General features: G+C 49.8%; 4 protein-coding genes and 1 long non-coding RNA gene across 7 annotated transcripts; 2 read left to right on the top strand and 3 right to left on the bottom strand.

Annotated features, from left to right (window-relative positions):
- Window positions 1-16,248: 16,248 nt before the first annotated feature.
- On the bottom strand, window positions 16,249-27,372 carry atp5pb (ATP synthase peripheral stalk-membrane subunit b). The gene is made up of 8 exons (XM_072479895.1): window positions 27,156-27,372; window positions 21,798-21,838; window positions 21,299-21,426; window positions 20,596-20,603; window positions 20,169-20,332; window positions 19,560-19,685; window positions 18,184-18,363; window positions 16,249-16,464 (listed from the first exon to the last, which is right to left on the bottom strand). Exons 1-8 carry the CDS (start codon window positions 27,181-27,183, stop codon window positions 16,393-16,395), a joined length of 747 nt encoding a protein of 248 aa, XP_072335996.1. The 5' UTR covers window positions 27,184-27,372; the 3' UTR covers window positions 16,249-16,392.
- Window positions 27,373-27,459: 87 nt separating this feature from the next.
- On the top strand, window positions 27,460-71,390 carry LOC140393622 (methylosome protein WDR77-like). Its single transcript, XM_072479893.1, has 10 exons — window positions 27,460-27,609; window positions 31,538-31,723; window positions 33,500-33,641; window positions 34,171-34,220; window positions 38,451-38,521; window positions 60,490-60,544; window positions 61,219-61,290; window positions 70,041-70,152; window positions 70,590-70,658; window positions 70,771-71,390. The coding sequence occupies exons 1-10, from the start codon at window positions 27,531-27,533 to the stop codon at window positions 70,910-70,912; spliced, it is 978 nt and encodes a 325-aa protein (XP_072335994.1). The 5' UTR covers window positions 27,460-27,530; the 3' UTR covers window positions 70,913-71,390.
- A 35,827-nt stretch (window positions 71,391-107,217) lies between these two features.
- Window positions 107,218-184,476, bottom strand: LOC140393621 (uncharacterized). 2 transcript variants are annotated; one of them, XM_072479891.1, is made up of 5 exons: window positions 184,118-184,476; window positions 129,243-129,355; window positions 126,966-127,059; window positions 120,241-122,500; window positions 107,218-108,229 (listed from the first exon to the last, which is right to left on the bottom strand). In XM_072479891.1, the coding sequence occupies exons 1-5, from the start codon at window positions 184,242-184,244 to the stop codon at window positions 108,127-108,129; spliced, it is 2,697 nt and encodes an 898-aa protein (XP_072335992.1). In that variant the 5' UTR covers window positions 184,245-184,476; the 3' UTR covers window positions 107,218-108,126. The 2 variants fall into 2 exon arrangements, with proteins under 2 accessions (XP_072335992.1, XP_072335993.1); XM_072479892.1 differs by lacking the exons at window positions 126,966-127,059; window positions 184,118-184,476.
- Window positions 184,477-199,156: 14,680 nt separating this feature from the next.
- LOC140393619 (uncharacterized) lies at window positions 199,157-282,797 on the bottom strand. Of its 2 annotated transcripts, none has more exons than XR_011935698.1 (4): window positions 282,603-282,797; window positions 235,572-235,680; window positions 234,280-234,346; window positions 199,157-199,997 (listed from the first exon to the last, which is right to left on the bottom strand). It is a non-coding gene; the product is annotated as an uncharacterized lncRNA (long non-coding RNA). The 2 variants fall into 2 exon arrangements; XR_011935697.1 differs by having other exon boundaries at window positions 234,280-234,328.
- guca1b (guanylate cyclase activator 1B) lies at window positions 254,461-261,701 on the top strand. Its single transcript, XM_072479889.1, has 4 exons — window positions 254,461-255,130; window positions 256,710-256,859; window positions 256,940-257,054; window positions 260,892-261,701. Exons 1-4 carry the CDS (start codon window positions 254,933-254,935, stop codon window positions 261,017-261,019), a joined length of 591 nt encoding a protein of 196 aa, XP_072335990.1. The 5' UTR covers window positions 254,461-254,932; the 3' UTR covers window positions 261,020-261,701.
- Window positions 282,798-288,358: the final 5,561 nt, after the last annotated feature.

Raw genomic sequence — 288,358 nt, 5'->3', positions numbered from 1 at the left:
ACAGCTTGTGATGGAGCCCACGAGGGAACAGGCCATTCTGGACTTAAGTGTTATGTAATGAGCCAGACTTGATTAAAGATCTTAAAGTAAGGGAGCACTTAGGAGGCAGTGATCATAATATGGTAGAATTCAATCTCCAATTTGAAAGAAAGAAGGTAGAATCAGATGTAAAGGTGTTACAGTTAAATAAAGGTAACTACAGGGGCATGAGGGAGGAACTGACAAAAATTGACTGGGAGCAGAGCCTAGTGGGAAAGACAGTAGAACAGCAATGGCAGGAGTTTCTGGGAGTAATTGAGGATACAGTGCAGAGGTTCATCCCAAAGAAAAGAAAGGTTATCAGAGGGGGGATTAGGCAGCCATGGCTGACAAAGGAAGTTAGGGAATGCATCAAAGCAAAAGAGAAAGCCTATAATGTGGCAAAGAGTAGTGGGAAGTCAGAAGATTGGGAAGGCTACAAAAACAAACAGAGGATAACAAAGAGAGAAATAAGGAAAGAGAGGATCAAATATGAAGGTAGGCTAGCCAGTAACATTAGGAATGATAGTAAAAGTTTCTTTAAATACATTAAAAACAAACGGGAGGCAGAAGTTGACATTGGGCCGCTCCAAAATGACGCTGGTAATTTTGTGATGGGAGACAAGGAAATAGCTGAGGAACTAAATAAGTACTTTGCGTCAGTCTTCACAGTAGAAGACATGAGTAATATCCCACCAATTCCGGAGAGTCAGGGGGCAGAGTTGAATATGGTAGCCATCACAAAGGAGAAAGTGCTAGAGAAACTAAGAGGTCTAAAAATTGATAAATCTCCGGGCCCAGATGGACTACATCCTAGAGTTCTAAAGGAGATAGCTGAAGAAATAGTGGAGGCGTTAGTTATGATCTTTCAAAAGTCACTGGAGTCAGGGAAAGTCCCAGAGGATTGGAAAATCGCTATTGTAACCCCCCTGTTCAAGAAGGGAACAAGGAAAAAGATGGAAAATTATAGGCCAATTAGCCTAACCTCGGTTGTTGGCAAGATTCTAGAATCCATTGTTAAGGATGAGATTTCTAAATTCTTGGAAGTGCAGGGTCAGATTAGGACAAGACAGCATGGATTTAGTAAGGGGAGGTCGTGCCTGACAAACCTGTTAGAGTTCTTTGAAGAGATAACAAATAGGTTAGACCAAGGAGAGCCAATGGATGTTATCTATCTTGACTTCCAAAAGGCCTTTGATAAGGTGCCTCACGGGAGACTACTGAGTAAAATAAGGGCCCATGGTATTCGAGGCAAGGTACTAACATGGATTGACGATTGGCTGTCAGGCAGAAGGCAGAGAGTTGGGATAAAAGGTTCTTTTTCGTAATGGCAACCGGTGACGAGTGGTGTCCCGCAGGGTTCAGTGTTGGGGCCACAGCTGTTCTCTTTATATATTAACGATCTAGATCACGGGACTGGGGGCATTCTGGCTAAGTTTGCCGATGATACAAAGATAGGTGGAGGGGCAGGTAGTATGGAGGAGGTGGGGAGGCTGCAGAAAGATTTAGACAGTTTAGGAGAGTGGTCCAAGAAATGGCTGATGAAATTCAACGTGGGCAAGTGCGAGGTCTTGCACTTTGGAAAAAAGAATAGAGGCGTGGACTATTTTCTAAACGGTGACAAAATTCATAATGCTGAAGTGCAAAGGGACTTGGGAGTCCTAGTCCAGGATTCTCGAAAGGTAAACTTGCTGGTTGAGTCCGTAATTAAGAAAGCAAATGCAATGTTGTCATTCATCTCAAGAGGCTTGGAATATAAAAGCAGGGTGTACTTCTGAAGCTTTATAAAGCATTAGTTAGGCCCCATTTAGAATACTGTGAGCAATTTTGGGCCCCACACCTGAGAAAGGACATACTGGCACTGGAGCGGGTCCAGCGGAGATTCACACGGATGATCCCAGAAATGGTAGGCCTAACATACGATGAACGTCTGAGGATCCTGGGATTATATTCATTGGAGTTTAGGAGGTTGAGGGGAGATCTAATAGAAACTTACAAGATAATGAATGGCTTAGATAGGGTGGATGTAGGGAAGTTGTTTCCATTAGCAGGGGAGACTAGGACCCGGGGGCACAGCCTTAGAATAAAAGGGAGTCACTTTAGAACAAAGATGAGGAGAAATTTCTTCAGCCAGAGAGTGGTGGGTCTGTGGAATTCATTGCCACAGAGGGCGGTGGAGGCCGGGACGTTGAGTGTCTTTAAGACAGAAGTTGATAAATTCTTGATTTCTCGAGGAATTAAGGGCGATGGAGAGAGAGCGGGTAAATGGAGTTGAAATCAGCCATGATTGAATGGCGGAGTGGACTCGATGGGCCGAATGGCCTTACTTCCGCTCCTATGTCTTATGGTCTTATGGTCTTAACACATTGCAGGCATTCTTGACAAAAATGTTTAGTGTCGCAGGAAACCCACGCAGACACGGGAGAACGTGCAGACTCCGCACAGACAATCAAACCCGGGACCCTGGCGCTGTGAAGTATCAGTGCTAACCACTGAGCTATCAGGGGCAGCACGTTAGCCTTGTGGATAGCCCAATTGCTTCACAGCTCCAGGGTCCCAGGTTCGATTCCGGCTTGGGTCACTGTCTGTGCGGAGTCTGCACATCCTCCCAGTGTGTGCGTGGGTTTCCTCCGGGTTCTCCGGTTTCCTCCCAAAGTCCAAAGATGTGCAGGTTAGGTGGATTGGCCATGATAAATTGCCCTTAGTGTCCAAAATTGCCCTTAGTGTTGGGTGGGGTTACTGGGTTATGGGGATAGGGTGGAGGTGTTGACCTTGGGTAGGGTGCTCTTTCCAAGAGCCGGTGCAAACACGATGGGCCGAATGGCCTCCTTCTGCACTGTAAATTCTATGAAATGAAGCCCATTTGGTACGTCAACATTTTCTGGGAAAGATAGGCATTGAGTTGGGAGGTGAGAACACGTTTAAGGAATTTGGAGAGGATAGTGAGGTTGGAGGAGGTGCAGTAATTTGCAAGAACGGAGGGGGTTAGGGGTTTGCAGTGTGAGGGATGACAGTTTAAAGGAGAGAGGTGCAATACCAGCTGAGAGAGAACGGTTAGAACATTGGCTAATATGGGGACCAGGAGATGTTGACCTGTCAGTAGTTTAGTCGGAATGGGGTGGATGGTGGATAGGTGGGCAGGATAAACATGGAGAAGACATGAGGTGCAATGGGAGAGAAATGAGAGAACATTGAGAGTTCTGGGCCAGGGCTGGGGGGTGGGGCAGCATTACAGTAGGTGTGGCTTGGTGGGCTAGACACAGCAGAGGCAGCTGATTGGATGGATGGTCTCAATCATAGTGGCAAATAAATCAACAAGCTCCTCCCACTTGTTGTGGGTGAGGATGGGAGGGGAGAGAGGGTTAAGAAGACAGTTTGCGATAGAGAAAAGAAGCCAGGGGTTAAACCTTGCATTTCAATATGATCCTGCAAATCATGAGATTGTTAAAGAAAACAACTCACTCCAAATTAAAATAAAAGCAAATTACTGGGGATGCTGGAATCTGAAACAAGAACAGAGAATGGCGGACAATCTCAGCAGGTGTCTGGTTTCACTCCGAATGACTTGCCCGAGAAGGTTCAGAATCCCTTTTAATGGGGACAGGAAATTTTGAAAGGACCCAGAGGTTACGTTGACTATTTATTGGTGCGCTGGAAACCAGAAAAATATCAAATGGTTGAATCGGTTCTGATGACATTAACCCTGGCGGACAAAGGTTTTGGTTTTATGACAGGTAATTGTCATATGGTCCCTTTATTTCCTGCAGTAATTTATTGGTCAATATTTCAGACAGACGTTGATGGAGTTTTTAAAGCGTGTTTTACATTTTGCCAGAGGCTATTTAATCCAATTTGTTCCTCAGCATTCCAATCACTTGAGCTGTAATTTCACAATCATTCCGTCAGTTCTTCCAGTGTGTAATTTCCAGTACGACATCCCTGATGGGCGTTCCGTGCAGGAACAGCGTGAGGTCCTTCCTCTTTTTCTTTACAGTTAAACTCATTTCCTAACATCTTTGATGATGCCATTATCCGGTCCAGGTTGTCAATGGGATTCTCCTCCTCGCTTCGCCAGAAACACGACCACGATCGGGCGGAGAATCGAGCGTCCAGGCAGAACCGGGGCCTGCGCCCGGCACCGATTCGGGAGCCGTGTTCCGGTCCCTTGGTGGTGCCAACATCGAGGTTTGCACCCCGTGTTGGCGGGGTCATGCAAAACCGGCATTTGCTTTCATCTAAATGTATTTAGCGTGTTTGACCCACTGTGCCCCTGGCCACCGCGATGTCCCGCCCCTCTCAGGCGGAGGTCACGTGGGTGTGAAACTGTACCGCATGCTGGGCGTGGCTGCCTGGGCCGGGGGGTAGCCGGGAGCGACGGTGACAGGTCAGTGGATTCAGGGTTTCCCCCTCGGGATCGGGGTGTCTCCCTCGGGATCGGGGTCCCCCCACTCGGGGTCGGGGTGTCCCCCCTCGGGACCGGGGTGTCCCCCTCGGGATCGGGGTCCCCCCACTCGGGGTCGGGGTGTCTCCCTCGGGATCGGGGTCCCCCCCCTCGGGACCGGGGTGTCCCCCTCGGGATCGGGGTCCCCCCACTCGGGGTCGGGGTTTCCCCCCCTCGGGATCCGGGTGTCTCCCTCAGGATCGGTGTGTCTCCCTCGGGATCGGAGTGTCTCCCTCGGGATCGGGGTGTGTCTCCCTCGGGATCGGGGCCCCCCCCTCGGGATCGGGGTGTCTCTCCCTCAGGATCGGTGTGTCTCCCTCGGGATCGGAGTGTCTCCCTCGGGATCGGGGTGTGTCTCCCTCGGGATCGGGGTGTCTCCCTCGGGATCGGGGTGTCTCTCCCTCGGGATCGGGGTCCCCCCCTCGGGATCGGGGTGTCTCTCCCTCGGGATCGGGGTGTCTCTCCCTCGGGATCGGGGTCCCCCCCTCGGGATCGGGGTGTCTCTCCCTCGGGATCGGGGTGTCTCCCTCGGGATTGGGGTGTGTCTCCCTCGGGATCGGGGTGTCTCCCTCGGGATCGGGGTGTCTCTCCCTCGGGATCGGGGTCCCCCCCTCGGGATCGGGGTGTCTCTCCCTCGGGATCGGGGTGTCTCCCCCTCGGGATCGGGGTGTGTCTCCCTCGGGATCGGAGTGTCTCCCTCGGGATCGGGGTGTCTCCCTCGGGATCGGGGTGTCCCCCCTCGGGATCGGGGTGTCTCCCTCGGGATCGGTGTCTCTCCCTCGGGATCGGGGTGTCCCCCCTCGGGATCGGGGTGTCTCTCCCTCGGGATCGGGGTGTCTCTCCCTCGGGATGGGGGTGTCTCTCCCTCGGGATCGGTGTCTCTCCCTCGGGATCGGTGTCTCTCCCTCGGGATCGGGGTGTCTCTCCCTCGGGATCGGTGTCTCTCCCTCGGGATCAGGCCCCCATTGCTCAGGATTTGCTGCTCACTCTGCTGCCTGCTCACGGTGTCCTGTAAATGTTCACAGAGCCTCTGGTCATTCGGGAGCCCCCCCCAGGCCCCCCTCTGGAAACCCTCCGACCCCGGTTGACCCAGCACCGGGGTGGGCGTGGCCATCACTGGGGTGGGCGTGGCCATCACTGGGATGGGCGTGGCCATCACTGGGGTGGGCGTGGCCAAGCTCAATCAGTGGCCAATCAGGTGCTGCCACTCAGAAGCTCAGCTCGAGGCATTGGAAGCACATTTTGAGCCGATGCGCCGCTCAGTGGCCCTCCTGGTTGCTGCATGGGGAAGCAGGGGAGCTCGCCCCAAACACAGGACCCCTGCACCGTGGCCATTGGCACCCTCCCTGGCACACTGCCCCTCTCAGCGCAGAGACCTCACCAGTCACACTCCCAGCTGTCTCCAAGCCCTGCCTGCCCACCGCGCCCCTGCTCCCACCCACCCAGCCCCCGGACAGGTTGTCACAACCTGTGTGTCACACCCAGGACCCACATCACACGGCAGCTACACTCCCAGCAGACACACACTTCCCTGCCTCACCCCCAGCTGCAGGACCTGCCCGCACACAAGCCTCTGAGCACGGAGGCAATTGGTGGCACACGGTGACCTCCTCCACTGCACAACCAGGTGCCACCCTGCTGGTGGGATAACACACAGCCCACCCAGTATGGAGACCCACAGTAACCCCACTGGGGGAAATAGGATAGGGGCCACAGAACCTATTGCTGACACGGGTTACAGCAGCCACCGGTACCCCTGTGACAGGATAGAGGCTCCCCACAGGCCAGGTGCCTGCTCACTGATGGGGACAGGGGTGCAGTACAGAAGGCAACATATTGGCCCCCCCCCCCCCGCAGGGAATGAATTCCTGAGTGCAGGAATGCACGGTGTGAAGGAGACGCTGCACCTGGCCACCTAAATACCATCAGCACCTGTCCTTCGAGGAGCTGACAAAGACTTTGGTTAACCAGGAGACCATGAGCCACCTGGGGTTTGGGAGATGAAACCCGTTCCCGGGGGCCGTCAAGGTTGCCCTGAATATTTTAGCCTCTGTGTCCCTCCAGGGGCTGTGCGGGGACCTGTCTGGGATCACAGACATCAGCACACGGGTGCATTCACGCTGTGATGGATGTCCTGTGCCCAGGCAATGGATTATATAAACGTCAGTGTGCCGCTAGCCCTGGCATGTCCCAGGTCCAGGGGGTGATTGATGGAAAACATGTCTCCCCCCCCTCACCGGTTCAACATGGGGCCCCCTTCATCAATTGGAAAGGTTCGGCTCCCGGTGGTCTGTGACCATCAACTGCACAACCTCCCGCCTGTGCCCGCGACCAAGGCAGCACGCCAAGGCAAACATCCTGCTGCAGAGCGTGCCCAGGTAGCACTGCCAGGCTGCCATTTTGCCAAGCTGGGGATCAGACCCGGGCGGGGGGGGTTGCCCTGCCCATGTGAGGTTGGAGGGGGCCCTTGAGGACCCCCTTATAGGTGCAGGGGTCACGTCGAGGGGATGAGAGGTTGAGGCCCATTTAGAAATGTCCATCCCGCTCCCTTCCTGCCCTCAGGAGCACCGCTCGGCCAGGGGGGGGGGCATCCCCGTCAGGGCCACAAATAGCAACAGAGCGCCATCAGATAGCGGGGTGTGGGACGACCGCTGTAATCCTGTCCAGAATGGACCCTGGTTCTTTTTGGATAGATTGTTCCTGGTGCCTGGTGAAAGGAGCTTTTTGCTTGAACAATAGCCCCATCTGTTGGCAAATTATGTCATACCACGTAGGAGAGGAACTGACTCGTTGATTAGATGGAAACGTGACAGGAAATCACTGCAGGTGAATCACGGGCGGGATACTCCGACCCCCCCGCCGGGTCGGACAATCCCCGGGGGGCAGTGTGAATCCCGCCCCCCCGCCGGGTCGGACAATCCCCGGGGGGCAGTGTGAATCCCGCCCCCCCCGCCGGGTCGGAGAATCCCTGGGAGACAGTGTGAATCCCGCCCCCCCCGCCGAGTCGGAGAATCCCCGGGGGGCAGTGTGAATCCCGCCCCCCCCGCCGAGTCGGAGAATCCCAGGGGGGCAGTGTGAATCCCGCCCCCCCCGCCGGGTCGGAGAATCTCCGGGGGGCAGTGTGAATCCCGCCCCCCCCGCCGAGTCGGAGAATCCCAGGGGGGCAGTGTGAATCCCGCCCCCCCCGCCGGGTCGGACAATCCCCGGGGGGCAGTGTGAATCCCGCCCCCCCCGCCGAGTCGGAGAATCCCCGGGGGGCAGTGTGAATCCCGCCCCCCCGCCGGGTCGGAGAATCCCCGGGGGGCAGTGTGAATCCCGCCCCCCCGCCGGGTCGGAGAATCCTCGGGGGGCAGTGTGAATCCCGCCCCCCCGCCGGGTCGGAGAATCCCCGGGGGGCAGTGTGAATCCCGCCCCCCAGCCGGGTCGGAGAATCCCCGGGGGGCAGTGTGAATCCCGCCCCCCCGCCGGGTCGGAGAATCTCCGGGGGGCAGTGTGAATCCCGCCCCCCCGCCGGGTCGGAGAATCCCCGGGGGTCAGTGTGAATCCCGCCCCCCCCGCCGGGTCGGAGAATCCCCGGGGGGCAGTGTGAATCCCGCCCCCCCGCCGGGTCGGAGAATCCCCGGGGGGCAGTGTGAATCCCGCCCCGCCGCCGGCTGTCCTATTCTCCGGCAGTCAAAAATTTGCGCCGACGGGAATCGTGCCGCGCGCCTCGCAGAATGGCAATGGGCCCCGGGGCTGCTCCAATTCTCTGGGCCGGGCGGGCTGGAGTCTCGCCGACACGACCAGTGGTGGCACCGACGTAAATCAAACAAGGTTTTTAAAGGCGTCGACCAGTCGTGCTGTCTGACGCCGGCCAGCGCGGAGGTAGGGGTCGGCGTGGGGAGGCTGCCGGAGAGGAGACGGCACAGCCGTAGGTTGGGGGGTGGTGCCGGGTGCTGGTGGAGGGTGTTCCCCAGGGCCGAGGGTACGTGCCGGTGATCGGTGCCGGGGGTGGGGGGCGAGTGCCGGGGAGGGAGGGGCTGGGGAGGGTGAATCCGGGGAGGATGGGGGCTGGGGGGTGTCAGGGAGGGGGGTGGGGGTGGGGAGGGTGAGTGCCGGGGAGGGGGAGGGGGTTATGTTTGGGCATCACCCAGCGATGTTGGCCACCGTGGCGGGAGCCGCAGTTTCCCCGGTCCGGCAGCGGGATTCTCCGTTCCGGCAGCAGAATTCCCCGGTCCGGCAGCGGGATTCTCCGTTCCGGCAGCGGGGGGGGGGGTGGATCCGTGGCGATTTAGTCAGCCGAGGGCGAAGGAATTTTCTTTTTACTCCCACGTACATAAGGTGTATTCCCGGATCGATTTCTTTGTCTTGGGTAGGGCCCTATTAGGGTAATCGGCGATTCTGATCTCGGACCATGCTCCGCACTGGGTGGACCTGCAGGTTAGTATGGATAGCGAGCAGCGCCCGCAATGGAGGTTAGATGTCGGGCTATTGGCGGACGAAGCGGTGTGCGATTGGCTGAGGAAGTGCATGCTGAACTACCTGCGGGTAAACGATACGGGGGAGGTCTCAGCAGCGGTGGTCTGGGAAGCGCTGAAGGCAGTGGTGAGATGAGAGCTGATCTACGCTCACAGGGACATAGAACATAGAACATAGAAAATACAGCACAGAACAGGCCCTTCGGCCCACGATGTTGTGCCGAACCTTTGTCCTAGATTAATCATAGATTATCATTGAATTTACAGTGCAGAAGGAGGCCATTCGGCCCCCCGAGTCTGCACCAGCTCTTGGAAAGAGCACCCTACCCAAACTCAACACCTCCACCCAACACCAAGGGCAATTTGGACATTAAGGGCAATTTATCATTGGCCAATTCACCTAACCCGCACATCTTTGGACTGTGGGAGGAAACCGGAGCACCCGGAGGAAACCCACGCAGACACGGGGAGGACGTGCAGACTCCGCACAGACAATGACCCAAGCCGGAATCGAACCTGGGACCATGGATCTGTGAAGCAATTGTGCTATCCACAATGCTACCGTGCTGCCCTTAAGAACAAATAAATCTACACTATATCATTTTCCCGTAATCCATGTACCTATCCAACAGCTGCTTGAAGGTCCCGAATGTTTCCGACTCAACTACTTCCACAGGCAGTGCATTCCATGCCCCCACTAATCTCTGGGTAAAGAACCTACCTCTGATATCCCTCCTATATCTTCGACCTTAAATTTATGTCCCCTTGTAATGGTGTGTTCCACCTGGGGAAAAAGTCTCTGACTGTCTACTCTATCTATTCCCCTGATCATCTTATAAACCTCTATCAAGTCGCCCCTCATCCTTCTCCGCTCTAATGAGAAAAGGCCTAGCACCCTCAACCTTTCCTCGTAAGACCTACTCTCCATTCCAGGCAACATCCTGGTAAATCTTCTTTGCACCTTTTCCAGAGCTTCCACATCCTTCCTAAAATGAGGCGACCAGAACTGTACACAGTACTCCAAATGTGGCCGTACCAAAGTTTTGTACAGCTGCATCATCACCTCACGGCTCTTAAATTCAATCCCTCTGTTAATGAACGCGAGCACACCATAGGCCTTCTTCACAGCTCTATCCACTTGAGTGGCAACTTTCAAAGATGTATGAACATAGACCCCAAGGTCTCTCTGCTCCTCCACAATGCCAAGAACTCTACCGTTAACCCTGTATTCCGCATTCATATTTGTCCTTCCAAAATGGACAACCTCACACTTTTCAGGGTTAAACTCCATCTGCCACTTCTCAGCCCAGCTCTGCATCCTATCTATGTCTCTTTGCAGCCGACAACAGCCCTCCTTACTATCCACAACTCCACCAATCTTCGTATCGTCTGCAAATTTACTGACCCACCCTTCAACTCCCTCATCCAAGTCATTAATGAAAATCACAAACAGCAGAGGACCCAGAACTGATCCCTGCGGTACACCACTGGTAACTGGGATCCAGGCTGAATATTTGCCATCCACCACCACTCTCTGACTTCTATCGGTTAGCCAGTTCGTTATCCAACTGGCCAAATTTCCCACTATCCCATGCCTCCTTACTTTGTGCAGAAGCCTACCATGGGGAACTTTATCAAATGCCTTACTAAAATCCATGTACACTACATCCACTGCTTTACCTTCATCCACATGCTTGGTCACCTCCTCAAAGAATTCAATAAGATTTGTAAGGCAAGACCTACCCCTCACAAATCCGTGCTGACTATCCCTAATCAAGCAGTGTCTTTCCAGATGCTCAGAAATCCTATCCTTCAGTACCCTTTCCATTACTTTGCCTACCACCGAAGTAAGACTAACTGGCCTGTAATTCCCAGGGTTATCCCTAGTTCCTTTTTTGAACAGGGGCATGACATTCACCACTCTCCAATCCCCTGGTACCACCCCTGTTGACAGTGAGGACGAAAAGATAATTGCCAACGGCTCTGCAATTTCATCTCTTGCTTCCCATAGAATCCTTGGATATATCCCGTCAGGCCCGGGGTACTTGTCTATCCTCAAGTTTTTCAAAATGCCCAACACATCTTCCTTCCTAACAAGTATTTCCTCGAGCTTACCAATCTGTTTCACACTGTCCTCTCCAACAATATCGCTCCTATTGGATATTGACGGATAGGGCAGAAACGGTCTGACTGGTAAAAGAGATTCTACGAGCTGATAGGAGGTATGCGGAGGCTCCGGAGGCAGGGCCTTTAAGGGAGGGCCAAAGGCTACAGGCAGAATTTGGTATGATAAACACCAGGAGGGCAATGGAACAGCTCAGAAAGGCGAAGGGGGCGATTTACGAGCACGGGGAGAAGGCCAGCAGAATGCTTGCACAGCAGCTCAGAAAGAGGGAGGCAGCTAGGGAAATAGGGAAAGTTATTGACGGGAATGTGAACTTAGTTGGGGACTCGGTGGGGGTGAGCAAGACCTTTTGGGACTTTTATAGCAGGTTGTATAGGTTGGAACCCCCTGCGGGACGGAGGGGATGAGGCACTTCTTGGATGGGCTGACTTTCCCGAAGGTGGATGGGGAGCTGGTAGAAGGGCTGGGGACCCCGATCGGGCTGGAGGAGATAGTGGAGGGTCTGAAGGCTATGCAGTCGGGTAAGGCCCCGGGGCCGGACGGATACCCAGTCGAGTTCTATAAAAAGTTCTCCGGAATATTGGGGCCGGTGCTGATGAAGTCTTTAACGAGGCCAAGGAAAGAGGGGCTCTGCCCCAGACAATGTCACAAGCCATGATCTCGCTCATTCTGAAATGGGACAAGGACCCGGAACTATGTGGGTCTTACAGGCCAATTTCTTTGCTGAACGTAGATGCCAAACCTCTGGCCAAAATCTTGTCCTCCAGGATTGAGGACTGTGTACCGGACGTTACAGTGGAGGATCAGATGGGGTTCGTTAAGGGCAGGCAGCTGGTGGCCAATGTAAGAAGGCTGCTAAACGTGATTATGATGCCCCCGGGAAGGTAGGGAGGTTGAGGTAGTGGTCGCGATTGACGCGGAGAAAGTCTTTGACCGGGTTGAGTTGGATTATTTATGGGAGAATGCCTGAGCGGTTGGGGTTTGGGAGGGGTTTTATTGACTGGGTTAGGTTGCTGTACCAGGCTCCGGTTGCTAGTGTACGGACAAACAGAACGACTGGGGACTATTTCAGACTGCACCGAGGGACGAGACAGGGATGTCCCCTCTCCCCACTGCTGTTTGCGCTGGCTATAGAGCTGCTGGCAATTGCTCTGAGGGCCTCAAGGGGCTTGTCCGGGGCGGGGGGGGGGGGGGGGGGTGTGAGCACAGAATCTCGCTGTATGCAGGTGACCTGCTTTTGTATGTCTCAGACCCAATTGAGGGGATGGAAGAAATCATGGGAATTTGGCCGGTTTTCAGGGTATAAGCTCAATATGGGGGAGAGCGAGATGTTTGTGGTCCAGGCGAGGGGTCAGGAGAGGCGACTGGGGGAGCTGCCGTTCAGAGTGGTAGGGGACAGTTTCAGGTACATGGGTATCTAAGTGGCGCGGGATTGGGACCGGCTACATAAATTGAACTTGGCCCGGTTGATGGATCAGATGGAGGATTTCCAGAGATTGGATGTGCTCCCGTTGTCTCAGGCGGGCAGAGTTCAATCGGTAAAAATGACGGTCCTCCCGAGATTCCTATTCGTTTTCCAATGCCTCAGAGACCTGGCTTTCAGACATGGCTGGCTTCCTCTGTCTGGAGAAAATTAAGTTCGTCATGAGAGGGTTTTTGTTAGGGTTCGCACGGAGGTGGCAACCATTCGTCGACTTCCTCGCAGATAATTAATCATCAGCAGAAAGGGGGGGGGGGGGGGGGGAGAGGGGGGGCGGTTAGGTTAGCATAGATTAGGGGGGTAAACAATGGTGGACCTGAGGGAGTGGTAGGCGGTATTTGCACTATGTAATATTTTCCTTGTTATGTACATTGTTGTTACAATGCCAAAGAAATACCTCAATAAAATGTTAATTAAAAAAAAAAGCTACTCCTGCTGCGAAGTGGAATTCAAATGCTGGAGGCTGAAAGAGTAAAGAGAACTTCGACCCCCCACTTCACCAAACTCCCAATTCAGCAAGAACTCCCTTTCCCCCTACGCACCAAATTCCCACTTTGAATCTAATTCCCAAGTAGTCACTCTGTCTTCATCACATTTGGGAAGTCTCCCTTCATCGTCTTGAACCGCTGCAGTCCATGTGGTTTAGGAACAGCTAGCGTGCTGTTTGGGTGGGGGTTCCGGGACTTTGATCCAGCAAGTGAAGGAACGCTGATTGTAGACTGTGGCTACTGTGCAGGGTGGAGCGAGTGGATGTTGAAGGTGGTGGATGAGGTACAGGGACAAGCAGGAACAAAAACAGAAAATACTGGACAATCTCGGCAGGTCTAACAGCATCTGTGCAGAGAAAAGGGAGCCAATGTTTAGAGACTGGATGACTCTTTGCCAAAGCTCACTCCATAGAGGCTGTCAGACCTGCTGAGGTTGTCCAGTATTTTGTCTTTGTTTCAGATTCCATCATCCGCAGTAATTTGCTTTTCTCTAAAGCTATATTAGGAGCTATATCTGGATGTTTTACTATTTCAAACTCCATAAACTACTTGTGCTAGAAGTTGAACTTGGGCCTTTCCACTTTGATGTGCAACAGCCAGCACAATTTACCAGAAGTTGGTCTGACCGGCATAAAAGGAGGAATTCCAATATCAAGTTACATCTTGTGTGAATCGAGTGTCTGTGATCCTTTCCGATTTCAAGAACATTGTGAAGGAAGCCTGTCGCACTCAAAACCGATCACATCCTCATCAAAGGAGTATAGCAAGTCTTCACCAATCGCACCAGTTAGAGACCTCCCAAGGAGCGTCTTCACATGAAGCTTTTAAGAAAAGGTGCAAAATACTGAAACGCACCTTTTAAATATTTAAAGACTTAAGTTGCTAAGAAACTGACAAACGCAGACCAACAAAACTAAGAAATGGTTCTAAATAGATTTGTTAATTATTTTCACTTCTTTAAAATCTGTTGCCAGTCTGCCGGCGGGAATGATTGATATGTTTGACAAACGGAATTGTGTCTCAACTGAGATTTCAGTTAGCTTAGATTAAGCGATTTAAAATCAGAAATAGAACTTGGACACAACCTTTTTGCTTCAGGTTGAGAATGGCGCTAATTGGAGGCATTAAACCAGAAAGAGATTTTTATTAAACTTTATTAGTCCAACTAGAAAATTTGAATTATATTTCAAAAAACTATGGAAGGGTTAATTACTGGCTGTATATTGCTAAAATTCAAAATAATGTCACAATCTTTCACACATTTAGTTCAGACAGGCAGAGCAAAAAAGGTGCCAAGTGTGAGATAGGAGGTGGTCAATGCAGGACTGAGGGTGTTGTACCTAAATGCGCGCAGTCTACGGAACAAGGTAGATGAGCTTGTTGCGCGCATTGAAATTGGCCGGTACGATGTTATGGGCATCACAGAGACGTGGCTGCAAGGGGATCAGGGCTGGGATCTAAATATACAAGGACATGTGTCCGATCGAAAGGACAGGCAGATGGGCAAAGGGGGCGGGGTTGCATTGTGAGTAAGGAATGAAGTTAAATCGATAGCAAGGAACGATATAGGATCAGAAGGCATAGAATCTGTGGGTAGAGTTGAGGAATCGCAAAGGTAAAAATACCTTGATGGGAGTTATGTACAGGCCCCCTAGCAGTAGTCAGGATGTGGGGCAGAAAATAAATCAGGAGATAGAAAAGGCATGTAAAAAAGGCAATATTATAATAATCATGGGGGACTTCAATATGCAGATGGACTGGGAAAATCAGGTTGGTAGTGGATCCCCAAGAAAAGGAATTTGTGGAACGTCTAAGAGATGTTCTTTTGGAGCAGCTTGTGACAGAGCCGACTAGGGAACAGGCAATTCTGGATTGGTGCTGTGTAACGAGGCAGACTTGATTAGGGAACTTAAGGTGAAGGAACCTTTCGGGAGCAGTGACCACAATATGTTTTGGGCAGTACGGTAGCACAGTTGCTTCACAGCTCCAGGGTCCCAGGTTTGATTCCCAGCTGGGTCACTGTCTGAGCAGAGTCTGCACGGTCTCCCCGTGTTTGCGTGAGTTTCCTCCCACAGTCCAAAGATGCGCAGGCTAGGTGGATTGGCCATGCTAAATTGCCCTTGGTGTCCAAAAAAAAGTTAAGTGGGAGTTACGGGGTTAGGGTACATACTTGGGCTTGAGTAGGGCACTCTTTGTAAGGGTCGGTGCAGATACAATGGGCTGAATGGCCTCCTTCTGCACTGTAAATTCTATGATCTATGATAGAATTTGCCGTGCAGTTTGAGAGAGGCTGCAATCAGATGTAAAGGTAGACATGAGGGAAGAGCTGGCCAGGGTTGATTTGAAAGGGAGCCTAGCAGGGAAGACAGTGGAACAGCAATGGCTGTTTTTTTGGGTTATTCGTGAGGCACGAATTTTAGCCGGAGTTTTGGGGGGTTATTATGGAGGCACAACAGAAATTCATCCCAAGGAGGAGGAAACATGCTAAGGGAAACAAGGCATCCATGGGTGATGAGGGAAGTCAAGGACAGCATAAAAAAAAGCATTCCATTCTATCACATTTTTCCAATGTGTCCTGTCAATTAAGTCTGCCATGGGTGCCCAGAGCATTACCCAGGGTCTCTGGATTTCTCGTCCAGTGACAAAACCACTACCTCCCCATAAAAGGTTAGGAATCCTGCAGTGAGTAACTCACCTCATGACTCCCCAAAGCCTGCCCATTGTGTAGAAAACACAAGTCAGGAGTGTGATTGAACTCTTCACTTGCCTGGATGAGTGCAGCTCCAAACCATCCAGTCCAAAAAAGTCTGTTTGAACTGCACTCCATTAAACATTCACTCTCTCCACCACGCAAGTATATTGGCAGCAGTGTGAACAAGATGCACTGCAACTCGCCAAGGCTCCTTTGTCAGCACAAGATGCAAGAGAATTCCCCCCATCTGCAAGATCCCCTCAAATGCACACACCATTCTGACTTAAACAACACCATTGTTTCTTCTCTGCCATTGGATCAAAACTCTGCAACTTCCTTCCGAATAGGTGTGTCAGCATCAGTTCAAGAAAGTGACTCACCATCAACCTCTCGCGGGCAATTAAAGATGGTCAACAAATGCTGGCCTTGTCACTGATGTTCACATCACATGAAAGAATAAATTAACTACTGCAGTAATTGAGAATGACATTGTACCCGTGAAAAAAATTAAAATTAGACAAATAAGCGAAAGGAGCAATATCAACTGTAGAGTTATCAGATCTGGATTTAATGTTTTTTGACAGTTTACAAGAATACTTCAGTTTATTAGGAATGCAGATTATACACTTCAAAGTTACATCTACATTAACATAATCGCCAGATGAGTTCTGTTAATAGTTTTGCATCACAGCTAAACCTGTGCTTGTGCTGTCTTGGCCAGTACTTTGAGGTCGGAGATACATTTGGCAATGCTCTCTTTCTCCTATAAAGAGAAAAGTTAAACATTAGCAGAATCACTGGATCCAGACAGTGCCGAGGGGCCATTCGGCCCCTCCACACCGACCCTCTGAAAGAACAGCCTATCTAGTCCCACTACCCTGCAACCCCATAATCTCACCGAACCCACACATCATTGAACTGTGTGGAGTACCCAGAAGAAACCCACGCAGGCACGGGAAGAACGTACAAATTACACAGTCACCCAAGGTCGGAATTGAACCCGGGACCCTGGCACCATGAGGCAGCAGTGCTAACCACCATGCCTCTGGGAATTTCTGTCAGGCTATCAATTACATTTGCATCAAATCATTGAATGGATCCTTCTGGTTCTACAATTTTGAATAATCTGCTGTCAGTTTAATTTTAAGAAAACGGAACTCATGTCTGCTGTGCATTATTCAGCACTTTGTTCAAAAGGTGACAAATGATTTCAGACATTGAAAAAGATTAACCCCTTCTTATTCATTACATTTCCATTCCTTTCATTTGTAAAGAAAGTTCTCATCTCGGTTTACATTGTGCCAATCATAATGTAAAAATGAGGCCAGACCATGCAGGACAGATGCTAGAAATCTCTCCCACAAACAGCAGTCGACGCTAGATAAGTTGTTAAGCAAAGATATTAAGGGGTATGGACCAAAGCAGGCATATCATAGTCAGCACACACCTCCTCCACCCCATCCCCTTAACCCAGTAACCCCAATTAATTGATCTCATTGAATAGCAGAGCAGGTTCAATGGGCTGAATGGCCTCGCCCTGTTCCCAACTTTTACACCATTGAATGCATCAGGCCACTGGTAATATTTCACGTCACACAAACTCAGCTAGGGTAGGTGTCTGGAAAGGTAGATTCTAGTTCGTCAGTCGAACCTGTTGGAAAACAGCCGTGTGGCAATTTGCATGGATATTCCACAATGATATATTTGGAAAATTAATTAATTTGCTCTCCAGCAGGCAAACCAGCACACTGATAAATACTTATAATGTCTCAAAAGCGCACTATGTATATGAAATAAAGTTGTTTTTTTTTAAATCAACTGAGGAATCCACAATGGTGATCCAGGAAGATCCGAGTCAGTCAGTTCCAGTTGTTAGGTGCTGGTCTAGGAAAAGGAAAACATCAGATTTCCCACTGATCTAGTAACAAATTCTGGACATCGCATTCCAGAAGAACACAAAAACAACTCCCATGTTTTATCTGAAGCTCACGGTTCAATTTCCTGTGTGAAACATTGTACAAGTGCAGAAGGTAGTTCAGAAGCATAGTCTGCACAAGGCTCCTCTTCAACCGAGATGGGAAAGGGAAGAAAAATCACAAGGAAGATTCAAGGAATGGAAACAGAACATTCCTTACGAAATATAGACAACAAAAGATTAGCAAAATATTATAACTAGATTACTAGTTGACTTGGGGATAATCAACTGCAAACATTATTTCAATGCATCTGTTAAGCATTACAGAAACGCTGCCGGTTTCAATTGTGTCGGATACTATGACTTCTGCACTTACGTGCTGTAAATCAGATACATTTCTGTATCTGAAAGATTTAGTAGCGCCACAATTGATGTACAATTCCCAAAGACTCTATAGCTGTTCAGCACAACACCATTTTTACATATTAATCGCAGAGTTGATAAATTTGTATGAAGACATATATTAGGATTGTCTGTACGAAATCAGCATCTTTCATCGTTATTTACCTGCTGTGGTGTGATACTCTGGATTACATTCTTTTCCACCCAGTTAGCCATATGTTCTTGTGCAAGCCTACGCTGCAGATGCTGGAGACCGACTTGGTAATCCAGGCGCCTCTTCACTGCATCGTACACCATGTGCAGCCGTTCACGGTAGTTGGTTTCCAGCATCATTGCAACATTATTCTACAAACAGACAACAACTGTTCAAACACCTGCAGATATGTTCCTTCTGATCACACTTGTAACAGAATGCTGCAGTCTGTGTGAGAAATTCATACTTCTACATACACCTTAGCCATGATATTTAATGCTCCATTTTTCATGGATCACTGTAGTTTCCTCTGCCCCTACAAAAAAAATCCAGAAATATTGTGAATGCTCAGCAGGTTTGACAGCATCACAGGAGAACATCTTGACTGTGAACCTTTTCGTCAGAACTGGGCGACATTACGGAACAAAAATGGGAAGGAATCAGAAAGGAAAATAGAATAACCTGTAAACTGTTGAAGTAGACGCACAAGATCGTTAAATGGCACAATTAAATAGCACAAGACATGGGCGAAGTCAAATAAATGAAAGATATTTACAAGTTTTAGAATGCAGGAATAGTTTTGCGGTGGTTAATATTTTAAAAAGAGTTTAAAATGCTCAGTGTAAACAATAGGAATCCATTTGGCCTGTTGTATAAAATGGTAATAGATTTGCCACAGAATGTATATTTTGTAGCTTGTACCAGCTACAGAAACGGATTGTGACCCCTGCTGTAAAGTTCTTGAAACTGGATACTAACTGACCAGTGACAAAATAAGTCATTTTATGTCAAAAAACCTTTCAGATTTTCTCCATCAAAAATACCAAAAGCCAGCTGCAGCAGTTATAACTCAATCTCATAAAAACTCATTGCTCGAATATAAACGTCTCATTATTCATGCTGTACCTCCAGTTTAGGAGGTTCATTCCGCATCTACCAGACAAACAAGTGAGTTTCAAAGGTGCTTGAACTTATATTGGATGAGTATAGCAGGAAGTTTGTCAAATTATTCGCAGGATCAAGTTCAATGATATGCAACAGAGAACTCTGGTATCACATGAAACTGCTCCTCCCTCTTAGACTGTGCTTTTCCCTTTAAAGCAACAACTGGCATATAGAACTTTAGCCACTGTTAAACTGTACATAAATTGAGGTCTAACAAACAGTAACAGAAAGCATGTTTTAATAATGTTGCAGAAGGGCTAACTATTGGCTAAATCACAGGCGACTAGGACAACATTCATTTACCTAATTCAAAACTGTTGCAAGTGACAAGACTATTATGCCAATAAATATCAATAATTAAAATTGGACCAAATTTACCAATGAAACAGAATTGCCTCCATACCCGCTTTGCATCAAAAAGGTGATGACGCCCCTCTATTCGCCACTGTTCTTGCTTTTCCTCCTTCACAGCTACGTTCAGGCTGTTTATGGCTGCGTCTTTCACTTCTTGAGCTTTTTCAACTTTGGTCTGTTAATAAAAGTAGACTATATAGAACAAAGCTGAACCATAAGTATTTTGTGAAACATTGTGAGAACTTAGACTATTTCTGAGAGGAACCTCAGAAAAGGGATATATTCAAAAAATGGTTTTTGGAAGGTAACGTTTAACCAACGGCTGGAAAGGTCACTAGCTTTGGTCTAACCACTTTCCTCAATGTGTTTATACAATTGCAGAAAAAGTCTCTGTTTAATACAACTCACAATGCATTTCATGTACTTTGCTAGATTAAGGAATCACAATGGAACAGAATTCAACCTTGGCATGATTTAGCTTGGATCTCTCAGGAAATCAAGGAATATATAGTGAGAGAATTGAGTTAATGGAGATCAGCGATGATCGTATTGCATGGCAGAATGGGCTCGATGGGCCAAATAGTTTATTCCTGCTTCAATTCCTGACATTGACATCCAGATTTAATACCAAGCGCCTTTTCAATCTCAGTACACTTACCTCATTCAATTTGTCAGCAAATTTTGCAACGTCCTTGCCAAACTTTTTGATGCCATAGAGGATAACAATGCCAATTGATATAGCTGAAAATGTTTCATGGTTAATGACATAAATTTCCTTTGATAGAAGGTAAGTCACCAGCCCAGTGCCGAACATATAAGGGCCTATAGAGGAGAAACAAATGAGCAGATACAGAGATTGGTACCTTTAACAATGATTTTAGGACGCAAGTTAGAAAGTTTCCTCTGGACATTAAACGTTTACAATAACTCAAATACAATTAATCTGTAGATGGCAGCATAGATTTAAATTTCAACAGATCCCTTGCTTGGAAATTAAATTTGTACACAAATTCTGTATCTCGACAAAGTTTCACAGAGAACAAAGTCCAAACACAATTCAGTGTTAGCTTCATTATTGACTGAACACGTTAATCTCCACAGTATTAAATAGGTCTCTCACAGATCTGATTTAGTGTTAATGACACTTGGATAAAGTTGTTAACCTGCAGGTGATTAATGACTTTGAAACAGGACCTTAGTTGCTCATTTGTGTCAGAAATATTTCCAATATCAAGTTGGGCTGTAAACTTTATAGTTCTGATCCAAGAGGCTTTTCCCCAGGGTAGAGGGGGTCAATTATTAGGGGGCATAGGTTTACGGTGCGAGGGCAAGGTTTAGAGTAGATGTACGAGGCAAGTTTTTTTACGCAGAGGGTAGTGGGTGCCTGGAACTCGCTACCGGAGGAGGTGGTGAAGCAGGGGCGATAGTGACATTTAAGGGGCATCTTGACAAATACATGAATAGGATGAGAATAGAGGGATACGGACCCAGGAAGTGTTGAAGATTGTACTTAATCTGGCAGCATGGTCGGCACGGGCTTGGAGGGCCGAAGGGCCTGTTCCTGTGCTGTACATTTCTTTGTTCTTTGTAAGAACAAAATATTCACAATAACGGTTCTTACAAATGAGAAGCAGTATTGTAATGCAATACACAAAGGGTAAACAAAGCAATTTTGAGGATTACAGAGGATGCACCGGTCCACACAGTCACACCCGTGCTCATACTCCACTCAAGGAACTTACCACACATCCACTGAATTTGCAAAGATATTAAGTACTCACCCGTTACCCAGTTTTGGGGTACAAGAACTGGAAAAATTCTTCTGGAATCAGACCATAGCGAACTTTGCCTCCTTCCTCGGGTAGAGGTGGAACCGGGCTCAGAGACTGACAGCTCATATGAAAAGTCCTCGGACACTGGCAAATAACTGGAAAATAGAATCAATTAATAATGCTGTTTAGTTTGCAGATTTCAGACAGATATTAGCATATTAAAGCATAAAACATCATTCTACATTTGTATTTTTTTGAGTGTGCTCCTTGGATGCAGTGACAGATCATTATCTATTAATCTTGTACCTGCTGAAAAGAGCACCCCCAATATTTAATCATTTTTCCAAATCAGGACAGTAGAAAATGGATTTATGGTAAATATGTGGGTGAAAACGGATACACCGAAATAGTAAATTGAACAATTTACATTGTTTTGTCCTGTCAAATTTACTGCATTATCCCATAGCCTGTGTCAATTTGAATAAACCTTAGTCAATATATGAAACTGCTGTTACTGACCTGGCGCTGATGGGTGCTGATGTCTTCAGAGCAGAAGCTGAAAACGGATGACACATAAATGATTAAAAGGCCAGAACAAACCAGTCGGTAAAAGCATTGGCAAATAAAACACACTTTAAAAATTACATATTTTATGGTTCAGCATGGCACAGCAGGCTCTGGAGCACAGGATTACGGCGGCACAGACGAGGCAATGTGTGGGAGCATAAGACATAGGAGGAAAGTTAGGCCATTCAGCCCATCGAGTCTGCTCCGCCATTGAATCATTGGTGATAATTTCTCACCTCCATTGTCCTGCCTTCTCCCCATAACCCCTGATTAATCAAGAACCTATCTAGCTCTGTCTTAAAGACACTCAGTGATTTGGCCTCCACAGCCTTGTGCTGGCTGAAGAAATTCCTCAGGGTGAGGGGGGGGACAGGATGAGGGGGGGGGCGGGGAGGACAGGGTGAGGGGGGCGGGGGAGGACAGGGTGAGGGGGGCGGGGGAGGGCAGGGTGAGGGGGGCGGGGAGGGCAGGGTGAGGGGGCGGGGAGGGCAGGGTGAGGGGGGCGGGGAGGGCAGGGTGAGGGGGGCGGGGAGGGCAGGGTGAGGGGGGCGGGGAGGGCAGGGTGAGGGGGGCGGGGAGGGCAGGGTGAGGGGGGCGGGGAGGGGCAGGGTGAGGGGGGCGGGGAGGGCAGGGTGAGGGGGGCGGGGAGGGCAGGGTGAGGGGGGGCGGGGGAGGGCAGGGTGAGGGGGGCGGGAGGGCAGGGTGAGGGGGGCGGGGAGGGCAGGGTGAGGGGGGCGGGGAGGGGCAGGGTGAGGGGGGCGGGGAGGGCAGGGTGAGGGGGGGCGGGGAGGGCAGGGTGAGGGGGGGAACAGGGTGATGAACAGGGAGGGAGGGGGGGGAACAGGGTGAGGGGGGAGGGGGGGGGAACAGGGTGAGGGGAGGGGGGGGGAACAGGGTGAGGGGAGGGGGGGGGAACAGGGTGAGGGGAGGGGGGGGGAACAGGGTGAGGGGAGGGGGGGGAACAGGGTGGACAGGTGAGGGGAGGGGGGGGGAACAGGGTGAGGGGAGGGGGGGGAAACAGGGTGAGGGGGGGGGGAAACAGGGTGAGGGGAGGGGGGGGGGGAAACAGGGTGAGGGGAGGGGGGGGAACAGGGTGAGGGGAGGGGGGGGGAAACAGGGTGAGGGGAGGGGACGGGGGGAAACAGGGTGAGGGGAGGGGGGGGGGAAACAGGAGTGAGGGGGAGGGGGGGGAAACAGGGTGAGGGAGGGGGGGGAACAGGGTGAGGGAGGGGAGGAGGGGAGGGGGGGAACAGGGTGAGGGGAGGGGGGGGGGAACAGGGTGAGGGGAGGGGGGGGGAACAGGGTGAGGGGAGGGGGGGGAACAGGGTGAGGGGAGGGGGGGGAACAGGGTGAGGGGAGGAGGGGGAACAGGGTGAGGGGAGGGGGGGGAACAGGGTGAGGGGAGGGGGGGGGACAGGTGAGGGGAGGGGGGGGGAACAGGGTGAGGGGAGGGGGGGGGAACAGGGTGAGGGGAGGGGGGGGGGAACAGGGTGAGGGGAGGGGGGGGGAACAGGGTGAGGGGAGGGGGGGGGGAACAGGGGGGTGAGGGGAGGGGGGGGGAACAGGGTTGAGGGTGAGGGGGGGGAACAGGGTGAGGGGGGGAGGGGAGGGGGAACAGGGTGAGGGGAGGGGGGGGGAACAGGGTGAGGGGAGGGAACAGGGTGAGGGGAGGAACAGGGTGAGGGGAGGGGGGGGGAACAGGGTGAGGGGGGGGGAACAGGGTGAGGGGGGGGGGAACAGGGTGAGGGGGGGGGAACAGGGTGAGGGGAGGGGAACAGGGTGAGGGGAGGGGGGGGGAACAGGGTGAGGGGAGGGGGAACAGGGTGAGGGGGAGGGGGGGGAACAGGGTGAGGGGAGGGGGGGGAACAGGGTGAGGGGAGGGGGGGAACAGGGTGAGGGGAGGGGGGGGAACAGGGTGAGGGGAGGGGGGGGGAACAGGGGGGGTGACGGGAGGGGGGGGGGAACAGGGTGAGGGGAGGGGGGGGGGAACAGGGTGAGGGGGAAGGGGGGGGGGAACAGGGTGAGGGGAGGTGGGGGGAACAGGGTGAGGGGAGGGGGGGGGGAACAGGGTGAGGGGGGGGAAGGGGGGGGGGAACAGGGTGAGGGGAGGGGAGGGGGGGGGGAACAGGGTGAGGGAGGGGAGGGGGGGGGAACAGGGTGAGGGGAGGGGGGGGGAACAGGGTGAGGGGGGGGGGAACAGGGTGAGGGGGGGGGGGACAGGGTGAGGGGGGGGGACAGGGTGAGGGGGGGGACAGGGTGAGGGGGGGGACAGGGTGAGGGGGGGGGGACAGGGTGAGGGGGGGGGGGACAGGGTGAGGGGGGGGACAGGGTGAGGGGGGGGGGGACAGGGTGAGTGGGGGGGGGACAGGGTGAGGGGGGGGGGACAGGGTGAGGGGGGGGGGACAGGGTGAGGGGGGGGACAGGGTGAGGGGGGGACGGGACAGGGTGAGGGGGGGGAGGACAGGGGTGAGGGGGGGGGGACGGGACGGGTGAGGGGGGGGGGACGGGACAGGGTGAGGGGGGAGGGGAGGAGGGGACAGGGTGAGGGGGGGGGGGACAGGGTGAGGGGGGGGGGACAGGGTGAGGGGGGGGGGACAGGGTGAGGGGGGGAGGGGGGGGAACAGGGGTGAGGGGGGGGGGACAGGGAGGGGGGGACAGGGTGGAGGGGGGGGGAACAGGGTGAGGGGGGGGAACAGGGTGAGGGGGGGGGGAACAGGGTGAAGGGGGGGGGGAACAGGGTGAGGGGGGGGGAACAGGGTGAGGGGGGGGAACAGGGTGAGGGGGGGGAACAGGGTGAGGGGGGGGGAACAGGGTGAGGGGGGGGGGAACAGGGTGAGGGGGGGGAACAGGGTGAGGGGGGGGAACAGGGTGAGGGGGGGGGAACAGGGTGAGGGGGGGGAACAGGGTGAGGGGGGGAACAGTGCTCGAGGGAGGGAGGGTGAGGGGGGGGAACAGGGTGAGGGGGGGGAACAGGGTGAGGGGGGGGAACAGGGTGAGGGGGGGGAACAGGGTGAGGGGGGGGAACAGGGTGAGGGGGGGGGAACAGGGTGAGGGGGGGAACAGGGTGAGGGGAGGGGAGGGAACAGGGTGAGGGGAGGGGAGGGAACAGGGTGAGGGGGGGGAACAGGGTGAGGGGGGGGAACAGGGTGAGGGGGGGGAACAGGGTGAGGGGGGGGAGAACAGGGTGAGGGGGGGGGAGAACAGGGTGAGAGGGGGGGGAACAGGGTGAGAGGGGGGGGGAACAGGGTGAGGGGGGGGGAACAGGGTGAGGGGGGGGGGGAACAGGGTGAGGGGGGGGGAACAGGGTGAGGGGGGGGGAACAGGGTGAGGGGGGGGAACAGGGTGAGGGGAGGAAACAGGGTGAGGGGAGGGAACAGGGTGAGGGGAGGGGGGGGAACAGGGTGAGGGGGGGGGGAACAGGGTGAGGGGGGGGGAACAGGGTGAGGGGGGGGGAACAGGGTGAGGGGGGGGGAACAGGGTGAGGGGGGGGGAACAGGGTGAGGGGGGGGAACAGGGTGAGGGGGGGGGAACAGGGTGAGGGGGGGGGAAACAGGGTGAGGGGGGGGGGAACAGGGTGAGGGGGGGGAACAGGGTGAGGGGGGGGGAACAGGGTGAGGGGGGGGGGAACAGGGTGAGGGGGGGGGAACAGGGTGAGGGGGGGGGAACAGGGTGAGGGGGGGGGAACAGGGTGAGGGGGGGGGAACAGGGTGAGGGGGGGGGGGAACAGGGTGAGGGGGGGGGAACAGGGTGAGGGGGGGGAACAGGGTGAGGGGGGGGAACAGGGTGAGGGGGGGGGAACAGGGTGAGGGGGGGGGGAACAGGGTGAGGGGGGGGGGGAAACAGGGTGAGGGGGGTGAAACAGGGTGAGGGGGGGGGGAACAGGGTGAGGGGGGGGGGAACAGGGTGAGGGGGGGGAACAGGGTGAGGGGGGGGGAACAGGGTGAGGGAACAGGGTGAGGGGAGGGGGGGGGAACAGGGTGAGGGGAGGGGGGGGGAACAGGGTGAGGGGAGGGGGGGGGGAACAGGGTGAGGGGAGGGGGGGGGGAACAGGGTGAGGGGAGGGGGGGGGAACAGGGTGAGGGGAGGGGGGGGAACAGGGTGAGGGGAGGGGGGGGGAACAGGGTGAGGGGAGGGGGGGGGAACAGGGTGAGGGGAGGGGGGGGGAACAGGGTGAGGGGAGGGGGGGGGAACAGGGTGAGGGGAGGGGGGGGGAACAGGGTGAGGGGAGGGGGGGGGAACAGGGTGAGGGGAGGGGGGGGAACAGGGTGAGGGGGGGGAACAGGGTGAGGGGAGGGGGGGGAACAGGGTGAGGGGAGGGGGGGGGAACAGGGTGAGGGGAGGGGGGGGGAACAGGGTGAGGGGAGGGGGGGGGGGAACAGGGTGAGGGGAGGGGGGGGGGAACAGGGTGAGGGGAGGGGGGGGGGAACAGGGTGAGGGGAGGGGGGGGGGAACAGGGTGAGGGGAGGGGGGGGGGAACAGGGTGAGGGGAGGGGGAACAGGGTGAGGGGAGGGGGGGGGGGGAACAGGGTGAGGGGAGGGGGGGGGGGAACAGGGTGAGGGGAGGGGGGGGGGGAACAGGGTGAGGGGGAGGGGGGGGGGAACAGGGTGAGGGAGGGGGGGGGGGAACAGGGTGAGGGGAGGGGGGGGGGGGAACAGGGTGAGGGGAGGGGGGGGGGAACAGGGTGAGGGGAGGGGGGGGGGGAACAGGGTGAGGGGAGGGGGGGGGGAACAGGGTGAGGGGAGGGGGGGGGGAACAGGGTGAGGGGAGGGGGGGGGGAACAGGGTGAGGGGAGGGGGGGGGAACAGGGTGAGGGGAGGGGGGGGGGGAAACAGGGTGAGGGGAGGGGGGGGGGAACAGGGTGAGGGGAGGGGGGGGGAACAGGGTGAGGGGAGGGGGGGGGACAGGGTGAGGGGAGGGGGGGGAACAGGGTGAGGGGAGGGGGGGGGGAACAGGGTGAGGGGAGGGGGGGGGGAACAGGGTGAGGGGAGGGGGGGGGGGAACAGGGTGAGGGGAGGGGGGAACAGGGGTGAGGGGAGGGGGGGGGAACAGGGTGAGGGGGTGGGAACAGGGTGAGGGGGTGGGAACAGGGGTGAGGGGGGGGGGGGGCAGGGTGAGGGGGGGGGCAGGGTGAGGGGGGGGGCAGGGTGAGGGGGGGGGGGGGCAGGGTGGGGGGGGGGGCTGACGGCGCCGGAGACTCGGGTCACTGTCCGAGTTGATTTGCCCTTGAGCGGGTCAGTGGGTCAGCACAGGCCGGGCGGTTGAAGGTTTGTCCTTGACCCGCCCGGGCACCGACCCACATCCTTACCCGAGGCCACAAGGACGCGGGACAACATGTCTGCGCCTCGCCGCTGTGACCGGAGCGAGGTTCCCGCCGCTGTGACCGGAGCGAGGTTCCCGCCGCTGTGACCGGAGCGAGGTTCCCGCCGCTGTGACCGGAGCGAGGTTCCCGCCGCTGTGACCGGAGCGAGGTTCCCGCCGCTGTGACCGGAGCGAGGTTCCCGCCGCTGTGACCGGAGCGAGGTTCCCGCCGCCGCTCCTCCGCCGTCAGCTCCGCTCAAAATGGCGGCGCGGAGCCCGGGCCGCGGGGCAGGCCGGGTAGACGGGGTCAGGGGTGGACCGGATGTGCAGGCGGCGCGAGGTCAGGGGTGCACCGGAAACACGCGGGTAGTTTGAGCCACTGATGGACGCTTGCTGGGAAATGGCGCCCGGAGCTCCCGCCCTCGCCGCGCGGCAACTGGACTCCGCGCAATACCGGCCAGGTACCCCCCCCCCCCCCCCCGATACCGGCCAGGTACCCCCCCCCCCCCCCCCGATACCGGCCAGGTACCCCCCCCCCCCCCCCCGATACCGGCCAGGTACCCCCCCCCCCCCCCCCCGATACCGGCCAGGTACCCCCCCCCCCCCCCCCCCCCCCCGATACCGGCCAGGTACCCCCCCCCCCCCCGCAGCGGGAACGGGCATCCTTGGGTGGGGTGGGGGGGGGTCTGAAAGAGAAAATGCTGGAAACTGTCAGCGGGTCTGCAGCATCTGCCGGGAGAGAACCTGGACTCGAAACGTTCGCTCCCGGCAGATGCTGCAGACCCGCTGACATTTTCCAGCATTTTCTCTTTTGTTTCCGATCCAGAATCCGCAGTAATTTGCTTTTAATATGTTTGGAGAAGGAGGAATGGGCAGTGTGGGGGGGGGGAGGGGGAATGGGCAGTGGGGGGGGGGGGGAGGGGGAATGGGCAGTGGGGGGGGGGGGAGGGGGAATGGGCAGTGGGGGGGGGGGGGGGGGAATGGGCAGTGTGGGGGGGGGGAGGGGGAATGGGCAGTGTGGGGGGGGGGAGGGGGAATGGGCAGTGTGGGGGGGGGGGAGGGGGAATGGGCAGTGTGGGGGGGGGGAGGGGGAATGGGCAGTGTGGGGGGGAGGGGGAATGGGCAGTGTGGGGGGGGAGGGGGAATGGGCAGTGTGGGGGGGGGTGGGGAGGAATGGGCAGTGTGGGGGGAGGAATGGGCAGTGTGGGGAGGAATGGGCAGTGTGGGGGGGGGGTGTGGGGAGGAATGGGCAGTGTGGGGAGGAATGGGCAGTGTGGGGGGGGTGTGGGGAGGAATGGGCAGTGTGGGGGGGGGTGTGGGGAGGAATGGGCAGTGTGGGGGGGGTGTGGGGAGGAATGGGCAGTGTGGGGGGGGGTGTGGGGAGGAATGGGCAGTGGGGGGGGGGTGGGGAGGAATGGGCAGTGTGGGGGGGGTGTGGGGAGGAATGGGCAGTGTGGGGGGGGGTGTGGGGAGGAATGGGCAGTGTGGGGGGGGTGTGGGGAGGAATGGGCAGTGTGGGGGGGGTGTGGGGAGGAATGGGCAGTGTGGGGGGGTGTGTGGGGAGGAATTGGCAGTGTGGGGGTGTGTGGGGAGGGGGAATCGGCGGGGGGGAGGGGGAATGGGCGGGGGGGGTGGGGAGGAATGGGCAGTGTGGGGGTGTGTGTGGGGAGGAATGGGCAGTGAGAGGGGGGTGTGGGGAGGAATGGGCAGTGTGGGGGGAGGAATGGGCAGTGAGAGGGGGGTGTGGGGAGGAATGGGCAGTGTGGGGGTGTGTGTGGGGAGGAATGGGCAGTGAGAGGGGGGTGTGGGGAGGAATGGGCAGTGAGAGGGGGATGTGGGGAGGAATGGGCAGTGGGGGTGTGTGTGGGGAGGAATGGGCAGTGAGAGGGGGGTGTGTGTGGGGAGGAATGGGCAGTGAGAGGGGGGTGTGGGGAGGAATGGGCAGTGTGGGGGGGGTGTGGGGAGGAATGGGCGGTGTGGGGAGGAATGGGCAGTGTGGGGGGGGTGTGGGGAGGAATGGGCAGTGAAGGGCACCACCGACGTCAGATCATTTCAAACCCGAGCTGGCACCTGCAACAAGATTAAACCTCAAATGCCAAGCATCTCACAAACTGTTCACCAATTATTGGCTTTAAAGTTTCACTTGTTTCAAGAAAACTATTTTTGATTTAAATGCACAAATCATTTTTCAGTTAAAACATACTTCACTGTGAAGTTGTAGTAAATCAACAACTGAGTTTATTAAATGAACAATTATTATACAGCACTTGGTGTATAGTGTTCAATTCTGGTCGCCACACTACCAGAAGGATGTGGAGGCTTTAGAGAGGGTGCAGAAGAGATTTACCAGAATGTTGCCTGGTATGGAGGGCATTAGCTATGAGGAGCGGTTGAATAAACTCGGTTGGTTCTCACTGGAATGACGGAGGCTGAGGGGCGACCTGATAGGGGTCTACAAAGTTATGAGGGGCATAGACAGGGTGGATAGTCAGAGGCTTTTCCCCAGGGTAGAGGGTTCAATTACTAGGGGGCATAGGTTTAAGGTGCGAGGGGCAAGGTTTAGAGTAGATGTATGAGGCAAGTCTTTTTACACAGAGGGTAGTGGGTGCCTGGAACTCGCTGCCGGAGGAGGTGGTGGAAGCAGGGACGATAGTGACATTTAAGGGGCATCTTGACAAATACATGAATAGTATGGGAATAGAGGGATACGGACCCCGGAAGTGTGGAAGATTTTAGTTTAGTCGGGCAGCTTGGTCGGCACGGGTTTGGAGGGCCGAAGGGCCTGTTCCTCTGCTGTACTTTTCTTTGTTCTTTGTTTGTGTTCTGTTCTGTCATATTTCGTGATCTCAGTGAGAACAGTTTCAGGGTTCATTCATTGCTATGTTACATGACATATGGAGCTGCTAAAACTGACTTAAATGTGATGCAGATTTCTATCATGCTGTTTCCTCACACCGTACTCAAATGAGACGTGGAAACACTTGAAGGACTGAGACGGATAGAGACAGCTTTCCCTGGTGGGGAACCGAGAATAAGGGGCCACAATCTCAAAAGAAGTAGTTGGCTGTTCAGCACTTGATGAGAAATTCTTTCATTCAAATTGTTGTGAGTCTTTTGAATTGTGCATCCCAGAACACTGGATGCTTGTTGGTTGAGGATATTCAAGGCTGAGGTTGATAGATTTTTGGATTCTACAGGAATGAAACGGTGTGAGGATTGTGTAGGAAAGTAGAGTTGAGGTCAGAAGATCAGCCATGTTGAAAGGTGGAGCATGCATGAAGGATCAAATAGCTGACCCCTCCCCCACATACACACCAGCACTCTAGGTCAATGCTCACTTCAGGAACAGTATCTTATCTGTCTTGTGAACACTGACAGTTGTAATTCTAGTGATGGGCTATGTATGCTGAGAGTTAATAACTTTCATTTCCGTAGCCCTTTATCATAGCAAACCAGCCCAAGGCAGTTGAGTGTCACCAGTAAGAACGTTGACATTAAGCCACAGGAGAGGATAATCTGGGGAAATGACCAACAGCTTGGTCAAAGGGCTAGGTTTTCAGATATAGGTTAAAGTAGGAAAGTGAGGCAGAAATGATTCCTGAGGTAATTCTAGGGCTTTGGGCTCTGAAAGTATGTCCACCAGTGGTGGAGCTATCAAAGTTGATGGTGTGCCAAGGTACCAGAATTTGGAGTGCAGAGACCTGTAGGTTATAGAGATTGAGGAGAGGCGAGGCGAAAGATGTATTTGCGGTGTTGGTACATTGCAAGTCTGTTTTGCTCAGCAAATACAGTCGTGATGGGTGAGTAGGGATTGGTGTAATTTAAGGCATCGGCAGCAGACCTTTTGATGGGCGGCAAGTTATACAAAGAGAGAGGCGAGAGGTTGACTAGGGGAATATTGGAATAGTCATGGAAACAGGTGAGAAATGGGCTCAAGTTTAGTTTTCTCTAGCCTACTGCATATTTTCAACAATTCTATTTTAATTTCAAACTTCATGCATCTCAATTTTCTTTTTTGTTCTTTGTCCGCTCAAAAGCATTTTTATTTGTGTTGATCTCTCTCAGGTCTTTTTAACAACGTTGCTCTTTGCATGATCTTTTGATATCTTTCCATGGCCTCATTTAGCTGACTGGACATTAGCCCATTCTCCATTAAGCAGCCAGTCATTCAATCCATGGTTTTCTTACTGTGATTGTAGCATCAATACTCTCCCGCTCCTTTCCCACTGCTCCATCTTCAGTTAAGAATAATAACTGTTGTACATCAAACATTAATTTTTCCGTTTCAGTTTGCATATGTGTACATATAGCACTTAATCATTTTGTTTCATTATTCATTCATTTTTCCTGCTCAGGCTTAAATTAAATTGCTGTGTCTGTTCATTATAGATGGAGCACTGTTACTTGGAGCATCTACGTTATCTGGACGCAGTTGGTTGGGTTCGATTTCGTTGTTCAAAGACCCCCTCACAGCCCCAAATGAAGGATTCTGCACAGTTGGTGTCCAGACAAAGGCAGGGGTGGTAGATACATGTTGGGTCTCTGACCGAGAAATCCTTGTCGCATCTGATTCTGGTAAGGCTGTGTTTTAAGTACTTTTCTGAGTAATAAAAATGACTTCTGTTGCCCCCTCTATTGCTTGAGGGTTCACAACTGGCACGTCACACAAGCACAAGGCTAATAGTATTCACTCGTCACATCATCGATGAAGACGAACATCTTGCCATGGTCATTCCCAAATCCCCACTACTTGCCTTCAAACAACCGCGCAACCTCAAACAAACCATTGTTTGCAGCAAACTACCCAGCTTTCAGAACAGCGACCACGACACCACACAACCCTGCAATCTCTGCAAGACGTGCCAGATCATCGACATGGCTACCACCATTACACGCGAGAACACCACCCACCAGGTACGCGGTACATACTCGTGCGACTCGGCCAACGTTGTCTACCTCATAGGCTGCAGGAAAGGATGTCCCGAAATGTGGTGCATTGGCGAGACCATGCAGACGCTGCGACAACGAATGAACGGACATACATAGGAACATAGAACATACAGTGCAGAAGGAGGCCATTCGGCCCATCGAGTCTGCACTGACCCACTTAAACCCTCACTTCCACCCTATCCCTGTAGCCCAATAAACCCTCCTAACTTTTTTTTGGTCACTAAGGGTAATTTGTCATGGCCAATCCACCTAACCTGCACGTCTTTGGGCTGTGGGAGGAAACTGGAGCACCCGGAGGAAACCCACGCAGACACGGGGAGAACGTGCAGACTCCGCACAGACAGTGACCCTGGGGGGAATTGAACCTGGGACCCTGGCGCTGTGAAGTCACAGTGCTATCTGCTTGTGCTACTGTGTTGCCCCACATCGCGTGACAATCGCCAGGCAGGAATGTTCCCTTCCAGTGGGGAACACTTCAGCAGTCAAGGGCATTCAGCCTCTGATCTCTGGGTTAATGTTCTCCCAAGGCTCAGGGTGCGTGACAACGCAGAATCGCCGAACAGAAACTTATAGCCAAGTTCCGCACACATGAGTACGGCCTCAACCGGGACCTTGGATTCATGTCGCATTACATTCACCCCCTACCATCTGGCCATGGCTTGCAAAATCCTACTGACTGTCTTGGTTTGAGACAATTGAAACCTCTAACCAGTAATTATCCCTCTCTCTGGATCTGTAAAGACTTAATTACCTGCAAATGCTCACATTCAAAGCATCGTCGACTTTGTCCATATATATATTTCTGGAACCTACCTCCTCATTCACCTGAGGAAGGAGCAGTGCTCCGAAAGCTAGTGATTTGAAACAAACCTGTTGGACTTTAACCTGGTGTTGTAAGACTTCTTGCTGTGCTCTATTTACCTCACCACCAAGTTTAATGTCATCTGTGAACTAAATTAACATACCCCACACATTTACATCCAGACGATTAATGTAGACTACAGGCAGCAAGGGACCCAGCACCAATCCCTGTGGAACACCACTGGACACAGGTTTCCAATCACACAAGAAACCTTCGACCATCACCCTCTGCCTCCTGGCACTAAGCCAATTTTGGATCCAAGTTGCGTGGATACCATGGGTGCTTACTTTCTTGACCAGTCTCCCATGCCGGAGAGTTATCTTGTCTTATACGGAGTATGCAACACTATTTAACATAGAAATTTGATGTGCAGCACCATGTTCAATACCTCAAGCAATTTTAAAATTCATTCATGCGGTGTGGATATTACTGGCAGGGCCAGCACTTATTGCCCATCTGAAAAATATTGTGTAGTTTGAACCTTTTGAAAGAAGTCCAGTTCCCACTCAATTCTTGGTTTTTTTTTACTCTTTCTGCAGGAGCTGTCGAATTGTGGGAGGTGGCTGAGAATGAAACAGCGATGGTGAGCAAGTTCTGTAAATATGAACACGATGACATTGTTACGAAAGTGAGCGTGCTCTGTGGTGCAACACAGGCGGTCAGCAGCAGTCTAGATTGCAGGTATGTAACAGCATCTTTCTAACCGTGCATATCTGAACATGTCTTGCTAATAGAGTCAGCTATCACTTTCACACATTGTGCGTTTCAAATGAGCAAAGAGAACTTTACAATAAATTTTTTTAAAAATGCTTAAACTTCATTAATGCTCATGAGTTTTTTTTGGAGCAAGTGATGGTGCAGAGATCTTGGATATTACAGCAGAGAAATCAGACTTTATACATAAGCATTGGTTGTAATGACTGGAATCCCACTACACATGCATAAAAATATCAATGTATACACTCAAAAATCTACAGGAGTTAAAATCACCAATATTTTTAAGTCTGTATTACGCAGTGTGGAATAAGACTATAATAGGCAGGCTAGTAAGTTTTTTAAAAATGTATTATCATTTTCTATCACTAAATTTTATTCCTACCATTTAAGTATGACAGTTTGCATATAATTGACATTAAACACAGAAAATAGTTGGGATGTTGTGTATAAGATTTAGCTTTAGCTACATTAACCATGCACTTTCATTTTTTAGTGTGAAGATTTGGGACCTAGAACATAAGACCGTGTTGATCTCTTATCAAGGTACGCAGTAGCAAATATGATCAGCAGCTTTGTCACGTCTTTCTTGAATGCACTAAGCAGCTGTTTTTAATGAGTAGAATTCCTATGTTTTGCTGACATCTCAATGGTGGTTGATAATTCTGCATGACACTGTAAATTAAATATATGGGGCGGCACGGTGGCACAGTGGTTAGCACTGCTGCCTCACAACTCTAGGGACCCGGATTCGATTCTGGCCTCGGGTGACTGTCTGTGTGGAGTCTGCACGTTCTCTCGGTGTCTGCGTGGGTTTCCTCCAGGTGCTCCGATTACCTCCCACGGTCCAAAGATGTGTAGGTTAGGTGGATTGGACATGCTAAATTGCCTTTTTGGGTGATGTTACAGGGCGGAGAATAGGACCTGGGTAAGGTGGTCTTTCAAAGAGTTGGCACAGACTCGATGGGCTGAATGGCCTCCTGTACTGTAGGGATTCTATGAACTTCTATGAAAATGAAACAAATGTTCATAATATTAGCTAACTTTGGGAAGCTCATTGGTGAAAAAAGCACATTAATCATGCACAACTGTCAGAGAGATTTGTTTGATAAACATAGTTACAATCACAGATGGGACAGCAGTACTGTTAGGATCCGGGTGGGGATCATTGACTTGTAAAGTTGATGAAATCTGAAATCTCAGTTAGTTAAGAGAATATGGTAACAAGATTCCACAGTTTTAGGCAAACAAGTTTTAATATGCACGAGGCAACAAAGCAAATCTTATACTCTTGACACGCAGAATTATCATGAGGGAAATATGACTTAACAACTAAAGTGTTGTCGAGCACAGCACAAACTGCACAAATAATTAGCAGACCCACCCACTAGCGGACCCACCCAAGACAGGTCCAACAAATTCTTCAGCAATCCAGCCAGACAGATCATTGAGTCACCATGTTGCTTTAAACTCTGTCTGCCTTGGGAGGGTTTTCAGCACCTTTGTCAAGGATATAACTTCTGATTTCCCTCAACAGCCGGTCTGACTGCCCCAAAGACTACTCACACCCCAATTTCCAATATCTTCTCCCGGGACTGTGTCCTGCTGGATATACGAGGCTGTACCCCAATCATTGGCATGATTCCAACTCTGTAGCTGCTCTGAGGAGAACACCATTAGTCATGGACTTCCCTGAGCCTCAAGCCTCAGCTGCACAGAACGGCTACTGCTCCCAGAGCTTCTCTGAACTCCATGGCCCTCGGCTGCACACAGCTACATGCAGCAATTCCGCTGCATAGAACTGATCTTCCTCTTCACCTGCTCCTGACTCCCTGTCACTTTGGGTTTCTTTTTTTGCCCCGGTCCCATGGTTATTGCTTTATGCAGCAACCCCAGGAATGCACACTGCCCAATCCTTGCAGCAGGCCTTTGGGAGTTTTAAAAATCTGTACACTGTTTTTTTTTTTGCGACCTAGAAACATAAACAAAATGTCAGAAACTGAGCATGCGTGGCCTGTCTCTTGAGTTCGATCTGTTTTATTGCTCAACACAAAGTCAGCAGGAATCCATGGGTTACTCATTGTACATTGTAAATCTATGTGCTGTTATCAGTTCTCTGTGTATGCCCCCTCTCACTTGGCAGCTATTTGTGTTTCCAGCTCGCAAAGAGTCTCGATACAAATAAGAGCAATTAATTTTCTTTTCCCCTCAAACCTCCTCCATTTCTTGGCTCAAGTACTTAAGTGATTGTTATAATGCAAAAGGCTAGAGTCTTTAAAGAGGTGACAAAGAAAATTGATGAGGGAAGGGCTGTGGATATAGTTTATGTAGACTTTAGTAAGGCGTTTGACAAGGTCTCACATGGCAGACTCATATAACAAATAAAATCACATGGGATTCGGGGTGGGCTGGCTAATTGGATACAGAACTGGCTTGGTTATAGAAGACAGAGTGGCGATGGAAAGGTGTTTTTCAGAATGGAGATCTGTAGCTAATGGTGTTCCACAGGGATCAGTGCTGAGACCACTGTCTGTAATACATATAAATTATGAGGAGGAAAATGTAGGTGGTCTGATTAGTAAGTTTGCGGATGACCTGAAGATTGGCGGTGTTGCTGATGAGGCCGAGGATTGTCAGAGGACAAAGCAGGATATAGATAAATTGGAGACTTGGGCACAGAAATGGCAGATGGAGTTTAATCCGGACAAATGCGAGGTGATGCATTTTGGAGGATCAAATCTAGGTATGAATTATACTGTAAATGGCAGAACCCATAGGGACATTAACATACAGAGGGATCTGGGCATGCAGGCCCACAGTTCCCTGAAAGTGGCAGCACAGGTGTCCAAGGTGATTAAGAAGGCAAGTGGCATGCTTGCCTTCATCAGCCAGGGCATTGAGTACAAGAGTTGGGAAATCATGTTGCAGCTATATAAAACCTTGGTTAGGCCGCATTTGGAGTATTGTGTGTAGTTCTGGTCACCACATTATCAGAAGGATGGGGAAGCTTTGGTGAGAGTGCAAAGAAGGTTCACCAGGATGTTGCCTGTTCTCAAGGATCTTGAGGGTGTTGGCTATGAGGAGAGGTTCAATAAACTGGGATTGTTTTCACTGGAAAGACTGAGGCTGAGGGGAGACCTGATAGAGGTCTACAAAATTATGAGAGGCATAGACAGGGTGGTCCATCAGGTTTTTCCAAGGAAGTGTCAATTACAAGGGGGAACAAGTTCAAGGTGAGAAGGGGAAAGTTTAAGGGAGATATACGGGGCAAGTTTTTCACACATGAGTGGCAGGTGCCTGGAACGCGCTGACAGAGGATGTGGTGGAAGCAGGCACATTAGCAACATTTAAGAGGCATCTGGATGGGTACATGAATAGGAAGGAAATAGCGGGATACGGACCGAGTAAGGGCAGAAGGTTTCTTTTTTGTTGGGCATCATAATCGGCACAGGCTTGGAGGGCCGTAGGCCAGTTCCTGTGCGGTACTGTTCTTTGGTCTAAGACCAGATTTTAAAAACTCCCAAAGGCCAGATGTGGTCTGTGGACTATAGTTTTCCCAGCCCTGTTCAGCAGTAGAGGTTGTGGATTTGCTAGGTACAGTTGAAGAAGCCTTGGTTAAGAATTGCCGTAGTGAAGCTTGAAGGTGATGTACGATGTGACCATAGCGCTGGAGGGAGTGACTGTTTCATGTAGTTGATGGGGTGCCAATCAAGTGGGAAGTGGGTGCCCTGGATGGTGATGAGTTTCTTGAGTGTTATTGGAGCTTCATTCATCCGTGCAAATGGGAGTATTATGTCCCACTTCTGACTTGTGCCTTGCAGATGGCGGGCGAGCTTTGGGGAGTCAGGAGGTGAGTTACTCACTGCAGAAGACACAGCCTCTATTGTCTTGTAGCCACTGTATTAAAGTAACTGACCCAGTTAAGTTTCTTGTCGATGCTAACTGCCATCCCCGAAGAGTTTGACAGTGAGGAGAGGTGGTTTCATCAATAGTAATGTTGCTGAATGTTAAAGGGAAGTGGTTAGATGGCCTCCGTTGGAAATGTCCATTGCTTGGCACTTGAGCGACAGGAATGTTACTTTTAACATAACGTGCGAGATCCTCTGGCTGTTCATGCCGACGGCACACCCCTGTCGCAGGCTTTCCGGCAGCCTGGCTTCATTAAATGGGAAACCCCATTGACAACAGGAAGACCAGACAATCCTGCCGCTGGCCAACAGTGGGCTGCCACTCACTGCTGGGGACATGCTGCACGTGGGGAGGCCAGAGAATCTCGCCCAATGTCCCACTTTGAGTATGAAGTCCCACCAGATAAATAGTTTTCCATTATTTATTGATACAGGGGAGTTGAGATTTACTGAACACTTTTATTAATCTTTGGAAGCAAGGGCAAAGGTATGATGGGAGGCGATCAGTTTAATTTCAATGGGAGAGAAAGTTGTTATTTTCAGGTAAACTTGATAAAAGGTATCGAGTACTTTGGCATTAGAACAATGGGCAGGTTTAAAGGCGTGATTGTGTCGTATCAACTGCAATCAACATTTCTGTTTTCACATTTAAACTAACATCTTCAGTGACACTGCGGTGAGTATTTCATATTGGCAAGAATGTTTGAGAAAAATAAATGATAGTGTAAATGTTAAATTAGTTCAAATTTTGCAGCAGAATTAGTTGTTATGATCAGAATGTGTTCAGGGGGGATTGCTTTTCTATGTAAAAATACCTACTTGTATCAAGAATTGTTCACAAACTGATTATTCTGGTTTCTGAATACAGCTCACTCGGCGTCTGTGACGGGTGTATCTGCCTGTCCAAGCAATGAAAATCTCTTTCTCTCGTGTGCTCAGGTAAAGTGAATAATGTTTTAAGTATTTAAAGTTCTTTTTAAATATTTTTATTGGCATTTTCAATTTTACATAATTAAACTTTGCATCCAATATTTACAGTTTGTGCAGTTCTTATGTACATAGTCTTTCTTGATGTTTCCTCCCCCCTCCTTGGCATACCCCTCTTTTGTTCTGGGTGTTCTGTCTCCTAGCCCCCTGTTCTTCCCTTCCACCCCCCCCTTCCTTGTGTGGTTTCTGTGCAGGCCTTGTGGGTTGGGGGACGTCCTGCCGCCCCCCCCCCCCCCCCCCCCCCCCATATGCATCTTCCTGTGGTTGCCCTGAGTTTCCTCGTCTCTTCCTTCCCCATTCCCTTTGTCCCTCTTGGAGGGGTTTATCTCTGGCCGATCGCTCCCGTCTCTCACATTTTCCCTAGTCACTTGGCCTCGAACAGGGCTTGAAACAGGCCGATGAATTTCCCCAACGCTTTGTGGAAGCCTTCTTCCGACTCTCGGGTGGTGCACTTGACCTTCTCCAGATGGAGGAATTCCACCAGGTCTGCAGCTGTGGGTGGTGCTGTTGATCGCCAGCCGAACAGGATTCTCCGGCGTGCGATTGGGGAAGCAAAGGCTAGGGCGTTGGCCCCCTTCCCCATGTGTAGCTCTGGCTGCTCTGATATCCCAAAGATTGTCACTCTCGGGCACGGCTCCACCCTCACCCCCACAACCTTGGACATTTCCTTGAAGAAGGCTGTCTAGAATCTTCCAAGTTTGGAACAAGCCCAGAACATGAATGTGATTGGCCTGGCCTCTGGCAACGTTCACATTTGTCCTCCTCCAGGAAGAACCTGTTCATTTTGGTTCTGGTCAGATACACTCTGTGCACCACATTTGAGCTGCATTAGGCTGAGCCTTGCGCAGGAGGAGCTGAAGTTATCCCTGCTCAGTGATTTGCTCCAGAGTCCCCATCCCACTTCTGTCCCTAATTCGTCCCCCCATTTTTGTCTGGCTTCGTCCAGTGGCAGTCTCCTCCTGTCCAGTAGCTGTCCGTAGATTTTCCCGCAATTTCCCCCTTACTGTACTTGTTTATCAGGTCCTCTCGCAATGTGGTTTCCAGGGCCCTGGGGTATTCTCCAGTCTCCTTGCGGGAGAAAGTGCTTTACCTGAAGGTGCCTAAGTTCCTGTCCTGTCGGTAGTTCCAGGTCAGTTCGCTCAGTGTTGCTAGTCTATCCCCCATGTAAAAGTCCCTAACTGTTAGCGTCTCCCCGTCCTGTGTCCATTTTTTGAAAGTAGTGTCGAGCAAGCTGGTGGGAACTTATGGTTGCCGCAGATGGGGACCATGGGGGACATTTCAGTCAAACACAAATGTTGCCTCATCTGGTTCCATGTCATTCGTGTAGCTACCACCACTGGGCAGGATGTGTATTTGTCGTGGGGGGGATTAGGACTGCTGCCATGGCGAGGGCCCGGAGGGTTGTTCCCTTGCAGGAAGACTCCTCCATCCTCACCCATTCCGTGGTGGGCTCCCGTAACCATCCCCTCACTCTCTCTGCCGTTGCCCAGTGGTAGTATTGTAGATTTCGTAGTGTCAGACCGCCCATGACTTTTCTCCTCTGCAGTGTTGATTTGGGGATTCTTATCCCCCACACAAATGCCATGATCATTTTGTCTATGCTGTGGAAGAAGGCCTTGGGGTTGAAGAGCAGTATAAATCTGAACAGGAAGAGAAACCTTGGTAGTACGTTCATTTTTATAGTCCACACCCTCCCCGCCAGGGAGAGCGAGAGCATGTCCCATCTCTGTAGGTCCTTTTTGACATCCTCCGCCAGGCTGGTCAGATTCCACTTGTGGATCTGTGTCCAGTCTCTGGCTATTTGGATCCCCAGGTTTGGGCTAGATTGAATGGGAGTCCCTCCAGCTCTGTCCCTTCCCCGTTTGGGTTCACCGGGAATGCCTTGCTCTTGCCCAGGTTAAGTTTATAACCTGAGAAGGTTCCGACGAACTCTTTCAGGAGCAGCATGATTGCTCTCAGGCCTTCCTGAGGTTCCGAGACGTAGAGGAGTTCTGGTCCTCTGCACCCACCTCTGGTACGCAGTTCTCCAGCCTCTTGGCCAGAACCTTCGGGTGTATCTTTGTGTCTACATTGAGCAGCGAAATGGGTCTGTAAGATCTGCATTCCGTCGGGTCTTTGTCTTTTTTGGGTATCAGCAATATCGTGGCCTATGTTCGTGTAAGGCAGGGTGTCCCTCGCTAACGAGTCTGCGAACATGTCCCTTAGGTTGGGGCCAGGGCCGGCGCAAATTTTTTATCGAAGTCCGTCGGGCCCCGGCACCTTCCCCGCCTGCATGGAGCTGATGCTCTCCATGATTTCTCCCAGATCTGTTGGAAGGCTGGCTTCCAGCGCGCCCTCCCCCCATCTGTCTGCCCCCACAACTAGCATATCCAGTCCATGAGGAACTGTTTCATCCCCATGCCCCCATTGGGTGGCTCGGAGGTGTACAGCCCTCAGTAGAAGATCTCAAATGCTTGGTTGACCTCTTTTGGCTCAGTTACCAGTCTACCTCTGCGCTATCTCCCTCGGGGATGCCTGCTTTCTTGGCTGGTGAGCCAGTCGGCGGCCAGCCTTTTCTCCGTGTTCGTAGACGGTGCCCCGTGTCTGGTGAAGTTGGTACACTGCTTTCCTAGTGGATAGCAGGTTAAAGTCCATTTGCAGCTTTTTCCTCTCCGCCAGCAGCCCTACGGTCGGGGCCTCGGAGTATTTCCTGTCCACATCCAGGATGGAGTCGGTCACTTGCCTGGCTGTCCTCTCTTCCCAATCCCTAGGAGCCTTGTAGGCTATAATCTCTCCTCTAATCACGGCCTTCAGTGCCTCCCAGAACCTGGAAGGTGAGACTTCCCCGCATTAGTAATGTACTTGTCTATGGCCTGTGATGTTTCCTGGCAGACGGGCTTGTCGGCCAAGAGGTCCGTGTGCAGCCTCCATGTAGGATGCTGGGAGCGCGGTCAGAGATGACTATCGCGGAGCATTCCGCTCTTATTATTTCTGGAAGCACCGATTTCCCCACTGCAAAAGTCCGTGACCGTAGTTGTCTCCGTGAACCTTGTCCTCAGTATGGCTACTCCCCTAGCCCTCATCCCGTAGCACGAGTGGCATGTCTGTCCCACCCAACTCTTCCTTACCAGCAGTCGGTCCTTCTCCCGCAGGTGCGTCTCTTGTAAGTAGACTATGTTGGCCTTCAGACTTCTTAGGTGGGCGAAGACTCTGGATCTTTTCACTGGGCCATTAAGTCTCCTTACATTCCAGGTGACTATCCTGCCCCTGCACTCCGCGGTTTCCCTTTGTTAGGGTGCCGTCCAAAATGGCCGCGGTCACCGTTCTCACCATGAGGTCGGGCCACTGCACTCCACGGCTTCCCTTTGTCCAGGGGACACCCAACATGGCCGCCACCTGTGTGTACACCACGTGGGTGCGCCCATGCATTCCGAGGTTTCCCTTTGTTTAGGGCCCCTCCAAACTGGCTGCTTGCGGCGCCATCTTGATTCCTCAGCCTGCTCCCTGCCTGCCAAAGCCAATCCGATTGGCAACTCTTTTTCTCCGTCCTATTCCCTATGTATTTTTTGTGCCCCCCCCCCAAGCGTTCCACCTCCCTGAGTCTCCAAACACTTCCTTTCTGCTGAGAGGCGCGCCATGCCCTTACTGCCTGTCTTCCTGTGCTAGCCCTCCCTGCTAGTGCGGTGGCTCCCCTCCCAGGGCTGACCTCGTCCTTTGTCTGTGCCCTCTGACTGCACTGCCCCCTCATCTGCTTTCCCTGTCCTCGCTCTCTCCTGTTCCCGGCCTTTCTGGTCAGAACGTGGCAGTACAGTCCCACGTAACCATGACTATGAGTCTCTGATTCTGTCTCTTTCAGCGATCCTCCTCCGACACATCTTCATCACTGCCGCATCTGTTCTTTGTCCAGGCCATCGGTCCATAAGAAGTCGTTTGCTTCTGTGGGGTGTTGAAATAATGTTCTTTGCTCTGGTGTGTGACCCAGAGTCTGGCCAGGAATAGCATGCCAAATTGCACTCCACTCTTATAAAAATTGGCCCTTTTCTTTACCAGGTCTGCCCCAATGTCCTGATAGACCAGGATATCTTTCTGTATCTTTCCCACGAGCTCGCCTTCATTTATCTACCCACCGCAGGATCCTTTCCCGATCCTGGTACCGGTGCAGCTCGGCTGCTCCCCCGCCTTGGGTTTAGGTCTGAGCGACCTGTGTGCCCTGTCGAGTTCTGGGGGGTTGGGGAAGCTGCCCCTCCCGACGAGGTTGCCCAGCAATTGGACGATATGGTCTGTCGGGTCTCTGCCCTCGATGCCTTCCGGCAGGCCCACAATCCGTATGTTCTACCGTCGGGACCTAATTTCCTGGTCCTCGACCTTTCCCTTCAAGCTCCTCTGGGCCGCCACCAACCTTTTCACGTCTGCCTGTAGCTCTGGTCTGTCGAGGCTTTCTCGAGGTCTTGGATTGTCTTCTCTTGCGCCTGCACTTTCTTCCCCAGATCGTCGCTTGTACGTTGTAGGGAGACCATCACCACCACATTCACCGCCACCTGGATCTCAATTCTAATCGCCTCCTTCATGGCGGCGAGCTCCTTCTTTAGGATGGTGCTCCTGGTGAGGAGGGGGTGCTGCAGCCGGTGCTCGGGTCACCGGTCTCCTCCGTTCTGGGGGTGGCCGGGGCCGTAGCCTCGTGGGTCCACTGGCTTGTCCCCCATTGTTCGTGGCCCTTTCCGCCACTTGTAACCTCTCGTCGGCCTCGCAAGCTCCTATTCGCCGGCATCTTTTCCTCTGTTGGGGTTGCTTTCTGTTGGTTTTTCAGGTCACATTCTTCTAAAAGTATCTTTTTTGTTTCTGGTTGGGAGGAGAGCCACCTGAAGTACGTCCGCTCAGCACCGGAAGTCCGAAGTATTTAAAGTTAACTTGTCTACTTGTCAAGTAGAAATATTCCCTTAAAATGAGGGATACATCATAAGTACTGAATGCCTTTCAGAGCTTTCAAATTTTGTTGTGTTGTATAAACCTGAGAAAACCAACAAATTTTGCTGCTGCTAAAGAAGGATAAGGATCCAGTGGAATGTGGGTCGTAAAGGCCCAGAGCCCTACTGAATGTAGATGCCAAGCTATTGGCAAATGTGCTGGATCAAGGTTGGAAGGATGTCTGCTGGAAGGTTAGAAGGTGATTGAGGAGGATCAGACGGGGTTTGTGAAGGGAAGGCAACTGTTCTCGAACTTGAAGAGATTGCTGAATGTGATTCTGTCGCCGACGGAAGGAAAGGAGACGGAGGTGGTGGTGACACTGGAGAAGGCGTTTGATCGGGGAGAGTGGGGTTACTTGATGGCGGTATTAGAGAGATTTGGAATTGAGCCGAGGTTTGTGGTGTGGGTATTGTACAAGGAGCCAGTGGCGAATGTTCGCACTGACAGCATGAATTTGGGGTGCTTTGCACTGCACCGGGGTACGAGGCAGTGATGCCCGATATCCCCCCTGTTATTTGCATTTGCTATAGAGCCCTTGCCCATCGGACTGGAAGGGCATCGTGAGGGGGAGGATGGAGCATAGAGTGTCTTTAAACGCCAATGATCTGCTATTGTATATCTCGGAACCGAGCTCGTTGGTGGGGAGTGTAATGGAATTGTTCCAAAGGTTTGGGCGTTCACGGGATATAAATTGAATTTAGGTAAGAGCGAGTATTTCATGGTCTCCCAGCTGGGAGTAGTTGGGGGGCTGCCATTCCGTTTGGCGGCTTAGGTACTTTGGGGTGTGGGTGTGCTCTGAAAATATAATTTTGCTGGTTTGGTGGGGAGGGTGAGGCCGATCTGTCAAGGTAGGACAACTTGCAAGAAACAATACTTTTCACCGTATACTAATACATGTGACAATAATAAATCAAATCAAAACCTCCCTCTGTCATTAGCGGGCTGGGTACAGGAAGTTAAAATTAATTTTTTGTCGCGATTCGTGTTTTTATTCCAGTCTGTTTTAGCAAAATCCTTTGGTGAACAAAGAACAAAGAACAAAGAAATGTACAGCACAGGAACAGGCCCTTCGGCCCTCCAAGCCCGTGCCGACCATACTGCCCGACTAAACTACAATCTTCTACACTTCCTGGGTCCGTATCCTTCTATTCCCATCCTATTCATATATTTGTCAAGATGCCCCTTAAATGTCCCTATCGTCCCTGCCTCCACTACCTCCTCCGGTAGTGAGTTCCAGGCACCCACTACCCTCTGCGTAAAAAACTTGCCTCGTACATCTACTCTAAACTTTGCCCCTCTCACCTTAAACCTATGCCCCCTAGTAATTGACCCCTCTACCCTGGGGAAAAGCCTCTGACTATCCACTCTGTCTATGCCCCTCATAATTTTGTATACCTCTATCAGGTCGCCCCTCAACCTCCTTCGTTCCAGTGAGAACAAACCGAGTTTATTCAATCGCTCCTCATAGCTTATGCCCTCCATACCAGGCAACATTCTGGTAAATCTCTTCTGCACCCTCTCTAAAGCCTCCACATCCTTCTGGTAGTGTGGCGACCAGAATTGAACACTATACTCCAAGTGTGGCCTAACTAAGGTTCTATACAGCTGCAACATGACTTGCCAATTCTTATACTCAATGCCCCGGCCAATGAAGGCAAGCATGCCATATGCCTTCTTGACTACCTTCTCCACCTGTGTAGCCCCTTTCAGTGATCTGTGGACCTGTACTCCTAGATCTCTTTGACTTTCAATACTCTTGAGGGTTCTACCATTCACTGTATATTCCCTACCTGCATTAGCCCTTCCAAAATGCATTACCTCACATTTGTCCAGGTTAAACTCCATCTGCCATCTCTCCGCCCAAGTCTCCAGACAATCTAAATCCTGCTGTATCCTCAGACAGTCCTCATCGCTATCCGCAATTCCACCAACCTTTGTGTCGTCTGCAAACTTACTAATCAGACCAGTTACATTTTCCTCCAAATCATTTATATATACTACAAAGAGCAAAGGTCCCAGCACTGATCCCTGTGGAACACCACTGGTCACAGCCCTCCAATTAGAAAAGCATCCCTCCATTGCTACCCTCTGCCTTCTATGGCCTAGCCAGTTCTGTATCCACCTTGCCAGTTCACCCCTGATCCCGTGTGACTTCACCTTTTGTACTAGTCTACCATGAGGGACCTTGTCAAAGGCCTTACTGAAGTCCATATAGACAACATCTACTGCCCTACCTGCATCAATCATCTTAGTGACCTCCTCGAAAAACTCGGTGGTGGAGGGTTTGAATGTTTGTGGAAGGAGGAGCAATCAAACATGCTACTTTGTCCTGGATGGTGTTGAGTTTCTTGGGTGTTGGAGCTGCACTCATCCAGGCAAGTGGAGAGTATTCCATTACACTCCTGGCTTGTGTCTTGGTGGACAGGCTTTAGGGAGTCGGGAGGTGAGTTACTCGCCGCAGGATTCCCAGCCTTTGATCTGCTCTGGTTAATATGGCTAGTCCGGTTTAATTTCTGATCAGGATGTTGATTGTGGCAGACCAGAGATGTAAATGCCATTGAGTGTCAAGGGGAGATGGTCGTTGCCTGGCACTTGTGTGGCGTGAATGTAACTTTCCACTTGTCTGTCCAAGCCTGGATATTGTCCAGGTCTTGTTGCATTTGGACATGGACTGCTTCAGTGTTTGAGGAATCGCGAATGGTGCTGAGCATTGTGCAGGCATCGCAAACATCCCCACTTCTGACCTTATGATGGAAGAAAGGTTGTTGATGAAGCAGCTGAGGATGGTTGGGTCTAGGACACTACCCTGAGGAACTCCTGCAGTGATGTCCTGGAGCTGGGATGATTGACCTCCAACCACCACAACCATCTTCCTTTGTGCCAGGTATGACTCAAATGATGTTACACTCAGTTGAACACTGCCTTGTTGTCCAGAGCAGTCACTTGCCTCTGGAATTCAGCTCTTTCGTCCATGTTTAGACCACAATGATGTCTGGAGCCGAGTGTCCTAATGGAAAGCTGAGCATCAATAAGCAAGCTGTTGCTGAATATTGGCAACTTGACTGTACTGTGAATGATACCTGTCCTTGCTTTTAACATTGAGAGTAGATTGATGGGCAATAATTGACTGGGTTTTGTTTTGTAGACAGGAAGTATTTGGGTAATTTTCCATATTGTGGAGTAGCTGCTAGTGTTATAGCTGTACTGAAACCACATGTCTGGGCACAGCTGACTATGGAGCACAAGTCTTCAGGAGCACAGTGTGATGTCACGCTGGCTGAAGACTGGCATTTGTAATGCCAGGAGTCTCAATAGGAGATAATGATGCCAAAACTTTTGGCGTTCACTCTGCCAAAACGTGCAGCAACTCTTGGGGGCCCCAATGCACAAAATAACATGGAAATCCTACAATTGAAGTCAGTGATGTACACTTCTCCAGAGGGTTCACTGTGGAGACCCCGCACCGCACATCACAACTTGATAGAAATCAGAATTGGCAAGATCTTCCACTAATATAAGACCATAAGACATCGGAGCGGAAGTAAGGCCATTCGGCCCATCGAGTCCACTCCGCCATTCAATCATGGCTGATTTCAACTCCATTTACCCGCTCTCTCTCCATAGCCCTTAATTCCTCGAGAAATCAAGAATTTATCAACTCTTGTCTTAAAGACACTCAACGTCCCGGCCTCCACCGCCCTCTGTGGCAATGAATTCCACAGTCCCACCACTCTCTGGCTGAAGAAATTTCTCCTCATCTCTGTTCTAAAGTGACTCCCTTTTATTCTAAGGCTGTGCCCCCGGGTCCTAGTCTCCCCTGCTAATGGAAACAACTTCCCTACATCCACCCTATCTAAGCCATTCATTATCTTGTAAGTTTCTATTAGATCTCCCCTCAACCTCCTAAACTCCAATGAATATAATCCCAGGATCCTCAGACGTTCATCGTATGTTAGGCCTACCATTCCTGGGATCATCCGTGTGAATCTCCGCTGGACCCGCTCCAGTGCCAGTATGTCCTTCCTGAGGTGTGGGGCCCAAAATTGCTCACAGTATTCTAAATGGGGCCTAACTAATGCTTTATAAAGCTTCAGAAGTACATCCCTGCTTTTATATTCCAAGCCTCTTGAGATGAATGACAACATTGCATTTGCTTTCTTAATTACGGACTCAACCTGCAAGTTTACCTTTAGAGAATATGCTGTGAAAATCTGTGGGAAAAGTTATACCTGGTTGAATGAGATGTAACTGAGTTTTTAATGAAATACCAAATTCCTTTACTCACCTCGAAAAGTTAACTTTATATTTCATTGTGAAATGGCAAGTTTCTCCATAATAAATTTTTTTCAATGTTTCTCTTAGAAGCTTGCTTATCTTTATTTTAGGTTCGATCTTAATCAAATCATAAGTCATTTCATTATCTGAAAATTACAAGTAAAGGATATTAATGCTTTTAACTTGCTGTTTTTCTGTGTGACTATTTCAACGTAATTAGCTATTTACATGCTTGTTGACCTCACTGCTGCTTTACGCCAAAGCATCCCCTTGAGGGCCTCAAAATCTGGGCCCATCTCTTTTCTACATCGCTTGAGAGATATTGGAGCCAGCAATGTGCTCATTGCAAAGAATGTAAAAGGTAAAGCCACCACAGTCCCAGATGACCACAGGCTGCTTTCTCCTTTGAGGGGGAGAGCTGACTGGTGGTGATTTTACCTGAGGATTACCACACCTCAGGTGAGGGGCAAGATTGAGAAGGCGGGACCTTTGTCAATAACCTCAGCCGGTAGGTGAATTGAACCCACACTGCTGGCCATGTTCTGCATCACAAACCAGTTGTCTAGCCTACTGAGCTAAACCAGCCCCCCCTGTTACCAGTGCCTATCCCACAAATGCAAAAACACCAGTTGTTTGTACTCTTTAGGCACTTTGACCAGTTACCTTAAAGCTCGTTTACCCAGGTGCCCTTCTCATGAGGCAAACAAAGGACAAGAATGGATTTCTGGTTCAACTTGATTTTATTCCTGAATCTTATGATTCAAACTGCGTTCACACGGCAAACTCTAAATCCTTAAACTAACTTACAAGTGACATGGTCTATCTGAGACTCAGATACTCCCGTGCAGTTGACTTGATCAGGCTCCTACGACTCTTCGCTGAGCTGTGCTGATGACCTTGCTACTTGAACTCAGGGTCTTTGTGAAGGTGGGTCACACATGCCCTCTCTGGTCGTTGCTGTATCTTCTCTTCACTCTGGGTGGAGTCTTCGCTCAGGGTGGAGTCTTATACCCCCACCCGTCTCTCTTTTGTACCTTTCTGGAAGGTTCTCGGACATCCAACTTCCAGGACAAGTTGCTCGCCTCTGATCAGTGTCTGTTTATTGGGCCTGCCTGATGAATTCCCATCAAGCCTGGCGGTTCAAGCTGTTGGATGGTGTTTAATTTAGATTGTCCAATTCTGTATCTGGCCTAGTTTTTTAGGCTGTTAGCCATTTTGTCACAGTCTCTCCTTTTGATCCAATGAGCGTCAACGAATAGGATCCTGCAAGCGTGACCAAGCTCTCCATGCACTAGTACTGGGGTCCCAGGTCGACCGACAAAATCTTGCTGTCAAGTACAACAAATACTTGATTAAAAATACAAAAGAAACTGATCCATACAAAGAATCTCAAAGTACATTATTGAATATAAAATTAACTTTAGGAGAGAAAATTAAATACATGTCAGAATAAAGGCGTTCTATATCTTTTATTCTGTTCTCACCTGATTAGCATTATTTCCATGTCTTTTTGTCGAGTCAGTTCCTTTCTTCTTCTGGTAAATTTCACTGAGTTTGGTTTGATCCTCACATTCACCCACATCTGGTGGGGTGAATCACATGTACCCTGGGTACTCGGGGTGAGTTAGTGTCGTCTCAGTTCCTCTGAAGGCTGCACACTTGTCAGTAGGTTTGCCGTGATGATTGCCACGATGATCGCCGAAAAGCTGTCTAATCCAAAATATCCCTCCAACTCTTCTTCACGTTGTTGTTGTATCTTTCTCTGAAAACTGTTTGAAATCAATCCTCCCAACTCCCTTTTTGTCAGCTATAAATCCGGGCCTCACCAGAGGTTTTGAGGGTTTATTGGAAATGTTGGTGTTTGGAGTGTGTATGCAGTCATGTTTAAATTAGTGCTTCTTGGAAAACAATGTCAGTAATAACGCAGAATATCACAGCTACAGAAGTGTTAAAAGGCAGACACCCTCCTACAGAATAGGTAGTGTTAGTACAGACGATCCAAACAGTTTAGGCAAAGTTGATGAGGATGGTTGTGATGCTCCAGAACGGGAGCAAAAGTACTTCAAAGAGAGGTGAAATCTCCTGAGAGGAATATGCGCTCAGCAAAAAGAAGAAGCTGGAGAATTGGAAAATCACTCCTGAGTTTATTTCAGGAGTTTGGGCAATGCCTGGTGAACCATGCCAGGGATGCAGCTGCCAAAATAATGGACATTTATATGATGAGAAGACCACTTTTTGTTCACACACAATCGCATGGTGGCACAGTGGTTAGCACTGCTGCCTCAGCATAAGGGACCGGGTTCAATTCTGACCTTGGTTGACTGTGTGGAGTTTGCACTTTCTCCCTGTGTCTATGTGTTTCCTCCGGGTGCTCCGGTTTCCTCCCACTGTCTAAAGTTGTGCAGGTTAGGTGGATTGGCCATGCTAAATTGTCCCTTTGTGTTCAAAACGTCAAAAAGGCTGATGGGGATAGGGTATGGGGTGAGTCTAGGTAGGGTGCTCCTTTGGAGGGTTGGTGTAGACTTGATGGGCCGAATGGCCCCCTTCTGCATTGTAGGGATTCTATGATTTTATGAATCAAGGAGATGGTTTTTTTCTTTGTGAATATTTCACGAAGAAGGGATTAGATGAGATGTTCATTCTACTTCATGGAAGCAGAGAGCTGTGAACTCAGAGATTTGCCATCAAAACTGAACTTGTCTGTAAGTTCAATGGCAGGACCACAATTTCAAGGGGTAAAACCAGAGCGGCGTTCCTCCGGCTTTATACAGCTATACTGTGCATCGCCTCTTGGATGAGAAGTTTCCCTTAATTGAATACATATGGAGAAACTGCCTTGAAAAGGCCACAGGAGTAGCCTCTCGGTATCAGGATGGGGACCATTCCCTTCCAGTAATATTTTCAGCCATACATATGACGAGGGGGACTACTAAAAATCTTTAGCTGGAACTTTGTGAAGACTTGGTTAGCTGTTTGTTAAAACTAAACCAATAAGGGGCTGTAGTGCCCGTGCGTTACCTGGGAGGAGTTAACTGTTCACGCAAGAGGGCTCTGGCTACTGCGGATCGGTTCCTCCATGGCTCTCTCATTGGAGCACCGAATCAGAGCCTTCCGTAGGTCTCGTTGCTCTGTGGGCGGGCGGATCACTACCCGTCTCTTTCTCTTACTATAGACTGGGGTTTCATTTTCTAATGGTTTTGGGGGTGGGGTGATGGCAAGGATTCAGGATTTGATGTTCAAAAGGGGTCAGGATCCGAGGTCGATGCTAACTCCCTCTCGGGATATGTGAAATTGGTGGTGATTATTTTGGGAGACTACTGCTTCACTGGGCAAGGAATTCCATAGATTCACAACCCTTTGGGTGAAGAAGTTCCTCCTAAATATTTGATGGGATTTAACTTGCCATTGAAATCAGCTTTGCTTTGTGTTTTTCGCTGGCCCATTTTAACAGTCGCTGCCTTCTAGGCAGCCTGAACGTTGTCCAGCAACGTTTTTGTTTTTTCGTGGCTGTGGGCTGTGACCTTGGGCCCTGATAGACCTAGCCATAGTAGGAGTTCTTTTTGTGGGATGTCCGGTTATCCGTACATGGGGGATGAATCCGGTGGAGCGCGCAACTGTGCGCTGTATCAGCATTAATACGAAGGGCAGGACTAAATTCCAGATGGTGCCGTACTGTTGGACAGCCTTTCTGAGCATTCCCGTTAGGGTGCGATTCATCCTCTCCACTATCCCACTGGACTGAGGATGCTGCGCAATGTGGAACCTTTGGTCAATTCCACTCACATTCTACATTACCCTGGGCAGTGAAGTGAGTGACCTGGTCTGACTAGGCTGTGTGGGAAGCCCCACTAGTAAAGACTTGCTGCACGAGGATGTTCACTGTGACTTTAGTGGTGTTGATTTGGTTGGGGAAGTCTTTACCCATTTGCTAAAAGTATCGATAATTACCAGAATGTATTTATTTCCATCTCCCTTACATGGTGCAGGGGGCTGACATAATCCACTGGGAGATTTGTCCAGGGGCCATCCACTGGTCAGGTATGCCTCAGTTCTCCTGTATTGGCAGACTGGTCGGGATTATTCTGGGCACAGAGAATTTTACTGACGTAGTGCCCGACATCTTTGCCTACCTCAGGCCACCAGCATATTCCTTTAATTCTCTCCCCTGTGGCTTCCGTTCCTTGAAGGCCCTGGACATCGTGACACTCGTGTATGATTTGGTTCCATTCCCGTGCTGGCACCACATACCATCCATCTTTAGGGACAAGTCCGTCCTTCATGGTCATTTTGCCCCAGGACAAGTTCAAACTTGCCCTTATTCGCCTCGGATCAGTGTCTCCGTTTATTGGGCCTGTCTGAATTCCTATCAGGCCTGGCGGTTCAAGCTGTTTTCTGCTTTTTAATTTAGATTGTTCAATTACGTATCTGGCCCAGCTTTTAAGCTGTTGGCCATTTTGTCACATACCACTTGAACAGCCTTGGTGAACAATCAAGGTAAGAGACCGTATCCAGCCAAAGGGAAATGCTTACTTAAACTCCAATTGGTTGTGACTCAGAATTGAAGTTATGTTCTCCGGTTGTCCAGAATCATTGCCAGTCTTGAACCAACTAGAGAGCATGCCATCCTAGACTGAGTACTGTGTAATGAAAACTGAATCATTGGCAATCTATTTATGCGAGACCCCTTGGGGATGAGTGACCATAATATGATAGAATTTTTCATCAAGCTGGAGAGTGAAGTAGTTGATTCTGAGACTAGGGTCCTGAATCTTAATAAAGGAAACTACGATGATATGAGGCGCAAGTTGGCTTTGGTTTATTGGGGAACGTTACTTAAAGGGATGACAATGGATAGGCAATGGCAAACATTCAAGTAGTGAACAGGGGAACTGCAGCAACTGTTTATTCCTGAATGGCACAAAGGTAAACTGGGAAAGGTGGCCAAACCAGGGCCTACAAGGGAAATTAGAGATAGTATTCGATCCAAGGCAGAAGAATACAGATTGGCAAAGAAAAACAACAGATCTGAGGACTGGGAGCAGTTTGGAATTCAGCAAATGAGGGTCAAGGGATTGATTAAGAAAGGGCAAATAGAGTACTAAAGTAAGGTTGTGGGGAACATAAAAACTGACTGTAAAAGTTTCTATAGGTACATGAAGAGAAAAAGATTGGTGAAGACAAATGTAGGTCCCGTACAGTCAGAAACGGGAATGTATGGGGACTTCCGGTGACGGCGGGCGGGAGGCAGCCGCACAATGGAGGGCTCCCGTTGGGGAACGGCATTTTCGGGGCTTTAAGCCTCAGAGGCGGCAAAAGCAGGGAGAAGGCACAGTGAAGGCCTAGTAAAGAAAGATGTCGAGGGTGAGCAAACAAACGGCCGTAAAGAAAACAGCTGAAGGTCCATCGGGGAGTGAAAGGTCACCGTGGGGTCACCAAGGAAAATGGAGGCTGGAGCACCAGGGGAGGCCGCATTGCTTACGGCTGAAGAAATAACTAAGGTGATAGCTACAGAATTCGAAAGGCAGTTTACAAAAACATGGAGATAATGAAGAAGGAGATGAGAGAGGTTTTGAGTGTGCTGGTGGAGGAGGCGATTTCCCCAGTGACGAAGGCGGTGGCGAGCGCAGTGGCGGAGGTGCGAGAGCAAGGGGAGGCGCTGAAGGAAGTGGAGGAGACATTATTGCAGCACGGTGATCAACTTACCTCGATGGGGAAGGAGATGCGGAAGGTGATGGACATTAACAAGGATCTGCGAGGAAAAATGGAAGACCTGGAAAACAGATTCAGGCGACAGAATTTGAGGATTGTGGGGCTGCCCGAAGGAGTTGAAGGACCGAGGCCGACTGAGTATTTTGCCGCGTTGCTGGCGAAACTATTGGGTGAGGGGAAGGATTCCTCCCGATATGAACTGGATCGGGCTCATCGGTCGTGGAGGCCTGTACCAAAGGCGAGTGAGCCGCCAAGGGTAATGACTCTGTGCTTCCGTAGGTACAGTGTGAAGGAGAAGGTCCTGAGCTGGGCCAAGCAGAAACGGGTGGTGCAGTGGGCTGGAGCTGGTATCCGTGTATACCAGAACTTTACGGTGGAGCTGGCAAGGTGGCAGGCTGCCTTCAACCGGGTGAAGAGGGCATTGTACATTAGCAAGGTGCGGTGCGGCATTGTATATCCAGCGAAGCTGAAGGTGACTTACAAGCTCAAGGATTTTTATTTTGGAACGGCGGAAGCAGCGGAGCAATTTGCGAAGGCAGAAGGACCGGCAGAACTGAGAAATGGCCATGTGCCGTACTGTATTTTCTTCTTTTTTGTTTCACTGCGTGCGGGTGTATGGGCTAAAGGAGCTCTCGAAATGAGGGCTCTTTGGGGTGTAGGTGGATATGCGGGGTTTGTGTGCTAAAAAGGGTATTTCTGGGCTTTCCTGGGGCCGGGCAAGGGGAAAAGGGACCCGGGCGGGGGCCTCCTTGCTGGCCGGTTTAAGCCGGCCAGTGAACGGGAGTGAGGTGGGGGAGGGGCTGCGGCCATCGGAGCCTGGCAGAACAGGGTCCGAGTGGTCTAGCTGGGGTGGAAAGTTGGGAAGGAACCGAGGCTGGGGGGAGGAGTTTTACAAGAGGCAGTGGATGGGAGGAGTTGGAGACGGGGGGGGGGGGTGCTATTTACAACTCTTGGGTATCATGTACGGTACTCTTTCAGAGGTTGGATGGCGTTGAGTGTACGGGGGGGGGGGGGGAGAGACTCTTAAGGGTGACCATGGGCGGTCCCGGACTCCTTTTTCTTTTTTTCCTTTGTTTTTTGTTTCCACCGTGGGAGGGTTTGTTCTATTGGATGCATATATTGACAGGTGGGCCGTTGTTTGGGGTGGTGGGAGGATGGTATTGTTAAGGGGATTGATTTTGTATATGTTACCATTTACTGTTTGTGGGGGGGTGTAAATTTTGAAGGAAAATATGAAAATGGAGAATAAAAACATTTATATAAAAAAAAAAGAAACGGGAATGTATAATCGGGGACGAAGAAATGGCTGAGCAACTAAATACATTGGTTCTGTCTTCGCAAATGAGGACACCAAACAGATAATAGAAATGAAAGAGAAAATGCTGGAAAATCTCAGCGGGTCTGGCAGCAGCTGTAGGGAGAGAAAAGAGCTAACGTTTCATATAGAGCTTTGACAAAGATCATATAGAGCTTTGACAAAGAGTCATCGAACTCGAAAGGTTAGCTCTTTTCTCTCCCTACAAATGCTGCCAGACCTGCTGAGATTTTCCAGCATTTTCTCTTTCGTTTCCGATGCCAGCATCCGCCGTAATTTTCTTTTATCCAGATGATAGAAATATTGGGGGACGCAGGGTTTAGTGAGAGAGAGGAACTGAAGGAGATCAATATTAGAGAAATCATGTTGAGGAAATAAATCCCCAGGGCCTGATAATCTACATCCCAGAGTATTTAAGGAAGTGACTCTCGGAATAGTGGATGCATTGGTGGTCATCTTCCAACATTTTATAGACTCTGGAACAGTTCCTGCAGATTGGAGGGGAGCTAATGTAAGTCCACTATTTAAAAAGGGAGATCGAGAGAAAAAACAGGGAATTATAGACCAGCTGACGTCGGTGTTGGAGAAAATTTTGGAATCCATTATCAAAAGATTTTATAGCAATGCACTTAGAAAACAGTGGGCGGATCGACAGAGTCAGCATTGATTGATGAAGGGGAAATCATGCTTGACAAATCTACTGGAATTCTTTGAGGATGTCATTAATAAGTTTGGCGAGGGGGGGGGGGGGAAGGGGGCCAGTGGATGTTGAATATTTTGACTTTCAGAAGGCTTTTGAAAAAGTCCTGCACAAGAGAGTGGTGTGTAAAAGTAAAGCGCATGGGATTAGGGGGCAGTGTATTGAGATGGATGGAAAACTGGTTGGAAGATAGGAAACAAAAGAGTAGGAATTAACAAGTCTTTCAAATTGGCAGGCAGTGACTAGTGGGGTACCGCAGGGATCGGTGCTGGGACCGCAGCTATTCACCATATATATTAATGATTTAGATGAGGGAACAAAATATAATAACTCCAAATTTGCAGATGACACCAAGTTGGGTGGGAGGGTGAGGCGGATGCAGAGATCCTTCAGTGTGATTTGGACAAGTTGAGTGAGTGGACAAATGAATGGCACATGCAGTATAATGTGGATAAATGCGAGGTTATCCACTTTGGTAGCAAAAACGAGAAGGCAGACTATCTGAATGGCCAGATATTAGGAGAGTGGAATGTGTAATGGGACTTTGGTGTCCTTGTACACTAGTCGCTGAAGGTAAGCATGCGGGTGCAGCAGGCGGTAAAGAAGGCAAATAGTATGTTGGTCTTCATAGTGAGAGGATCCGAGTACAGGAGCAGGGATGTGTTGCTGCAATTATACAGGGCCTTGGTGAGGCCACACCTGGAATATTGTGTTCAGTTTTGGTCTCCTTATCTGAGGAAGGATGTTCTTGCTCTCGAGGGTGTGCAGTGAAAGTTTATCAGACTGATTCCTGGGATGGTAGGACTGACATACGAGGCGAGATTGACGAGGTTAAGATTGTATTCACTGGAGTTAAGAAGAATGAGGGGGATTTCACAAAATCTATAAAATTCTAACAGGATTGGACAGGATAGGTGCAGGAAGGATGTTCCCGATGGTGGGTGTGTCCAGGATCACAGTCTGAGGATACGGGGGAGACCATTTAGGACAGAGATGAGGAGAAATTTCTTCACCCAGAGAGTGGTCGGCCTGTGGAATTCACTACCACAGGAAGTAGTTGATGTCAAAATATTGTATATTTTGAAGAAGCAGTTAGCACTTGGGGCCAAGGGGATCAAAGGATATGGGGGGGGGAAGCGGGATTATGGTATTGAGTTTGATGATCAACCTGATCACAATGAATGGCGGAGCGGGCTCCGAGGGGGGAATGGCCTCCTCCTATTTTCTATGTTGATTTGGAGAATTGCTTTCAGTTTTGCGCATCAAGTCTCAAAGGATATTTTGGCCTTAATAATAATCGCTTATTGTCACAAGTAGGCTTCAATGAAGTTACTGTGAAAAGCCCCCAGTCGCCACATTACGGCGCCTGTTCGGGGAGGCCGGTACGGGAATTGAACCGTGTTGCTGGCATTGTTCTGCATTGCAAGCCAGCTGTTTAGCCCACTGTGCTAAACCAACCCATTGAAAGGGCTGAAGGAGTTAAATTCTAAGAACAGATTGTATAACCTTGAGTTAGTATTTCCTTGGGTTTAGACAGCCTTAGAGTGATCCATCAGGTTCTTTAAAATGATAAAGTGGATACATTGAAAATATTTCCTCTGGAAGAATCCAGAAGAATGGGGTATAATGTAATGTAAGGGGCTGGTTTAGCACGGTGGACAAAACAGCTGGCTTGTAATGCAAAACAATGCCAGCAGCGTGGGTTCAATTCCTGTACCGGCCTCCCTGAACAGGTGCCGGAATGTGGCGACCAGGGGCTTTTCACAGTAACTTCATTGAAGCCTACTTGTGACAATAAGCGATTATTATTATTAAAAATTAGAATTGGGCTATTTAGATGGCAGTTTTTCACACCGGGAACGAACTATAGTGGGACTGTGGAATATTGACTCCCCACCCTTCCCTCAGCATCACACTCCCACTTCCCCAAAACTCTGTGAATGATGCATCTCTTGAAACTTTGACAACAGAAATGAATAGATTTTTTTTGTTAGTAAGGGCATGAGGACCAGAGAGCAAAGGTGGGTAAATGGATTTGTCCTCCAGATCAGTTGTGACCTAATGCAAAGGGTTGACAGCCAAATCCTGCTCATCACCCCCGCCCCTCCAGTTGTAATTTCTAAAGTTATACAGTTTCAGTTGCACTGATGGTGGCCGGGTGCCCCAGTCACATGATCTTTGTGTGTGAGCGGAGCCTGGAATTTGGCAGCTCATTTTCATCAGTAATTTGTCATTGCCCAACATTAAAAAAAAAGAAATAAAGTACCCAATTAATTCTTTCCAATTAAGGGGCAATTTAGCGTGGTCAATCCACCAACCCTGCTCATTTTTTGAGTTGTGGGGGTGAGACCTACCCAGACACGGGGAGAATGTGCAAACTCCACACAGACAGTCACCCCGGGGCCAGGGTGGAACCCGGGCCCTCGGCTCCGTGAGGCAGCAGTGCTAACCACTGCGCCACCATGATACCTTTGTCATTGCCTAACAGTCCTGTCTCTCAAATCAGTTTACTCTCACCAACAGGAAATGTTCAGTAGTAAAGGGAAGCCAGTATTCTGGATTTCATCCTCGACTGTCCTCCAGTCTCTCAGCTGAGGCCAATTTTAGTGATCTAATTGGCAACTGTTAACTTAATATAAATTTGTCATGTTCCAATATGACTGGTCAATATGCCTAAGCACTGTACTGTATACATCATGTATGTATTTGCCCATCAAACCATATTATGAAGCTAAATAATACATTTTAAGTTTCAAGCTACAGTGTGGCACAGAAAATAACATTTTATATTTAGGGAATACATAACACAGAGCTTTAGAAAGGATCTCGGGTAGGGAGGAACATTTTATCTCTATAGAAACAATGATGTTTAAAAAAGAACTTTGAACTTGCAGTTAATAGCTGAAATAGACAATAGAACATTACAGAGCAGTACGGGCCCTTCGGCCCTCGATGTTGCGCCGACCTGTGAAACCACTCTAAAGCCCATCTACACTATTCCCTTATCGTCCATATGTCTATCCAATGACCATTTGAATGCCCTTAGTGTTGGCGAGTCTACTACCTTTGCAGGCAGGGCATTCCACGCCCTTACTACTCTCTGAGTAAAGGACCTACCTCTGACATCTGTCTTATATCTATCTCCCCTCAATTTAAAGCTATGTCATCTCGTGCTAGACATCACCATCCGAGGAAGAAGGCTCTCACTGTCCACCCTATCCAATCCTCTGATCATCTTGTATGCCTCAATTAAGTCACCTCTTAACCTTCTTCTCTCTAACGAAAACAGCCTCAAGTCCCTCAGCCTGTCCTCATAAGATCTTCCCTCCATACCAGGCAACATTCTGGTAAATCTCCTCTGCACCCTTTCCAATGCTTCCACATCCTTCCTATAATGCGGTGACCAGAATTGCACGCAATACTCCAAATGCAGCCACACCAGAGTTTTGTACAGCTGCAACATGACCTCATGGCTCCGAAACTCAATCCCTCTACCAATAAAAGCTAACACACCGTACGCCTTCTTAACAACCCTCTCAACCTGGGTGGCAACTTTCAGATTATCTTAAATTGCTAAAACACGATTGACTGAACACTATTTTTGTAAGCAAATTATCTCCTCCTGTAATTACCACATATTGCACGCTCCATGGAAATACAGTCCTAGCAAGCAGTCCACCGTTGCTCCCAGAATTTAGTGGGTTCTCCCATATTGCCACTTTGCCAAGTAGTAACTTTGAATGTCGAGAGGCTCTTTCCTCAATGTTCAAAAGAGTTTCCGAAATCCACAACCAGCAGTGAATCCTGTTGCCATGATTCTTCCCTTCTACCACACCAGAACGAAGAAACAGCCTGTGATCTCTGGCCACACAAAACTACTGTCAGTCTGTGATATTCATAGCTTTGTAGAGAAGCCTGTAACCTGATCTCAAAAATGGCTTCCTCTGCCCACTTGTCATGATAATGTGCAATACATTAACCTTGCACCCAGAGAGAAATACTGATGAGCTATTGTTGACTCTGGATCTCTCATCTTAGCAGTAAATGGACAGTTTACATCACAACTATTTATAAGCTGATGCCTACAACGGAGATACTGATCCAATGTGAACTCGGACTGCTACCATTGTCTCCAGGCATAAATGCACCTTCTTCCCAATAAAACAATTCAAGCCTCCTTTGATTTTCAACAATCAAACCATCCATTGTCAGGCAGACTTCAGAACAGATCACATGACTCCTTCAATTTAACCTAAATTTAAAGACACAATCCAAAATATAATAATCTTTTAGACCTCAACAAGGTCGAAGGTATTTTTATGTTTTCATGTACATTTTTAACTTTGCTGCAATCTTTTGCTACTTAAAACAAATATGAGTATGTATTGAGAATGTGGATCATAACTTTTGGATGGAAATTGTGACCAGACATTGTGTTTCATTGGCATTTTGGTGATGTATGCTGGCATGTCTTGAGAAGTTACAGCCAATATATACACTGGACAGAAAAGTGTGGTGTTCTACTCTTAACGTAGTGAGGACCAATAATTGAATTATTATGGTTTTCTGATTCAACATCAGATTGAAGTTTGCATGTTAACTCCTGTATATTAGGATTGAGAATCGAACTGTTTGATAACATACTCCAAGATCTAATTGGAGTATTATAGTGCATGTTAGAATAACATAGTAATGGGGTCTAATAACATTCCACCAAACAAAAGGTTTATATGCTTATCAAGTAAGATAACGTTAAAATTTAAATGCAAATAAAAGGGTTAATATAATTAGCTTAGAAAAGGTACAAATTGAAATTTTTACATGTCCAACTAATAAACCCTATAACATAGGCTTGGATTGTGGCCTGCTATTTGTGTACCCCGCATTAGTTGAACCCTGTCTACCAACAGAGATATAACGCAACAAATATTTTAAATAAAAACAACCCCTCTTTTTCGATTGATTTTCCTCTTTCAGGACAGGAGACTTTTACTATGGGACAGAAGGAATTCCAAACCAGCATTGCGGATTGGTGTGTATCTTGCCTCCATTTAGTGATGTCTGTGTTTGATCAATAGTAATTTCAACTTCCGGATTGCTCTCTGCATTTCTTGTTAGTTTGTGCTGTCTAAAAGACCAGTTGGGATGTTTTAATATCTAGGTCCTATATGTAGAAACCTGAATGTGTCTCCTTCTCATCCCTAGTTAATACCTTTTGCATTTAGAAAGTCTTTTACACAAACTGGCAGCAAAATATTGCAACATTCCATAGTTTGATAAAATGATGTCTACTGTTTAGCTCAGCTGAAGTGGAGATGGACTGTAACAGAGTTTATTACACTATTGTGAGCTATTTGGGCAATATCTACACATCCTTCATCATGAATAGATTGATTCTCAACCTGATTGTAAACACAGTGTCAGCAGAATTTGTTGTTTTATTATTGAGAATTTTAGAAACAGGGCTAATGTTCATGTGCAAATGGAAGGAGCAGGAGGTTAAATTGGGAAGTACCGATTAGCCAATGCTAAGCTTGGGTTTTAAGTGGAGAGGACGAGTGAAAGGTATAGGATTTTCATGGTTCTAATGTTCTTAGAAGGAATGAATCAGATAGGCTAATGTAAACTTGCAAAAGAAGAATTCTGTTGTATTAACTGTTAATCCAGTTCCTGACAAGTTTTTCTAAATGTTAAATCTGATTTCAGAAATGGGATTATTACGCTGTTCTCCTACCACCGTAACATGGCATCCACAAAAAGAACAAGTCATTGCTTTTGGTAATGTAATTCCAAATCAACACTTTGTGCTTGTTTATTTCTTTTCAACATCAACTTGTATTAATTGAAATAAATGTGTTGTTTTCCGATTGGCAGGCAGTGACTAATGGGATAACGCAGGGATCTGTGCCAGGACTCCAACTGTTCACATTATATATTAATGATTTGGACGAGGGAACTAAATGTGTTGTCTCCAAATTTGCAGGTGATACAAAATTGGGTGGGAGGGTAAGCTGTGAGGAGGATGTAGAGATGCTTCCAAGGAATTTGGACAGTCTGAGTGATGCGGTATAATGTGGATAAATGTGAGTTATCCGCTTCTCTAGCAAAATTAGAAAGGCAGATTATTAATTGAATGGGTGTAAATTGAGAGAGATGGCTACTCTGCGAGACCTTGGTGTCCTCGTGCATCAGTCGCTGAAAGTAAGCGCGCAGGTACAGCCGGCAGTAAAGAAGGGAAATGGTATGTTGGCCTTCATAGCGAGAGGATTTGAGTATCGTAGAATCACAGAATTTACAGTACAATGTAGAAATACAAATGTTTTACTACAATTGTATAGGGCATTAATGAGGCCACACCTGGAGTATTGTGTGCAGTTTTGATGTTGTTATCTGAGGAGGGATGTTCTTGCTATGGAGGGAGTGCAGCGAAGGTTTACCAGGCTGTTTCCTGGGAAGGTGGGACTATCATACAAGGAGAGACTAAATGGGTTAGGATTATATTCATTGGAGTTTAGAAGCGTGAGACGGGATCTCACAGAAACTTACAAAATCTTAACAGGATTAGACAGGGTAGATTCAAAACGAATGTTCCCGATGGTGGGGGAGTCCAGAACTAGAGGGCATAGTTTGAGGCTAAGGGGTAAACATTTTAGGACTGAGGTGAGGAGAAATTTCTTCACCCAAAGAGTGGTGAATATTTGAAGTTCACTACCACAGAAAGTAGTTGAGGCAAAACCATTGTGTAATTTCAAGAAGGAATTAGATGTCGCTCTTGGGCCTAAAGGGAGCAAGGGATATGGGGGGAAGGCGGGATCAAGGTATTGAGTTGGATGATCATAATGAATGGTGGAGCAGGCTCGAAGGGCCGAATGGCCTCCTTCTATTTTGTACACTTAGGCAATTGGAAAGGTAAACATCTGGTGTGAGATCTGATAAAAGGGAAAGATAACAGGTATGCTAGACCTGTGAACATGCACTGTTAAATTCATTATCGCTAATCATGTATATGAAAATATGCATTTGTTTAAATTCTTACATTTTAATTCTCCATTGCTGTTATTTTTGTGACTTTGTAACAACTATCCAATATGTTTTTCAGTGTGTTAATTCACCACATTATTTCATTATTATTTCATTATTTCAAAAAAAATTATTTTCAGAATTGCAAAGAATTAACTTTGAGAATAAAAAAGTAATGGCGAAAATGGCCACAGACTAATCAAGCCTTTAGATTTATTACGGGCCAGGGATTAGAGAACCACAAAGTGTATCATGGAGTTCACCTAACCCACAACTTTTACTAGATTGTGGTATGGGGAGCACACGGCCCACTCTACAGGTGCGGTACAGCAGAAATGGAAAAGTATTTTTTAAAGCAAAACAATGTTTATTCTATGAACTCAAGTTAACCTTTTTAAAACATACAGTGAACACCTTAGCACCCATTAATTCAAATACAACCCCCAAAGACTACAACATGAAGTAAACCTTTAAGCTTTCCTTTTTAACATCCATACGACTTAAAAAAACACCTTTTAACAGAAGCACATTAGGTTTACACTCCCTACTGAAAACATTTATAATTCTGTATTCATCAAATGATCACGAGTTAGTCTTTTGATGGCAGAGAGAACAGCAGTACACCTGCTTGGTCTGACTTCAGCTCCAACACTGAAAACAAAACTAAAACACACCCTGCAGCCTGCTCAAAAACAAAAGTAAAAAGCTGACAGACAGCCCAGCTCCACCCACTCTTTGACATCACTGCAATAGTAAACACCCATTTCTTAAAGGTACACTCACTATAGATATTTATATACATACCCATTTATAAGCACCCATTTCTTAAAGTACTCTCACATGACACCTCCCCACAAGAAAAATAAACCATCAACTTCAAGATGGTTTCATTTTTCACCTTTTCACTATCCTTTAAGAAATGCACACAGTAAATATACTTTTTCATTTCAAAAAACAACACACGCAAACAGGTAGAATAATATAGTCCATTTTTTTTTTTTTTTCTTCCTCCAACTGAACCTGCTTCCGTTCATCACATTGGTGACAAAGCATCGGCGATCACGTTTTCTCGCCCTGCCACATGTACTATTTTTAAATGAAATGGCTGCAACAATAAACTCCAGCGAAACAGCCGTGCATTGTTGTTCCGGAATCGCTCCAAAAACGTCAACGGATTATGATCAGTATATATAACGGTGTCAGACGGATTGCTGGTCACATAAATGTGAAAATGTTGCAAAGCCAGCACCAAACTCAGTCTCCTCAATCGTGGAATATGTTTTTCTGGTGAGAATTCAATTTCTTTGAAAAATAACCAATAGGCCGCTCTAGCCCTTCGTCGTCTTGTAGAAGCACCGCACCTACACCCACATCACTCGCGTCAACCGCCACTTTGAAATGAAAATCGCTTATTGTCACAAGTAGGCTTCAAATGAAGTTACTGTGAAAAGCCCCTAGTCGCCACATTCCGGTGCCTGTTCGGGGAGGCTGGTACGGGAATTGAACCGTGCTGCTGGCCTGCCTTGGTCTGCTTTAAAAGCCAGCGATTTAGCCCTGTGCTAGATCAGCCCCTAGTGTACCAGACCAGCCCCTTTGAATGGTTTCGTATAATTTGGGATGGCTAACACGGGAGCAGTGGTTAACACAGCCTTCAGGCCGTCAAATGGCTGTTGACACTCCATTGTCCACAGGAATTTGTTACACTTCTTGAGCAAGTCCGTCAGTGGAGCGACCACACTGCTAAAATTGGGTACAAAATGTACTCGTACCAAGAAATTGCATTATTTCCCGTTGTGTCGAGGGTATCGGAAACTCCCCATTAACTTTTGTTTTCACATTCCGTGGGACCATTCCATCCTGTCTGATTGTAAGGCCAAGGAAAGTGACTTGGGCCTTTCCAAATTCACGTTTGGCTAGGTTTCTCACCAAACCCGCCTCCTGAAGCCGATCGAATAACTCCATCAGATGTTTCAAACGTTCTGTCCATGTCTGGCTGAAAATTACCAGATCGTCGATGTATACCGCACAATTGGGTAATCCTGAAAAACTTTGTTAGTTAACCGTTGAAATGTGACTGGGGTGTTTTTCATGCCAATTGGCATAACTGAATTGGTATTTACCACCTGGAGTCACAAAAGCTGAAATCTCCTTCGCCCTTTCAGATAAAGGTACCCGCCAGTAACCTTTAAGAAAATCCAGTTTGGAAATAAAAACTGATTGTCCCACTTTCTCAATGCAATCCTCCAAACGTGGGATAGGATTAGTCCGTTCTTGTAACTGCATTAATCTTTCTATAGTCCACACACCACCATTGGGTACCGTCTGGTTTTGGTACCATCACTATGGGTGAGCTCCATTGGCTGCAACCTACTTCAATTATGCCATTTCTAAGCATACTCTCAATCTCTTTGTTAACCTGTGCCAATTTTAAAGGGTTAAGTCTATATGGATGTTGTTTGATTGGAACAGCATTTCCCACATCTACATCATGTATAGCCATTTTTGTACTTCCCAATTTATCTTTACAAACTTGCCCACGTGATATCAATGGCTCTTTCAGATCAGTTTGTTTTTCCTCTGGAAGGTAACTGAACAATTTATCCCAATGTTTAAGAACATCCTCGTTTTCCAATTTAATTTGAGGTATGTCAAATTCACAGTCATCTGGATTTGGTTTGTCACTTTGAGTTAGAAATTGTTAAAACCTCCTTTTTCTCTCCTTCCCTTTCAAAGTACCTTTTAAGCATATTCACGTGACGCACTCGGTGAGTTTTCCTTCTATCTGGCGTTCTTGCCACATAATTCACCTCACTTAATTTCCTTTCAATCTCATAAGGTCCACAAAACCTTGCTTTTAAAGGTTCACCTACCACTGGTAACAATACTAAAACTTTAACTCCAGTTGGATTTTTTGTCCGCTACCCGTTTCATCACATGTTGTGCAACTTTTAAATGTTGTCTCGCCAATTCACCTACTCTATTTAATCTTTCCCTAAAATTTGACACGTAATCCAATAATGTAATTTCTGATTTCTCACTCACCAATTTTTCCTTAATCAATTTAAGTGGTCCTCTTCCCTCATGACCAAAAATTAGTTCAAAAGGACTAAATTTGGTTGACTCATTAGGTGCATCCCTAATTGTAAACAGTACGAATGGAATTCCTTTATCCCAATCCTCTGGATAATCTTGACAATAAGCCCTCAAAATTGTCTTTAATGTCTGATGCCACCTTTCTAACACTCCCTGCGATTCTGGATGGTAAGCAGTTGATCTAAATTGTTTTATTCCTAAGATATCCATAACTTCTTTGAATAACCTTTCGGTAAAATTAGATCCTTGATCCGATTGTATTTCTGTGGATAGTCCATATCTAGTAAAGAATTTAAGTAATTCCTCCACAATCTTTTTAGCTGTAATATTACTTACTGGAATGGCCTCTGGAAACCTAGTAGTCACGTCCATTATAGTCAAAAGATATTGATTCCCACTTTTTGTTTTAGGAAGCAGTCCTACACAATCAATTAGGACCCTCGTAAAAGGTTCCTCAAATGCTGGATTGGGTATTAAGGGCGCTGGTTTTATCACTGTTTGAGGTTTCCCTATCACTTGCCATGTGTGACATGATTGACACAATTTAACTACATCATCATGTAGTCCAGGCCAATAAAAATAATTTCTGGATTTTAGCTTGAGTTTTACTTATTCCCAAATGACCTCCCACTGGTACCTCATGTGCAACTCGCAACATCTCCTTTCTTTACCCTACCGGCAATACTACTTGATGAACTTCTGCCCACTTTTCATCCGCCTGCGTATGTAAAGGTCTCCATTTTCTCATCAAGACGTCACTTTTATGGTAATAACTCTCTGGTATACACGCAGATTCCTCTTCCATGTATGCTTTCTGATACATCCGTTTTATTTCTACATCTTTCTGTTGTAACTCCGCCAATTTTCCTGAACTAAAAATATCTGCCTCCTCCACCTGTTCTTGTTCTTTTTCAACCATCTGATCAAAAATCGTTTCTGATAATTGCATTCGTCTTCACCTTCACTCTTTGATTCATTCCCTTGTCTTAACCTGTGACTTTGTGACCTTGTTACGACACAATCCGGAAAAATCCCAGGATATTCGTCCTTCAACACTTCAGTTGTCTGATTTTCCACTGGACCACAGTAGGCATCACTCCCATCTGCGATCCAGCTATATCATTACCCAAGATAAACTGTATTCCTGGACAAGATAGTTTCTCTATTACTCCTACTACCACTTCACCACTCTTCACTGGACTTTCCAATCTTACCTTATATAATGGAACGCTGCTCCTCTCGCCCTGAATTCCACATATTACCACCTTTCTGGCAACATTCTTCCCAAGCTACATAACTCCTCATCTAAAGATTGACTAGCTCCCATATCTCTTAAAATTGTGACTTCTTTATCTGCTCCTCCTGATACACATGAGTAAACTTTACCTACACAAGTAAATTCTTTAAAGAGATCTGGCACCTTCTTATCAATGACCTCTTGATCAGGCTGTACAATCTTTTGCTCCTCATTCACTTCACTTCGGCTTTCCTTTACCACTTTAACAAACCCCACTGTCTTATCCTGTTTTACCACATCAGCCTTCCCAGTGCTTTTCTTCAACCACCAACACTGTGACTTTACATGGCCTAGTTTATTACAGTGAAAACATTTGAAACGTTTCATGTCTTTTCCACCCTCCTGGATTTCTTTTTTAATCTGAGGTACACTCTCCTTATTATCTCCCATCAGATCACCTTTACCTTTGCCACTTGAGTATTTCTCATGTCCCCAGTTTCTATCCCTCACCGGCTGAAACTGATGTCGGAAACCAAACTTTGATTTATGAACTAATTCATAATCATCTGCCATTTCTGCTGCTAATCTCGCAGTTTTACCCCTCTGTTCTTCCACATGAATTCTCACTACATCAGGAATTGAATTTTTAAACTCCTCCAAAAGCATAATTTCTCTGAGAGCTTCATACGTTTGGTCTATTTTCAAAGCCCTTATCCACCTATCAAAATTACTCTGAGCCTTTCAAACTCCATGTATGTTTGACCAAATTCTTTCCTTTAATTTCTATACCTTTGTCTGTAAGCTTCAGGCACTAGTTCATATGCACCTAAGATGGATTTTTTCACCTCCTCATACGTCTCTGATACCTCCTCCGGTAGTGATGCAAACACTTCACGAGCCCTGCCTACCAACTTTGTTTGAATCAGTAATACCCACATTTCCTGTGGCCATTTCATTTGTTTAACCACCTTCTCAAATGAAATGAAAAAGGCTTCTACCTCCTCCTCGTCAAACCTTGGCAATGCTTGGACATATTTACATAGATTCCCACCAAGACTTCGACTTTGATGCTCTTTCTCACTATCCTCATCACTATCCTCCAACTGTATGTTTCCCTTTACGTCTGCCAATTTTAACTGACTCATGTTTCATGGCCATTTTCTGAAGTTCAAACTTTCTCTCTTTATCTTTTTCCCTGATCTGTATCTCCCTTTCTCTTTCTTTTTGTTCTGCTAGGGCTATTTTTTCTGTTTTCCTTTCTTCTCTCTCTTTTTCCTCTTTCTCTTTCTCTTTCTTTTTACTCTCTCTCGTTTTCTCTCTCTTTCCTCTCTTTCGTATTCAAGCAGCTTTAATTCTTTCTCATATTCCATTTATTTAATTCGTAACTGATTTTTTGCTATTTCCAACGAGTCAAACTGTATCTCAGGCAACTTTAAATACTTAGCCACCGCCATAATGACCTCACCTTTTCGCATTTTGTCAGGTAATGTTAACTGCAATGTTTTTGCCAAATCTAACAGTCTGCTTTTAGTCTCTGCCCGTAAGGTACTGCGTGTGACCGTCTCCACCCCCAAAAACTTCTGAGCCTCTGAAAGAGCCATTGCCCACAACACACTCCCTACTTAAACTAGAATACCACACCTGAAAAGCAACCACAATATGCTCACCCCTCACTGTCTTGAAGTTCACTAAGCCAATCCAATGGATAAACTTTTATTCCTCTCGAGCCCCCAACTTGTTATGGGCCAGGGATTAGAGAACCCCAAAGTGTATCATGGAGTTCACCTGACCCACAACTTTTAATAGATTGTGGTATGGGGAGCACACGGCCCACTCTACAGGTACAGCAGAAATGGAAAAGTATTTTTTTAAAGCAAAACAATGTTTATTCTATGAACTCAAGTTTTTAAAACATAGTGAACATCTTAGCAACTATTAATTCAAATACAACCCCCAAAGACTACAACACTAAGTAAACCTTTAAGCTTTCTTTTTTAACATCCATACGACTTAAAAAAACACCTTTTAACAGAAGCACATTAGGTTTACATTCACTACTGAAAACATTTATAATTCTGTATTCATCAAATGATCACGAGATAGTCTTTTGATGGCAGAGAGAACAGCAGTACACCTGCTTGGTCCAACACTGAAAACAAAACTATAAAACACCCTGCAGCCTGCTCAAAAACGAAAGTAAAAAGCTGACAGACAGCCCAGCTCCACCCACTCTCTGATATCACTGCAGTAGTAAACACCCATTTCTTAAAGGTACTCTCACATGACAGTTTCCAAAGACCTTTCAGAATTTGTATTTCCTGACACACTTCATAGATTATCATAGAATTTACAGTGCAGAAGGAGGCCATTCGGCCCATCGAGTCTGCACCGGCTCTTGGAAAGAGCACCCTACTCAAGGTCAACACCTCCACCCTATCCCCCTAACCCAGTAACCCCACCCAACACTAAGGGCAATTTTGGACACTAAGGGCAATTTATCATGGCCAATCCACCTAACCTGCACATCTTTGGACTGTGGGAGGAAACCGGAGCACCCGGAGGAAACCCACGCACACACTGGGAGAACGTGCAGACTGCGCACAGACAGTGACACAAGCCGGAATCGAACCTGGGACCCTGGAGCTGTGAAGCAATTGTGCTATCCACAACGCTACCGTGCTGCCCCAAATAAACTTGAATAATCACAATTAAAATTTGATTGAATTGGGGCGTTAGTAACTTGTAATGTGTATATGTTTATGTAAAATTACATTTTCTGCAATAATCAGCCACTATCAAATCTCTGACTAATGTTTCAGAGATGTTTTTAATCTACATTATTCTGTACTTAAATGATCTGATTTGCATTGAATCTAGACCATTTGTTTAACACTGCTTCTATATTTAATAGAAATCATAATTTCCTTTGTGTATTAATTTTTGGTAATAGGCTGTTTTTCTTTTTAATGGTTTATGCACCCTAAAAGATAATGCTGTTTTTCTTCAACTTAAAGCCATATGTTAACCAACATATTTTAATACTGCTTTTAGTTATAAATTGCATCTTTAATAAAATTGTTTTTTTCTTTTCTCTATCTAAACTCTCTGGGATTTATTTAGACAACAATGTTAGTTCTGTTAGTTGCTTTTCTAAAGCTACATTTTTTAAATTTAACAGGAACTGAAAACGGAATTGTTGGTGTAAAAAGCTTACAGAAACAGTCTGATTCAATTCTGACATCGGCAGTGCATTCACGGACTGTTTCTGGGCTGCAGTTTTCCTCACACAGGTAAGCTGATAGTCTCTTTTAAAAACACTGGATAGCTTGTTAAAAATTTATAATGAATGAATAGTCCTGTGCCTGTGTTAACAGAAGTGATTAATGGTGAGAAATGTTTTTTTATTTTCGATATATTCGAATACTGCCATGTTTTGCTGTACAGTATTTACAGTGAAACTGCCCCTGCCTTTCTTTTCCCTCATCCAGTGTTAAAGAAGCGAGTGCATCACTTAATCCTGAAAATGTTCTTCCCTGAATAATGCCCTATTAGGTGCATTCAGTATTCATACCAGTCCACAGAAAATTATTGTTCAGAACTTTGTCAAAATATTGTATGAAAATTTGTAGAGGATGTGCAGTGCATGTAGGGATATTCTTCAACTAAAGGAAATATATTTGTAAAACCCTTTCATCTTGCAGGGAGTAATGTTTCATTTATTTTGCAGCTGTCCCCTTTTAGCTTCAGTCAGTGAAGACTGTTCGCTGGCTGTTGTTGACATCAATCTCTCTGAAGTGTAAGTAAATGAAGATCCTGCAATATGTGCAGAAGTTTATTACTTTAACTGTAGCAAAATAATTTCTTGTTTGTGTGTATAAATTGATCCTTTTCAAACATTTTGTTTTTAGGTTTAGGAATAAATCACACAAGGACTTTGTTCGTAGTGTGTGCTGGTCACCTCTGAATTCTGATGTGCTCAGTACTGCAGGATGGGACCATCAGGTTCTACATCACACGGTCGCCTTAGACAAGGATGTCGACACGGCATGAGAAGATGATGTAATATTCAAAATGCTTCTTTTGTACCTTTTCTATTGCCATGTTACATCTTTGAAACTGTTCCGAGAGTAATCACGCAGGAGTATCTTTGCTAAACTCAAACACCAGGGTGGAGAAAAGAGGTGGCGTGGGGGAGTGCGGTGTGAGGGAATCATTCTTAGCACTCCAAATTTCTGTTTGTAAAAGTCACTAATCTCACCAAAATCTGTGTATCCACCTAGTTCTGCTCTGTGAGAGCAGAGTATGAGTCAGATGACAATGTTTATCTTGTTTGTGGGCTTGTAGAATGCCATGTTTTAGAAATGGGTAGCCAACTGGGCTTCTGATATTCTTAATTCAGTGGCTTGAGATATATTTTGGTAGCCTGGAGCTACTGGATTACTGTGAATTTTGATCCCTGCTACAGTATTTCACATGTTTAGGATGAGGAAGAAGAGGATTAAAAATAAACTTTTAAAAGTGATATAAATTTGTCAGTTTTATATATTTTGTGTATACTCTCTCATTGTTGCAGAAACCATCCCATATCCCACTGCATATTACAAAGCTCATAGCAGAAGATCTAGTAAAATTCAGCATGGATCAAACAACACTGACCACAAATGTGACAGTGGGTGGGCCAAATAGTGCACTCTTTTGGAGGGTCGGTGCAGACCTGATGGGCCGAATGGCCTCCATCTGTACTCCATCCCGTAACAGCCGCCGGAATGTGGCGACTAGGGGCTTTTCACAGTAACTTCATTTGAAGCCTACTTGTGACAATAAGCGATTTTCACTTTCACTAGGTACAATAGGAGTGAAACCACTTTGTAAAAATAAATAAATAACTGGATGTAGGCTATTCTGCAATTATTAGTGAATTTCTGAATTCACTTTCTGTAAAAGGTCATTCCCTGGGCATGTATAAATGCACTGGTAACAGTTTTACATTAGGAACCCTGGTATACCTTCGTGCTCAGAGAACGGCAAGGTGTATGTCAAAGTATACAATCTCTTTTAGATTATTTGTAATGGCCATTAAATTGAGATGAATCTAGCATTATCTATGAGAGTGTGTGATGATGATGCTCAGAGCTCGTGCTGATTTAAGAGGTTTGTTTAAGAATTGTGGACGTGTGTAAATAAAAATACCACGACCGGTTCGGGGAACATCGCATATTTACTGCTTTGTCACTATCTCAGATTTTGGTAACTCTGCACATAGGTGAAGTCTTTTTAACTGTTCTTTTTCTGGAGGGTTGAGGGTTAATAAAAATCGTGCTAGAGACCTTGATGGTATGTTTAGATTAATCGCCATCCATACTGACTATAAAATCATCGAATTTACAGTGCAGAAGGAGGCCGAGCGCCCCATCGAGTCTGCGCCGGCCCTTGGAAAGAGCACCCCACTTTAATCACAAACCTCCACCGTAACCCAGTAACCCCACCCAACTTTTTTGGACACCAAGGGCAATTTATCATGGCCAAGCCACCTAACCTGCACATCTTTGGACTGAGGGAGGAAACCCACGCCGACACTGGGAGAACGTGCAGAATCCGCACAGACTATGACCCAAGCCGGGAATCGAACCTGGGAGCCTGGAGCTGTGAAGCAACTGTGCTAACCACTGTGCTTCCGTGCTGCCCTGGAGCACGGAATGGAGAACAGTAGAAAGAGTAGAGTGAGTGAAAATGAAGAGAAAGATCATCTTTCATGACATCAGAACATCTCAAAAGTGCTTGATGATCCAGAAAGATTTAGACAGTTTAGGAGAGTGGTCCAAGAAATGGCTGATGAAATTCAACGTGGGCAAGTGCGAGGTCTTGCACTTTGGAAAAAAGAATAGAGGCGTGGACTATTTTCTAAACGGTGACAAAATTCATAATGCTGAAGTGCAAAGGGACTTGGGAGTCCTAGTCCAGGATTGTCTAAAGGTAAACTTGCAGGTTGAGTCTGTAATTAAGAAAGCAAATGCAATGTTGTCATTCATCTCAAGAGGCTTGGAATATAAAAGCAGGGATGTACTTCTGAAGCTTTATAAAGCATTAGTTGGGCCCCATTTAGAATACTGTGAGCAATTTTGGGCCCCACACCTCAGGAAGGACATACTGGCACTGGAGCGGGTCCAGCGGAGATTCACACGGATGATCCCAGGAATGGTAGGCCTAACATACGATGAACGTCTGAGGATCCTGGGATTATATTCATTGGAGTTTAGGAGGTTGAAGGGAGATCTAATAGAAACTTACAAGATAATGAATGGCTTAGATAGGGTGGATGTAGGGAAGTTGTTTCCATTAACAGGGGAGACTAGGACCCGGGGGCACAGCCTTAGAATAAAAGGGAGTCACTTTAGGACAGAGATGAGGAGAAATTTCTTCAGCCAGAGTGGTGGGTCTGTGGAATTCATTGCCACAGAGGGCGGTGGAGGCCGGGACGTTGAGTGTCTTTAAGACAGAAGTTGATAAATTCTTGATTTCTCGAGGAATTAAGGGCTATGGAGAGAGAGCGGGTAAATGGAGTTGAAATCAGCCATGATTGAATGGTGGAGTGGACTCGATGGGCCGAATGGCCTTACTTCCACTCCTATGTCTTATGGTCTTATACTTTTGAAGTTTAGCCACTTTTAATGCAGGAAATGTAGCAGCCAGTTTGTCACAGCAGCAGTCCCACAATGATCAGAAAACCTGTTTTATTGATGTTTGTTGAGGCATAAATATTGGCAGCATACTGGGAAGAACTCCCCTTCTCCTCTGAGATGTTTATGTTGACTTCGGGGTGCAGATACTTCCAATAGAACTACGCTTGAATATCAGCCTCGGTTGGGCGGCGCAGAGGTTAGCACTTCTGCCTCATGCGCCAAGGTCCCGGGTTCGATCCCGGCTCTGGGTCACTGTCCGTGTGGAGTTTGCACATTCTCCACATGTTTGCGTGGGTTTCGCTCCCACAACCCAAAATATGTGCAAGGTAGGTGGATTGGCCACACTAAATTACCCCTTAATTGGGAACTCTAAATTGATTTTTTTTTAAATTTAAAAGGTTTTTAAAAATGTATCAGCCTCAGTTATCTGCTAAGGCTGGAGTGATATTTGAATCCACAACCTTGTGCCTCAGTGTTAGCGCAGAGCCAGAATGAGCAATTGGGTGGCGATCATGTTAGAGCAGATTGGACATAGTTTATTTGTTGGTTTTAAACTTATTATGCAAGCTGTGCTGCACATCCCATGTCTGGGCAATGACGGGATGAAAGTTTAAAAATAAGATTTTAAAAATAAGATGAAATGTTTTTATGACTTAATAAGCAAAGGTATTTATGTTGGGGTCACACTCAAAATCCTCAGGATCAAAATTTCATCTACACCCTGGTTTCCTCATTTATTTAAATATTTAATCTTTAGTGTCAAAGGCAACGTCTGTAGTATCTCTCTCAACATTTTCAGTGTTGAAACATTAAATATTTCATGATGGACCACATTGGAAGTCCTTTCTTGTTGAGCCACCTTGGTGATCCTACTCAGCTGTTATATTTTCTGATGTTTTTCAAGAAGTTCTTTGATTTTGTTCTTGTGAGAAGAACATTATATATCAGGTGGTTCAGTTAAGAGTGGCAATTGTACTTTACCATTTGGACAATACATTGAAGGTGGCTCTTTTTCCACTTTATTGCACACCAAGGTATTCGCACACCTCTGACCTAATACCATAATCATGTAGAAGGTCTGCATCAATTATGATGATTTTAGATGAAGATCCCCTTAAAGCATCTTGGCCCCTTGCAGCAATGATGGTTCTTAATTCTGTTTCTCTCTGTCAACCTCATGCTGTTCATCTCCCCAGGCCATCTGTCACATCGCTTTTCCAAGTAATAACGTGTCGTTGCTTCAATAGAATGAAACAAAATAGGGGGGAGGGGGAAATAAAAAAAGTTGAGGATTTATTAAGTAAATTTGTCACATTCTTGAAATGTATGGCTATGGTTGATTAAAGCATACCTTTGAGTTATGTTGGCAGCAAAGACAGTGTAGGCAGCGTTGTGAGATCCTCTGTTAGGAGGCCAAAGTTGCCCCTCTTCCTCTGCGGTGGGGAGGTGACATGAGTACATGCCAACTTCCCTACAACATGCCCCTTGGTATCATCCCACCAAGCTTGGGTGAGATTGGCCACCATTCCACCTTTCACTGGAGTGACGCAAGGTGGTGGTTAGATGGTTGAAGTGAGCTAGTATCCTATTCCTTCATCACTACTGATCGAATAAATAATCTTCCGGTGGCAGCCATGAGCTGAGAGGTGACACGAAAGGTGGCTCCCTCTTCGGAACTTCTTACCCAGCCCTTTAACCTGTCATATGGGTAACAAAACTACCATGAAATCTCCCCCAGCCTCTTCCCCCAATGAATACCCAAACGACTGAAGTGCCATCGAACAAGCTGCAAAAACAGCAAAAGTCAGGAAAGGAAAGCCACAATCGCAGAACAAGGGTCACGTGGAGCGAAACAGATTGGAGCGTGGTGGAGCCAGCAGGATCGCCACCGCTGGCCCACCCATCGCTGGAGCAACTGATGGAGCTTCTCTCCAGCTCCAGATGCACAAAGAGACTCAATAAAAGAGGACCTTATGTCGGCAATAGGAACAACATTGGCCCCTGTACAGGAAGCGATAGGCAGAGCGGAGACTGGAGACCCAGGAGGTGACGGTGCAGGACCTGGAGAAATCGGCCACCGATCAGGGCGAGCGATCACCTCGCTCGAAGCCGAGGTAGCAAGGATTTTTTTTTTAATGTATTTTATTAAAAACATGTATCGAAACAGATTACAGCAAATAAACACCCCAGGAAGCATACTTCCCAGCAATCAACTATACAGTCTGTACAAATGTTACCCTTTCCAAGGTAGCAAGGTAGGTAAGTTAATGACCAGAACAGGTCCCGTCGACAGAACCTGAGAATTGTCGGGCTACCAGAGGGCAGGAACCCGATGGGATACATTGCATGCCGGCACGGTAGTGCAGTGGGTAGCACTTGCTTCACAGCGCTAGGTTCCTTTGTTCGATTCCCAGCTCGTTCTTTGCGTAGGTTTCTTCCGGGTGCTCTGGTTTCCTTCCACAAGTCCCAGAAGACGTGCTGTTAGGTGAATTGGACATTCTGAATTCTCCCTCCGTGTACCCGAACAGGCGCCGGAATGTGGCGAGTAGGGAATTTTCACAGTAACTTCATTGCAGTGTTAATGTAAGCCTATTTGTGACAATAAAGATTATTATTAGAATGATACTCAGGAAACTGGTTGGGAGGGCAACATGGTGGCGCAATGGTTAGCACTGCTGCCTTGGCGCCGAGGTCCCAGGTTCGATCTCGGCTCTGGGCCACTGTCCATGTGGAGTTTGCACATTCTCCCCGTGTTTGCGTGGCTTTCGCCCCCACAAAAATGGGCAGGGTAGGTGGATTGGTCACCCGAAATTGCCCCTTAATTGGAAAAAATGAATTGGGTACACTAAATTTATAACACCAAAAGGAAACTGGTTGTGGAGAAAGGCTTCACCAAGCCCCCAGAAGTGGACGGGGCCCACGGGTTGCTCCGGCAAAAGCCCAAGTCAGGAGAACCACCACCGGCGATAATCGCAAAACTGAAAAGTTCCAAGACAAGGAGTGGGCTCTTAACTGGGTGAAGAGCAGGCGGCTGTCTAGGTGGGAAGGGCACACAGTCCACATCTACCAGGACATTGGAGCCGACCTGGCCAAGGGTGGGGCAGAGTTTAACAATGCCAAATCAGCACTATTTAAAAATGAGGTGCAGTTTGGCATATTGTACCTGGTGAGACCCCGAGTGGAAGGCAGTTGTTAGTGGTATTGTCACTGGACTAATAATCCAGAGGCTCCGGGTAATGCTCTAGGGACTCGAGTTTGAATCCCAATAGGGGAGACGGTGAAATTTAAACTCAATAAAATATCTGGAATTAAAAGTCCAATGATGGCCATGAAACCATTGCCGTTTGTCGTAAAAACCCATCTTGTTCACTAATGTTCTTTAGCGAAGGAAATCTGCATCCTCACCTGGTCTGGCCTAGATGTGACTCCAGACCTACAGCGATGTGGTTGACTCTGGGTAATAAATGCTGGCCGAGCCAACGATGCCTACGTCCCATGAATGAATTTTAAAAAAAAACTATGGGTCACGTTTAACAGCAAAGAACATTATTTTGACATGCCGGAGGAAGTGAACAGTTTGTTCAAAAGGATGGACTTGGAAAGAAGAAACAGGAGACAATCACGAGCTCTTAACTTTGGCTTTCTTTTTGTTCCTTGAACCGACACAATCAAAGGGGGACGGGGAAACTGTACTTCGAGATGGGAAGGGGGTGGGGGAAGAAGAGACTTGACGGGTGTTACGGGCCAGGGTTTAGAAAACTCCAAAGTATATCGTGGAGTTCACCTGACCTACAACTGTTTATAGATTTTGGTTACGATGAGCACAAGGACCTGCCTTTCAGGGGTTATTCAACAGAACATAGAACATTACAGCGCAGTACAGGCCCTTCGGCCCTCGATGTTGCGCCGACCTGTGAAACCACTCTAATGTCCATCTACACTATTCCCTTATCGTCCATATGTCTATCCAATGACCATTTGAATGCCCTTAGTGTTGGCGAGTCCACTACTGTTGCAGGCAGGGCATTCCCACACCCTTACCTACCTCTGACATCTGTCCCATATCTATCTCCCCTCAATTTAAAGCTATGTCTCCTCGTGCAAGACATCACAATCCGAGGAAAAAGGCACTCACTGTCCACCCTATCCAATCCTCTGATCATCTTGTATGCCTCAATTAAGTCACCTCTTAACCTTCTTTGCTCAAACGAAAACAGCCTCAAGTCCCTCAGCCTTTCCTCATAAGATCTTCCCTCCATACCAGGCAACATTCTGGTAAATCTCCTCTGCACCCTTTCCAATGCTTCCACGTCCTTCCTATAATGCGGCGATCAGAATTGCACGCAATACTCCAAATGTGGCCACACCAGAGTTTTGTACAGCTGCAACATGACCTCATGGCTCCGAAACTCAATCCCTCTACCAATAAAAGCTAACACACCATACGCCTTCTTAACAACCCTCTCAACCTGGGTGGCAACTTTCAGGAACTCTGTACATGGACACCGAGATTTCTGCTCATCCACACTGCCAAGAATCTTACCATTAGCCCAGTACTCTGTCTTCCTGTTTTTCCTTCCAAAATGAATCACCTCACACTTTTCTGCATTAAACTCCATTTGCCACCTCTCAGCCCAGCGCTGCAGCTTATCTATGTCCCTCTGTAACTTGTAACATCCTTCCGCACTGTCCACAACTCCACCGACTTTAGTGTCATCTGCAAATTTACTCACCCATCGTTCTACGCCCTCCTCCAGGTCATTTATAAAAATGACAAGCAGCAGTGGCCCCAAAACAGATCCTTGTGGTACACCACTAGTAACAACTCCAGTCTGAACATTTCCCATCAACCACCACCATTTGTCTTCTTCCAGCGAGCCAATTTCTGATCCAAACTGCTAAATCACCCTGAATCCCATGCCTCTGAATTTTCTGCAGTAGCCTACCGTGGGGAACCTTATCAAACGCTTTACTGAAATCCATATACACCACATCAACTGCTTTACCTTCATCCACCTGTTTGGTCACCTTCTCAAAGAACTCAATAAGGTTTGTGAGGCACGACCTACCCTTCACAGAACCGTGTCGACTATCTCTAATCAAATTATTCCTTTCCAGATGATTATACATCCTATCTCTTATAAACCTTTCCAAGATTTTGCCCACAACAGAAGTAAGGCTCACTGGTCTATAGTTACCGGGGTTGTATCTACTCCCCTTCTTGAACAAGGGAACAACATTTGCTATCCTCCAGTCTTATTGCACTATTCCTGTAGACAAAGATGACTGAAGGATCAAAGCCAAAGGCTCAGCAATCTCCTCCCTAGCTTCCCAGAGAATCCTAGGATAAATCCCATTCGGCCCAGGTGACTTTCCAGAATTGCTAACACCTCCTCCTTATGAACCTCATCCCTTCTAGTCTAGTAGCCTGAATCTCAGTATTCTCCTCGACAACATTGTCTTTTTCCTGTGTGAATACTAACAAAAAATATTCATTTAGCACCTCTCCGATCTCCTCGGATTCCACGCACAACTTCCCACTACTGTCCTTGACTGGCCCTACTCTTACCCAAGTCATTCTTTTATTCCTGACATATCTATAGAAAGCTTTAGGGTTATCCTTGATCCTACCTGCCAAAGACTTCTCATGTCCCCTCCTGGTTCTTCTTCGCTCTCTCTTTAGGTCCTTTCTAGCTAACTTGTAACTCTCGAGCGCCCTAACTGAACCTTCATGTCTCATCTTTACATAAGCCTCCTTCTTCCTCTTGACAAGTGTTTCGACTGCTTTAGTAAATCAAGGTTCCCTCGCTCGACCACTTCCTCCCTGCCTGACAGGTACATACTTATCAAGGCCACGCAGTAGCTGTTCCTTGAACAAGCTCCACATTTCCATTGTGCCCATCCCCTGCAGTTTTCCTCTCCATCCGATGCATCCTCAGTCTTGCCTCATCGCATCATAATTGCCTTTCCCTCAGATATAACTCTTGCCCTGCGGTATATACCTATCCCTTTCCATCACTAAAGTAAACATAATCGAATTGTGGTCACTATCATCAAAGTGCTCACCTACCTCCAAATCTAACACCTGTCCTGGTTCATTACCCAGTACCAAATCCAATATGGCCTCGTCTCTCGTTGGCCTATCTACATACTGTGTCAGGAAACCCTCCTGCACTCATTGGACAAAAACGGACCCATCTAAAGTACTCGAACTATAGCGTTTCCAGTCAATATTTAGAAAGTTAAAGTCCCTCATAACAACTACCCTGTTGCTTTCGCTCCTATCCAGAATCATCTTTGCAATCCTTTCCTCTACATCTCTGGAACTTTTTGGAGGCCTATAGAAAACCCCTAACAGGGTGACCTCTCCTTTCCTGTTTCTAACCTCAGCCCATACTACCTCAGTAGACGAGTCCTCATCAAACGTCCTTTCTGCCACCGTAATACTGTCCTTGACTAACAATGCCACCCCTCCCCCTCTTTTACCACCTTCCCTGAGCTTACTGAAATATCTAAACCCCGGCACCTGCAACAACCATTCCTGTCCCTGCTCTATCCATGTCTCTGAAATGGCCACAACATCGAAGTCCCAGGTGCCAACCCATGCCGCAAGTTGATCCACCTTATTCTGGATGCTCCTGGCATTGAAGAAGACACACTTTAAACCACCTTCCTGCCTGCTGGTACACTCCTGCAACTTTGAAACCTTACTCATGACCTCACTACTCTCAACCTCCTGTATACTGGAGCTACAATTCAGGTTCCCAAGCCCCTGCTGAACTAGTTTAAACCCTCTCGAAGAGCATTAGCAAATTTCCCCCCCAGGATATTGGTACCCCTCTGGTCCAGGTGTAGACCATCCTGTTTGTAGAGGTCCCACGAACCCCAGAATGAGCCCCAATTATCCAGAAATCTGAAACCCTCCCTCCTGCACTACCCCTGTAGCCATGTGTTCAACTCCTCTCTCTCCCTATTCCTCGTCTCGCTAACACGTGGCACGGGTAACAACCCAGAGATAATGACTCTGTTTGTCCTAGATCTAAGTTTCCACCCTAGCTCCCTGAATTCCTGCCTTCCGTCACTATCCCTTTTCCTACCTATGTCGTTGGTACCTATGTGGACCACGACTTGGGGCTGCTCCCCCTCCCCCTTAAGGATCCCGAAAACACGATCCGAGACATCACGCACCCTGGCACCTGGGAGGCAACACACCAACCGCGAGTCTCTCTCGTTCCCACAGAATCTCCTACATATCCCCCTAACTACGGAGTCTCCAATGACTAATGCTCTACTCCTCTCCCCCCTTCCATTCTGAGCAACAGGGACAGACTCTGTGCCAGAGACCTGTACCCCATGGCTTAACCCTGGTAAGCCCCCCCCCTCCCCAACAGTATCTAAAGCGGTATACTTGTTACTAAGGGGAACGACCACAGGGGATCCCTGTACTGACTGCTTCCTCCCAGCCCCTCTCACGGTCCCCCATCTATCTTGATTCTTCGGAGTAACTACATCCCTGAAGCTTCTATCTATGACCACCTCTGCCTCCCGAATGGTCCGAAGTTCATCCAGCTCCAGCTCCAGTTCCCTAACGCGGTTTCTGAGGAGCTGGAGATGGGTGCACTTCCCACAGATGAAATCAGCAGGGACACTGACGGCGTCCCTCACCTCAAACATTCTGCAGGAGGAACATTGCACTGCCTTCCCTGCCATCCCCTCTAGATAAAAAAAGAAAAAGAAAGAGCTTACCTGTTATTCACTCCCCTTCTCAGCAAGCACTCACTCAGGATCCTCTGCGCCCCGCAATATAACACCTGAGGCAAAATAAAAGAAAAACTGCTTACCAGTCACCAGCCAATCCCTTACCTGCAGGCTGTGACATCACGGTTCAACTTCTTTCTACTTCTACCTGCCCTCGAGCCTTCCCCTTGATATTTACAGTGGTTGTTTTTTTTGGTTAGAGGAGTGGGTAGGGAGGGAAACACTGAAGAAGTGTTTTGGGTTTAAGTGTCACTTGACAACAGCTCCTCCACAAACCACCTTCACGTTAGGATGACCACAATGCACGTATTAAAATTTCCCCCTCAACAGCCAATCAGCAGCTCTGCTCTACTGCCCTCTGCTGGATGCTTGTCTTCACTTGAACAGCTAGGGTCTCTTGCTCAGGTACGCCTTCAAGTTAGGATGACCACAATGCGCGTATGCAAATTTCCCCCGCAACAGCCAATCAGCAGCTCAGCTCTACTGCCCTCTGCTGGATCTGAGGGCTGAAGCACTTTTAGTTAACATTTTTATAAACACACGCAGTAAGCATTTTTATCAACTACAAACATAAATAACCCACCCAGCTATAGTACTCTATGTATAACCCTTAATAAATTTCCCCCTTAAGCTGTTCCAATTTAATAACAAGATCCCATAAACCAGAAACCCCTTTTGAAAGGTGTGGCCCAGCACATAGCACTCAAGGCCTGGATTAGATGCTCTTGTGACCTTTCCAAAACAGCAGGTTTGAATTTCTTCCAGGAAACAATTATTTCTTTTCAAGTTATCGAGCAGTCTGAAGACAGCTTTTAAAATGCAGACAGAGAAAAAAAACCTCCTTTCAGCCTGTGCAGAACAAAACCAGGTCAAACTCAATGCGAAAGTAAACCTCAGAGCCACAGTCCAGCTCCACCCACACAATGGCATCGCTGAAGCCATGTGATCAGACAGAAACATTTCTTAAAGGGACACTCCAATGACGTGGGTCAGGTACAAAAAGAGCTGCTCAGAGGGGTGGAGTCTTCACTCTGGCAAGCAAGGAACCCACCACCTGGAGGTTCCCCTCCCAAGTCACTCACCACCCTGACTTGTAAATATATTGTTCCTTCACCGTTGCACATATAACAACAAATCGTCCGCATAGAGCGACACCCAATGTTCCTCCCCACCCCGCACCAGCCACCTCCAGTTCCTCCACTCCCTCAACGCCATGGCCAGGGGCTCAATCACCAACGCAAAGAGCAGGGGGACAGGGGACACCCCTGCCTCATCCCCCGGTGCAACCGAAAATACTCCGATCTCCTTCTGTTCGTGGCCACACTTGCCACCGGGGCCTCATACAGCAACTTAACCCACCTGACGAACCACTCCCCAAACCCGAACCTTTTCAGCACCTCCCACAAGTACCCCATTCTACCCTATCAAAGGCCTTCTCCACATCCATCGCCGCCACTATCTCCACCTCCCCTTCCACTGCCGGCATCATCATAACATTCAAGAGTCTCTGCACATTTGTATTCAGCTGTCTCCCTTTCACGAACTCCGTCTGATCCTTGTGAATGACCTGCGGCACACAATCCTCTATCCCCGTGGCTAAAATCTTCGCCAACAACTTTGCCTCTACATTTAGGAGTGAGATCGGCCTGTATGACCCACATTATAGGGGATCCTTGTCCCGCTTCAGGATCAAGAAGATCAACGCCCGAGACATCGTCGGGGGCAAAGCCCCTCCTTCCCTTGCCTCGTTAAAGGTCCTTACCAACAGAGGACCCAACAGGTCCGCATACATCTTATAAAATTCGGCCGGGAACCCATCCGGCCCCGGTGCCTTCCCCGCCTGCTTGCTTCCTATCCCTTTGACCAACTCCTCCAACCCAACCAACGCCCCCAGCCCCGTCACCTGCCCCTCTTCCACCCTTGGGAATCTCAACCGGTCCAGAAAACGACCCATCCCTCCCTTCTCCGGGGGGCTCGGACCGATACAGTTCCTCGTAGAAGTCCCTGAAGACCCCATTGACACCCACCCCACTTCGCACCGTGCTCCCTCCCCCATCCTTAACTCCCCCGATCTCCCTAGCTGCCTCTCGCTTCCGAAGCTGGTGCGCCAGCATCCGGCTCGCCTTTTCTCCGTATTCATATACCGCCCCCTGCGCCTTCCTCCACTGCGCCTCCGCCTTCCTGGTGGTCAACAGATCGAATTGAGCCTTGAGGCTGGGCCGCTACCTAAGCAATCCCTCCTCCGGGACCTCCGCGTACTTCCTGTCCACCCTCACCATCTCCCCCACCAGCCTCGCCCTCTCTTTCTTCTCCCTCTTCTCCTTATGGGCCCTAATGAAGATCAGCTCTCCCCTGACCGCCGCCTTCAGTGCCTCCCAGGCCACCCCCACTTGGACCTCCCCATTGTCGTTAGCCTCCAGGTACTTCTCTATACACCCTCGTCCGCCAACAACCCCACCTCTAAGTGCCACAGCGGGCGCTGGTCCCTCTCCTCCCCCAGCTCGAGGTCTATCCAATGCGGAGCGTGATCGGAAATGGCTATTGCCGAGTGCTCCGTATCTTCCACCCTCGGAATCAGCGCTCTCCTCATGACAAAGAAGTCAATCCGGGAATAGGCCTTGTTGACATGGGAGAAGAATGAGAATTCCCTGGCCCCCGGCCTCACAAACCTCCATGGGTCCACCCCTCCCATCTGGTCCATGAACCCCCTCAGCACCTTGGCCGCCGCCGGCCTCCTACCCGTCCTAGACCTGGAGTGATCCAGCGCCGGATCCAACACCGTGTTGAAATCCCCCCCCATTATCAGGCTCCCTGTCTCCAGGTCCGGAATCCGGCCCAGCGTACCCCGCATGAAACCCGCATCGTCCCAATTCGGGGCGTATACATTGACACCACCCGCTCCCCCTGCAGCTTGCCACTTACCATCACATACCTACCGCCATTGTCTGTCACAATGCTCAACGCCTCGAACGACACTCTCATCCCCACCAAGATCGCCACCACCCCCGATTTCTTTATCCAAACCCGAATGAAACACCTGGCCTACCCACCCCTTTCTCAACCTTACCTGATCCGCCACCCTCAGGTGCGTCTCCTGAAGCATGGCCACATCTGCCTTCAGCCCCTTCAGGTGCGCGAACACCAGGGCCCGTTTGACCGGCCCATTCAGCCCCCTTACGTTCCAGATTATCAGCCGGATCAGGGGGCTGCCCCCCCCCCCCCCCCCCCCACCCCCCCGACTAGCCATATCCTTTCCTAGGCCAGCCACGTGCCCGCGCACGACCCGTTCCCCACAACGGCAGACTCCCGCCCCGACCCCCTCTACCGGCTCCAGCTCCCCTTTGGCCATTCCAGCAGCAACCCGGTCCCCCCCCCCCCCCCCCCCCACCCACCCCCCCGCCAGCTAGGTTCCCCCCTAGCTGCATTGCTCCCCCCATTGCACTCCCGTAAGTCAGCCGACTCCTGCTGACCCCGGCCACTCCCGCCACTCCCTCCCAGTGTGGAACTTCCCCTCCCCCCCCATTGTCCACCAGCAGGCTCTCCTCCTCCCCCTTCCACTCCCAGCGCAGGAAAAAGCCTGCCCCCCTTCAGCCCTTAGTGCGGGAAAAAGCCCGCGCTTTCCATTCGCCCAGCCCCGCCTCCTCTGGAGCAGCTCCCTTTTCAGGCCCGGTCCCCTTACCCCCAACTCAGGCCTCACCCCCCCAGCGGGGCCCCATCCCCCCTGCCGGCCATCAACCCCCCAAGCCGTTTGCCTACCCCCCTCCACGAGACCCAACCAAGACAGTGCCCAACCAACCCCGAAAAACAAAGAACCAGCAAAGAACAAAGACCCCCCCCCTCAAAATACAACACAACAATCCCCAACCATTCCTCCACTGCGGCCCCCCGTCCCTGACCCTGACCCTCAATCCGAAAAGACAGGACCTCGAGGGTTGTAATCTCGGGATTACTCCCTGTGCCACGTGCCAGTGAGGCTAGAAATAGGAAGATAGAGCAGACAAACACGTGGCTAAACAGCTGGTGTAGGAGGGAGGGTTTCTGTTATCTGGACCACTGGGAGCTCTTCCGGGGCAGGTGTGACCTGTATAAGATGGACGGGTTGCATCTAAACCGGAGAGGCATAAATATCCTGGCCGCGAGGTTTGCTAGTGTCACACGGGAGGGTTTAAACTAGTATGGCAGGGGGGTGGGCACGGGAGCAATAGGTCAGAAGGTGAGAGCATTGAGGGAGAAGTAGGGAATAGGGACAGTGTGGCTCTGAGGCAGAACAGACGGGGAGAAGTTGCTGAACACAGCGGGTCTGGTGGCCTGAAGTGCATATGTTTTAATGCAAGGAGCATTACGGGTAAGGCAGATGAACTTAGAGCTTGGATTACTACTTGGAACTATGATGTTGTTGCCATTACAGAGACCTGGTTGAGGGAAGGGCAGGATTTGCAGCTAAACGTTCCAGGATTTAGATGTTTCAGGCGGGATAGAGGGGGATGTAAAAGGGGAGGCGGAGTTGCGCTATTTGTTCGGGAGAGTATCACAGCTATACAGCGAGAGGACACCTCAGAGGGCAGTGAGGCTATATGGGTAGAGATCAGGAATAAGAAGGGTGCAGTCACAATGTTGGGGGTATACTACAGGCCTCCCAACAGCCAGCGGGAGATAGAGGAGCAGATAGGTAGACAGATTTTGGAAAAGAGTAAAAACAACAGGGTTGTGGTGATGGGAGACTTCAACTTCCCCAATATTGACTGGGACTCACTTAGTGCCAGGGGCTTAGACGGGGCAGAGTTTGTAAGGAGCATCCAGGAGGGCTTCTTAAAACAATATGTAAACAGTCCAACTAGGGAAGGGGCGGTACTGGACCTGGTATTGGGGAATGAGCCCGGCCAGGTGGTAGATGTTTCAGTAGGGGAGCATTTCGGTAACAGTGACCACAATTCATTAAGTTTTAAAGTACTGGTGGACAAGGATAAGAGTGGTCCGAGGATGAATGTGCTAAATTGGGGGAAGGCTAATTATAACAATATTAGGCGGGAACTGAAGAACATAGATTGGGGGCGGATGTTTGAGGGCAAATCAACATCTGACATGTGGGAGGCTTTCAAGTGTCAGTTGAAAGGAATACAGGACAGGCATGTTCCTGTGAGGAAGAAAGATAAATACGGCAATTTTCGGGAACCTTGGATGACGAGTGATATTGTAGGCCTCGTCAAAAAGAAAAAGGAGGCATTTGTCAGGGCTAAAAGGCTGGGAACAGACGAAGCCTGTGTGACATATAAGGAAAGTAGGAAGGAACTTAAGCAAGGAGTCAGGAGGGCTAGAAGGGGTCATGAAAAGTCATTGGCAAATAGGGTTAAGGAAAATCCCAAGGCTTTTTACACGTACATAAAAAGCAAGAGGGTAGCCAGGGAAAGGGTTGGCCCACTGAAGGATAGGCAAGGGAATCTATGTGTGGAGCCAGAGGAAATGGGCGAGGTACTAAATGAATACTTTGCATCAGTATTCACCAAAGAGAAGGAATTGGTAGATGTTGAGTCTGGAGAAGGGGGTGTAGATAGCCTGGGTCACATTGTGATCCAAAAAGACGAGGTGTTGGGTGTCTTAAAAAATATTAAGGTAGATAAGTCCCCAGGGCCGGATGGGATCTACCCCAGAATACTGAAGGAGGCTGGAGAGGAAATTGCTGAGGCCTTGACAGAAATCTTTGGATCCTCGCTGTCTTCAGGGGATGTCCCGGAGGACTGGAGAATAGCCAATGTTGTTCCTCTGTTTAAGAAGGGTGGCAGGGATAATCCCGGGAACTACAGGCCGGTGAGCCTTACTTCAGTGGTAGGGAAATTACTGGAGAGAATTCTTCGAGACAGGATCTACTCCCATTTGGAAGCAAATGGACGTATTAGTGAGAGGCAGCACGGTTTTGTGAAGGGGAGGTCGTGTCTCACTAACTTGATAGAGTTTTTCGAGGAAGTCACTAAGATGATTGATGCAGGTAGGGCAGTAGATGTTGTCTATATGGACTTCAGTAAGGCCTTTGACAAGGTCCCTCATGGTAGACTAGTACAAAAGGTGAAGTCACACGGGATCAGGGGTGAACTGGCAAGGTGGATACAGAACTGGCTAGGCCATAGAAGGCAGAGGGTAGCAATGGAGGGATGCTTTTCTAATTGGAGGGCTGTGACCAGTGGTGTTCCACAGGGATCAGTGCTGGGACCTTTGCTCTTTGTAGTATATATAAATGATTTGGAGGAAAATGTAACTGGTCTGATTAGTAAGTTTGCAGACGACACAAAGGTTGGTGGAATTGCGGATAGCGATGAGGACTGTCTGAGGATACAGCAGGATTTAGATTGTCTGGAGACTTGGGCGGAGAGATGGCAGATGGAGTTTAACCTGGACAAATGTGAGGTAATGCATTTTGGAAGGGCTAATGCAGGTAGGGAATATACAGTGAATGGTAGAACCCTCAAGAGTATTGAAAGTCAAAGAGATCTAGGAGTACAGGTCCACAGATCACTGAAAGGGGCTACACTGGTGGAGAAGGTAGTCAAGAAGGCATACGGCATGCTTGCCTTCATTGGCCGGGGCATTGAGTATAAGAATTGGCAAGTCATGTTGCAGCTGTATAGAACCTTAGTTAGGCCACACTTGGAGTATAGTGTTCAATTCTGGTCGCCACACTACCAGAAGGATGTGGAGGCTTTAGAGAGGGTGCAGAAGAGATTTACCAGAATGTTGCCTGGTATGGAGGGCATAAGCTATGAGAAGCGATTGAATAAACTCGGTTTGTTCTCACTGGAACGAAGGAGGTTGAGGGGCGACCTGATAGAGGTATACAAAATTATGAGGGGCATAGACAGAGTGGATAGTCAGAGGCTTTTCCCCAGGGTAGAGGGGTCAATTACTAGGGGGCATAGGTTTAAGGTGAGAGGGGCAAAGTTTAGAGTAGATGTACGAGGCAAGTTTTTTACGCAGAGGGTAGTGGGTGCCTGGAACTCACTACCGGAGGAGGTAGTGGAAGCAGGGACGATAGTGACATTTAAAGGGCATCTTGACAAATACATGAATAGGATGGGAATAGAAGGATACGGACCCAGGAAGTGTAGAAGATTGTAGTTTAGTCGGGCAGTATGGTCGGCACGGGCTTGGAGGGCCGAAGGGCCTGTTCCTGTGCTGTACATTTCTTTGTTTGTTTCTGAGTCCAATTTTTTGGCCTGAACAAAGGCCCACGCCTCCTCTGGGGACTCAAAATAATGATGTCGGTCCTTATGGGTGACCCACAGTCGCGCCGGCTGCAACATGCCGAACTTCACCCCCTTCCTGTGCAGCACTGCCTTCGCTCGATTGTACCCGGCCCTCCTCTTCGCCACCTCCGCGCTCCAATCTTGGTAGATCCGGACCTCCGCGTTCTCCCACCTGCTGCTCCGCTCCTTCTTGGCCCACCTGAGTACGCACTCCCGATCAGCAAACCGATGAAACCGCACCAGCACCGCCCGTGGCGGCTCGTTGGGCTTGGGCCTCCTCGCCAGCACTTGGTGGGTTCCCTCCAGCTCCAGGGGCCCCTGGAAGGACGCCGCTCCCATCAGCGAGTTTAACATGGTGACCACATAGGCCCCCACGTCCGACCCCTCCAGCCCCTCCGGGAGGCCCTGGATCTGCAGATTCTTCCGCCTCGACCGGTTCCCCATCTCCTCTCCTGCCATTTTTTATGGAGCGTCGTGTGCCTCCACCTTCACCGCTAGGCCTAGGATCTCAACTTCATTCTCAGAGACCTTTTGCCGGACCTCCCAGATCGCCGCCCCTTGGGCCGTCTGGGTCTCCAGCACCTTATCGATTGACGCCTTCATCGGCTCCAGCAGATCCGCTTTCAGCTCCCTAAAGCAGCGCTGAAGAAACTCCTACTGCTCCTGCGCCCACTGCAGCCACGCTGCCTGGTCTCCACCCGCTGCCTGGTCTCCACCCGCTGCCTGGTCTCCACCCGCTGCCTGGTCTCCACCCGCTGCCTGGTCTCCACCCGCTGCCTGGTCTCCACCCGCTGCCTGGTCTCCACCCGCTGCCTGGTCTCCACCCGCTGCCTGGTCTCCACCCGCTGCCTGGTCTCCACCCGCTGCCTGGTCTCCACCCGCTGCCTGGTCTCCACCCGCTGCCTGGTCTCCACCCGCTGCCTGGTCTCCACCCGCCGCCATCTTTTTTTGCTTCACTGCCACTTTTTTGGTCGCCCCACTCCTGGTCCAATCCATACACTATCGGGGGAATGTTGCTGTCCCCTTCCCACACCGGGAAACGTCGAGCAAGCGCCGTTACGGACTCTAAAAAGAGCCCCAAAGTCCATTTTAGCGGGAGCTGATGAACGTGCGACTTAGCTCCACATAGCCGCAACCGGAAGTCCCACCACCACCTTCTGAAGGGCAACTAGGGATGGGCAATAAATGTTGGCCTAACCAGCGACGCCCAAATCCTGTCAGTGAATTTAAAAATAAATTTAAAAAAGTTAGTGTATGGGAGTAGAAAGAACGGTGGGGTTGGGGGGGGGGGGGGGGGGGTGCTGCGGCACATCTCCCGAGAGGAAGGGAATCCTGGCAGAAAAGGGGGGGGGCAGAACAGATCCGGGGAGAGCAGGAGGTAAGGGGAGGGGGCAGAAATGGGGAGGGAAGCAATTGGGGTATGGGGAACGGGATGGGGGACTGCAAGGGCAGAGGGGCTTGGAGGGGGACTCGGGGAGTAGGTCTGGGGAGGGTAGAACGCTGGTTACAACATGTCACATGAATATGTTTGGAAAGAGGAAAGCGAAGAGTTATGACCTTACAGGAGCGGTGCGATAAAAAAACCCATCAGAAGAGTCACCTGGAAAGTGAGGGAACTTGATGGGCGATGAAACGATCCGGTGTCTTTGCCCATCTAAAAAGCCTGAAGGTCGACCCGTGGAGGTGCAACCATCTGAGGGAGAAGGAGTTCTCCATCTTCTCCCAATCTACAAAGTATACTCCTGCTTTGAATTCTTTGTAGTGGGTAATTCGGTGCTTCCAGGAATGGTAGGGGCTGAATACTCTGCAATAGTAATCTTCGACCACGCACCACACTCACAAGCCATCGACAGATACTGTGGCTACTAGGGCAGGTCAAAGGCTAGGAATCCTTTGGCGAGTAACTCACCTCCTGACTCCCCAAAGCCTGTCCATCATCTACAAGGCACAAGTCAGGAGTGTGATGGAATACTCTCCACTTGAATGAGCGCAGCTCCAACAACACTGAAGAAGCTCAACACCATCTAGGACAAAACAGCCGCTTGATTGCCCCTCCTTCCACAAACATTCATTCCCTCCACCACCGACGAACAGTGACATCTACAAGATGCACTGCAGTAATTCACCAAGGTTCGTTTGACAGCATCTTCCACCCCACAACCATTACCATCCAGAAGGACAAGAGCAACAGATACCTGGGTTCCCTTCCAAGTCACTCACCACCCTGACTTGGAAATAATATCGCCGTTCCTTCACTGTCGCTGGGTTAAAATCCTGGAACTCCCTCCCTAACAGCACTGTGGGTATACCTACACCTCAAGGACTGCAGAGATTCAAGAAGGCAACTCACCACTGTCATAGGAATGTCACTTTAACAAACGTTTGTCTTCTCAAGTGGCTGCAATGATGTCACTGTGTGGGTGGAGCTGGGCTCTGTCTCTGCTTTTTACTTTCGTTTTGAGCTGGAAGCTGTTTTTGGCTCTGAGTTTTAGTTTTGTTTTCAGTTGGAGAGCTGCATTCAAACCACGGAGGTGTATTTTGGTCTCTCTCTCTTCATGCCAAAGGATGTTTCCAGATCACTTGATGATTTCAAAGTAATATCTGTTTCTGTAAGGAATGCAAACCTACTGTCTTTGTTATAAAGGGTCTTTGACTTGTGGATGTTGTTAGGAAAGCTACTAAGGGTTATCTATAGAGTACTGTATCTTTGGGGGGAGTATCAGTGTTGGTAGTTGGTAAGATGTTTAGTGTGTATTTATAAAATGTTAACTGGATTCATAGAATAAACATCATTTTTGTTTTTAAAATACTTTAGATCTCTTTTGCATCACACCTGCAAAGTGGGCCCTTGTGCCCCCCCATAACCACAATCTATTAAAAGCTGTGGGTCAGGTGAACTCCCTGATACACTTTGGGGTTCTCTAAACCCTGGCCCATAACACCACCACTTCCTGAAGGGCAGCTGGGGATGGGTAATAAATGCCTAACCAGCAGCCCACATCCCAGAAATGAATTTTTAAAAACCTGCAACCAGAGCAGGGAGGTCTCACCCTCCGTATTCTGGGAGGCACTGAAGGCAGTGATTGGGGATAATAAAAGGGTTCTCAAGGACAGGAAGGAAAGGGTGGCTAGGCAGCGGCTGATCAACTTCATTAAGGAAACGGATCAAAGATACTCCGAGGCCCCGACCATGGAGGTGCTGGCGGAGGGGAAAGAATTACAAATGGAATTTGACCTGCCCTCCACTGGGAAAGCAGTGAACCAACTCCGCCCGACACAGAGGACCTTCTATGAGCATGGAGGCAAGGACAGCCGCCTACTGGCACACCACCTGAGAAAGCAGGCAGCTACGTGGGAGAGCGCAGGTAAGGGACCATAAGACCATAAGATGTAGGAGCAGAATTAGGCCACTCGGCCCATCGAGTCTGCTCCGCCATTCAATCATGGCTGATATTTTCTCATCCCCATTCTCCTGCCTTCTCCCCATAACCCCTGATCCCCTCATTAATCAAGAACCTATCTATCTCTGTCTTACAGACACTCAGTGATTTGGCCTCCACAGCCTTCTGCAGCAAAGAGTTCCACAGATTCACCGCCCTCTGGCTGAAGAAATTCCTTCTCATCTCTGTTTTAAAGGATCATCCCTTTAGTCTGAGATGGTGTCCTCTGCTTCTAGTTTTTCCTACAAGTGGAAACACCCTCTCCACGTCCACTCTATCCAGGCCTCGCAGTATCCTGTAAGTTTCAATAAGATCCCCCCTCATCCTTCTAAACTCCAACGAGTACAGACCCAGAGTCCTCAAACATTCCTCATACGACAAGTTCTTCATTCCAGGGATCATTCTTGTGAACCTCCTCTGGACCCTTTCCAAGGCCAGCACATCCTTCCTTAGATACGGGGCCCAAAACTGCTCACAATACTCCAAATGGGTCTGACCAGAGCCTTATACAGCCTCAGAAGTACATCCCTGGTCTTGTATTCTAGCCCTCTTGACATGAATGCTAACATTGCATTTGCCTTCTTAACTGCCGACTGAACCTGCACATTATCCTTAAGAGAATCGTGAACAAGGACTCCCAAGTCCCTTTGTGCTTCTGCTTTCCAAAGCATTTCCCCTTTTAGAAAATAGTCTATGCTTAGATTCCTCCTTCCAAAGTGCATAACCTCACACTTTTCCACATTGTATTCCATCTGCCAGTTCTTTACCCACTCTCCTAGCCTGTCCAAGTCCTCCTGCAGCCTGCCTGCTTCCTCAATACTACCTGTCCCTCTACAGGTCTTTGTATCATCTGCAAACTTAGCAACAGTGCCTTCAGTCCCTTCTTCCAGATCATTAATGTATATTGTGAAAAGTTGTGGTCCCAGCACAGACCCCTGAGGCACACCACTAGTCACCGGCTGCCATCCTGAAAAAGACCCCTTTATCCCCACTCTTTGCCTTCTGCCAGTCAGCCAATCCTCTATCCATGCCAGGATCTTACCCTGAACACCATAAGCTCTTAACTTACTTAACAGTCTGCTATGCGGCACCTTGTCAAAGGCCTTCTGGAAATCTAAATAAATCACGTCCACTGATTCTCCTTTGTCTAACTTCCTTGTTACCTCCTCAAAGAACTCCAACAGATTTGTCAGACATGACCTCCCTTTGACTAAGCCGTGCTGACTCAATCCTATTTTACCATGCACTTCCAAGTATTCCGTGATCCCATCTTTAATAACAGACTCTAAAATCTTACCAATGACCGAAGTCAGGCTAACCAGCCTATAATTTCCCATCTTCTGCCTCCCTCCCTTAGAACATAGAACATAGAACATAGAACATAGAAAATACAGCACAGAACAGGCCCTTCGGCCCACGATGTTGTGCCGAACCTTTGTCCTAGATTAATCATAGATTATCATTGAATCTACAGTGCAGAAGGAGGCCACTCGGCCCCCCGAGTCCGCACCAGCTCCTGGAAAGAGCACCCTACCCAAACTCAACACCTCCACCCAACACCAAGGGCAATTTGGACATTAAGGGCAATTTATCATTGGCCAATTCACCTAACCCGCACATCTTTGGACTGTGGGAGGAAACCGGAGCACCCGGAGGAAACCCACGCAGACACGGGGAGGACGTGCAGACTCCACACAGACAATGACCCAAGCCGAAATCGAACCTGGGACCATGGATCTGTGAAGCAATTGTGCTATCCACAATGCTACCGTGCTGCCCTTAAGAACAAATACATCTACACTATATAATTTTCCCGTAATCCATGTACCTATCCAACAGCTGCTTGAAGGTCACTAATGTTTCTGACTCAACTACTTCCACAGGCAGTGCATTCCATGCCCCCACTACTCTCTGGGTAAAGAACCTACCTCTGATATCCCTCCTATATCTTCCACCTTTCACCTTAAATTTATGTCCCCTTGTAATGGTGTGTTCCACCTGGGGAAAAAGTCTCTGACTGTCTACTCTATCTATTCCCCTGATCATCTTATAAACCTCTATCAAGTCGCCCCTCATCCTTCTCCGCTCTAATGAGAAAAGGCCTAGCACCCTCAACCTTTCCTCGTAAGACCTACTCTCCATTCCAGGCAACATCCTGGTAAATCTTCTTTGCACCTTTTCCAGAGCTTCCACATCCTTCCTAAAATGAGGCGACCAGAACTGTACACAGTACTCCAAATGTGGCCTTACCAAAGTTTTGTACAGCTGCATCATCACCTCACGGCTCTTAAATTCAATCCCTCTGTTAATGAACGCGAGCACACCATAGGCCTTCTTCACAGCTCTATCCACTTGAGTGGCAACTTTCAAAGATGTATGAACATAGACCCCAAGGTCTCTCTGCTCCTCCACAATGCCAAGAACTCTACCGTTAACCCTGTATTCCGCATTCATATTTGTCCTTCCAAAATGGACAACCTCACACTTTTCAGGGTTAAACTCCATCTGCCACTTCTCAGCCCAGCTCTGCATCCTATCTATGTCTCTTTGCAGCCGACAACAGCCCTCCTTACTATCCACAACTCCACCAATCTTCGTATCGTCTGCAAATTTACTGACCCACCCTTCAACTCCCTCATCCAAGTCATTAATGAAAATCACAAACAGCAGAGGACCCAGAACTGATCCCTGCGGTACGCCACTGGTAACTGGGATCCAGGCTGAATATTTGCCATCCACCACCACTCTCTGACTTCTATCGGTTAGCCAGTTCGTTATCCAACTGGCCAAATTTCCCACTATCCCATGCCTCCTTACTTTCTTCATAAGCCTACCATGGGGAACTTTATCAAATGCCTTACTAAAATCCATGTACACTACATCCACTGCTTTACCTTCATCCACATGCTTGGTCACCTCCTCAAAGAATTCAATAAGATTTGTAAGGCAAGACCTACCCCTCACAAATCCGTGCTGACTATCCCTAATCAAGCAGTGTCTTTCCAGATGCTCAGAAATCCTATCCTTCAGTACCCTTTCCATTACTTTGCCTACCACCGAAGTAAGACTAACTGGCCTGTAATTCCCAGGGTTATCCCTAGTTCCTTTTTTGAACAGGGGCACGACATTCGCCACTCTCCAATCCCCTGGTACCACCCCTGTTGACAGTGAGGACGAAAAGATAATTGCCAACGGCTCTGCAATTTCATCTCTTGCTTCCCATAGAATCCTTGGATATAACCCGTCAGGCCCGGGGGACTTGTCTATCCTCAAGTTTTTCAAAATGCCCAACACATCTTCCTTCCTAACAAGTATTTCCTCGAGCTTACCAATCTGTTTCACACTGTCCTCTCCAACAATATCGCCCCTCTCATTTGTAAATACAGAAGAAAAGTACTCGTTCAAGACCTCTCCTATCTCTTCAGACTCAATACACAATCTCCCGCTACTGTCCTTGATCGGACCTACCCTCGCTCTAGTCATTCTCATATTTCTCACATATGTGTAAAAGGCCTTGGGGTTTTCTTTGATCCTACCCGCCAAAGATTGTTCATGCCCTCTCTTAGCTCTCCTAATCCCTTTCTTCAGTTCCCTCCTGGCTATCTTGTATCCCTCCAATGCCCTGTCTGAACCTTGTTTCCTCAGCCTTACATAAGTCACCTTTTTCCTCTTAACAAGACATTCAACCTCTCTTGTCAACCATGGTTCCCTCACTCGACCATCTCTTCCCTGCCTGACAGGGACATACATATCAAGGACACGTAGCACCTGTTCCTTGAACAAGTTCCACATTTCACTTGTGTCCTTCCCTGCCAGCCTATGTTCCCAACTTATGCACTTCAATTCTTGTCTGACAACATCGTATTTACCCTTCCCCCAATTGTAAACCTTGCCCTGTTGCACGTACCTATCCCTCTCCATTACTAAAGTGAAAGTCACAGAATTGTGGTCACTATCTCCAAAATGCTCCCCCACTAACAAATCTATCACTTGCCCTGGTTCATTACCCAGTACTAAATCCAATATTGCCCCTCCTCTGGTTGGACAATCTACATACTGTGTTAGAAAAGCTTCCTGGACACACTGCACAAACACCACCCCATCCAAACTATTTGATCTAAAGAGTTTCCACTCAATATTTGGGAAGTTAAAGTCGCCCATGACTACCACCCTATGACTTCTGCACCTTTCCAAAATCTGTTTCCCAATCTGTTCCTCCACATCTCTGCTACTATTGGGGGGCCTATAGAAAACTCCTAACAAGGTGACTGCTCCTTTCCTATTTCTGACTTCAACCCATACTACCTCAATAGGGTGATACTCCTCGAACTGCCTTTCTGCAGCTGTTATACTATCTCTAATTAATAATGCCACCCCCCCACCTCTTTTACCACCCTCCCTAATCTTATTGAAACATCTATAACCAGGGACCTCCAACAACCATTTCTGCCCCTCTTCTATCCAAGTTTCCGTGATGGCCACCACATCGTAGTCCCAAGTACCGATCCATGCCTTAAGTTCACCCACCTTATTCCTGATGCTTCTTGCGTTGAAGTATACACACTTCAACCCATCTCCGTGCCTGCAAATACTCTCCTTTGTCAGTGTTCCCTTCCCCACTGCCTCATTACATGCTTTGGCGTCCTGAATATCAGCTACCTTAGTTGCTGGACTACAAATCCGGTTCCCATTCCCCTGCCAAATTAGTTTAAACCCTCCCTTCTTAAACAGTGGTGTTACATTCGTCACCTTCCAGTCCTCTGGTGCCCTTCCTGCCTCCAGTGATTCCTGAAAGATCACCACCAATGCCTCCACAATTTCCTCAGCTAACTCTTTTAGGACCCTGGGGTGTAGTCCATCTGGTCCAGGTGACTTATCCACCTTCAGACCTTTCAGTTTCCCCAGAAACTCCTTAGTAATGGTCACTGCACTCACCTCTGCCCCCTGGTTCTCCTGGAGCTCTGGCATCCCACTGGTGTCTTCCACCGTGAAGACTGATGCAAAGTAACTATTCAGTTTGTCTGCCATTTCTTTGTTTCCTATTATTACTTCTCCAGCCACATTTTCCAGTGAACCAATGTCTACTTTTGCCTCTCTCTTACCTTTTATATATTGAAAACTCTTTTCCTACCTGCGGCTGGTTTAGCACACTGGGCTAAATCGCTGGCTTTTAAAGCAGACCAAAGCAGGCCAGCAGCACGGTTCAATTCCTGTACCAGCCTCCCCAAACAGGCACCGAAATGTGGCGACTAGGGGCTTTTCACAGTAACTTCATTTGAAGCCTACTTGTGACAATAAGCGATTTTCATTTTCCTATCTTCCTTTATATTACTAGCTAGCTTGCACTCGTACTTCACCTTCTCCCCCCTTATTGCTTTTTTAGTTGTCCTCTGCTCGCTTTTAAAGGCTTCCAAATCTTCTGGTTTCCCACTAACCCTCGCCATTTTGTATGCTTTTTCTTTCGCCTTTATGCTGTCCTTGACATCCCTCGTCAGCCATGGAGGCCTTGTCCTCCCCTTAGCATGTTTCCTCCTCCTTGGGATGAATTTCTGTTGTGCCTTGCTAATAACCGCCAACAACTCCTACCACTGCTGTTCTACTGTCTTCCCTGCTCGGCTCCTTCTCCAATCACCTCTGGCCAGCTCCTCCCTCATGTCTTTGCAGTTACCCTTATTTAATTGTAATGCCGTTACATCTGATTGCAGCTTCTCCCTCTCAAGCTGCAGGGTAAATTCTATCATATTGAAGTCACCCATGATTGTTGTAATATTGCCTTTTTTACAGCCTTTTCTATCTCCTGATTTATTTTCTGCCCCACATCCTGACTACTGCTAGGGGGCCTGTACATAACTCCCATCAGGGTCTTTTTACATTAGCGATTCCTCAACTCTACCCACAGAGATTCTATGCCTTCTGATCCTATATCTCTCCTTGCTATCGATTTAACTTCATTCCTTACTAAGAATGCAACCCCGCCCCCTTTGCCCATCTGCCTGTCCTTTCGATAGGACATATATCCTTGGATATTTAGATCCCAGCCCTGATCCCCTTGCAGCCACGTCTCTGTGATTCCCACAACATCGTACCGGCCAATTTCAATGTGCGCAACAAGCTCATTTACCTTGTTCCGTATACTGCGTGCATTTAGGTACAACACCCTCAATCCTGGCCACCTCCCTTTTCACACTCTCCTCAGTCACTGTACCCTGTACTGTGGCCCTTTTTGATTTTTGACTATGCCTTCTCTGCCTTACACTTTCCCTCTTACTGCTTTTTGTTTCTGGCCCCGTTTCACTTCTCCCCGACTTCCTACATTGGATTCCATCCCCATGCCACATTAGTTTAAACCCTCCCTAACAGCTCTAGCAAACACCTTCCCTAGGACATCGGTTCCAGTCCTGCCCAGATGCAGACTGTCCGGTTTTTACTGGTCCCACCTCCCCCTGAACCGGTTCCAATGCCCCAGGAATTTGAATCCCTCCCTCTTGCACCATCTCTCAAGCTGCGCATTCATCCTCTCTATCCTGACATTCCTATTCTGACTGGCTCGTGGCACTGGTAGCAATCCTGAGATTACTACCTTTGAGGCCCTACTTTTTAGTTTAACTCCTAACTCCCTGAATTCAGCTTGTAGGACCTCATCCCGTTTTTTACCTATATCATTGGTGCCTATATGCACCACGACAGCTGGCTGTTCACCCTCCCCTTCCCCAGAATGCCCTACAGACGCTCCGAGACATCCTTGACCCTTACACCAGGGAGGCAATATACCATCCTGGAGTCTCGATTGCGCCCGCAGAACCGCCTGTCTATTCCCCTTACAATTGAGTCCCCTATCACTATAGCCCTGCCATTCTTCTTCCTGCCCTCCTGCGCAGCAGAGCCAGCCACGGTGCCATGAACCTGGCTGCTGCTGCCTTCCCCTGGTGAGCCATCTCCCTCAACAGTATCCAATGCGGTATATCTGTTTTGCAGGGAGATGGCCGCAGGGGACACCTGCACTGCCTTCCTACTCTTGCTCTGTCTTTTGTTCACCCATTTTCTATCTCCCGCAGCAACTTTCACCTGCGGTGTGACCAACCCGCTAAACGTGCTATCCACGACGTCCTCAGCATTGCGGATGCTCCATCGCGGTCACGCATTTGTTGCCTCGATCATACCCGTTGTATGTTTTAATACAATGGGGTGGCCTGTAAATAGTTTCTGGTTGTTGTCATCGATCAGTTGGATTTCACTGTGAAGACCCCTCGTATTCCTCGCTATGTTTTCTTTTCTTTTTGTTGTAAATACAAACGAAAACCAATAAAAATCCTTTTGTAATCTCTCTGCTGTCTTCTGTACAAAGTGTCAATCCCACTCGGACACAATTGGGATACGCAGTGTTGATAATGGAGGGAGCTTTCTTGGAAGAGTATGGGGCAAAATCATAGTTAAAGCAAAGCGGAAGGAACTTAATCTAACTGATACTGACTACAATGGAAAAGGGATTCATTCCTAGCATTGTTGGGTTAGGATAGAATTCTCTGGATGAGCATTAGGGACCTAGAGGGGCTGGTTTAGCACAGTGGGCCAAATAGCTGGCTTGCAATGCAGAACAATGCCAGAAGCTTGGGTTCAATTCCCGTACTGGCCTTCCCGAACAGGCGCCGGAATGTGGCAACTGGGGGCTTTTCACAGTAACTTCATTGAAGCCTACTTGTGACAATAAGCTATTATTATTAGTGACCCATTTTAAAATCAAATGCCTCATCTAGCTGTGCCCTTTCCAATTAGTTATCCCACCAAAGCACTGTTCTCTGGGTGACAGGCAAGAAAATATGTATTTATATTCCAGATTTCATATCCCTGGGACATTGCAAAAATGCTTTGTCAAATAAATGTATTTGAGGTATTAAAGCCAATTTTGCAAACAGTAAGATCACACAAAGAGCCATGAGCTAAATCAACAGTTAATCTGTCTTATTGGTGTTGGGTGAGGGACAGAATGTGGTTTGGGACAGCAGAACTCCACGTCTCTTGAATAACACTGAGTTATTTTATTTTTTTAAATTTTGATTCTCTTCTTAAAGTTTTAAACGCCAACATCTCCAGATTAAAGTTTTAAAGCCAATGCTCAGAGTGGATATTTTATAGCTTGGTCCAAAAAACAATTCAAATTCGCGGCCTCCACAAGAGAGACGTACAAGATCCAAGCAGTCAAGTCATGGCATTCTGTCTATCACATCACGGGCTTGATCGGACGCTTGATCTTAGCCAAAAGGCCAGGAACCAAGCTCCTATATGTGGATGCAAAATGGACATTGTCTTTTAGACAAACAATTAAACCAAATTTTCCCCCAACGTTGTAGCTTTTCCTCAGCAGTACACTGAATATTCAGCCGAGGTGATTTGCTGAAGTGTCTGGAGCAGTCTTCTGAGCCGAGGTGGAATTTACCACATCTGACGATGGAGTTTTAAATCGTTGAGTTATCTGAGAGCCTCCCGGGCTGATTCCTTTTCTGCCTTAGTTGCATTGTTTGATGTGATTCGTGCTGTGTACAGAGAAACTGATACACTTTTATTTAAATATTGATGTTGAGTCAGACTGTGGAAACCTGAAGATGGTGCTGTGGGGCGAGCCTTCACCTAGCCTCGTTATCGGGTGAACATTTTCAGTGCACACTCTATCTTCTGGTTCGAGAAACCGGTCCAATAAACAACTCGCAGAATCACTCTCACAGCCTCCATATTGTTTTGCTGACTTTGTATACATATCATGTGGGTTAACAGAGATTAAAAAGTAATTGAGATAATTAAAATATTCAAAAATAAATGTGCACGTTGCTGATAATTATCATGATTGCCATGTTGACAATAATCTGCAGTAAAACCATGTTGTACAAAGTGTTATCATGAAATTCAACAAACAGCCATCTGAATTCCTAATTCAGGAAACCCGGGCCATTTCGAAACTTTGCTCCAGCTGGTAATTCATTACTGAGTGATTGTGTTCCTTCAAGGGATTTAAACCAAGTAAAATTAATAAAGGACTGGCATCTATTTTGGTAATTTACTATGGTAAAAGGAATGATATTGTCAAGGCAAAACTGACAGTTTTGAGAAATGTCGATGTAAATCATACCATTGAAAGTTTAGAATAAACCTGAAAGACATGCTGTTCGGTGAATTAGACAGTCTGAATTCTCCCTCAGTGCACCCGAACAGGCGCCATTTTCACAGTAACTTCAGTGCAATGTTAATGTAAGACTATTTATGACAATAATAACCATTATTATGTTGATATTTTTGAATTATTAATTGTACAATGTGATATGGTTTTACTGTAATCGAAAATGGGAAAAACTGAAGTTGGTTGCTAAAATGGGAAACTGTTTATTACTAACCTTCTTTTACTGAAGAAGGCCGTATTTAGATCAATTTAATGACAAAATCTGAGTCCGTCAGCTGTGTTATGTCATAAGTAAAGGTTGTTAGCCCTCTCACAATACTGAATCAGTGTCATCAGAGCAGGTAACTTAAAGGGAAATAATTCTATTGTGCACAATATATGTGGCCCAAAATGTATTATTGAATGTTTACCCAGTGCGTGTGGAATGTAGAATCCATTTCATGCACCTGGCAGTATTCCATCTCCAAGTGACCTGAAGTTTAAAAATAAACCCAGCAGCTGAGCTCACTCTCCCCACCAGATACGGAATGCCACCTGTAACCAAGGCAACAGGCTGACCGTAGGGCCGTGTTGTGGAGGAGCGGCACTTCTATACATCAGGTCCACAAAATAAATCAACTCCTGTCAAACCAGAACTGCCTTGCAACGGTGATTATTAATATGTGCAAACTCCTCTACTAACTTGCAAAAGCTGATAAGATGGCTGTGACCTTTATCTGGGAGGGTCTTGCTCACTCCCTGTTAAATGGCCATCTTGTTTTGGCTTTAATCTGTACAGTAAACTAAGACTGTTATAGTGTAAGTAAATGAATGTGACACTCTGCACGATCATTTAGGAGATATATGTGCGTGATTCAAATTCAAAATATGGTTGATATAGGCAGGGCTTCGGATGATGTAGGGGTAAAGTGAATGGTGTTGAGATATAGTCTGAACTCCCAAGATTTTTGTTTGTGACGGGGTGGCGACACGGTGGCACAGTGGCTACCTCACAGCGCCAGGGACCCGGGTTCAATTCCAGCCTTGGGTCACTGTCTGTGTGGAGTTTGCGCTTTGTCCCCGTGTGTGCGTGGGTTTCCTCCCACTATCCAGAGATGTGCAGGTTGGGTGGATTGGCCGTGCTAAATTGCCCCTTAGTGGGGTTACGGGGATAGGGTGGAGGTCGGGTACCCCTTCAGAGAGTTGGTGCCGTCTCGATAAAAGAGTAGGAATAAACAGGAGCCTCAGCCTCTCTCGCCTCCTGGACTCTCGGGCCTTACGACACACCAAATATCGCCACTTCTGGACTTGGGGCCACCCTCACCCTCAGCATCTCGGACATTACATCTGCAAACCCCTGGCAGAAGCCCTTCAGTTTCGAACATGCTCAAAACATGATTCACGGGCCTCCCCGTGCACCGCCCACACGTGTCCTCTACTCAAAGAATCTTCTCACCCTGCCCACTGTCATGTGCACCTGCAAACTTAAACTGGATAAGGCTGAGCCTCGCGCATGATGAGGGCGCATTAACTCTCTTCAGAGCCACCTCCCACAACCCAGTCTCCATTCCACCTCCCCCAGCTCCCCACCCCAGTTCCACCTCCCATTTCTCCCTACCAATCCATTAGCTTCTTGTAGATCTCGGACACTTGCCCTCCCCCACTCCTTCCCTTGATCCCACCTTATCCTGTAGTCCCAGGGGCAGCAGATCGGGAAAGGACTGTCCTGCTACCTGACAAAGTCCTGGACGTGTAAGTATCAGAACCCGCCCCACTGGGCATCTCATATTCCTCCTCCACGTCTTCTAAACTCGCAAATCTGCCCCCCACTAACAGCTCCCCAAACTGCTCGATCTCTGCTTGTCGCCACCCACGAAACCACCTACCCTGCACATCTCTGGGTTGTGGGGGTGAGACCCACACAGACAGTGACCCGGGGCCAGGATCAAACACAAGTCCTCAGCCCCGTGAGGCAGCAGTGCTAACCACTGTGCTGCTTTATCACTCCCTTTCTCAGCAGCCACACCTTTATTAGCAGCCCCCCTCCCCTGAACCAAACAACAGACCCACCCCCTTCTACTACACCAACCACCTGGCCACCCTCCACTGCGTTCCCGTTAACTAGCCCGCCCAGCTAGCCTGGCAGCCCTCACCCACGACGCCTGAGCCTCCTACTCCCCACTGACTCCCCTCCCCCCGCTCGCGCACCTCCATAGAACAAACAACAATGGAATAAAAAACGGTCCACTCACCCTCGACCCTCCCAAACATCCCGTCACCAAACCCAACTAAACAACTCAAAGGAGAAAAGTTCACCAACAACAAATCTATGAAAAGCAATAAAAAGGCAGAAAAAACAAATATCTCTTCACTCCTCCTCAACAGTTCAATGTCCTCCTTCTCCTGCCAATCCATGATCTCTTAAAAATTCCATTGCCTCCTCTGGCGAGCCGGGTATAGCATCAAACGTCATCCCCTTCTTAAAGAGGACAGCCTTCACCTGATTGAACCCGGCTCTCCTCTTCATCAGGTCCACGTCCAGGTCCTGGTACACCTGGAGCTCATTCCCTTCCCAGGTGCACCTCTTTGTCTGCCTTGCCCACCTCAATATCTTCTCCTTATCGAGGAATCGGTGGAGTCTCACCACCATCACTCTCAGTAGCTCGTCCGCCTGCAGCTTCCTCATCAGCAACCTCTGTGCCCGGTCGACCTCCAGTGGCCAGATGTAGGCCCCCTCCCCCGTCAGCTTGTCCAGCAGCTTGGCCATGTACGAGCCAGCATCCGCTCCCTCGATGTCTTCAGGCATCCCCAAGATTCTTAGATTTGGGCTCCAGGAGCGATTCTCCAGATCCTCCACCTTTTCCTTTAACTTCTGGGTCACCTGCATCATTCCAATCTTGGCAGCCAATGAGGTAAGTTGCTCCTCGTGCTCCCTCACATCTCCTCCCCTTTTCGAATAGCCTGGCCCAGGGACTCCAGCCTCTGATCCACACGGTCAATTCCCACTTTTAACAGTTCCACCACCTTGGCCAGGTCTTCCTGGACTTCCCTGTCGGTTGAACTTCTCATTTAAGAAGTGCACCAGCTGCTCCATTGACCACTGGGCAAGCAGGGCTGACCCTTTACCCTCCCCCATCATCACCTGTGATGCACAAAGATTCTCTTGCTCCAGCTGTTTCCTTCTTCTCGACCCATTTCTGCTCCGTGGGTCCATCCGCCAACCCCAGTGGAGTTTAACTTTCTTCTGTCACTCCTGCACCTTTTTTTCACCAAAACATCCGCCCAGCAAATGGGGAAAAAGTCCGAAAAAGCCTCGAGCGGGAGTTGCCAAATGTGCAACCACTCACTCCATGGCTGCCACTGGACGTCCCGGAAGAGGTCACATTGCGAACAATGGACATGATCATGGGGGCAAATTCCATTGCAGGCAATATGCAGACAACATTGGGACGGGTAGGAATGGAATCATGAAAAGGTGGCCTCATTTGGGCCATGGAGGAATTGGTATGAAGGAGATGAAGTGGTTGATAGTGAGTAGACAAGATGACATGATTGAAGCTACACTGGATAACATTGGCCTTGACCAGGGAAGATGAAGACTGGTGTTGGCAGGATGGAAATCAAATTGGAAATATCTGAACTGATAGACGGTGATGACTATTCAATGACCTTTCAAATTTAGAAATTAATCCGTATTTGGAGATTGCAGAGCTCTTGTTAAAGAGGGAGGTGAAGAGCTGCTTTGGAGGCAGATGGAACAAGACCTGGGCAGAGACTGTTGTGTTTGAAGATTGGGTTGAGAAAAGAGAGCTTGCAGTGGCTGGTCAGGAGTCAGTCCAGGACCATCAAGTTGCATTTTAACCACAAGTAAATCTAAGATTTCCGGTGCACATTATTAATTTAGCCATGATCGCCAAGTTCCGCGCACATGAGTACGGCCTGGGCAGTGAGCTCAGGCATGCCAAATATTCAAAAGCAGTATTTTAGTCACAATGAACACAGCATAAAGCGTTGCAGGGTTAAAATACTCAAGTGTCAGATCGAGCCCAAGGTGAGGTGTGATGCATTTTCTTGTCAGCTTGCATTTTGTACGTCTCTTTTGTGGAGACCATGAATTGGATTCAATTTGAATTTGTTTTTGCACTCCACTCTGAGCGTTAGCTTTATAACTTTAAAGGAATTAAATTTAAAACACAGTTTTGAAATGACTTGGGGCAGATGGAAAGACTAAGGTTATGAGGAACTAACAGCTATTGACACATGACACAAAAAACAGCTGCTGTAAAAACAATGAACAGAAGTTGTTGTATTAGGGACCCATGTGCTTCAGATTGGATTTTGCAGCTAGGGTCTAGGAACTTATGAGTAACTTGGAGTTAGTCACCTTTGCAGGAATGCCAGTGATGTGATCTCGAGCTGAGAATGCAATTCCAATTTTGAAGGGCAAATATCCAATACAATTACTATCACCACATGTAAACATTGTAGAGACGAGTCATAACCCAATTTCAAAATTCCACTTTTTTGGGAGTATTGTACAGCACTGCCAAATTATAGTTGGAAAATGGTTAAACAACTCCAGAGAATAGTGATAATTGTGAATAGTTTGACAATTGGCTTGTTTGCCCACATGCTGAGCTGTGACCTGCAGGAAATTTTATCCAACCGTTCTCCAAGGTCCCAATTGTACTGAGGCCGTTGAGGAAAAGCGATCGCTCGAAGTTGGAGGGAAAAATCAGAGCAATAAATAACAAATGTTACTCTTATTTATCTCCAAGCGTGGGTTTTAACTGGGGGTTGGCTGGGCAGCAGAATGTGTGGACTGCGCCCCTTACCTAGAGCTGAAATAGAACGACTGGTTCATCCGTTTGATAGAGATGTTCAAAATCCCGAGGGGCTGTACCGAGTTGGGAGGTACAATCTGTTCCTGCTCGTAAAAGACTCAACAACAAGAGGGCACAGATTTAAAGTGATTTGCAAAAACAAGTAGTTTGGGTCTGGAATGCGCTGCCTGGAAGTGTGGCAGAGGCAGGTTCAATCGAGGCATCAGACGATAACCTTAATAGAAAAAATAGTGCGGGTGGACGGGGAAAAGACAGGAAACTGGCACCATCATAGCCCTCATTTGGAGAGTCGGAGCAGACACAATGGGCCGAATGGCCTCCTGTGTTGTAATGATTGAGATTTGCACGGTAGCATAGTGGTTAGCACTGTGGCTTCACAGCGCCAGGGTCCCGGGTTTGATTCCCGGCTTGGGTCACTGTCTGTGCGGAGTCTGCATGTTCTCCCCGTGTCTGCGTGGGTTTCCTCCGGGTGCTCCGGTTTCCTCCCACAAGTCCCGAAAGACTTGCTGTTAGGTGAATTGGACATTCTGAATTCTCCCTCTGTGTACCCGAACAGGCACCGGAATATGGCAACTAGGGGCTTTTCACAGTAACTTCACTACAGTGTTGATGTAAGCCCACTTGTGACAATAATAAAGATTATTATTAGATTATTAAATTCGCTGAACCTCATTAAAGAAGTTACGCTGAACATGAACAAGCATCCGGGTGTAGCGCTTACTCCGGTTTAGAAGTGGACAAAAAACTCAGGAAGCACAATTTGTGGAATCTGCTCCTCCTTGGCTCCAAAACAGGCTCTCCTCCCAGTTGGCCAAAAAAATAAAATTATCATTCTGTGTACATCACGGACTCCAAAATGCATAACTTGCGAAGGTGCCCTATCCACACATGAGCTTGTGATTTTAATTATTAAAGAAGTATGTTTTTTAAAAGATTATTTTAATTGATATGAAATGAAATGAAAATCGCTTATTGTCACAAGTAGGCTTCAATGAAGTTACTGTGAAAAGCCCCTAGTCGCCACATTCCGGCGCCTGTTCGGGGAGGCTGGTACGGGAATTGAACCGTGCTGCTGGCCTGCCTTGGTCTGCTTTAAAAGCCAGCGATTTAGCCCAGTGTGCTAAACCAGCCCCACTACCAGATAGTAAACCATTCTATGTATTCCCTAACTGAAAATCGAGGAAAATTACATTTGTAAATATTAATAGAAACATGCAATTGATTCAGTGCTGAATCAATGACAGATTACATTGATTGTACAAGATTAATGTTTATTTATTTCTGGAAGTATAGAATAAATTTTCCTGTTGAGAAGCCAATCATAAATCATCTTTATCATAGATTTTGGTGCAAATATTACAGAATGGAAAAATACAGCATTGAGACTATGAACATTGTACAATACATCAATCGAAATTCACACTACGTTTTAATATTTATCCAAAATAGTCCACTTAAATAATGTTTCATTTCCGTGTCAAACTTATTATACATGTCAAGGTGCAGATTAGATATAGGCACCCCTCCCCCATTTGGTAATATATTTTCATTGTGATTTCTAAAATGTAGAGATTATAAGGAGATGGTTTCTGGCAAGTTTGGTTATATAAGAATCATTTAATAAATCCCCCAACTTCTAACAGACCATTACTTTACATCATAAACTTCATTAAAAAGTTCAAAATACTTTAATTTGTCCCTCCAGGGATCAGGCGCATCATATGAGGTAACTCTCACCTATTGGGAAAATAAATCAAAATAAAAAAAACAATTAAATATTTTTACAGGATATTTATTTGATTATGACAAGCTTATAAAATGTGTACCAGTGATGTTAAAAAATGAATATTCCTAATACTCCCATGATTGCAATTGCTGGAGCATAACAGCAACGTGTGAATCTGTGTTTAAGGATAATGTGCAAAAGTTTAAAGGCTTTGTGTGTATACAATGCGCAAAGGTACTTCAGAAAGGCTTCCTCATTAAAAGCATATGTTTTACATCAGGACACATACAGTATAAACAAGCTGTAACATGCCATCGATTACTGGCAAAAGGCCACTTCAGACTATGTCACAAATACAAAGTGTGCATGTCACCAAGTGCTGAAATAAATTGAGTGAGATTTGGATGCTAGGAATGCTGTCCTCGGAACATTTTCACTTTGTTGTTGGAGGATACACCACAGTTATTGGCTGCTTTGTCCCAGGCCGCACAGTAAAGGTTCTACCGTAAGTTTGTGAAACTTGTGCATTCGGTGAACTGGAAAAGAATGGAAGATTCATAAAGCTGTTAATTTGCAAACGTAACGATTTAAAACCACAAGATAATTGCAAATTCAGTACCATCACAAGAAGACCAGAGGCGAGATTCTCCGACCCCCCGCCGGGTCGGAGAATTGCCGGGGGCTGGCGTGAATCCCGCCCCCGCCGGTTGCTGAATTCTCCGGCACCGGATATGGATGGGGGGGGGCGCGGGGCGATCTGGCCCTGGGGGGTGCCCCCACGGTGGCCTGGCCCGCGATCGGGGCCCACCGATCCGCGGGCGGGCCTGTGCCGTGGGGGCACTCTTTCCCTTCCGCCTTCGCCACGGTCTCCACCATGGCGGAGGCGGAAGAGACTCCCTCCAGTGCCCAGGCGCGGGAATGCCGTCAGCGGCCGCTGACGCTCCCGCGCATGCGCCGCCCGGAGATGTCATTTCCGCGCCAGCTGGTGGGGCACCAAAGGACTTTTCCACCAGCTGGCGGGGCGGAAATTCATCCGGCGCGGGCCTAGCCCCTCAAGGTTGGGGCTCGGCCCCCCAAGATGCGGAGCATTCCGCACCTTTGGGGCGGCGCGATGCCCGACTGATTTGAGCCGTTTTGGGCGCCAGTCGGCGGACATCACGCCGTTTCCGGAGAATTGCATCAGTTACTGCGAAATGCTTAATTTGTGCTCAGAAACTTCACTGTTTCTCTTGATACCAAGGAGTCACTAAAGATCTCTTAACACCAATAGGATCAAATACCTCAACATCCTAACATTATCGATAACAATTGCTGAATGTTGTTTCTGAATAACCTCGATGGGTATTTGCAGTTATGACTGTTCTGATCAGATCATTTTTCAGCAATCTCACTATAACTTTGCTGCACTCAAATCTGCCAGAAGTTTGATGGCTCTTATTGATCTGTTAGTAACTGATCCTCGTACTGGCCCTCTATGCACAGACACAAAGAACTTGGAAATAAACATTATTTGCTATTAATTTATTCAACTTTTTAAAACATTGGATCATTTTAGATCACATTTCCCAAACATATGTCATTGCAGGTGCAAGATCGAACTTGTAATTTATCAGTTATATATGACGGTATTTTTGTGGGCGTCGCTGGTTAGACCAGCATTTATTGCCCATCCCTAGTTGCCCTTCAGAAGGTGGGGGTGAGCTGCCTTCTTGAACTGCTGCAGTCCCTGAGGTGCAGGTACACCCACTGTGCTGTTAGGGAGGGTTCCAGGATGTTGCCCCAGCGACAGTGAAGGAACGGCGATATATTTCCAAGTCAGGGTGGTGAGTGACTTGGAGGGGAACCTCCAGGTGGTGGGGGTCCCAGGTATCAGCTGCTCTTGTCCTTCTAGATGGTCGTGGTCGTGGGTTTGGAAGGTGCTGCCTGAGGAGCCTTGGTGAGTTACTGCAGTGCATCTTGTAGATGGTACACACGGCTGCCACTGTGCGTCGGTGGTGGAAGGTTTGAATGTTTGTGGAAGGGGCATCAATCAAGCGGGGTTGCTTTGTCCTGTATGGTATTGAGGTTCTTGAGTGTTGTCAGAGCTGCACTCATCCAGGCGAGTGGAGAGTCTCCCATCACACTCCTGACTTGTCTTGTAAATGGTGGACAGGCTTTGGGGAGTGAGTTACTCTCCGCAGGATTCCCAGCCTCTGACCTGCCCTGGTAGCCGTATATATGATGCGGAAAATGATGGTATGGTTGTACACAAAATAATCAAAAAACGAATGGAATGCCGGCCATTGTATCTAAAGGACTAGACGACGAGGGTTAGAGGTCATGCTTTAGATGGGTAATGTCCTGGTTAAACCACACCATAAGCAGTTGTGCATACCAGGTCTTGAGAAGGATATATTGGCTTCGGAGGGAGTGCAGTGCAGTGAAGCGGAGTGGTGCTCCCTCGACACTGCAGTGAAGCGGAGTGGCGCTCCCCCGACACTGCAGCGAAGCGGAGTGGTGCTCCCTCGACACTGCAGCGAAGCGGAGTGGTGCTCCCTCGACAATAGCGAAGCGGAGTGGTGCTCCCTCGACACTGCAGTGAAGCGGAGTGGCGCTCCCTCGACACTGCAGTGAAGCGGAGTGGCGCTCCCTCGACACTGCAGAGAAGCGGAGTGGCGCTCCCTCGACACTGCAGCGAAGCGGAGTGGCGCTCCCTCGACACTGCAGTGAAGCGGAGTGGCGCTCCCTCGACACTAGCGAAGCGGAGTGGTGCTCCCTCCACACTGCAGCGAAGCGGAGTGGTGCTCCCTCGACACTGCAGTGAAGCGGAGTGGCGCTCCCTCGACACTAGCGAAGCGGAGTGGTGCTCCCTCGACACTGCAGCGAAGCGGAGTGGCGCACCCTCCACACTGCAGCGAAGCGGAGTGGCGCTCGCTCGACACTGCAGCGAAGCGGAGTGGCGCTCCCTCGACACTGCAGCGAAGCGGAGTGGCGCTGCCTCGACACTGCAGCGAAGCGGAGTGGCGCTCCCTCGACACTGCAGCGAAGCGGAGTGGCGCTCCCTCGACACTGCAGCGAAGCGGAGTGGCGCTCCCTGATAGAGGTATACAAAATTATGAGGGGCATAGACAGAGTGGATAATCAGAGGCTTTTCCCCAGGGTAGAGGGGTCAATTACTAGGGGGCATAGGTTTAAGGTGAGAGGGGCAAGGTTTAGAGTAGATGTACGAGGCAAGTTTTTTACGCAGAGGGTAGTGGGTGCCTGGAACTCGCTACCGGAGGAGGTAGTGGAGGCAGGGACGATAGTGATGTTTAAGGGGCATCTTGACAAATATATGAATAGGATGGGAATAGAAGGATACGGACCCAGGAAGTGAAGAAGATTGTAGTTTAGTCGGGCAGCATGGTCGGCACGGGCTTGGAGGGCCGATGGGCCTGTTCCTGTGCTGTACATTTCTTTGTTCTTTGTTCTTGTTCTTTGTTCCCTCGACACTGCAGTGAAGTGGAGTGGTGCTCCCTCGACACTAGCGAAGCGGAGTGCAGCTCCCTCGACACTGCAGTGAAGCGGAGTGCTGCTCCCTCGACACTAGCGAAGCGGAGTGGTGCTCCCTCGACACTGCAGCGAAGCGGAGTGGTGCTCCCTCGACACTGCCGTGAAGTGGAGTGGCGCTCCCTCGACACTAGCGAAGCGGAGTGGCGCTGCCTCGACACTGCAGTGAAGCGGAGTGGTGCTCCCTCGACACTGCAGTGAAGCGGAGTGGTGCTCCCTCGACACTGCAGTGAAGCGGAGTGGTGCTCCCTCGACACTGCAGCGAAGCGGAGTGGCGCTCCCTCGACACTAGCGAAGCGGAATGGCGCTCCCTCGACACTGCAGAGAAGCGGAGTGGTGCTCCCTCGACACTGCAGCGAAGCGGAGTGGCGCTCCCTCGACATTAGCGAAGCGGAGTGCTGCTCCCTCGACACTGCAGTGAAGCGGAGTGGTGCTCCCTCGACACTAGCGAAGCGGAGTGGTGCTCCCTCGACACTGCAGAGAAGCGGAGTGGTGCTCCCTCGACACTGCAGTGAAGCGCAATGGTGCTCCCTCGACACTGCAGCGAAGCGGAGTGGCGCTCCCTCGACACAGCAGTGAAGCGGAGTGGTGCTACCTCGACACTGCAGTGAAGCGGAGTGGTGCTGCCTCGACACTGCAGCGAAGCAGAGTGGTGTTCCCTCGACACTGCAGCGAAGCGGAGTGGTGCCCCCTCGACACTAGCGAAGCGGAGTGGTGCTCCCTCGAAACTGCAGGGAAGCAGAGTGGTGCTCCCTCGAAACTGCAGCGAAGCGGAGTGGTGCTCCCTCGACACTGCAGCGAAGCGGAGTGGTGCTCCCTCGACACTGCAGCGAAGCGGAGTGGTGCTCCCTCGACACTGCAGCGAAGCGGAGTGGTGCTCCCTCGACACTGCAGCGAAGCGGAGTGGTGCCCCCTCGACACTAGCGAAGCGGAGTGGTGCTCCCTCGACACTGCAGTGAAGCGGAGTGGTGCTCCCTCGACACTGCAGCGAAGCGGAGTGGTGCCCCCTCGACACTAGCGAAGCGGAGTGGTGCTCCCTCGAAACTGCAGGGAAGCAGAGTGGCGCTACCTCGGCACTGCAGTGAAGCGGAGTGGCGCTCCCTCGACACTGCAGTGAAGCGGAGTGGCGCTCCCTCGACACTGCAGTGAAGCGGAGTGGCGCTCCCTCGACACTGCAGAGAAGCGGAGTGGCGCTCCCTCGACACTGCAGCGAAGCGGAGTGGTGCTCCCTCGACACTGCAGTGAAGCGGAGTGGCGCTCCCTCGACACTAGCGAAGCGGAGTGGTGCTCCCTCGACACTGCAGCGAAGCGGAGTGGTGCTCCCTCGACACTGCAGTGAAGCGGAGTGGCGCTCCCTCGACACTAGCGAAGCGGAGTGGTGCTCCCTCGACACTGCAGCGAAGCGGAGTGGCGCACCCTCCACACTGCAGCGAAGCGGAGTGACGCTCGCTCGACACTGCAGCGAAGCGGAGTGGCGCTCCCTCGACACTGCAGCGAAGCGGAGTGGCGCTGCCTCGACACTGCAGCGAAGCGGAGTGGCGCTCCCTCGACACTGCAGCGAAGCGGAGTGGCGCTCCCTGATAGAGGTATACAAAATTATGAGGGGCATAGACAGAGTGGATAATCAGAGGCTTTTCCCCAGGGTAGAGGGGTCAATTCCTAGGGGGCATAGGTTTAAGGTGCGAGGGGCAAGGTTTAGAGTAGATGTACGAGGCAAGTTTTTTACGCAGAGGGTAGTGGGTGCCTGGAACTCACTACCGGAGGAGGTGGTGGAAGCAGGGACGATAGGGACATTTAAGGGGCATCTTGACAAATATATGAATAGGATGGGAATAGAAGGATACGGACCCAGGAAGTGAAGAAGATTGTAGTTTAGTCGGGCAGCATGGTCGGCACGGGCATGGAGGGCCGATGGGCCTGTTCCTGTGCTGTACATTTCTTTGTTCTTTGTTCCCTCGACACTGCAGCGAAGCGGAGTGGCGCTCCCTCGACACTAGCGAAGCGGAGTGCTGCTCCCTCGACACTAGCGAAGCGGAGTGGTGCTCCCTCGACACAGCAGTGAAGCGGAGTGGTGCTCCCTCGACACTGCAGTGAAGCGCAATGGTGCTCCCTCGACACTGCAGTGAAGCGGAGTGGTGTTCCCTCGACACTGCAGTGAAGCGGAGTGGTGCTCCCTCGACACTGGAGTGAAGCGGAGTGGTGCTCCCTCGACACTGCAGTGAAGCGGAGTGGTGCTCCCTCGACACTGCAGTGAAGCGGAGTGGAGCTCCCTCGACACTGCAGCGAAGCGGAGTGGCGCTCCCTCGACACTGCAGTGAAGCCGAGTGGTGCTCCCTCGACACTACAGCGACGCGGAGTGGCGCTCCCTCGACACTGCAGCGAAGCGGAGTGGCGCTCCCTCGACACTGCAGCGAAGCAGAGTGGCGCTCCCTCGACACTAGCGAAGCGGAGTGGCGCTCCCTCGACACTGCAGTGAAGTGGAGCGGTGCTTCCTCGACACTGCAGGGAAGCGGAGTGGCGTTCCCTCGACACTGCAGTGAAGTGGAGTGGTGCTCGCTCGACACTGCAGTGAAGCGGAGTGGCGCTCCCTCAACACTGCAGCGAAGCGGAGTGGCGCTCCCTCGACACTGCAGCGAAGCGGAGTGGCGCTCCCTCGACACTAGCGAAGCGGAGTGGCGCTCCCTCGACACTGCAGTGAAGCGGAGTGGCGCTCCCTCGACACTGCAGGGAAGCAGAGTGGCGCTCCCTCGACACTGCAGGGAAGCAGAGTGGCGCTCCCTCGACACTGCAGCGAAGCGGAGTGGTGCTCCCTCGACACTGCAGTGAAGCGGAGTGGTGCTCCCTTGACACTGCAGGGAAGCGGAGTGGCGCTCCCTCGACACTGCAGTGAAGCAGAGTGGCGCTCCCTCGACACTGCAGCGAAGCGGAGTGGCGCTCCCTCGACACTGCAGCGAAGCGGAGTGACGCTCCCTCGACACTGCAGCGAAGCAGAGTGGTGCTCCCTCGACAGTGCAGTGAAGCGGAGTGCCGCTCCCTCGACACTAGCGAAGCGGAGTGGCGCTCCCTCGACACTGCAGTGAAGCGGAGTGGCGCTCCCTCGACACTGCAGTGAAGCGGAGTGGTGCTCCCTCGACACTGCAGGGAAGCGGAGTGGCGCTCCCTCGACACTGCAGTGAAGCGGAGTGGCGCTCCCTCGACACTGCAGTGAAGCGGAGTGGCGCTCCCTCAACACTGCAGCGAAGCGGAGTGGCGCTGCCTCGACACTGCAGCGAAGCGTGAGTGGCGCTCCCTCGACACTGCAGTGAAGCGGAGTGGTGCTCCCTCGACACTAGCGAAGCGGAGTGGTGCTCCCTCGACACTGCAGTGAAGCGGAGTGCCGCTCCCTCGACGCTAGTGAAGCGGAGTGGTGCTCCCTCGACAGTGCAGTGAAGCGGAGTGGCGTTCCCTCGACACTGCAGTGAAGCGGAGTGCCGCTCCCTCGACATTAGCGAAGCGGAGTGGCGCTCCCTCGACACTGCAGAGAAGCGGAGTGGTGTCCCTCGACGCTGCAGTGAAGCGGAATGGTGCTCCCTCGACACTGCAGTGAAGCGGAGTGGTGCTCTCTCGACACTGCAATGAAGCGGAGTGGTGCTCCCTCGACACTGCAGTGAAGCGGAGTGGCGCTCCCTCAACACTAGCGAAGCGGTGTGGTGCTCCCTCGACACTGCAATGAAGCGGAGTGGCGCTCCCTCAACACTAGCGAAGCGGAGTGGCGCTCCCTCGACACTGCAGCGAAGCGGAGTGGTGCTGCGTCGACAATAGTGAAGCGGAGTGGTGCTCCCTCGACACTGCAGCGAAGCGGAGTGGTGCTCCCTCGACACTGCAGCGAAGCGGAGTGGCGCTCCCTCGACAATAGCGAAGCGGAGTGGTGCCCCCTCGACACTAGCGAAGCGGAGTGGCGCTCCCTCGACACAGCAGTGAAGCGGAGTGGTGCTCCCTCGACACTGCAGTGAAGCGGAGTGGTGCTCCCTCGACACTGCAGCGAAGCGGAGTGGCGCTGCCTCGACACTGCAGTGAAGCGGAGTGGTGCTCCCTCGACACTGCAGTGAAGCGGAGTGGTGCTCCCTCGACACTGCAGTGAAGCAGAGTGCCGCTCCCTCGACGCTAGTGAAGCGGAGCGGTGCTCCCTCGACAGTGCAGTGAAGCGGAGTGGCGTTCCCTCGACACTGCAGTGAAGCGGAGTGCCGCTCCCTCGACATTAGCGAAGCGGAGTGGCGCTCCCTCGACACTGCAGAGAAGCGGAGTGGTGTCCCTCGACACTGCAGTGAAGCGGAATGGTGCTCCCTCGACACTGCAGTGAAGCGGAGTGGTGCTCTCTCGACACTGCAATGAAGCGGAGTGGTGCTCCCTCGACACTGCAGTGAAGCGGAGTGGCGCTCCCTCAACACTAGCGAAGCGGAGTGGCGCTCCCTCGACACTGCAGCGAAGCGGAGTGGTGCTGCGTCGACAATAGTGAAGCGGAGTGGCGCTGCCTCGACACTGCAGTGAAGCGGAGTGGTGCTCCCTCGACACTGCAGCGAAGCCGAGTGGTGCTCCCTCGACACTGCAGTGAAGCGGAGTGGTGCTCCCTCGACACTGCAGCGAAGCGGAGTGGCGCTGCCTCGACACTGCAGTGAAGCGGAGTGGTGCTCCCTCGACACTGCAGCGAAGCGGAGTGGCGCTCCCTCGACACTGCAGCGAAGCGGAATGGCGCTCCCTCGACACTGCAGCGAAGCGGAGTGGCGCTCCCTCGACACTGCAGCGAAGCGGAGTGGCGCTCCCTCGACACTGCAGCGAAGCGGAGTGGTGCTCCCTCGACACTGCAGTGAAGTGGAGTGGTGCTCCCTCGACACTAGCGAAGCGGAGTGGCGCTCCCTCGACACTGCAGTGAAGCGGAGTGGCGCTCCCTCAACACTGCAGCGAAGCGGAGTGGTGCTCCCTCGACACTGCAGCGAAGCGGAGTGGTGCTCCCTCGACACTGCAGTGAAGTGGAGTGGTGCTCCCTCGACACTAGCGAAGCGGAGTGGCGCTCCCTCGACACTGCAGTGAAGCGGAGTGGCGCTCCCTCGACACTGCAGCGAAGCGGAGTGGCGCTCCCTCAACACTGCAGCGAAGTGGAGTGGTGCTCCCTCAACACTGCAGCGAAGCGGAGTGGTGCTCCCTCGACACTGCAGCGAAGCGGAGTGGTGCTCCCTCGACACTGCAGCGAAGCGGAGTGGTGCTCCCTCGACACTGCAGCGAAGCGGAGTGGCGCTGCCTCGACACTGCAGCGAAGCGGATTGGTGCTCCCTCGACACTAGCGAAGCGGAGTGGCGCTGCCTCGACACTGCAGCGAAGCGGAGTGGCGCACCCTCGACACTGCAGCGAAGCGGAGTGGTGCTCCCTCGACACTGCAGCGAAGCGGAGTTGTGCTCCCTCGACACTCGCGAAGCGGAGTGGCGCTGCCTCGACACTGCAGCGAAGCGGAGTGGTGCTCCCTCGACACTGCAGCGAAGCGCAGTGGTGCTCCCTCGACACTGCAGCGAAGCGGAGTGGTGCTCCCTCGACACTGCAGCGAAGCGGAGCGGTGCTCCCTTGACACTGCAGTGAAGTGGAGTGGTGCTCCCTCGACACTGCAGCGAAGCGGAGTGGCGCTGCCTCGACACTGCAGCGAAGCGGAGTGGTGCTCCCTCGACACTGCAGCGAAGCAGAGTGGCGCTCCCTCGACACTGCAGCGAAGCGGAGTGGCGCTCCCTCGACACTGCAGCGAAGCGGAGTGGTGCTCCCTCGACACTGCAGTGAAGTGGAGTGGTGCTCCCTCGACACTAGCGAAGCGGAGTGGCGCTCCCTCGACACTGCAGTGAAGCGGAGTGGCGCTCCCTCGACACTGCAGCGAAGCGGAGTGGTGCTCCCTCGACACTGCAGCGAAGCGGAGTGGTGCTCCCTCGACACTGCAGCGAAGCGGAGTGGTGCTCCCTCGACACTGCAGCGAAGCGGAGTGGTGCTCCCTCAACACTGCAGCGAAGCGGAGTGGTGCTCCCTCAACACTGCAGCGAAGCGGAGTGGTGCTCCCTCGACACTGCAGCGAAGCGGAGTGGTGCTCCCTCGACACTGCAGCGAAGCGGAGTGGTGCTCCCTCGACACTGCAGCGAAGCGGAGTGGCGCTGCCTCGACACTGCAGCGAAGCGGATTGGTGCTCCCTCGACACTAGCGAAGCGGAGTGGCGCTGCCTCGACACTGCAGCGAAGCGGAGTGGCGCACCCTCGACACTGCAGCGAAGCGGAGTGGTGCTCCCTCGACACTGCAGCGAAGCGGAGTTGTGCTCCCTCGACACTCGCGAAGCGGAGTGGCGCTGCCTCGACACTGCAGCGAAGCGGAGTGGTGCTCCCTCGACACTGCAGCGAAGCGCAGTGGTGCTCCCTCGACACTGCAGCGAAGCGGAGTGGTGCTCCCTCGACACTGCAGCGAAGCGGAGTGGTGCTCCCTCGACACTGCAGCGAAGCGGAGCGGTGCTCCCTTGACACTGCAGTGAAGTGGAGTGGTGCTCCCTCGACACTAGCGAAGCGGAGTGGCGCTCCCTCGACACTGCAGCGAAGCGGAGTGGCGCTGCCTCGACACTGCAGCGAAGCGGAGTGGTGCTCCCTCGACACTGCAGCGAAGCGGAGTGGCGCTGCCTCGACACTGCAGCGAAGCGGAGTGGTGCTCCCTCGACACTGCAGCGAAGCAGAGTGGCGCTCCCTCGACACTGCAGCGAAGCGGAGTGGTGCACCCTCGACACTGCAGCGAAGCGGAGTGGTGCTCCCTCGACACTGCAGTGAAGCGGAGTGGTGCTCCCTCGACACTGCAGTGAAGCGGAGTGGTGCTCCCACGACACTGCAGTGAAGCGGAGTGGTGCTCCCTCGACACTGCAGTGAAGCGGAGTGGTGCTCCCTCGACACTGCAGCGAAGCGGATTGGTGCTCCCTCGACACTAGCGAAGCGGAGTGGCGCTGCCTCGACACTGCAGCGAAGCGGAGTGGCGCACCCTCGACACTGCAGCGAAGCGGAGTGGTGCTCCCTCGACACTGCAGCGAAGCGGAGTTGTGCTCCCTCGACACTCGCGAAGCGGAGTGGCGCTGCCTCGACACTGCAGCGAAGCGGAGTGGTGCTCCCTCGACACTGCAGTGAAGCGCAGTGGTGCTCCCTCGACACTGCAGCGAAGCGGAGTGGTGCTCCCTCGACACTGCAGCGAAGCAGAGTGGCGCTCCCTCGACACTGCAGCGAAGCGGAGTGGTGCACCCTCGACACTGCAGCGAAGCGGAGTGGTGCTCCCTCGACACTGCAGTGAAGCGGAGTGGTGCTCCCTCGACACTGCAGTGAAGCGGAGTGGTGCTCCCTCGACACTGCAGTGAAGCGGAGTGGTGCTCCCTCGACACTGCAGTGAAGCGGAGTGGTGCTCCCTCGACACTGCAGTGAAGCGGAGTGGTGCTCCCTCGACACTGCAGCGAAGCGGATTGGTGCTCCCTCGACACTAGCGAAGCGGAGTGGCGCTGCCTCGACACTGCAGCGAAGCGGAGTGGCGCACCCTCGACACTGCAGCGAAGCGGAGTGGTGCTCCCTCGACACTGCAGCGAAGCGGAGTGGTGCTCCCTCGACACTGCAGTGAAGCGCAGTGGTGCTCCCTCGACACTGCAGCGAAGCGGAGTGGTGCTCCCTCGACACTGCAGCGAAGCGGAGTGGCGCTCCCTCGACACTGCAGCGAAGCGAAGTGGCGCTGCCTCGACACTGCAGCGAAGCGGAGTGGTGCTCCCTCGACACTGCAGCGAAGCAGAGTGGTGCTCCCTCGACACTGCAGCGAAGCGGAGTGGCGCTGCCTCGACACTGCAGCGAAGCGGAGTGGTGCTCCCTCGACACTGCAGCGAAGCGGAGTGGTGCACCCTCGACACTGCAGTGAAGCGGAGTGGTGTTGCCTCGACACTGCATTGAAGCGGAGTGGTGCTCCCTCGACACTGCAGCGAAGCGGAGTGGTGCTCCCTCGACACTGCAGTGAAGCGGAGTGGTGCTCCCTCGACACTGCAGTGAAGCGGAGTGGTGCTCCCTCGACACTGCAGTGAGGCGGAGTGGCGCTCCCTCGACAATAGCGAAGCGGAGTGGCGCTCCCTCGACAATAGCGAAGCGGAGTGGCGCTCCCTCGACACTGCAGTGAAGCGGAGTGGCGCTCCCTCGACACTGCAGCGAAGCGGAGTGGCGCTCCCTCGACAGTGCAGCGAAGCGGTGTGGCGCTCCCTCGACACTGCAGTGAAGCGGAGTGGTGCTCCCTCGACATTGCAGTGAAGCGGAGTGGCGCTCCCTCGACACTGCAGTGAAGCGGAGTGGTGCTCCCTCGACACTGCAGCGAAGCAGAGTGGTGCTCCCTCGACACTGCAGTGAAGCGGAGTGGTGCTCCCTCGACACTGCAGCGAAGTGGAGTGGTGCTGCCTCGACAATCGCGAAGCGGAGTGGCGCTCCCTCGACAATAGCGAAGCGGAGTGGCGCTCCCTCGACACTGCAGTGAAGCGGAGTGGTGCTCCCTCGACACTGCAGCGAAGCGGAGTGGTGCTCCCTTGACACTGCAGCGAAGCGGAGTGGTGCTCCCTCGACACTGCAGCGAAGCGGAGTGGTGCTCCCTCGACACTGCAGCGAAGCGGAGTGGTGCTCCCTCGACACTGCAGCGAAGCGGAGTGGTGCTGCCTCGACAATAGCGAAGCGGAGTGGCGCTCCCTCGACAATAGCGAAGCGGAGTGGCGCTCCCTCGACACTGCAGCGAAGCGGTGTGGCTCTCCCTCGACAATAGCGAAGCGGAGTGGCGCTCCCTCGACAATAGCGAAGCGGAGTGGCGCTCCCTCGACAATAGCGAAGCATCTCCTGCTGCAAGACTTGAACAATTTGTAAAAAGCCGAAAAGACATTAACAATATTGAATGATTCAGCTAAACTGTTGGCTTCCTTCAACTGTGTTCTTAAATTGGTTTTTCTTCTGGTTCACCTGGACATTTTTAAACTCACCTTGGGGATGCAGCAGCAGAACATTTGGTGCTTAAATCTTGTACCTTCGACTGCAATTCATCCATAACTTTATTCTTCGCTGGCAGGTGGTTTGTTGGTGGCACAGTTTCTGTTTGATGTGGTTCCACCTTGGTCACATTTTTCGCAGATGTTTTAGACATTAAATGGGAGTAAGTATGAGAATCTGAAACTTGCTTGGAATTATGGAATTTTGTAGAACCTCCATTCATAACAGCACTATCCACGAATGTGGGCTTTTCTCTTGTTGATGGCTTTTGCTTATTAAAGCTTGTTTTGGCAGGAGTCAACACCGTGTTTAACGGCAATTTGTCCATGGAAGAAGAATTTTTATTGATTAGGCTGTTCTTGTGATTTGGCGGATCCGGAGTGGATTGCTGTATTGAAAGCCCTCTGTTTGAATTGTGCAGATTGCTGACACCAGATTCATTTTTCATTTTTCTTTCTGGTTGGAAAGAATAATCTCGATGATCATCATGATTGGAAAATTCGAAAGGAGGTGGTAGGAGCTCCAATGGGGGCTTTTCATTCTCTGCATCGCTAAAGTTTGGTGGAGGTGGGATTAGAAGTAAAGACATGTCAACATCGTTTTCAGTGTCTTCTGGCTCTGAAATTCGACAGGATGTCGAGTAGAGTGAAGGTTTTGACCATTTGCCACTTTTTTCAGCGCTGTTTAGAGAATGGAGTATGTCATCCATGTGCTTGTTTTGTGGTGTCGTATCTCCCTGTGTGTGTGATAACAAGGAAGATTCCTTGTTATCAGCCACTGGTGTGATGTGAATTGTATTTGAAGTTGCTGACTTTATGTACCGAGTACCTCCCAAGGATAAGCTTGGAATTTCGGAGCCGATTTTGTGACGTCCTTGGTTCTTGGAATCTCGCTCCTTTGCGGCCATGAGAAGAGCCAGTGGTGAACGCAGAATGGCACTCCGCTCTGTTGATGCTAAAGTTTGTTCTGGAGGAGATTCTGGAGTCTTTGGATTCTCGACTGATTTAGGGGACTGATAATCGAACATAAGATTTTCTGAGGAGCTCTGATTTTCAAAATCCCCCTTCATGGTGGATTTGGGTTTCTGCCCTGCTCTGTATTTCTCAAATTCCATTCCAGCTGAAACAGGCGGATTACTGGAGAAACTCTGAGTGTTGGTTGAATTGTGAATTTGCCTTGTACTGGTCTGCCGAAGATCCATGTTTTTGTTCCAAGTGTTTTCTTTTCCATCTGGGATGGAATGATCTGTGGAAGAACCAGAATGTATGGCATGTACTCCTTTATTTTGGAATGGTTTAGATTGTTGCACTGACAGGTTGTTCTTGCGAGCTGGCTTCTGTGGTTTATGTGGAACAGAATCTTTGTGCATCTTATCCATTGTTGCATGTTCAGTGCCTTTATTTGATACGTCCTTCTTGTGCACAGAGGCAGTGTGGTCCATTGGATACTGCTCAGCATCTTTCATGACTATCATGGATTTTATTTTATTCTGCCAGTCAGAATCTAATGAGCTTTCTGATTTGTTAACTGGGTCAGAAAATCCAAAAAGCTTTGCTGTTGCTTTCGGATTGAAAGTTGACGCAATCAATGGTTGAGAGATCACTTCAGGAGATCCTGCCACATACGAAGATTGATTATTTGCAACTGATGTTTGTGAAGTGTTTGAAAATAATTTGAAAGAAGAAGACGCATCCCTTGCCGGTTTTGGAGGAAAGTTATTATGTTGCACCATATCCCTCTGTGGAGGAGGCGGCGGCGATTTTTTAGGATGGTTAATTTGATTAGGTTTGGAAACATCATCTTGCCGAGGAGAGGGGACAGAGTAATCATTAGGTGGAAGCAAGAGGGGAGGTGGAGGAGGTGGTATTTTTGGAGCTGATGGGGCAGATGTTTTGGGGAATTGATCACCCTTTGGGAGAGATTTCTGAGGTGCCATTATTGGAGGTGGTGGAGGAATCATATTGGGAGATGGTGAAAAGATAGTTTCAGGAGGCTGGTAGGTTGGAGCAGGTTGTTGTTGCGATGCCATGTTTACAGGTGGTGGTGGCGGAGGAGGAGCCATATTTGGAGGTGGTGGAACTGCCACTTCATCAGGCAAATAGGTGGTTTGTGGATGTTGAAAAGTATTTTGTGTTGGAGGTGGTGGAGGAGCCATGGGTGGAGGTGGTGGAATCCAGTCATCTCCTGGTACTTTGATAGTCTGTCCATGGTCTCCAACATTAGGCTTGTTGTCGCTGACTTTCATATCGTTACCTATATAATTCAAACATAATAATTATTCAAATTTATCTTTGGCAATAGGGTAACATGTTTGGTAATAAGTACTTAAGCAACATGAGATTATCTAGAACAATCTTTGCTCCTCCTCCTCAGGTCCTCGCCCTGATATGTTTTCTGAGAGATTGATGAGAGGTGTGTTAATGCTACTGTCCCGAGTTGGAATATTTCAATAACTTTGCTTCTAACTCCTTGGCTTTCTCCTGCCATATTCCTCGTCCATAGCTGTCTTCTCCCTATTTATTTTATTAATCTCTTACCCCAAGTCTTCTGGCTTCAAAGCTGTTCACCTCTAACATCTTCCAGTTCCAATCTGGTCATTGTGGCGTGGTTTCTCTCTCATCATCACAGATACTGCCTGATCTATTGGAAAACCCACAGCTACTCCACGGCTAATTTTATTACACAGGGTCTTAATTATTTGTTAATGTTATGTCCGACAAACTGTTTCCCCAACTGATCTAAAGTTCAGATTCCACCAGGTTCTGGTGAACTGTTGTATTCATTTATAATATTTATTTTAAATTATTTTCTCTCATCTCTTGCTTCATTTCCATAATTATGTTTGGCAAACTTTTTGTTCCTTCCATTCCCCCCATACATGCAGGAGCAATGCACCTGAAACATAGCTGCTCCTGTCCAGGTATAGGAGCACTGAGGTTTTCCATCCAGAGTCATTTCCAGTTCCCCAGGGACCATCCCCACCCAGGCCCATCCCTAGTTGTTCCTTCTGCCAAGTACAAGATAAGGCATAAAATCAGGAGTAGGTTCAGGCCCGTGATTGTATGTCACATTTAGGAGGTAAGCATCTAGCCCTGTCTGCTATGGGGTTTGGCTGCTAAAAGCTTTGATCCTACTGGGGAGAAGGTGGTTAAAGTTCCCAAAACTACCAGGCTGTCCTTACTCTACTCCCTGGTTTGGGGGACAATTCCACTGTACAATCTTTCTGTATCTCTCTGTGCAGAGACGCCTAGTTAAAAATGAGACGGGAGGCAGGACTAATCATGCCAGAGGTTACACTACATGCACACAAACACTGACCTTTGATCTGCCATGTAACACAGCATGGAAATCCCAGGAAAATGTTAAAAAGGATAAAAGACCCTGAAAACCGGTTTGCAGTCCAGTTTACATTAGCGTTGTGTGCCAGGGAGGGAGGGGGGGGGGTACGAGTGCGCGGTCAAGCACCGGGAAAATATCATTTCCTTTGCTTCCAACTTCTGAATATTTTAATTATATCTCCTCATTAGTGAAACTTTGATTTGTCTAAACAGTTTGCCACAACCAAGACCGAGAATGAAGTTGGTTTCCCTGAAGCACTCTTACAGAAACCACATCGTTCTTCCTATGTTATGGTCACTAAACAGAATTGTGCCCTTTCATACCGAGTAAGTCCTTGACCTTCACGACTGAAGAATCAGGTTATTTGATTTGTTTTTATAATGCTATTAAGTAAAAACAAACTCACATTATGCACTTATTTAACTTCGCACACAACTGTCAGACCAAGCCAGTCTTCATGGAGCAAGAGGTTATTTGTTAATACAGTCTGGTAAAAATGGCCAATGGCCTGAATTCTCGGCCCAAGACATAATTGGACTAAATTGAAACCAGAGTCAGACATGCCTGATGGGAAGTCAAACAGCCAAGTTTGAATACTGGACAGACAGACAGTCTGAGCAAGTCTGAGCCTGTCCCGTAAACAAGAGATTGGAAGATAATCGGCTCCATTCAAATGGATCGATTGTTGTGCATTGCCCAGATGAAGCCAGACTTTCTGGACCAGTTACGTTTGGACAATACACCCGAGGATCACAAAAAAATCAATTTAGATGGATTACTCCCACACAAAAAGCTGGTTTAGCTCTGGGCTAGACAGCTGGTTTGTAAAGCAGAACAAGGCCAGCAGCGCGGGTTCAATTCCCGTAACGGCCTCCCCGAACAGGCACCGGACTGTGGCGACTGGGGGCTTTTCACAGTAACTTCATACTTGTGACAATAAAAGGCTTTTATTATTATTAAATCAGTGTGTGAAAATAAATGCTTTGATTAAAATATCTTGCCTGGCTCCCATTGCATGTACATGGTGAAGTTTAACTTACTTCAGCATGGGAATGACAATAGATTTTTTTCGCTCCAGTGTTTACTGAAGTCACAAATGTCATTTGGTGGTTCCGCATCTTAAACGAAAAAGGCCATTGTTGGAATTTTCAAATACAAGCAGCTGGTTTCTCTGTTTCATCAGCAACGGTATCACACCTGGGGGTCCCCCACGGCGTGGGGTGGCCACAATGGGAATTTCCATTGGCTGTCGGGATGGAGAATACCGCAGTGGGGGGGGGGGGGCGCCGTGCTGGATAACAAGGCTGGCAGGATGGGGCACCCCGCAGTCGGGGGGGGGGGGGGTGGTGCAGGATGGGGCACCCCGCAGTCGGGGGGGGGTGCAGGATGGAGAATCCCGCAGTCGGGGGTGGTGCAGGATGGGGCATCCCGCAGTCGGGGGAGGGGGGGGCCGTGCTGGATAACAGGCTGTCGGGATGGAGAATACCGCAGTCGGGGGTGGGGGGGGGGGGTGGGTGGCCATGCTGGATAACAGGCTGGCAGGATGGGGCATCCCGCAGTGGGGGGGGGGGGGGCACCGCGCTGGATAACAGGGCTGGCGGGATGGAGCATCCCGCAGTCGGGGGTGGGGGTGGTGGTGCAGGATGGAGAATACCGCAGTGTGGGGGGCGGGGGGGGCGCCGCGCTGGATAACAGGCTGGCAGGATGGGGCATCCCGCAGTCGGGGGGGGGGGGCGTGCTGGATAACAGGCAGTCGGGAGGGGGGGGGGGGCGCCGTGCTGGATAACAGGGCTGGATAACTCTGGTTTCACGCAACCTTTGCAGAACTCTATCCAAAAGAACAAATGACCATGAACATAAAAAAGGTGAATTTTGCTGCCAGTTTTCTCACCTTCATTTCTCCTTTGTACACTGCCTTCCACTACCTCGCCCAAGTGACTACATTATTAATCTTCCAGCCTTGGAGTGAGCATCAACAGTCCAACTGAATGCAGTAGCATCAAAATGAAGGGCAATCATTTCCCCCTCACTCAATATTGAGAGATATATTTCACATGGACAATGCTCAGGAAGAGACACTCCTGATGTGTTGGGTGTTCTGGATCACAAACAGGTCACCAACACTGGAAGTGGTGCAACTCTATTTTATTATAAGGTTAACTATATTAACATACTTGAACTGTGGGTAAATGCAATACCAGCTTTAACTGTTGACCCTTGCCTAGTCCTAACCAGGTGATGCACTCAGCACATGGTGAATGTCTGTGTTGCAGGCTGTGAGCTCTGTGCTCCGAGATGGCTGCTACTAGAATGAGCGGGAACTCTCCTGTCCCCTGTCTTTATAGTGCGTGTGCTCTCACTGGTGATTGGCTGCGGTGTTGTGTGTGTTGATTGGTCCCACTGCATGTCCATCAGTGTGTGTGTCTGCACCATGATATACTGGTGTATATTATGACAACTCCCAGCTCACCTCTCCCCCACTAAAGTAGAGGCCAACAGAAGTTTTTTGGGCTGTAATAGTAAAAAACTAGAACAAAATGAAAATCAATGTAAAAAAATATATAAAAGACTAAAGAGAAACCTGCTGTTAGAATAAAAGATTAAATTTAACAAAAAAGGGAACAATTGCATGAACCTTATGTTATCCAGACCATTTTTAATGTCCAAGAATACAGCAGCTTTTTTTCTTGGAGCTCCTGTGCTTTCAATTTAGTTTTCCCCAGAAACGATTGGCCTCCATTTTAATGACGCTGCAGTTTGCACTGGTGATACCACACGCCTGGCACTACCACACGCCTGGCACTACCACACGCCTGGCACTACCACACGCCTGGCACTACCACACGCCTGGCACTACCACACGCCTGGCACTACCACACGCCTGGCACTACCACACGCCTGGCACTACCACACGCCTGGCACTACCACACGCCTGGCACTACCACACGCCTGGCACTACCACACGCCTGGCACTACCACACGCCTGGTAATACCACATACCTGGCACTACCACACGCCTGTTTTCTCTTCTATCACCTTAGAGTCTACAATATTAGAAGAGATGATTGGAAAATTGATGGGGTGCCTCTCAAGCAATTTACAAATGCCACTAGACTCCATTCAAAGACATCTGTCCAGAATTATTAAAATATACCAACTCAACAAGTTATGCTTTTTAAAAAATTGATAGCTGGACAGTAGCAGGAATTACATAAATTGCATGGACTTGTGGGGTGGAACCATTACACAATAAATCACCTGAAATAATCCCAGATAATAGCACAGAACATAACTACTGGACACCCCCCCCCCCCCCCCCCCCCCCCCCCGCCAATGATGGACTGTCAGCAATGCTAAAACATCTCAACCCAATATGTACCTGACATTACTGATGTTCTTGGAATTTTGGAAAACAATGCTCGGTCCGGCACTGTTGGAGTTGGCACAGCAAAGTTTGAATTTCGCTGGAAGGGCTGTAAAGAAAAATTAACTCATTTGTTTTCTATTTATATATTTAATGATTGCTCATACACATCAGGCACGGGTTAAACTGCTCAGGTACTTTCATCTCTGTAAATCAGAGCATAGTTTTAAAAAAATGAATGGAGTTACAGGAGGAATTCATATTTGTTTAATGTATTTCTATATTTTAGTTTTGAAAAATCATGTTCATGAAGGCAATGTAACTTAAGACTGACAAGCCAATCTGATCGCATGAGTTTTGTACTGGATTGGTGAGTGGCATTTTGAACAATGAAAGTTTGAGGTTGAAGCCGGTTGGGAGGCACCCAGCGTAACAATCGGAGCTGTTCTTCCAAGCTCCTGTTACATTTTCAATGGGAGATTTTCAGAAACTCCAGGGAAGTGCCTTAAATAGCCATTTGTACCATTTTTCTGGGTTTTCCAAACTTATAGCAGAAGATTGGGAGATTGGCAGAAATCCATCAGACTGCATTTGGCACTTAACACAAAATTCATCCTACCAGTATGGGTGGTTAAGTAAGTAACAGACACCATGAATTAATGTTGGTGCTCCCTCCACCATTTCTCTGGGGCATCGGTTTCATGTTTAAACACTGAGTACTCAGTTTCTGTTTGCACTGGAACATTTAATGAGAGACATTATTTGTTCTTTCCTGGCGATAATCACATGACTGAGGTCCATGGCGGTAAATCAAGCAAATTGCAAATGGCACATTGGAATTTTTTCAATTTTTTTAATGCTTGATAATAATCCATCTGATTGAATTTACACTTGTAGCAAATGGACAGGTATTAAACAAACAAGATCCTCGGGCAGCAGGGTGGTGCAGTGCTTAGCACTGCTGCCTCAGTGTGCCGAGGCCCCGGGTCACTGTCCGTGTGGAGTTCGCACATTCTCCCCGTGTGTGCATGGGTCTCACCCCCACAACCCAAAAAGATGTGCAGGGTAGGTGGATTGGCCGCGCTAAATGGTCCCTTAACTGGAAAAAAACCCAGTTCCTTAGTCCTTTCCATAATCTGATGAGGTCACTGTACAGGACGTGGCCATTTGGCTGACTGTCAATTCTCTGGAAAGGATCATCAAATTAGCCCCTCAGCTCTCCCGTACTGCCCAATATTGACATTTTTCAAGTATTTATTCACTTCCTTATTAAGCATTTTGCTTCCATAATCATTTCAGTGTAAATAACATCATCTAAACTTCCTTTTCATTCTTTTCATGATGAACTTGAATTTATACCCACATTACCAATTTATCAATCCACAGGAATAGCTTTTCCCTATTCACTTATCAAAACCCTTCATTATTCTGAACACCTTTGTCCATTCAGGAACTTTTCATTTTTTGCATATATTTGGGTTGCATATAGAAACAATTTACAATGCAAACTAAATTCTCTAAACTTAAATTTGTTTTTGCAATTAACCAAATATTTTGTGAAGCCTCATTTACCATGATGAGATTCAATGCAATAGGCTGAATGTTGTTAAACTTGCACACACAGCTTCTATGGGGATTTCCCACTGGGAGTTAGAACATAAGAACTAGGAGCAGGAGTAGGCCATCTGGCCCCTCGAGCCTGCTCCACCATTCAATGAGATCATGGCTGATCTTTGTGGACTCAGTTCCACTCTCCGGCCCGTACACCATATCCCCGAATCCCTTTATTCTTTAGAAAGGTATCTATCTTTTTCTTAAAAACGTTTAAAGAAGGAGCCTCAACTGCTTCACTGGGCAAGGAATTCCAGAGATTCACAATCCTTTGGGTGAATAAGTTCCTCCTACACTCCGTCCTGAATCTACTTCCCCTTATTTTGAGGCTATGCCCCCTAGTTCTGCTTTCCCCACCCCCGCCAAATCTCTGGTGCCGGAGACTTCGGCAACCGGCGGTGGCGGGATTCACGCCAGCCCCCGCCAGGTCGGAGAATCTCGCCCCATATCTTTACATCTCAAACTAGCTGCACCCACATTTTCATTTGTGCAAAATCTTAAGACTTTAGCAACAGAAATTTGGTACAAATCACCTAGTTTTCTTTAAGGCAAAACCCTCAATGACTGCAGCCTCACTGAAGCACAGGGTTGTGAGCTGACACTGATGGCCGTTTTTGACAATAATAGACTTTGTTTTGACTATCAAGCGTTGTAAAAAAAAAAACTAAAACCAAACATTACAATGGTGAGCTTGACGGTCGGGCGTTGTTTCACTTTTGCGGTTCCAGAATCCGTCACCATATTCATCGCTCCTTTATTGGATATGGAAGCTGCTAGAATGTCATCGAGTTTGTCTGAAAGCAAACAGAGGTGCTGAAACTCAGTCAATGCAATTTTAATGAACAAAACATTAACTCAAATTCTAATTGTTCAGAAAAAAACATTAGCTCTGTCACGTTCTCAGTGGTTCAGGAATAAAATAGGTTGAGGATAATTATGATAACAGGAACAGCTTTGGTTCAGAGCACCGTTCACAGAGTAACGCTCCAAGGTGTTTCACAACGATGTATTTCCAAAGATGGTGCAAAGTCAATGAAGGAGACATTGGTCTGTATCTCCATGCAATCAGCGAGACTCCACGGAACTTTAAAAAACGGTGGTCAGGTCCCATTCCGGGATTCTGGTCCCCATTCCTGGGGTTCCCAATTTTTAAAAGTGCCTTTTAAGTGAGTGGTCTGGTTTGGGTTGTGGGTCTGCATCCTGCGTCCTCGCTCTGGCTGGTCCACTGCGAGGAGAGGCCTGTCCTCGTATTCCACAGTTTTCATGGAGTCGGGCCAGCTTTTCTAAGAGTTATATTCATAGAGCCTCAGGAGTGACCTGAACTTTAGTCTATATGAGGGAACCCTTTGAAAGGGAGCTTCAAAATGTCTTATTCAAACGTTCCTGCTCATTCTACCCATGCCAAGGCATCCCCACCATCCCCTATAGCTCCTCAAGCCCCCATACTAAGATGTGTCTCCCTCCCAAATCCTGTGGCCCTTCTATTCACCACACCAAGCTATTATACTACCAGGCACATTCACCCAATGTATAGAACCAATGAACCCAATATGACAATAGGATAATGTTTTAAAAACTTTAAAATACACTGAACATTTTCCATTTTCTTAAACAAATCTTTTTTGCAGCCGAATAAGTGTCAATCATCCAGACCCTTTAAAGTATCAATAGCAGAAACTGCAAGAACTTGAAACAATGTGGTTGACTGTGGAATGGCCTAGCAAGCCACTCAAGTTGTTTGTTTCAACCGTTACAAATGGAACAAAAAAGAAACTGGATGGACCACCCAGCATCGACCCAGGCACCAGAAACTACAACAGCAAACCCAGCCCCGTCGACCCTGCAGCATGCCTGCAGCAACACCAAGCATACCTGAAAATGAGCTGTCAACTTGTTGAAGCTACAAAACCTGCATGCCAAACAACAAAAGCAGCGAGTAGTAGACAGAGCTAAGTGATCTCACAACCAATGGGTTAGATCTAAGCTCTGAAGTTCTGCTACATTCAGTCATGAATGGTGGTGAATAATTAAGCAACTCACTGGAAGAGGACGCTCCACAAATATCCCCATCCTCAATAATGAATGAGGCTTCAACTTCCCCAATATTGACTGGGACTCACTTAGTGCCAGGGGCTTAGACAGGGCAGAGTTTGTAAGGAGCATCCAGGAGGGCTTCTTAAAACAATATGCAGACAGTCCAACTAGGGAAGGGGCTGTACTGGACCTGGTATTGGGGAATGAGCCCGGCCAGGTGGTAGAAGTTTCAGTAGGGGAGCATTTCGGGAACATTGACCACAATTCAGTAAGTTTTAAAGTGCTGGTGGACAAGGATAAGAGTGGTCCTCGGATGAATGTGCTAAATTGGGGGAAGGCTAATTATAACAATATTAGGCGGGAACTGAAGAACCTAGATTGGGGACGGATGTTTGAGGGTAAATCAACATCTGACATGTGGGAGACTTTCAAGTGTCAGTTGAAAGGAATTCAGGACCGTCATGTTCCTGTGCGGAAGAAGGATAAATACGGCAAATTTCGGGAACCTTGGATAACGAGAGATATTGTAGGCCTTGTCAAAAAGAAAAAGGAGGCATTTGTCAGGGCTAAAAGGCTGGGAACAGATGAAGCCTGTGTGGCATATAAGGAAAGTAGGAAGGAACTTAAGCAAGGAGTCAGGAGGGCTAGAAGGGGTCATGAAAAGTCATTGGCAAATAGGGTTAAGGAAAATCCCAAGGCTTTTTACACGTACATAAAAAGCAAGAGGGTAGCCAGGGAAAGGGTTGGCCCACTGAAGGATGGGCAAGGGAATCTATGTGTGGAGCCAGAGGAAATGGGCGAGGTACTAAATGAATACTTTGCATCAGTATTCACCAAAGAGAAGGAATTGGTGGATGTTGAGTCTGGAGAAGGGTGTGTAGATAGCCTGGGTCACATTGAGATCCAAAAAGACGAGGTGTTGTGCGTCTTGAAAAATATTAAGGTAGATAAGTCCCCAGGACCTGATGGGATTTACCCCAGAATACTGAAGCCTTGACAGAAATCTTTGGATCCTCACTGCCTTCAGGTGATGTCCCGGAACACTGGAGAATAGCCAATGTTGCTCCTTTGTTTAAGAAGGGTAGCAAGGATAATCCAGGGAACTACAGGCTGGTGAGCCTTACGTCAGTGGTAGGGAAATTACTGGAGAGAATTCTTCGAGACAGGATCTACTCCCATTTGGAAGCAAATGGACGTATCAGTGAGAGGCAGCACGGTTTTGCGAAGGGGAGGTTGTGTCTCACTAACTTGATAGAGTTTTTCGAAGAGGTCACAAAGATGATTGATGCAGGTAGGGCAGTGGATGTTGTCTATATGGACTTCAGTAAGGCCTTTGACAAGCTCCCTCATGGTAGACTGGTACAAAAGGTGAAGTCACACAGGATCAGGGATGAGCTGGCAAGGTGGATACAGAACTGGCTAGGTCATAGAAGGCAGAGAGTAGCAATTGAAGGGTGCTTTTCTAATTGGAGGGCTGTGACTAGTGGTGTTCCGCAGGGATCAATGCTGGGACCTTTGCTGTTCGTAGTATATATAAATGATTTGGAGGAAAATGTAACTGGTCTGATTAGTAAGTTTGCAGACGACACAAAGGTTGGTGGAATTGCGGATCGCGATGAGGACTGTCAGAGGATACAGCAGGATTTAGATTGTTTGGAGACTTGGGCGGAGAGATGGCAGATGGAGTTTAATCCGGACAAATGTGAGGCAATGCATTTTGGAAGGTCTAATCCAGGTAGGGAATATACAGTGAATGGTAGAACCCTCAAGAGTATTGAAAGTCAGAGAGATCTAGGGGTACAGGTCCACAGGTCACTGAAAGGGGCAACACAGGTGCAGAAGGTAGTCAAGAAGGCATACGGCATGCTTGCCTTCATTGGCCGGAGCATTGAGTATAAGAACTCACAAGTCATGTTGCAGCTGCATAGAACCTTAGTTAGGCCACACTTGGAGTATAGTGTTCAATTCTGGTCATCACACTACCAGAAGGATGTGGAGGCTTTAGAGAGGGTGCAGAAGAGATTTATCAGAATGTTGCCTGGTATGGAGGGCATTAGCTATGAGGAGCGGTTGAATAAACACGGTTTGTTCTCACTGGAACGACGGAGGTTGAGTGGCGACCTGATAGAGGTCTACAAAATTATGAGGGGCATAGACAGAGTGGATAGTCAGAGGCTTTTCCCCACTGTAGAGGGGTCAATTACTAGGGGGCATAGGTTTAAGGTGCAAGGGGCAAGGTTTAGAGGAGATGTACGAGGCAAGTTCTTTTTACACAGAGGGTAGTGGGTGCCTGGAACGCACTGTCGGAGGAGGTGGTGGAAGCAGGGACGATAGTGACATTTAAGGAGCATCTTGACAAATACATGAATAGGATTGGAATAGAGGGATACGGACCGAGGAAGTGTAGAAGATTGTAGTTTAGTCGGGCAGCATGGTCGGCACGGGCTTGGAGGGCCGAAGGGCCTGTTCCTGTGCTGTACTTTTCTTTGTTCTTTGTTCTTTGATGGAGGAGCACCGCACATCTGTGCAAAGATAAGGCTGAGGTATTCGCAATAATCTTCAGCCAGAAATGTCGAGTGGATGATCCATCTCGGCCTCCTGTCGAGGTCCCCAGCATTACAGATGTTAGTCTTCAGGCAATTAGATTCACTCCACGTGATACAAAGAAACAGCTGAATGCACTGGATCCTGCAAAGTCTATGGGTTCTGACAATATTCCGGCAAATGCACTGAATAATAATAGAATATAATAATCGCTTATTGTCACAAGTAGGCTTCAATGAAGTTACTGTGAAAAGCCCCTGAAGACTTGTGCTCCAGAACTTGCCATAACCCTGACCAAACTCTTCCAGTACAGGTCCAACATTAGGCTCATTTAATAATGCGCTCACCCAATACACCCAGGGCCCAGGATTCACCTGCCTCACCAGCGAGGACTTAACGGGCACCATTTAGAACGTAGAACGTAGAAAAATACAGCACAGAACAGGCCCTTCGGCCCACAATGTTGTGACAAACTTTTGTCCTGGATTAAGAACAAATTGATCTACACCCCCTCATTCTACCGTAATCCATGTACCTATCCAATAGCTGCTTGAAGGTCCCTAATGTTTCCGACTCAACTACTTCCACAGGCAGTGCATTCTATGCCCCCACTACTCTCTGGGTAAAGAACCTACCTCTGATATCCCTCCTATATCTTCCACCATTCACCTTAAATTTATGTCCCCTTGTAACGGTTTATTCCACCCGGGAAAAAAGTCTCTGACTGTGTACTCTATCTATTCCCCTAATCATCTTATAAACCTCTATCAAGTCGCCTCTCATCCTTTTCCGTTCTAATGAGAAAAGGCCTAGCACCCTCAACCTTTCTAGTGGGCAGCACGGTAGCATAGTGATTAGCACAATTGCTTCACAGTTCCAGGGTCCCAGGTTCGATTCCCGGTTTGGGTCACTGTCTGTGCGGAGTCTGCACATCCTCCCCGTGTCTGCGTGGGTTTCCTCCGGGTGCTCCGGTTTCCTCCCACAGTCCAAAGATGTGCAGGTTAAGTGGATTGGCCAGGCTAAATTGCCCTTATTGTCCAAAATTACCCTTAGTGTTGGGTGGGGTTACTGGGTTATGGGGATTGGGTGGAGGTGTGCGGTTGGGTAGGGTGCTCTTTCCAAGAGCCGGTGCAGACTCGATAGGCCGAATGGCCTCCTTCTGCACTGTAAATCCTATGAACCTTTCCTCGTAAGACCTACTCTCCATTCCAGGCAACATCCTGGTAAATCTCCTTTGCACCTTTTCCAAAGCTTCCACATCCTTCCTAAAATGAGGCGACCCAGAACAACACACAGTACTCCAAATGTGGCCTTACCAAAGTTTTGTACAGCTGCATCATCACCTCACGGCTCTTAAATTCAATCCCTCTGCTAATGAACGCTAGCACACCATAGGCCTTCTTCACAGCTCTATCCACTTGAGTGGCAACTTTCAAAGATGTATGAACATAGACCCCAAGATCTCTCTGCTCCTCTACATTGCCAAGAACCCTACTGTTAACCCTGTATTCCGCATTCATATTTGTCCTTCCAAAATGGACAACCTCACTTTTCAGGGTTAAACTCCATCTGCCACTTCTCAGCCCAGCTCTGCATCCTATCTATGTCTCTTTGCAGCCAACAACAGTCCTCCTCACTATCCACAACTCCACCAATCTTCGTATCACCTGCAAATTTACTGACCCACCCTTCAACTCCCTCATCCAAGTCATTAATGAAAATCACAAACAGCAGAGGACCCAGAACTGATCCCTGCGGTACGCCACTGGTATCTGGACTCCAGGCTGAATATTTGCCATCCACCACCACTCTCTGACTTCTATCGGTTAGCCAGTTCGTTATCCAACTGGCCAAATTTCCCACTATCCCATGCCTCCTTACTTTCTGCATAAGCCTACCATGGGGAACCTTATCAAATGCCTTACTAAAATCTATGTACACTACATCCACTGCTTTACCTTCATCCACATGCTTGGTCACCGCCTCAAAGAATTCAATAAGACTTGTGAGGCAAGACCTACCCCTCACAAATCCGTGCTGACTATCCCTTATCAAGCAGTGTCTTTCCAGATGCTCAGAAATCCTATCCCTCAGTACCCTTTCCATTACTTTGCCTACCACCGAGGTAAGACTAACTGGCCTGTAATTTCCAAGGTTATCCCTATTCCCTTTTTTGAACAGGGGCATGATATTCGCCACTCTCCAATCCCTTGGTACCACCCCTCTTGCTTCCCATAGAATCCTTGGATATATCCCGTCAGGCCCGGGGGACTTGTCTATCCTCAAGTTTTTCAAAATGCCCAACACATCTTCCTTCCTAACAAGTATCTCCTCGAGCTTACCATCGGTTTCACACTGTCCTCTCCAACAGTATCACCCCTCTCATTCGTAAATACTGAAGAAAAGTACTCGTTTAAGACCTTTCCTATCTCTTCAGACTCAATACGCAATCTCCCGCTACTGTCCTTGACACTGATTCACAAAGTCATGAACAAATGTTGAGGGCACATCGGTGATCTTGCTGGGGATTTGAGCCGCCCTGTAATATCACATTAAAAACCTGCCAAAAGCCCACGAGATTGTCAGCATTCTGGAGTAGCATCTCCCAGGAGTATCCAGTGCTGAGTAAAACAAGCATTTTGTTGCTATTGCCATTCACGACGACCTACATGAGCGAGGTTGGATTTTCCATTTTCACAAAGATGACGATGGCACACAAGGACCCAGCTGAATTCTGCTTCTGATATGTGCATTGCCCTCTCCTCCTGAGATCGTGAGAGCTGAGCAGGCTCCACTTTTGCATTAAAGGTAACCGAACGTTGCCTGTGTCGCGAAGATCGGCTGGCGTGGGTCGCGAAGGTCGGCTGGCGTGGATCGCAAAGGGTCGGCCGATTGTCAAAAGTGGGTCCCAAGGAAAAAAGTTTGAGAAACACTGACATGGATGATGGCGACAGGAAAGCATTGGCCCTTAATCAGTTGTTCCAAACACTAAACCTTCAATCACCATCACTCACAAGCAACGGTTGGAAGAGAGGTTAGGAAATGGATGGGTCCCCTTAGTAAAAACTTCTTAAGTGGATTTTTGTAGGAGGAGAAAACAAGAACAAAAGGCAGTGTTGACGAGCAGACTCAATGCTGACAGGATCAGAGGTGGATTTATAATTAAACTCACTGTGCCTAGGCACAGGGCGCTGACCAATGGGGGGGGGGGGCGGTGCCGGCCAGAATCTGTGCAGCAATCAGAGCCTGATAGCTCTGTCTTTGCTGATTGGGTCAATGAGCCTGTCAGCAGAGCGACATCAGAGGCCTGAGAGGTTGAGTCCGCTCAGAGTAGGAACACACTCGGGGAGGCAGTATTGTCGCTGGACTAGTAATGCAGAGACCCAGGGACCCCGGGTTCAAATGCTACCACGGCAGAAGGTGAAATGTGAATTCAATAAAAAAACTAAGCTGGAATTAAAAGTCAAATGATGACCATGAAAACATTGTCGATTGTCACAAAAACCCATCTGGGTCACTAATGTCTTTTAGGGAGGAAATCTGCCGTCCTTACCTGGCCTGGCCTACATGTGACTCCAGACCCACAGCAATGTGGTTGACTCTTAAATGCCCTCAGGGATGGGCAGCAAATGCTGGCCCAGCGACGCCCACATCCCAGAAACAAATTTCTAAAAAACAGTAATGAGCATTGAGGTGACTCGGAGGCAGAGAGGAAGCGGTCAAAGTGACGATCTCGGTTTACTGAACTTACTTTTTGCCAATTGGTGAAAAGAAGCCAGAGGAGAGGGAGCTGGTGAGCCGGCCAGTTGGGACTTGAGAGGAAGCCTCCCTCAAGGTGAACAGGGCAACCCGCTCCCCAGGCCAGGGCTGAGGGCAAAACTGGAAAAGGGGGGGCTGGCAAAACAGGGAGAACGGACAGAGCTGGGATTGGGGAAAACCGGAGATGAATATAAAACTGTGAGTGAGGGGTAAAGTTGAGAGAAGGGATAAGGAGTAAAGCTAGAATGGGAATACAATTTGGAGAGATGGGGCAAAACTGTCGGGTGGTGGGGGGGGGGACAGAGCTGGGGGGGGACAGAGCTGGAGAGGGGGGGCAGGGCTGGGGGGGGGCAGAGCTGGAGGGGGGGGAAACAGAGCTGGAGGGGGGGGAAACAGAGCTGGAGGGGGGGGAAACAGAGCTGGAGGGGGGGGAAACAGAGCTGGAGGGGGGGGAAACAGAGCTGGAGGGGGGGGAAACAGAGCTGGAGGGGGGGGAAACAGAGCTGGAGGGGGGGGAAACAGAGCTGGAGGGGGGGGAAACAGAGCTGGAGGGGGGGACAGAGCTGGGGGGGGGCAGAGCTGGGGGGGGGGCAGAGCTGGAGGGGGGCAGAGCTGGAGGGGGGGCGGAGCTGGAGGGGGGGGCGGAGCTGGAGGGGGGGCGGAGCAGGAGGGGGGGCGGAGCTGGAGGGGGGGCGGAGCTGGAGGGGGGGCGGAGCTGGAGGGGGGCAGAGCTGGAGGGGGGCAGAGCTGGAGGGGGGCAGAGCTGGAGGGGGGCAGAGCTGGAGGGGGGCAGAGCTGGAGGGGGGCAGAGCTGGAGGGGGGCAGAGCTGGAGGGGGGCAGAGCTGGAGGGGGGCAGAGCTGGAGGGGGGCAGAGCTGGAGGGGGGCAGAGCTGGAGGGGGGCAGAGCTGGAGGGGGGGCAGAGCTGGAGGGGGGGCAGAGCTGGAGGGAGGGCAGAGCTGGAGGGGGGGCAGAGCTGGAGGGGGGGCAGAGCTGGAGGGGGGGCAGAGCTGGAGGGGGGGCAGAGCTGGAGGGGGGGCAGAGCAGGAGGGGGGCAGAGCTGGAGGGGGGGCAGAGCAGGAGGGGGGCAGAGCTGGGGGGGCAGAGCTGAAGGGGGGGACAGAGCTGGGGGGGCAGAGCAGGGGGGGCAGAGCAGGGGGGGCAGAGCTGGAGGGGGGACAGAGCTGGGGGTGCAGAGCAGGAGGGGCACAGCCGGGGGGGCAGAGGTGGAGGGGGGCAGAGGTGGAGGGGGGCAGAGCTGGGGGGGCAGAGCTGAAGGGGGGGACAGAGCTGGGGGGGCAGAGCAGGGGGGGCAGAGCTGGAGGGGGGGACAGAGCTGGGGGTGCAGAGCAGGAGGGGCACAGCCGGGGGGGGCAGAGGTGGAGGGGGGCAGAGCTGGGGGGGCAGAGCTGGAAGGGGGGATAGAGCTGGAGGGGGGTGACAGCTGGAAGGGGGGGATAGAGCTGGAAGGGGGGCGGGACGGGCAGAGTTGGGGGGCAAATGAGTAAGGTGTCTTTTTACAATTAAAAAGCACAAAATCAGGAATTAATTTGTGTATTTTTGTGCACCTTTGCGTTCTGTGGGGCAAGGGTGGGGTTTGGGGGGGTAAGGAGGGGCGTGATGTCATTGGGGTTTGGGGGGGGGCGGGGGGGAAAGAGCCCTGAAATGAAGGTAAATGTGGGCCTCACAAGGTGTCAGTCCGTTACTGGGCAGAATCGAACAAAACTGTTTTTAAAAATCAGCTGGACGGTCTTTGGGGAACTGGAGACTGACTGGGTTGGGTGGCAGACGGAAATTCAACATTTGCACAACCCTGAACGGTGTGGAAATTCCGAGAGTTTTGTTCGGAGAGATCTGACGATAGGGCAAGATAAATCAGTACATGCAAGTATCTGAAGAATTATGGAAAGCCTAGTTGCAATTTTAATGAGGTTTATGCCAAAACGTTCAAATATATTTTATAGATGTGATTTGAATTTGTGTTGGTTCCAACTCGGACTAATGTGTCACAACTCTTAAATAGCAGCTTCATTTACAACACTGACGCATTTGACAGGTTTCTGTTGTGTTAAGGGTGAGTCAGTTAACAGGAAACAACCTTTACAAATACAGAACAAAACTATTGTTGACTTTCACCAAACCCGTTTGTATTTGCAGAAAAACAGAATTGCTGTGAAACGGACGATATTTAACGGAGAACTACAGAATGTTACTGTATCCAATCATTAACAGTCTTACAATACCAGGTTAAAGTCCAACAGGTTTGTTTTGAATCACTAGCTTTCGGAGCACTGCTCCTTCCTCAGGTGAATTAAGAGGTATGTTCCAGAAACATATATATAGACAGATTCAAAGATGCAATACGATACTTTGAATGTGAGTCTTTGCAGGTAATTAAGTCTTTACAGGTCCAGACGGAGCGACTGGAGAGAGGGATAATCACAGGTTGAAGAGGTGTGAATTGTCTCAAGCCAGGACAGTTGGTAGGATTTCGCAATCCCAGACCAGATGGTGGGGGGTGAATGTAATGCGACATGAATCCCAGGTCCCGGTTGAGGCCGCACTCATGTGTGCGGAACTTGGCTGTAAGTTTCTGCTCGGCGATTCTGCGTTGTCGCGCGTCCTGAAGGCCACCTTGGAGAACGCTTACCCGGAGATCAGAGGCTGAATGCCCTTGACTGCTGAAATGTTCCCCGACTGGAAGGGAACATTCCTTCCTGGTGATTGTCGCGCGATGTCCGTTCACCCGTCGTCGTAGCGTCTGCATGGTCTCACCAATGTACCACGCTTTGGGGCAGGAAAGGATATGCAAACGGTGTTTACTGCATGTGCGTTCCGGACGCTTTGATGCTGTTGTCAAGGTGCTGGAGCATTGCAATTTGGCATCAAATCGGCGCCCGCTGAGATTTTGGCATCAGCACCGATTCTCTGCCCAATCGCCTTTCCTAATTTCAGCGTTGGCTAACGGAGAATCCCGCCCAGGATGTTTTCAAGAAGCAGTTAGATATAGCACTTGGAATGAAGGGGTTCAAAGGATATGGGGGGAGAGTGGGAGCAGGGTATTGGGTTGGATGATCAGCCATGATCATTATGAATGGTGGAGCAGGCTCGAAGGGCCGAATGGCCTCCTCCTGCTCCTATTTTCTATCTGTGTTTCGATGTTATATATACATTAAACTCTATGTTATATATACATTAAACTTTCAGTCAGTACTTTTAAAAATTGACACAAACAACTGTTCGGATAGCTGCCATAAATCATGTGATTTTTGCCATTTGGACTTCTTCTTGGGAAGTCCCTCAGGGTCAAGGTGGGTTCTGCGGTGGCTCAATAGTCCAATAACGAATCCGCAGACTCTCCCATAGGTTTTTTTTTAGAACATACAGTGCAGAAGGAGGCCAATCGGCCCATCGAGTCTGCACCGACCCACTTAAGCCCTCACTTCCACCCTATCCCCCTAACCCAATAACCCCTCCTAATCTTTTTGGAAACTAAGGACAGTTTAGCGTGGCCAATCCACCTAACCGGCACGTCTTTGGACTGTGGGAGGAAACCGGAGCACCCGGAGGAAACCCACGCAGACACGGGGAGAACGTGCAGACTCCGCACAGACAGTGCCCCAAGCCGGGAATTGAACCTGGGACCCTGGCGCTGTGAGGCCACAGTGCTAACCACTATGCTACCGTGCTGCCCCTAAGGCAGGTGGCGTTTAATAAAGTGGATGGGTAGGACACTCTGGATTCTGCACTCTCCTTCCCCTGTTTACGCTTGGCCGCTGTGCACTCCACCCGGTGTTGCTCGAGGTGATTGGTGCATTCAAACAAACAAAGAACAAAGAAATGTACAGCACAGGAACAGGCCCTTCGGCCCTCCAAGCCCGTGCCGACCATACTGCCCGACTAAACTACAATCTTCTACACTTCCTGGGTCCGTATCCTTCTATTCCCATCCTATTCATATATTTGTCAAGATGCCCCTTAAATGTCCCTATCGTCCCTGCCTCCACTACCTCCTCCGGTAGTGAGTTCCAGGCACCCACTACCCTCTGCGTAAAAAACTTGCCTCGTACATCTACTCTAAACTTTGCCCCTCTCACCTTAAACCTATGCCCCCTAGTAATTGACCCCTCTACCCTGGGGAAAAGCCTCTGACTATCCACTCTGTCTATGCCCCTCATAATTTTGTATACCTCTATCAGGTCGCCCCTCAACCTCCTTCGTTCCAGTGAGAACAAACCGAGTTTATTCAATCGCTCCTCATAGCTTATGCCCTCCATACCAGGCAACATTCTGGTAAATCTCTTCTGCACCCTCTCTAAAGCCTCCACATCCTTCTGGTAGTGTGGCGACCAGAATTGAACACTATACTCCAAGTGTGGCCTAACTAAGGTTCTATACAGCTGCAACATGACTTGCCAATTCTTATACTCAATGCCCCGGCCAATGAAGGCAAGCATGCCGTATGCCTTCTTGACTACCTTCTCCACCTGTGTAGCCCCTTTCAGTGATCTGTGGACCTGTACTCCTAGATCTCTTTGACTTTCAATACTCCTGAGGGTTCTACCATTCACTGTATATTCCCTACCTGCATTAGCCCTTCCAAAATGCATTACCTCACATTTGTCCAGGTTAAACTCCATCTGCCATCTCTCCGCCCAAGTCTCCAGACAATCTAAATCCTGCTGTATCCTCAGACAGTCCTCATCGCTATCCGCAATTCCACCAACCTTTGTGTCGTCTGCAAACTTACTAATCAGACCAGTTACATTTTCCTCCAAATCATTTATATATACTACAAAGAGCAAAGGTCCCAGCACTGATCCCTGTGGAACACCACTGGTCACAGCCCTCCAATTAGAAAAGCATCCCTCCATTGCTACCCTCTGCCTTCTATGGCCTAGCCAGTTCTGTATCCACCTTGCCAGTTCACCCCTGATCCCGTGTGACTTCACCTTTTGTACTAGTCTACCATGAGGGACCTTGTCAAAGGCCTTACTGAAGTCCATATAGACAACATCTACTGCCCTACCTGCATCAATCATCTTAGTGACCTCCTCGAAAAACTCGATCAAGTTCACAGATGCTCTTTCTCCAATTTGCACATTCTGATTCCCACGTGTCGACGGGGATGTTGGGTTTATTTTGGGAGCTTTCAGAGTGTCCTTGTAGCATTTCCTCTGCCCTCCTAGAGATCGTTTGCCATTGCGGAGTTCGGAGTAGAGCACTTGTTTCAGGAGTCTTGTGTTGGGCATGCGGACAATGTGGTCCGTCCATCACAGCTGGCCGAGCGTGACCAGTGTCTCCAAAATGGGGATATTGGCCTAGGAGAGGACGCTCACGTTGGTACACCTATCCTACCAGTGGATTTTGCAGAGGCATCGTTGGCGATATCCCTTCAGGGATTTGAGTCGTCTGCTGTACATTTGCCATGTTTCTGACGCATGCAGGAGGACAGGGATCACCACTGCTCTGCAGACCATGAGCTTGGGGCTGGGTTTGAGGTCTCGGTCTTCAAACACTCTGTTCCTGAGGTGTCCGAAGATGTGGGCTACAGACAGTGTCAGGTCTCTAGCAAATACCTAATTAAATGTGAGCATGGGGAGGGTAACTCACAGCCATTTTTGGAATTCACACATCTCATTGTTTACGGATGGGCCAACACGTAAGGTTTATGGAGTGTCCAGACTGCCTGTCTTCACGTTTCATACTGGACAAAAGCAAAGAATGAAACTCAATGGCCACTAACAACCCCCCATTGTATCACTGTGGCATACCCCATCTAGAACGAGACTTGGGGGGCTTCATAAGTGTTAACTCAGTGGTCATATGATCAAAGCTAGTTGCAGGGACTGTATCCTTATTACCCCGGCACCCAGCAGATACATCAGAACCATCAGCCATTCTGAGAATCGGACATTGAAACTACATGTAAATCATCAAACAGCCAAAGTACCGAAACCTGTTCCAGTTTTAAAGGTCACCTGAAAATGATGTTCGACTACAAGAAACTTCACAACCTGCTGTGAACCCTTTGCTTCACAAGACCCTCAATTCAACTTCAAACCATGAAATCCATTCAAAAAACCACAGACTTGCCACCTGGGAGACGGAAATTGTAAACTAGAGACTGAATTATCTGTAATCCATAAATGTGCACTACATTTATGATATTTATCTGTATTATATCTGTGTGTGTTTGTGTGTGTGCATACGCGCATGAGTCCGAATGTGTGGCGATGCATTCATTTGGAGTACGTATGTGAGAATAAATAATCTTTATTTTAAACACATCAGCAGCTTGCTGCTGAATTATTTAATTCAAATCTACACTCCAAGGGTATGAAAAGTTGCACCTCTTTCTATACAAAACATATTGATTACTGGCAGTAAGATAGCAGTTACATTCTGTCCATGGCACATTCATTTCACAACTATTAATCATAGAATTTACAGTGCAGAAGGAGGCCATTCAGCCCATTGACCGCTGGAAAGAGAACCCCACTCAAGCCCACGCCTCCACCCTAACCCCGTAACCCAATAACCCCACTTAACATTTTTGGACACTAGGGGCAATTTATCATGGCCAATCCACCTGATCCGCACATCTTTGGACTGTGGGAGAAAACCCACGCTCACACGGGGAGAACGTGCAGACTCCGCACAGACAGTGACCCAAGCCAGGAATCGAACCTGGGACCCTGGAGCTGTGAAGCAACTGTGCTAACCACTGTGCTACCGTGCTGCCCATATCAGGGGTTAATAGAAAGGGAAGGTTGAGTGACGTTTAGAAATTTGACAGCAACTACAAATAAGGCACAACCAACAGGAATTTTCAACAGGAAGTAAGAAACCTATACGAAGAAAATATACAGAAGAATCGAGGTAAGAAAGCTATTTGCTGTAGAGAAAGTGGGATTATGGCATTGAGATTGACGATTAGTCATGGTCATATTGATGGGCGGAGCAGGCTCGAAGGGCCGAATGGCCCACTCCTAGCTTCTATCTTTCTAAACTGGACAGAAACCATGAAGTGTGTCACTGTTATATTCTACATATTGGTTAGTGTTCAGTGTTGTTACTGCAGGCAAGAACAGTCGGGCAATCACTGCCTTAGCTATGAGTTTTTCTTACTTCAAAGATCTCAGAACTTCATCGTAATGAGCAAGTATGAAAATAAAGTGTATTTGTGCAATTATGGAGAACAATTCACTCTTTGTAAGTTACAGGTCTGGTGCATTACCATTTATAAAATGCAGGAAAGAGTCAATTCTGTTCACTGACAAGGAATATGTGGAGCTCTTTAGTTTGTTTTCATGTAAATACATTTTAAATAAAGACATAAAATGATTTAAATTAGATTTGAAGATGGAAGTTCAAAATGCAACAATAATGATAATTAACATCAAAAAATTTCAATGTGGTTGAATTAGCTTTGATATCAGTTGTATATAAATTGGAGTAATTAAATTGTTCAATATCAAAAACATTGATGCAGATTGTTATTACAGCACAGGAACAGGCCCTTCGGCCCTCCAAGCCTGCACCAGCCATGCTGCCCGTCTAAACTAAAACCCCCTACTAAAACTAAAACTACCCTTCCGGGGCCCATATCCCGCTATTGCCATCCTATTCATGTGTTTCAGTTAAGTTTACACGTGTGTGATGGTAATGAAAAATATGTTATCCTCATCATAACATATTTTAAAAGTACTATCATTACTCAGACAGAAAATATATTTTTTTAACGCCTGAAACTGTATCGAGGTCAAGAAAAGAGGATGCTGGGAAAATTCAGCAGGTCTCACAGAATGAGAGAAAACAGAGTTAACGTTTTCAGTCCTTTTGGCTCTTCATCAGAATTGAAGAGAGAGAGAATGTGTTCGATATTAAAATGTAGCTGTGAGAGATTGCAATAGAAATTAGAACAAAAAGGCAGATAGCTTGGTCTGTATGTGGGGAGGGGGGCAGGGGGAGTTGCACTGAGACAACACAGGTGGAGAAGGTAGTCAAGAAGGCATACGGCATGCTTGCCTTCATTGGCATTGAGTATAAAAATTGGCAAGTCATGTTGCAGCTGTATAGAACCTTAGTTAGGCCACACTTGGAGTATAGTGTTCAATTCTGGTCGCCACACTACCAGAAGGATGTGGAGGCTTTAGAGAGGGTGCAGAAGAGATTTATCAGGGTGTTGCCTGGTATGGAGGGCATTAGCTATGAGGAGCGGTTGAACAAACTCGGTTTGTTCTCACTGGAACGTCAGAGGTTGAGGGGCGACCTGATAGAGGTATACAAAATTATGAGGGGCATAGACAGAGTGGATGGTCAGAGGATTTTTCCCAGGGTAGAGGGGTCAATTACTAGGGGACATAGGTTTAAGGTACGAGGGGCAAGGTTTAGAGTAGATGTACGAGGCAAGTTTTTTTATACAGAGGACAGTGGATGCCTGGAGCTCGCTGCCGGAGGAGGTGGTGGAAGCAGGGACGATAGTGACGTTAAGGGACATCTTGACAAATACATGAATAGGATGGGAATCGGGGCATACGGACCCAGGAAGTGTAGAGGATTTTAATTTAGACGGGCAGTATGGTCGGCACGGGCTTGGAGGGCCGAAGGGCCTGTTCCTGGTTTGTACGTTTCTTTGTTCTTTGAGGTAATACATATGACTGTGATATTTTTAAAAGGGGGTTAAAGGTGGAGGAGAAAGGACACAATCTAAAGCTGCTGAACTCAACTTTATTGTATCAGGGTCAACTCTTACCAGTCAACTAGTACCAGGCTAAAATAACAAGAAATTCTGGGTCACGTCTGGTACTTTGCTGAACTGACTTTGTTCTTATTGATCGCAATGAATTGTTCATTTGAGACAAATCTGCATTCAGTCATTTATATTTGCTGCTTCTTACAGCAAAAGAAGGATGGTGATTTTTGGATCTCACCATAGATTTGAGGTGAGGAAAGTTTAACATGAGTCAGTTGAGATATAAAGTATAAAAGTTAGACATGTATGGGGCCCATTGGCAGAATTCCATTATTGGGAAATCTTTTGAGTGTGGCTTGCACTAATAGCAGAGTTTGTCTGCCTTGGATAATAGTAATAATGGAAGTGACTGTCTGGAAAGAAACATGGGAATGCAGTAGTGCAGTTCCTCGAGCACGTTCTCCATTCAATGAGATGATGGTTGAACTGCGACCTAACTCTACACACCCACCATTGTCCACATTCCTTAATACCTATCGATAACAAGAAACTTATCAATCTTAGATTTAAAATGAACAAACTGCCATTTGCAAAGGCATTCTAAACTTTTGCCATCCTTTTGATTGTTCAAGTGCTTCCTAATTTTACTCCAGAAAAGGTCTTTTATTTTTAACTTTAGTCCTAAATTCTCCAACCGCAGAGAATAATATTTATCTACCTGTCAGTTACTCTTAACATCTTGAAAACTTCATGCAAATCACCCTTTGTCCTTCTAAATTCCAGGCAATACAACACTAATTGATACAATCTCTCTTGTAATGTAACCCTTAACATCCTGGTAACATTCCAGTAAACATACCTTGCTATCACTCCCTCCTTCCTATCACTCCCTCCTTCCTAAGGTGTGGTGCCCAGAACGGTCCTCGGGACTCCTGGGGCCAGAATTGGAGTGTTCGTGGTCAGGTTTACAGGAATGGAACCCATAAAATTCCCTGGTAGCTTTCCCTCCGCCCTCTTGTCTGCCCCACTCCAGCCTATTTGCAATTTTATCGGGAGTAGGCAAAGCCTAGGGCAGCCTGCCTACCCATGCCCCAACTGAGGACCAATTACTGGCCACTTAAGGACCACTGCCCACCCAGATGCAATTTTCCCACCAGCAGGGATTTAGAAAGGGGGCAGGTGGGTGCAGCGGGAAACCCAGCAGATCACCCTGCCCAGGCCTCGGGGGGGGGGGGGGGGGGGGGGGGGGGGAGATCCACTTCCATTACTGACCACCTTTCCAGATTACACAGCCACCCCCAAACTCACTGCCTCCTTCCCAAGTCCTCTGCCCCAAGTGATCTTGCCATCATGACCTACACTCCTTTCTTTCCATTCACCCCTCAGGCTTCCCCCTCCTGCCTCCGCAGCAAGACCCTGGACCTAGCTGGTCCGGTAGGCGCCAGCTCTTAGACTGGTGGGAGTGCCAGCGCTGGCCACTGCTGCAAATGACGCTGTTGGAATTACAGAGCTGCCCACCTATCGGATGGGCTGGCAGCTCTTCGAGGTTGGACGTCCTCCCAAGTGAGGAGTGGAATTCCAGCCTCACCCAGCTACTACTTGCTAGTTCTTCAGGTGGCAGCACAGGAAACCCTGCTGTCCAAAATCTCCAGCCTAGACTATGGTCTAACCAGAGATTTGTCTACTTGAAGCTTGATTTCCACCCCCTTGTCCTAAAGGCCAGCATTCTATTGTCATTTTGATTACCTGTTGATGATTGTAATGGTCCGTGCACCTAAGCACTGTCCCTCATTGTAAGTATTCTGTGCTATCCTTTCTTGGTCCAAAATGGTGACCTTAATTTGGCTGCGGGGAAATACCTTGGCCACATTTTGCACATTCACTTAATCCATCAATATTTCCCTGCAATTATATGCTTCTATTTACACAGTTTGCAACGTGTTCTTTGTGTCATCACATATTTTGATACCTGGCTTTCTATCTTATTATCTATGTCATCAATAAATGCAGTGATTGCATGTGGCGGTGAACACCAGTGGAATCCTGCCAATTAGCGTACTTGCTCATTATCCCCACTCTCACTCTTCTACAGATGCTATACCAGACAAATGTGGAAGCTAAGTCATTCATTACTACCGGCTCACTTCATTATATTGATGGGAGGGACTGAGTCACCAAGAGTTTCATTTTCTGTACAGGAAACAGCAGGAAGAGAAAGAACTTAACATGGACAGCATCACAATCTCAAGATGTCTCAAAGCACCTTGCAGCCAGCCCATCAACATTTTAAAAATTGAAAACCAATTTGCTGGGAATACTCAACAGGTCAGGCAGCATCTGTGGAGAGAAACAGTGAATGTTTCAGGTCAAGATGACCTTTCACAATCCTTCACGTATCCGTGAATAAACTGGTGACTTGCAACCCCCCTGTTACTCCAGAGAGACAAATTAGAAACATAACTTTTACGACACAGATACAAATTACATCAAGACTCTGTTGGGATTCAGTCACACTGTGTCCAGTTTTAACTCTATTCAGGTTGGTGGGTTTTGAATGGGTTAAATCTAGGCCCACTGATACTAATATTAACTCCAGGAAGGCAGTAAGATGAGTTACTTTCTGCTATAGAAATAGGGCTTGGCCTTGTTGACATTCCACCACCCATCATGAAATAGGTGGGAAGCAGCTGCTGGCCTGGGAGCAGCAGCGGCCTCGGAGCCAAAACCTCAGCATCTGGATTCAGGGCTGAATGTGCTTCCTGACCGTAGAGTCTTTCCGTTTTACAGCAGTTCCCCCAACCACTGACCTCACCAGGAATCTGGACACTTCTCTCCCACCATTCACACCAAGGGACATTGGTCCAACTCTGCTTCTTTATTTAGATGAGAAAATCAAACAATATTCAGTTTTTGCACCTCATTTCAAATTCCAGCCAATTATTGCTGTCAAATGACCGTCTATCCCATGCTGCCCTCACCGTTGCAGCTTCTCACTGCACTCCGTACAAAGCAGCCCCATTCCTCTCCAGATCCATTTACTAACTCTCTCCCTCTCTTTCCACAGGACCAAATGGCTGACAGAGCAAGGCAGGGATCCAACACTGAGGAGGAATAACAAGGAGCCTGGCCCTCAGCAAGGTGGAAGAAAAATATTGCAGATGCTGGACATCTAAAATAAAAACAGAAAATGCTGAAAAAGCTCAGCAGATCCAGCATCGTCTGTGGAGAGAGACAGAGTTAACGTTCCGAGTTCACATGATCCTTCTACAGAACTCCTCGCGAATACCTCTCCTTGCGAGTGTTCCTCCTCGCGAGGACCCGTCTTCGTGAGTACTCCTCCACGCAAGTACCCCTCCTCGCGAGTACCCCTCCTCACGAGTACCCCTCCTCGCGAGTACCCCTCCTCGCGAGTACCTCTCCTCGCGATTACCTCTCCTCGCGATTACCTCTCCTCGCGATTACCTCTCCTCGCGAGTACCCCTCCTCGCGAGTACCCCTCCTCGCGAGTACCCCTCCTCGCGAGTACCTCTCCTCGCGAGTACCTCTCCTCGCGGGTACCCCTCCTCGCGGGTACCCCTCCTCGCGGGTACCCCTCCTCGCGAGTACCCCTCCTCGCGAGTACCCCTCCTCGCGAGTACCCACCACCAGTGTGACGTTGAAGGGCCCGTCGCCAGTGTGACGGTGTAGGGCACAGCGCCAGTGTGACGGTGTAGGGCACAGCGCCAGTGTGACGGTGTAGGGCACAGCGCCAGTGTGACGGTGTAGGGCACACCGCCAGTGTGATGGTGTAGGGCACACCGCCAGTGTGACGGTGTAGGGCACACCGCCAGTGTGACGGTGTAGGGCACACCGCCAGTGTGACGGTGTAGGGCACACCGCCAGTGTGACGGTGTAGGGCACACCGCCAGTGTGACGGTGTCGAGCCCGCCAGTGTGACGGTGTAGGGCACACCGCCAGTGTGAAGGTGTAGGGCACACCGCCAGTGTGACGGTGTAGGGCACACCGCCAGTGTGACGGTGTAGGGCACACCGCCAGTGTGACGGTGTCGAGCCCGCCAGTGTGACGGTGTAGGGCACACCGCCAGTGTGACGGTGTAGGGCACACTGCCAGTGTGACGGTGTAGGGCCGCCAGTGTGACGGTGTAGGGCACAGCGCCAGTGTGACGGTGTAGGGCACACCGCCAGTGTGACGGTGTAGGGCACACCGCCAATGTGACGGTGTAGGGCACACCGCCAGTGTGACGGTGTAGGGCACACCGCCAGTGTGACGGTGTAGGGCACACCGCCAGTGTGATGGTGTCGAGCCCGCCAGTGTGACGGTGTAGGGCACACCGCCAGTGTGACGGTGTAGGGCACACCGCCAGTGTGACGGTGTAGGGCACACCGCCAGTGTGACGGTGTAGGGCACACCGCCAGTGTGACGGTGTAGGGCACACCGCCAGTGTGACGGTGTAGGGCACACCGCCAGTGTGACGGTGTAGGGCACACCGCCAGTGTGACGGTGTAGGGCACACCGCCAGTGTGACGGTGTAGGGCACACCGCCAGTGTGACGGTGTAGGGCACAGCGCCAGTGTGACGGTGTAGGGCACAGCGCCAATGTGACGGTGTAGGGCACAGCGCCAGTGTGACGGTGTAGGGCACAGCGCCAATGTGACGGTGTAGGGCACAGCGCCAGTGTGACGGTGTAGGGCACAGCGCCAGTGTGACGGTGTAGGGCACAGCGCCAGTGTGACGGTGTCGAGCCCGCCAGTGTGACGGTGTAGGGCACAGCGCCAGTGTGACAGTGTGGAGCACAGCGCCAGTGTGACGGTGTGGGGCACAGCGCCAGTGTGATGGTGTCGGGCACAGCGCCAGTGTGACGGTGTAGGGCCCGCCAGTGTGACGGTGTAGGGCCTGCCAGTGTGACGGTGTAGGGCACACCGCCAGTGTGACGGTGTCGAGCCCACCAGTGTGAAGGTGTAGGGCCCGCCAGTGTGACGGTGTCGAGCCCGCCAGTGTGACGGTGTCGATCCCGCCAGTGTGACGGTGTGGGGCACAGCGCCAGTGTGACGGTGTGGGGCACAGCGCCAGTGTGACGGTGTGGGGCACAGCGCCAGTGTGACGGTGTGGGGCACAGCACCAGTGTGACGGTATAGGGCACATCACCAGTGTGACGGTATAGGGACTGCCGCCAGTGTGACAGTGTAGGGCACGCTGCCAGTGTGACGGTGTAGGGCACAGCGCCAGTGTGACGGTGTAGGGCACACCGCCAGTGTGACGGTGTGGGGCACAGCGCCAGTGTGACGGTGTAGGGCACACCGCCAGTGTGACGGTGTAGGGCACACCGCCAGTGTGACGGTGTAGGGCACAGCGCCAGTGTGACGGAGTAGGGCACAGCGCCAGTGTGACGGTGTGGGGCACAGCGCCAGTGTGACGGTGTGGGGCACAGCGCCAGTGTGACTGTGTGGGGCACAGCGCCAGTGTGACTGTGTGGGGCACAGCGCCAGTGTGACGGTGTGGGGCACAGCACCAGTGTGACGGTGTGGGGCACAGCGCCAGTGTGACGGAGTAGGGCACAGCGCCAGTGTGACGGAGTAGAGCCGCCAGTGTGACGGTGTGGGGCACAGCGCCAGTGTGACGGTGTGGGGCACAGCGCCAGTGTGACGGAGTAGGGCACAGCGCCAGTGTGACGGTGTGGGGCACAGCGCCAGTGTGACGGTGTGGGGCACAGCGCCAGTGTGACGGTGTCGAGCCCGCCAGTTTGACGGTGTAGGGCACACCGCCAATGTGACGGTGTAGGGCACACCGCCAATGTGACGGTGTAGGGCACACCGCCAGTGTGACGGTGTAGGGCACACCGCCAGTGTGACGGTGTAGGGCACACCGCCAGTGTGATGGTGTCGAGCCCGCCAGTGTGACGGTGTAGGGCACACCGCCAGTGTGACGGTGTAGGGCCCGCCAATGTGACAGTGTAGGGCACAGCGCCAGTGTAACGGTGTCGAGCCCGCCAGTGTGACGGTGTAGGGCACAGCGCCAGTGTGACGGTGTGGGGCACAGCGCCAGTGTGACGGTGTGGGGCACAGCGCCAGTGTGACGGTGTGGGGCACAGCGCCAGTGTGACGGTGTGGGGCACAGCGCCAGTGTGACGGTGTGGGGCACAGCGCCAGTGTGACGGTGTGGGGCACAGCGCCAGTGTGACGGTGTGGGGCACAGCGCCAGTGTGACGGTGTGGGGCACAGCGCCAGTGTGACGGTGTGGGGCACAGCGCCAGTGTGACGGTGTGGGGCACAGCGCCAGTGTGACGGTGTGGGGCACAGCGCCAGTGTGACGGTGTGGGGCACAGCGCCAGTGTGACGGTGTCGAGCCCGCCAGTGTGACGGTGTAGGGCACACCGCCAGTGTGACGGTGTCGAGCCCGCCAGTGTGACGGTGTAGGGCACACCGCCAGTGTGACGGTGTAGGGCACACCGCCAGTGTGACGGTGTAGGGCACACCGCCAGTGTGACGGTGTAGGGCACACCGCCAGTGTGACGGTGTAGGGCACACCGCCAGTGTGACGGTGTCGAGCCCGCCAGTGTGACGGTGTAGGGCACACCGCCAGTGTGACGGTGTAGGGCACACCGCCAGTGTGACGGTGTAGGGCACACCGCCAGTGTGACGGTGTAGGGCACACCGCCAGTGTGACGGTGTAGGGCACACCGCCAGTGTGACGGTGTAGGGCACACCGCCAGTGTGACGGTGTAGGGCACACCGCCAGTGTGACGGTGTAGGGCACACCGCCAGTGTGACGGTGTAGGGCACACCGCCAGTGTGACGGTGTAGGGCACACCGCCAGTGTGACGGTGTAGGGCACACCGCCAGTGTGACGGTGTAGGGCACACCGCCAGTGTGACGGTGTAGGGCACACCGCCAGTGTGACGGTGTAGGGCACACCGCCAGTGTGACGGTGTAGGGCACACCGCCAGTGTGACGGTGTAGGGCACACCGCCAGTGTGACGGTGTAGGGCACGCCGCCAGTGTGACGGTGTCGAGCCCGCCAATGTGACGGTGTAGGGCACACCACCAGTGCGACGGTGTCGAGCCCGCCAGTGTGACGGTGTAGGGCCCGCCAATGTGACGGTGTAGGGCACAGCGCCAATGTGACAGTGTAGGGCACAGCGCCAGTGTAACGGTGTCGAGCCCGCCAGTGTGACGGTGTGGGGCACAGCGCCATTGTGACGGTGTGGGGCACAGCGCCAGTGTGACGGTGTGGGGCACAGCGCCAGTGTGACGGTGTGGGGCACAGCGCCAGTGTGACGGTGTGGGGCACAGCGCCAGTGTGATGGTGTGGGGCACAGCGCCAGTGTGACGGTGTGGGGCACAGCACCAGTGTGACGGTGTAGGGCACAGCGCCAGTGTGACGGTGTGGGGCACAGCACCAGTGTGACGGTGTGGGGCACAGCACCAGTGTGACGGTGTAGGGCACAGCGCCAGTGTGACGGTGTGGGGCACAGCGCCAGTGTGACGGTGTGGGGCACAGCACCAGTGTGACGGAGTAGGGCACAGCGCCAGTGTGACGGTGTGGGGCACAGCGCCAGTGTGACGGTGTGGGGCACAGCACCAGTGTGACGGTGTGGGGCACAGCGCCAGTGTGACGGAGTAGGGCACAGCGCCAGTGTGACGGTGTGGGGCACAGCGCCAGTGTGACGGTGTGGGGCACAGCGCCAGTGTGACGGTGTGGGGCACAGCGCCAGTGTGACGGAGTAGGGCACAGCGCCAGTGTGACGGTGTGGGGCACAGCGCCAGTGTGACGGAGTAGGGCACAGCGCCAGTGTGACGGTGTGGGGCACAGCGCCAGTGTGACGGTGTGGGGCACAGCGCCAGTGTGACGGTGTCGAGCCCGCCAGTGTGACGGTGTAGGGCACAGCGCCAGTGTGACGGTGTGGGGCACAGCGCCAGTGTGACGGTGTGGGGCACAGCGCCAGTGTGACGGTGTGGGGCACAGCGCCAGTGTGACGGTGTAGGGCACAGCGCCAGTGTGACGGTGTAGGGCACAGCGCCAGTGTGACGGTGTGGGGCACAGCGCCAGTGTGACGGTGTGGGGCACAGCGCCAGTGTGACGGTGTAGGGCACAGCGCCAGTGTGACGGTGTAGGGCACAGCGCCAGTGTGACGGTGTGGGGCACAGCGCCAGTGTGACGGTGTGGGGCACAGCGCCAGTGTGACGGTGTAGGGCACAGCGCCAGTGTGACAGTTTAGGGCACAGCGCCAGTGTGACGGAGTAGGGCACAGCGCCAGTGTGACGGTGTAGGGCACAGCGCCAGTGTGACGGAGTAGGGCACAGCGCCAGTGTGACGGAGTAGGGCACAGCGCCAGTGTGACGGTGTAGGGCACGCTGCCAGTGTGACGGTGTAGGGCACAGCGCCAGTGTGACAGTTTAGGGCACAGCGCCAGTGTGACGGTGTGGGGCACAGCGCCAGTGTGACGGTGTAGGGCACAGCGCCAGTGTGACAGTTTAGGGCACAGCGCCAGTGTGACGGAGTAGGGCACAGCGCCAGTGTGACGGTGTAGGGCACAGCGCCAGTGTGACGGAGTAGGGCACAGCGCCAGTGTGACGGAGTAGGGCACAGCGCCAGTGTGACGGAGTAGGGCACAGCGCCAGTGTGATGGTGTAGGGCACAGCGCCAGTGTGACGGTGTAGGGCACAGCGCCAGTGTGACGGTGTAGGGCACAGCGCCAGTGTGACGGTGTAGGGCACAGCGCCAGTGTGACGGTGTAGGGCACAGCGCCAGTGTGACGGAGTAGGGCACAGCGCCAGTGTGACGGTGTAGGGCACAGCGCCAGTGTGACGGTGTAGGGCCGCCAGTGTGGTGGTGTTGGGCACACCGCCAGCGTGATCGTGTAGGGCACACCTTCGCTGGACAGTATGGTGAGAAAGGCCAGTGAGCTGCTCATCACATTGTTCACCTGGTCAAGCACTTGAAAGAAAAACAGAAAACCCTGCCCGCTGTGATTGGGAGGGACCCCCTTTCATTGTTGTAAATCTTTATTTTGAACCTTATAGATAGTGTGACAATAATTGAACTGGAATTAAACTCCAGAATATTCTCTATTCTGTATTTAAGTGCGTTGTTCAGATTGGCACTGCATTCGGCATGAGTAACCTTTCAGCCTCTCTGTCTAAAAGGTGGGTGTTGTCTCCGAATGAAGCAACAATTGTAAACTAACCCCAGAGAGGTTTGGTTTATTATACAAGCCAGCCTGACATCAAAGTGCTGGTAAACATTCGACTTGGAAAACAGCCAATCCTTTGACAGTTCTGCTTAAAAGACAAAGACTGACATCTTTCAGTTTTCATATCTAGATAGAAATAAAGAGCTTTGTAACATTAGTAAAATCCAATACAGATTTTGTTGTGAAGAGATTAACCAAGAGCATAGTATTACCAAAATGTACAAAATTGCTTCAGGTGCTTCACTGTCCGTTTCCCTCCCCTCCCCTCCAACCCTCACCAGCTGTACGCCGTTATCTGTGGGACTGCCTCTCGTCTCTGACACTCTTCCCCTCCTTCTAACTTTCAATCTGACAACATGTTGTTAGCCAAGGAGCGAAGATTTATTTAATTTAAACCAGGTACAGGCATTACGTTATGTTAATCACGTTTGGTTGCATGGTTACAGATGCCTCTATAACATCATTTTTTAAAAACGTATTCCTTTCTTAGAGTTACTGTAAGGGTCCTTCCTGTTCCTTCTTGTTTATTTCCCCCTTCCTTTATTCTTGCTGTTACATTTTTTGATCCATGGATAATTATTGGACACGTGTCTTTAAGGCGAGCTGACATTTTAATTAACGCAGAAGAAAGCAGTGGCCTGTTCCTTTCATTCAAACAGCAGAATCCGGAAGGCTGTGCTGTTTTAGAGATTGGCTGGTCTCAGGGAAAACTCAGTTTGAGTCAAGTGGCTGGTGACCAATGAATTGGCCCACAAGGCTGCGCTCTGCCCAGTAACAGGTGGCGATCGGATATTATCCCACTGGAATGTTTATCAGAGCCACGAGGTTCCATTTTAGTTTAATTTTTGGTTCTGGCAGCAGAGGTGGAAGGTCCAGCTAAATCCTCTCCAGAAAATGTCTGCGAAGCCTCTTCAAAAAAGATGCACCTAACTCTCTCTCTCCAATATGCCTGTGGCCGTTGGATTCTTGAAGATAGAACCCGAAAGCTGGCCACAGTCTGGGAGCAAAGCCTGATGAAACAGAGACTCTGTCTCACCAGGAAAATTGCGTGCACAAGCTGCAAAACAAGGACTCTGATTCCCAAGGTACTGTGGGGGGAAGCCGGTTTCATTTACAATTTTCTTTTACACCTTCCCCCTCTATGTTTGTCTGTCTTGGGTGTGTGGGTAGAGCGTTGGTAAGCACGTTACAGTAGGAGTTAGGTACTTATTAATAAGTAACCGACTATACCTGCTGTGTATTTCACCATGAACCTTGTTGTAAATAAACAGTAATTGTCTTTCAACTTACAAACCTGATGACTGTAATTATTGGGCAGCCAAGGGCAAAATTATCAGGAAAGTGTGTAAGAATTATTGGTTAATTCACTTGTGTTTTGACTCTGGGGGCAGTGGGGTTACAAAGCCAATGTGCAGAGTGGATGGCACAAGCCATCTCATTGTTTACGTCAAAAACAAATTCAAATTGAATCCAATTCATGGTCCCAACAAAAAGAGACACATTGGAACCAAGCTGACAAGAGCGGACATTATACCTGATCTCAGGCTTGATCCTACACATGATCTGAGAACATTATTTTCAACAGAAAGATAATTCTGATCATCATCCGCACAGCAGGCAGGTTATATGCTCCAACCTGTGAACCCTTCATCTCCATTTTACTAAATTAACCGCGGTCAGTTACTCCACAGAACAGAGATAGTCTGACAACTAAACACGCACTGACAACATTTTGAATTAAACGTTTGCTTGGCACGGTGGCACAGTGGTTAGCACTGCTGCCTCACAGCTCCAGGGTCCCAGGTTCGATTCCCGGCTTGGGTCACTGTCTGTGCGGAGTCTGCACAGTCTCCCCGTGTGTGCGTGGGTTTCCTCCGGGTGCTCCGGTTTCCTCCCACAGTCCAAAGATGTGCGGGTTAGGTGGATTAAAGGGATAGGATGGGGGGAGTGGGCCTACATAGGATGCTCTTTCAAAAGGTCAGTACCAGACTCGAATTGGGATCTTGGACACCTCAATTTGATCTCCGCTCACTCTTCCAAATTCCAGAGAGTATCGGCCTAAACTGTTCAATCTCTCTTCATACAACAAACACCTCGGCCGGGATTCTCCCGCAATTGGCGGCACGGCCCGACACCGACACCAAGAGCGGCGTGAACCACTCCGGCGTCAGGCCGCCCGGAAGGTGCGGAATCCTCCGCACTTCGGGGGCTAGGCCGGCGCCGGAAGGGGTAGGCGCCACACCAACCGCCGGCGAAAGGCTGCCGTGGGCCGGCGTGGGTTGGTTTCTTCGCCGCGCCGGTGGTGGAGCCTTACAGAGGCCGGCACGGAGGGAAAGACTGCCCCCACAGCACCAGCCCACCCACAGATCGGTGGGCCCGATCGTGGGCCAGGCCACCGTGGGGGCCGCCCCTCGGGGCCGGATCCCCCCACACCCCCGAGGACTCTGCTAGCCGCCCTCCAAGCCAGGTCCCGCCGGGATGGACCATGTCCATTTCAAACCAGCGGGTCTGGCCGAAAATGGACGGTCGCTCGGTCCATCGGGGCCCGTAGAATTGCTGGGGGGGGGCACTGCCAACGGCCTCCGACTGGCGCGCCACGATCCCCGCCCCCGCCCGAAAACCAGTGCCAGAGATTTCGGCAACCGGCGTCGGGGTGGGAGGTGGGATTCACACCTCCCCCCCCCCCCCCCCCCCCCCCCCGGCGATTCTCCGACCCGGCGGAGGATCGGAGAATCCCGCCCCTCATCTCTGGAATCAACTTACAAAATCTGCACTGTGGTGATTCTATGATTCTGCTCTTCCGGGATCACTAAATATCTCTTCGGGAAGAGAATAAAACTTTTGTCTTAATATATGGATCAATTGATGCATTCATTTACTTTGGCACGATTCCGAAAAGACCGCATTCTTCTGAGAAAAGAGATGATTGACAAGAGAAACGATTACATTTTCTAAGATCATCTTTCATGAAAAGTATTTCACTCTAATGCATCAGAACGTCTTTCCCACAGCTCCCTAAACAATGTGCTTCATGCATAATGACTACAATTGGAGGTCAACGCGGCTCAGTCAGTGACAGTCCCACCTCAAGACTGTACTGATCGAGGGTCAAGTCTCAGTCCAGAGACTCGAGCCCAGGACCTCAAGGGTTGTAATCTCGGGATTATTCCCTGTGCCACCTGCCAATGAGGCTAGAAATAGGAAGATAGAGCAGCTAAAAACGTGGTTAAAGAGCTGGGGCAAAATTCTCCGGAAATGGCGCGATGTCCGCCGACTGGCGCCCAAAACGGCGCAAATCAGTCGGGCATCGCGCCGCCCCAAAGGTGCGGAATGCTCCGCATCTTTGGGGGCCGAGCCCCAACCTTATGGAGCTAGGCCCGCGCCGGACGAATTTCTGCCCCGCCAGCTGGCGGAAACGGCCTTTGGTGCCCCACCAGCTGGCGCGGAAATGACATCTCCGGGCGGCGCATGCGCGGGAGCGTTAGCGGCCGCTGACGGCATTCCCGCGCATGGGCATTGGAGGGAGTCTCTTCACGGTCTCCACCATGGCGGAGGCGGAAGGGAAAGAGTGCCCCCACAGCACAGGCCCGCCCGCGGATCGGTGGGCCCCGATCGCGAGCCAGGCCACCGGGGGGGGGCACCCCCCGGGGCCAGATCGCCCCGCGCATCCCCCAGGACCCCGGAGCCCGCCCGCGCCGCCTTGTCCCGCTGGTATGGTAGGTGGTTTAATCTACGCCGGTGGGACAGGCATTTTAGCGGCGGGACTTCGGCCCATCCTGGCCGGAGAATCGCGCGGAGGGGCCCAAGGACTGAACCCTGTGACACCCCCACTAGTTACATCTTGCCATCCAGAAATAAACCCATTTATCCTGACTCTCTCTCTCCTGTCCGTCAGCCAGTCTTCTATCCAAGCTGATAAATTACCCCTAATCCCATGTGATCTCACTTTGTGAATTAACCTTCTGTGCGGCACCTTATCCAACGCCTTCCGGAAGTCCAGATATACAACATCTACAGGGTCCCCATTAACGGGGCTGGTTTAGCAGAGGGCTAAATCGCTGGCTTTGAAGGCAGGCCAGCAGCTCAGTTAAATTCCCGTACCGGCCTCCCCGAACAGGCGCCGGAATGTGGCGACTAGGGACTTTTCACAGTAACTTCATTTGAAGCCTACTTGGACATAGACATAGAATTTACAGTGCAGAAGGAAGCCATTCGGCCCATCGAGTCTGCACCAGCTCTTGGAACGAGCACCCTACCCAAGGTCCACACTTCCACCCTATCCCCATAACCCAGTAATCTCACCCAACACTAAAGGCAATTTATCACGGCCAATCCACCTAACCTGCACATCTTTGGACTGTGGGAGGAAACCGGAGCACCCAGAGGAAACCCACGCACACACGGGGAGGACGTGCAGACTCCGCACAGACAGTGAACCAAGCCGGGAATCGAACCTGGAACCCTGGAGCTGTGAAGCAATTATGCTATCCACAATGCTACCGTGCTGCCCACTTGTGATAATAAGCAATTTTCATTTCATTTCCACTTTGTTTGTTAAAAGATTCCAATAAACTACTTGAAGACCACCCAGCCTTCACAGAGGAGAATTCAAATTCTCCTATTACATACATAGAACATAGAACAATACAGCGCAGTACAGGCCCTTCGGCCCACGATGTTGCACCGAAACAAAAGCCATCTAACCTACACTATACCATTATCATCCATATGTTTATCCAATAAACTTTTAAATGCCCTGATTGTCCTGATAATCTCTCACCAAACACCACTCTGTCTCCGCCAGCCTGGCACCCTGGCAGTGCCACCTGGCTACGCCAGCCTGGCACCCTGGCAGTGCCATCTGGGTTACAGCCTGGCACCCTGGCAGTGCCTCCGGCTATGCCAGCCTGGCACCTTGGCAGTGCCATCTGGGTTACAGCCTGGCACCCTGGCTGTGTCACCTGGCTATGCCAGCCTGGCACCTTGGCAGTGCTACCTGAGTTCCAGCCTGGCACCCTGGCAGTGCCACATGGCTATGCCAGCCTGGCACCCTGGCAGTGCCACCAGCTACGCCAGCCTGGCACCTTGGCAGTGCCACCTGGGTTACAGCCTGGCACCCTGGCAGTGCCATCTGGGTTACAGCCTGGCACCCTGGCAGTGCCTCCGGCTACGCCAGCATGGCACCCTGGCAGTGCCACATGGCTATGCCAGCCTGGCACCTTGGCAGTGCCACTTGAGTTCCAGCCTGGCACCGCCACTTGGGTTCCAGCCTGGCACTTCCAAGGTGCAAAGCTGGCAATTTTTCCACAGGTATGCTCTGGCCAGGGGTGCCCTGTGTGGGTGTTGCTGGGGTGCGGGGAGGCGCCCATGGACCCTCCCATAGTGCATTGGGGATTGGAGGGATTGGGGGGTCGCATCCAGTGAGCGCAGCTCCTTGGTGCTGAAAACGGGGCTGTGTGCGGCCTCACCCGTGCGTTCTCTTCTGAGGCCCCCATCTAACCTGTGTGCCATTATATAGTGTGTGTTTCTCGCCGCAGGGTGCGTGGACAAACACGCAGCTAAACGAGTGTAGGACATTGCTCCCATTTAGTTAAATCCTGCCTGAAGTGTAATTTATGGCGGGTTTTGCTGAGAGTTTCCTGCCGGTGATTTCCCCACCGCTATCCAACCACACACTGCGCGATTCTTCCAAAGGGGAACAAAGTCACATCGCAAGCGCGCTTAGCCAGGTGTTTCCCAGCGCTCGCAGTGTCGAGAAACACATGACTATACGCGTGTTGTATAAGGGGCCTGGATGGGGAACGCTCGGCCGAGGCCGTTTGGTAAAATGGGGAGTTCCACTTGCTTCAACTCCCAAAGGTATTTCCTGCCCTGGTCAGTATTTCTGGAACTTTCATTACACATAATGGACACGTCATTAAAATGTTTCAGGGGCAGCACGGTGGCGCAGTGGTTAGTGCTGTTGCCTCACGGGGCCAAGGTCCCAGGTTCGTTCCTAGCTCTGGGTCACTGTCCGTGTGGAGTTTGCACATTCTCCCCGTGTTTACGTGGGTTTTTCCCCCATAAAGCCAAAGATGTGCAGAGTAGGTCGATTGGCTATGCTAAATTGCCCCTTAATTGGAAAATTTTAATTGGGTACTCTAAATATATATTTTTTAATGTTTCAGAACAAGATTTTAGTCTGGTCTGACTGGAATTATCTTGTTTCAAGTGCAGCCAAGAATGAAGAAGAACCTGTTACGTCAGCAAAAAAAAATGTCTTTATTTAAGAGATCGCGATCATAGTGAATGGAAACAAAGATACATAAATCCTGAGGTATCTGTGCCCCACCCTCATGAGACCGAAGTGACAACCCTCTATGGCTAGGCCACCAGCAGAAAGGTAAAGATCTTGTTCACCATTTGTTTCTACTTCTGAAAAACAAAACGAGTTTCAATGGGTGGGGAGTTACTTCCCATCTTATTTCAAAACATTACTACTGAATACATGATTATTTCTGATGGCTACATTAATCTTGGGATGTTCATTAATGGCACATGGCAATAAAACTTGTAACAAGGATGGCACGGTGGTGCAGTGGTTAGCACTGCTGCCTCACGGCGCCGAGGTCCCAGGTTCGATCCCGGCTCTGGGTCACTGTCCGTGTGGGGTTTGCTCATTCTCCCCGTGTCTGCGTGGGTTTCGCCCCCACAACCCAAAGATGTGCAGGGCAGGTGGATTGGATACGCTAAATTGCCCCTTAATTGGAAAAAATGAATTGGTTACTCTAAATTTATTTTTAAAAACTTGTAATAATATCTGAATAGGATAATTTTAAGGTTACGCCATTTAACAATTTGCTCTAAAAAGAGCAGTTATTACCTTAAAAGAGGTCCTTACAAAACAAATATGCCTCAACATTGTGGGCAATGTACTCTACTCATTTTCTGGAGGAATGATTAGAACATCTAAAACAGGAATATTGGTGGGATCTTTTTACCGACTAGTCAGGTTATAATAGGTAGGTTCATAGAACATAGAACATAGAACGATACAGCGCAGTACAGGCCCTTCGGCCCACGATGTTGCACCGAAACAAAAGCCATCTAACCTACACTATGCCATTATCATCCATATGCTTATCCAATAAACTTTTAAATGCCCTCAATGTTGGCGAGTTCACTACTGTAGCAGGTAGGGCATTCCACGGCCTCACCACTCTTTGCGTAAAGAACCTACCTCTGACCTCTGTCCTATATCTATTACCCCTCAGTTTAAGGCTATGTCCCCTCGTGCTAGCCATTTCCATCCGCGGGAGAAGGCTCTCACTGTCCACCCTATCTAACCTCCTGATCATTTTGTATGCCTCTATTAAGTCTCCTCTTAACCTTCTTCTCTCTAACAAAAACAACCTCAAGTCCATCAGCCTTTCCTCATATTTCCTCATGTTAACACCTTGATGCTGATTGGCCGATTGTGCAGAATGTATGGTAATGTATTTCTTGAGTAAGGGTGGCCAGATATCACTGATGAGGAGAACGCAGTTTTGGGGAGGGCTGTGTGATATTGGCTAAACTCCATGTCCTCGTGAACACATGTCTTGTATAACAGTGTGTGCTGGATGAGATAAATTTAGAGTTGGACTATTGGATGTGGTGGTTATTAGGTTGGGGCATTTAACGACAGTTGACTTGTTCCGTACAATGTTTATGAAGCAAGTGTCATGTTCGGTATATTGTGAACTTTCGGTCAATACTCTATACTTATTAAAAACTACAAAATGATGGTTGTCCAAGGATTGTCAGACTTTTCTTGTCGTTTGAAACCTTTCCCCTGTCCCAAGAGGTAAAAAAGGAATTTTTCAGACTGATGCTGACAGAATGCCTTTTCCTGAAACTATTTCAAAAGGATCATTTCAAATTGAATTGATCAGTCAGATGCAAAGCCAGCAACTGTCTCAAACTCTCAAGGTGTGAAAGCCATCAAAGAACATGTTTCATCGAACTGGAGACCCACCTTATTTGAAAAAGGGCTTTGGACTTATAATAGGTCACAAGGTAAGCGGCTTGCTGTCTGATCTGAAAACAGCGAGAAGCTATTCTGGATAGGACTCCATCAGACAGCTAGTGAACCTAGTACACATCAAATAAGCAACCAAGATTCAATTCACTGTTCCTGGAACTCCCTCCCTAATAGCACTGTGGGTGTACCTACATCACATGGACTGCTGCATTTCAAGAAGGAAGCTCATCACCACCTTCTCAAGTCAATTATGGTTGCGCCACAAATGTTAGCCTGGGCAGCAAAGCCCACATCCTGTAAAAAAATGAATTAAAAAAACAGCTGTACCTTGAAAGGAGGAGGACTCTCCCCAACTTGTTCCAACTTCAGGTTCACCTGAGAGCTAACCTCCTGGAAAGTCAACTACAAGAAGCTTCACAGCTTGCGGAAAAAACCTCGTAAGACCTTCACTCCAGTCAAAGCATCAACTCATCTAGGAAACTACAGGCCTACTATGAAAGAGATTGAAACAGTCATAAATTGTAATTGAACTGTTTTTTATTCATATATATCACATTTTTACGTGATTGGTACTGTGAGTGAGTCAGATAAATGAGATGTTGGGTGTGATTTAATGGCCTCGTCACACCCGACTTGGTGTCGAGATGAGGCCACTGAATCTTGCGAAACACCTCTCGCGTGATTCGCGATGCTCGCAAGTTTCAACCGAACTTCGCGTGACGTCGCGACCTGGATCTTGCCCTCACAACGCGAGATCCAGATATGAATATTTAAATGAGCCATTAGGCATGTGCTGGATTCTCCCGGCACCCAACTGCCTCTGCTGGGAAACCTCACCACGGTGTTGTTTAGTCCTGGTCCTCACAAACATGGACCAGGCTTAAAGGCACCCAGGGGTCTCTCTGGCGACCTCTGGGTGGTCAGGGACTGTTTAGGGTGGCACCCTGGCATCTGGGCACCTTTGTACTGCCAATCTGGCACTGCCAGGGCTTGGGGCCTGAGGTGGGCCATGCCCATGAAAGGGGGGGATGGCGGGGTGGGGGTGAAGGACGAGTATGAAAGGGCCTCATAAAGGTTGGGGGGGGGTGGTGAAGAGTGGGAGTCCTGATAGGGGGTTGGCCTGAAAGGAAGGGTGCGGAGGGGAGGCCTGAAAAGGCCCCCCCCCCCCCCCTCAGCGACCCCATAGCATAGTGTCTTCACTTGGGGGTGGGTAATGCCAATGCGTGCAAGGGGTGATATTGCCTGTAGGTGGGGGGTGTGGGGAGCCCTTCAAGCTCACTTAGAGATCGGGCAACCTTTCAAAATGATACCCCGATCACTGAGGAGTCGGTCTCTCCGGTGGGTTCAGCTCCACACTGCTTTTGTGGGCTTGACCAAGGCAAAACTCCCCAAGGTTCAAATGAATGACTCGGGGTGGGATCTAACGGTCTCATTGCGCCCGAAAAGCAGGGAAGCGCACACAACACGACCGGTAGTCCCACTTCCGGGATCTACACAACTCACCGTGCCTCGCAAAATCTACAGCTAGTCTTACTCTACTATCCATTCCCGGGATCTAACCAAGGTGTAGGATCTAATTCCCTCACCTTGGAGACCACGGGTGAACGCCGTTCAGTACCGATCTCCACAAACAGGGACCAGACGGAACGGCACGCGTGGCAGTCTCCCAGGGGATTGGAGGTCCCCAGGTGCATGCTCTCTGGGTAGGGTATTACTCTGGCACTGCCAGCCTGGCATCACCACCCGGGTACCAGCCTGGAAAAACACTGCCAGCTGGCATTCTTTGCGTGGCTGTGATTGGGCCATGTGGTGGGGGACCTGGGGACCTCCTTTTAGTGAGATGGGGCTTGGGGTTCCGATCTATCGCTGCCCTGAGGCTGCACGGTGCCAAGTGCGGCCGGGGAGTTCCCCACTGAGGCCCCGTATCTACCCAGGTGGGCGTTAGATATTGGGGTGTTTCTTGGCGCTCCGAGAGCTGGGAAAACCCAACTAAACTCGTGCTACGGGGCTGTCGCCTTTCGGGTAGATCGTGCCCCAAGTGTGAGTAAATACCAGCATGGATCGCGCCCAAAAAGCCTGCTGGAAACACCTCACCCAAATCGCCCAAAATGACATTTTAGAAATTTTTGGGTTGTATTGCGCCTGTTGCGTTTAAACCTCCAGGCCATATGTGTGAAAATAAATAACCTTTCTTACTTCAAAATTCACAAAACAACTTTCTGCTGGAATTATTTGGGAAAGTAAGAAAACCTCAGATAAAACACACCAATCACGGGTAGCAGGAAAACATGTAAAATCTGTGTGGTGGACAGAATTTATGTTCCTGGAGTCTAGTGTGTAAACTATGGCCTGTTTCTCGAAGTAAGAAGTCTCACAACACCAGGCTAAAGTCCAACAGGTTTGTTTCAAATCACTAGCTTTCGGAGCGCTGCTCCTTGCAGGTGACATTTTATGTAACTTCAATTCTGCTCTCATATTCTCTTTGTCAGTTTTAGTTTCCTTCTTACTTCCCCTCTCAATTTACTCTATTTGGCTTAGTTATCACTTGAAGAATTAATCTGGCATGTATCATACATCTGTCAAATTCTCTGAGAAACAGCAGTAGGAATAGACCCCCGGCCTAACCAACCTGCTCAGTGTCCCCATATCTCTTGATTTCCTGACACATCAAAAATCTATCTATCCCAGTCTTAAATGTATTCAACGACGGAGCATTCACGATCCTCTGTGGTATAGAATTCCAAAGATTCACAGCCCTTTGAGTGAAGAAATTTCTCCCCATCTCAGTTTCAAATGATCAGCCCCGTTATCCTGTTAGACTGGGCCCTCTGTGTTTGAGATCCCCACGGCAGTGCGAACAATTTCTCAGAGGCCCCCCTGACAAGCTCATTCAGAATTTTGTAGGTTTCAATGAGATCACCTCTCGATTTTCTAAATTTCAGAGAATATAAACCCAATTTACTCTGCTGCTCAAAGGACAACCTCCTCATCCCAGGGGCCAACTTAGTGAACTTTGCTGCATCGCCTCCAATGCAAGTATATATTTTCTCAAATGTGGAGACCAAGGGCGTCATTCTCCCACCCCCCAGCGGGTCGGAGAATGGCCGTTGGCCGCCGTGAATCCCGCCCCCGCCGAAGTCTCCGGTACCGGAGATTGGGCGGGGGCGGGAATCGGGCCGCGCCAGTGGTCGGGACCCCCCGCTCAATTCTCCGGCCCGTATGGGCCGAATTCCCGCCCAGAAATTGCCTGTCCCGCCGGCGTAAATCAAACCTGGTATTTACCGGCGGGACCAGGCGGCGTGGGCGGGCTCCGGGGGGGGGGCGCGGGGCGATCTGACCCCAGGGGGTAAGAGACTCTCCCCACTGCGCATGCGCAGGAAACTGTCGGCGGCCGCTGACGCTCCCGCGCATGCGCCGCATTTCCGCGCCAGCTGGCGGGGCGGAAATCCCTCCGGCGCCGGCCTAGCCCCTCAATGTTGGGGCTCGGCCCCCAAAGCTGCGGAGCATTCCGCACCTTTGGGCCGGCGCGATGCCCGTCTGATTGGCGCCGTTTTTGATGCCAGTCGGCGGACATCGCGCCGTTGGGGGAGAATCTCGCCCCAAAACTAGCCTCAGTGGGCGGGATTCTCCCAGCCTGGGCCGGAGAATCCCCGCAACCGGGCCACGCCGCCCCGACGCCGGCACGCGATTCTCCGCGGTGCGGAGTCGGCCTCTCACTCCCGAGCCTATTTTCTTACGCGCCGGCCCCTGAACTCCCGCGCATGTTGCGTCGGGGCCGGCACGTTGAGGGAGGCCACTGTGCATGCGCGGGTTGGCGCCGGCTCCCCTGTGCATGCGCGGGTCCCGTGGCGCACAGTTCGTGCCGGGGTGGGAGGCTGGAGTGGCGTGAACCGCTCCAGCGCCGTGCTGGCCCCCTGTAGGGGCCAGAATCGGTACTCCCACGCCGTCGTGAAACGCAACGGCGTGGACACTCTGCCGCCGAATGGGAGAATCCCGCCCAGTATTCCAGATAGGGGGCGAAATTCTCCCCCAACGGCGCAATGTCCGCCGACTGGCGCCAAAGACGGCGCCAATCAGACGGGCATCGCGCCGGCCCAAAGGTGCGGAATGCTCCACATCTTTGGGGGCCGAGCCCCAACATTGAGGGGCTAGGCCGACGCCGGAGGGATTTCCGCCCCGCCAGCTGGCGGAAATGGCGTTTGTTTCCCCGCCAGCTGGCGCGGAAATGCGGCGCATGCGCGGGAGCGTCGGTGGCCGCTGAAAGTTTCCCGCGCTTGCGCAGTGGGGAGAGTCTCTTCCGCCTCTGCCATGGTGGAGGCCGTAGCGGAGGCGGAAGGGAAAGAGTGCCCCCACGGCACAGGCCCGCCCGCGGATCTGTGGGCCCCGATCGCGGGCCAGGCCACCGTGGGGGCACCCCCTGGGGTCAGATCGCCCCGCCCCCCCCCCCCCCCCAGGACCCCGGAGCCCACCCACGTCGCCTGGTCCCGCCGGTAAATACCAGGTTTGATTTACGCCGGCGGGACAGGCAATTTCTGGGCGGGACTTCGGCCCATCCGGGCCGGAGAATTGAACGGGGGGTCCCGCCAACCGGCGCGGCCCGATTCCCGCCCCCGCCCAATCTCTGGTACCGGAGACTTTGGCGGGGGCGGGATTCACGGCGGCCAACGGCCATTCTCCAAACCGGCGGGGGGTCGGAGAATGATGCCCCTGGTCTCACCAAACCCCTGTACAATACAGCAGGGCTTCTTTATCCCGATACTCCAATCCCCTGGCAATAAAAGTCAACATGCCATTTGCCTTCCTAATTGTTTGCTGAAACTGCGTACTAACATTCTGCATTCCTTGTACGAACACACCCATATCTTTGAATATTAACACTTACAAGTTTCTCATCTTTTAAAAAATATTCTGCTTTTCTAGTCTTATCACCAAAGTAAACAACGGCACCTATTTTCCTCCACCTGCCATCTTCTAACTCACTCACTTTGTTCAGATCGTTTTGTGCCCTCTCCATGTCCAGATTACCTTTCCCTCCAGCTTTGTATCATCAGCAAACTTTGATACATTACTCTCTGTCTCTTCATCCAAGTCATTAATATATATTGTAAATAACGGACACTCCAACACTGACCTTTGTGACACTCCACAATGCACTGCATACCAGTCTGAAAATGCTCAGTTTATATTCACTTTCTTTCTGTTAATCAATCCTCCATCCATGCTAATATATCAGCGTCAAGTCAGGAGCTTAATCCTGCTTCTTAATCTTTCATGTGGCAACTTATTGAATGCCTTTTGGAAATCTAGGTACACTACATCTACCGATTCACCTTTATCTGCCCTAATAGTTACATCCTCAATTAGTTGAACAGGATTTCCCTTTGATAAAACCCTGTTGGCTTGTTCTAATCATACAATGATTTTCTAAGAGCACTGTTAAGACTCCCTTGTCAATACATTCCAGCATTTTCCCAATCACTAATGTTAGTCTAAACTGCCTGTAGTTCACGGTTTTCTCTCTGCCTCCTTTCTTGAAAAGTGGTATAATGTTTGCTAACTTCCAATCAGATGGGTCTGTTCCTGAATCTGAGGGCAGCATGGTAGCACAGTGGTTAGCACTGTTGCTTTACAGCACCAGGACCCGGGTTCGATTCCCGGCTTGGGTTACTGCCTGTGCGGTGTCTGCACGTTCTCCCTGTGTCTGCGTGGGTTTCCTCCGGGTGCTCCGGTTTCCTCCCACAAGTCTCGAAAGACATGCTTGTTGGGCGAATTGGACGTTCTGACTTCTCCTTCTGTGTATCCGAACAGGCGCCGGAATGTAGCGACTAGGGAGTTTTCACAGTAACTTCATTGCAGCGTTAATGTAAGCCTATTTGTGACACTAATACAGATTATTATTAAAATCTATGCCAGCACAGAGGATCGTAAGATATAGGAGCAGAATTAAGCTATTTGGCCCATAGTGTTTGCTCTGCCATTCCATCAAGGCTAATATGTTCCTCAATCCATTCCCCTGCCTTCTTCCGATAACCCCTGATCCCTTATTAATCAAGAACTAAAGTGTGCTTTATGAACTGTGAAGCCAGAATGAAAATGTATGTTTTTCATGAATTTTCTTTGGCACTTAATTTACTTTTTTATTGAACTGAAGAGGTAGCTTAATGAGTAGTGAAGTTAGAGTCAGGGCATTTTTAAAAATTCTATTGACACATCTTTGCTCCTTCTTCCCGATTTATAGCTATACACTCATTGTCAAAGATATGGGGCTGGATTCTCCGTTGGCGGGATCCTCACACCAGCGGATTTTGCGACGGCCTGGGGGTGCCCGCAATGGAAAACCATTGGCCGGTTGGCGAGACAGAGAGTCCCGCTGGTGGCGGGGGCGCACTGCACCAAAAAACGGGTGGGGCGGGACCGAGAATCCCGGCAATGTTGTTCCTCTTTCAAAATTGTCATTGAATTGAGCCAGACATTGTGGCACATTATTTGATTTATAAACAGGTTTTGGGATCTCCCATCCAACCACCCCACCCTTCGCCAATGTGTGAATAGATACTTACCAAGTTCAATAGGAAGACAACAAAATAATTTAGTAATCAACATGTTCAATAGGAAAATTTACAGAAAATGACTAACTTCAAAACAGCAGCAGCCAGAGCAGTGGCACCACGGCTGGCTCTGATGTTCAGAAGGGAGGGTCAAAGCGCAGAAGAGTAATAGTTATAGGGGACTCTATAGTCAGGGGCACAGATAGGCGCTTCTGTGGACGTGAAAGAGACTCCAGGATGGTATGTTGCCTCCCTGGTGCCAGGGTCCAGGATGTCTCCGAACGGGTAGAGGGAATCCTGAAGGGGGAGGGCAAACAGGCAGAGGTCGTTGTACATATTGGTACTAACGACATAGGCAGGAAGGGGCATGAGGTCCTGCAGCAGGAGTTCAGGGAGCTAGGCAGAAAGTTAAAAGACAGGACCTCGAGGGTTGTAATCTCGGGATTACTCCCTGTGCCACGTGCCAGTGAGGCTAGAAATAGGAAGATAGAGCAGACAAACACGTGGCTAAACAGCTGGTGTAGGAGGGAGGGTTTCTGTTATCTGGACCACTGGGAGCTCTTCCGGGGCAGGTGTGACCTGTATAAGAAGGACGGGTTGCATCTAAACCGGAGAGGCATAAATATCCTGGCCGCGAGATTTGCTAGTGTCACACGGGAGGGTTTAAACTAGTATGGCAGGGGGGTGGGCACGGGAGCAATAGGTCAGAAGGTGAGAGCGTTGAGGGAGAACTAGGGAATAGGGACAGTGTGGCTCTGAGGCAGAGCAGACGGGGAGAAGTTGCTGAACACAGCGGGTCTGGTGGCCTGAAGTGCATATGTTTTAATGCAAGGAGCATTACGGGTAAGGCAGATGAACTTAGAGCTTGGATTACTACTTGGAACTATGATGTTGTTGCCATTACAGAGACCTGGTTGAGGGAAGGGCAGGATTGGCAGCTAAACGTTCCAGGATTTAGATGTTTCAGGCAGGATAGAGGGGGATGTAAAAGGGGAGGCGGAGTTGCGTTACTTGTTCAGGAGAGTATCACAGCTATACAGCGAGAGGACACCTCAGAGGGCAGTGAGGCTATATGGGTAGAGATCAGGAACAAGAAGGGTGCAGTCACAATGTTGGGGGTATACTACAGGCCTCCCAACAGCCAGCGGGAGATAGAGGAGCAGATAGGTAGACAGATTTTGGAAAAGAGTAAAAACAACAGGGTTGTGGTGATGGGAGACTTCAACTTCCCCAATATTGACTGGGACTCACTTAGTGCCAGGGGCTTAGACGGGGCAGAGTTTGTAAGGAGCATCCAGGAGGGCTTCTTAAAACAATATGTAAACAGTCCAACTAGGGAAGGGGCGGTACTGGACCTGGTATTGGGGAATGAGCCCGGCCAGGTGGTAGATGTTTCAGTAGGGGAGCATTTCGGTAACAGTGACCACAATTCAGTAAGTTTTAAAGTACTGGTGGACAAGGATAAGAGTGGTCCGAGGATGAATGTGCTAAATTGGGGGAAGGCTAATTATAACAATATTAGGCGGGACCTGAAGAACATAGATTGGGGGCGGATGTTTGAGGGCAAATCAACATCTGACATGTGGGAGGCTTTCAAGTGTCAGTTGAAAGGAATACAGGACAGGCATGTTCCTGTGAGGAAGAAAGATAAATACGGCAATTTTCGGGAACCTTGGATGACGAATGATATTGTAGGCCTCGTCAAAAAGAAAAAGGAGGCATTTGTCAGGGCTAAAAGGCTGGGAACAGACGAAGCCTGTGTGGCATATAAGGAAAGTAGGAAGGAACTTAAGCAAGGAGTCAGGAGGGCTAGAAGGGGTCATGAAAAGTCATTGGCAAATAGGGTTAAGGAAAATCCCAAGGCTTTTTACACTTACATAAAAAGCAAGAGGGTAGCCAGGGAAAGGGTTGGCCCACTGAAGGATAGGCAAGGGAATCTATGTGTGGAGCCAGAGGAAATGGGCGAGGTACTAAATGAATACTTTGCATCAGTATTCACCAAAGAGAAGGAATTGGTAGATGTTGAGTCTGGAGAAGGGGGTGTAGATAGCCTGGGTCACATTGTGATCCAAAAAGACGAGGTGTTGGGTGTCTTAAAAAATATTAAGGTAGATAAGTCCCCAGGGCCGGATGGGATCTACCCCAGAATACTGAAGGAGGCTGGAGAGGAAATTGCTGAGGCCTTGACAGAAATCTTTGGATCCTCGCTGTCTTCAGGGGATGTCCCGGAGGACTGGAGAATAGCCAATGTTGTTCCTCTGTTTAAGAAGGGTGGCAGGGATAATCCCGGGAACTACAGGCCGGTGAGCCTTACTTCAGTGGTAGGGAAATTACTGGAGAGAATTCTTCGAGACAGGATCTACTCCCATTTGGAAGCAAATGGACGTATTAGTGAGAGGCAGCACGGTTTTGTGAAGGGGAGGTCGTGTCTCACTAACTTGATAGAGTTTTTCGAGGAGGTCACTAAGATGATTGATGCAGGTAGGGCAGTAGATGTTGTCTATATGGACTTCAGTAAGGCCTTTGACAAGGTCCCTCATGGTAGACTAGTGCAAAAGGTGAAGTCACACGGGATCAGGGGTGAACTGGCAAGGTGGATACAGAACTGGCTAGGCCATAGAAGGCAGAGGGTAGCAATGGAGGGATGCTTTTCTAATTGGAGGGCTGTGACCAGTGGTGTTCCACAGGGATCAGTGCTGGGACCTTTGCTCTTTGTAGTATATATAAATGATTTGGAGGAAAATGTAAGTGGTCTGATTAGTAAGTTTGCAGACGACACAAAGGTTGGTGGAATTGCGGATAGCGATGAGGACTGTCTGAGGATACAGCAGGATTTAGATTGTCTGGAGACTTGGGCGGAGAGATGGCAGATGTAGTTTAACCTGGACAAATGTGAGGTAATGCATTTTGGAAGGGCTAATGCAGGTAGGGAATATACGGTGAATGGTAGAACCCTCAAGAGTATTGAAAGTCAAAGAGATCTAGGAGTACAGGTCCACAGATCACTGAAAGGGGCTACACAGGTGGAGAAGGTAGTCAAGAAGGCATACGGCATGCTTGCCTTCATTGGCCGGGGCATTGAGTATAAGAATTGGCAAGTCATGTTGCAGCTGTATAGAACCTTAGTTAGGCCACACTTGGAGTATAGTGTTCAATTCTGGTCGCCACACTACCAGAAGGATGTGGAGGCTTTAGAGAGGGTGCAGAAGAGATTTACCAGAATGTTGCCTGGTATGGAGGGCATAAGCTATGAGGAGCGATTGAATAAACTCGGTTTGTTCTCACTGGAACGAAGGAGGTTGAGGGGCGACCTGATAGAGGTATACAAAATTATGAGGGGCATAGACAGAGTGGATAGTCAGAGGCTTTTCCCCAGGGTAGAGGGGTCAATTACTAGGGGGCATAGGTTTAAGGTGAGAGGGGCAAAGTTTAGAGTAGATGTACGAGGCAAGTTTTTTACGCAGAGGGTAGTGGGTGCCTGGAACTCACTACCGGAGGAGGTAGTGGAAGCAGGGACGATAGGGACATTTAAGGGGCATCTTGACAAATATATGAATAGGATGGGAATAGAAGGATACGGACCCAGGAAGTGTAGAAGATTGTAGTTTAGTCGGGCAGTATGGTCGGCACGGGCTTGGAGGGCCGAAGGGCCTGTTCCTGTGCTGTACATTTCTTTGTTCTTTGTTTGTTCTTTGACTAACGTGGATTACTATACTGGAGAACTTTAAGTTTGTTTAAAATACTACTTTTTAAAAAAAGTTGAGAACCAGGGGCGGGATTCTCCGCAATCGGCGCGATGTCCGCCGACCGGCGCCAAAAACGGCACGAATCAGTCCGGCATCGCGCCGCCCCAAAGGTGCGGAATCCTCCGCACCTTGAGGGGCCGAACCTTGAGGGGCTAGGCCTGTGCCGGACTGATTTCCGCCCCGCCAGCTGGCACGAAACTGACTTTGCCGGGCGGCACATGCGTGGGAGCGTCAGCGGCCGCTCACGGCATGCCCGCGCATGCACTGTGGAGGGGGGTCTCTTCCGCCTCCACCATAGTGGAGACCATGGTGAAGGCAGAAGGAAAAGAGTGTCCACACGGCACAGGCCCGCCCGCAGATCGGTGGGCCCCGATCGTGGGCCAGGCCACCGTGGGGGCACCCCCCCGGGGCCAGATCGCCCCGCGCCCCCCCCAGGACCCCGGAGCCCGCCCGCGCTGCCTTGTCCCGCCGGTAAGAGAGGTGGTTCAATCCACGCCGGCGGGACAGGCATTCCAGCAGCGGGACTTCGGCCCATCCGGGCCGGAGAATCGCCGGGGGGGGGCCCGCCAACCAGCGCGGCGCGATTCCCGCCCCCGCCGAATATCCGGTGCCAGAGAATTCGGCAACCGGTGGGGGCAGGATTCACGCCAGCTCCCAGCGATTCTCCGACCCGACGGGGGGTCGGAGAATCTCGCCCCTGGTCACTCACTTTTCTATCAAACCTCTGGGAAATTGTGTTTCCCAGGTTAGGTTGCAGAAACAGAATTTTTAAAAATGGGATGAGAGTGTCACATTTGCCCTTGAACGGAGTGACTTACTTGGTCATTTCAGATGACAGTTAAGAGTTACATGTCGGCCAGACCGGGTAAGAATGACAGGTTTCCTCCTGGAAAGGACATTAGTGAACCAGATGGGTTTTTACGACAATCGACAATGGTTTCATAGTCACCACTAGACCTTTAATTCCAGATTTTATTGGATTGAAATTCCAACAACTGGTGGGATTCGAACCCGGGGCCCCCAGAGCACTACCTAGATTAGTCCAGTGAGACTACCCTACACCACTGCCTGCCCTGAGGGGTGTACACTATTCACTCCAAAGTCATGGAAACAAGCGGAACCATCCAATCTTTGGCCTTCACGAACAATTCAGCATAATAATGCAACCCAGGCACCAAATTTGACATATTTGTGTATATCTCTGGTGAAACCGCGGTAAGCAGGACACATAGACGATAGTAGAAATTACCGAACATGGTTTATTTCAATACAATTCTAAATACTCCTCCACTCCCCTAAGGGTCTCAGGTCGGGGGTTGATGCAGCCGGGTCTCTCCTTGTTAAGTAGAAGTCCCAGCCCTTAAAGGGGAAGTCCCGCCTCCTTAAAGGGGAAGTTCATATTTCAGGGAGGTTATGGGAAACCATATGATCCTGATCGTGGGACCTCCATTGGAGTTATAACAATATCAATTCATTAAGAGTTTTGGAACCACCCTATTTTAGTTTCTGAATATTCAGCTTTGCTCTGCAATTTCACAATCTCACATCAAATAAGAATTGATGGGAAAGAAACAGTGAACTGCTGCAACATCAGACGAGATATTTTCCTTCGACATTATACTGTTTACTCTGGACACATGCTTAAAGAAACAGCATGACTGCCAACATTCTGAATTAAATAACGTACATTTTTATTATTGTCTACATCAATTGGTTCAGTCTGCCTCACTCCATTCCATTTGGTTACTTTCATCTTTCATTATTCACCATATCACAACATTTTCTCTTTCACATCCACTCTATCAAAGAGAATCTGCCCAATCACATGGCAGCAGAATAGTAAAGTCTCAAAGTTAAAGCTACCACTCAGCCCTTCCTTTATTGCACTATAAACCTTTAAAAATAACATATATAACAGAACTATCACCTTTAGTGCAATAAATTATCACAAAGCATAAAGATGAAGCAAGCACTCGCGCTTTGAGACAATACCCAAAGGCACAGTTGAGCGGATTGATTTTCTTGAGCTTTTAAAAATGAGGAAAGAAGAGGTGAAAGGCTTTGGGATTGTGATTCCAGATGGTGAGGATTTGACTTTGATGGTGCACTAGGATGCCTGCTGAGAATCTGTGTGCAAATTTGTGTGGAGAGCAATTTGAGCAGTGTGATAGGAACGCCAAAAACACTCAGCTGGTCAGGAAGCACATGCGGAGAGAAATTCAGAGTTTTTTTTATTATAGAATTTACAGTGCAGAAGGAGGCCATTCGGCCCGTCGAGTCTGCACCGGCTCTTGGAAAGAGCACCCTACCCAAGGTCAACACCTCCACCCTATCCCCATAACCCAGTAATCCCACCAAACACTAAGGGCAATTTTGGACACTAAGGGCAATTTATCATGGCCAATCCACCTTTTTGGGCTGTGGGAGGAAACCGGAGCACCCGGAGGAAATCCACGCACACACGGGGAGGATGTGCAGACTCCGCACAGACAGTGACCCAAGCCGGAATCGAACCTGGGACCCTGGAGCTGTGAAGTGATTGTGCTAACCACAATGCTACCGTGCTGCCCCAGGTCAATGACCTTTCATCGGAACTGTCCTGTTATATTACAAATGTCAAGCTTGGATTTGACAAAGGAATAGGTGTTAAAAAGTAAAATTAAAAATCACAAATGTACTCAAACTTACCTTGTCCCATTTACATCCCGTCCATCCCACCCAATGTCATGAGGCTCCTCAACCTCATGTACACCTTCTCCCCAGTTATTAGAACCAATCACACTCTGTGACTCTATTACCTTACACTTTACGACAGTAACACTACAATGCCAGATGTATACAACAGGGCTGATCAATTAAACTACGAATCCCAAATATCTTGTCATGCACACTAGTCTCCTGCTGCTAAAGTGAATCACTCACCCTTTAAGGCTACAGCGTCTTATTATCAAATAAATACTGGATTCGGTCAATTAGAATCTAATTACTCTTCAGGTTGTACAAGTGACAATCCAGGACAAATGCCCGGCTTTCTCTCTCCACCACTGAAAGCTACAGACATTGATTTCGGCATTACGGAGGGAGATGTTTTCAGCTTGCAATGGGGGTTTTCCCTGTACATCCCAAATAAATGAATTGGCTACTTCACACTTCTGTTTTCAGAAGTGTGAATAGACATTGTAGAGCATTGGATGTACTATTTTCTGGCAAATATAAATGTGGAGGAAGCAAAATATAAATAAGTCAAACATTGGAGTTAATATTTAAAATCTCAATGGCTTGAAGCAGTTTGCTCATTGTGATGCAAGTTTCCCAGGCAACCTGAATAGCAAAGACAGATGTCATATACCCACTTGACTAGAGCAAAAGAGGGAAATAAATGATTAGGTTGCGTTGGCAGAGGTATAAGGTTCAAATTAAGAAGTTGTTATGCTGTTGTGTAACACATTGGCCATACTGCATCTTGAGTAATGGGTGTAGCTCTAGTCAGCAAATTGTAGGAAAGATATTCCTCAAGTGGATTCCGATGTGACCAAGAGATTCATTGAGTCTCCAGTACACAAACTGCCTATTCAATGTTACTGGTCGATGCCAGCATTTAACGGTAGCACAGTGGTTAGCACTGTTGCTTCACAACATCAGGGACCCGGGTTCGATTCCCGCCGTGGATCACTGTCTGTGCGGAGTCTGCACATTCTCCCAGTGTCTGCGTGGGTTTCCTCTGGGTGCTCCGGTTTCTTCGCACAAGTCCCCAAAGACGTGCTTGTTAGATGAATTGGACATTCTGAATTCTCCCTCTGTGTACCCGAACAGGCTCCGGAGTGTGGCGACTAGGGGATTTTCACAGTAACTTTACTGCAGTGTTAATGTAAGCCTACTTGTGACAATAATAAAGGTTATTAATAAAGATTATTGTTTAAGATTCCTCTTATCCCTCTCCCTTATCCAAATATATTTCTATTCCTTTCTCCCTCGTGTTCTTCTCTCTCCTCCTCTGAAACGTCTCTAATGTAATTCATCTCAAACACACCTTGCAATACCACATTCCGCATTCTTCACACTCTTTGGATCAAGAATGTTCTCTTGAAGTGAGCAAGAATTTTGCTGGGTGTCAGGAATTTGGGAAAAAGAGTTCTGGAATTTAGGTTTATCTTCTTGTGAAGAATGTTATTGGAGGAACTGACAAAGCTGAACCAGGTGAAGTTTTACGGTGGAAGTTTCATATGCAGAAAACATCATTTAAAAATAACTAGATTAGGAGTGTAAATGGAGGGCAGGGAGAACATTATCTTTTTACGGCTAATATATTTATGGAATAAATGAAGGGCGAAGCTTGCATTAGCAGATGTTCCAAATGAGTTCATAAACAATTGCATGCTTTCTGGAGGGAGTGCATGGAGAGGTCTGTCAAAAGTAAATCATTTCTGGATTATTTTAATGCTCAAAGTAACTTTGTGAGATATATGACCATCTGAATATTTAGAAATTTACTGTTTGGATTGTGATGTTATATTTAACTCCAGCATTGCTTTGGCCGATGATTATCCATTGCTGAAACTGGAATGAGATTTTCTCTGTCAACCTTTGAACTCTGGTATGATACATCTGAAGAGTGGTAGACCTCAAACAGTGTCTTTCCTTTTTACATTCACTAATTAATGTGCGAAGTTGCAGAATTGTTTATGACCTACAAGTTTCCAGGCTGCAGCTGAACATTCATTACTTTGGGCAATGGGGCAGCACAGTGGTTAGCACTGTTGCTTCACAGTGCCAGGGTCCCAGATTCGATTCCTGGCTTGGGTCACTGCCTGTGAGGAGTCTGCACAGTCTCCCCGTGTCTGCGTGGGTTTCCTCCGGGTGCTCCGGTTTCCTCCCACAAGCCCCCAAAGACGTGCTTGTTAGGTGAATTGGACATTCTGAATTCTCCCTCTGTGTACCCAAACAGGCGTTGGAATGTGGTGACTAGGGGATTTTCACAGGAACTTCACTGCAGTGTTAATGTATAAACGCTTTACATTCTTCAGAACAGTCGCGTTGCGTTGTATTTTCAAATGAAGTTTCATTCACATTGCTTAAAAGAATCAAAGTCCTTGCTGCACATTAAATTAAATCGAAGGGGATCTCTGATTATTCACAATCATGAAGTAATTTCCCTGGCCTCTGGTGAGTTTTTTTTAATGAAACTGTCCTTTGATTTTAATTACAGAATTCCCTTGTTGAATTTCAGGAAGTCTGCAAGGAGTCCACAAGTTGGAGCTGATGACATCATTCAGAATATCCCATCAGTGGGTCCAATCATATAAGTGACTCAAGACCATTTATGGTTGAGTTAAGTTTCTGTTGATTTTTAATATAGATTACGAGAGGTCAGAAACAGCATAACGTGCTCACTACCTCGCCCATAAAGCAGTTAACACTTCTATCAAGTTAATATGAATGTTCCATCTTCCATATTAAGTATCTTCGTGACTGCCTTTGTTTATAGTCTGCATTTACAATTAAGTTCATTTCATTCAAATCTATCGTCACATTAAATCCACTGAACTCTCATGACTGCACCAAACTCAACTACATCTGATTACCCAGGTCAATTTAGCAACACATGGGGTGACACAGTGGTTAGGGAATGATAGTGGCACAGTGATTAGCACTGCTCCCTCACAGCGCCAGGAACCTGGGTTCGCTTCTGGCCTTGGGTCACTGTCTGCGTGGAGTTTGCATGTTTGCCCTGTGTCTGCGTGGGCTTCAAAGAACAAAGAAAAGTACAGCACAGGAACAGGCCATTCGGCCCTCCAAGCCCGTGCCGACCATGCTGTCTAAACTAAAATCTTCTACACTTCCTGGGTCCGTATCCCTCTATTCCCATCCTATTCATATATTTGTCAAGATGCCCCTTAAATGTCACTATCGTCCCTGCTTCCACCACCTCCTCCGGCAGCGGGTTCCAGGCACCCACTACCTTCTGTGTAAAAAACTTGCCTCGTACATCTACTCTAAACCTTGCCCCTCGCACCTTAAACCTATGCCCAGTAGCAATTAACCCCTCTACCCAGGGGAAAAGCCTCTGACTATCCACTCTGTAAATGCCCCTCATAATTTTGTAGACCTTTATCAGGTCACCCCTCAACCTCCATCGCTCCAGTGAGAACAAACCGAGTTTATTCAACCGCTCCTCATACCAAATGCCCTCCAAGGGGCTGTTAACACAGGACTAAATCGCTGGCTTTGAATGCAGGCCAGCAGCACGGTTCAATTCCCGTAACAGCCTCCCTGAACAGGCGCCGGAATGTGGCGACTAGGGGCTTTTCACAGTAACTTTATTGAAGCCTACTTGTGACAATAAGCGATTTTCATTTTTTTTTTTTCATTTTCATACCAGGCAACCTACTGGTAAATCTCTTCTGCACCCTCTCTAAAGCCTCCACATCCTTCTGGTAGTGTGGCAACCAGAATTGAACACTATACTCCAAGTGTGGCCTAACTAAGGTTTTAAACGGCTGCAACATGACTTGCCAATTCTTATACTCAATCCCCCGGCCACTGAAGGCAAGCATGCCGTATGCCTTCTTGATTACCTTCTCCACCTGTGTTGCCCCTTTCAGTGAAATGAAATGAAATGAAAATCGCTTATTGTCACAAGTAGGCTTCAATGAAGTTACTTGATCTGCTTTAAAAGCCAGCGATTTAGCCCAGTGTGCTAAACCAGCCCCAGTGACCTGTGGACCTGTACACCTAGATCTCTCTGTCAATACTCTTGAGGGTTCTACCATTCACTGTATATTCCCTACCTGTATTAGACCTTCCAAGATGCATTACCTCACATTTGCCCGGATTAAACTCCATCTGCCATCTCTCTGCCCAAGTCTCCAAACGATCTAAATCCTGCTGTATCCTCTGACAGTCCTCATCACTATCCGCAATTCCACCAACCTTTGAGACGTCTGCAAACTTACTAATCAGACCAGTTACATTTTCCTCCAAATCATTTATATATACTATGAACAGCAAAGGTCCTATCACTGATCCCTGTGGAACACCACTAGTCACAGCCCTCCAATCAGAAAAGCACCCTTCCATTGCTACTCTCTGCCTTCTATGACCTAGCCAGTTCTGTATCCATCTTCCCAGCTCACCCCTGATCCCGTGCGACTTCACCTTCTGTACCAGTCTGCCATGAGAGACCTTTTCAAAGGCCTTACTGAAGTCCATATAGACAACATCCACTGCCCTACCTGCGGCAATCATCTTTGTGACCTCTTCAAAAATCATATCAGCTGGATCTGCAACTGGTGCGGCGCGAACCGCTCTGCCATGCTGGCCCCCTGGGGGGCCAGAATTAGTTGTGGGAACAGCCCATTCACGCCGTCGTAAAACGCAACGGCGTTTACGATGGTCTGGACACTCTGCTGCGGGATTGGAGAATCCCGCCCAGGGTATTTTTAATGTTCTGCTTTATTTTTCACCTACATATGTACAGTGGAAGAAATACTTTGAATGAAATACTTTCTGACTATTTTCCTGGCAGTGGCCTTTTGGGGGAATGGCTTCTTTCCATTCTGTCAATGCCATGGTTCTGGTGTGCGGACAGCAGTACTCAGTGACTGTTTTAAGTGTGTAGAATTTAGCAATACTTTGACCTTTTACTCTATAGAATCCCTACAGTGCCGAAAGAGGCCATTCAGCCCATTGAATCTGTACCAACCCTTAGAAAGAGCACCCTATCTAGGCCCACTCCACTGCCCTATCTCTGCAACCCTGCACATTTATCATGGCCAATCCACCTAACCTGCACACCTTTGGACTGTGGGAGGAAACCAGAGCACCCGGAGGAAACCCACGCAGACACGGGGAGGATGTGCAGACTCCGCACAGGCAGTGACCCAAGCCGGGAATCGAACCTGGGACCCTGGCGCTGTGAAGCCACAGTGCTAGCCACTTGTGCTACCGTGCTGCCCCCATCAGATATGATGGTAGGATATCTGGTCTTTACACCCTCCTCCTGCCCCACTGTGTCACAGAACAAGCATTTCACCAGCATGTGGAAAAGAGACAGTGTATCTGGCGTCAAACTGAGATTAAGATGTCATCCATTTTGAACACTGAAAATGATATGTTCGTCATGGGCAATCAGTTCCAAATCATAGACAGCTCTTCTGTGGGATCACATCCACTGGGAACAAGATTTACATGACTGTGTAAATGGATTTGAACTCAGAAACCAGGAATTAAACCCACTCCAGCCATAACCATTTCATTTTTAAAAAGACATCATACAGATTCCATTTTGAACCTTTTCCCTTTAATCTTTCACTGGAACAATGTTTTAGTGTTTGGAAAATACAAGTAATTTCTTATTCCCTTTTCACACATCTGATCATCCCCAAGCCACATTTACCCTCCATTTAATTCAATCCCTACCCAGCACCCTGATGAAAATGAGGGGAAGGCTGAGACATTCTGGAATTGAATTTGCTCTGGTTTCTCTCGCCGAGGTGCAGTCCCAGCTCCAACACCCTGACCGTAAACACTGTCCCAGCTCCGACCCCCTGACCGTAAACACTGTCCCAGCAGACACCCCCTGACAGTAAACACTGACCCAGCAGACATCCCCCGACAGGAGACACTGTCCCAGCTCCGACACCCTGACAGTAAACACTGACCCAGCAGACACCCCCTGACAGTAAACACTGACCCAGCAGACACCCCCTGACAGTAAACACTGACCCAGCAGACATCCCCCGACAGGAGACACTGTCCCAGCAGACACACCCTGACTGTAAACACTGTCCCAGCAGACACCCCCCGACAGGAGACACTGTCCCAGCAGACACAACCTGACCGTAAACACTGACCCAGCTCCGACCCCCTGACCGTAAACACTGTCCCAGCAGACACCCCCTGACAGGAGACACTGTCCCAGCAGACACCCCCCGACAGGAGACACTGTCCCAGCAGACACCCCCTGACAGTTAACACTGACCCAGCAGACACCCCCAGACAGTAAACACTGACCCAGCAGACACCCCCCGACAGGAGACACTGTCCCAGCAGACACCCCCTGACAGTTAACACTGACCCAGCAGACACCCCCAGACAGTAAACACTGACCCAGCAGACACCCCCCGACAGGAGACACTGTCCCAGCAGACACCCACAGACAGGAGACACAGTCCCATCAGACACACAGACAGTAAACACTATCCCAGCAGACACACAGACAGCAGACACTGTCCCAGCAGACACCCCCAGACAGGAGACACTGTACCAGCAGACACCCCCTGACTGTAAACACTGACCCAGCAGACACCCACGGACCGTAAACACTGACCCAGCAGACACTGTCCCAGCAGACACCCCCTGACAGTAAACACTGTCCCAGCAGACACCCACAGACAGCAGACACTGTCCCAGCAGACACCCCCAAGCAGGAGACACTGTCCCAGCAGACACACAGACAGTAAACACTTACCCAGCAGACACCCACAGACAGCAGACACCCCCAGACAGCAGGCACTGACCCAGCAGACACCCCCAGACAGCAGACACCCCCGGACAGCAGACACGCCCAGACAGCAGGCACGCCCAGACAGCAGGCACTGACCCAGCAGACACCCCCAGACAGCAGACACCCCCGGACAGTAAACACTGTCCCAGCAGACACCCCCGGACAGCAGACACCCCCGGACAGCAGACACCCCCGGACAGTAAACACTGACCCAGCAGACACCCCCAGACAGCAGACACTGACCCAGCAGACACCCCCAGACAGCAGGCACTGACCCAGCAGACACCCCCGGACAGCAGACACTGACCCAGCAGACACCCCCGAGCAGCAGACACTGACCCAGCAGACACCCCCGGACAGCAGACACCCCCGGACAGCAGACACTGACCCAGCAGACACCCCCAGACAGCAGACACTGACCCAGCAGACACCCCCAGACAGCAGGCACTGACCCAGCAGACACCCCCGGACAGCAGACACTGACCCAGCAGACACCCCCGAGCAGCAGACACTGACCCAGCAGACACCCCCGGACAGCAGACACTGACCCAGCAGACACCCCCAGACAGCAGACACTGACCCAGCAGACACCCCCGAGCAGCAGACACTGACCCAGCAGACACCCCCGGACAGCAGACACCCCCAGACAGCAGACACCCCCAGACAGCAGACACCCCCAGACAGCAGACACCCCCAGACAGCAGACACCCCCAGACAGCAGACACCCCCAGACAGCAGACACTGACCCAGCAGACACCCCCGGAGAGCAGACACCCCCGGACAGCAGACACTGACCCAGCAGACACCCCCGGACAGCAGGCACTGACCCAGCAGACACCCCCGGAGAGCAGACACCCCCGGACAGCAGACACCCCCGGACAGCAGACACCCCCGGACAGCAGACCCCCCCGGACAGCAGGCACTGACCCAGCAGACACCCCCGGAGAGCAGACACCCCCGGACAGCAGACACCCCCGGACAGCAGGCACTGACCCAGCAGACACCCCCGGAGAGCAGGCACCCCCGGAGAGCAGACACCCCCGGAGAGCAGACACCCCCGGACAGCAGGCACTGACCCAGCAGACACCCCCGGAGAGCAGACACCCCCGGACAGCAGACACCCCCGGACAGCAGACCCCCCCGGACAGCAGACCCCCCCGGACAGCAGGCACTGACCCAGCAGACACCCCCGGAGAGCAGACACCCCCGGACAGCAGACACCCCCGGACAGCAGGCACTGACCCAGCAGACACCCCCAGACAGCAGACACTGACCCAGCAGACACCCCCAGACAGCAGGCACTGACCCAGCAGACACCCCCGGAGAGCAGACACCCCCGGACAGCAGACCCCCCCGGACAGCAGGCACTGACCCAGCAGACACCCCCGGAGAGCAGACACCCCCGGACAGCAGACCCCCCCGGAGAGCAGACACCCCCGGAGAGCAGACACCCCCGGAGAGCAGACACCCCCGGACCCCCAGACAGCAGACCCCCCTGGACAGCAGACACCCCGGAGCCCCGGACACTTACCCAGTGGCTGTTCCCCGCTGGCGGCGGGATCCCCGCTCCCTGGCGGGGGGGTGGCCGGGTACAGGGACTGGGAGCTCCTCCTGCGGAGAATTTTGCTGATGGTGTCCGCGGGCCGGGACTTCCTCATGGCGGAGAGGCTCCTCCACTCCCTGCCTCCGGTCGCTCTCTCCTCACGGGGACCCGCACCGTCTGTGTCTCTGTCTCCGCCCAGCCGCGCGATCCGCAGTAACCAGGGTAACGGCGCCGTGTCCGCATTCCGCAGGGGGCGAGACTCCCGCCCGCCGGCAATGTGAGAATTGGGAATTCCCAGCGAGATTCCCGGGAGAAATCCCAATCCCAATGGGAATGGGGCTGGAATGGGAATGGGGCGGGATTGGGAATGGGGCGGGATTGTGGCGGGTATGGGACGGGAGTGGGAATGGGATGGGATGGGGATTGGGGCAGGATTGGGATTGGGGCGTGTGGTATTATCGGTATTACGGTACCTGAGAGGCTAAAGTACCATTGGTAGAACCTGTCTGCTTGCTATTGGCTAGAGTGTATAATAGCTCCACCCTGGTAGGCGGGGTATAAGAGCCTGTGCCGCCCCAGCAGCCTTCATTCTGTATCTGAGCTGCTGGGGGAAACATCTAGCTTATTAAAGGCGGCAGTTGGACTACAACCTCGTTTTAGTGGTCATTGATCGCGCATCAATTTAATAAGCTACGAATTTACGAAGAAAGGATGGAGGTCCGAATCAAGCCGGAGTGTCTGCAACTTAGCCCCCACGCGGCAAACTCAGCGATCTTTAAGCACTGGCTAGCGTGCTTTAAAGGGTATCTCGAGACGGCCGAAAATGCAACCACGGGAGAGCAGAAACTGCACGTCCTGCACTCAAGGGTGAGCCCGGAGATCTACACCCTCATCGAGGAAGCGGAAGACTTCGATGCAGCAATCGAGCTGCTAAAAGGACACTATATTCGCCCAGTAAACCAGGTCTACGCCCGGCATCTGCTTGCAACAAGATGGCAAACCCCTGGGGAATCGTTGGAGGAATTCTACCGCGCACTCCTGGTGCTGTGAAGAAGCTGCGGCAACCCGCGAACACACGGAACTCTTACTCCGGGACACTTTCATGGCAGGTATGCATTCGGCACAAATCCGCCAGCGCCTATTAGAGAAGGACACCCTGGGTCTCAGCGAGGCAAGGGCCCTTGAAGGCTCCCTGGACGTAGCCTCCAGGAATGCCTGCGCCTACGTTCCTGACCTCGCGGCAGCCCCCTGGGCAGCGCGGAACCCTGCAGCAGCCGACCCTGAGACTTCCCCCATTCCCCTACAGGCCTGCGCTGCAAGGCGGCCTGGCAACCCCGAGGGGCCCCGCTGCTACTTTTGCGGGCAGGCCAAGCACCCCCGCCAGCGCTGCCCGGCCCGCGCATCCACCTGCAAGGGATGCGGCAAAAAGGGCCATTTTGTGGGGGCATGTCAGGCCTGAGCGGTGGCCGCGGTCTCCGGGGGTGAATCCGGACCGCCACCACAAACTTCTCCAAGGGCCCCGTCTCCTTGTCTTTCCTAGGAAGTCCTCCTCTGGGACCTCGCTCCCGACCTGGCTGGCAGCACCCGGACCCATCCTGCTCCAAAAACACGTGCGGGCGCACAAGTCGGACCCGTTGGTTGAGAGGGTCCATCTGCTCCATGCTAACCCCCAGTACGCCTACGTGGCGTACCCCGACGGCCGACAAGATACGGTCTCCCTACGGGACCTGCTGCCCGCCGGAACTCCACGCACATTCCAGCCACCAGCCCCACCCTCCCCTCCACCGCATCACCTTACAGGAGGATCGGTCCTTCCGCGGCCCCAGTCTAGGCCCCCCCACCCACCGAAGCCCCCCGCAGGCGCTCCCTTCCCAGGTCAGCCGTTTTCCCCACCAGCGCCGTCTAGGGGTGACGAAGCTGCCATGGAGATCGAAGCCACGCTCCCGGAGTCACAGACGCCCGAGCCCCCACCGGAGTCACCACCGAGGCTCCGACGATCACAGAGGCTGACCAGAGCCCCCGATCGACTGATTGCATCATTTTAACTGTAATCTGTAAATATAAAACACCAAATGTACATAGCTCCCAGACTTGTAAATAGTTACTAAACACTGTACGGGGGTATTACGGTACCTCCATAACTAATTATACCATGTTGTTATGTTTTGTAGTTTCTGGCCACCACCCCCGCCGGACTTTTTTTTAACAGGGGGTGAATGTAGTATTATAGGTATTACGGTACCTGAGAGGCTGAAGTAGCATTGGTAGAACCTGTATGCTTGCTATTGGCTAGAGTGTATAATAGCTCCGCCATGATAGGCGGGGTATAAGAACCCGTGCCGCCCCAGCAGCCCTCATTCTGCACCTGAGCTGGTGATCAGGGATTCTCACTGCCCGACTCCGATGCAAGCTTCAGTGGGTGCTATTCAGGTCAAACTATATTTTCAAGTTATCCCCCGGTATAACCCATACCTTCACCGAAGATTTCATCTACTTACCACTTAGTAGCATCGATCCTGGGTCCTGCATTGCGAAGTAAGTAAAGTAGACTAATAACCACTGTTTCAGGTTAAAACTTTTAAGTTATTTTATTATTATATATTTTTTCTCTTTTTAAAAGATGCAATCACTGTCTTTACAGGAAGGTAAAAAGATCTTGCTTCTGGATCCTTCTGGTTGGTTGAAGAGACCTTCAGGCCCAATTTGACAATCAATCTTCTTTAAAGTCTGGTCTTCTTTAGATGTATTTGCTGGTTAGCTCAGTTGCTGTGTCCTGTCTTTCCCATGTACAGAGCTGTGAGAGCTGACTCTGAGCTGAATCTGGCTACTCTTTAAATTCTAGTCTTCCTTAGATGTATTTAGCTATTTTAGCTCGGCTGCTCTGCCCTGTCTCTTTCCCATGACCGAGCTGACTGTAATCTGTATCTGCTTCTCCGGGATTGGGAATAGGGCTGGGGCAGGAATGGGTGGCATTGGGAATGGGGCAGGAGTGGGAATGGGATGAGATTGGGAATGGGGCAGGAATGGGAATGGGACACGATTGGGAATGGGGCGGAATTGGGAATGGAGCGGGACTGAAACCCGCTCCGTAAATTGGAAAGTCAAATTAAACATTAGTCAGGGCCTCATTGAAGGACATTCGGCCCATCGAGTCCGTGTGGGCTGCCACAGGACAATGCAGCCAATCCCAGTCCCAATCCCAGTCCCATTCCAGCTCCCAGTCCCAGCCCAGTCACACTAACATCTCCCTCAATCCCCCCTCCAATTTCCTTAATTAATTCTGTTTCCACCACCTCCCTGGGCAGCAGGTTACAGAAGCTTCTTCACATTCCACCGGCTCAGGCACCTGCTGGGATTTTCCATCATTTCCCATTTTTATTTCGGATTTCCATTATCTGCAGTATTTTGCTTTTACTTTTCCTTCCTGAGGTGAGGGTTTCACTGCCTCGGCCAACATTTATTGCCCATCCCTATTTGCCCTTCACAAGGTGGTGGTGCATTGCCTCCTTGAACCACCGCAGTCCCTCAGGTTTAGGTACACCCACTGTGCTGTTAGGGAGGGAGTTTCAGGATTTTGACCAACGAGAGTGAAGGAACGGTGATATATTTCCAAGTCAGGGTGGTGAGAACACGGAGATCCGAATCTACTAGGACTGGAGTGCGGAGGTGGCTAAGAAGAGGGCTGGTTTTAACCGGGCTAAGGCGGTTCTCCATCGGAAGGAGGCGAAGTTCGGGATGCTGCAGCCAGCGCGATTGTGGGTCACGTTCCAAGATCGGCACCACTATTTTGAGACGCCTGATGAGGCATGGAACTTTATCCAGTCTGAAAAGTTGGACTCAAACTGAGGGTTTGTAATGGGGGGGGGGGGGGGCGGTGCTTACTGGTTTGGGAAATGTTCTTTTTGTTTTTGGGATGGGTGGGGATGGGTGAATGGATTTGATGTGGGGGCTGTGGGAGAGTGTGGGCATCGGTGTTGGAGGGGCAGGGCCCCGCGGAGGAAGAGGGGGGGTGGAGGCCCGGGTATGGGGTGTTTGGGTAAGGCCGCAAAACAGGAGCTGCGCCAGAGGGGGCGGGTCCGGCTCAGATGGGAAGCGCGGGCTTTTTCCCGCGTTAGGGAAGGATGGGGGCGGGGCCGGGGGGGGAAGGGCGGTGCTGGAGAGGAGTGCACACTGATTGCCAAGGGGTGGGGGGATTCTCACACTGGGGGGTCGATGGAATGGCGGGAGAGGCCGGGGTCAGCAGGAGTCAGCTGACTTATGGGAGTGTCATGGGGGGAGCAAAATGGTTAGATGAGGATCTGGAGGGGGGGAACTGGGTTGCTGCTGCATTGGCCAAAGGGGAGCTGAAAGTTGGAGAGGGGGTCCGCCGCGAGGGTGCGGGAGGCGTGGGCACGTGGCTAGCCTAGAAAAGGAGATGGCTAGTCGGCCGGGGGGAGGGGGCGGGGGCAGGGGGTGCGAGTAGCCCCCTGATCCGGCTGATAACTTGGAATGTGAGGGATCTGAACGGGCCGGTGAAGAGGGCCCGGGTGTTCGCGCACTTAACCACATCTGCCGTCAGTCCTTTTATGCTCCAGGAGATGCATCTGAAGGTGGCAGATCAGGTTAGGCTGAGAAAGGGATGGGTCGGGCAGGTCTTTCATTCAGGGCTGGATGCGAAGAACAGAGGGGTTGCAATACTGGTGGGGAAGCGGGTGTCGTTCGAGGCACTGGATAATGGAGGTCGATATGTGATGGTGAGCGGTAGGTTGCAGGGGGTGCGGGTGGTACTGGTGAACGTATATGCCCCGAATTGGGATGATGCCGGATTTATGAAATGCATGTTGGGTCGGATTCCGGATCTGGAGGTAGGAAGCTTGATAATGTGGGGGGGGGGGACTTCAACACGGTGCTGGACCCAGCACTGGATCGCTCGAGGTCCAGGACGGGTAAGAGGCCGGCTGTGGCCAAGGTGCTCAGGGGGTTTATGGACCAGATGGGGGGAGTGGACCCATCGAGGTTTGTCAGGCCTCAGGCCAGGGAATTTTCCTTTTTTTCCCACGCCCAAAAAGCCTGCTCCCGGATAGATTTTTTTCACCTTGAGTAGGGCGCTAATCCCGAAAGTGGAGGGAATGGAATATTCGGCCACAGCCATCTCGGACCACGCCCCGCATTGGGTGGAGCTGGAGTTGGGGAGGAGAGGGACCAGCGCCCGCTGTGGCGTCTTAATGTGGGACTGTTGGCGGATGAGGGGGTGTGCGGGCGGGTGCGGGGGTGTATTACAAAGAACAAAGAAATGTACAGCACAGGAACAGGCCCTTCGGCCCTCCAAGCCCGTGCCGACCATACTGCCCGACTAAACTACAATCTTCTACACTTCCTGGGTCCGTATCCTTCTATTCCCATCCTATTCATATATTTGTCAAGATGCCCCTTAAATGTCCCTATCGTCCCTGCTTCCACTACCTCCTCCGGTAGTGAGTTCCAGGCACCCACTACCCACTATTGAAAGATACTTGGAGGCCAACGGGGAGGTGCAGGTGGGGGTAGTCTGGGAGGCGGTGGTCAGGGGAGAGCTAATCTCCATTAGGGCCCACAGGGAGAAGAGAGAGAGGAGGGAGAGGTTGGTGGGGGAGATTTTAAGGGTAGACAGGAGGTATGCAGAGGCCCCCGAGGAGGGGCTACTCAGGGAGCGACGGAACCTCCAGACGGAATTCGATCTGATGACCACGGGGGAAGCAGAGGCACAGTGGAGGAAAGCGCAAGGGGCGGCGTATGAGTATGGGGAGAAGACGAGTCGGATGCTGACACACCAGCTTCATAAGAGGGAGGCAGCGAGGGAGATTGGTGGAGTTAGGGATAGAGTGGGGAATATGGTGCGGAGTGCAGTGAGAATAAACGAGGTATTTAGGGATTTCTATGGGGATCTGTACAGGTCTGAGCCCCCAGCGGGGAGGAGGGGATGCGACGATTCCTAGATCAGTTGAGGTTCCCGAGGGTAGAGGAGCAGCAGGTGGCTGGTTTGGGGGCGCCGATTGGGCTGGAGGAGCTGGTTAAAGGATTGGGGAGCATGCAGGTGGGGAAGACCCCGGGGCCGGATGGGTTCCCGGTTGAATTCTACAGGAAATACATGGACCTGCTGGGCCCGTTGCTAGTGAGGACTTTTAATAAGGCGAGGGAGGGGGGACCTTGCCCCCGACAATGTCCGGGGCGCTGATTTCTTTAATTTTGAAGCGGGACAAGGATCCATTGCAATGTGGGTCATATAGACCGATCTCGCTCCTCAATGTTGATGCTAAGGTGCTGGCTACGAGAATTGAGGACTGTGTCAAAGAACAAAGAACAAAGAAATGTACAGCACAGGAACAGGCCCTTCGGCCCTCCAAGCCCGTGCCGACCATACTGCCCGACTAAACTACAATCTTCTACACTTCCTGGGTCCGTATCCTTCTATTCCCATCCTATTCATATATTTGTCAAGATGCCCCTTAAATGTCCCTATCGTCCCTGCTTCCACTACCTCCTCCGGTAGTGAGTTCCAGGCACCCACTACCCTCTGCGTAAAAAAACTTGCCTCGTACATCTACTCTAAACTTTGCCCCTCTCACCTTAAACCTATGCCCCCTAGTAATTGACCCCTCTACCCTGGGGAAAAGCCTCTGACTATCCACTTTGTCTATGCCCCTCATAATTTTGTATACCTCTATCAGGTCGCCCCTCAACCTCCTTCGTTCCAGTGAGAACAAACCGAGTTTATTCAATCGCTCCTCATAGCTTATGCCCTCCATACCAGGCAACATTCTGGTAAATCTCTTCTGCACCCTCTCTAAAGCCTCCACATCCTTCTGGTAGTGTGGCGACCAGAATTGAACACTATACTCCAAGTGTGGCCTAACTAAGGTTCTATACAGCTGCAACATGACTTGCCAATTCTTATACTCAATGCCCCGGCCAATGAAGGCAAGCATGCCGTATGCCTTCTTGACTACCTTCTCCACCTGTGTTGCCCCTTTCAATGACCTGTGGACCTGTACTCCTAGATCTCTTTGACTTTCAATACTCTTGAGGGTTCTACCATTCACTGTATATTCCCTACCTGCATTAGCCCTTCCAAAATGCATTACCTCACGTTTGTCCGGATTAAACTCCATCTGCCATCTCTCCGCCCAAGTCTCCAGACAATCTAAATCCTGCTGTATCCTCAGACAGTCCTCATCGCTATCCGCAATTCCACCAACCTTTGTGTCGTCTGCAAACTTACTAATCAGACCAGTTACATTTTCCTCCAAATCATTTATATATACTACAAAGAGCAAAGGTCCCAGCACTGATCCCTGTGGAACACCACTGGTCACAGCCCTCCAATTAGAAAAGCATCCCTCCATTGCTATCCTCTGCCTTCTATGGCCTAGCCAGTTCTGTATCCACCTTGCCAGTTCACCCCTGATCCCGTGTGACTTCACCTTTTGTACTAGTCTACCATGAGGGACCTTGTCAAAGGCCTTACTGAAGTCCATATAGACAACATCTACTGCCCTACCTGCATCAATCATCTTAGTGACCTCCTCGAAAAACTCTATCAAGTTAGTGAGACACGACCTTCCCTTCACAAAACCGTGCTGCCTCTCACTAATACGTCCATTTGCTTCCAAATGGGAGTAGATCCTGTCTCGAAGAATTCTCTCCAGTAATTTCCCTACCACTGAAGTAAGGCTCACCGGCCTGTAGTTCCCGGGATTATCCTTGCTACCCTTCTTAAACAGAGGAACAACATTGGCTATTCTCCAGTCCTCCGGGACATCCCCTGAAGACAGCGAGGATCCAAAGATTTCTGTCAAGGCCTCAGCAATTTCCTCTCCAGCCTCCTTCAGTATTCTGGGGTAGATCCCATCCGGCCCTGGGGACTTATCTACCTTAATATTTTTTAAGACACCCAACACCTCGTCTTTTTGGATCACAATGTGACCCAGGCTATCTACACCCCCTTCTCCAGACTCAACATCTACCAATTCCTTCTCTTTGGTGAATACTGATGCAAAGTATTCATTTAGTACCTCGCCCATTTCCTCTGGCTCCACACATAGATTCCCTTGCCTATCCTTCAGTGGGCCAACCCTTTCCCTGGCTACCCTCTTGCTTTTTATGTACGTGTAAAAAGCCTTGGGATTTTCCTTAACCCTATTTGCCAATGACTTTTCATGACCCCTTCTAGCCCTCCTGACTCCTTGCTTAAGTTCCTTCCTACTTTCCTTATATGCCACACAGGCTTCATCTGTTCCCAGCCTTTTAGCCCTGACAAATGCCTCCTTTTTCTTTTTGACGAGGCCTACAATATCACTCGTCATCCAAGGTTCCCGAAAATTGCCGTATTTATCTTTCTTCCTCACAGGAACATGCCTGTCCTGTATTCCTTTCAACTGACACTTGAAAGCCTCCCACATGTCAGATGTTGATTTGCCCTCAAACATCCGCCCCCAATCTATGTTCTTCAGTTCCCGCCTAATATTGTTATAATTAGCCTTCCCCCAATTTAGCACATTCATCCTCGGACCACTCTTATCCTTGTCCACCAGTATTTTAAAACTTACTGAATTGTGGTCACTGTTACCGAAATGCTCCCCTACTGAAACATCTACCACCTGGCCGGGCTCATTCCCCAATACCAGGTCCAGTACCACCCCTTCCCTAGTTGGACTGTTTACATATTGTTTTAAGAAGCCCTCCTGGATGCTCCTTACAAACTCCGCCCCGTCTAAGCCCCTGGCACTAAGTGAGTCCCAGTCAATATTGGGGAAGTTGAAGTCTCCCATCACCACAACCCTGTTGTTTTTACTCTTTTCCAAAATCTGTCTACCTATCTGCTCCTCCATCTCCCGCTGGCTGTTGGGAGGCCTGTAGTATACCCCCAACATTGTGACTGCACCCTTCTTATTCCTGATTTCTACCCATATAGCCTCACTGCCCTCGGAGGTGTCCTCTCGCAGTATAGCTGTGATATTCTCCCGAACAAGTAGCGCAACTCCGCCTCCCCTTTTACATCCCCCTCTATCCCGCCTGAAACATCTAAATCCTGGAACGTTTAGCTGCCAATCCTGCCCTTCCCTCAACCAGGTCTCTGTAATGGCAACAACATCATAGTTCCAAGTAGTAATCCAAGCTCTAAGTTCATCTGCCTTACCCGTAATGCTCCTTGCATTAAAACATATGCACTTCAGGCCACCAGACCCGCTGTGTTCAGCAACTTCTCCCCGTCTGCTCTGCCTCAGAGCCACACTGTCCCTATTCCCTAGTTCTCCCTCAATGCTCTCACCTTCTGACCTATTGCTCCCGTGCCCACCCCCCTGCCATACTAGTTTAAACCCTCCCGTGTGACACTAGCAAACCTCGCGGCCAGGATATTTATGCCTCTCCGGTTTAGATGCAACCCGTCCATCTTATACAGGTCACACCTGCCCCGGAAGAGCTCCCAGTGGTCCAGATAACGGAAACCCTCCCTCCTACACCAGCTGTTTAGCCACGTGTTCGTCTGCTCTATCTTCCTATTTCTAGCCTCACTGGCACGTGGCACAGGGAGTAATCCCGAGATTACAACCCTCGAGGTCCTGTCTTTTAACTTTCTGCCTAGCTCCCTGAACTCCTGCTGCAGGACCTCATGCCCCTTCCTGCCTATGTCGTTAGTACCAATATATACAACGACCTCTGCCTGTTTGCCCTCCCCCTTCAGGATTCCCTCTACCCGTTCGGAGACATCCTGGACCCTGGCACCAGGGAGGCAACATACCATCCTGGAGTCTCTTTCACGTCCACAGAAGCGCCTATCTGTGCCCCTGACTATAGAGTCCCCTATTACTATTACTCTTCTGCGCTTTGACCCTCCCTTCTGAACATCAGAGCCAGCCGTGGTGCCACTGCTCTGGCTGCTGCTGTTTTCCCCTGATAGGCTATCCCCCCCGACAGTATCCAAAGGGGTATATCTGTTCGAGAGGGGGACAACCACAGGGGATTCCTGCACTGACTGCCTGCCCTTTCTGGTGGTCACCCATTTCTCTGCCTGCACCTTGGGTGTGACCACATTTACATAACTGCGATCTATGACGCTTTCCGCCACCTGCATGCTCCTAAGTGCATCCAATTGCTGCTCCAACCGAACCATGCGGTCTGTGAGGAGCTGCAGTTGGGTGCACTTTCTGCAGATGAAGCCATCCGGGACGCTGGAAGCCTCCCGGACCTGCCACATCTCACAGTCAGAGCACAGCACCCCTCTAACTGACATTGCGTCAATTAATTAAAATTAAAATTTGTCTTTTTTTTTAAATACTTTGTTTAAAAATTGCAAAGTTACTGTCAACTATCTGTTTCCTAGCACTAGATTTCTAATAGAAATGCGATAGCTAACTATAATATTCTCCGATCTCTGGCTTAGATATTCTCTAAATTATAATTAAGTTATTATGTTTAATTAGTTCCCAAATACTCAAATTTTTTTTTTTTTTTTTAAATTTAGGTTAGAATCCCAACCAGCCACTCGGGTCACAGCTTTTCTGTGATGTCACTTCAGTTTCCCCCCGACACACACAATTTGAAAAAAGGTATAAAAGTAAAAATCACTTACTTACCTTCTTACCTTCTGAGTGTCTGAGATGTTCTCAGGTTCTCTCGCTGACAGAGACTGCTCCTCCACCTCCGATCCTTGACCTGCACAATGCTAATAATATAATAATATAATATGGCACTTACCTTACACCAATGGGTCTTATTATTAGGTTAGAGGAGGAGGGCGGGTGGGAGACACTACACGTGTAGTGTCTCGGGTTTCCTCTCCACCAGAATTTATTGGTTGGGGGGGGCGGGGGGGGGGAGACTTGCCAGAGGTCGAACTTCCGGTTCCCGCCTTATATAAAAACAAATAAAACAGAAAAGAAGAACAGACACGGGACCAGGCAAGGCTTTTAAATACACTACTCACCTCCCAGAAGGCCCCTGCGCACCGCTGCCGCCGAAATCCAAAGGGCTGCTCCTGTAAAGGCAAGGCTTTTTAAATACACGACTCACCTCCCAGAAGGCCCCTGCGCACCGCTGCCGCCGAAATCCAAAGGGCTGCTCCTGTAAAGGTAAGTGGTTTTAAACTCACTACTCACCTCCCAGAAGGCCCCTGCGCACCGCTGCCGCCGAAATCCAAAGGGCTGCTCCTGTAAAGGTAAGTGGTTTTAAAGTCGCTACTCACCTCCAAGAAGGGCCCTGCGCACCGCTGCCGCCTGGGGGTGATTCATGAGGACCAGACTGGGTAGGCAGCTAAATACTAATGTGCGGAGGCTCCTCAATGTGATTATGATGCCCTCGGTGGAGGGGGAAGCGGAGGTAGTGGCAGCTATGGATGCGGAGAAGGCCTTTGATCGAGTGGAGTGGGAGTATCTTTGGGAAGTGTTGTGGAGGTTTGGGTTTGGGGAGGGGTTCATCAGTTGGGTCAGGCTGCTATATAGAGCCCCTGTGGCGAGCGTGGCTACGAACCGGCGGAGGTTGGAGTACTTTCGGCTGTACCGGGGGATGAGGCAGGGGTGTCCCTCATCCCGCTTGTTGGTTGCACTGGCAATTGAGCCTCTGGCCATGGCACTGAGGGAGTCCAGTAAATGGAGGGGATTGGTTCGGGGGGGGAGAGGAACACCGGGTGTCGTTGTATGCCGATGACTTGTTGTATGTTGCGGATCCAGTGGAGGTGATGGCGGAGGTCATGTGGATCCTGAGGGAGTTTGGGGACTATTCGGGGTATAAACTCAAAGTGAGCTCTTTGTGGTGCATTCAGGGGACCAGGGAAGGGGGATAGATGAGCTACAGCTGAAGAGGGCGGAAAGGAGCTTTTGGTACCTGGGGATCCAAGTAGCTAGGAGTTGGGGGGCCCTGCACAAACTCAATTTGATGCGGTTGGTGGAGCAGATGGAGGGGGATTTTAAAAGATGGGATATGCTGCCACTCTCACTGGCGGGTAGGGTGCAGTAGATCAAAATGACGGTCCTCCCGAGGTTCCTCTTTGTGTTCCAGTGCCTTCTCATTTTGATCCCCAAGGCCTTTTTCAAACGGGTAAGCAGGAGCATCATGGGATTTGTGTGGGCGAATAAGACCCCGAGGGTGAAGAGTGTGTTTCTGGAGCGCTGCAGGGACAGGGGGGGGGGGGAGCGGGGGTGCAGAATCTATGTGGCTATTATTGGGCAGCCAATGTGGCGATGATCCGTAAGTGGGTAATGGAGGGAGAGGGGGCGTTGTGGAAGAGGCTAGAGATGGCGTCCTGTGTGGGCACGAGCCTGAGGGCGCTGGTGACGGCACCACTGCCGCTCTCGCCGACAAGGTACACCACGGTCCGGTGGTGGCGGCGACGCTGAAGATCTGGGGGCAGTGGAGGCGACATAGGGGCGAGGTGGGGGCCTCGGTTTGGTCCCCGATTCGGGAGAATCATCGGTTCGTCCCGGGAAGGATGGATGGGGGGCTTCGGAGCTGGCATCGGGCAGGGATTAGAAGAATGGGGGACCTGTTCATCGATGGGACGTTTGCGAGCCTAGGGGCGCTGGAGGAGAAGTTTGGGCTACCCCCGGGAGTGCAGGAGGCCGGTATTCTGGCCTTTGCGTACCTGGTAGCCCGGCGGAGGATTTTGTTACTGTGGAAGGATGCGAAGCCCCCCAGTGTGGAAGCTTGGATCAATGACATGGCAGGGTTCATCAAGCTGGAGAGGATAAAGTTTGCTTTGCGAGGATCTGTGCAGGGGTTTTTAAGGCGGTGGCAACCGTTCCTAGACTATCTCGCGGTGCGTTAGGAGGAGGACAGCAGCAGCCAGGGGCGGAGGGGGGGAGGGAGGGGGGGGTTTCTTTTGCGGTGGCGTTTGGGTTAAGGTGGGGGGTTTCCCTATTTGTGTTTTCTACTGTTATATGGGGGGTTATTGTATTTGGGGTAAATCCAATGTATAATTTCTGCTTGTGTTTTTGGATTTTTTTATTGTTGGTAGGGGGGGGGGTTGTTGAAAATTTGATAAAATTTGAATAAATATATTTTCAAAAAAACCCAAAGTGATCAAAAGAGTCATCAGTAGCAGACACCTGCTCACCAGGGTTCTGTCATAACGTTTATGTTCTCGCCATCATTGTCATATTCCAGACATGAACACACGCGTTGAATTGCAAAGGAGAAACAAATACAGCTTTCCGTGCTAAATATGGGGACCATATGGGGGGGTCAAGGGGAAAATTCTCAGTGGACGGTGTTAATTCTGAGACAAAGAAAAGTGGTTGTGGTTGCTGGAGGTCGCACAACGCAGACTCAGAACATCACTATGCCCTGGTTAGTTCCTGCACTAACCATTATCGTGCTTTATCAAAGAACATTTTTCATCACCATGCATGGAGTGGGAGCATTTTCTGATGGCTCAGTATTCAGCACCACTCACAACTTCTCCATTCCTACAAACACAGGATCTGGGTTTGGGTGCAAAGGTAACAGGTAACAACTGCACCACATATTAGCCAGGTAGAGATCTCCTTGAACAAGAAAAATCCAGCCATTTGAGACACCGTGGTTAACATTGCTGTCTCACAGTGCCAGGGACCTGGGTTAACACTGCTGTCTCACAGTGCCAGGGACCCGGGTTAGCACTGATGTCTCACAGTGCCAGAGACCCGGATTAACACTGCTGCCTCACAGTGCCAGGGACCCGGTTTAACACTGCTGTCTCACAGTGCCAGGGTCCCGGTTTAACACTGCTGTCTCACAGTGCCAGGGACCCGGGTTAGCACTGCTGTCTCACAGTGCCAGGGACCCGGGTTAGCACTGCTGTCTCACAGTGCCAGGGTCCCGGGTTAACACTGCTGCTTCACAGTGCCAGGGACCCGGGTTAACACTGCTGTCTCACTGTGCCAGGGACCCGGGTTAACACTGCTGCCTCACAGTGCCAAGGACCCGGGTTAACACTGCTGCCTCACAGTGCCAAAGACCCGGGTTAACACTGCTCTCTCACAGTGCCAGGGACCCGGGTTAACACTGCCGCGTCACAGTGCCAGGGACCCGGGTTAGATTCCAGCCTTGGGTGTCTGTGAGGAGTTTGCATGTTCTCCCTTTGTCTGTGTGGGTTTCCTTTGGTTACTCCGGTTTCTTCCCACAGTTCAAAGATGGGCGGGTTAGGTAGATTAGCCATTCTAAATTGCCCTTAGTGTCCAAATGTTAGGTAGGATTACAGGGATAGAGTGGGGTGGATGGGGAAGTTGGCTTATGTAGGGTGCTCTTTCAGAGGGTCAGTGCAGACTTGATAGGCCGAATGGCCTGCTTCCGCACAGTGCCGAGTCTATGATTTATTTCCCCTTGGCCTTTGTGATGAATGTAAGAAATCAGTATATATATTGTATTTTATATATATATTATATCTATTTAATTAATGTTTTTAAAGCCTGGGTTAAGGTATATGTTTGTCGCAGTAATATTATTAATGAAGCTAAGTGAAGGTATCCAGACTGTGCGTCTCCTAAAGCTATAATTAAAGAGTCGTTTTGATGAATGTAAGAGACTGGTATATATGTTGTATTGTATGTATCTGGTGCAGTATTTGTTTAAAATGTCTGAGTTGGGGTGTGTATATATCTGATGCAGTAATATTTTTATAAATCCCCTTGTTTAACATACAGGCCGACTTTGAGTCTGCAGAAGTGCAATTAAGGTGTCATAAAAGCAAGATCATTATTCATTCCAACCATGTATATTGTTTATCTATATAGGGCTAATGGAATGTTGTTGATATAAAGAAGGTTCTCCGTAATGTAGATAATTGAGGGGTTGTGGTTAGCCTTAGTAGGGTAGCCATAACCCAGTTAGTGGGACAGGGATGGTGTAATTAATGGGAGCAGCCAGGTTTGTAGCCTGCAAAATAGCTTTTTAGTTTTATGGATGCTGTGAGCTGAGCAACAGCTTTTACGTAAGGCTGTGAGATTCACCATTAATCTGACCGGCAGCGTTCTGCAGCTTGTTTACCCAAAGGGTCTCTCTCCTCGAGCAGTCTTTCAAAGAACTTTCAATCCAGGGAACGGCAAATAAACTAACTTTATTTAAAGATGTTTTTTGGCCTGTGATTTGATTTGATTTTGATTTGATTTATTGTCACATGTACCGAAGGACAGTGAAAAGTATTTTTCTGCGGCCGAGGGAACGTACACAGTACGTACATAGTAGACAAAAGTATAATCGACAGAGTAAATTGACAAATGGTACATCAACAAACAGTGATTGGTTACAGTGCGGAACAAATGGCCAAACAAAGCAAATACATGAGCAAGATCAGCATAGGGCGTCGTGAACAGACCAGTCTGAGGGGGAGTCGTTGAGGAGTCTTGTAGCTGTGGGGAAGAAGCTGTTCCTATGTCTGGATGTGCGGGTCTTCAGACTTCTGTATCTTCTGCCTGTGGAAGGGTCTGGAAGAAGGCAATGCCTGGGTGGGAGGGGTCACTGACAATGATGTCTGCCTTCCTGAGGCAGCGGGAGGTGTAGACAGAATCAATGTGAGGGCGGCAAGCTTGTGTGATGCATTGGGCTGAGTTCACCACACTCTGCAGTTTCTTGCGATCTTGGGTCGAGCAGTTGCCATACCAGGCTGTGATGCAGCCGGATAGGATGCTGTCTATCGCACATCTGTAGAAGTTTGTGAGAGTCGATGCAGACATGCCAAATTTCTTTAGCTTCTGTAATTTTCTTGACTGTTGCATCAACGTGAGTGGACCAGGACAGACTGTTGGTGATGGTGACCCCCAGAAACCTAAAGCTATCGACCATCTCCACTTCGGGGCCATTAATGCAGATGGGGGTGGGTGTCATGCTACGCTTCCTGAAGTCGATGATCAGTTCCTTGGTTCCTTAGTGATGAGTTTTGCTTGATTGGAGATAAAGGAGATATCACTTACGAGTTAAAGAGTTTAATTGTATTGTTAAACTGGTAATTAGAAGCTATATTTCTGTGATGTTAAGGTAGTTTAATACAGTGTTCATAATAATGTTTGTTCTAATAAACCATATCCTTATTTGTGCGGAATCACTCCTGGAGCAAAGTCTCCATTCCTCACAGTTTGACAAATTTTTAAAAAAGTATTTGGGGGAGCCAGGTTCGTTTGTAGTTTTGCAGTTTGCCATCAGGTTTGAGTCTGACTAGACAGAAGGAGTAATAATAATAATCTTTATTAGTGTCACAAGTAGGCTTACATTAACATTTCAATGAAGTTACTGCGAAAATTCTCTAGTCGCCACATTCCGGCGCCTGTAAGGGTACACTGAGGGAGAATTCAGAATGTCCAATTCACCTAACAAGCACATCTTTTGGGTCTTGTGGGAGGAAATCTGAGCTCTCGGAGGAAACCCACGCAGACACAGGGAAAACGTGCAGACTCCGCACAGACAGTGACCCAAACCGGGAATTGAATCTGGGTCTCGGGCACCATGAAGCAACAGTGCTAACCACTGTGCTACCCTGCCGCCCGATTTTAAGTTGATCAGTGGTGTTTCTAAATGCTGTTAGGTTGAGCAGGTATGCATTGAATCTGCTCTTGAAAAGGTCTCTACACATCTAAACAAGTCATCTGTTTGTTAACTTTATTTATCAGTGGCATTTGACCTATATTGGGTTTCTTAATTGGAGTTAGTAGCAGGTATGGATAGGAAGTTCAGATTTTCCTCTTGTTTAAGAACTTTTTATCTGTTAATTGTAAAGCTTTTTTTTTTTATGTTATTGTGGGTAATTCTGTGTTTAAAGTTTGTTTTAACTTAAAAGATACCCATTGGTCAGCATCATCAGTCCTGGGCGAAGTATCCTTTCCTCACAGTTTTACAAATTAAAAATAAATTGTTTGGGGTTCTGGTCTGGGATCCGAACACCTTTGATGGTCTCACTGTTATGCAGTTCCCACCATAAATAATAACCCTGTGGGTCACCACTGACTGACAATTTAATGGGATCACCACTTCTGCACAGAGGCAACACCGAGATTGGATATTCTGTAAGCAATGGCTTGCCTCCTGACCTCTCAAACTCACCACTCACGTGGATGAAGCTGGTGTAACAGAATCACAGAATTCAAAACCTGGACAGAGCAGTTTATTTGATTGGCACCATTAGCACCAGACTCAATAACCATTCCCTCCACCTCCCATTGCAGTATGCTAATCTCCAGGGTGAAGTGTACCACCAAGATTACTGTAAGAGTATCTCTCTCCCCTGCAACCTCCACCATTTACAGTAACAGAAATGCCATGGAAACACAACTTAGGTTATTTTCCATCCTGACTTGGACATGCATCTTTGATGCTGGGTCAATATCCTAGAGTTCCGGACCTACCACCATTGTGGGGGTACCATTAGCACAAGGGTTGCCACGGTTCAACAACAACCATCATCATCACCACCAACATTTTGGGCCAACAATTGATGAGCAGTAATCCCTGCCTATTGTGGCAGCTATATTTGAGAATTCATTTTTAAAAAGCATTTGTTACATGATATACTGGTGCAGTCACTGGACACAGAGTAAATATTCTTTTGTGATATTTCTATATATTTTTCTAACCACTCATGTTCCATTTGAAGCATTAAAGTAGCACCGAGGGAGCTCCTTGATGCTTTGGCATGACACTTAATATGAAAACAATTTCATCTCTGAAGTTGTAATTATATAATTGAGGCATTAACACGCTTTTGGTATATTTCCCTGAATAACAATAGTTCTGGGGTGATTCGCCTTGCTCATACTAAATATTTGCAAGTTCAGTGCAGATTCAGTACAAGTAGGTGGCACGTTGGCACAGTGGTTAACATTGCTGCCTCACAGCACCAGGGACCTGGGTTCAATTCTGATCTTGGGTGACTGTCTGTCTGCAGTTTGCACATTCTCTGCGTGGGTTTCCTCCGGGTGCTCTGGTTTCCTCCCACAGCCCAAAGATGTGCAGGTTAGGTGGATTGGCCATGATAAATTGCCCTTAGTGTCCAAATCTGTGTCAGATAGGTGGGGTTTTGAGGATAGGGCGGGAGAGTGGGCCTGGGTACGAAGCTGGTTCGGAGCGTCAATGGGCCGAATGGCCTCCTTCTGCACTGTGGGGATTCTATTCTGATTTGGTGTGGTTTTATTTTCTCTTGGTCCAGGCACAAAGCAGACTCCATTCTGTCAAAAATATTTAATATTTGATGTATTCAGGCGAAATTGTGGAGGTACAGTTTTAGGGAATGTTCTCAATGTCTAAACTGTGACCACCACCTCATTAAAAGTCTATCAAGAGGCTAACTTGAGCCATTTATATATTTTAATGAGTACTTTCAGTTTACCTATGCATAGGAATGAATCGCTGGATTACACTTCATGCATATCGTTTCTCACTTTGCCAACTGCCGGGTGTTACGCTCTGACGCTTGGCTGGAGGGAATTAGTGACTAGAGAAAGTCTAGTTCGTGACTAGTTAAATGTTTATTGCTAAACATTAGCCTGGGTCCGATAACAATGAGAGAACTATCAAAATCTACCAACTATTACATTAAAATTATAAATTATCGAAGAACTACTACAAATGTGTCTATCCACTACGAGGACTATTTCCAGACTCCCTGAGGTAACGGTATCACGTGGTTGTTCTCTACTGCCGCCTGCTGGTTGGAGGTCATACCTACTACTATTTACATGATTGCTTATGCATAACATCACACTGGGGGCTTACATGGTTTAGATTTGGGCAAACTCAAACAAGTTTCTGGTGGATTTTAATGTAAGATAGGGACGTCCCATGGTTAATGATTTCCACCTGGCCCACCAACCAGTGATCAAAGTAGATGTGGTGAGCCTATCAGCACCAAACACGGACAAGAAACTGTGTGTGATTGGAGGAGAAGGGTCTTGGGCAGTAGAGCAGTGACAGTGAGAGAAGATACAGACCAGGGGGTAGCAAGGGAACCATTAAAATGGGGTGGGAGGCAGAAAGGGAGCAGTTACAGAGGACTGCAGCAATTATAGTGGGGCAGGAGGTGGCGAGTGAGTGGCTTTGGTGGAACTTCAGAGGGAGCAGCTGTCTCTGTCAGCATTCAGCAAGGTTTAATCTCTGAGGAGCAGCTCGACAAGTATATCTTCCAAGAAGTTTTATGGATAAGAATATGCCCACAGACACAACTCCAATGACAGCAAGGACTCTGATGTGCCACTGGAAGGACGAGTGCACCCTCACCACATTTCTCCAGGAACACGGGGATGGATTCTGTTTTCTGAGCTGAAATCAAAATGCTTTCGATATCTGGAATGGGATGATTGGGCTTTTGTAATCACTGCCATTCTGAGTGCCTTAGACAGAGAATGCCAGGGAAATTGAAGGGTTATCCCAGATTTCCCTCCAGCATTCCCAGTAAGTGGCTTCACAGCAACACCAACAGTGGATCAGAGGTTAGGTTGGAGTGGGGGCGCTGGCAGGGATAGAAAATTCTGGAAGAGTGACTGTGGAGAACGAGGAATAAACTGGTGACTGAGAAGTGGGAGGGAAATGCCAGGTACGCAATTGGAGGAGATCACAGGATGGGAAAAAAACAAACACATCAAACTATGTAAAAAGAAATTTATATGCTTGTGTGTAACTTTGTCAATTAGCAATCTCCTTAAATGTTTAATTAAATAACTAACTCAGTAGTTTCTACTGCATTGGGCACAATTCACCCAAAAAATGACTATGGACTGGATTCTCCGTCTCGTGACGTCAGAAGGGCAATTTATGATTGGACGGAGAATCCTGCGCTGGGGAAGAAATGGGATTGGCGCCGGGATTGTTTCCGATGCTCCGGGGACCCCATTGGCATTGGGCTCGAGGTCCGTGCCCTGTGCCAGCGGGAGGATGCAAAGGGCTCATTAAGACCCATTTGCATCCTATTAATGGTTCGGGCACCATATTCTCTGGGAACCCATGTTTCTCCCGTCCTCTGGGCTGCGAATCACATGGGCGAGGATTGGTGCTGGTCCTGACAAGCGTGTATCTGACACGGTGGGTCAAGGGGGTAATTCTTTTAAGGAGTTGCCCTCAAAGTCCATCGGAGGGCTGCTCTCAGCCCCACAATGCAAGACCTACGTACCCCACCCCACCAGACCTCCCCTACCACCGCACATCAGAGACCCCCAATTAATGATACCCCCCAAGAACCCTAATTAAAGAGACCCCCCCCCATGGGCCCTCTAAATTAAAAGACACCCACAGAGACCCCTTAAATAAAAGAAGTGAAATATATTCTATTTCATGCATAACCTGCCATTGGAATTCAAAGATGTCAGAGATGAACAATTTAAATAGACAGAGTGGGAAATATTGCACAAGAAATTAAAAAGAACAAACTGCAAAATGATATGCCACAGTAGGATTCAAACCCAGCTCCCTGGATCTTGACCTGGATTAGTAGTTCAGTGACAATGCCACTACATCACTGCCTCCCCTATAAGGGGAGCAACACTGGAATGTGAAACTACAAGGATGATTGCTCTTGGCACTGAATTCAGTTCAAAATTAGTCAACAGTGGGAGTGTATTTGGCTGGAATTGTGATGTTCTGTTTGGTAAATTTGGAAATCATCCTCTGCCCTCACCTAACTCGTAAAACATGTCTAATAAATGCCAGGAGTAATGAGTGTTCTGTTCCTCCCTGAGGACATTCCTTAACTTGATAACTATAAAAGTTCACTATGTGAAAGGTGAATGGAGAAAGAAGTGTCATTGCATATATATTGGGCGGGATTCTCCAAACCCCGCCGGGTCGGAGAATTGCCGGGGGCTGGCGTGAATCCTGCCCCCGCCGGTTGCCGAATTCTCTGGCACCGGATATTCGGCAGGGGCGGGAATCGCGCCGCGCCGGTTGGCAGGCGATGGGCCGAAGACCCGCTGCTGGAATGCCTGTCCCGCTGGCGAGAATCAAACCACTTCTCTTCCCGGCGGGACCAGGCGGCGCGGGCGGGCTCCGGGGTCCTGGGGGGGGCGCGGGGTGATCTGGCCCCGGGGGTTGCCCTCACGGTGGCCTGGCCCGCGATCGGGGCCCACTGATCCGCGGGCGGGCCTGTGCCGTGGGGGCAGTCTTTTCCCTCCGCCTCGGCCACAGTCTTCACCATGGCCGACGCGGAAGAGACCCCCCCCCCCCTGTGCATACGTGGGGATGACGTCAGCAGCTGCTGACGCTCCCGCGCATGCGCGGACTTCCGCCGCCCGGCAAAGTCCTTTTGGCCCCGGCTGGCGTGGCGCCAAAGGCCTTTACCGCCAGCTGGCAGCGCGCCAACCACTCCGGTGTGGGGCTAGCCCCTCAAGGTGAGGGCTTGGCCCCTAAAGGTGCGGAGTGGTTCACACCACTCCATCCCGCCGGGACCCCCCGCCCCGCCGGGTAGGGGAGAATCCCACCCATTGTTCTGCGCAATGACAAGCTTGCACAGGAAAATTGTGCAATGGGAATATTTGTCCCTGGTGATTTATTGCATATAGAATAGAAAAATATTTCATTCCAAAAAATGCCATGTGGTGCTATTGACAACTGAAATCTATCTGCTGTGTTCTAATTAGATACTGTGTTCATCTCCATTGGAACTATTTTATCCATAGTTCAATCTTAACAACTGCGAGCTTCTACTTATTCATCGTCAAACATCGACAAATGATAATGTCACATTGGATTGCAAGAAATCCTTCAGGTTTTTGGGAGTGTTCTGGGCGAGGCGTTTTCAGAACCCCAAAATGTATCATGGAGTTCAACCAACCTCTCCCTTTAATGTATTTGTTGCTTTTCCGAGCACACGGCTTGTTCCCTAGGGGTGGGATTACAATTATGACACGTGGGTTTTTAAACACAAAACAATGTTTATTCCATGAACTCAACTTAACATCTTAAATAAACATTGGATCTCTTATCACCCCTTACTCCAAAGATAACGCCAAAAATATTGCAATAGTAAATAATTCCTCAAAATGTTCCTTCAAACTTCCAAGAGACTTAACACCTTTAAACAAAATCACATCAGGTTAAAGGTTTTACTGTTATGAGTTTAAATCGCCCAAATGATCCAGAGATAGTCTTTCATGGCAGAGATCACAGCAGATCCAGCTCACTGCAAAACACAGACACTGCCAAGCTTTTTTCAAACTGCAAAACTAAACTGCAAAATGGCTGACCTGACCTCCGCTCCACCCACTCTCTGGCATCACTGTTTTCTTAAAGGTACATTGCTTAAACATCCATGTCTTAAAGGTACTCTCACATGACAGGGGATTCATAACCTTTGACCACCATTCTGTCCTGGAAACAAGTATTTCAGTACAAGACTGAGTGTGTCTATGTTACTATCCTCATAAATAAATTGAAAGCTCCTTATTACAGATTATGTTGCTTTTAATATTTGGGACATAGTGGCTCTTGTGACAGTAATTATAATTCATTCATCCTGTGCCAGTCCTCTGTGCCACCTTTATCCAACCAGCCAATCAGGTCACAGGCTGGCGACTGGATGAGGGATAACCTCTTCAGCCATGACTCATGTCTCCTGTCAGGAACATGCACATTGCTGCAGAATTGGCATACAAGAGCCACATAACCTTGTCTGTCACTTATTCGAAAAATTCCAGCAAGTTTGTTAAACATGATCTTCTCTAAACAAATCCATGTTGACTCTCCTTATTTAGCCCACATTTGTTCACGTGACTGTTTATCTTGTCCTGAATTATTGGGTGAGATTTTCCAGCCCTGCCCACCACCACCATCACCTGGTTTTGCTGAAAGTCGAGGGATTTGCGACGGGGCAGGAAATTCTGGCCATTCTTTCAAGAGGTTTCCTCACTGCCAAAGTTACCCGTAACAACCTCCCCGAACAGGCAGCGGAATGTGGCGACTAGGGGCTTTTCACAGTAACTTCATTTGAAGCCTAGTTGTGACAATAAGCGATTTTCATTTCATCTGACGCGCCTTTGTTGCTGGGATTATCTTTGCAACCCTTTTTTGAACAAGGGCATAACATTTACAATTCCCCAGTCCTCTGGCAGCACCTCTAAATCTAAAGAAGACCGAAAAATTATGATCAATGTCGTTGTAATTTCCACTCTCACTTCCCTCTGTGTCCTTGGATACATTCCATCCGGTCCTGGTGCTACAAGTATAGGCAGCCTGCCCAATAGCTGCTCCGTTTAATTTTAAATCATTCCAGTGTGTTAATTATCTCCTCTTCCACGTGGCTTGGTATCATCTTTTTAATTGGTAAAGGCAGCTGCAAAGTATAGAAACATAGAAGATAGGAGCAGGAGGAGGCCATTCTGCCCATCTAGCCTGCTCCACCATTCATTCTGATCATGGCAGATCATCCAAATCAATAGCCTAATCCCGCTTTCCCCAATATCTTTTGATTCCCTTCGCCCGAAGTGCTATATCGAACTGCTTCTTGAAACCATACAATGTTTTGGCCTCAACTACTTCCTGTGGTCACGAATTCCACAGGCCGACCACTCTCCAGGTGAAGAAATTTCACCTCACCTCTGTCCTAAATGGTCCACCCCGTATCCTCAGACTGTGACCCCTGGCTCTGGACACCCCCACCATCGGAAACATCCTTCCTGCATCTACCCTGTCCAGTCCTGTTAGAATTTTATAGGTTTCTATGAGATTCCCCCCTCATTCTTCTGAACTCCAGCGAATACAATCCGAACCGATTCAATCTCTCCTCATATGACAGTCCTGCCATCCCAGGAATCAGTCTTGTACACCTACGCTGCCCTCCCTCCATAGGAAGAACATCCTTCCTCAGATAAGGAGACCAAAACTGAACACAATACTCCAGGTGTGGCCTCACCAAGACCCTGTATAATTGCAGCAAGACATCCCTGCTCCTGTACTCAAATATTAATACCTCAGCTCTGCGTCCTGCGTATAAATCCCCTCTATGGTGCCTAATTTGTTCCATTCCTCCTTTTATTATTTGTTTGCCGATCAAAGACTTTGGGATTCACTTTTATATTAACTGCCAGTTTCTTTTCGTACTCTCTCTTAGCTTCTCTTATTTGCTTTTTCACCTCCCCTGTGAACTTTCTATGTTGAATCTGGTTCTCCATTGTATTATCCACCTGACAAATGTTCTCCTTCACGTTAATCTTGATCTCTTTTGTTATCTGGGGAGTTCTGACTTTGTTACCGCTACCTTTCCCCTTTGTGGAAATATACTTTGACTGTATCTCAGCCATCTCTTCTTCAAAGGTGTCCTATTGTTCAGCCCCCTTTTTTCCTGCCAACCTTTGATTCCAATTTATTTAGCCCAGATCCATTGAAATTAGCTCCACCCCTCCGTTAATTATTCTTGTTCTGGGTTGTTCTTTATCCTTTTCCATTATGATTCAATGATTACTGCCCGAAATGTTCTCCAACAGACACTTGATCCACTTGGCCCAGTGTGGTAGTCGGTATTAGGGGCATTACGGTACCTAGGTTGAGGCTGTAAGATCATTGGTGTGGGAGGTACCTGAGACAGCAATATCATTGGTGAAGCCTGCCTGCTGGTTCCGCCCAGTAAGGCGGAGTATAAGAGTCTGTGTCTCCCTAGCAGCTGCATTCTGTACCTGCGCTGCTGGGGGAAACACCTAGTCCAATAAAGCCTTCAATTATCATCCAATCTCGCTTCTGGAGTCATTGATCGAGCATCAATTTATTGGACTAGATTTTAAAGAATGGAGCTCCGAATCAAGCCGGAGTATCTGCAACTCAGCCCCCATGCGGCAAACTCAGCGGCAACCTTCAAACACTGGCTGGCGTGTTTCAAATGGTACCTCAGGACAGCCACGACTGCACCCACGGAGGACCAGAAACTGCAGGTTCTCCACTCAAGGGTGAGCCTAGAGTTCTACACCCTCATCGAGGATGCGGACGATTTTGAGGCCGCTATGGCCCTGTTGAAAGGACACTACATTCGCCCAGTAAACCAGGTTTACGCCCAACATCTGCTAGCGACAAGGCGACAAATCCCGGCGGAAACACTGGATGAATTCTACCGCGCGCTCCTGGTACTAGGTAGGAACTGTGACTGCCTGCAAGTTTCAGCCAGCAACCACACAGAACTTTTAATCTGGGACGCATTTGTTGCAGGTATGCTGTCTTCCCAAATCCGTCAGCGATTGCTGGAGAAAGAGACGCTTGGCATCAAGGAGGCACGGGCCCTTGCTAGCTCCCTGAATGTGGCCTCCTGAAACGCCTGCGTGGACATCCCCGACCGCGCGGCAGCCCCTTAGGCAGCGTGGAATCCACCCGTGGCCGACCCCGATGCATCCCCCATCCCCCCACAAGCTTGTGCTGCGTGACTACCAGGCAACCCCAGGGGGGCCCCACTGTTATTTTTGTGGGCAAGCCAAGCACACCCGGCAGCGCTGCCCGGCCCGCTCCTCCACCTGCAAAGGTTGTGGCAAAAAGGACCATTTTGTGGCGGTATGCCAGGCCCGGGCGGTCGCCGTTGTCTCCGGGGGTGAACCGGGGCCGCCACCACAACTCTTTCCATGGGCCACGTGCGGGCCCCAGGTGCCGCCATCTTGTTCCCTTGGGACCACGTGCGATGCGTGGGAGCCGCCATCGTTCCCACCCCCAGCCATGTGCGACCCGTGGGCGCCGCCATCTTGCCCACCCTGAGCCATGTGCGACCCGTGGGCGCCGCCATCTTGGCTGGAGTCTCAGGACCCCGATTCGGATGACCACACACCGCCCGAGGAAAATCTTCAACTTTTACCATGACTTGCCTCGGTGACCCTGGACCAGTCTCGGCCCCGAACGCTCTCAACCGCGACGTCGACCGCGCTCATCAACTGGCGCAAAACATCCTGCCAGATCGACTCCGGGAGCACAGAGAGCTTCATACACCCCAACACGGTAAGGCGCTGTTCTCTTCCCATACACCCAGTTAACCAAAGAATCTCCCTGGGTCCGGGTCTCACTCTGTAGAGATCAAGGGGTTCTGCGTAGCGAACCTCACGGTCCAGGGAAGAGAATTAAAACATTTCCGACTCTACGTCATCCCTCACCTCTGCGCTGCCACGCTCCTGGGATTGGACTTCCAATGCAACATCCAGAGCTTAACCTTTAAATTCGGCGGCCCTATACCCCCCCCCCCCCCCGCCCCATACTGTCTGCAGCCTCGCGACCCTCAAGGTCGACCCGCCTTCCCTTTTTTGCAAACCTCACCCCGGATTGCAAACCCGTCGCCACCAGGAGCAGACGGTACAGTGCCCAGGACCAGACCTTCATTAGGTCGGAAGTCCAGCGGCTACTGAAGGAAGCTATTATCGAGGCCAGCAACAGCCCCTGGAGAGCTCAAGTAGTGGTTGTAAAGACCGGGGAGAAGCACAGGATGGTCATCGATTTATAGTCAGACCATCAACAGGTATACGCAACTCGACACGTACCCTCTCCCTCGCATATCTGATTTGATCAATCAGATTGCACAATACAAGGTCCATGGTGGACCTCAAATCCGCCTACCACCAGCTCCCCATCTGCCCGAGCGACCGCAAGTACACTGCATTTGAAGCAGATGGGCGGCTCTACCACTTCCTAAGGGTTCCCTTCAGTGTCACAAATGGAGTCTCGGTCTTCCAACGGGAGATGGACTGAGTGGTTGACCGGTACGGTTTGCGGGCCACGTTTCCATACCTCGGCAATGTCACCATCTGCAGCCACGACCAGCAGGACCACGACACCAACCTCCGCAAATACCTCCAGACCGCAAAAACCCTTAACTTAACCTACAACACGGAAAAATGAAAAAATGAAAGAAAAAAAATGAAAATCGCTTATTGTCACAAGTAGGCTTCAATGAAGTTACTGTGAAAAGCCCCTAGTCACCACATTCCGGCGCCTGTTCGGGGAGGCTGGTGCGGGAATTGAACCGTGCTGCTGGCCTGCCTTGGTCTGCTTTCAAAGCCAGCGATTTAGCCCAGTGTGCTAAACCAGCCCCTAAACCATGCGTGTTCAGCACCGACCGTCTAGCCATCCTCGGCTACGTAGTGCATGATGGAGTCATCGGCCCAGATCCCGAAAGCATGCGCCCCCTTATGGAGTTTCCCCTCCCCCACTGCTCCAAGGCACTGAAACGCTGCCTGGAAATTTTTTCATATTGCACCCAGTGAGTCCCCAATTATGCGGACAAGGCCCGCCCACTAATCCAATCCTCAGTTTTCCCCCTGTCGGCAGAGGCTCGCCAGGTCTCCAGCCGCATAAAGGCGGACATCGCGACGGCCACGATGCGCGCAATCGATGAATCCCTTCCCTTCCTAGTCGAGAACGACGCATCTGGCGTAGCTCTGGCGGCCACCCTCAACCAAGCGGGCAGGCCCGTGGCCTTCTTCTCACGCACCCTCCATGCTTCAGAAACCCGTCATTCCTCCGTTGAAAAGGTGGCCCAGCCATAGTAGAACCTGTGCAGCACTGGAGGCATTACCTGGCCGGCAGGAGATTCACGCTCCTCATTGACCAATGGTTGGTAGCTTTCATGTTCGATAATGCACAGTGGGGCAAGATAAAGAATGATAAGATCTTACGGTGGAGGGTCGAGCTCTCCACCTACAGCTATGAGATCTTGTATTGTCCCGGGAAACTAAATGAGCCTGCTGATGCCCTATCCCGCGGCACATGTGCTAACGCACAAGTGGTCCGACTCCGGGCCCTCCACGAGGACCTCTGCCACCCGGGGATCACTCGATTCTTCCATTTTATCAAGACCCGCAACCTGCCCTACTCCCTCGAGGAGGTCAGGACCGCCACCAGGAACTGCCAAATCTGCGCAGAGTGCAAGCCGCACTTCTACCGGCCAGAGAAAGCGCACCTAATAAAGGCTTCCCGTCCCTTTGGACGTCTCAGTATGGACTTCAAAGGGCCCCTGCCCTCCACCGACCGCAACACATACTTCCAGAACGTGATTGACGAGTACTCCCGGTTTCCATTCACCATCCCCTGCCCCGACATGACCGCAGCCACCGTCATAAAAGCCCTCCACAGTATCCTTACCCTGTTCGGTTTCCCCACCTACATACACAGCGATAGTGGGTCCTCCTTCATGAGCGACGAACTGCATCAATTCCTGTTCAGCAAAGGCATCGCCTCAAGCAGGACGACCAGTTATAACCCCCGGGGAAACAAACAGGTAGAGAGGGAGAACGGAACGGTCTGGAAGACCGTCCGACTGGCCCTACAGTCCAGGAATCTCCCAGTCTCCCGCTGGCAGGAGGTCCTTCCCGATGCACTCCACTCCATCCAATCACTGCTGTGTACCACGACAAACGAAACCCCTCATGAACGTCTCCTTGTCGTCCCTAGGATGTCCTCCTCCGGGACCTCGCTCCCAACTTGACTGGCAGCTTCTGGACCCATTCTGCTCCGCAAACGCGTGCGGGCGCACAAGTCGGACCCATTGGTAGAGAGGGTCCACCTCCTTCACGCTAACCCTCAGTACGCCTACGTGGCGTACCCTGACGGCTGGCAGGATACGGTCTCTCTACGGGACCTGGCGCCCGCTGGATCCCCCCCCACACCCCCCCCCCCCCCCACCAATCCCACCCTCCCTCCCACTGGCGCACCCCACGGCTGCCCCCTTCCCAGGTGAATCGGTTCTTCCACTGGTCCCACCCAGGGGTGATGAAGCTGCTGAAGAAGCCAAAGTCACGCTCCCAGAGTCACGGATGCCCGAGCCGGCGCCTGCATCACCGCTGAAACTGCGACGATCACAGAGGACGACCAGGGCCCCCGATGGACTAATTGCTTCACTCTCTGATATGTACATATAAAATTAATACTGTAAATAGTTGTGACATGTAATAAGGCAAAACACTGTACCACTGACGGGTACCACCATAACCTCTACCACTGTATGACGTGAGACCACCACCCCCGCTGGACTCTTTTTTTTTTTTTTTAACAGGGGGTGAATGTAGTAGTCGGTATTACGGTACCCAGGTTGAGGCTGTAAGACCATTGGTGTGGGAGGTACCTGAGACAGGAAGATCATTGGTGAAGCCTGCCTGCTGGTTCCGCCCAGTAAGGCGGAGTATAAGAGTCTGTGTCTCCCTAGCTGCTGCATTCTGTACCTGCGCTGCTGGGGAAACATCTAGTCCAATAAAGCTTCAATTGTCATCCAATCGCGCTTCTGGAGTCATTGATCGAGCATCACCCAGCATTCCCAAGAATGCCTCCTTTCTCGTTGGACTTTAAACAGAGAACATTTTCCTGAACACACTGTCGGAACTCTTGTCCCTTTCTTCCCTTTACACTACTATTAACCCAATCAATGTTCAGATAATTGAAGTCCCCACTATAACCGCTCCATAATTCTTGCTCCTGTCTGTAATTTCCTTGCAAATTTGTTCCTCTACATCCTCCCCAATAGTTGGTGGTCTATTGACTCCACCCAGTAATGTCATTGCAGATTTTTTGTTTCTGAACTCTACACAAATAGATCTTGAAACCCGTACACCCTGCTTAATGCCAATTCCGACAGGTTAAAGTCAATCCCATTGAACAGGTGCGGCACTATAATTAGAAAATCATCAGGGAAAACAGGTTCCTATCACTTTGTACTTGCTGACTATTTACATTTTCTGCCAATACATGAATCAATTAACTATTTCCTGACAAATAGCCGTTAAACTCTTCATACAATGAATTTGTAGCATCACAGGCACTAGATAAATTCTACTCATGAAAAACAAAATTTAAAAAGCCATAAAAGGAATCTCTGTTTGAACTCTCAGGGCAGAAAAGTAGATAAATAGGATTAGTTTGTGCTGTCTGGGATTGGGTTTACATGGAACTTGCTGTACTGGTTCACAGATGAAAGAGGCCTTTACCCATTTTAATTTTCTTCTGACTCAATGTTGAAGCGTCTGACAGCCCATTTCAGCTTCCCTTTAATTTGCAAATAAAACACAGAATTTATCAGACAACAAGGATTAAACATTAAACTGAAATTCAAATTGTTGGAAGTGAAGATCATCCTGTTCAGATCCATTACGACAGTGCTCCAAATGGCAGATGTGTGGGAATCAGAGTTACTGCATTTTAAATGCCCTCAATGTTGGCGAGTTCACTACTGTAGCAGGTTGGGCATTCCACGGCCTCACTACTCTTTGCGTAAAGAACCTACCTCTGACCTCTGTCCTATATCTATTACCCCTCAGTTTAAAGCTATGTCCCCTCGTGCCAGCCATTTCCATCCGCGGGAGAAGGCTCTCACTGTCCACCCTATCTAACCCCCTGATCATTTTGTATGCCTCTATTAAGTCTCCTCTTAACCTTCTTCTCTCCAACGAAAACAACCTCAAGTCCATCAGCCTTTCCTCATATAAGATTTTCCCTCCATACCAGGCAACATCCTGGTAAATCTCCTCTGCACCCGCTCCAAAGCCTCCACGTCCTTCCTATAATGCGGTGACCAGAACTGTATGCAATACTCCAAATGCGGCCGTACCAGAGTTCTGTACAGCTGCAACATGACCTCTTGACTCCGGAACTCAATCCCTCTACCAATAAAGGCCAACACTCCATAGGCCTTCTTCACAACCCTATCAACCTGGGTGGCAACTTTCAGGGATCTATGTACATGGACACCTAGATCCCTCTGCTCATCCACACTTCCAAGAACTTTACCATTAGCCAAATATTCCGCATTCCTGTTATTCCTTCCAAAGTGAATCACCTCACACTTCTCTACATTAAACTCCATTTGCCACCTCTCAGCCCAGCTCTGCAGCTTATCTATATCCCTCTGTAACCTGCTACATCCTTCCACACTATCGACAACACCACCGACTTTAGTATCGTCTGCAAATTTACTCACCCACCCTTCTGCGCCGTTCTCTAGGTTTTTGATAAAAATGACAAACAGCAACGGCCCCAGAACAGATCCTTGTGGTACTCCACTTGTAACTGAACTCCATTCTGAACATTTCCCATCAACCACCACCCTCTGTCTTCTTCCAGCTAGCCAATTTCTGATCCACATCTCTAAATCACCCTCAATCCCCAGCCTCTGTATTTTCTGCAATAGCCTACCGTGGGGAACCTTATCAAACGCTTTGCTGAAATCCATATACACCACATCAACTGCTCTACCCTCGTCTACCTGTTCAGTCACCTTCTCAAAGAACTCGATAAGGTTTGTGAGGCATGACCTACCCTTCACAAAGCCATGCTGACTATCCCTGATCATATTATTCCTATCTAGATGATTATAAATCTTGTCTCTTATAATCCCCTCCCAAGACTTTACCCACTACAGACGTGAGGCTCACCGGTCTATAGTTGCCGGGGTTGTCTCTGCTCCCCTTCTTGAACAAAGGGACCACATTTGCTATCCTCCAGTCCTCTGGCACTATTCCTGTAGCCAATGATGACATAAAAATCAAAGCCAAAGGTCGAGCAATCTCTTCCCTGGCCTCCCAGAGAATCCTAGGATAAATCCCATCAGGACCCGGGGACTTATCTATTTTCAGCCTGTCCAGAATTGCCAACACCTCTTCCCTACGTACCTCAATGCCATCTATTCTATTAGCCTGGGGCTCAGCATTCTCCTCCACAACATTATCTTTTTCCTGAGTGAATACTGACGAAAAATATTCATTTAGTATCTCGCCTATCTCTTCAGACTCCACACACAACTTCCCATCCCTGTCCTTGACTGGTCCTACTCTTTCCCTAGTCATTTGCTTATTCCTGACATACCTATAGAAAGCTTTTGGGTTTTCCTTGATCCTTCCTGCCAAATACTTCTCATGTCCCCTCCTTGCTCGTCTTAGCTCTCTCTTTAGATCCTTCCTCGCTACCTTGTAACTATCCATCGCCCCAACTGAAACTTCACACCTCATCTTCACATCGGCCTCCTTCTTCCTCTTAACAAGAGATTCCACTTCTTTGATAAACCACGGTTCCCTCGCTCGACGCCTTCCTCCCTGCCTGACCGGTACATACTTATCAAGAACACGCAGTAGCTGATCCTTGAACAAGCTCCACTTATCCAGTGTGCCCAACACTTGCAGCCTACTTCTCCACCTTATCCCCCCCAAGTCACGTCTAATGGCATCATAATTGCCCTTCCCCCAGCTATAACTCTTGCCCTGCGGTGTATACTTATCCCTTTCCATCATTAACGTAAACGTCACCGAATTGTGGTCACTGTCCCCAAAGTGCTCTCCTACCTCCAAATCCAACACCTGGCCTGGTTCATTACCCAAAACCAAATCCAACGTGGCCTCGCCTCTTGTTGGCCTGTCAACATATTGTTTCAGGAAACCCTCCTGCACACACTGTACAAAAAACGACCCATCTAATGTACTCGAACTATATATTTTCCAGTCAATATTTGGAAAGTTAAAGTCTCCCATAATAACTACCCTGTTACTTTCGCTCTTATCCAGGATCATCCTCGCCATCCTTTCCTCTACATCCCTAGAACTATTTGGAGGCCTATAGAAGACTCCCAACAGGGTGACCTCTCCTTTCATTTTTCTAACCTCAGCCCATACTACCTCGGAAGAAGAGTCCCCATCTAGCATCCTCTCCGCCACCGTAATACTGCTCTTGACTAGCAGCGCCACACCTCCCCCTCTTTTGCCTCCTTCTCTGAGCTTACTAAAACACCTAAACCCTGGAACCTGCAACATCCATTCCTGTCCCTGCTCTATCCATGTCTCCGAAATGGCCACCACATTGAAGTCCCAGGTACCAACCCATGCTGCCAGTTCCCCTACCTTGTTTCGTATACTCCTGGCATTGAAGTAGACACACTTCAAACCACCTACCTGAACACTGGCCCCCTCCTGCGACGTCAAATCTGTGCTCCTGACCTCTATACTCTCATTCTCCCTTACCCTAAAACTACAATCCAGGTTCCCATGCCCCTGCTGCATTAGTTTAAACCCCCCCAAAGAGCACTAACAAATCTCCCCCCCCCAGGATATTTGTGCCCCTCAGGTTCAGATGTAGACCATCCTGTCTGTAGAGGTCCCACCTTCCCCAGAAAGAGCCCCAGTTATCCAGAAATCTGAATCCCTCCCGCCTGCACCATCGCTGTAGCCACGTGTTTAATTGCTCTCTCTCCCTATTCCTCATCTCACTATCACGTGGCACGGGCAACAACCCAGAGATAACAACTCTGTTTGTTCTCGTTCTCTTGAGAAGCTCTCTCCAGCAGATTCTGATCTGAGGTCCTAGCCAGTGGGTAGACTGCCTAATTGTGTCTCTCGCTGTCTCTTCCTTGTAACAAAACAATCAATGCTCATAGTGCACCTACTTGCCTTGCTGGAAAATGAAAGACGCTCACCTCTGTAATTTCACGCCAAAAGCATGTGCGTACAGGGCACTTGCTGCCAAGTGTACGTGCAGAGTGCGCTGACCTGCTCACTGTCGCTTTTTGATAGACTGCATGGCTGATTGTGCAGAGGTTCCCATTTCAAAGGTTGTTAGCAACTGATGGGCTCAGCGAGAAGACATTCTTCTTTCGGGAACATCATTACTCTTAGCTCTGCGACCCTTCCGATACCTGTCACGACCCAAACTTTGAACAACCCTGAGTTAGCCTGAAGGTTAGAGGACATTCTAAAGATAGGCTCAGCACATTCACCCAGATGAGGAGCAGGCGTCGGCCATACACTCTGCACTTCCGTTTGACCCGAACATGGATGATTTGATTGTGGCCCCCAACTCTATTTTCCTGCCAACCTCCTACACCCTTTGACTCCCTTGTCGATCAAGAATATATCAAACTCCACCTTTAAAACATTCAATGACCCCCACATCCACTGCTCACTCAGAATGAGAATTTCACGAACAACCCTCTGAGAGAACAGAAAATCTCCTCATCTCTGCCGGAAATGGGAGAACCTCATTTTTAAACTGCGTTGCCTGTTCTGTAGCACAGTGGTTAGCACAATTGCTTCACATGTCCAGGGACCCAGGTTCGATTCCCGGCTTGGGTCACTGTCTGTGCGGAGTCTGCACGTTCTCCCCGTGTCTGCGTGGGTTTCCTCCGGGTGCTCCGGTTTCCTCCCACAGTCCAAAGACGTGCTGTTAGGTGGATTGGCCATGCTAAATTGCCTTTAGTGTCCAAAAAAGGTTAGGAGGGGTTATTGGGTTACGGGGATGGGGTGGAAGTGAGGGCTTAAATGGGTCGGTGCAGACTCAATGGGTCGAATGGCCTCCTTCTGCATTGTATGTTCTATGTACTATGTCTATGGATCTGCCAGTCTGACTTGCCTGAGAAGAAACTTTATAAGCATTTGAGCAGGAGTGTAGTATGGGCTGATCTGACTGATACTACGTTCCTGGATGCTTCACCCGATTCCGGTGTCTATGTATTCACATTGTGTGCCTTGTGTTGCCCTATTACATTGTTTTTTTCTTCATGTACTAAATGATCTGTTTGAGCTGCTCGCAGAAAAATTCTTTTCACTGCACCTCGGTACACGTGACAATAAACAAATCCAATCCAATCCAATCAACTGATTGTGTAGTTTCTTATGGGAATGTTGTGAGATCCTGGATCTGGAGACTTTTTTGCCATGTTCATTTGGGGTGTGCATGCTGTTGGACCCATCTGAGACTAGTCTAACTGGTTTACTTGTTGCATTGCATTCCATCAAAATCTATTAATAACATTCTTGAAATATGTGGCAGGACTACAGACTGCACGCTGATGTTACCTCACCAGGAGAAAGCAAAGCAGAAAGTTAGAATTTGTGAAATGGCTGAGCTGAACCTCCACGGGTGCGGTAGGAAAAGAAATGGACAGGAACTGTCTTTTAAATAAAAGTCCCTGTAAAAGTACAGAGAATTGAAACAAGGTTATTATCTTAACTATGAGATGTTAGTTGACTATTTTAACTGCTGTGTGTAACTTAACAAAGTATAACGTGTTGTTGTTTCCTCTGCGTCAATTGGAGCATGATCTGCTGAATGTTATAACCCCAGTCCTGTGAGATACCATTGCACTTAGTACAAAAGGATCAAAATCCCATTACTTTATAAAAGAAGGATCACTGATGAAAGAGGAGGTTTGTTTGAAGGGAAGCAGTAATAGGTTGTGGAGGGAAATATTGAAATTGGATTGTGACCAGATCATTTTTGAGAAGTGAAAATATAGTTGACAGCAACAAATAAGTGAACTGCATAACTTGCTCTGTCATTGACTCTTCACAGTCTCTCTTTCACAGTAAGAAGTTTTACAACACCAGGTTAAAGTCCAACAGGTTTGTTTCGATGTCACTAGCTTTCGGAGCGCTGCTCCTTCCTCGGGTGAATGAAGAGGTATGTTCCAGAAACACATATATAGCCAGATTCAAAGCTACCAGACAATGCTTGGAATGCGACCATTAGCAGGTGATTAAATCTTTACAGATCCAGAGATGGGGTAGCCCCAGGTTAAAGAGGTGTGAATTGTGTCAAGCCAGGACAGTTGGTAGGATTTCGCAGGCCAGATGGTGGGGGATGAATGTAATGCGACATGAATCCCAGGTCCCGGTTGAGGCCGCACTCATGTGTGCGGAACTTGGCTATAAGCTTCTCCTCGGCGATTCTGCGTTGTCGCGGGTCCTGAAGGCCGCCTTGGAGAACGCTTACCCGGAGATCAGAGGCTGAATGCCCTTGACTGCTGAAGTGTCCCCCGACTGGAGGGGAACATTCCTGCCTGGTGATTATCGCACGATGTCCGTTCATTCGTTGTCGCAGCGTCTGCATGGTCTCGCCAATGTACCACGCTTCGGGACATCCTTTCCTGCAGCGTATGAGGTAGACAACATTGGCCGAGTCGCATGAGTATGTACCGCGTACCTGGTGGGTGGTGTTCTCACGTGTAATGGACCACCCAATGCATCAGCATGCCATGAGGTCCACAGAGATTTGAAGATTTTGCAGACTGCAGGAATTAACAACATGGAGGCGTTGAAGCCACCAATGAGTCTCAGATTTCACGGTAATGTGGACAGCAGCTGGTGTGTGTTTAAACAACAATTTAATCTGTTCCTTACTAATTTAGGAGAGCAATCAGATTTGCATAAGGTAGCAATGCTCCGAACAACGGCAGGGCCCAAAGCAATTGCTGTGTTTAATATGTTTAAATTTGCAAACAATGAAGATGGTAAAAATTTTAATGAAGTAATTCGAAGATTTGATGCACGTTGCACCCCCAGAAAGAATGAAATTTATGAACACTATGTGTTTAGATCACGTTTACGGAAGACAGAAGAGTCCATAGATCATTTCATCACTGATTTAAAGTTAAAAGCTAAAATCTGTCATTTTCTGCGGGATCAATTGGTGTGAATGAAAATAAGCTGAGGGAGCGGTTGCTGAGGGAACGGTTGCTGAGGGAACGGTTGCTGAGGAAATCAGAGCTGTCTTTGTATCAAACAGTTAAGATATGTCAGGCTAACGAGCTAGCAGAAGAGCATTCTAAAATGTTTCTCAGTAATGGCGGCGTCTTCTGGGAGGAAAGCACTCCGGCTGCCGTCCTTTATCCAACAAGGTGGGAAACTTCCAAAAAAAGGCAGGAACGTTCCTGCAGCTCCTCTCACACCAACAAACAGGCTAAAGATCAGGACAAAATATTTCTGTGTTAAAGATGTGGTCAAGGGCACAAATTAAGGCAGTGTCCAGCATTTAGCAAGTTTTATTCTAGATGCAAAAGAAAAAAGTCACTTTGCTCAGAATTGTTACTCTAAGCTCAACCCCAGATCAGTCAGCACAGTGGAAGACACAGTCTCCAGTGATGAAATTAATTGTTTGTTGGAGTAATAACAAAGCAGAATAATTTTTTGGCGACATCAAAAATTCTCCAGCACTTAAAAAAAATGTAAACTGATACTCAATTTAAAATAAATGCGGTTTATAAGGACAAATGGCTGCTACCACTTGAAGTGAATGGTACAGTGATCCAATTGAAGATAGACACTGGTGTCAAAGCCAATCTAATCAGCAAGACTGATTTAAAAAATCTAAAAATTCAGCCAATTAGAAGAAATCACAAAATATCTCTGAGAGATTATAATGGTTCAAGCATTAAATGTTATGGTGCTTGTGACCTGAGTGTGGTTGTGAAGAACACAGTTTATTCTGTCCCATTCTGTCCTGTATCCGAGGGCTTGGATTCATTATTAGGTGATCAGTCCTGTGACGAATTAGGTCGAGTGTAGTTGGTATATAGCATCCACAATGGATTGGACCAACACTCTGACATTCTGAGAACATTATCTGCAAATTTAGCGCTGTGTTCACAGGTTTTGGTACACGACCATTCACCTACAAGATACAACTCAATGAGGATGCAAAACCTGTGATACAGGCACCAAGAAGAGTACCCGCACCTCTTTAGGATCGCCTCAAAAAGGAGCTCGACAGAATGACAAAATTAAAAGTAATCAGAAAGATAGAAGGACCTACCAATTGGGTAAACTCCATGGTTTGTGTAATGAAAAAGAATGGCGATATTCGCATTTGCATGGATCCTAAATATCTTTTTTTTTTAGAAAATATTTTATTGAAACATTTGCAATTTTTCACAGTTGGATCCTAAATATCTTAACAAGAATATCAAAAGAGAACATTACCAAATACCAAAGCATGAGGAAATCACATCTGAGATGGCTGGTGCACAATTCTTTACAAAGTTTGATGCATCTCAAGGTTTCTGGCAACTAAAGCTAGAGGAACAAAGTTTAGCGTTTGATAAGGTTCCCCACGGTAGGCTATTGCAGAAAATACGGAGGCTGGGGATTGAGGGTGATTTAGAGATGTGGATCAGAAATTGGCTAGCTGAAAGAAGACAGAGGGTGGTGGTTGATGGGAAATGTTCAGAATGAAGTTCAGTCACAAGTGGAGTACCACAAGGACCTGTTCTGGGGCCGTTGCTGTTTGTCATTTTTATCAATGACCTAGAGGAAGGCGCAGAAGGGTGGGTGAGTAAATTTGCAGACGATACTAAAGTCGGTGGTGTTGTCGATAGTGTGGAAGGAAGTAGCAGGTTACAGAGGGATATAGATAAGCTGCAGAGCTGGGCTGAGAGGTGGCAAATGGAGTTTAATGTAGAGAAGTGTGAGGTGATTCACTTTGGAAGGAATAACAGGAATGTGGAATATTTGGCTAATGGAAAAGTTCTTGAAAGTGTGGATGAGCAGAGGGATCCAGGTGTCCATGTACATAGATCCCTGAAAGTTGCCACCCAGGTTGATAGGGTGGTGAAGAAGGCCTATGGAGTGTTGGCCTTTATTGGTAGAGGGATTGAGTTCCGGAGTCAGGAGGTCATGTTGCAGCTGTACAGAACTCTGGTACGGCCGCATTTGGAGTATTGCGTACAGTTCTGGTCACCGCATTATAGGAAGGACGTGGAGGCTTTGGAGCGGGTGCAGAGGAGATTTACCAGGATGTTGCCTGGTATGGAGGGAAAATCTTATGAGGAAAGGCTGATGGACTCGAGGTTGTTTTCGTTGGAGAGAAGAAGGTTAAGAGGAGACTTAATAGAGGCATACAAAATGATTAGGGGGTTGGATAGGGTGGACAGTGAGAGCCTTCTCCCGCGGATGGATATGGCTGGCACGAGGGGACATAACTTTAAACTGAGGGGTAATAGATATAGGACAGAGGTCAGAGGTAGGTTCTTTACGCTAAGAGTAGTGAGGCCGTGGAATGCCCTACCTTCTACAGTAGTGAACTCGCCAACATTGAGGGCATTTAAAAGTTTATTGGATAAACATATGGATGATAATGGTATAGTGTAGGTTAGATGGCTTTTGTTTCGGTGCAACATCGTGGGCCGAAGGGCCTGTACTGCGCTGTATTGTTCTATGTTCTATAAAGTACAAAATACTACACTTCTAATATGCCAATTTGACAGTACTGCTTTCTGAGAATGCCGTTTGGCATAATTTTGGCATCAGAAATTTTTCACCATGCAATGGAGCACATAATCGAAGGCATGGAAGGTATACGTGAGTACGTGGATATCATAGTTTGGAGCTCAACCATAGGAGAGCACAATACGAGGTTGCTTAAAGTTCTAGCGAGCGTCAGGAGAAATGGGCTGAAGCTCAACTAGCACAAATGCCAGTTTGGAGTAACTGAGGTCACATTCCTGGGTGACAAGCTCTCATCGCACGGTATTGAACCTGACAAGGACAAAATCCAAGCAATTCTCAACATGCCAAAACCACGCGATATGAAAGCCATCTTAAGAGTGATGGGTATGATCAATTTTATGGGGAAATTCATTCCAAACCTGTCAGCAAAACAACACATATACGTAATCTCCTGCACAAGACAATGGGTTTCACTTGGACTGAGCAACATGAGCAAGGGTGGAAGAAACTCCAGACTTCACTCACCACCACGCCACTTCTCACATTTTTTGACCCAACTAAGCAGATTAAAGTGTCATCAGATGCATCTAAAGCTGGTCTGGAACAGTTTTTCTGCAACTCGAGCAGGACCATTGCAAACCGGTCGCGTATGCATCACGATCCATGATGACAACAGGCAGAGGTACGTTCCAATCAAAAAAGAATGCCTGGGTTTAGTTGTAGGCTTGGAGAAATTCCACGACTACGTCTACGGGCTTCCAACTTTCACAGTTGAGATGGATCATCATCCTTTGGTTCACATCATCAAGAAAAATCTCAACCAGATGTCTCCGCGCATTCAGAGGTTGATGATGAAGTTACAACGCTATGACTTCAATCTCATTTACCCACCAGGTAAATATTTGTTCTTAGCAGATGCAGTATTGAGAGCGAGATTGTCAGTCTTATTTCCACACCTACCAGTATCAGATACAAAACTACGTAAGATCCAAGAAGAAACCAGGAAGGATTAAACTCTTCAAGAGGTGATGAGGAACATCAACTCACACTTACCCAGAGGTCAATGTATGGAGTTCTACGATATAAGTTCTGAACTCGGTATCATGAATGGATTGTACTTCATTTGCACACTACAGTTATACCTCAATCTCTTCGCAAGGATGTACTAAAGAGGATACATGAAGGACATCTCGGGATTGAGAAATGTAAACGGAGAGCTCGTGACTGTTTATTGGCCAAGTATAAACCAGGATATTGACAGGATGGTCAGTTGCTGTGACACATGCCAGGCACACCATTGCAAGCAAACAAGAGAACCTGTGCAAATATCTGATTTACCTACGACACCACGGCAGAAAGTAGCTATAGATCTCTTTCAGTTGCGAGGGAAAGGTTATTTAATGATCAGAGACTATTTTTCAAACTCTCCCAAAATGGCTCGACTGCCAAGCATAATAGCAAGCAGCGTAATACTGCATACCAAGTCAATTTTTGTTACCCACGGAATTCCTCAAGTCGTCGTGAGTGACAATGGTCCTTGTTTTAGCTGTAAAGAGTGGCAACACGTCGCAGACATGTATGGTTTCAGTCACGTCACGTCGAGTCCGTTGTACCCTCAAGCCAATGGAAAAGCTAAAAAAGGTGAACATAGAACAAAGAACAAAGAACAAAGAAATGTACAGCACAGGAACAGGCCCTTCGGCCCTCCAAGCCCGTGCCGACCATGCTGCCCGACTAAACTACAATCTTCTACACTTCCTGGGTCCGTATCCCTCTATTCCCATCCTATTCATGTATTTGTCAAGATGCCCCTTAAATGTCCCTATCGTCCCTGCTTCCACTACCTCCTCCGGCAGCGAGTTCCAGGCACCCACTACCCTCTGTGTAAAAAAACTTGCCTCGTACATCTACTCTAAACCTTGCCCCTCTCACCTTAAACCTATGCCCCCTAGTAATTGACCCCTCTACCCTGGGGAAAAGCCTCTGACTATCCACTCTGTCTATGCCCCTCATAATTTTGTAGACCTCTATCAGGTCTCCCCTCAACCTCCTTCGTTCCAGTGAGAACAAAATTCTTGTTAAACATATTGTTAAAAAATTGTTGAAGAAAGCAATAGACAGCCAAACTGATCCACATCTCGCACTATTGAGTTACAAAGCGTCACTATTGTCACATGGTAGATCGGCAGCAGAGTTATTCATGAATCGAAGGTTGAGTACCACATTCCCATACTTGGCAAAGAAGAAGAAGAATGCTGTGGTAATGCAGCAAATGCAAAACATTAAAGCAAAACAAAAGCAGTTCTATGATAGAGTGTCTAGAACTTTACCACCTCTGAGTAGTGATGACATTGTGAGAATAGATTTGGGCAATTGGTCGAGAAAAGCCATTGTACTTGAAGAAGTCACAAATCGTTCCTACACTGTACAGGCAGAGGAATGGTGGGTTTTAAGAAGAAATCGTTGCTCACTTTTGAAAAGCAGAGAAGACTTTCACAACAGCATGATGGATGACGAATCTACGTCAGAATCAACATCAGCTGCAGTGTCAGATAGTTCAGCAGTTCCTGAGCATGAGAATGTCATGGAGAACATTGAATCTACAAGTTCTGAGCAGCAATGTCAAACTTTGAGACAGTCAACCAGTGTCAGAAGAAAACCTGATCGACACAATTTGTGGATTTGGACTATTTATACAGACTATGCTTGCTGTTCTTGTGTATATATAAACGTTAAACCAGATTTAAAAATTAAAGAAAAATTAATAATGTTAGATTCACGGGCTCATGATATCACATGTAAATATACTGATGATAATGTATTAATTTATTCCTTCAAAGGAAAGGGGATGTAGTGATATCAATGTTGTGCCAATTTCCCGACTGACCACTAGAAGTCTCATTAGTATATAAGTGAATGTTAGAGTCAGGTGACCTCAGACTAACTGGAGAGCTGGAAGAGAGGTTACTTGTGCATGGTCATACTGTTATTCATCTGTTGTTTTGTATATAATTTACCCATAGTTAATGTTAATAAATTGTTTATTGCTTTAGTGATAAGTGTTCTTGTAATAAACATCAGGCCATCCGACAAGAACATTACAAGAACCTAAACCCAAACCAGCAATGTTGTTCTGTGTGACTCTGACCATCTTGTTCTTCGTTACCTTCCTGCAGCTTTTGGCAGAGACGATGGCATCATTGTCCTTGATTGGAAACAGCGTTTAAGTCATTTCTATGAATCAATTATTATTGAAATGCCAATTGGATTGAAATCTCATAACCTACGAATGTCATTGAGTAATATTGCTGAATAATTGGCTTCCTTATACTCGTATTTCCAAACTAGAAAAGTCCCAATTCTCACAGATATGAAAAGGTATCATTTACAAAGCAATGTTTACCAAACAGCATCAAGTGCCATTTAGTATCTCTCCTCTGATAGTTCACCAAATATATTTAGTGAGTTGCTGAGCTGTACAAACTAAGAAAGCACAGGTTCATCCCATGTTAGGCCTTAATTAACTAATGTCAACCAGGGAAACAGGAGGGGTTATTATTGGCCTCAGAGTTCCTGAATTAGGGAGAGGAAAATCAGCCAGATTTTTCTCTCCCAACAATTATCCGTAATTCCTGCTCCACATTCCAACTGGTGGGGCATCAACCGACAACAGGATCAGACAGGTTGATGTGGAATAGCATTGTACCAGTCACTGTCTCCATTTACACATGAAGCAGAGCTGCTTGGCTGACAAACTGGAGAGTGAAATATTACAATACAGCAACCTCTCTCCCAGCTCTCCAGTCAGTCTGAGGTCACCTGATTCTAACATTCACTTATATACTAATGAGACTCCCAGTGGTCCCAACACAGCTTCTTAAGAGAAACCAATGAGAAAATTAGTGACGGGGAAATCAGCAAAGTAGAAACATAGAAGGCACGGTTTAATGGAAAAGTTTCTGAATTTTATTTGAGGCGGGTTTTGCTGGGAGTTTCTAGCGAGTTCCCACCGCCATCTAACCACACTTAGGGCGAGATCTACCAGCTGTGTTGCCTCTTCTGGGATATACTTGATTCGTTACGCATCGCAAAATCAAACCCAATCTCGCGAGACTGTGAATCCAGCCCATTGTGGGCGGGATCACTTTTTGGCAAATCTGCATATTATAGCTAGTCTCACTCTAATACACATCCCACAATTTACCCAAGTCATGGATCTAATCCTCTCACCGTGGAAATCTCGGGTGAGTGCCGTTCAGTACAGCACTCCACAAACAGAGCGGAGCTCCAGTGGGCGGAGCTCCAGTGAGCAGAGTTCCAGGGCGGAGTTCCAGTGAGTAGAGCTCCAGGGCGGAGCTCCAGGGTGCAGAGTTCCAGGGCGGAGTTCCAGGGTGGAGTTCCAGTGAGCGGAGCTCCAGAGCAGAGTTCCAGGGCGGAGTTCCAGAGCGGAGTTCCAGTGAGCAGAGCTCCAGGGCGGAGCTCCAGGGTGCAGAGTTCCAGGGCGGAGTTCCAGGGTGGAGTTCCAGTGAGCGGAGCTCCAGAGCAGAGTTCCAGGGCGGAGTTCCAGAGCGGAGTTCCAGTGAGCAGAGCTCCAGGGCGGAGTTCCAGGTTGGAGCTCCAGGTTGGAGCTCCAGGGCAGAGTTTCAGAGCGGAGTTCCAGCGCGGAGCTCCAGGGCAGAGTTTCAGAGCGGAGTTGCAGGGTGGAGCTCCATTGAGCGGAGTTCCAGGACGGAGTTCCAGGACGGAGTTCCAGGACGGAGTTCCAGGACGGAGCTCCAGGGCGGAGCTCCAGGGCGGAGCTCCAGGGCGGAGCTCCAGGGCGGAGTTTCAGGGCGGAGTTCCCAGGGCGGAGTTCCAGGACGGAGTTCCAGGGCGGAGCTCCAGGGCGGAGTTTCAGAGCAGTGCTCCAGGGCGGAGTTTCAGAGCAGTGCTCCAGGGCGGAGCTCCCAGGGCGGAGTTCCAGGGCGGAGTTCCAGGGCGGAGTTCCATTGAGCGGAGTTCCATTGAGCGGAGTTCCATTGAGCGGAGTTCCATTGAGCGGAGTTCCATTGAGCGGAGTTCCATTGAGCGGAGTTCCATTGAGCGGAGTTCCATTGAGCGGAGTTCCATTGAGCGGAGTTCCATTGAGCGGAGTTCCATTGAGCGGAGTTCCATTGAGCGGAGTTCCATTGAGCGGAGTTCCATTGAGCGGAGTTCCATTGAGCGGAGTTCCATTGAGCGGAGTTCCATTGAGCGGAGTTCCATTGAGCGGAGTTCCATTGAGCGGAGTTCCATTGAGCGGAGTTCCATTGAGCGGAGTTCCATTGAGCGGAGTTCCATTGAGCGGAGTTCCATTGAGCGGAGTTTCAGAGCAGTGCTCCAGGGCGGAGTTTCAGAGCAGTGCTCCAGGGTGGAGCTCCCAGGGCGGAGTTCCAGTGCAGAAAGTGGGACTAAGAGCAGCCTTGGCCTGCGCTGGGAAACAGACAGCTAATCACCTGCTCTCTGTGGGACTCTGTGTCACACAGGGATGCTCGGGCTTTCGTCACTTTTTTGGGCCTTGGGAAGTTTCTCCGCGGTCAAGCACACACTTAGAATTATTTTCATCACAGGAAGGCTGAACCCACTGACCAGACCGGAGCTGAACCCGCTGTCCAGACCGGGTACAGAAACCACTGACCAGACCGGGTACTGAACCCACTGACCAGACCGGGTACTGAACCCACTGACCAGACTGGGTAATGAACCCACTGACCAGACCGGAGCTGAACCCGCTGAGCAGTCCGGAGCTGAACCCGCTGAGCAGTCCGGAGCTGAACCCGTTGACCAGACCGGAGCTGAACCCGCTGACCAGACCGGAGCTGAACCCACTGACCAGACCGGATACTGAACCCGCTGACCAGACCGGAGCTGAACCCGCTGACCAGACCGGAGCTGAACCCGCTGACCAGACCGGAGCTGAACCCACTGACCAGACCGGATACTGAACCCACTGACCAGACCCGAGCTGAACCCGCTGACCAGACCGGAGCTGAACCCGCTGACCAGACCGGAGCTGAACCTGCTGACCAGCCCCGAGCTGAACCCACTGACCAGACCGGAGCTGAACCCGCTGACCAGTCCAGAGCTGAAACCACTGACCAGACCGGAGCTGAACCTGCTGACCAGCCCCGAGCTGAACCCGCTGACCAGACCGGAGCTGAACCCGCTGACCAGTCCAGAGCTGAACCCACTGACCAGTCCGGAGCTGAACCCACTGATCAGACCCGAGCTGAACCCGCTGACCAGACCGGAGCTGAACCCGCTGACCAGACCGGAGCTGAACCTGCTGACCAGCCCCGAGCTGAACCCGCTGAGCAGTCCGGAGCTGAACCCGCTGACCAGACCGGAGCTGAACCCGCTGACCAGTCCGGAGCTGTACCCGCTGACCAGTCCGGAGCTGAACCCACTGACCAGACCGGAGCTGAACCCACTGACCAGACCGGAGCTGAACCCGCTGACCAGACCGGAGCTGAACCCACTGACCAGACCGGAGCTGAACCCACTGACCAGACCGGAGCTGAACCCACTGACCAGACCGGCTCCTCAGAAATCAGGCCACCATTTTGAAAGGGTGCCCTGATCTCAGAGGGATTGTGGGTCCCCCACACCCCCACCCATGGGCACTATCTCACATCCCCCCAAGTGAGGACATGCTGCTTTGGGGTCACTGAGGTCCCCCTCACCCTTTTCAGGCCTTCCCACACAACGTTTTGGGTTGCCCCTCTCAGGACCTCACCCTTCATCCCCCAAAACCTTTCCGAGGCCTCTTCATACCCATTCTTCATGCTCCCACCCTTCTTACCCCCCTCATCCCTCCTTTCATGGGCAAAGCACCCCTCAGGATGAACCTTGGCACTGTGACCGTGGTACCCTGGAAGTGATACTTACAGCCTGGCAATGCATCTTGGCAGTGCCAGGGTGCCAGTTTGGCATTGCCATGGTGTGCAGGTACCACAGGAGAACCAGGGAGCCACTCTTCTCTGTCTCTGGCCATCCAGGGTCTCCAATAGCCTGGGGAACCACTGGGTGCTGATCCGCCTGGTTCACGTTTGTGTTTCCAGTACAGAACGGCACCCGGCTGGGGTCTCCCTGGGGAGGCCGGTAAATGCCGGGAGCCGGTTAGATTTGGCATCAGCACGGTTTAATGGGTTCTTCAGGATGCAAAACTGGGTCCCGCCCATTGTGGGTGGGATCCTGATCGCAACGTCTGGTGAGATTTGGGTCGATGTTGAGCGGCGTTCCGGCCTTTGGGAAGCTCGGGGGGGGGGCTGTCCTGGTATCTGACAGCCGTGGTGCGCCCAGGTTTGGGCAGGACACAGCCGCAGGTCGCGCCAGCGTATCACCGTCACAAGGAAGTGGATGTTCTGTGATTAAAAATAGAAGATATTTGTTTAATTTTACTGATAGGGCAAAGTTTTTAAAAAAAAAATTCTGATCATTTTCAAATAGCGATTCCTCAAACAAGGACCTTCAATGTCAACACTGTGGTGAATGTAAATAGTTAATTCACCAGTTATGTTCTATGTTATTAACCCTGTGGGTTTTATCTGTGGGCCATTGTATGGCTTCACCCACAGGGGGAGATGTTGGAGGATGTTGGAGCATGTACAGGCTCAGCCCATGGCTCCGCCCCTTTGAAGGAGTATAAGAGTAGCTGGCCTGTGGGACTGTCCTCAGTATGTACCAGTCGCAGGCAGGCAAAGCTGATAGTTAATTAAAACCACTGTTTTACTCCGACACGCGTCCTTGAGTGAATTGATGGTCGCATCAAACACCACAGAGGACAAAAATCTGAATAGTGTCACCATTAACCATTTAATCAGCTGCTTCAAAAAATCCCCGACATTACTGCCACCATCACTGGGAAAAACTCCCCTCCTCTCACAGTACTGTACACCTGGACAAACATGCAAAAGGAAAATGGAAACTGACTCCACGGGCGAAATTCTCCGGAAACGGCGCGATGTCCGCCGACTGGCGCCCAAAACGGCGTAAATCAGTCGGGCATCGCGCCGCCCCAAACGTGCGGAATGCTCCGCATCTTTGGGGGCCGAGCCCCAACCTTAAGGGGCTAGGCCGGCGCCGGACGAATTTCCGCCCCGCCAGCTGGTGCGGAAATTACATCTCCGGGCGGCGCATGCGCGGGAGCGTCAGCGGCCGCTGACGGCATTCCCGCGCATGCGCATTGGAGGGAGTCTCTTCTGCCTCCGCCATGGTGGAGACCGTGGCAGAGGCGGAAGGGAAAGAGTGCCCCCACGGCACAGGCCCGCCCGCGGATCGGTGGGCCCCGATCGCGGGCCAGGCCACCGTGGGGGCACCCCCCGGGGCCAGATCGCCCCGCGCCCCCCCAGGACCCCGGAGTCCGCCCACGCCGTCTTGTCCCGCCGGTAAGGTAGGTGGTTTAATCTACGCGGGCGGGACAGGCATTTTAGCGGCGGGACTTCGGCCCATCCGGGCTGGAGAATCACAGGGGGGTCCCGCCAACCGGCGCGGCGCGATTCTCGCCCCCGCCGAATATCCAGTGCCGGAGACTTCGGCAACCGGCGGGGGCGGGATTCACGCCAGCCCCCGGCGATTCTCCGACCCGGCGGGGGGGGGATTCACGCCAGCCCCCGGCGATTCTCCGACCCGGCGGGGGGGGGATTCACGCCAGCCCCCGGCGATTCTCCGACCCGGCGGGGGGGGGGATTCACGCCAGCCCCCGGCGATTCTCCGACCCGGCGGGGGGGGATTCACGCCAGCCCCCGGCGATTCTCCGACCCGGCGGGGGGGGGATTCACGCCCCACTGTTTCAGCAGGTTGTAAATGCAGAAGAACGACCATTTCCAACATGTTTCCACTAAAGGCATAAACAAAATCTGACCACAGAGCGAGTCCCTTTCACAACACAACACACAGGAAAGTAAGTGTGAACAGAAGTTGTGTAAATAAAACTCAGGCTTTAAGAGCAACAGCAGAGGCGTCTCATTATCTTCACCTTCAAACTGTCGAAAACCCAGACATCCAACCACACTGCCACCTGGTGGAATCACCATTGTCCAGCGAGCAGCTGCCCGAGGTTATCACACCAACCTTTACACTGCCTCCAAAGTCAGGAACGTGGGACTGCTCCTGTGCAGCGCAGGTGGAGGGAATTATATCCGGCAAGAATGAGGATGTGAGGGGTGGTATTACACTGCTATTGGGTCACACAGATAAACAGATTCTATGTAAAGATCAGTTAGAAAGAGATTTTATTTTAAATATTTGCAGAGTTCAGAGTTCGCACACACCGGGTTTTGTTTGTGTAGCTTCTCAATGAATGAAAGCTGCTTTTTCAAACACATTTCCATGGAGACAGCACTGGGCGGAATTCTCCCAATCGGGAAACGCGATTGACGACAGAGGCATCAATGCGTTCTATTCTGGCATTTGCATATCATTGGGGTCCTGACCCGGTATTCTCCGGGGCCTCCCCGACTCTCCGGGGCCTCCCCGACTCTCCGGGGCCTTCCCGACTCTCCGGGGCCTTCCCGACTCTCCGGGGCCTTCCCGACTCTCCCCGACTCTCCGGGGCCTCCCCGACTCTCCGGGGCCTTCCCGACTCTCCCCGACTCTCCGGGGCCTCCCCGACTCTCCGGGGCCTCCCCGACTCTCCGGGGCCTCCCCGACTCTCCGGGGCCTCCCCGACTCTCCGGGGCCTCCCCGACTCTCCGGGGCCTGCCTGACTCTCCGGGGCCTGCCCGACTCTCCCCGACTCTCCGGGGCCTCCCCGACTCTCCGGGGCCTTCCCGACTCTCCCCGACTCTCCGGGGCCTCCCCGACTCTCCGGGGCCTTCCCGACTCTCCGGGGCCTCCCCGACTCTCCGGATTCTCCGGATTCCCCGACTCTCCGGGGCCTCCCCGACTCTCCGGAGCCTCCCCGACTCTCCGGATTCCCCGGATTCTCCGGATTCCCCGGATCCTCCGGATTCTCTGGATTCTCTGGATTCTCTGGATTCTCTGGATTCTCCGGATTCTCCGGGGGGAATTCCCGATGGCGAGGTTCACTTGTGCTTTTAAAAATCAAGAAACTGGCGTGGTGGCTGATGAAGGAGAGAAGATTGGACAGGGAAAGGCGTGACTGTGGGCTACCGGGCTGGACACTGGCTGGGGTGGGGGGGGGCCCTGACAGGGCCGGGCAGGGGAGGGGGGGGGGCGTGACGAGGGAATGTGCTGAGTGCCCCGTCGCCTTTGGGACTCCTCCAAGTGGCTATGGATCTGCTGGAGTGACGCTGACATCTCCCCCTGAATGTCCCGGCCGCTCCCTATCGTCTCCATCAGCTCCGGGTGATCCCGTTCCAGAGGCTCAGCATCAGGCTGGGACCCAGGTGGGTTCTGGGAACCAGCAGCCCTCCCACTGCTGCCTCGCCCGGGGGGGTTCCTGCCTCCACCTGACCTACATCATCAGCTGTGTGGTGCTCACCAGATTGTGCCCCAGAAGCCCCTCCACAAACATGCCCCACCGAGGTGTCTGTATCTGCGCTGGGGGAGGGTGGGGTGACAGCCGTGTCGCGCCTATCTTCGTGGCATCCACGGAGCGATCCTCCAATGTGTTCTCCTCGGAGTCAGGAGAGGGGGCCGCCCGGGATGGGCTGTGCCGTCGGTGGAGGACCTGCGGGAGAATGGACATGTGGTCAGTGGGAGGGATGGGTCAGTCTGTAAGGCAGTAATACCTCACGTTGGTGTCTATTCACTCGTGCTGCCCGGTGTCGGTCGTTGACCTGTTACTGGCGGTCAGTCCTCCTGGTCACCCTCCCTGGGCTCACCTCTGCCGCCACCTCGTCCAAGGCGGCGCTGGATGCCCTATGGCTCACCCTCTGGTACCCTCGGGGGAACAGGACATCCCTCCTGACCTCCACTGTGTCTCGGAGCCTCCCCAGGTCAGCATCCTCTACATGGTGCGACCACCTCCTGAAACAAAGCTTCCAGCTAACTCTGCCCCTCCCGGATGTGACGCAGTGCCTGAAGCTCAGATTCCAGCTCATCAACTCTGAGCTGGAATTTCTTGAGTAACAAACACGTGTTGCAGATGTGGTCACTGCCGCTCGGAATGGGATCTGCCAGTTCCCACGTCGTGCAGTTACAGCACATCACTGTAGTGATCTGTACATACATCTGCACATACACCAGGGACTGCAGACAGATGTAACAGCCACAGCATCACTAGAGGGCAGCATCAGAGACGGGTATAAAGGGTCGAGCCCAAGGCAGGATCCGCCTCTTTTCGAAGCACAGAGCTAGTGAGCAGCAGCAGACAGAGACAGCTCAGCATAGGCAGTTTACCTTAGTTTCACTGGTGATACCTCTTGGCGGTTTTACATCTAGTTGAGCTCTGGAAGCAGAACAAACCCTTTGAATAAAGTGTTTGTGTTAACTGTAAGTCGACAGCGTTATTCAGACTTAGAGAATAACATAATCACCTGCCCAGCTATCTCTACCTAGTGACCAGCCAATCAGGTCACAGCTTTCCTCTGATGTCACTTTTTTAGGTTTTTCTTAGCTGCAATGATCACCCAGTGCCCCGTCCACGCCTCCCCGCCCCCTCCCTGCCCTCTCACCCCCTCCCCACCTCCCCGCCCCCACCTCCTCCCTGCCCCCTCCCCCCTCCCCCCTCCCACCCCCTCGCCCCCTCGCCCCCTCACCGCCCCCTCACCCCCTCACCCCCTCACCCCCTCACCCCCTCCCCGCCCCCTTGCCCCCTCACCCCCCTCCCCGCCCCCGCCCTCGCCCCCTCCTCACCCCCTCCCCGCCTCCTCCCCACCCCCTCGCCCCCTCCCTGCCCCCTCACCCCCTCCCCACCTCCCCGCCCCACCTCCTCCCTGCCCCCTCCCCCCCTCCCCGCCCCCTCCCACCTCCCCACCCCCTCGCCCCCTCACCCGCTCCCCGCCCCCTCGCCCCCTCACCCCCTCCCCGCCCCCTCACCCCCTCACCCCCTCACCGCCTCCCTGCCCCCTCCCCGCCCCCTTGCCCCCTCACCCCCTCCCCGCCTCCCCGCCCCCGCCCTCGCCCTCGCCCCCTCCTCACCCCCTCCCCGCCTCCTCCCCACCCCCTCGCCCCCTCCCTGCCCCCTCACCCCCTCACCCCCTCACCCCCTCCTCGCCCCGCCCACACCCCCTACCTGCCTCCCCGCCCCTTCCCCGCCCCCTCGCCCCCTCCTCGCCTCCCCGCCCCCTCGCCCCCTCCTCGCCTCCCCGCCACCCAGCCTCCCGCCCCTTCCCACCCCCTCGCCCCCTCCCCGCCTCCCACACCCTCCCCACCTCCCCGCCACCCAGCCTCCCCGCCCCTTGCCCCCTCCTCGCCCCCTCCCCGCCTCCCGCCCCCTCGCCCCTTCCTCGCCCCCTCCCCGCCTCCCCGCCCCCCAGCCTCCCTGCCCCTTTCCACCCCCTCGCCCCCTCCCCGCCCCCTCCCCGCGCTCTCCCCGCCCCCTCCCCGCCCCCTCACACCCTCCCAGTCTCCCCACCCCCTCCCTGCCCCCTCGCCTCCTCGCCCCCTCCCCGCCCCCTCCCCACCCCAAAAGGCTAGGTGGGGTTACTGGGTTATAAATAAATAACTTTTATTGTCACACTTAGGCTTACGGGAATAGGGTGGAGGTGTGGGCTTAAGTAGGATGCTGTTTCCAAAGGCCGGTGTAGACCCAGGGACTGAAAGGCCTCCTTCTGTAGGGATTCCATGGATTCTATCTCTCTGTTAACAAATAAATGATTAAAATCAATTATTATCTCACCTTTTGCAACACTTTAATTATAGCTTTCGTCGACGTACTTGTCTGTATTTTAAACCAGGGTTTCCAATAACATTACTACCACAATTATAAAATATAGGGGATAATTAAATGGGAATGAAATAGAGTCCTATTAGGCAGGATTAGCAGAGTGCTTCCCAGTGAGTAAAGCACCCAGAACGACCCCACTTTTAAATGGGGCTCTGCTTCAGTTTAGGCTCTCGGCGAGAAGCAGCAGGTGAGGCTGCACTTACCTCCACTAACTAACACTTACCTACATTAACCAGCTCTGCTTGTTATTGAAAATGAATTTAAATGTGGTGCCCCAATCTCAGGACTTCCCACCGTAGCTCTGGACCCCCACCGCCCAATGCCCCAACTAACCAAATAGGGGGTTCTCAAGATAGTGGTGGTGGCGTGGTCCTGTCACTGGGCTAGTAAACCAGAAACCCAGGGTACTGCTCTGGGGTCTCGGGTTCAAATCCTACCAGGGCAGGTGGCGGAATTTGAATTCAGTAAAAGTCTGGAATTAAAAGTCTAATGACAACCACAAAACCATTGTCGTTTGATGTAAAAACCCACCTGGTTCACTAATGCCCTTTTGGGAAGGAAATCTGCTGTCCTTACCAGGTCTGGCCTACATGTGACTCCAGACCCACAGCAATGTGGTTGACTCTTAACTGCCCCTTAAGGGATGGCAGTTAGGGATGGACAATAAATGCTGGCACAGCGACTCCAACATCCCATGAGCAAATCAGAAAAACACCCCACTTCATAAGGGGAAGGACACTCCCAGGCCCGATCCACTGCCAGGGTGGCACCCAAGGTGGCACAGTGGGTCCAGAGATTGGGGAGCAGACACATTGAAGTGAGCAGTTAGGTTCTGGATAATGCTCATTGAGTGCAAGCTCCAGATTGCAATGCCTCGCAAGATCTAATGAGAACCTTCGAGGTGTAACGAGAGGCGTAAATCTCATAAAAGGCCTCCCACAAGATTTACAGGCCTCACTCTGTCCTGAGTCAGGGGTAACGAAGCTGTTAGATCGCACCCATATGAAAATTCATCACGCCGTGAAAACTGTCTTTTGATTCCAAAGATTAAGCACCATCTGCTTGATTTTATTTAAAATTATTCTATTTATCATCTATAAGTTTAGATATTCTTCGTGTTTGAATCTTCAAATAACTGTAGACAACGTATTAATGGGAGAAAATAGGTATAACTAGTTTATTTATTAAAATAAAAGCTTAATTAATAGCAAATCAGGAATTCAAACCTGTTTTTACTCGAGTCAGGAATGTGGACAGTAAATTTATAATGATACAAATTCCTTGCAAGTGTTACCGATGACAACTGATAATATAGGTTAATGGGGAGGGCAGCTGCAGCGAAACATTAAGAATGATGCATTCAGGTTATTTTAAGCATTTCATTACTTTATAGCTGATAGATTTTAGGTCTAACAAAGGGAAAAGTGTGACGTTTGGCTTATTTCCACAACAATATCATTACCTCTCCAAAGGTGACTTACAACAGTTCACAGAGGCAACCTTCCCCTCCGATGTCATCCAGTTCACAGGGATACCACCCCTTCCAAATCATCCGAAATCCACATACTGCTGTCATTCCCTCCACTAATTATAGCAGCATTTTCCCCCTCAAATTCACATCACTCACTATTCACAGAGTCACTCTCTTTGTATTAAGTGATGCTTTCCCACCCAACACCCCCAAGTTTAAATACTTATCTCCACACATCTCAGTGCAGAGGAACTCTCTGACTCTACAATGTCTCCAACTTGGTCCCCATAATACAGGAGACGGCTACAATGCCAAAGAGCACGCCTGCCTCTAGGCTGATTCAGGGCCTGTATTACTGACAGTTCCTAACCACCTCGGAACTCTCACATCTCTGTCCCTCCTCCCCAATCAGCACAACTCCCAGCTTGTCGTCCTCACTACCACAATGTTCCATTAATATGCAGCACGGTAGCACAATGGTTAGCACTGTTGCTTCACAGTGCCAGGGTCCCAGGTTCGATTCCCGGCTTGGGTCACTGTCTGTGCGGAGTCTGTACGTTCTCCCCGTGTCTGCGTGGGTTTCCTCCGGGTGCTCCGGTTTCCTCCCACAAGTCCTGAAAGACGTGCTGCTAGGTAATTTGGACATTCTGAATTCTCCCTCTGTTTACCCGAACATAATGAATGAACAATAGTGGCGACTAGGGGATTTTCACAGTAACTTGATTGCAGTGTCAATGTAACCCTAACTTGTGACAATAAAGATTATTATTATAAAAATAATTTCTTTGTGGTTTTTAAACCAGGGAAACATCAGAAATATACCATTCAACATGGAAATCATGCCATGTGTGGGCACTGACCATGGTGCAGACGATCAAAATAAAATTATGGCCTTGAAAATCACTAATAGTTTCATAATGAATGAACAATAGTCCAATTTGCTTTGCAAGACAGGTGGGGAAATTTGTAAAGCAATAAATGATATTTTGGGCTTTTTTTGGTAATTCTTATCCTGAATACTTAGTCTACAACAGCAACTACACTTCAAAAGTGCTGATTGGCTGTGAAGGATGTGGTGATGTTTTGAGGTTGTGAAAGGTACAAAATCAATGCAATTCCTTCCACTTATTTCACTCCTTCAGTATTTTAGATTATTTTCAGCCGGTTTCAGTTTACTTGGATTTCTGAAGAATGTCCACTGGTCCTGATATCTTGCTGCATTTTGAACACAAAACACAAAATAATAAATAAATAAATAAAAAATAAATGAACAAATAATTTTGCAACATCTGTCTTTGCAGTAAGTATTATACCAACTACTCAAACAGAACACACAACTGGCAATGATTCATATGATCCACTCTCAATGTTACTCAGGATTGGCGTGATCCTGTTGTATGTAATTCAGTGTTGCAAACAAGTGCTTTGTTAATGTTGCTATTCTGTTGCATGTTGTATGTTACTGAAGCCTTTTTGATTCTGCTTTACTTTGAGTGTTTACCTCACTTATTGCAGCTATTGATATCAAACTAATTCCAAAATGAAAAATGTAAACCCATGTGTGGTAGTCACCACCGTTGTATCTATCACATACGAGGGGTATTACGGTAAGGCTCCTGTACTACAGGTACGGGGGTAGATCCCTGCCTGCTGGCTCTGCCCAGTAGGAGGAGTATAAATGTGTGTGCTCACCGAGCTGCAGCCATTTCGGAAGCAGCTGTAGGAGGCCACACATCTCTGTGTAATAAAGCCTCGATTACACTCTACTCTCGTCTCGTTGTAATTGATAGTGCATCACCATGGAAACTGTCTCCTGACATCTTTCTTCCTCCTACAATCTGCTCATTCACACAGTCAGCACTTCCTGCTTCGCCTGGTGTCTTTTGTTCAGCCTTGTTTATATTCCGCAACATGGGTCTTTGTGCCTTTTCTATTAGATTGGAAAATCAGGGTAATGTCAGCTGCTGCATCAGGCTTTAAATGGCATTAACAGAGGATTTGCGCAAAATCTTTTTTTGATAATGAAGATAATGAATCACAACAATATGAAGAAAAGCAATTTAACATATAGAAGGCAGCTGGAGACATCGACCTTGAACATGGAAGTCAGTGAGCTTTTGCCTCCTGGTAAATATCTGCAAAACCTCAAGGACTATACTCGATAAGAAGCTGTGTGTAAGAAGCTGACCCATACATCCCATTCTTCTGTGTCTCTGTGCTCTTTGTTAACTGATCTGAGCCTTTCCTTCTTGTTGTGGCTATTTCGAACTGATTAACTTTAATTTATGCACCACCCAGATGACATAGGGTGGGATTTACCGGCTGTTCACACCGGTTTCCCGGTGACGAGGGGCGGGGTGGGTATCCATTGTTAGAATGCGATGAAAGTGTAGACGATGAAAACATTTAACGTGTTTACTTGTCACCTGGGATTGAATGAAGATGCAGCTGTTAGATTCCACAACTCTAAATTGTACACTGTCTGCAACTCCAAATACTTGATTCCACCTGAAGGTTGCCAGAAAGGCTTTGAAGTGCGGCATGTGGCGCAGTGGTTAGCACTGGGACGGTGACGCTGAGGACCTGGGTTCGATTTCCGGCCCCGGGTCGCTGTCCGTGTGGAGTTTGCACATTCTCCCCGTGTCTCCGTGGGCTTCACCCCCACAACCTAAAGATGTGCAGGGTAGGGGGATTGGCCACGCTAAATTGCCCCTTAATTGAAAAAGAATAATTGGGTACTCTAAATTTATATTAAAAAAAGAAAGAAAGGCTTTGAAATACAACATGGATGATAGGAATATACCAGAACCTTGGACTTTGATCAGTCATTTTACACCTTAGAAGCCTTCAGACCTCTTGCCTTCTGACCGTGCGGTGATGTTACTGGCTCTGTATTGAAAGGAGAAAGTATGTTTTTCATTTCGAGAGAAATCCACTTGTTCAGACGAATATTTTTAGTCACAGGTGTCAATCCAAGCTTCCAAATAGAACCTCTTGGTTGCAAGAGTCAGGCAAATGTTCATGGTGATTTATATGTTGACATGTTGCCTGAGCCATTTTAGGACCCAGGCCTCATTTACATGTTGCCAGTGAGCAGGAGTATAGTGGACAACATTTGTAACTATTCTGACTTAACTTCTGTATTTATGAAAAGCTAGGTTTATTAAGTTCCTGTAGATTCCCTTCTGTTCCAATTGAGTGACATTCAGACCCTAGATTGGCAATTAAATAATCATTAAAAACTGGATATCACATCATCAATTTGAAGTGCTTTGGGAGTAGGAATGGGGAATCAAACAAGAGACATCCTCAGCCCAACAAATCTCAGATGCTTCATCAGTGATCTTCTCCCTATCATAGGATTGGGAGTGGGGCTATTTGCCAATGATTCCAGTGTTCAGGTCCATTCGCAACCCCTCTGATTCCAGACTGCAGCAGATCAGGCAGTTCGCACTCACAACACTTAAACGCCAGCCAATGATCACCTAGAATCAGAACGCCCAGCCATTTTTCCAATACCTTCAATGGCGCCATCATCACTTAGCCTCCCATCAGCAACTTGTGGACACCTCCCACCACAGACATTGAGCAAAGGTTTAACTGAAACAGGTTTAATTGTACAGGGAGGTGGGACCAGTAAGATTTAATTGGGATTACGGAGACATGGCTGCAGGGTAACCAGGGATGGGAGCTGAATGTCCCAGGTTATTCAGTATTTAGGAAGGACAGGCATAAAGGAAAAGGTGGTGCCGTGGCACCGCTGGTTAAAGAGAAAATTAACACAATAGTGAGAAAGGATATTAGCTCTGACAATGTGGAGTCTGTATGGGTAGAGTTGAGAAACATCAAGGGGCAAAAAACATTAGTGGGTGTCATATATAGACCCCCAAACTGCAGTGGTGATGTTGGGAATGGCATTAAACAGGAAATTAGAGATGCATGTGATAAGGGAATATCTGTGATCATAGATTATAACCTATACATAGATTGGGCAAATCAAATTAGCCACAATGGCGTAGAGGAGGAATTCCTGGAGTGTAGACTGGATGGTTTTCTTGACCAATATGTGGAGGAACCAACTAGAGAGCAGGCCATCTTAGACTGGGTACTGTGTAATGAGAAGGGAATCATTGCCAATCTGGCTGTACAAGACCCCTAGGGGATGAGCGATCATAACATGTTAGAATTTTTTTCTCAAGATGGAGAGTAAAGTAGTTGATTCGGAGATTAGGGTGCTGAGTCTTAATAAAGGAAACTATGAAGATATGAGGCATGAGTTGGTCTTGATAGGTTGGGGAGAGTTACTTAAAGGGATGACAGTGGATAGACAATGGCAAACATTCAAGGAACGCATGGAGGAACTGCAACAATTGTTTATTCCTGTCTGACACAAAAGTAAAATGGGTAAGAGGGCCAATCCATGGCTTACAAAGGAAATTAGAGATAGTATTCGATACAAGGAAGAAGCATACAGATTGGGCAAGAAAAATAATAGGACTGAGGATTGGGAGCAGTTTACAAATCAGCAAAAAAGGACCAAGGGATTGATTAAGAAGGGGAAAGTACCGTATGAAAGTAAGCTTGGAGGGAACATAAAAACTGACAATAAGGGTTTATATAAGTATGTGAAGAGAAAGAGATTGGTGAAGATGAATGGAGGCCCCCTACAGACAGAAATAGTCGAATGTATTGTCTTGTGAGAGTACCTTTAAGAAATGGGTGTTTAAGAAAGGTACCTTTAAGAAATGTTTTGCTGCTCATGTTACTGCAGTGATGTCAGAATGTGGGTGGAGCTGAGCTCTGGTTCAGCTTTTTAGTTTCTCTTTGAGAAAAGCTTGGGCGTGTCTGTCTTTTTGGTTTCGATTTTCAGTGTGTTGCAGCTGAAGTCAGCCAAAGCAGCTGTATTGTTGAGCTCTCTGCCATGAAGGACTATCTCTTAATCATTTGGTGAATTCAGAATTATAAATGTTTTCAGTATTGAATGTAAACCCTGATGTGCTTCTGTTTAAAGGTTTGTTAAGTCTTTTGGGTGTAAAAGCACAGCATACAGGTTACTTCGTGTTGTATTCTTTGGGGGTTGTCTTTGAATTAATGGTTGCTAAGATATTCACTGTCTGTTTTAAAAAGGGTAACGTGAGTTCATAGAATAAACAATGTTTTGCTTAAAAAAAAACTTTTCCATTTCTGCTGTACCACACCTGTAGAGTGAGCCGTGTGCTCCCCATACCACAATCTATTAAAAGTTGTGGGTCAGGTGAACTCCATGATACACTTTGGCGTTCTCTAAACCCTGGCCCATAACAATTGGGGGCTCAAGGGGGATAAAATGCGAAAAGATGAGGTAATTATGGCGGTGGCTAAGCATTTGATGTTGCCTGAGATACAGTCTGACTCAATAGAAATGGCAAAGATCCAGTTGCAGATTAAGCAACTTAAACATGAAAAAGAATTAAAGCAGCTTGAATATGTAATGAGAGAAAAAGAAAGAGATAGGGAGAGACAGATCGGGGAAAAAGAAAAGGAGAGAGAAGAAAGAAACAAAGAAAGAATAGCCCTAGCAGAACAAAACGAAAGAGATAGAGAGGAAAGGGAAAAAGAGAAAGAGTTTGAACTTCAGAAAATGGCTATGAAACATTACAGTCAGTTAAAATTGGCAGACGTAAAGGGAAATGTACAGTTGGATGATAGTGATTAGGATAGTGAAAAAGAACGTCATAGTTGAAGGCTTGGTGGGGATCTATTTCAATAAGTCCAAGCATTGCCAAGGTTTGATGACAAGGAGGTGGAAGCCTTTTTCATTTCATTTGAGAAGGTAGCTAAACAAATCAAATGGCCACAGGACATGTGGGTATTACTGATTCAAACAAAGCTGGTAGGTAGAGCTAGTGAAGTGTTTGCATCACTACCGGAGGAGGTATCTGGAACGTATGAGGAGGTGCAAAAATCCATCTTCGGTGCAATGAACTAGTGCCTGAAGCCAACAGACAAAGGTTTAGAAATTTAAGGAAAGAATTTGGTCAAACGTACGTACATGGAGTTTGAAAGGATCAAACAGAGTAATTTTGATAGGTGGATAAGGGCTTTGAAAATAGATCAAACGTATGAAGCTCTCACAGGAATTATATTTTTTGAAGGAGTTTAAAAATTCAATTCTTGATGTAGTGAGATCTCATGTGGAAGAGCTGAGGGTTAAAACTGCAAGATTAGCAGCAGAAATGGCAGATGATTATGAATTAGTTCATAAATCAAAGCTTGGTTTCCGACATCAGTTTCAGCCTGTGAGGGATAGAAACTGGGGATATGGGAAATACTCAAGTGGCAAAGGTGGGACCCCAGCTATTCACAATATATATTAATGATTTGGATGAGGGAACAAAATGTAACATCTCAAAGTTTGCAGATGATACTAAGTTGAGTAGGATTGTGACGAGGATGCAGGGATCCTACAGAAAGATCTGGACAGGTTGTGTGAGTGGGCAAATCAATGGCAGATGCAGTATAATTTGGATAAGTGTGAGGTTATTCACTTTGGAAGCAAAAACAGGAAGGCAGATTACTACCTGAATGGGTGTAAATTGGGAGAGGGGAGTGTGCAGCGGGACCTGGGTGTTCTTGTGCACCATTCGCTGAAGGTAAGCATGCAGGTGCAGCAGGCGGTAAAGAAGATTAATGGTATGTTGGCCTTCATTGCAAGAGGTTTCGAGTCGTGGAGCAGGGATGTGTTGCTGCAATTATACAGGACATTGGTGAGGCCACACCTGGAGTATTGTGTGCAGTTTTGCTTTCCACATGGACAGTCATCCGAGGTGGGAATTGAACCTGGGTCCCTGGAGCTGAGAGAAAGCAGTACTAACCACTGTGCCACCGTGCCACCCATGGATGTGGTTTATTTAGACTTTCAGAAGGCTTTCGACAAGGTCTCACAGAGCAGATTAATATGTAAAGTTAAAGCTCATGGGATTGTGGGGAGTGTCTGGAGATGGATAGAAAGCTGGTTAGCAGACAGGAAGCAAAAAGATGGAATAAATGGGTCTTTTTTTGATTTGCAGGCAGTGACTAGTGGGGTACCGCAGGGATCTGTGATCGGACCTGTGGGCGGGATTCTCCGGTCGGATTCTCCGGTCGGCGATGCCAAAATCGCATTTGCCGATCGGCCGGAGAATCAACGTTTCCGCCGATGTTAGGGACGGCACCGCTTTCGCGATGCTCCGCGCTTTCCAGAGAATGCCGGGTGCCATATTGACGGCCGCAGGGCGTTGCCTGAGGCCCTCCCCCCGATGCTCCCCCCCCCCGACCGGCTGACTTCCCGACGGCGTCGGTCGCGTGTGCTATCATTTGTCAGGAACTCGGCGTGGCAGCTGAGGACTCATTCCAGCGCCACCACAATTGGGGGAGGGCCGACTCACGGGAAGGGAGGACGTTGCCAGGGGTGGGGGCACTGTTGGGGGCTGGTCCGGGGGTCACCTGTCGGCCAAAAGGGGGGGGGGGGGCTATTTTGCAAGCCGGGTCCGCGTGCGGCCGCCGCCATGCACATACGCGGCCACGGACCCAGCAATTCTCCAGCTTTATCGGCAGCTAGAGCTGGGTGCTCTATGCTGCCTGCCTACTAGCTCCCCACCAAACAGACGATCGGTGGCCGTTTTGCACCTAATATTTGGTCCTAAAACATCAGGACATAGCCTGAAAATTGGGGAATCCAACCCCATCTCCAAATTTGCAGATGATACAAAGTTGGGTGGGAGGGTGAGCTGTGAGGAGGATGCAGAGATGCTTCAACGGGATTTGGACAGGCTGAGTGAGTGGACACATGCATGGCAGATGCAGTATAATGTGGATAAGTGTGAGGTTATCCACTTCGGTAGGAAAAATAGGAAGGCAGATTATTATTTGAATGGGTGTAAATTGACTGAGGTGAGGAGAAATTTCTTCACCCACAGAGCGGTGAATCTGTCAAATTCACTACCACAGAAAGTAGTTGAGGCTAAAACGTTGTGTAATTTCATTAAGGAATTAGATATAGCTCTAGGAATAAAGGCATCAAGGGACATGGGGGGGAAGGCGGGATCAGGTTGTTGAACCTGATGATAATGAATGGCAGAGCTCGAAGGGCCAAATGGCTTCCTTCTGCTCCCACTTTCTATGTTTCTATGAAACCGCCCTATCAACATGGTGGCTATAATTTCAGGGCAAAGACTTTTTATTCTGTGATGAATTGATAAATTCCTGAACCTTCAGGAGCAGGATGGAATGTCCATCACTAGTCTTGATGGATGCAACTACAACACTCCACAAACTCAACACCATTCAGGATAGAGCCCTCTGCTGGATCAGTAGGTGTGTTCGATACTGAACTCGATGTGAGATAACCGCCATTGGAAAAACTGCAGGGACTCCAGGAGAGGGCCGACCCTCACCTTCTCTGACTGAACAGGTAGATGAGGGTAGAGCAGTTGATGTGGTGTATATGGATTTCAGCAAAGCGTTTGATAAGGTTCCCCACGGTAGGCTATTGCAGAAAATACGGAGGCTGGGGATTGAGGGTGATTTAGAGATGTGGATCAGAAATTGTCTAGCTGAAAGAAGACAGAGGGTGGTGGTTGATGGGAAATGTTCAGAATGGAGTTCAGTCACAAGTGGAGTACCACAAGGATCTGTTCTGGGGCCGTTGCTGTTTGTCATTTTTATCAATGACCTAGAGGAAGGCGCAGAAGGGTGGGTGAGTAAATTTGCAGACGATACTAAAGTCAGTGGTGTTGTCGATAGTGTGGAAGGAAGTAGCAGGTTACAGAGGGATATAGATAAGCTGCAGAGCTGGGCTGAGAGGTGGCAAATGGAGTTTAATGTAGAGAAGTGTGAGGTGATTCACATTGGAAGGAATAACAGGAATGTGGAATATTTGGCTAATGGAAAAGTTCTTGAAAGTGTGGATGAGCAGAGGGATCTAGGTGTCCATGTACATAGATCCCTGAAAGTTGCCACCCAGGTTGATAGGGTGGTGAAGAAGGCCTATGGAGTGTTGGCCTTTATTGGTAGAGGGATTGAGTTCCGGAGTCAGGAGGTCATGTTGCAGCTGTACAGAACTCTGGTACGGCCGCATTTGGAGTATTGCGTACAGTTCTGGTCACCGCATTATAGGAAGGACGTGGAGGCTTTGGAGCGGGTGCAGAGGAGATTTACCAGGATGTTGCCTGGTATGGAGGGAAAATCTTATGAGGAAAGGCTGATGGACTCGAGGTTGTTTTCGTTGGAGAGAAGAAGGTTAAGAGGAGACTTAATAGAGGCATACAAAATGATTAGGGGGTTGGATAGGGTGGATAGTGAGAGCCTTCTCCCGCGGATGGAAATGGCTGGCACGAGGGGACATAATTTTAAACTGAGGGGTAATAGATATAGGACAGAGGTCAGAGGTAGGTTCTTTACGCAAAGAGTAGTGAGGCCGTGGAATGCCCTACCTGCTACAGTAGTGAACTCGCCAACATTGAGGGCATTTAAAAGTTTATTGGATAAACATATGGATGATAATGGTATAGTGTAGGTTAGATGGCTTTTGTTTCGGTGCAACATCGTGGGCCGAAGGGCCTGTACTGCGCTGTATTGTTCTATGTTCTATGTTCTCAGGGACATTAATAATGAACAATAACAGTGGTTTTGCCACCAGCCATATTTACTGCCTGACCAAAAAAAAAATCTTGTTTTTAAAAATCTATTGGTTCCTACAACTGCCCGCTTGTCTTCGAGTCGAACTTGTCTTTGTGTTGTCCATTCAGTTAGCTCCAATTACAATACTTCAGCATTCAAAGGTTTGGTTTAAATTGAGGGTAGGGTTTACGCAACAACCAGGTTTTAGTTTATCACAGCAGTGGTTATTGTGGTCAGATAATTGATGGTTCCGAAACTGGAGGGGAACCTCTATCTTAAAGAAGTGAAAGTATTCATGAAAAACCTTCTGCATTTCTTTGGGAAACATGCATCGATTAAGACAGCTTTCCAGGAACATCAGGTTGGGAATTTTAAACACGTTGCCCATATCTCCCGAGAGAGAAATGCATTCCCACATTTATTTAAAATAATTATACACTTCACGTTCACACAATCTAACTGAGGTTTGAATTGCAACTAAATTAATGCCATAACAAGTCTGGCTCCTCCAGGTTTATCATGTGACATTCTGACCACGATGTCATATGACACAATTACATAGGAACAGGAGTAGAGAGAGATCCACCCTTTGAGTGAAGAAGTTCTTCCGAACATCTCTCCTGAACATCTGGCCCTAATTATCAGGCTGTACCCCCTGGTTCTAGAATCTCCACTCAGTGGAAATAGTTTATCTTTATCTACCGTGGGCGGGATTTTCTGTGCAATCTGCCGCGTGTTTTTCGGCAGCTCACCTGTGGGATGTTCTGATCCCGCCGCCGTTGTGACGGGAATTCCCGTTGAATGCACCCCTCGTCGCCGGGAAATCAGAAGTGGGGGTGCACTGTCCGTGGGAACCACCGGTAATTTTCAACCCGGTCTTTTCCTGTTAAATCCTGTTTAATAACGTGACTCTTACAAATGCTGCATTTACCTGGTAATGATTGGGATGTTCCAATAGGAGCCATCAGGAAGCTCTGAGGAGAAGCCCAGCCATTTCCCATATTCCAAATTTGACACCTCCCCATATGGAAGTGACATGGAAACAAAGTCTGTCCCTCACAGGACATCGCTCTAATAACCCAGGCGAAGAAATGGGCAAAACCTGGGATTGCTCCCTCCCGGGATTGTCCCCCCGCCATAAAGTTACCGGCCAATGGGATTAGCAAAGATTCGTGCTTGATGGGGCACAGACACGATTGGCCATAGGGCCCCTTTATGTGATGTTGGGTGGGATTTATGGAGGAACCCACCCCATGTTTCCCTGCGGTCCGCCATTGTCAATGCGGGTGCGCCGTCAGCGCCGAGACGTATCAATCCCGGGAATGTCGGTGTTTTCCGGGATGGTTGGTGGACACAGATTCCTGGCGGGGGTTGGGGGGGTATCCTCCAGAATGACAATAGTGTTTCTCTGTCGGTTCTGTATTCAGATATTTGTAACTTTGCAAATCCCTTCATCCTGACACTGACCAGCTGTAAAGTTTCCAAATCTCCTTAGCGGCGATTATCGCTAATCCGTCTTCCCCCAATAACCACTTATATTTGTGACCTGGATGAATGTTCACATTTTCTTCATGAACACATTCAGTAAAGTGAGTTTCGTCCACATCTGGGGCTGTCCCTGTGGTTTGCAACCTCCGGAATCTGGGTTTAATCCCCTTTCCACTGCTCATTCTGCACACCTGGAGGCGACTGTTTGGGGCGGGAGGGGGTCACAGCGGAACCTGGTCCTCTGTCCTTTCACTGGGATGCGTTCACAGACATTTTGCATCTTATTCACCAAATTACTGCGGAGATTTTAAACATCCCAATCCCCAATACGCCTTTGAAGCATTTTAAAATGTCTTTCTGATCTCACCTCCCCTTCCTCCATCTGTCAATGCAAATTAATCTCAACAATCTCAGGCTTAGGTAGAATATTATTCAGAGATGATTATCTGCAAATCTCTCCTCATCCTCCTCCAGCACTGAGCGTCCTGCATTACTCTATCCTCCCAGCCAGCAACAGCTCATTCCCAAACTATTGCCATTTTTTCATCCCACCTAATTGTAATGTGGACATCCTCCCCTCCTTTTTCAATCTTTCCCTCCTTGTCAGGTCATCCTGGAATTCCAGGACTTTATTCTTCTTCTGCTCCTCGGCATCATTCAATCATTTTGGTGACATCCAGAAGCCTGGGTCAGTTTTCACATGGAAAGCCAGACCAACCCTATCCCATACAAACTGAGGAAATAGGACCAGAAAGAGGCCATTCATCCCCGCAGGGCTGTTGCGACATTCAGTAAGATCACGTCTGATCAGTTTGTGTTGAGCTCCACTTTCCCCATCTACCCCCAGTAACCTTTAATTCCCTCGCCCAACAATAATCTACCTCCACGTTATAAATAATCAATGGCCCACGCCTCCACCACCCTCCAACTCAGAGTTCCAAAGTCACACAACCCTCTTTGAGAAAATAATTCTCCTTGCCTCTGCCCTTAAAGGGTGACCCCGAATTTCAAAGCTGTGCTCCCTAGTACTGGACTCTCCCACAAGAGGAAACATTCTTTCCATGTCCACCTTGTCTGTCCAAGATCTTAGGTCAGCTCTGACTGGTCTAAAATCTAGTGGAAATGAGTCCAGCCTTTCCACTCTACCCTCATAAGATAACCCACTCATTCCAGGTATGAATCCAGCAAAGCTCTTCCGAACCGCCTCCAACACATTTACAATAAGGAGACCAAAGCTGCACACAGTCTTTCAGATATGACCTCACCAATGCCCTGTATTTCTGAAACATAGCATTCTGACTTTTATGTTCAATTCCTCTCAAAATAAAGGATAGCATTCCATTACCCTTCTTGATTACTTGCTGCACCTGTGTACTAACTTTGTGACTCGTGCACGAAAACACCTAAATCTGAGCGGTCTTGCCATAGAGTCAGAGTTTTGTATCACAGAAAGACGCCCTTCGGCCCATCCTTTCTGTGCTGGCCATCAAGCACATATCCATTCTAATCCCATTTTCCAGCACTTGATCCGTGGCCTTGCCTGCTATGGAATTTCAAATGCGCATCTAAATGCTTCTTAAATGGTGTGGGGGTTCAGGCAGCAAGTTCCAAATTCCCATTACACACTGGATGAAAAGGCTTTTTCTCAAATCCCGTTTCGACCTCCTGCCCCTTAACCTAAATCGATCCTCCTGGTTATTGACTCCACAACTAAGGGGAAACATTTCTTCCGATGTACCCTATCGCTGCGCTTTATCATTTTAAACACTTTAGGAAAACAACCCCAGCCTATCCAGCCTCTCTTGATAGCTGAAATGCTCCCTCTCAGCAACATCCAGGTGAATCTCCTCTGTCCCCCTCTCCAGTGCAAACACTTCCTTCTTATAGTGTGGTGACCAGAACTGCAGACATTACTCCAGCTGGCACCTAACTAGCGTTTTATACAGCTCCATCATTACCTCCCTGCCCTTATCTTCTATGTCTCAGCTATAAAGTCAAGTATCTCATATACCTCATTAACTACCTTATCTGCCTGTCCTGCTGTCTTCAAGGATCTATGGACATGGCCCCAAGGTCCCCCTGTTCCCCTGCACTTCCCAGCATCCGACCATTCATTGTGTTTTCCCGGGCCTCGTCAGTCCTCCCAAAATGCATCATCTCACACTTTTCCGGGTTAGACTCAATCTGCCCCTGTTCTGCCCATTAACCAGTCCGTCTGTGTCGCCCCGTAGCTAAGACTTTCCTCCTCACTATTTACCACACAATCAATTTTTGTGTCACCTGCGAACTTACATCCAGATGATTAATGTAGACTACAGGCAGCAAGGGACCCAGCACCGATCCCTGCAGAACACCACTGGACACAAGCTTCCAGTCACAAAATCACCCTTCGACCATCACCCTCTGCCTCCGCCCATGAAGCCAATTTTGGAACCAATTTGTTAAATTGCCGTGGATCCCATGGGCTCTTATCTCCTTGATCAGTCTCCTATGCAGAACCTTGTAAACAGCCTTACTGAAACCAGGGCGGCACGGGGCACAATAGTTAGCACTGCTGCCTCATGGCGCCAAGGTTCCAAGTTCGAACCCGGCCTCGGGTCACTGTCTGTGTGGAGTTTGCACATTCTCCCCGTGTTTGCATGGGTCATGCCCCACAACCCCAAGATGTGCAGGGTGGGTGGATTGGCCACGCTAAATTGCCCCTTCATTGGGAAAAAAATGATTGAATACTCTAAATTTATTTTTTTTAAACCTTACTGAAATCCACTACATCACCCACACTGCCCTCATCTACACACCTAGTCACCTCCTCAAAAATCATCTCCCCCGGAAAAATCCATGCTGACTGTCCTTGATTAATCTTTGCTTCTCAAGTGGAAATTAATTCAATCCATCAGAGTTTTTCCAATAATTTCCCCCTACTGATGTTAGACTCACTGGCCTGTAATCACCTGGTTCTTCCCCACTTTGCCTCTTGAATAATGACACCACATTATCTGTCCTCAGTTCTCTGGCATCTCTCCTGTGACCAGAGAGGATTTGAAAATAGCATCAGAGGCCCTGCAATTTCCTTCCTTGCCTCCCACAGCAGCTTAGGATACATCTCATCTGGGCCTGGAAATTTATCTACTTTTTAGCCCACTGAAACCACTAAAACCTCCTCTCCCTCAATGCTAATCTGTTCAATTATATCACAGGCCTCTCCCTGCTTTCTATACCTGCTTTGTCCTTCCCCACAGTGAACTCAGAAGCAACATATTCATTTAAAACCTCACCCATGTCTTCCAGCTCCACGCACAGATTGCCACTTTGGTCCCTAATGGGCCTACACTTTCCCTGGATAACCTCTTGCCATTAACGTACTTATAAAACGCCTTGGATTCCCCTTTATTTCCCACACCAGTGATTTTCCATGCCCCCTCTTTTTTACCCCTCTGCACTTTCTATAATCTCCTAGGCCATCCACTTTTATCAGTCCTGTTTCTCCTCCTTTTTTCCTTGATCCAAACCCATATTTCCCTTGACATCGAGGGTTCTCTGGAAACCTAGGTCCCTTTACCTGTACGGGAACATGTTGAATCTGTGCTCTCTCTATTTCCTTATTGAATAACTCCCATTGCCCTGGTGTGGATTTTCCTGCAAGTAGCTGCTCCCAGTCCATTTGGCCAGATCCTGTCTAATCCTGTCAAAATCGTCTTTCCCACAATTCAGAACCAATTCAGTCCATATTTGTCTTTTCCTTAACTACCTTAAATTTTATTGAGTTATGGTCACTATCACCCAAAATGCACCCTCATTGACACTTCTACCACTTCTACCACCTGCCCGGCTTCATTCCCTAAAGCTAGGTCAAGTACCACCCCCTCTTTTACTGACTTTCTACCTGCTGGTTCAAAAAGCTCTCCTGGGTGGGTGCACTTTATAATTCCAGCCTGTGACGATTGGAAGGTGTTAGGAAAATTGGATTATAAATGTAGTGGGAAAATTTAAAGGGTTAAAAGCCTGGGGTTAGAATGTGTTTGCACCTGGTGGTTTATGAGCCAGCAGGTGAAATTGATGAAGAAATGTGTTTTTCAGTCTGGGCTAATGCACAGTGGTTTGCCTGGGGAAGTCCCTGGGGGAAGTTAATGCATTTTGCAGCCTGCAGAGTTGTTTTTTAGCTTGGAGAGATGAGGTCATTGCCGTGTGGAGCCAAGAAAGGCAGCGAGGCAGTGAATATGGCAGAGCTTTGAGAGAGAGAGAGAGGAGTTGAGTTCTGATTTGCCTGACTCTGAGTGCACAATTATTTCCATGTAGGATAGGTTAAAAACAAAATAGTAATAATATTTTAAAGCAGAGCAGTCTTGCCTGAAGACAAAGAAGAGGCTGAAACAACCCAGTTGAAGCAGCTGATTGAAGATATTCAGCCAGAGTCTGAAGGAATTCCAACCGGAGCCAAATCTGTTCTGTAAAGCAAGTATTACTCAATGCCCTGCCAATTTAAGCTGGATTGAGAGCTGTATGTTTCTTTTCTTGTTGTTTAATGGGAAATTGTATAGTAGTGTTAAGGGATAATTGTAAGCTGTTCTTTTTGGTGTGAAGTTAAAATATTGTATTCAGAATAAAGTTTTGTTATAGAAATACCAAAGCCCTGTTTTTTCGGGGAATAAAAACTTTGTAAAAAATCAGGTGCAGCTATTTTAAGCCCAACCATCTCCAACTGTTTCTTAAATGACCTTCCTTCCATCATAAGGTCAGAAGTGTAGATGTTCATTGATGATTACACAATGTTCAGCACCATTCCTCAGACACTGAAGCAGTCCATGCCCAAACGCAGTAAGACATGGACAATATTCAGGTTTGGGCTGAGAAGAGAAAGTAACATTCGCACCACACAAGTTTCAGGCAATGCCCATCTCCGACAAGAGAGAATCTAACCATCTCCCCTTGATGTTCAAGCGCATTACCATCACTGAGTCCCCCACTAACAACATCCGTGGGGTTTCCATTGACCAGAAACTGAACTGGGATAGCAATATAAAAACTGTGAATACAAGAGCAAGTCAGACGTTGGGAATCCCACAGAGACTAACTCACCTCCTGACTCTTCAAAGTCTGTCCACCATCTACAAGGCACAAGCCAGGAGTGTAATGGAATACTCTCCATTTGTCTGTTTGAGTGCAGCTCCAACAACACTCAAGAAGTTTGACACTATCCAAGATAATGCAGCCTATTTGATAGGCACCCCGCCCACAAACATTCACTCTCTACACCACTGACACAGTGGCAGCCGTGTGTACCATCCACAAGATGCACTGCAGAAACTCACCAAGTTTCCTCAGACAGCACCTTCCAAATCCACAACATCTACCACCGAGAAGGGCAAGAGCAGCAGGTAAATGGGAACTGCACCCCTTGCAAGTTCCCCTCCATGTCACCCCACCCTGACTTGGAACCATATCACCAATCTTTGCTGTTGTTGGGTCAAAATCCTGGAAGTCGCTTGTTAACAACTCTGCGGATGTATCTACACCACATGGACTGCAGCAATCCAAGAAGGCAGCTCACCACCACCTCCTAAAGGGTAATTAGGGATAGGCAATAACTGCCAGCCTAGCCAGCAACACTCACATCCCATCAACGAGTAAAAGAAAAGCACAAATAATATATAGTCAGAAGACAGATTTCCCCTCCCGCAGCATTAATGTATCAATCTTACGCTGTCATTTTTCTGAACATACACTCCACAGCTCGATCATTTTTATGATTAACTGTTCGACTGAAATAATTAGATTCGTTATTGTATTTCATTTATTCAAACAGCACCATCTCTACATTGTCCTCTGGTATCGGCCCACTTCATTGACTCAGGACTTTGCGCTGCATTTAGCCAGAAATCGCCTCTATCTAATCTGCAGGTCTAACCATTGAAGCAGGTAGAAAAACACTGAAGCACTCTGCAGCAATTCCCTTTTTAAAGCCAAGGTTAATAGCCTGAAAATGCTCCATAAATATGTTGGACCGGCTCTGATTCTGCCCGAAGGTGAATAAAGGTCACCAAATATTAGAGTGCGCTCACTGGAAAGCTCATAATAAACTTAGCACTCTTTAAGTAGGTATTGCCCTGCTCAAAGCTCATATTAATAAGAAGAATAGCTTTCATTTCCAATAATAGCACAGCAGAGGTGGCAGAGCAAAGCATATAGTTTCCAGTGAAGTGTGACATTGTTCAGGAAGGTCTAGAATACCAAAGTTGCCGTTGAAGTGAGGTTTGATCAAAATTCTGGGCTCCAGAATACTGGTTAATTCCTTATTTGAGGGTTGATGTGATCGGGGAGACGTGAATCTGGTTGTAGAAGAGTTATTAGTCCTCGTTGATAATCAAGGAAGTTATCAAACACAGCTTGATGTTAGAAGACAAAGCAGCCCCTCTTTGTGCACTTAAGTGCACTTGACTGGGAACAGAAGTTTGGGATTGGAGAAGATTATTCACTTTCTGTTCAGGTGACCAGGGTCTGAGGTTCTCACCCTGGGAGACTGATCAATTCTGCGGAGTTCTTTGACAGAGAATTCCAGTTCTGAAGTTATGGGTCAAACGGCGAGTGATGAAAATAAAGGGGAGATTGGTGTTGCTGAACTCCAAGACTTGTACAAGAAGTTTGTGACTGAATGTCCCAGTGGAACCCTTTTCTTTCATGAATTTAAGCGCTTTTTTGGAGTTTCAGACAATGAAGAAGCAGCTGAATATATAGAGAACATGTTTCGGGCATTTGATAAGAATGGGGTGAGTGTGAACTTGCTTTTGTTTTGTGAGAGCCTGTCGCTGTTTGCTCAGGAAATCACAGCCCGGGGGTGGGGGTGGTGGTGGGGGGGGGGGGGGGGTATTCAGACACGGCGTCTGTGCCGTCCCGTGGATATTAAGTCTGTAATGTAACAGTGAAGTGGTTGGAAAGATGAGATTAATGGACACAGCAACTTCGCTTCTCAAACAAATCTTGCCATTGATTTAATGCCCTCTCGCTTCCAGTTGAATCAGTTGAAAGGGGGATTGTGAGTGGGGGCTGGTTGCAGAATCACAGAATTGTTACAGTTCAGATGGAGGCCATTTGGCCCATTATCTCTGTACTGGCTCACCGAATAATCTATTCACTTTGTGCCATTCTTCCGCCTTCTCCCCATAACCCAACAGGGGAGGCAGTGGCGTAGTGGGATTGTCACTGGACTAGTAACCCAGAGGCCCAGGGTAATGGTCTGGGGACCTGGGTTCGAATCCCACCATGGCAAGATAGTGGAATTTGAATTCAATAAAATATCTGCAATTAGAAGTCTAATGATGACCATGAAACCATTGTCGATTGTCGTAAAAACCCATCTGGTTCACTAATGCCCTTTAGGGAAGGAAATCTGCCGTCCTTACCCGGTCTGGCCTACATGTGACTCCAGACCCACAGCAATGTGGTTGACTCTGAAATGCCCTCAGGGATGGGCAATAAATGCTGGCCCGGCGACACCCACATCCCAGAAACAAATAAAGAAACAGCAATTCTTCATCTTTAGGTAACAGTTTAATTCCCTATTAAATGCTTCAATTGAAACCACCACATTTCTCAGGCAGTGAATTCCAAACCATTCCAAATCGCTTTTGCTCCTTTCGCCAATTACTTATAGTCTGTGCCCTCTCGACCCCGATCCTCTAATGAGCGGGAACAGTCTCTCCCCATTCTCTCTATCCAGACCCTCCGGGATTTTGAACATCTCTATCAAATCCCCTCTCAGCCTTCTCCTCCCCAAGGAAAACAGTTCCAACGTCTTCACTCCTTCCTCATAACTGGATCCGGGCATGAGGAAGGTTATTTTTGTGAATCTTTTCTGCCCTCTCTCCAGTACCTTCATATCTTTCCTAAAGTGCAGAGAGTCGGGAAAAGGACTTAAACATCTCGAGAATATTGAAAGGACATTTTAAATCATACAAACCGCAACACTGTCTATTACTGGCTATTTGCTCACTTCTGAAAGTGGCTTTCTAATATATTTCTAATTTTTCCCTGAGTTTAACCCAAAATTATGTATAATTTTGTGTGCGCTGGGTATTAAAATTAGAAAAGGAGACATTAAAGAAAAGGGTTTGCAAATTCAGGTTCAATTCACATTTCAGTTTGAATAAACCCACCATAGCCGAATGTTAACCTGTATCCATTCCAATCGTTCTCCTGTGGGGGAACTTTGTTCGATATGAAACAGGATAGATTGTAATCTTATTGCAAGACTAAATTAGGGATGGGCAATAAATGCCCATCCCATTGATGATCTAAAACATTTTTATATTTTAGTCACAAATGGGCACTAGTTTGTTTTCCTTCCAGGATAACACCATCGATTTCTTGGAATATGTTGCGGCCCTCAATCTGGTTCTGAGAGGCAATCTGGAACACAAACTGAAATGGACTTTCAAAGTATATGACAAGGATGGAAATGGGTGCATTGATAAGATGGAGCTGCTGGAGATTGTGGAGGTCTGTCACTACTTTACTTCCTTTCTTTCTGAGTCAACATGTTCTTTCCACCTGAATTCTGACATTTCCTCTCATTTTAGTCTATTTACAGATTAAAGAAGGCTTGTCATCAGGAGTCGGAGGATGGATCTCCCCTCTTGACTCCAGAAGAAGTTGTAGATAGAATATTTCAGCTAGTGGATGAAAATGGAGATGGTACGTATAACACTGACTTTAGTCTGCTCATAGTGTCTCCAACTGAACCAAACACAAATCGAAGTCCATCTACATGGCAACAGGAATATGCCAAAGTGCCCTTTCAACTTGCTCTGCTATTTGATTCAATCATTTCTGAATGATATTAGCTCCACTTTCCAATCCTATCCCCTTGCTCCCCTTAATGCCCCAAGGGGCCGATGGCAAAATCGGGAAATGTGATTGGGCAGAGATTGGTTCTGACGCTGAAATCGCGTTGGGCGCCGGTTTCACGCCAAATCGGAATTCTACGTCGCATCTACAGCGGCGTCAATGCGTTCCAGAACGCACGGACAGTAAACACTGTTTAAATATCATTATCGGGCCCGACCTGGTATTCTCCGGGGCCTCCGTGATTCTCCGCCTACAATGGACCGAGTTATCGACGGCTTCTACAAATTGTGACACCGGCGTCACGGCTGCTGAATGAGAGGGGGTAGGACACGGAGAGGAGCGATCGTGGGCTGCCGGCCCGGACACTGGCTGGGGTGGGGGGGGGCATGCCAGGGCGGTGGGTGTGACCAGGGGACGGGCCGTGGGGCCGGAGTGACCCCCCCAGATGACTGGGTCCAGGCACGGACCGCCATTGCTGCGGCCCGCAAGGCAGCCATCTCGCTGCGCACCCCACTGACCACCCACCTTGGCCCCGGATCCTGCAGATTTGCACCGACTATATGGGTGCCCCCACCCCCCCTCCACCACCCAAGCAACCCAGCTGCCACCCCACCACATCCCCAACCCCAGCCCCACCCTCCCCATTTCGGCTTGGGTCATTGGCTGTGCGGAGTCTGCACGTCCTCCCCGTGTCTGCGTGGGTTTCCTCCGGGTGCTCCGGTTTCCTCCCACAGTCCAAAGATGTGCGGGTTAGGTGGGTTGGCCATGATAAATTGCCCTTAATGTCCAAATTGCCCTTGGTGTTGGGTGGAGGTGTTGAGTTTGGGTGGGGTGCTCTTTCCAAGAGCTGGTGCAGACTCAAAGGGCCGAATGGCCTCCTTCTGCACTGTAAATTCAATGATAATCTGTGATTAATCTAGGACAAAGGTTCGGCACAACATTGTGGGCCGAAGGGCCTGTTCTGTGCCGTATTTTCTATGTTCTATGTTCTATTTCCCTCGCCACCCAACCTGCCGCCACCTGCTGGCGGGGCATCAGGCGGTCCAGCCAAGGCACTGACCACTGTAGCCCTGACAGGGCTGTTGGACGGAGCTGCGGAGTGTACCCCTGGCAAGGGGAGCGCCAGCCGACAGTGCCCCTGGCAGCAGATGTGGGTGCCCGGGCCAGAGACCCCACGGAGCCGGGCATCGACAGGGCCAGGGGTATGGGGATTGGGTGGGGGGGGGCCTGAGGGGGCAGAGCCCGCAGTGCGAACTGGGGCCACCATGTAACCCTGTGGACCTGGTTGGGCACAGGGGTACGCCCCATGTAGCATGTCGGCCTTTCACCCCTGCAGACAATGGTTATTGGAATTCAACCAGAAATGGTGACCTTCCACTGGTCGCCGCAGCCCTGGGGGATGCCCTGCGGCTGTATGAGCTGGAGCTGCTCGAGGAGGAGGAGGAAGCTGCAGCAGCGGAGCGGACAGCAGAAGGACAGGAGGCAGACGGTGAGGATGGAGGGCCGACCGTCCAACAGGCCGAGGAGGAGGAGGTGCCAAGGAGGCGCCGCACGAGGCCTCGGGTGTACTGGTGCCGCCTGTCACTCGAGGACCTGCTGGACCGGGCATGCAGCTGAGCAGAGAGACAGTACGACATATCTGCCAGATGATGGCACACCTGGCATCGCAAGGATATGGGGGAGGACACTTGCTCCCAGTGCCCGTCAAGGTCGCCCTGAAGCTTTCCGTGCCGAGTGGGGACCTGTCCGGGATCTCACAGACCTCGGTGCACAGGAGCATCGGCGGGATGCCCCGAGTCCAAGGGGGTTGATCGACAGGATTCATGCCTATCATAGAATCATAGAATTTACAGTGCAGAAGGAGGCCACCCGGCCCCTCAAGACTGCGCCAGCCCTCGGAAAGAGCACCCGACTTAAGCCCACCCAGAGGCCACAGACCAATGCAGAGACCCACTACAACGACCATTCAGCAGCCAGGGGGATAATCGAGCGGTTCTTCGGCATCCTGAAGATGTGGTTCACGTGTCTGGATCACTCTGCAGGAGCCCTCCAGTATGATGCTGAAAGCATTGTGGCAACCTGCTGCGTCCTCCACAACATCGCGCAGCAGAGGGGTGATGTGCTGGAGGAGGAGGATGAGGAGGAAGGGCAGGCCTCATCCGATGAGGGAGATGCGGGGGGGGGGGGGGCTGCGAGGATAGGCATGCACGGGAGGTGCACGACGTGTGCTCCAGGGCCAACATGCAAGTGACACTCTGATCGCCTCCAGGTTCACCAACTGGGGGAGGGAGTGGCCAGGGCCACAGACACCATATCCCAACACCACCCCCCTCCCCTTCCAGCCACCCTCCCCCTGCCTGCAAATTTGCACAAATATTTACAGATATGTGCCCTAGCCCCTATAGCTAACCTGTGCCCTGCACCTGTGCCAACTTGACTGGTGTTTAACTTTCTGGCCTTACGAGGCCCTAACGCTATGACTAGGTGGATCCCCAAACGGTACAGCAGGAGTGGAGGCGGCCTGCTGTGATTCCCGCCCTGTGACAAGGGTCCCAGTTGGAGGGCGTCTTCTTGGGTGACCCGGCCTGGATGGGCCTGGCCGCTGCTTGGGTGTCCCGGGTGGTGTGGTGCTGCCCACTGCCCACTAGATGCGCCAGGGACAGGAGTGTGGCCTAACTAAGGTTCTAGACAGCTGCAACATGACTTGCCAATTCTTATACTCAATGCCCCGGCCAATGAAGGCAAGCATGCCGTATGCCTTCTTGACTACCTTCTCCACCTGTGTTGCCCCTTTCAGTGACCTGTGGACCTGTACACCTAGATCTCTCTGACTGTCAATACTCTTGAGGGTTCTACTATTCACTGTATATGCCCGACCTGCATTAGACCTTCCAAAATGCATTACCTCACATTTGTCCGGATTAAACTCCATCTGCCATCTCTCCGCCCAAGTCTCCAAACGATCTAAATCCTGCTGTATTATGAACATTCTTGCCTAGAGGATCCTTTGCTATGAGATCATTAATTAATCCTGTCTGTTTGCACATTACCAGCTCTCAAATAGTCTGTTCCCTTGTTGTTTCCACAACGTATTTTTCTAAGAAACTGTCCCAAATACACACCATCAACTCCAGGCAATTTTTGCCAATTTGATTCCTCTACTTATATGAAGATTAAAATCACACCTGATTATTGAAATACTTTTCTTACAACACGCATTATTTCTTGATTTACACTCTGCCCGACAGTGTAGCAACTGTTCGAAAGCTTGTAATCAACTCCTACCAGTGAATTATTTCCCTTGCAATTTCTTATGTACATCTTGATCTTCAAAACCAAGATTATTTTTGTTGAAGCTTTTCATCTTGCTACTCATCAGATTTGCAAGAATGTAATTTAAGGGAAATATACAAATTTGTACTGTATGAAAAGAGAATACTGATTGGTCGGCACTTTCTCTCTTCCAGTATAAATTTGTTGATTTGTATTTTTCTGAAATTCCTGATAGAGTGCAATATGAAAAATTTCAACTAAAAATATAGCTTTTCAGTTCTGATATAGATGGATAAATGTGACAACCCATAATCCACATAGCAATATCAGTTTTTAATTTAACAATGTAAGTGTTTTTTGAGCTTATGTTTGCATTGTTTGTAGATTCATTGATGCTTCTCATTTTTACAGGTCACTTGTCCTTGGATGAATTTATTGATGGAGCGCGAAGGGATAAGTGGGTGATGAAAATGTTGCAGATGGATGTGAATCCAGGCAGCTGGATGACCGATCAGAGACGCAAAAGCGCTTTATTTTAAACTTGCAATAACCTTCATAAATGGATAATTTTGTAAATAATTAAATGCTAGGACTAAAAGGCGCAGGCAGACATATAACACTTCCTCACTTTTAATACATTAAAGTAAATGTACTATTGCCATCACCTCTTAGAACATTTTGTGATCCAGAGGGTCAAGCCTAAAAAATTAATAAGTTTAATTCTGCAAACATCCTCAATGCATTTGAGTATCTTTCATGTATGCGGCCTTGTTAGAAGGATTTGGGCCCCCTAACTCTATCACATCTGCTCACTCTTCTGAATCTGGTCCAGTTAACTTCTGACAGTAATCTTCACATCAAACTGATTGGCTGCTTTTGTTTGACTTTTTCGGGTTTTCTTAAAATTTTATCGGTATCTTCAAACTTGGAAAAGATTGAAGCAAACCAGCACAATAGAGCAGTTACACGAAATAGGCTTCCAGTCAATTCTTTGATGTACTTTTGAAGAGTATGTTTTGAATCCAAAATGGAAAACAAGAGGAATTAATCTATGTTCAATCAGTCAATGTGAATGGGAAGGAAATTAAATTAATATTATTTTTCAATCTTCCTGAAGTTGTGGTTCCGCAATATTGACTTGGGTGGAGTTGGGAAGGTTTTGTGAATAAATAAATACATTTGTTTGCAAAATAAATAAATTTGACACTTTCTGCCAATAAATGAACATTAGTTTCATTCTGTGTTACGATGGCACAGTGGTTAGCACAGTTGCTTCACACCCAGGTTCAATGCCCCACTGGGTCACAGTCTGTGCGGAGTCTGCACGTTCTCCCCGTGTGTGCGTGGGTTTCCTCCGCGTGCTCCAGTTTCCTCCCACAGTCCAAAGATGTGCAGGTTAGGCGGATTAGCCCTTAGTGTCCAAAAAGGTTAAGTGGGGTTACTGAGTTACAGGGCTAGGGTGGAGGCGTGGGCTTGAGTAGGGTTCTCATTCCAACATCCGGTGCAGACTCAATGGGCCGAATGGCCTCCTTCAGCACTGTAAATTCCATGCTTTTATGAATTTACAGTTGATGTGTGACTTCAAGAGCCCATAAAACAGAAGAAGGACGTTCAGTCTCTCAACGTGTTCCAATATTTAGATCTTAAGATCAGTATCTTTACTCCAAGACCTCCTTTTGTTCAATATGTCTTCCCTAACAAAAATCTATCAACCTCTTGTCTCGAAAGATTCAATTGACCCAGTCGCCACAGTCTCTTGGGAAATTGAGTTCTCAATTTCTGTTGGTCATTTGTGTGAAAATATATTTTCTGATTGATGCACGATCAATTACACTCAAGACAAAGTGATTTCACAACTGACGGCTTTAATCGACTGGAACTTGTTCCCCAGCAGCTTCGGTACAGAAAGTGAAGGCTGCTGGGACGGCACCGTTGCTTATACTCCGCCTGTCAGGGCGGAGCTACGTATCAACAGCCAATGGTAAACTCCTAGGCTTAACCAATGGTCATCAGCCTCTTAGGTACAGCAATACCTGATAATACTACATTCACCCCCTGTTAAAAAATAGTCCGGCGGGCGTGGTGGCCAGTGGTAACAGTCGCCTTTAACATGGTATGATCAGACATGGAGGTACCGTGATACCTCCTTACAGGGCTGTCGAGAATATTTACAAAGTGTTCGTTCACGGTTAAAGTCACAGCGAAGCAATCAGTCGATCGGGTGGCCTGGTCATCCTTCTGGATCGTCTGGGCTTCGGTGGTGATTCTGGTGGGGGTCCAGGTGATTGCGACTTCGTGAGCGTGGTTTCGGCCTCCCTAGCAGCTACGTCACCCCTAGGCGGCGCTGTTGGGGCAAACAGTTGACACGGGGGGGGGGGGGGGGGGGTGCCTGTAGGAAGCGTCGGTGGGTGGGTGGGCCTAGGCAGGAGCGGCGGGAGTACTGACCCTCCAGTGAGGTGCTTTCGGAGGGGTGGGGGTGGGGGTAATGGTTCGGGTGCACGTGGGGTTCCGGCGGGCGCCAGGTCCTGAAGGAAGACTGTATCTTGCCGGCCGTCAGGGAACGGCACATAGGCGTACTGGTAGTTAGCGTGCAGCAGGTGGACCCTCTCGACCAACGGGTCCGACTTGTGCGCCCGCACATGCTTGCGAAGCAGGATGGGTCCGGGTGTCGCTAGCCAGGTTGGGAGCGAGGTCCCGGAGGAGGACTTCCTGGGGAAAACAAGGAGACGTTCATGACGTGTCTGACTGGTAGTTGTACAGAGCAGCGACCGGATGGCGTGGAGGGCCACCAGGAGACTTCTTGCCAGCGGGAGACTGGAAGATTCCTGGACCGTAGGGCCAGTAGAACAGTCTTCCAGACCGTTCCGTTCTCCCTCTCCACCTGTCCGTTTCCCCGGGGGTTGTAACTGGTCGTCCTGCTTGGGGCAATGCCCTTGCTGAGCAGAAATTGACGCAGTTCATCGCTCATAAAAGAGGACCCCCATCACTGTTGTTAAGTAATGGGTTAAGAGACATTGCAATTAGTTGTCTCATTTATGTTAAGTATCCATTAATTGACACTGATATGTAAAGGGGCTTCAGGTGGCCTCTGGGAGGTGGTGTGTTGTTAAGAGTTTTGTGCAGAGGCTGTGGAAGTGAAATAAATGGTGTTTGGTGAAAAGGAACAAGAACTTTAGACTCTTCATTTCACAGCAACTAAAACGTCCAACAATGGGAGCAGAGGATGGTTGCTGTGCAAATGTGAAGGTTTGATAGATACAACTTTTCCTGATCAAACCAAGGAGTGAGTGAGAAGGAAAAAGAAGATACATGGCTGAACCCAGGATAAAGATGGCTGGATATGACTATCCTCCCTTATTTTCTGAAAGGGAATTGTACGACCAATGGAGAAGTGCAGTAGTTATGTGGACTAAAGTAACTGCTTTGGGAAAGAGAAAACAAGGTATGGCATTGGCTCTTTCTCTACCATATGGCAGTAAAATCCGAAACAAAGTGCTTTCTGAGCTGGAATTGGAAGAGTTAGACTCAGAAGAAGGTCTGGAGACTTTATTACATTGTATGGATAAGATTTATAAGAAAGATGACTTGTTCAGTGCGTATGAAGCATGGTCGGATTTTGATAGTTTCCGGAAAATGGAGGATTTCTCCATGGAAGACTATATAATGGAATTTGGCAGACTATATAAAAGGCTGCAGAAACACAATCTGGAATTTCCATAGTCTGTGTTGGCCTTTAAATTACTTGACTGTGCTAGAGTGAGCAACATGGGTAGGCTCTGGTTTTGACAGGAGTTCAGTTTACTGATAAGGATACCTTATTCGAACAGATGACAAAGCTTTACAAAAGTTTCTGGGGAAACATTCGATTCCGATGGCTCTGATGACCCAAATAGGTCAGCCTGCAATAAGGCAGAATATAGAAGATACACTAGTAACAGGATAGCGAAATCGTACGGCTACGAACAGGGCTCAAGACTATAAACGGAGACCGAGACAAGGAAATTATGAAGACAGAAACCGAGTTAGAACCTACAATAGGAAGATGAACCCCAGAAATGCACGGGGCATGATAAATCGATGTTTTCGATGTGACTCTCAATACCATTATGCTTTCAACTGTCCAACCCGTTATGATAGAGTGTTTGAAGCGACACATGACACGGAAGAGTCAGAAGAGGAAAAAGATATTGACCAGAAAGAAGGCATTGTCCTATTGACAAGCAGTTTTACGCTGGTAATGAGGGTGTTGGTTGCAGAATCCCTCAACTGTGCTGTATTGGACAGTGGCTGCACATCTACTGTGTGTGGAATTGACTGGTTAAAATGTTACCTGGACTCTTTGAATGCTGAAAATCGTAACAAGGTTAAGGAATTTGAAAGTTCCACAAGTTTCAGGTTTGGGGATGATAATACTCTGAAGTCGCTGAAAAGAGTGGTGATCCCTTGCAATATTGCCGGAGTGAATCATTTCATTAGCACGGATGTTGTATCAAGTGAGATACCTTTGCTTCTGAGTAGACCATCGATGAAGAAAGCACACATGAAACTGGATATGGAACAGGATAAGGCAACAGTTTTTGGAAAGACTGTGGACTTACAATTTACACAGTCAGGACACTATTCTATTCCATTACTGACAAATAATATTTCAAGTAGAGTGGTTAAGGATGTGTTAATGGTAGTTGAAAATGGGACTTTAGCTGAGAAAAAGCTTGTGGTATTAAAACTGCACAGGCAATTTGCACATCCATCTCCTCGGAGGCTGAAAAATTTATTAAAGGATGCAGGGGTAAGGGATGACGACTATACTAAACTGATAGAACAGGTTAGTGACCGCTGTGAAGTTTATAGGAAATACAGAAGGACACCAGCACGACCGATAGTAACCCTACCTTTGGCCAGGGATTTTAACGACATTGTGGCCATGGACCTTAAGATCTGGGATAAAGCAAATAATATATTTATTTTGCATTTTGTAGATTTAGCAACCAGATTTAGTCAATCAACGATTGTACGAAGTAAAGAAAAGAGAGTAATTCTGGATCAAATCGTGGAAAAATGGATGGGGACAGGAATGGGTCCACCGGCAAAATTCCTTATGGACAATGGGGGAGAACTTGCTAATGATGAATTTGGGGATATGTGTGAAAACATTAATATCAGAGTTATGAATACGGCTGCAGAAAGCCCATTTAGTAATGGTGTCTGTGAAAGAAATCATGCTGTCATCGACGACATTCTTCGGAAAATGTTGGCAGATCAACCAAATTGCAGGCTAAATTCAGCTTTACCATGGGCAGTACATGCAAATAATTCATTGCAGATGGTTGGGGGCTATAGTCCTTATCAATTAGTGTTTGGTAGAAATCCTAAAATTCCGTCCATTTTGGATGACCAGCCTCCAGCTTGGGAGGGGACTACAATTAGCTCTGGTTTTGCTGAACATTTAAATGCATTACATAGCAGTGGAAAAGCTTTTTTGGAAGCAGAAGTCTCTGAAAGAATTCGCAGAGCTTTAAGACATAACGTACGGCCATCAGATGCCGTTTTTCAGCAAGGAGACATGGTGTACTATAAGAGAGACAATTCTAATGAATGGAAAGGCCCAGGGAAGATCATAGGCATAGATGGCAAAACGATTATTTTGCAACATGGTAATCAAACTGTTAGGGTCCATTCATCAAGGATAATGGGTACAGATTACAAATTTTCAAATTTAGACAGAGCAGACAGACATGACGAGGAACCAGAGTCATCTGGTACGCATGTGTTACAGAACTATGAGGACTAATTAACTGATATAGACAGGGTTTCTGTGGAGGAACACAACACTTCTGGTGAATTAAAACAGGCCATTTTTCCGAAAGGGCAACTGCCAAACGTTGATACAAAAGTGACATACTTGCCTGAAGGGTCTAGTCAATGGAAGGATGCAACTGTTATTATTAGGCAGGGAAGGCCACTGGAAAGTATAAACATTGGTTGATGTACAGCATTCAGGGGAAGGAGTCAAGACAATGGATTGGGAAAACGAAGTTCAAAAATGGAGGGCACAGAAACGCAGTGCCAGTTCAGATAGTACATTAGATAGTGAACAGGTCCACAGGAAAAGGTCGAGAACTATTGAAAGGACACCCCACAGCAGAAGGGAAAGATCAAGCAGTAGCAGTACAGAACGAGATACCAGGCGGGAGAGGGGACATAGTTTTTCAAGATCTCGGAACATGAGTAAGACTACGAATACTAATAGGAGTAGAAGCCCACATGCACGTGAGATTTTGGTGGCTTCAAATCAATTAGATGAAAAAGTTATTAAAGAAACTAAACAGCAAGAATTGCATAGTTGGAGTGAATTTGGTGTATACACGGAAGTACCGGATAGGGGACAAAGAGCTCTATCCCACAGATGGATTTGCACAGAAAAGGTTCTTCTGGATGGAACTTATAAGGCAAAGGCCAGGCTCGTGGCAAGGGGATTTGAAGAAAACTTAGAAGATCAGGATTTAAGGGTAGATTCACCTACAGCAGGAACGGTTATTTTAATGATCTTCTTGGCTCTATTAGCCACAAAGGCATGGGAATGCAAATCTATAGATATAAAAGCTGCCTTTTTGAAGGGGCATCAGCTCCAGAGAGACATTTTTCTCCGTCCTCCTAAAGAAGCAGCTAACACAGAAGGGGTACTCTGAAATGTGTATATGGATTAAATGATGCATCTAGAGTCTGGTATTTTTCGGTAAGGTCAGTTTTGTTAAAGTTAGGCTGTTGCCAGTTGAAAACAGATCCTGCAATGTTTTACTGGCACTATAAAGGAAATCTTTCTGGCATTTTTATGATGCATGTCGATGATATTTTGTGGGGTGGGACTAGTGATTTTGAAGCTATTGTAATCTCTGGTTTGAGGAAAGAATTCAGGGTTGGAAGTCAGGCTTCCGGTGCATTTAAATATATTGGACTGGAAATTGGACAGACTAAGTTAGGGGCAACTTTACATCAGCAATCTTATTTGGAAAGCATCACCCCAATAGCAATTAGTCGTGGCCGAGTTTCACAAAAAGACGCAATGGTTTCAAAGATAGAAAAAGAGCAACTGCGAAGTTTAATTGGGCAACTGAACTGGTTAGGTAGACAGACTAGACCGGACGTGAGTTTTGATGTCTTAGAGCTGAGTACAAAAATGAATGATCCCAAAGTGGAAGACATAATAAGAGCAAATAAAGCGTTGGCCAAACTAAAAATGCAGGAGTGTGCTTTGAAGTTCCCGGTTTTAGGCAACCTTAAGCACTTGAAACTCATAGTTTATAGTGATGCGTCCTACGCAAATTTATGTGATGGGGTTTGAAGCGCAGGAGGTTTTATAATTTTCCTTTTGGGGAACAATGGTAAATGTTGCCCACTTGTGTGGGAAACAAAGAAAATAAGGAGAGTGGTAAAAAGCACTTTGGCTGCTGAGACGTTAAGCCTTGTGGAGGCTGTGGATATGGCTTTTTATATAAGTATGATATTGACAGAAATTTTGGGATTTGGGGATTTGGGTAATATACCTATTGACTGTCACATTGACAATAAATCCATGTGGGAAAATGTGCACTCTACAAAAAGTGGCAATGAAAAGAGGTTACGGATAGACATCGCAAGTTTGAAGCAGATGTTGGACAGAGGGGAAATAACAAAAATTAAATGGGTCGACAGGAGCTATCAACTGTCAGACTGTTTTACGAAAAGAGGGGCGAGTTCACAGAAACTTTTGGATATTGTTAATGAAGGGCGCTTGTTTCTGTGACTTTTTTTTTTCTTTCTCGTCCAAACAAAAAAAAAGGGGGGGGGGACATCATGTGTGTATTTTTGAGTTTCTTGAAATTTTGTTTTCACCTAATTATTTTTTTTTCTCCAAGGAAGGGGAGATTGTTAAGTAATGGGTTAAGAGACATTGCAATTAGTTGTCTCATTTATGTTAAGTATCCATTAACTGACACTGATATGTAAAGGGGCTTCAGGTGGCCCTTGTGTCAGGTGGTGTGTTGTTAAGAGTTTTGTGCAGAGGCTGTGGAAGTGAAATAAATGGTGTTTGGTGAAAAGGAACAAGAACTTTAGACTCTTCTTTTCACAGCAACTAAAACGTCTAACAACTGTGTATGTACGCAGGGAAACCGAACAGTGTAAAGATACCCTGGAGGGCCTTGATGCCGGTGGTTGCGGTCATGTCTGGGCAGGGGATGGCGAATGGGAACCGGGAGTACTTATCAATCACTATCAGGAAATATGTGTTGCGGTCGGTGGAGGGGAGGGGGCCTTTGAAATCCATGCTGAGGCGTTCAAAGGGACGGGAAGCCTTTATCAGGTGCACCCTCTCTGGCCGGTAGAAGTGCGGTTCCCTGGTGACTGTCCTGACCTCCTCGATGGAGTAGGGCAGGTTGCGGGTCTTGGTGAAGTGGAAGAAACGAGTGACCCCCGGGTGGCAGAGGTCCTCGTGGAGGGCTCGGAGGCGGTCCACTTGTGCAGTGGCACAAGTGCGCGGGACAGGGCATCAGGAGTCTCGTTTAGCTTCCCCGGATGGTACAAGACCTCGTAATTGAAGATGGAGAGTTCTATCCTCCACCGCAAGATTTTGTCATTTTTAATCTTGCCCTGCTGTGCATTATCGAACATGAAGGCCACCGACCGTTGGTCCGTGAGGAGAGTGAATCTCCTGCCGGCCAGGTAATGCCTTCAATGTCTCACAGCTTCAACTATGGCTTGTGCCTCTTTTCGACCGAGGAATGGCGAATTTCGGAAGCATGGAGAATACGGGAGAAGAAGGCCACGGGCCTGCCCGCTTGGTTGAGAGTGGCCGCCAAAGCTACGTCGGACGCATCACTCTCGACCTGGAAGGGGAGGGACTCGTCGATGGCGCGCATCGTGGCCTTTGCAATGTCTGCTTTGATGCAGCTGAAGGCCTGGCGGGCCTCCGTCGACAGGGGGAAGGTTGTGGACTGGATTAGGGGTCGGGCTTTGTCTGTGTAGTTCGGGACCCACTGGGCGTAGTAACTGAAAAACCCGAGGCAGCGCTTCAGGGCCTTGGGGCAGTGAGGGAGGGGGAACTCCATAAGGGGGCGCATGCGCTCAGGGTCAGGGCCTATAACTCCATTTCGCACTACGTAGCCTAGAATGGCTAGTCGGTCGGTGCTAAATACGCATTTATCCTTATTGTCCGTTAAGTTAAGGATTTTCGCGGTCTGGAGAAATTTGCGGAGGTTGGTGTCGTGGTCCTGCTGGTCATGGCCGCAGATGGTGACGTTATCCAGATACGGGAACGTTGCGCGTAAGCCGTACTGGTCAATCATTCGGTCCATCTCTCGCTGTGACACCAAAGGGAACTCTTAAAAATTGATAGAGCCGCCCATCTGCTTCGAAGGCAGTGTACTTGCGGTCACTATTACGGAGGGGTAGCTGGTGGTAGGTGGACTTGAGATCTACTGTGGAGAAGACCTTGTAATGCGCAATCCTGTTTACCAAGTCGGCTATACGGGGGAGAGGGTACGCGTCCAACTGCGTAAACCTGTTGATGGTCTGGCTGTAGTCAATGACCATCCTATGTTTCTCCCCGGTCTTTACCACCACTACTTGAGCTCTCCAGGGACTGTTGCTCGCTTCGATGACCCCTTCCCTCAGCAGCCTTTGGACCTCTGACCTGATGATGGTCCGGTCCTGGGCACTGTAGCGTCTGCTCCTGGTGGCGACAGGTTTGCAATCCGGGGAGAGGTTCGCAAACAGGGAAGGCAGGTCAACCTTAAGGGTCGCGAGGCTGCAGACAGTAAGGGGGGTATAGGGTCGCCGAATTTAAAGGTCACATTGCAAGTTACATTGGAAGTCCAACCCCAGGAGTGTAGCCACGCAGAGGTGCGGCAGGACATAAAGGTGGAAATTGTTGAATCTCCTGCCTTGGACAGTGAGGTTCGCTAGGCAGAACCCCTTTATCTCCACCGAGTGTGACCCGGAGGCCAGGGAGATCCTTTGGTTTACAGGGTGGGTAACAAGTGAACAGCGCCTTACTGTGTCGGGATGAACAAAGCTTTCCGTGCTCCCAGAGTCAATCAGGCAAGACGTCTCGTGGCCGTTGATGAGGACCGTCGTTGTTGCTGTTGCGAGTGTCCGAGGTCGACTTTGGTCCAGTGTCACCGAGGCCAGATGAAGCAGATGCGAGTTCTGATCGGGCAGCGTGTAGTCGGCCGTGCTGGGGCCTGGGGCCCCATCCAAGACGGCGCCTCCCATGGGTCGCACATGGTGGCCGGGGATGGACAAGGTGGCCGGGGATTGACAAAATGGCGTCGCCCACCCGTCCAGCGTGGTGTCCGGGGGGTAAGATGGCCACACCCGTGGGTCGCACGTGGCCCTAGGATAGGGGGGGTGGCGGTGAGCGCTGGCCGGTCGAGGCCTGAAGGGGGGGTTGCCGCAGCGGTCCGGAGTCGCTGGAGACCGCGGCCACGGCGCGGGTCAGGCAGACCCCCACAAAGTGGCCCTTCTTGCCGCACCCTCTGCTGGTGGCAGTGCGGGCCGGGCAGGGCGGGCGGAGATGATTCGCCTGCCCGCAGAAGAAACAGTGGGGCCTGGCGGCGTTAGCGGGCCGTCTCGCAGCGCAGGCCAGCGGGGTCAGGGGGAAGGTCTGTGGGGCTGCCGCTGCGGGGTGCCACGCAGCCCAGGGGGCCGCCGCACGGTCGGGCGCATAGGACTGCGCGTTTTGGGAGGGTACGTCCATGGACCCTGCCAGGGCCCGTGCCTCTCTAAGTCCCAGGGTGTCCTTTTCTAGGAGTCTTTGGCGGATCTCTGAGGAGCTCATGCCTGCTACGAAGGCACCCCTGATTACAAATTCCGTGTGCTCGCTCCCCGAAACTTGCGGGCAGCCACAGTTTCGGACCAGTAGCGCCCGGTAGAAATCCTCCAACAGTTCCCCGGGGCTTTGCCGTCTAGTTGCAAGCAGGTGACATGCGTAGACCTGATTTACAGGGTGGATAGAATGTCCTTTTAACAGTTCGATCGCGGCATCATAGTCCTCCACCTCCTCGATGAGGGTGTAGATCCCAGGGCTGACCCTCGAGCGCAGGAGATGCATTTTCTGTCCTCCTGAGGGGGTGCCTCCGGCCGTCTCGAGGTAGCCTTTAAAGCACGCCAGCTAGTGTTTAAATATTGCAGCCGAGTTCTCCGCGTGGGGGCTGAGTTGAAGGCACTCCGGTTTGATTCGGAGATCCATCCTTCCAGCTTAAGTCTAGTCGATGAAATTGATGCGCGATCAATTACACTCAAGACAAAGTGATTCCATAACTGAGGCTTTAATCGACTAGAACTTGTTCCCCAGCAGCTTCGGTACAGAGAGTGAAGGCTGCTGGGACGGCACCGGTTCTTATACTCCGCCTGTCAGGGCGGAGCTACGTATCAACAGCCAATGGTAAACTCCTAGGTTTAACCAATGGTCATCAGCCTCTTAGGTACAGCAATACCTGATAATACCACACTGATTTCACTCCTAAATAGGCTGGCTTTAAAATTAAGATGATACCTTCTTCTCCTGGCTTGTACCACCGGAGGAAATACATTATGTGTACAAGATATTTAATTCCTTTATCACCTTAAACACCTCACTCTTTTAAATTCAAATGAATACAAGCCAAGATTATGCAACCTGACCTCATAATTGATCCTCATTGTAGGGAATCTGCACTGTATTTTTCACAAGGCCAATATCTCCCTCCTGAAGCAGGGCGATTAAAACCGATTGAGTGGTTCTCTGGGTAAGGGCAGTCCAAGGCTTTGTCCAACTGAAGCTTTCCTTATCACTTTTGAATTCAGCTTGAGATGTTGTTATTATTATATTACTTTTCTTGATTATGTTTTGTAGCTGTGCCAAAATCTCTTTGCTCTTCCACCTCTCTATCCGATACCGGCTCATCTTTTTTTGCCTTATTCTTTTCACGGGATGTGGACATTGCTGGATAGGCCGATCGCCAATCATCCTTGAGAAGATAGTGATGAGCCCCTTGACAACTGAGTTGCAAGGCCATTTCACAACTGAGTTGCAAGGCCGTTTCACCAGGCAAACATATGCTGTGAGCTTGGGTTTACCAGTAGGCCAGACCAAAGAACAAAGAAAAATACAGCACAGGAACAGGCCCTTCGGCCCTCCAAGCCTGTACTGGTCATGATACCAACCTTGGCCAAAACCCTCTGCACTTCCTTGTGCCGTATCCCTCTATCCCCATCCTATCCATGTGTTTGTTAAGATGCCTTTTGAACGCCGTTAATGTATCTGCTTCCACAACCTCCCCTGGCCACGCGTTCCAGGCACTCACCACCCTCTGCGTAAAACACCTGCCTCGCACATCTCCTCTAAACTTTGACCGACGACCTTTAACCTATGCCCCCTAGTGACTGACCCCTCTACCCCGGAAAAGAGTGCCTGCCCATCCACTCTATCCATGCCCCTCATAATCTTGTAGACCTCGATCAGGTCGCTCCTCCAACCTCTGTCATTCTAATGAAAACAGTCCGAGTCTATTCAGCCTCTCCACGTAGCTAACACCCTCCAGACCAGGCAACATCCTGGTAAACCTCCTCTGCACCCTCTCCAAAGCCTCCACATCCTTCTGTGGCGACCAGAATTGTGCGCAATATTCCAAGTGTGGCCTTACCAAGGTTCTATACAACTGCAGCATGACTTGCTAGTTTTTATACTCGATGCCCCGTCCAATGAAGTCAAGCATTCAATATGCTTTCTTGACTACCTTGTCCACTTCTGTTGCCACTTTCAAAGATCTGTGGCCCAGATCTCTCTGACTTTCTATATTCCTAATAGTTTTGCCACTTACTGTCTGGAAGGCTGTGACTAGCGGTGTTCCACAGAGATCAGTTCTGGGATCTTTGTTGTTCGTAGTGTATATAAATGATTTGGAAGCAAATGTAGCTGGTCTGATTAGTGAGTTCGCAGATGACACCTAATTGGAGTTGTGGATAGTGAAGAGGATTGTCAGAGGATACAGCAGGATCTAAACTGGTTGGAGTCTTGGGTGGAAAATGGCAGATGGAGTTTAATCAGGACAATTGTGAGGGCAGCACGGTAGCACAGTGGTTAGCACTGTTGCTTCACAGCTCCAGGGTCCCAGGTTTGATTCCCGGCTTGGGTCACTGTCTGTGCGGAGTCTGCACGTTCTCCCCTTGTGTGCGTGGGTTTCCTCCGGGTGCTCCGGTTTCCTCCCACAGTCCAAAGATGTGCAGGTTAGGTGGATTGGCCATGCTTAATTGCCCGTAGTGTCCAACATTGCCCTTAGTGTTGGGTGGGGTTACTGGGTTATGGGGATAGAGTGGGGGGGTGGGTTTGGGTAGGGTGCTCTTTCAAAGAGCTGGTGCAGACTCGATGGGCCGAATGGCCTCCTTCTGCACTGTAAATTCTATGATTCTATAATTCCTTGCCAGTAATGCACTTTGGAAGGTCCAATGCATGTAGGAATTACACAATAAATGGTTGAACACTTGCGAGTACTGACAGATAGACAGATTTGGGCGTTCATGTCCACCGATCACTGAAAGTGGCAAAGCATGTGGATAAGAAGGCATACGGCATGCTGGCCCGGCCCTGCACTTTCCCTGACCACCCAGGAGCCTCCGGTAGCCCTGGAGACCTCCCCGGGTGACGTTCGCCTGGTCCACGTTTGTGTGGACTGTACTGAACGGTGCCTGGCTGGAAGGTACCTGATACGTAGACCTGAAGTAGGTTTAAGGCTTATTTACGGGAGCACGGCTTGGTCCCACCAATTGTGGGTGGGTTCCTAATCGTGACATCTCCCGGGACTTGGGTAGATCCCGTGAGGCGTACTGGCTTTCGGGAAGCCCGCGGGGTGGCTTCACCTGGAATCTACCGGCCACGGGGACGTGACAGGGTCGGTAAGTCGTGACCTTGTCTTTTTTTTTTAATTGTCCCAGGAAATGACCTCTCTGCTTGTGGATGGAGAGTATGTGAGAATGTTGCTTCGCTGTCCCATGGTTAAAAGGGGCAGCCACAGTGCAGCAGTGGATCTCTGTTGTCAGTCTCTCTGTGTGTATCTTAGTATTTTTAGCAGAGTACACAGGGTGAAATAAAACCTTTGATAGTTCATCAGAGATTTCTCAACTCCGCCTTTCTCACTGGAGAATACACTGATCCCATTGTGTGCTTTTTAACGCTTGTTAAATCTTATTCAGGTGAAATATTTATGGCACAATAGTCAATACAGACTTATCAAAAGTAGACTGAAAGGACCCTTCATATTACCTGTTTAGGGACCTTTGCCTGCCTTAACCATCTGGTGACAGATTCTAAAACGGACACTTGATGCATTCAAAACCATTGTAATCATTATTATTAATGGAATCATTGTCAACACAGATTTCTATTCAGTAAATCCCAGCTTTGGTCATTCAGTTTAACTGCGCAGTGATAATATTAAAGCAGTAAATGAAACACTTTCTAAATTTCAACTTGTTGTCTTTGTGTTCAGATTAGGTCACTTGTATGTAAAATGTTGGTACATTCGGGTCAAACACTGGATTTAAATTTACACCCAAATTCATCGCGAATCATTGCACTAAGGTGAGAGTTTGCTGCTCCTGACTGCGTTCTTGTTGAATACATCGAAAACTTGCTCCTCACTGTTATTCGCTTGGGGGCCTCCGCTGTTTTAACCCAAATAAATAAATTCAAAAATAATGGCTGAAGATGAACCTGACATGAACCTCATGCATACAAACATATGAACAGGCGCATCAGGAGCAATAGTAGGCCATTCGACCCCTCCAACCTGCTTCAATATGATCATGGCTGATCTGATTATCACCTCAACCCCATATTCCTACTGACCCCTGATAACCTTTCGCGTCCCCTTGCGAATCAAGAATGTATCTCGCTCTGCCTTAAAAATATTCAAAGACTCTGCTGCCACTGCCTTTTGAAGAAGAGAGTGCCAGAGACTCAGGATCCTCTGAAAGAAATTCTCCTAATTTCTGTCTTAAATGAGCGACCCCCATATTTTTAAACAGTGACCCCAAGTTCTAGATTCCCCCACAAGAGGAACATTCTCTGTTGTATATGTGCCGATTGTACTTGTGCGCGATGTCTCTTTAAGAACTGAGTCACGTGACTAGCTGTGCTATCATTGGTTACTTCACGGGCTTTTGGCTTTAGTCTAGTACCAACCTTTGTACAATGAACATCAGTCAGATAAACCTCTGCTGATTATTGCATTCAACCCACTTGAATCTGAATCGTATTTTTTATGCTGCTAGTACAAAGATACAACAGCTAGAAACCGAAACCTGGCGACGAGTAACAGATCAGAAAAAAATATTTTCAGAAGAAAGAGAAAAAGCTGAAGTCCGATAGTTGATATTGAAGCTGATTAATAGAAAGTCAGAAATCATACCTGACATCAGACTCGGTAAGGTTTTTGCTGCAAAAGTTCAAAGGAATGGGCCGCACTGATTTTAAATCAGCCGAGCTCAGCACGTGCAGTGTGGGGCAGAGAATAAAACATTCTCACATTTAACTATTTTGAGTTCAGCCAATTAAACTAAATCAAACAAATTAAAAGGGGCAACCCCTTAAAGGGATACTACCCTGAACAGAAACAAAGGCAAATTAAACTTAAAACATCAAACCAAAAGGTGATTAAAAGGCCCATAAAGCCCCCCAGTCCCTGCGGTGCCCACCGAGCACGGAAAGCCTCGATGGTGCCTGTGGCGACGTGCATCAATGTAAATACATGTAGGCTAGCTAGACACTAGAGGGAGCACCAGAGACATCACTTAACCAATAGATCAGTTAGATAGGACACGGCCAATGGACATTCACGATACACAAGGAGGTGACACTACCACAGTGGGGGCATTACACCAACCCATATATGAAGGACACCACACACATGATCTGCCTCTTTCCAGTGGAGACAGTCAGTGAGTACAGTCACAGGGTTGATTCAATATCACTCCCACCACGTGGATTGCTGCAACTGGTTAGTCAGTCTGGGTAGCTATAGTAGGATTAGCAGTAGTGTCGAACCCGAGTAATAGAACATAGAACATTACAGCGCAGTACAGGCCCTTCGCCCCTCGATGTTGCGCCGACCTGTGAAACCACTCTAAAGCCCATCCACACTATTCCCTTATCGTCCATATGTCTATCCAATGACCATTTGAATGCCCTTAGTGTTGGCGAGTCCACTACTGTTGCAGGCAGGGCATTCCACACCCTTACTACTCTCTGAGTAAAGAACCTACCTCTGACATCTGTCCTATATCTATCTCCCCTCAATTTAAAGCTATGTCCCCTCGTGCTGGACATCACCATCCGAGGAAAAAGGCTCTCACTGTCCACCCTATCGAATCCTCTGATCATCTTGTATGCCTCAATTAAGTCACCTCTTAACCTTCTTCTCTCTAACGAAAACAGCCTCAAGTCCCTCAGCCTTTCCTCATAAGATCGTCCCTCCATACCAGGCAACATTCTGGTAAATCTCCTCTGCACCCTTTCCAATGCTTCCACATCCTTCCTATAATGCGGCGACCAGAATTGCACGCAATACTCCAAATGCGGCCGCACCAGAGTTTTGTACAGCTGCAACATGACCTCATGGCTCCGAAACTCAATCTGTCTACCAATAAAAGCTAACACAGCGTACGCCTTCTTAACAACTGTTATAACCTGCCTACTTACGATTGGCTGGGGACTAATGACTATCCCACAATCCTATGGGAGTATGAACTTCCCCAATGAGGGGGGCGGAGAAACTCCTAGTATAAATAAGCTGGCCAGTTCAGGAACCTGCAGGAAGGAGAAGGTAGCAAGGGAAGTTACTGCTACTGTTGTGTATATATTATTATAGTAAATAAACGTTATTACTTTGTATCCTTAAAACTCGTGCTGGATTCTTCGTGGCCCTTACAAAACTGGCGACGAAGGTAAAAGTGAATAGCTGTCTACACTGCTGAAGCCACCTCCCTGGATTTTTGTTGGATACAGGTTGGAAGTTGTTTTCTATTATACCATGCCTCTGTATGGACGTTTGGATGTTTTTGATGCTGCGCTGGAAAGCTGGAACCAGTACACACAACGGATGCGTTACTATTTCCGGGCAAACAATATCACCGAAAATGAATGCCAGGTGGTCATATTGCTCACCGCCTGCGGGCCGCATACGTTTGGGGTGATTAGGAGCCTTACGTACCCAGCTGCGCCAGACACCAAAACGTTTGACGAACTTGTGAATATAGTGGGGCAACACTTTAACCCAACCCCGTCCACGATAGTCCAGCGTTACCGGTTTAATACTGCTGAGAGGACCCCTGGAGAATCCCTTGCCGATTTTTTATCCAGGCTACGCGGGATTGCGGAATACTGTGACTATGGTGAGACCTTGTCAGAAATGTTACGCGACCGGTTGGTTTGCGGTATTAACAATGCAGCAACCCAGAGAAAGTTGTTAGCGGAGCCAAAATTGACTTTTCAACAGGCAATACAAATAGTCTTGTCCCGAGAGAGCGCAGAGCGAGGAGTACAGGAGCTACAGGGAATGGAAGTGCATGCCTTGGGGCGCAACCCTTTCTGCCCATAAACGTCCCCCCGCACTCCTGCGGTACCTTGGGCGAGGCAACGACCGGACCGACGCCAGTGGCCATCGGACATTCCTCCCCGAAGGGAGCCTTCTCCAGAGCCAATGGATGAGGAGCCATGTCCGTGTCAGACTTGTAGGCGCCGACCCCGTCGCGGACGGTGGTCCTGGGGACGCCAGAGGTGCCGTCGTTCCGACCGAAACTGGGACCAGTCCAGGGGCCGTAACTGGGACCAGCCCAGAGGCCGTACCTTCCATGTGGATGAACCTGTGGCGACCACTCCTGAGGACGTGGAGACGGAGGACGACTGCCTGCAGCTGCATTGTATGGCAGCTCCCCGTGTGGCCCCCATTAAGGTGACAGTACGGGTCAATGGCCACCCGCTGGAGATGGAGTTGGATACTGGCGCAGCGGTCTCCGTGATCACCCAGAGGGCATTCGACCGCATCAAGCAGGGTGTACAGACCCTTACATTAACTGACTCACAGGCCAGGTTGGCCACCTATACGGGGGAACCACTGGACATTGCAGGAACTACAATGACCCCTGTTGTCTATGGACGCCAGGAGGGGCGTTTCCCACTTATCGTGGTGCGTGGCCATGGGCCCAGCCTGTTGGGTCGGGACTGGTTGCGCCATTTGCGGTTGCAATGGCAGCACATCCTCCAAACAGTTTCTGGAGGGTTGACTGAGGTGCTAGGACGATACCCAGATGTATTCTAGCCTGGTTTGGGGAAAATAAAAGGGGCCGTAGCCTGTATCCAAGTTGAACCAGGAGCCACGCCGCGCTATTTCCGGGCGCGCCCAGTGCCTTACGCTTTGCTCGAGAAGGTAGAAGGGGAGCTCACTCGTTTGGACAGTTTGGGTATTATCAGGCCCGTCCGTTTTGCTGACTGGGCAGCACCAATTGTACCAGTAATGAAGCCAGATGCCACAGTTCGCTTGTGTGGCGACTATAAACTTACAGTGAATACAGTTTCCCGACTCGACCGATATCCAATGCCTCGCATAGAGGATCTCTACGCGAAACTTGCAGGTGGACTCTCATTCACAAAATTAGATATGAGTCACGCCTACCTGCAGTTGGAGCTGGACCCTGCCTCCCGACCATATGTAACAATTAACACACACCGGGGCCTGTATGAATATACACGGTTGCCCTTTGGAGTATCCTCTGCCTGCGCAATTTTTCAACGTGTTATGGAGGGCATTTTGAGAGGTTTACCGCGTGTGGCTGTCTACCTAGATGACGTGTTGATTACAGGGACGTCGGAGCAGGAACATTTGGAAAATCTGGAGTCTGTCCTTAGACGCCTTTTGGAGGCTGGAGTCCGTTTACGTCTCACAAAGTGCATATTTCAGGCAAAAGAAGTAGTCTACCTAGGTTATCGGGTGGACCGCGAGGGTCTGCACCCCGTCGCAGAGAAGGTGCGTGCAATTCAACATGCCCCCACCCCGACTGACACTTCGCATCTTCGTTCTTTTCTCGGTCTCGTAAACTATTACGGGAAGTTCCTCCCCAATCTGGCAACTACGCTGGCCCCCTTACACCTGCTGCTAAAGAAAAATCACACCTGGGTTTGGGGTCAGCCGCAAGAAACCGCTTTCCGGCGGGTAAAGCAACAATTGTCGTCGTCTGGGTTACTAACCCACTATGATCTGGGAAAGCCTTTGCTCGTCACATGTGATGCATCCCCGTATGGTATTGGGGCCGTCCTGTCCCACAAGATGGAGAATGGGGCCGAGCGACCGATAGCTTTCGCCTCCCGCACATTGACTGCACATTGAAAAAGTACGCGCAGATCGAGAAGGAGGGCCTGGCAGTGGTTTTCGCGGTGAAACGCTTCCACCAGTATGTGTACGGCCGCCATTTCACTATCGTGACTTATCATAAGCCCCTGCTGGGACTCTGAGGATAAGCTAATACCGCCCATTGCTTCTGCACGGATCCAGCGCTGGGCTTTGTTGCTCGCTGCATACGAGTATTCTCTGGAGCACAAACCAGGAACGCAGATAGCGAATGCCGACGCGCTGAGCCGATTGCCTTTATCGACCGGCCCCATGTCGACCCCCACGACCGGTGAGGTGGTTGCAACCCTAAATTTTATGGACACCTTGCCTGTCACGGCATCACAGATCCGTGAGTGGACCCAGACGGAGCCAGTCTTGTCAAAGGTTCGGCACATAGTCCTGTATGGTGGGCAGCATAGACAGCTCCCAGGCGAGTTACGGGCATTTTCCTCCAAGCTGTCAGAATTCAGCGTGGAAGACGGCATCCTCTTGTGGGGACGCGTGTGATTGTCCCGGAAAAAGGCCAGGAGCTGATATTATCAGACTTGCACAATGGGCATCCGGGCGTGACCAAGATGAAAATGTTGGCCCGGAGTTATGTCTGGTGGCCAGGCCTCGACACCGACATTGAGAAGGTGGCCCAAAACTGCTCCATTTGCCAGGAGCATCAGAAGCTTCCGCCGGCCGCGCCCCTACATCACTGGGAATGGCCAGGGCGGCCTTGGGCACGCTTGCATGCAGATTTCGCAGGCCCTTTTCAGGGATCCATGTTCCTTCTACTAATTGACGCCCAGTCCAAGTGGCTGGAGGTGCATAAGATGCAGGGGACAACGTCCTGCGCAACAATTGAAAAGATGCGTTTATCGTTTAGTACGCATGGCCTCCCCGAGGTGCTGGTCACGGATAATGGCACTCCATTCACGAATGAGGAGTTTGCTAGGTTTACAAAGATGAACGGCATCCGCCATATCCGCACTGCCCCATACCACCCGGCTTCAAATGGGTTGGCAGAGCGTGCAGTGCAAACATTCAAAAGAGGCCTAAAGAAGCAGTCTTCCGGATCAATGGACACGAGACTGGCTCGCTTTTTGTTTACGTACAGGACCACCCCCCATGCAGTGACTGGGGTAGCTCCCGCAGAACTCCTAATGGGCCGGAGACTTCGCACCCGCCTTGGTATGGTTTTCCCGGACATTGGCGCAAAAGTACGCCGCACACAAGAACGGCAGGGACAGGGATTGTCTCGGCATCGTCCGATTCGGCAGTTTGCGCCCGGTGACCCAGTATTCGTGCGGAATTTTGCTGGTGGTGCCCAATGGGTTCCTGGTGTAATCTTTCGCCAAACGGGCCCTATATCTTACCAAGTGCAAGCCCAGGGTCGTCTCCAGCGAAAACACGTAGACCTCGTCCGGTCCAGAAGATCATCCCCTCAAAAGATTCCCCGCCCCCGGAGCTCATTTCAACAGCCGCAAAGACCAGAGACAAGGGAAGGTAGTCCTCACAATCTCCACTGGTGCCTCACTCGAAGCCTGCGCAGGTCGTTACGGGACCGAATGGAGATAGAGACGCTGACATGACGGAGGCAGCAGACTCTGACTCCGAGATGGAGACACAGGATGCATCAGAGGGGGAATCCTCGGGTCCACAGGCCGTGGATGTACAACCGCGCCGTTCATCACGGAAGCGCCGGTCTCCGGCTCGTTACATGCTGCCTGATCCAGCGCCGCGTGCAAATGGTGTCCGGCCTGCGGCCAAACGAGTCCGACGCCCTCCTTCGCCAGGGTCTTCGGTGGATTCCTTGGACTTTGGGGGGGAGGGATGTTATAACCTGCCTACTTACGATTGGCTGGGGACTAATGACTATCCCACAATCCTATGGGAGTATGAACTTCCCCAATGAGGGGGGGGCGGAGAAACTCCTAGTATAAATAAGCTGGCCAGTCCAGGAACCAGCAGGAAGGAGTATGTAGCAAGGGAAGTTACTGTTACTTTTGTATATTTATTATAAGCAAATAAACGTTATTACTTTGTATCCTTAAAACTTGTGCTGGATTCTTCGTGGCCCTTACAAAAACAACCCTCTCCACCTGGGTAGCAACTTTCAGGGATCTATGTATATGGACACCGAGAGGACCAAAGCCAGGGTGACAGGCCTATCATTTTCCATCTTCTGCCTCCCTCCCTTGTTACATTAGCCATTTTCCAGTCCTTTGGGACCCTCCCTGCCTCCAGTGATTCCTGTACGGCATGGTAGCACACTGGTTAGCACTGTTGCTTCACAGTGTCAGGATCCCACTATCTGTGCGGAGTCTGCACATTCTCCCTGTGTGTGCGTGTGTTTCCTCCGGGTGCTCCGGTTTCCTCCCACAAGTCCCGAAAGACGTGCTGTTAGGTGAATTGGACATTCTGAATTCTCCCTCTGTTTACCCGAACAGGCGCTGGAATGTGGCGACTAGGGGCTTTTCACAGTAACTTCATTGCAGTGTTAATATAAGCCTAATTGTGACAATAATTAAGGTTATTATTGTGCATCATTCCTACCAGTGTACAGGACATGGCATTACTCACAATAGGAATCCTAGCCTTTGACCTGCCCCGGGCCGCCCCAGTATTAATGCCATTAATGCCAGAAACTGGTCCAGTTTCTGGTCAATGTTGATGTTGATTTGGAAAATGACGTTGACAGCGAGATAAAGTGAGACAGAAACAAATGGTTGGTTACCTGGCAGGTTAATCAGCAGCAGTCCTGCCAGTTTCTATGTTTCCAGCCCAGACTGAGTCAAGCTGCAGTAACTGATTCACACATCCGAATTCTTTCGAAGCGAAACTGGGCAAGTCAACTGCGGAAAACCAACACAGGAAACAAACTCTCTCATGTGACCCAGTGAGTCAGGACACACCTGAGCCTGAACCCAAACTCGGGCAAGTCGACGTTGAAAAGGTATCCGGAGAGGAGTGAATCCTGGTGAGTGAGGGAGAGGAGGGAGAGGGGGAGGGTGAGGGGGGTGAGTGAGGGAGGGAGAGAGAGAGAGAAGGAGAGAGGGGTGAGGGAGAGGCCGGGCCCCGCAGCCCCAGGTGAATTTGGGTTGAGTGCCGCGGGCACCGGGACCCCACCCCGAGTGTGAGGTTTAAGGTCTGGGACAGGGTCTATGGGGCGGGGGGGGGTCTAACTTGGACTCTGACGTTGGGAGTTTATTGGGAATTTCCCAAAGTTAAGGAAATGTCTGGGTTTCCGGAAATAACCCGGGGTTTGGCAGCGAAATGTCAATATTGGGGGGGAGGGGGTTGAGGATGGATGGGGGTGGGGAGGGGGTTGAGGATGGGATGGGGGGGGGAGGGGGGGGGTTGAGGATGGGATGGGGTGGGGAGGGGTTGAGGATGGGATGGGGGGTGAGGGGGGGGTTGAGGATGGGATGGGGTGGGGAGGGGGTTGAGGATGGGATGGGGGGGGAGGGGGGGGGTTGAGGATGGGATGGGGGTGGGGAGGGGGTTGAGGATGGGATGGGGGTGGGGAGGGGATTGAGGATGGGATGGGGGTGGGGAGGGGGTTGAGGATGGGATGGGGGTGGGGAGGGGTTGAGGATGGGATGGGGCTGGGGAGGGGGTTGAGGATGGGATGGGGGTGGGGAGGGGGTTGAGGATGGGATGGGGGTGGGGAGGGGGTTGAGGATGGGATGGGGGTGGGGAGGGGTTGAGGATGGGATGGGGGTGGGGAGGGGGTTGAGGATGGGATGGGGGGGGAGGGGGGGGTTGAGGATGGGATGGGGGGGAGGGGGGGGTTGAGGATGGGATGGGGGTGGGGAGGGGGGTTGAGGATGGGATGGGGGGGGAGGGGGGGGGTTGAGGATGGGATGGGGGTGGGGAGGGGGTTGAGGATGGGATGGGGGGGGGAGGGGGGGGGGTTGAGGATGGGATGGGGTGGGGAGGGGGTTGAGGATGGGATGGGGGTGGGGAGGGGTTGAGGATGGGATGGGGGTGGGGAGGGGGTTGAGGATGGGATGGGGGTGGGGAGGGGGTTGAGGATGGGATTGGGCTGGGGAGGGGGTTGAGGATGGGATGGGGGTGGGAGGGGGTTGAGGATGGGATGGGGGTGGGGAGGGGGTTGAGGATGGGATGGGGGTGGGGAGGGGGTTGAGGATGGGATGGGGGGGGAGGGGGGGGTTGAGGATGGGATGGGGGTGGGGAGGGGGTTGAGGATGGGATGGGGGGGAGGGGGGGGTTGAGGATGGGATGGGGGTGGGGAGGGGGTTGAGGATGGGATGGGGGTGGGGAGGGGGTTGAGGATGGGATGGGGGGGGGAGGGGGGGGGTTGAGGATGGGATGGGGGTGGGGAGGGGGTTGAGGATGGATGGGGGTGGGGAGGGGGTTGAGGATGGGATGGGGGTGGGGAGGGGGTTGAGGATGGGATGGGGGTGGGGAGGGGGTTGAGGATGGGATGGGGGGGGGAGGGGGTTGAGGATGGGATGGGGGGGGGAGGGGGTTGAGGATGGGATGGGGGGGGGGGAGGGGGTTGAGGATGGGATGGGGGGGGGGAGGGGGTTGAGGATGGGATGGGGGGGGGGAGGGGGTTGAGGATGGGATGGGGGGGGGAGGGGGTTGAGGATGGGATGGGGGTGGGGAGGGGGTTGAGGATGGGATGGGGGGTGGGGAGGGGGTTGAGGATGGGATGGGGGTGGGGAGGGGGTTGAGGATGGGATGGGGGTGGGGAGGGGTTGGATTGAGGGGTTTTGCGGATCTACCCACAAATTCGGGATTTCATTTCAAACTTTATAACAATCCAATTCCCCAAATTACAGCCCCCCCCCCCCGTGCGTCCCTCTGTCACCCCCCCGTGCGTCCCTCTGTCACCCCCCGTGTGTCCCTCTGTCGCTCCCCGTGTGTCCCTCTGTCGCTCCCGTGTGTCCCTCTGTCGCTCCCCGTGTGTCCCTCTGTCGCTCCCCGTGTGTCCCTCTGTCGCTCCCCGTGTGTCCCTCTGTCGCTCCCAGTGTGTCTCCCTCTGTCGACTCCCCAGTGTCTCCCTCTGTCGACTCCCCAGTGTCTCCCTCTGTTGACTCCCCAGTGTGTCCCTCTGTCACCCCCCCCAGTGTGTCCCTCTGTCGACTCCCCAGTGTGTCCCTCTGTCGACTCCCCAGTGTGTCCCTCTGTCGACTCCCCAGTGTGTCCCTCTGTCGACTCCCCAGTGTCTCCCTCTGTCGACTCCCCAGTGTCTCCTCTGTCGCCACCACCCAGTGTGTCCCTCTGTCGCCCCCCGTGTGTCCCTCTGTCGCCCCCCCTGTGTGTCCCTCTGTCGCCCCCCCTGTGTGTCCCTCTGTCGCCCCCCCGTGTGTCCCTCTGTCGCCCCCCCGTGTGTCCCTCTGTCGCCCCCCCGTGTGTCCCTCTGTCGCTCCCCCGTGTGTCCCTCTGTCGCTCCCCCGTGTGTCCCTCTGTCGCTCCCCGTGTGTCTCCCTCTGTCGACTCCCCAGTGTCTCCCTCTGTCGACCTCCCCAGTGTCTCCCTCTGTTGACTCCCCAGTGTGTCCCTCTGTCACCCCCCCCAGTGTGTCCCTCTGTCGACTCCCCAGTGTGTCCCTCTGTCGACTCCCCAGTGTCTCCCTCTGTCGACTCCCCAGTGTCTCCTCTGTCGCCACCACCCAGTGTGTCCCTCTGTCGCCCCCCGTGTGTCCCTCTGTCGCCCCCCCTGTGTGTCCCTCTGTCGCCCCCCCCTGTGTGTCCCTCTGTCGCCCCCCCTGTGTGTCCCTCTGTCGCCCCCCCGTGTGTCCCTCTGTCGCCCCCCCGTGTGTCCCTCTGTCGCCCCCCGTGTGTCCCCTCTGTCGCCCCCCCGTGTGTCCCTCTGTCGCCCCCCCGTGTGTCCCTCTGTCGCCCCCCCGTGTGTCCCTCTGTCGCCCCCCCGTGTGTCCCTCTGTCGCCCCCCCGTGTGTCCCTCTGTCGTCCCCCGTGTGTCCCTCTGTCGTCCCCCGTGTGTCCCTCTGTCGTCCCCCGTGTGTCCCTCTGTCGGCTCCCCGTGTGTCCCTCTGTCGCTCCCGTGTGTCCCTCTGTCGCTCCCCGTGTGTCCCTCTCTCGCCCCCCGTGTGTCCCTCTCTCGCCCCCCGTGTGTCCCTCTGTCGCCCCCCCGTGTGTCCCTCTGTCGCCCCCCGTGTGTCCCTCTGTCGCCCCCGTGTGTCCCTCTGTCGCCCCCCGTGTGTCCCTCTGTCGCCCCCCGTGTGTCCCTCTGTCGCCCCCCGTGTGTCCCTCTGTCGCCCCCCAGTGTCTCCCTCTGTCGCCCCCCCAGTGTCTCCCTCTGTCGACTCCCCAGTGTCTCCCTCTGTCGACTCCCCAGTGTCTCCCTCTGTCGCCCCCCACAGTGTGTCCCTCTGTCGCCCCCCGGGATTGAGGAATAGGGTGGGGAGGGGGTTGAGGATGGGGGTGGGGAGGGGGTTGAGGATGGGATGGGGGTGGGGGAGGGGGTTGGGGGTGGGGAGGGGATTGAGGATGGGGTGGGGGTGGGGGAGGGGGTGAGGATGGGATGGGGGTGGGGAGGGGGTTGAGGATGGGATGGGGGTGGGGAGGGGGTTGAGGATGGGATGGGGGTGGGGAGGGGGTTGAGGATGGGATGGGGTGGGGAGGGGGTTGAGGATGGGATGGGGGGGGGGGAGGGGGGGTTGAGGATGGGATGGGGGGTGGGGAGGGGGTTGAGGATGGGATGGGGGTGGGGAGGGGGTTGAGGATGGGATGGGGGTGGGGAGGGGTTGAGGATGGGATGGGGGTGGGGAGGGGGTTGAGGATGGGATGGGGGGGGGGGGGAGGGGGTTGAGGATGGGATGGGGGGGGGGAGGGGGTTGAGGATGGGATGGGGGGGGAGGGGGTTGAGGATGGGATGGGGGTGGGGGAGGGGGTTGAGGATGGGATGGGGGTGGGGAGGGGGTTGAGGATGGGGATGGGGGTGGGAGGGGGTTGGAGGATGGGATGGGGGTGGGGAGGGGGTTGAGGATGGATGGGGGTGGGAGGGGGTTGGATTGAGGGTTTTGCGGGATCTACCCACAAAATTCGGGATTTCATTTCAACTTTATAACAATCCAATTCCCCAAATGACAGCCCCCCCCCCCCCCGTGCGTCCCTCTGTCACCCCCCGTGTGTCCCTCTGTCACACCCGTGTGTCCCTCTGTCGCTCCCCGTGTGTCCCTCTGTCGCTCCCCGTGTGTCCCTCTGTCGCTCCCCGTGTGACCCTCTGTCGCTCCCCGTGTGTCCCTCTGTCGCTCCCCGTGTGTCCCTCTGTCGCTCCCCGTGTGTCCCTCTGTCGCTCCCCGTGTGTCCCTCTGTCGCCCCCCGTGTGTCGCTCTGTCGCCCCCCGTGTGTCCCTCTGTCGCCCCCCCCAGTGTCTCCCTCTGTCGACTCCCCAGTGTCTCCCTCTGTCGCCCCCCCAGTGTCTCCCTCTGTCGACTCCCCCAGTGTCTCCCTCTGTCGACTCCCCAGTGTGTCCCTCTGTCGACTCCCCAGTGTGTCCCTCTGTCGACTCCCCAGTGTGTCCCTCTGTCGACTCCCCAGTGTGTCCCTCTGTCGACTCCCCAGTGTCTCCCTCTGTCGACTCCCCAGTGTCTCCCTCTGTCGCCACCACCCAGTGTGTCCCTCTGTCGCCCCCCCGTGTTGTCCCTCTGTCGCCCCCCCTGTGTGTCCCTCTGTCGCCCCTCCTGTGTGTCCCTCTGTCGCCCCCCCCGTGTGTCCCTCTGTCGCCCCCCCGTGTGTCCCTCTGTCGCCCCCCCGTGTGTCCCTCTGTCGCCCCCCCCGTGTGTCCCTCTGTCGCCCCCCCGTGTGTCCCTCTGTCGCCCCCCCGTGTGTCCCCTCTGTCGCCCCCCCGTGTGTCCCTCTGTCGCCCCCCCGTGTGTCCCTCTGTCGCCCCCCCCGTGTGTCCCTCTGTCGCCCCCCCCGTGTGTCCCTCTGTCGCCCCCCCGTGTGTCCCTCTGTCGCCCCCCCCCGTGTGTCCCTCTGTCGCCCCCCCCGTGTGTCCCTCTGTCGTCCCCCGTGTGTCCCTCTGTCGTCCCCCGTGTGTCCCTCTGTCGCTCCCCGTGTGTCCCTCTGTCGCTCCCCGTGTGTCCCTCTGTCGCTCCCCGTGTGTCCCTCTGTCGCTCCCCGTGTGTCCCTCTGTCGCCCCCCCGTGTGTCCCTCTGTCGCCCCCCGTGTGTCCCTCTGTCGCCCCCCGTGTGTCCCTGTGTCGCCCCCCGTGTGTCCCTCTGTCGCCCCCCGTGTGTCCCTCTGTCGCCCCCCGTGTGTCCCTCTGTCCGCCCCCCGTGTGTCCCTCTGTTCGCCCCCCGTGTGTCCCTCTGTCGCCCCCCGTGTGTCCCCTCTGTCGCCCCCCGTGTGTCCCTCTGTCGCCCCCCGTGTGTCCTCTGTCGCCCCCCGTGTGTCCCTCTGTCGCCCCCCGTGTGTCCCCTCTGTCCGCCCCCCGTGTGTCCCTCTGTCGCCCCCCCAGTGTCTCCCTCTGTCGACTCCCCAGTGGTCCTCCCTC

Source organism: Scyliorhinus torazame, chromosome 17 (assembly GCF_047496885.1).
Source record: "Scyliorhinus torazame isolate Kashiwa2021f chromosome 17, sScyTor2.1, whole genome shotgun sequence".
In the NCBI taxonomy this organism is placed as follows: Eukaryota; Metazoa; Chordata; class Chondrichthyes; order Carcharhiniformes; family Scyliorhinidae; genus Scyliorhinus; species Scyliorhinus torazame.
Note: the sequence above shows the minus strand (reverse complement) of the source record. Positions and strands in the feature narration are given on the sequence as shown.

Bases quoted from the DNA above. Each gene is read 5' to 3' on its own strand.
- atp5pb (XM_072479895.1), bottom strand. From the start codon at position 27,183: ATGTTGTCCCGCGTCCTTGTGGCCTCGG. The intron at 21,839-27,155 runs GTAAGGATGTGG...ATCCGTTTTCAG, and splicing joins CCGCGTCCTTGTGGCCTCGG to CTTCTGCTCTGAAGACATCA. The intron at 18,364-19,559 runs GTATGGAGGCAA...GTCTGTTTGTAG, and splicing joins ACCTTTTTGATGCAAAGCGG to AATAATGTTGCAATGATGCT.
- LOC140393622 (XM_072479893.1), top strand. From the start codon at position 27,531: ATGGACGCTTGCTGGGAAATGGCGCCCGGAGCTCCCGCCCTCGCCGCG. The intron at 31,724-33,499 runs GTAAGGCTGTGT...CTCTTTCTGCAG, and splicing joins CCTTGTCGCATCTGATTCTG to GAGCTGTCGAATTGTGGGAG. The intron at 34,221-38,450 runs GTACGCAGTAGC...TTCTGAATACAG, and splicing joins CGTGTTGATCTCTTATCAAG to CTCACTCGGCGTCTGTGACG.
- LOC140393621 (XM_072479891.1), bottom strand. From the start codon at position 184,244: ATGAGGAAGTCCCGGCCCGCGGACACCATCAGCAAAATTCTCCGCAGG. The intron at 129,356-184,117 runs GTAAGTGTCCGG...GTTTGCTTTCAG, and splicing joins CAGCGGGGAACAGCCACTGG to ACAAACTCGATGACATTCTA. The intron at 127,060-129,242 runs GTAATGTTTGGT...TTTTCTTTACAG, and splicing joins CGACCGTCAAGCTCACCATT to CCCTTCCAGCGAAATTCAAA.
- guca1b (XM_072479889.1), top strand. From the start codon at position 254,933: ATGGGTCAAACGGCGAGTGATGAAAATAAAGGGGAGATTGGTGTTGCT. The intron at 255,131-256,709 runs GTGAGTGTGAAC...TTTTCCTTCCAG, and splicing joins GGGCATTTGATAAGAATGGG to GATAACACCATCGATTTCTT. The intron at 256,860-256,939 runs GTCTGTCACTAC...CTCTCATTTTAG, and splicing joins AGCTGCTGGAGATTGTGGAG to TCTATTTACAGATTAAAGAA.